The sequence below is a fragment of the Pseudopipra pipra genome, chromosome 2, assembly GCF_036250125.1.
Source record: "Pseudopipra pipra isolate bDixPip1 chromosome 2, bDixPip1.hap1, whole genome shotgun sequence".
NCBI lineage: Eukaryota > Metazoa > Chordata > Aves > Passeriformes > Pipridae > Pseudopipra > Pseudopipra pipra.
The window spans coordinates 59617540-59905897 of record NC_087550.1 but is presented as its reverse complement, the minus strand read 5'-3'; the positions used below and the strand labels follow the sequence as shown (position 1 = coordinate 59905897).

Below are 288358 nucleotides of genomic sequence, written 5' to 3'. Positions count from 1 at the left end.
CAGAAAAGGCCATGTTGCCTGTGCAAGCTTCATGTCCTGACGCCTGTTCAGATCAAGCCTGCAGTCCTGCACACTAACTGCCAAACATATACCGTGTGATTTGAAAAAAAGCTTCTGGTTAAGCATCATTCCTTGAGGCTGGCTCTTCAGTAGTATTTTCTTAACAACTGATTTTGAAGCAGTTTATCTCATTTTATTATTAAAATTCAGGCAACACCTCTTCATGAGATGTGTTGAATTCCCCCCTTTCCCTACCCTCACCGTTTTGGTTTTTGGGGGTTTTTTGTTGGGTTTTTTTTTGGTGGTTTGTTTTTTTTTTTTTTATTATTTATTATGAATAGCTCCACTCATGTGGATTGTCAGTATGCCAGCCTTTGTTGCAAATAGTATGCTGTCCTTCTGTGCCCTGGGCCTCCTGGTTGGTCTGGGAAATGCAGTGTGCTAGGAGTTTCTGGCCTCCTTTGGGGTTAGGTATGATGGTCTCCACTGTGCGTAAGCAAGTGGTTTCAATCCTTAATTGCAATGGGGAAGTGGTCAGACAACATACAGTCCTGGCAGAATAACGGCAAAATGTCTTGGAAGAAAACCAGAAAATAACAAGTACGTTACATACGAAGTGAATATGTATTTCTAACATAACCTGGAAAATATGTAACATACAGGAAAGTAAAATACAAATATATTTTGATGGTTCTTCTTTGAAACTGGTGCATTATCTCATGCTATTACCTTATTCCTCTTTACAGAAATTAAAGAAGTGGTCTAAACATTTTCTTTTTACACCACAATTACACAAATACAAATGCTTATTATGAAGAAATGGATGTGGGTTTTGACTATAATTATGAATTGAAAGTGAGCTGTCAGTCATCAGTAATGAAGCATCAAGTTATAGCTGTGTTTCTCTAGGAGAGAGAATTGCTTCATCACAGCAGAACAGTAATACCTCACTCTAGACAGCTCACCTCTCCGAAAGAGACAGGAAATCTTTCACAATATCATTTTGGTAACTTACTACATCCTTCTGAGATATGTTTTACTTTATTCACTTTACAGAGGATTAAACAGAGGCATAGAAAAAACTTAGCAGCTCTAAGTCTCTCTATAATTCAACATGACAGCTGGGAATTATTTCCAGGAATCGTGTTTCCGATGCTTTTTTACAATCACTTTAGTGATTCTCTCAAAAACATATTAGCCAGGATAAAATCCAGCTCACACTCCTGATCTTGCCTGTGAAGCTGATTTTGTGAAGCTGATTATCTGAATAAACACTAGCCATCATGTACATCCCTGAAGGAAAAAAAAAACAAAAAAAAAAAAAAAAGGCAAACAAACCCAAACCCAAAAACCCACACCTAAACAAATAAGGAACAATCTCTCATCTGAGAGTGTCAGAGTGGGCTATTTGGAATTCCAGCTCTCACTGCTACTTTCAGAGAAGGCTGCACACTACTCACAGTCAGACACACTTTTTTTTACAGGTGTGGATGCGTTCTCCCTCCTGCTGACCTTACTTTGTATCCATGACATCTTAACACTACAGACATGAAGATGCCAGGACATTGTGTCTATAAGGTGATACAGGTAAAAACAACACTGAAGATGCTGGTGCCCATTTCTCAGCTGGAGCTCCTGTCTCTCCCATAGGTTGCCAAGTGTATTTCTAACTACATCAGTATCATTGTACTCACCTAACAGAGAGGGAAGTTGAAGCATGGTCACTTGAGGATGGTCTGAAGACCAGTTCAACTCTGTCAAGTTGCTGGGAAATTAAATGAAAAGAGTTTTCCACTGCCAAATCCGTAGATATCCCATTTGGCAGTGCTGCCTTCTCTCAGACCACGTTATTGTTTGAGAGCCAGGCCAATGCTACCTCAATACATCAGGAATATGTATACAGATACTAACAGAGCATCAAGGCACCACCCTCTGAAGTGAAACACAGCAGCTTTGTCCTCATCCCACTACTCTCACACCTACTTTTCTGGCCTGTAATGAAAAATTGTGCATCTATGAACTGTAGCTCTGGTTTTAGGTTATAGGCTTTCCTGGCTATCTAATAAATCCTCCATCTTGTTCAGTAAAGGTCCAAACCTCTCTCTGATTTTATAAAATAAAAGTAACCCAGGTCAAAATAAAATATTACTTGGAAGATAATAATTTAAGACTCTTTTCGACAGTAAAAATTATTCCTTTACTGTCTTGGAATATATGCACAAAAAAGGCACAAGTGTTGTAGCTTAATTCAGCAAGAAATGAGTTTACATCACCTGAGAAGTAGTGACAGCAATTCTTACAGAGCAGGTCACAGTCTCATCCTAAATAATTTCTGTCTTGAGAAAAAGGAGAGTTGGCTTCTGATGTTCATGGGACCGTGGAGTCATCTTGCTCTACCAGAAGTGCATGTATACCTGAGCTTCTCCAGGACACATTTTACTCTAAATCCACCTTGATTCTAGTGGAGGTGTGAAGATCTTTATAGCAAAAATATTTATAGCACCTTGTGTTGTTATCTGTTGCTTGTTTAGCTGTGACATCGTGAACAGCATGTCTTGATATACCCAGCATTACTCCAGCTGCTCCAAGAGAAGGCAAAACCTGAAAAGGAGCTTTCCTTAGTCAGTCTGGTGCTGGGTAAAAAATTCCTCCACACTTCCCACAAGGCAACACCCCTAAGATACTATAAAACCTGGCATGTTTGTAAACTGCTGCTTCAGGGCTGGTTTGGACCTATTTCCCATTTTCTATATGCATCTAAATTTTATAATTCACCTGAAGTTCACTAGCTTGTTTGAAGCTCAGTCACCATCATGTGGGGAGAGAGGAAATATCAATTTAAAGGTCATTAAACCCTTATCTGCCAGTCCAAATGCCTTCGACGATGTTGAAGAGCTTGCACTCAGAGGCTGTGCTCAGCCTGACCAGAGAATGGCAAGTGAATGGATTATAATTGCAGCTGCTGCTGTTTTGTCTACATGTAGTAAGGAAAAAAAAAAAAAAAGAAGAGAGAGAATAGAGGTGAGGAGGGGATTCATTACTTCAGCTATATTTCTGAATTAAAAATACAATATTTTTATGAAAATGAGGATTCTTCTAGGAAAAAAACCCACCTATATATTGTGGAGAGAGAAAAAAGGTTCTACTGAGGACACTGTTTCAGTTGTTTATTATCAGAGCCCTTTTTTCTCTTCTCACTTAGGACTGACCAAGTGTTGCACATAAAAATATCTTGGGGAAATGTCACTGCCATTTTTCAGTATATTAGAATGGTTTCAGATGGCTAGAGAAAACTGCTAAGACATTTTCCACCCGAGATCACATTCAGAGCTCTGAAGCCCAAGTGAAAAGTGCAAATTGGTTTGTGCAGTTTCCATTTGCTCTTTTCATTTGCTTGCAATACACCATTTTCAGTATTAGACCTCGATACCAGGGGAGTTAGTTATCACAAAACAACCATAGCTCTCCATTCTGGTAAGAGTTTCCCAAAGGTCAAGTGTTGTTCACTCTAAAACTCTGTTAAAATTTAAGCTTCAGGTATGGCTTTTTAGAGGTTGCACTACATCGTCTATATGGGAGTCATTATTGGTTGAATTTGGGGGTCGATTAAGCTTAAAATTAACCTGAAAGTAGTTCTACAAGACAAAATCAACATACAAAACAAAACAAAACAAAACAAACAAACAAACCAAACCAAACAAAAACCCCAAACCAACAAACAAGATGGAGTGCACAATTCATTTTCCCTAATACATTTAAAATTAGTGGCATTTATCATAGAAATTAACCAAATCTGGTTTTTACTAGCATATAATATCTATCTGCCAAAATGAAGAATATCCATCTGCCAATATGAGGAAATATTACTGGAAAGAAATCCTGAAGGAACAAAAGTAAAGACAGCAGTACCATGTTTTATTGTTGTAGTTCTTTGTAACTCAGTTTTCTGTTCTGTAATAAACTGCCAAAACTCTTACAAGACTAAGCTTATTTTCATCACTAACCTTGTGCAGTAAAAGTGAAAGTAATGTAGCAGATGCAGGTTAGTCTGTTCCCACAGTGACAGGTCATCTACTTACAGGGTAAATTTGCATAGTATCAATGAGCCTGCAACCCACCTTGAATTGCAATACAGCTGCAGGAGTCAGTTTAAAGACAGATGACAGCAGACAAGAATTGTATGAAGGAAAGTTCCCATTTTCCAACCACAAGCCAGAAGGCAAAGAAGGGATGGTGGGAAGACAACTGATTACCTAAAATGCCCAGATGTAGCTTTTCTTTTATAATCTCACCTTGAGCTTGCTGATTTATAAGGCAGCAAGGAGAAATCAGCTTTGTCTACAGCACAACAAAGGTCCAAAGAGTAACACATAAAGTCTAGGCTGCAATTTTCTGGATCTCAGTGTGAAGTCACTGCCAAGTCAGGTACCTGCAATAGGGATCTGTGCATCAGTAACATCTCCTTTTTGTTTCTTGAATATGAAGTCATAGTTTGACCATCTTAGGTAACAGGTAGCTTAAATCATACCTCATTCTCTTGAGCTCAGAAACTATGGTAATTGCAATGCCAAAATAAGGCAGCTATACCAAGAAATCTGAATACGATCCAGACTCACCAATACCAATTTTGTAATCCAGTTTTAGATGTGTTGCAATGATTACCAAAGAATTCAAGAGAACAGAAGTGAGAAAGGTCAAGGGAGAAAAAGTAAACAGGGTCATTGAGATTTTTCACAAAGCAGCATCCTTGTGACTTATTCCCAAATTTGAAGGTGTGTTTGGGTTTGTTTTCTCACCTAGGTAGATGCCAGAGGTTGTTTTTCCTGACTCTAGTCTTGCTCAACACTTTCTGTTATAATATTCAGATCTAGCTTCTTATCAGTCAGTACATCTTTCATTCTCTGGGTTGAAATTTTTGATATTAGATACGCAAACTTAAGGACAATTAAAAAAAAACAAAACTAGTCAAAACCATTTACTTTGGACATGGTTAACAAGATATTAGCAGCTGGCAGACAAGAAGTCATTCTGAACTACAGATATTTCGGTATCTGGCTTTAAAGGGATTTTCCCTGCAATTATGTTGCACTACCACAAACTCAGTTTCTCCCTTAGTTCAAATGGCAGAAGCCCATGTACTGGACTGAAATGTTCTAGTACTTCAAATTCACATTGCACAATGCTGCTGAGCACTGGGAACTCTATCCTTTCATTTTACTTTTTTAAAAATCTAGGAAGGAGACACACAAACCTGTTATAAGAGCATATAAAAGATTGCAAAAGAAGTTCAGAAACATGGGACTTGTATATACACATTATAGTATTTTCTGTATATATTGAATCATGTGCAATTTTCATCATTAGAGTATTTTTTATTGTTTATTTTCTGGTAAGCCTTATTTGGAGATATTATTTTGGGCAAGGCTTCAAAAGATAGAGTATCGTACAGAACCAGAAAAACTCTCTCTCTAGAGTCTCAAGCAATTCAAGACCAGCTCCCACAATGAAACTATACTGTGTGACCCCACGGAAGTGGGCAGAAATGTACCTCCACAATTTTTTCAGTCCTCTGAAACTCAGCTGTGCACCCAGTCCTTTTCATAGTGAGATAGCAGATCCCTGAATATCTCCTGGCTGTGACTCCTAGAGGTCCTGTTCCCTGTTCCCTTCCCTTCCCTTCCTTTCCCTTGTTCAGTGTCACATATGAATTTGATGACAAATTCAGGAGGTTGCAATGACAAATTAAAATACATTTTCATTATCAGTGGCTTATTTCTTTATTTAAACGGCTGCAAGTCCCTTACTCTTTTAATATTTTCTGTTACATTTTACTTAAAACCAAACAGAAAGATAGGCTATAGTGGTATCAATTTTCCTAAAGTGCAATTTCTGTCTCAATATATATTGTCCACAAATGTTATCAGATCTCAAGAAAAGAGAGACTAATGGCAAAGGAGAATATGTATTCCCATAGCCAGAGGGATAGGGATAAAAGATGGAGTGGGAGAAGGAAGACAAGGTTTGAGAATGAGAGTGATGACATCTGTTTTCTCAGATGAAAAGTTATTTTCCTTTGAGAATACTTAACATATTTATCTTTTAAGGGAGGAAAAAGAATTCCCACTAGATACACTGAAAATTTGACAAAGGTCTGAGAAATAGGATCTTCTCAGGCTTTGTCTGTAGGTGGGTAAAGTCATAATAGCTCTGTTTTTCTTGGTTTTCTTTACATGAGAAAAACTGAGTAAGAATGCCTTACTATGCATAATTCTGAGGATATTCATTTCTTTGAGTTCTTTTTACACTGCATCTCTGTCAACTGAAAGGTCAATTTAGTTATTTTTCCCTCCCTCAGATCCTATACCGAGGGAAAAAAGAAAACCAAAACATGTAGACAGGTCTTTCAGATTTCAATGAAAATAACAGATGTTACCCATTAAAACATCTTCCACCCAGAGAGAGGATGACATCGCCAGAGAGTGACTGAGATTTTCCTTCCATCAGACAGAGCTTTATCTCAGGCAGAGTCAGACGGTGCTCTGCTTAGCAGAAGCAACTGTCATAATTTCACCGTAGAACATCCTCTGCTTTGGGACTGAAAGGAAACCTTTGATCTAACTGCATCTAGCAAGTTATCATGTAGATGATGGAGCATATTGATGGCAAAAATGACTGGGCTCAGCATTTGTTTGTTTGATATGGTGCATGCAGAAACTTAACTTTTGTATTGTTTTGGTCAGATGTAGGTGTTACATTCCCTTTATATTGCCTGATCAGTGCACTGGGAAGACCACCAACCTTTTGGTTGAGCTCTAGAAGAGACTCTTATTTCCCAATTTATTTAAATTCATGGTATGAAATCACTGCAACAAAATGACAAAAGCCATGGAGTTTACAGACAAACTAAAACCTCTTCTCCAGTAACTGAGATGCAATTATAGTATTATACTTAGCAAACAAATATTTTTTAGCAAAGACTTAGTTTCTCCCCTAAACCAGTGAATAACTAGGAAAGCTTCACTTCATGTGTGCAATACAACAGTGATCTCTAATTCAGCTATTTTCAAACTGACTGAAATTAAGCTCTAGCTCAAACTTCAGAGCACAACACAGAAAACCCGATCTCTCTCTTCCTCTGTGTGTATAGTAGATCAGGTAAGCTGGAAACAATCATGGGTTTACTTAGTCCATCAACACAAGTCCCATTGGTCAGATGTGAAGATAAAACTACATACGGCAGAGAAGCTGGCAATGGGCTCATCCATCACATGGGACTGTGAAATAGGTGGGACACCTGAGTTTAGGCAGGTCATGCTGGGAGCCTGGGGTACTTTTGGCAGCTCTAGTACCCCCTTACACCAAGCCACCCATGTCAGAAGATATATTTGATGAGAACATTTCAGCTAGAGTTTGGGAAGCACACATTCTGAATTTTAAATGATACTCGATACAACTGTCTGAAGGTTGAGAGTAATGAATTACATAAGAGCCATAAGAGATATACAGTTTTAACAACTAACTGGGGGTAGAGCTCTCTATAAAAAAAAATCTATCTCTAATTGAAGGTGCATGACACGCTTGAAAATGGGTTCAATATTATCAAAACCAAAGTGTTACTGCATCAAACAGTGGTGAGCGGCAATAAAAAACCCAAGGCCAGTCATGAGTAAGGTTGTTTGTCTATGTTAAAAGGCACCATCACCACTAGTTTTTTTCTGCAGCTGATGGCTTTCTGACAGCCTTCAGCAGGGTCCTAGCCATGAAGTGCACCTTTGGATCCTGGGGGGTACACAGTGCTATTACTTCCTTTCCTGGGCAGAGCATCTCCCAGCAGAACTAGCATTTCAGTTCCTGAACAGCTTTTACTAATTAAGTTCTGCACATGTGTGTGGTATTAAGGGATAATGTTGTGGCTTTTTACATTGTCTGCAAGTATGCAGAGCTGCTGTGCGTTACCGGAGCTTCTCAAGAGATCTGTTAACTGCTTTTTAATATTTTAACCTCTGACCTGCATGTTAATGTGTTGTTATAATTGGAAAAGTCGCTCTCCCTTACTCAGCAGTTTTCCTCCATGTGTGTGTTCCAAGACTAACTTGCTGACTTTATTGACACACATAATAAGTTTATGGCTTTTCTTCTTGCTGGGTACAGTTATTGCCAAGTCCCAGGCAAACAATCTTCAGTCTTGATGGAAATACATAAGGCAGAAAAGCATAAAGTCTGACTTTTTTTTTATCCAGGTCTGGGGTTGCTAAGTTGTCAGGTAACAAAACAAGAAGATAGTTTGGGAATGCATCATTTCAGTAGAAAAAAATGTTGATCCAGCCCAGCATTTCTGTCAATACAGGTTGGTAGAGTACTTTTTCTCAGTCTATTTCTGGCCATGAGGGTCATTTGTTCCCTGTTAGTATAATATGTGGCCATCTCTTAGTTATTTAAAACTGGATTTGTATGGTTTCTTATACTTTCCAAATTTGTCCACAAAAGTCTGAACCAGAGTTCATGGAAACAGAATCACAGAATATCTCAAGTTGGAAGGCAACCATTGAGTTCAACTCACTGCTCCTCTCAGGACTACCTAAAACTAAACCATTTGACTAAGAGCATCATCTATACACAACTTGAACTCTGACAGGCTGCATCATGACCATTTCCTTGGAGAGCCTGTTCCAGTGACCACCCTCTCAGTGAGGGTCACAATTGGGTCATATAAATTTATGCTGAAGCATGGCCAAAAGTAGCAAACTGAGCATTTGATTTTAATTTTAGGTTTAGGAGCAGTGTTGTCTTGAATAAAATGGCATTTTAAAAAAGGAAAGAATAGAGAAGTGGCTGTGAATAGTTAGGATCAATAGGAAAAGTGGAGATTTCCTACCACCATATAGAGAGCAGTAATTTGAAAAGGATGGGTTCAGTAAAAAGAAACTCATTTGATATAAAACGTTAGCACCTCCCTAGACAAGCAACTTACTACTGTCTCACATCTCTCTACATTCATTAAGATCTTTTTATTTTCTTCTGTTTATGCTCCTTTTTAGGATTTCTGCAAGTTTGCTTCAACATCAGCTTAAGTCTTTCAGCAGAGTAGGAAAAAATTGAGTTTTGAGAGTTGAAAGCTGATAGTAAGGCTAAGCCTAGGACCTGGCCGGTATCATGACAGTCCGGCCACCACAAAGGAACAGATGACTGGTATGAAAGGGGCAGAGGTGAGGAAAGTCTTGCATAGCCATATGGCTATGTGCTGCTGCTTAGGAGAAACAAGCCATGAAATAATGACTTGGAGGGGGGTCCCACACAAGCAGAAGTTGCCACACAACATGCCTCATCTGCATGTCTACCTTTCCAGGACAGGGACAAAAGCAGGAAGAACAAGAACTGCCCAAGGCAGTTGTCTTTTCTGCCTGTATTTAAAATAAGGCCCATCCTGCTATACTGGAAATAGCTGGAATCAGAACAGTAATAAATCAGCGTATCCCAGCTGTCCCAATTGAATGCACTCATGGACAATTGTGTCTATGTCTTGTTTTGGGGGTTACATTGTGGGGCTGACTCCCCACCAGGTGTGTCCCAGACTGTGACCTCTGTGATCACAAGGTGTGCCGGTTCATGAAACATATACTGAGACAAGTAAATTTGGTGGGGTTTTTTAATGGGTCAGATTTTAGCTATATCAGCTTCCTGAACTGATTTGCCACAGGTTCACACTCAGTAATACCAACACTGGAAATGGATGGGAAAGGACATTCAAGGGCACAGGAAGGAGAGATGAACCATATCATCTTCAGCTTACATGAGCTTCAGCTATTACAAAACAACAGTGTAAGAGCTGTGGCTATGGGAGAAGGTGTATAGCAAGGCACACACTGCATTACCATCTGCAAGTACATTGTCTGGCCCTGAATCTACTCTGATGAATGTCATACCTGAATAGCCACTATTACGGCAAGGTGTAATTTTTAAGCATGCCATGCTTACCTACTGTGGTAAGAACCACAAATGACTCTTCTGAGTTTCATTTCCTCTGTGTAGTCATGGATTTTCCAGGCAAGATCAGCACCTTTCCTTGCAGCCCAATCAAGCAGACCTAAAATCTCACAACAGAGATTGACATTGTGAGCTCCCTCAAATTCAGCTTCCCTTTGTCCCAACATTGATTTGTTGTGTTGTTTCTAAACACACAAAAATGAGCATCGTAATCCTACAGTATGAACAGACAAGTGCTGCAGCATGAGTCATGAGTAGTAGGGCTTCTTGTGTTAAAACGTTGCCAGGGTAGCCAAGACAGCCATATTACCTTCCCACTGCACAGTTTTGACAAGGATAAAAGAAAATACTATGCTGTCCTGTGGGAATGTGGATGACCTCATATGCGAAGGAGTGAAGTGTTAATCAGTCATTGCATTTTCTTAATGAGGAACCGCATTAACTTGGTATTATTGCTTGAAGGGTTGGGAAACTAAGTTACGTTCTTTCAGCTCTGCTCCTGCGTGTAGTGAATATTCTATGCAAGTGCATACCTTACCATAAGCAAAAATGCTGTGATTGATTGTGAGTGGTCTTGTTAGCTAGAGACATTTCCAAATGGCAACGTTTGCTTCGACAAACTGTGAAAAATGGAAGTACCACCAAAAAACAGTAATACCAAACTCACAGCAGCAGGTGCTGACTTTGGAACAGGTGTCTTTTCATTTTTAGAATCTGTTACTACTTTGCCAATGTTCAGTAAGTATGCCAGGAGATTCAATCTCCTTTTTTTCCTTTTTTTTCTTTTTTTCTTTCTTTTTGATAAAGTGAAATAACATAATACTTTTGAATGCATATGAATAGAACAAGAAATACCTTGTGAGGAAAATGTATTTAATAAAACTTTAGAAAAAGTTAAAGGTCTGGTAGGCTTTTTAAAGAATATAATTTTGTTCTAGGAGCTATTTTTATTTTAACCATTTCCATTTTTGTTAGCACAGCAAAAAAAAAGGACAAACAAAAGATTTTTATGTTATTCTTGATGCACCATTTGTCCTACTCCAGCATAAAAAGAATTATTTTAATCACTCAAAGATGAAAGGTTTTGGATCTCAATGCATCTGGGTATCAGATGGATCTGTCTACTGCTCCCAAACTGTTGTGCAGCAAAAGGGAGCTCTGGATCCCTTTCCCCACCCTCGACGTGGGGGAGCCCAGTTGTGGTTCCTTCTCCATCTGAAGAACCATTCCGACGTCTTGAGGGATAGGGAAAGGGAACTCCAGGGACAGGGTTTTTCAGGCCCCGAGCCTGGAGGGGAGAGGTGCTCCCCCCTCCCCCCAGCACCCACGTGGCCCCATGGCAGGCACAGAGACAGCACACCGGGCGTGGAGAGGAGGCAAGAGAGTGTTTATTGGTGGGGATGTCACATTTATAGGGTTAGGGAGAATCACAGGTTAACCAATTAGAAGTCTCAAGGGGCTTACAGGAACACCCAATCACAGGAAGGGGTTAACAAGGACCAATGGGACACCTCAGGACACCTTTCTCAGGACATTCCTGCATGGGAGATAACAGTTGCTGTGGAGGGTGTTGGGAAGAAGAAACATGTGTTTACAAAGGGACCACAAAGAGCCATCCTAAAACATGTTCAAACAAGTTTCTCATCAGACTTAGTGCTACATCCCACCCCTTTTAATTCCTTAAAGATGAATATGTCTTTATTGATATATGGATTTTAAATTTACCCCATTCTCTTAGTGTCTGAGGGTGTCCCTATAAAACAGAATTTAAAAATGTTTTTATTGATGTATTCATAAACAAGTTTTTCACTTACACAAACTTCCAATTTACTGCTGAACCAAACAAACTACTTATTGCTGTTAATTTTAGTTTCATTAGAGTCCAAATGGTTGTTTTCTTCTGTTTCTCGGAGGCAGTCCTGGTGTCCAGAGGGGCTGCGGCGGCGGCTGCTGCCTCGGCCACATGGTGGGACGTGGGGGGTGCTGTGTGCGGCAGGAGCAGGGCAGAGGAGGGATCGGCGGGGGCCGCCAGCAGCGCCGGGGTCTCGGCGGGGCGGCGGTACCGCGGGTGTCCGGTCCGGTCTGTCGCGGGGCGGGGTGCGCCCCGGGCGGCTCGGCAGGTGGGAGCTGGAGCGGCGGGAGCGGGGCCGGCTGATGTAAGGGTTTTCCCGGAGTCGCGGCGGCTGGGCCGGCCCGGGGCCGGGAGCCGCGCAGGGGGATTGCTGCGGAGCTGTTTCTAGCAGCTTTAACCCTTTTTTCGCCATGCTGGCGTGGTCTAAGTCCCTTGTTAGAAACGGGACTATCTTTCAGGTTAGCAAAACAGTCTTATTAGATGACTTGCGGATGGAATTAGATATGTTCTTTAAGCTTTCTTTTTCTCTCTTAAAGAGGCATGCACGCTTCTTGTAGTTACAGGTTTACAGGGGGAGAGGTTTAGGGAGTATGCCGAAGTCTGCTTATAAGGGAATATGCCGGGTCTGCTCCTTACCTGAATGTCCTCAGGAAGGTTGAGGTATTCAAAACAGGCTGCTCTCTTGTGCTGATGCCGTCTGCTAATACCTTGACGCTTAGACTCCGGTCCACCGTTGAGCACGACTTCGCCCCAGTCTGTGCGTTAGGACTGCTCTAATCTTCACAGAAGAGTTCAAACAATCTTGGCCTTCACCACGTGGCACCAATTACGGCGGATTGAGGGGGATTGGGGAAGACTTCGGGGCGTCGGGGAACACAGATGTCGCATCTGCGCCTTAGGAATCACCTATCTTCATAGAAGAGTTCAGTAAATTCGTTTCTTCACACGGTGGCACCAGTTCAGTAAATTCGTTTCTTCACACGGTGGCACCAGTTCTGGATCCCTTTCCCCACCCTCGACGTGGGGGAGCCCAGTTGTGGTTCCTTCTCCATCTGAAGAACCATTCCGACGTCTTGAGGGATAGGGAAAGGGAACTCCAGGGACAGGGTTTTTCAGGCCCCGAGCCTGGAGGGGAGAGGTGCTCCCCCCTCCCCCCAGCACCCACGTGGCCCCATGGCAGGCACAGAGACAGCACACCGGGCGTGGAGAGGAGGCAAGAGAGTGTTTATTGGTGGGGATGTCACATTTATAGGGTTAGGGAGAATCACAGGTTAACCAATTAGAAGTCTCAAGGGGCTTACAGGAACACCCAATCACAGGAAGGGGTTAACAAGGACCAATGGGACACCTCAGGACACCTTTCTCAGGACATTCCTGCATGGGAGATAACAGTTGCTGTGGAGGGTGTTGGGAAGAAGAAACATGTGTTTACAAAGGGACCACAAAGAGCCATCCTAAAACATGTTCAAACAAGTTTCTCATCAGACTTAGTGCTACAGGGAGCAGCACATTTCTGTCCTCTTTCTGGACCTGTGAAGAGCTGAGATTTGCTGCAAAGCCAGGTAGCACAGAAGTTAAATAATTTGGAGAGATCCTCTGCCAGGACGGTGGTTCAACACCAGCCCCAATTCTGCTCTGGCACTGAGGGGAGACTGCCACAGTCAGAGGTATTCTTTCCACCCTGCAAAGATAGGGTTGAGGGCAGCAGGCTCTGCCTACAAGGAGGTCTGGCTACCATGTCTCCCTGAAGATCGAAAGCATAGGCTTACTGCCAGGAGGAAAAGAAAGGCTGGGGAAAGCTGATGACTTTGGGGACATTGTCAGGTCAGGAGCACCACTAAAATGCCCTGCTGGCTGCAGCCCATTGCCAGGTGAGGACTTTCATGAGGGGATGGTTGATACTGATGAATAGCGTTTTCCCACTTCCCAGTATTGTGTTTCCGGCCAAGGGAAGTTATCATTAAGTAGCTAGATATTTCATGTCTCCAGAAATATCCTGTAGGCCCAGGAATACCTTGCCTTCTCCTCATCTAGAAGGTAAGGATGCCCACACACACTTGAGCATGGTCATTTAGGGAAATCAGGTCACTCTTGGGACTTTGTCGTATGGCTTTGCTGCCTCTTTTTTTTCCCCTGCACGAGGCAGAAATCTCTGAGTTACTGCAACCACTGTATGTTGCCTTTGTGCCTTGTTTGTTTGGGTTTTTTCCCAAAACCTTGGTCCACTCTTTCCAGGAGACAGTGCTGTGGTCCCTTGATGGCTTCACAATGACCCTGATGAAGGCATCAGATGTGCCAACTGCTCAATTAAATTTGTGGGTGTGCCAGCAGGAAAGGGACCAGCCTACCCTACTGAGTCTTGGGTGCACTATAGGCAGGAGGATTTGGTGACATGGTTTATAGGACAGTGCAGTTTCAGCTAGGCAGGGGTGAACACATGTCCTTTCAGCACAAAGACAGGCAGAAGTTTTGTTGGCTTCCCTGTCCATTTACCTGCCACTGAGTATAACCTAAGAAGTGGGGAACAAAGCCAAGCATTGATCTTTTGGTACTGAGACCTGGGTGTCTAGGAGCCTGGACTGGGTTTTGTTTTCTCAGCAGTTAGCTGCTTCTATGAAAGGATGCTCTGAATAAGAAGTCATACTCTCTATTTTTAGATATTTAGCTTGGCATGCTCTAAACTACTCCCAAGCTAAATAATGAAGATGTTCTAACAGAGATGTTGTGCATTCAGAGAGAAAATTAATTAAGAAAAAAACAATCTCTTTAAAAATACCGCAACACAATGCTGCAATAATGCAGGAAATACTTACATTTCCTGTATTACTGAACAAGTGGAAAGAGAAGTATAGAGGAGGCTAAACCCATCTATTTGTTATCTCACATATTGTTTGGAAAAAGAAAAAAAGTCTTCCCATTTGGGTATGTGTAATCTCAGAAGCTCTAAGCCTCAGGCACAGACAAGAAATGTATATATATATATAAATCACAAACTAGGACAAATTCAGTTGTCATTTTCACTTTCTCTCACTGTTTGGAAGATTAGCTGGCTAAGCAAAATACTTTTGTATCTCTGGGTAACAAAGCAAGATTTGGCTGTTCTTCAGGGTTGTGGGTATTCACTGTGGATTTTAATGACACATTCTTGTACACTTTAGGGGGAAACTGTCTTATTGTGTGATGGGCAGAAAGGGTTAAGAACCCACTGCTGTTTTGTGTGATAATATTTTTTTCTCTATTTCATTTTCTCTGTAGAGCAAAGTAGTTCTGCTTTCGCTTGTTAATGAACTGAACACTGCCATCTTGTGGGGGTTTTTTAGCAAGCAAAATTACTCTTTAATATATTATTAAATATATATATTAATATATAAATATAATATTAAATATTTCAAAGGGCAGGAATAAAAGGTACCCATGAAGATCTTGACAACCACTCCTTTCCACCTCCATTACAATACCTCTTTTTACATCTGTGGTCTTTGCATGTATCAACCTAAAAATTCAATTAATGAAGTTGAATTAGAAGTGTAATATAATTTTAAAATCTGACCTGTATATCTTTGAACCTTCCTTCCTATGGTTTTGGGGGTTTTTTGTGGTTTGGGGTTTGAGGGTTTTTTTGATGTAGATTGAATAGTGTCATGTGAACTTCACAATCTGGGACTTTGACATTTCTCTGCACAATTTTGAGACCACTTTCATAGACCATGAGCTCAAAATCCAGTAACAATTTTTTGACTCATAGGCTCATAGTGGAGGGGTGATTCTGTGAAAATATCCTGGATCCAAACCTAACAGCTCTTTCTGAGAGGTACTAATTGAAAGGCTGTTCTTTGAACTCAGTTTTAGGCAACAGCTGTGAGACAGTATCATTTGAAACAATCCAAGGTGAAACCAGGAGCTCAAGATACTTCAGTATCAAGACTGCTTAGCATGATTCTCCAGTACAGGAAGAGATATTAATACAGTCTCCCTTTATGAAAATCTTTGAGTAAAACATAAACTTAAAAAGAGATAATTTCTCTTGTTGTCTAATGTTACTTTTTACACAGGCAGATAGAGATAGGAAAAGGGGGAATGGTTTTAAATTATAGGGGGAGAGATTCAAATTAGCTACTAGGAAGAAATTCTTTACCCAGAGGGTGGTGAGGCACTGGCATAGGTTGGCTGGAGACGTTGTGGATGCTCCATCCCTGGATGTGTTCAAGGCCAGGTTTGATGGGGCCTTTGAGCAACCTGGTCTAGTGGGTGGTATTCCTGCCAATGTCAGGGAGGTTGGAACTAAGTGATCTTTAAGGTCCCTTTCAAACCAAACCATTCTTTGATTCTATGAGTTTAGAGAAACACTTTAAGGAGAATTGTCAGTATAAGAAAATCAAGGCATACCTACACATCAGTGCTGTTAGAGTGGTCAAAGTACATTACAGAGTGTCAAGAAAACCAATCATCCACACATTCAAGTTTCTTCTCTCCAACAGGCATTGACAATGCAAGTATGTCTACAGCAGTGTAGGTAAAAGTATGGCAAGAATGAGTATTGGTAAGAATCCACTTCTGCAAACCATAACTTAAAAAAAAAAAAAGTGATAATTCAGTAACATATCACCAAAATACTCTTTAAACTGAAAGTACAGAACAACTGGAAACTTAAGCTGCCCTCAATGGCTTTGATTTGGTAACATTAGCAGTGCAATCTTTAGCAAAGCCATCAAGGACAAGTCTCTTATTTACCACAACATTTTTGCTTCACAGCATATTAAAACCCACTGTGAGAGTTACCCGGCTGAAATACCATGGAAGAAAGTTTAAGAGCTATCCCAGCCCATTGCAGCCACACCTTGAAGCTACCTGGGTCATCCCTGGCTTAGAACTGGCAAGAAGCAGAGTGCTACCCAGTATCTTGCAGCTCCCAACTCCTCCTCACTGGTGGCTCAAGAGACAATTTTATCCCTGAATAACTGTAAGCCAAGAAGCTACCATGCAGCCCACATTTCCATAGCACTGAGACATGGGCTGAGAGCAATTCAAAATGGGAAGGCAAAGCCACCTCTGACTGGTGCTTCAGGTGATGTCTAGACCACCACAAGGCACCAATGCCATTGGCTCAAAAACCTGGTCATTAACCACAGCCTGGAATAGCAATGGTGTTGTCCAAGACAACATTTCTTGCCTCCTGCCAGGAATAAAGTGCGTGTCACTTGATGATGAGGGACTTTTCCTGTGACTCAATGCCTGAGGTAAAAGTTTCAGTGACCAAAGTCCCCCACTTACAATCCCTCAGTCCAAGAACAGTGCCCTCACACCTGCCTTCCACAAATTTTGGGCTGTGCTTAGGCTTGTGGTGAATGCTACACATCCCAAACCAGCTCTATGGGCCAAGGAGAAGACACTCAGCCTTGAGCCAAAAGAGAGAAAGATGGAGGCAGCTCCCTATGTCCACCAAGTAATCTTCCTCCCAAAGTCTCTGGAGAAAGAGAAGATATATGTGGCTATATGATTGAAGTATATGCATATATATATTTTTTTTAGATAGATAGATAGATAGATAGATAGATAGATAGATAGATAGATAGATAGATAGATAGATAGATAGATAGATAGATAGATAGATAGATAGATATACTGCAAGAAAATCAGCCCTGAAGCAATTGCTGCAGGGCTTGGGCAGTACCAGAGGTTCTATAGCATAAATGTGCAGTGCGTGTGGGCTTTCACTGCAATGTGAATGTGTGCAACTGCCTGCTGTGTTGACATACACAGATCTCTCCAGTTTGGGAGGAGCTCCTGGAAAAAGTTCTTGGAAGCAACCTAAAAAAACACACTGACATGACCACAGGAGAACTGCTTCTGCTCCATTGGCCCTCCAGTTCTTCCCGCTGCCCCAGAAATCCCCCATGACCAGTGAAAACAATTTACCTCCAGGACATATGGAGGGGAGTGAAATTTAGTGTGGCAACAGAGTGGTCATATGTCCATTAGTTAGTCTTGGTGCTTTTTAAAACATTTTTTCCTCCATCTATAAAATGGACTTAATGATAATATGGTTTGGTTTGGTTTTTTTTCAAAGAACATAGAAAGCCACAGCTTAGAAGTACTGCATGTAACAGCTTAAAACTATTAAGAGTGTCTTCATGGCTCTGCTCAATGAAGCAGAAATAAATTGCTTAGCTAGAAAGAATTACAAATAGTTTTATTAACATTTGCAAAGTACTTTAGGGGTATAACATGGAGAGTGGAAATAAATATTGTATAAACATGCTATTATTAAATGACTGCTCTTCTCTGGGAAATTACATGGGAGTGGTTTTTCCATATTTGTTGTGACTCAGTGATTTCAGGTAAAATATGCATTTCATAAGTTAAAAAAAAAAAGGAGAACTCTTAAACTGTCAGCTCTGTCAACATATGAGGAGTCAAAAGCCCGGCCATGTTTTGCCTGGCTTGTTAATTAACACCAGCAGCAGCGATGTTACACACTGAATGCTCCTTGCCATTGCATTCCGTTCTATTCCACAGGATTTCAATTGTGGATGTACTCTGCCTGTAGATGAAGGATTGAGACACTGTCAGTCATTGCTTATTTCACAGTGCTACTAATGGATATGGAGCACAAAAGCCTTCAGCTCCCCCCCCCAAATTGGTTGTGGTTTAGCAGAGTCTCCATATGTTAAAATTGTTAAACATTTCTTTTAATTAATAAAGGCAACATTGACTAAATTCACATTGAGAATAGGTATGTTGGGTAAGAAATACTGTTTTCACACAGTCATTCTAAAGAATGCATTTTGAAGTACTGAATTACACAATCATTTTTTGTCAAAATACTGAAAAGTATTCAACTTCTCCCTGCCCGAACAACCTGTCAAATGTCACTTCTTTTTCAGTGCGGCTTCTGACCAGTGATGTTTAGCACAGATAATTATGCCTCTTCAAATGTAAAGTAGTTAAGTTTTGTAAAGCATGATGCATGAAGCAGTTTTACCAACTGTTTTCCCAAGTCTGAATTTCTGAGCTAGACTGATACATTGTGATCCTGGTGCAGGACTTCTAGTGGTTTCATGAAAAGCATCGAGAGGGGAAAACATTGTTGTATTGTATTTCTACTGTGTTTGGATTATGGTCCATGTGGGCTCCAGCACCCCCAGAAGCAAGCTGAAGCTGGCCTTGTGGCCATCAACACTGCTCTGAATATGGCTTATGGAAAAGTTCCATTTAGTTTTACACTTGCAATAACATTGTGCTTTGTATGTTATTTTTTTGTTAGCTGAAAAGCATATGTTTTGACTTTTCCCATCAATGTAGGAGCAGTGATTTGTATTCTAAGTCATGAGACAGAAAAGAAATAACAAAGTCAAGGCTTTCTTTGCAAACTGCTGCACCTACGCAACATTTTTACAAGCTTTTTTGCTAATTTGCATAATTGATTTTTGCTATTTTTTTACTCAGTTTTGCTAATTATCATCATTCAATTTTTCTCCGAAATAACAATTTGTGAGGACACCTTCAAAACGCAGAAGCAAATTTTCTCTATGAGGGTATTTAATTCTGCAATTCTAGCCAAAAAGTGCTGACATACATAAAATGCATCAAACACATTACCCTCTTCACTGGTCCATAGAAAATCTAATAAAATCAAGAGGAGAGAAAACTTTTTTGCAAGGTGTTCTGACAGTGGAAGACTGGATTTCATAGTTTATAGAGATTTATTACACCTAGTTGATTACCTATGAATTGATTAAAACTAACTCATGTCAGATTTTACATTAGTGACCAACAGCCATCACTCTTCAGACCTTGCCAGCTGACGCACAACAAGAAGAAATTTGCTCATATGAGAACAGCTGTGAAGTTAAAACTACTCGAACTAGTAAGGTATAAAGACCTGGCACTGGGTATAAAAGCTATCTTGTTGGACTTCAGATACTGTCCATCCAATAAGTATTAAAAAATATAAAAAATGGACTTTATTTTCTAATACCAACATCATGGTTTTTGAAAAGCAATCACTCTAAAATGAAATAGCTGTGGATTTTACTAGCAGACCCATCAACTACTCATCTCTTTGAACTGACTTCTACTCTGTAAAAGCAAGCTCCTCCATGATGCTTAAACATTAATAAATCTTGGCAAAATTATGAAAAAACCTCACAAGATTTCTAATGGATCTGGTTTTGTAAGTATACTTATTTTACTGTCAAGTAAACTGTTGATGTGAACGGAAGGATTTTTAAGCATGAACTTTAGGTAATGAGAACCACAATTAAAAAAAATCCCCTAAACCAATGCTTATGTACTGATACATGCTAGGACCCAGCCTGCCTTTTTGAAACCTGGGTAATAGCTCAATCTTCTGAATGTCTCCACAGGCATTTTTCTCTCCTTGCTGACTGTAGGGAGAATTCCCTGTTAGGAAGGAATATTTCACCAAGCATGTAAAGCTTAGGCCCCTGCTAAGCTAGGTAGAATAGATCCCATATAAACACACAAAATGGACATTAAAAAAAAAAAAAAGCAGCTGTTTACTCATGTAAATTCACTCTGGGTGTTGTGCTGAAAGCTGACCCTAGTGACCTTCAAAGCTTGAGTGAGATCCTCAATATTTCTTAGACTGAAGCCCCTGCTAGATGACACCGTCAGCTGAGGGACTGTCCCCATCTCAAAGCTGACAGTTCCATAACATCCATTTTCATAATGTGGATTTACACCTGACGAGAAGATGGTTATATGTCAGAATGAGAACACGGTGTCGGTGAACTTTGCCTTCTATTTTGTAGGATGCAAAATTCACCCATGCTAGTTATTGGAGGCAGAGCAAGAATTAAATACGCCATGGGGACAATCCAGCTCACAGCAGGCACCACAGCTGTATCTAGCTGCCTCTAGGAACACAGGAGCATAAGCACATATAACCATCCACATCCCTTGGACTGAGCTGACATCAGCTCAGCCTCACAAGTGGACTTGGTGCCTGATGTGCAGATGAGTCAGTTTAGAAATCATTAACTGACCTTCTCCTAAACTACCACTGAAGATATTGAAGGTGTCATCACATTCAGCGGAACAGACACTGAAAAAAATTATACTGGAAAAGACAGTCCACTTCTTTTAACTAGCAGCAAGAAACTTTTTTCAGAGAAACCGTCCATTTCCAGAACAATGTTCACTCAAAGTTTTATCCCCAGTGACTATTCTTGATTTTTTTTTTTCACAGGCTGCATGTAGATAATACCTCTGTCTTAGTGACACACCATACTACACGCAGAGGAGTCAGACGCAGCAGTGATTATCTTGTGGACAATCCCTTGTTTCTCTGGGAAATGTTTCAGAGATGAAGTAACATTAACCACATTGAAAAAAAAGTCAAACAAACAGTACAGTATTATGGCAACTGATTACATCTTGTTCAAAAAAACATTAAGGTTTCTGCTCTGTCTTCTTTTTTTTTTTTTCAACTTGCACACGTATTTTTTCCCAATCTCTGTCCTTCCTCCCGCAACACCTCCCGCAAAGTCTTCCTGCTGAGATTCGTGTCCAAAGCAAAATAGCTAAATTAACTGCTTAGTACTCTTCCCAGAGGAGATCCAAACACACCAGTTTCAAGGCTGCTAGTCAAGTAGTGCATTTGACTGTGAAATTAAAATGGCCCTGGAGATTTCTTTTGTGGTCACACAGAGGAATAGTGTAAATTTCAATTTACAATACACAGTGTTCACAACAAGATGATCACAAAGTTAGTAGTTAATGCAAATTAATGGTCATCCAAGTAAAAAAAGGTAGTCATACTCATGCAATGATCACTTATCACTCCTGTTACTTCACAGATTGATCCAATTCCTAAACAAATCATTTTAAGCTACCCCAAAAATTAAATTGCACCAAGAATCAAATTATCCTTGGAAATAGCCAAGCACATATAAAGTTCAAGGCTAGATACTGTGCACCACCAGTGCACCTGGCTTCAAGTACACATTGGTATCTAAATGGATTTAGATCTCCTGGAATTTACACACAAATAAGCATTTACCCTAAAACTATTTGGGCTAGGAAAGGAAAAGCTCTAATTTAGAATACAATATGAAGGATGTCCCTCTGGAAGCTACATTTCTTTACAGTCAGGAGAGTCCTGGTTAAATGCTTCCACTGATTGCAAGACAGGATGGCATGAAGCAAGAATCCATTTTTTTTAACAGAGCAAATCAAACCAGAATGCAAATAGAGCTAAACTATGCTGGAAACCATAAACTCTGGGATGACCATGAAACACCAGTGTCACAAGTTGCCAGTGAATTACACCACGTGTTGATTGTGCTAGCTTCAGTTTCTGGAAGGGCTGAAGATACAGTTTTATGGCAGGAGTGCTGCCTAAACTCCCGCTCTTGGTATCTGACTAAAAAGCAGACATGGCCTTCTACCCACACTGGCTAAAATAAGTTATTTGAGCCACTGCCACAAGGGTGACCAGCCACCACCAGCCTCCCTCCATCTGATAGTGCTAGGACATTGCCAGATCAAGCCAGAGCTTGTGTCCTCGTTCCTATCATGAGGCATAAGGAAAGAGAAAGGAAAGGGAAAAGGGAAAGGGAAAGGGAAAAGGGAAAGGGAAAGGGAAAGGGAAAGGGAAAGGGAAAGGGAAAGGGAAAGGGAAAGGGAAAGGGAAAGGGAAAGGGAAAGGGAAAGGGAAAGGGAAAGGGAAAGGGAAGAAAGAAGAGAAGAGGTAAGACAAGAAGTAAAAGAGAAAAACTAAAAATAGCTATCCTTTTAGGTAATCCCTTTTGAATGTCACCAACTTTTTTTAAAAAAAATAAATTATTTTAATACTTTCTGTCATCTATGTTTAAATCAAATTTCACTTAGAGCAGCAGATTTCTGTATTACTAATATTTTGCTACAGGGCTGGCCACTAAACCAAGGGCTGCTTTCCAGTAGACCCCTCACTCTGCCACAAATTGCACAACAACACAAGAAAACATAAATAATGCATCTGGAAATACATGACATATTTAAAATCTGCAATCAAAGAGAGCCCAACAGGGAGCAAAGAACACTGGTACAATCTCTATGGCATTTATATAGCATGGACCCTTTGCCCCTGAATACAATCTGCCTGGTACATCCTGGAAAACCTCACTGGGCCAGCACTTCATTCCTGATTGTCCTCGGCACAGATCCAGGTTTCACCATGCTGGCTTCAGCCAAATAGATTACTGAGGGAATGAGGGAAGATGGATAAATTTGTCCATAGGTCTGAAGGCCAAAAACATCTGCTGGAGTCATGGAGTTGGCTGGCTGAGTTCACATAAAGGAAGCCCCGCTGGGAGTCAGTACCCAGCTCTTTTGAGTTTTGAGGGTTGTCCTCAGAGACCGCAGCGTTTTGCTACCTAGAGGCAGCAGAATGTCAAACTAACCAAGAAATCTTTCAGCCTATTAGCACAGTATGACACAGACAAAATGCTCTTTATGAATATCAAATAAGTATTAAAATCAGAGGGTTTTTTTAAGAAATTCTCTAGACTGCACACAACCCAAAAGCTGAGCTCAATCCACTAAATGAAAGGTTTCAGATGTGCAAGGATTTATAGTGCATCCACTTGGGAAGATGTGAATGTGGTACCAAAGTGATAGGCAGCTGTACAAGGGCTAAGGACAATTAAAATGTAGTAGCTTTTCTTTTTGAGCAACGGGACCCAAACAGACTGAATATCAAGATTAAATTGGAGGATAGTTTCTGAGTTAGTCAATTTTAAGAGGTAGTTTCTTATCCCTGATGCTTGCTAACTATTCATGTGGTGATGTTTTGTAACAGTGTAATGCCAGATTCATTGGCATGATTCGTTTCATCAGCTTTTGGAATCTACGGATGTTACAGAAACGGATGTTACTCCTAGTCCACAAAATTCAGGATTAAATAAATCTTAGAAACACCCTAATTTTCAACTCCTAGACAAACCTAACCTTAAAAATCCATATGTTAAATAAGTAAATTAATAATCCAAAAGCTGCAGACTGAGACCCTGTATCAAACTTTTCAACTGAATTTAGCCTCTCTCTCTGATGACTAAGGAGTTGAAATAGTGTTGTCCTTGTGGTATCAGTACAATTTCCTAGCAGTCTGCTGTGTCTGAGTCATCACAAACACTAGGCAATAGAGGAATAAAAACTGTTTCCCTTCATTTTTTTGCTTCTCATATTTGAGCAGGAGGCACAGAATATTTTAGAAGCCATTTCTTGTTCAAAGTCCATTGAAATCAGTGGGAGTCTTTCTGCTGAATTACTTAGTTTTGTACAGAGCCACCACTCTTTAATACATTAAACAGTGAAGTTTAAAAGTTGCCTCCTTCCATTACTAATCTCAAAGTATAGAGATGTTTTATAACAGTTATCTTTATAACTGGAATTTGTGGATCCCATTAATCTGGTCACTATGGGAAATACATATATAGGTAAGAGTCTTATGTTCTAAAAGTATTAACACATTTTTAACTGAAAGTTATGTCTTTGGCACTCATATAAATGTTGCATCCTTTAAACACAGGCAGGAGTTAATGTACATTTTAGATGTGCATGATAGAATCTTTTAAATCTTTGCCTGATTTTGACATCCTTTACTAGTGGGTTTATTAGTTATAGATCACAAGTTACAGAAATGTCAAAACTATGTTTTCTGGGCCTTGCACTTGACTAGCTGTGAAACACTTGGAAATCTTCAGCATATCTTGTCAGTCAAACTTGACCCCCTAAAAAAAGAGACTGAAAAGCAGGAGGTCAGGGTTTTGGACTATCAAACACACACCATCTCTCTCCACCTGAATTTCCACTTCTGAGTATGACAGAAATTAAAGTTATGTTAAATGTATTGTGACATGTTTCAAATGGTTTTACAGAAAATCATTTGTGATTAAAAGATTGAATTTTCTGTCATATCTTAGATTAAAAGTCAGACTTGATTAGAACAGGACTTCTGTTCACACGTGTTCTCATCAAAACTTCACTTTCAAGCTGGACATAGGCAGCTAGACTGACTTGCACACAGTTTTGGAAGAACAGCAACGAATTCTTATTACACATTTATTTAATTGGGGAGGAAGAAGATAGGAGATATGATCTTGCCCCTTGTAAATTTACTATTTAGTTAACAAATATATGGAGAAACAATCCTTTTTTAGTAAAGTTCTAGCTAAATATTTAAACAGTAGTTATTAATTCAACAACAATTTTTAAGTTACTATCCATCTTATTTCTGTAAAATGTCTCCTAAGAATTATAATGTTGAATCCTGAAATATTTATTGAAACAACACTATGTTTTCCCTGGGTAACAACTCAGTAATGACTTCAGCATATAATTCATACTATTTAAGTCATATGCAGCATCCATATTTTAAGCATTAAGTCAGTTGCTTTAAATTGTATCAACACTGTGTTGTATAAGCTTGTGGCAGGAATAGAAGCAGCTTTTGTTTGAAGCTACTATTTAAATTTTCACCAGAGAAAGAGAAAGTAGTAATTTATCCATGGAAATAAGATGTTTTTGAATATTACAAAATAACCATTATTTATGGTTAACTGCATCCAGAACCTTTTCTAAACTTGATGTGAACTTCTACAGTGCTTCCAAAGAATGTTTTTAGTCAATCTCTTATGACATCTATAGCCATAATCTGGGGAAAGTAGAGTAACTGGATGCCAGTATTTAGTACCAGTAGGATGTACTTCGTTGCTCACTATTTATCCATTATGTTTATAATGTCCAAGTAACCAATGAGTGCAACAAAGACACTGATAGCATTCTTGAGAAATGAGCCTTTTAAATTGTAATGCTGAACTGCTGAGTTTACAGGCAGACAGATAAAGAATCAAATGAAGATTAAAGAAGAGCTTTATTATATTGAGATTACAATGTGATGTTAGAAACCCTGTGCAAGTCAAAACCATGAAAAAGTCAGTATCAATGTTGCTGTTTTACTTGTTAAAAGAAGACAGACTGAATTTTCATTTTATCAAAACCAAAGTAAAAATCTTATTTAGTTCAGGATGAGGATCTGAACACAAATTAACTGATTTTTAGGTCTATGAGGATTTGTGGTTGCAATACTCATGGCATTCCCATCTGTTAATAGGAGTAGACATTATTTTGACTCTGTGCATGTGTGTCATTTTTCTCATCCTAGTTTAAAAAAAAAAAAAGTAAATCCAGATGCTCTTGAGAGTTAGAAGTCAAAGATACAAGAAAAAATAATGTTCCTGAAAAAAAACCAAAACCCAAACAAACCCAGGGTGTTACATCAGGCTTTCATTTTTAACATGACCATGATTTCATCACTCTGTGGTTGGCTAGACAGATCACTAACATTTTTGGTAATTAACACTGTTTTTGTCACTTTGTTAAATTGTTTGCAAATCTATATTTACATAATTGCTTCTCCAAACTGCAACAGAATGTGGAACAGGCATGCGTCATGGAACAAGATGTTTTTAGACCCACTTGTTGTCAAACGTCTCAAATTGTAGAGACATAGGAGGTTTTACCTTTATCATCTTAATTAGCTGGCCCATGTTGTGTTGGGGTTTTTTACAAGCTTGAAAACAAGTAGCTTCTGTTTCCTGGTAACCAATCTTTAACTTTAGAACTGGCACACACATTGCAAAAGAGATTTCATTTTTGAGCTGCAAAATAACATTCATCTATATATTTATCTTCCTTATCTGTTTGCTATATTTAATCATAAGAGTAAACTTGCACGTAAACTATGTAATGTCAATGCACCAAACCAATACCTCCAATCCTGGTCCTACTGCAATCTGCCTGCATGGCTTCAAATCAAAGACTAAGGTATTACTTGGATACTCAGCTTCACTCTTACTCGAACGAGGACTGCATTTTTATTCAAAGAGATACAGTCAGCAGTGAGGCAACACGTATTTATGGCATTGAGCTTCAGCCTCTCCTGGCCTGGAGACAAGTGTTCTGAAGCCCTAGACCCCATGGTGAGAGGACCAACACAGAAAATATAGCTTTTGAAAAATCAGTTATCTTGTCTCAGAAATTGCCTGTAGAGTCTCCTATTACAGATGTGAGCTTTTCATGTTTCCATTCTAAAATCTATTGTGAATGTTGAAATCATGTCCTTCTTTCAGCCCTAATGCTTTCTGCAAAGCAACTATAGAAAGAAAATTTCAGATTGTGCCTACTGCTTTCTATGTGAACAGAATATTAAACTGTGAGAGAGTAAGGGTACCAGAAAAAAAGGAAAAGCACTGTGAGAATGAAAAAAAAATCAACATGCTTTTAGTCCTTCTATTGGTAACAGTCATACAGCAGCAAACTTAGCTGACCTTTTTGAGTGGTCATTGATGGTCTGTCATGTTTCTAATCATATCTCAGTCTTTCACAAAGCCCTGGCACTCTGTCCACCACCAAAACAGAAGACATATTAATCCCGGTAGCAAACTGTTAAATTTTGTGTTCTGATTCTTTTTACAGCACCTTGCTGTGGATGTACCTTTAAAAGACAGTTTTTAAAGCATGGAAAGAGCAACTCCAACTTTTCAGGGCAAAGCAAGATGTTTACAGGTGTTCCCGTGCCATAACACATCATCATCCTTTCCCCACCACCCTCTTCTGGCACCCCTGGTGTGTCAGAAATGACCACAAATTATCAAATCATTTGCTCTGCTGCTCCCACCATGTGGAAAATCATATAGGATGCAACTGGGACATATGGCAGAGCAGGAAGCATATGAGGAGTTGCCACATTGCCATTAAACATTTTTTCCATCCCCAGCTGCAATGTCCCAGATGAAAGGTTGAGGGGGATACTCCACAGCTGTTTATTTGTTCAATGTGTTCACTTATGTCTGTTGTTCTGAGAGGTTTCTTAAACCACTTAAGCAACAGTCAACCTGTTTCTCAGAACCAGTTCCATGGCCAGTATTGATTAGACATGTATCATAAAATTATTTTCAAACAACAAACTGAGTAAATAGTTATAGCTCAGTATGTATTACAGAGCAACCTGCCTTTGAAGCCTTATCATTCCTCTGTTGTCTTTTTCTCTCTGGATTGGTATGGGAGGGAGAGGCTTGTGGAGGCCGTAAAGGTGAAGCAAAGCTTCTTCTATTTTGAGGGGCATGAATTAGCCATTCATGGAGCCTCTAATAAATTTACATCAGGTAAAATGAAGTTTTAGCTTCCTCTTCGTAATTGGTCACAATAAATTCCTGAGTTTACTGATGAATACATAGCCACTTCACAAGGACAATGGGAAATTTGAAAAAAAAAAATAAGCCAACAGAAGACTAAGGAGAAGAAACAGGATTAGAAGGTATCTGTAAATGTGAATTATCACTAAAGGCTCAGATCTGTTGTCCACAGATGGATATTTAGAGGCACTTGATGTTGCCTGCAAAGTCCTGCCTGGACTCCATTTCCTGGCCCATAGCTTCCCCGTAGGCTTTTTGTCCTACTGCTCAGTCCACCTTGGATGTCTCAGACACCACAAGGCATCTATGTTTAGGCAGGATAATCCCTAAAGCCACAAGTGTTTGATATTCAGGTCCAGACTCTAGACCCATAAATATGCTTTCTAAACGTGAGTGTTTTCATGTGATCCAGCTCCCATTATAGTATGTGGAGACTAGTCAGTAGGGGCAGAGCAGTCTGGAGGGTTATTCTGATCTCCCTAAAACAGACATCTGCATCTGGCTAGTTGAGCAGCCCTCCTGACTGTGTGGATGGGGCTGACTAGCTTGCTTTATCCTACCAGCAGCTTGCTCATGTCTGGAAGGTCAGTTCTTAGACCCAGGAAGTGTTTACAGCCAAGAACTAAATCCTAACCTAAAAACTCAATCGCTTTTTGCAAGTAGCTGTTAACAAGAAGGAAGGTTCCAGGGTGAAAACTTCATTCCAACAGTCTCAGACTCTTCTGAAGTTCAGTGGCATTGGTCGTGATGAGTTGAGCCATTCAACAGGTCTCTGCAACTGTTGCCTGACAGAGGTAGAGGGGCTGTAATAGCATGAGTTGCCCATTAATACATCCTCTGTTGAAAGATCCTCAAGTCAAACATGGCAAGGCCAATAGAGAGGAAGCTCCCTGTACAACATGGTGGTAAACAGCCCTGGGGGTCTTTGCATCAGCTGCCATTAACAGAGGATCACAGACCTGGCAGGGGCTATTAAAAGTATTCTTTAAATCCATACAGACAGAAAAGCTGCTAAAACATGTTTCCACTCAATGAATCCATTCTCCAGAGCTCTTCAAAGACATCACTGTTTTCCTTGGCATTCCACTAATCTAGTGCAATGCATTGTATCTGCAAGGTCCCTGCGAAAAGCTGTATTAGCTCTGTTAACACCGTCAAGGAAACGCTTGGGTGAGATGTAACAAGTTACAAAGCAAGTTGTTACTGCACGCCTGCATATAGCACCTTTCCATACGACCAGATAAGCTTTCTCTTCAGTAACTTCTGCTGCTCTATGCCCAAGAGGATAATTTTAAAAATATCTGAGATGTATTAAAAAACAAACAAACAAAAAATTAAGTACTAGCTTATAATTAAAAACAATCACCCATGCTCCCATTTGCAGAACGAGTTCTTCAAGGAGTAGCAAGTGACATTGGCAGCAACTGGAAAGGACAAAAAGTGGGGAAGAAAAAGAAAACATTTTCAACTGCATCTTCAGCTGTATGGTGCAAAGGCGTGTGGTATTGGGTGCTAAAAGTTGGTCAGTGCCTACCATTAACCGTGCAAAAAGAAGAAATGTGGTAAGTAGCTTGGAACAATGGTTTTTTCATTGTTCTACTTACTAGTCCGTATTATGTATATGTCTGTGCAGCTACTTGAAACTAGTGTGATTACTAACAATCAACACCTGTATACAGACAAGAAAATAAATTAAATAATTGATGAAAAGCTTCTGAAAATCCTCTGAAATTCCATTATTCCACCAGTCCAAGCAAAAAACATGGCAATATCCAGGAAGCAAAGGAAAAAAAAAAGGCCAAAGGTGGGTGGAAGCAGGTGTTGCACTTTCTCCCTGTATATATTAGCCATTTCTTAGGTACCCATTCTTGTGGGCTTTACCTCTCTTTACTGCGACAGACTTTTGCCTTGTGAATTTCCTTCCCCACTTTTGATAAAGTTAATACAATTTTCACCTAATATTCCCAACATCTATTTACTTAATCTTGTTTTTGTTTTGTTTATTATTATTATTATTATTATTATTAAGGTAACTTTAAATGGAAAGTTTGCAAACACTGTTTTATAATGGGGAAAGGAAATTTTGGGGATTTTCTACTGCATTTGAAAATACCATAAACTTCACATTTGAGAATACAACCACCACAGGAGAACATAGTTAAAATCAAAGCTTTAAGAAGACAATAAGAAATAGTATACAGACTGGACTAGGGCTACTATCACAGTTTGGTAGGCTCTAAATGTGATTAACAATCTTACTATGAAACCTCTTCTGTAACTTATTAAAAAAAAAAAAAGTGAATATGTATACTGGAACAAATGGCCATAAAATCGAATTCAGAATATTATTCAACCAAATTTTTGTGGACACATTTGTTTTTTCTGTGCATTAAACTTTGTTCAAAACTATGTCCTCAAATAGTGAGTCCCACAGCCACTGGCTAAGTAGGCTTAGCTTTTATTTTCTAAGTGACCTTGACTATTAGATTATTTTAATTATGGATTATTTTAAGGATTCTTTTGAACTATGCCTGTACTAAGATGACCTTTTTGCCATGAGCAGGGTATTGCCAATGGGGGTGACTCAGGCACAGGAGGAGAACTAGTCTGTATGATGCCAGTGCAAGTGCTGGAATGTCTCAGCACTGGGCAGCACACAGGTACAGTGGAGGGTAAGTCACTGCAGAAAGGCCACAGGAATTTATTTTTTTTATGCCCTAATTTCAGGTAGCCCATAAAAAAGCATCAAGTTTAAGGAGTACCTACCCTATGACAGTGCTTTGACTTTAATTTTCAGTCTGGAATTCCAGGCAGGGCACTAGCTTTTCCCACTGTTCACTGAGAGTGTGTAAACCTAAGTTCTGAATTACATTTTAATAGCAAATCCCATTTTTATCTTCCTAGGCTGAATTGTACAAAGTATAGTTCTAGTCTTGCTCAGAGCCCAGGGGAGTGGCTTACACACTTTAAGCTAACCCATATTCTGCGTTTGGTTGGTTACCAAAGCATCCAGCAATTTTCAGAATGAAACCCCCACTGAAAAAAAGTATATGATAGCATATGACACTGAATACCTAGGTATTTAATTGCTATTTTGATACTACATTTTCTCTAGTATAAGATTTCCAGAACTGCCTGTTTCAGTATCCATTCTGAATACCACATGCAGTGTTCAGCCAGACAGACACTGATGCATCAGCATTAAACTGAAAAGATGAATGTCCACTCCATATATTCCCTTTCTTCTGTTTCATGTCTTGGCACACGCTTACTGAATGTTCCCTGTGGATTTCTGACATATCTTTCCAAAATCCAAAAAGACAGTTTGAAATACTATGCCATTGCATGCAGGATTCTTTCCTGTCAATAGAGAAGCCTCTAATTCTTCCCAGGAAATACCAGTAACTATGACAATTAAATAATTTCTTCAGTCATGCTTAATGGTATCAGAGAAATCAGATAATAAGAAGAAAAGATTGTCTAAGGAAAGAGGATTTGAGTAGTCTCAGCAAAGTCTCACACATCACTTAAATATATGTCTTTTTAGATTTAAAAAATATAAAAAATCATTCAAAACACCTCTGCTAACAGTTTGCTGCTTGGTTTGAGGCAGTTTAACCTTAAGGTGTGGCAAGCTCTGGAAATTTAGTGACTCACTGAGTAATAACCAGCTATGACATAAAACATCAGCCTACACACAATTTTCCAACCTCATTCTGTAAATCTTTTACTTGAAAAGAAAAATAAAACAATTATCTCATTTAGCCTGTTTTTAATCCTTATGGCAAAAAATTATATACTTAAGGAATATTATTCTTTCTTGAAAACTTATTAAGATATTAAAGAAAGTCACAAACATGTCCTTGGAAACTTCTTTGATGTTCTACTCTCCATTTCTTCATTTAAAATTTATTTCTAAGTGAGAATAACATTTATTATATAATAGGTGAGTATCTACAGCACAGAAAAATAAATTCGTAATACCTATGGCATTATTTTTATTGGCAAAAAAAAAGCAAGAATGGGACACACAGATTTCTAAAATAATAACACAAGAAAAACCTATGAAAATACATATTTTCTTTATCCTTCCAGACAGGATAAGTGTTATGTTATCCCCTACCCCCATGTGAATAATCATTGTTTTCAAAAATATTCCAAATTACTCCAGACCCGGGACCAAATGAAAAATGCCATTAGTCTTCAATGGCTTCACCCCACTAAATTTCCTTTTCCCAAGGGGAAAACAACAATCTGGGAAGTGAGAAACTGGAAGAGAAACAGGAAAGGAAGTATCTCACCCAAAACTGTAGTCAGGATGTGGCTGGATGCACACCTGGATCTGGGAACTACAAAGTGCTCCTAGAGTCTCTGTTCAAGATTTAGTGTCTACATACATCGACCCATAAATCCACACAACCACAAGTGAGTATGGAGTAAGGCCATCCACACATACAAGTATTCTCCATTTACTAAAATGCCGCAATGTAGCTATTCAGGATACAACTTTCTCACCTGCAGCTACTCCAAATGCCTTTGTCAAGAAAACTCAGGTTTTTCAAAGGCAAGAGAAGATGGGTCATCTCCACAGCTGATGGACTGCAGTGCGTTGACCCTGGCAGGATGCCAGGTGCCCACCAAAGCCACTCCATCACTCCCCTCTTCAGCTGGACATGGGAGAAAAAACATAACAAATATAATGCTCATGGGTCATGATAAGGGCAGGGAGAGATCATTCACCAGTTACCATCACAGGCAAAACAAAATTGACTAGGGGACATTAATTGAATTTATTACCAACTGAATCAGAGTAGGGTAATGAGAAATAAAAGCAAATACTAAAACACCTCCCCCACCCTGCCCTTTTCCACAGGCTCAACTTCATGTCTGAATTTTCTCCCTTCTCTTGCCCCATAGTGCAGTGGGGAGGGGAATGGAGTTGTGGTCATTTCGTCACACATTGTCTCTGCTGGTCCTCCCTCCTCAGGGGGAGGATTCCTCACACTCTGCCTCTCCTCTAGTGTGAGTCCCTCCTACAGGAGACAGTCCTCCAAAATCTTCTCCACTGAGCATCCTTCCCATGGGCTGCAGTTCTCCACAAACTGCTGCAGCATAAGTCCCTTCCATGGGGCACAGTCCCTCAGGAACAGACTATTCTAGCCCAGGTCCTCCATGGGGTCTCAAATGCTGACAGCAAACCTGCTCCATCATGGGCTCTTCTCTCCATAGGACCACAGATCCTTCAAGCATTCTGCTCCAGCGTGGTCTTCCCATGGGGTCACAGCTTCCCTTGGGCATCCACCTGCTCCGGCATGGGGTCCTCCACAGACTGACTGCAGGTGGATCTCTGCTCCCCTGTGGACCTCCTGTGCTCCAGGGGCACAGCTGCCTCACCATGGTCTGCACCACAGGATGCTCCAACATCTGGAGCACCTCCTACCCCTCCTGCCTCACTGACCTGTATGTCTGCAGAGCTGTTTCTCTCACATATTCTCACTGCTGTCTCCAGCTGCTGCTGTGCAGCAATTTTTCCTCTTTATAACTGCTGGCCCAGAGGCACTGCCACTGTTGCTGATGGGCTCAGACCTAGTCAGCAGTGGGTCCATCTTGGACCCACCTGGTGTTGACTCTGTCAGATGTAGCAGAAGGTGCCAGCAGCTCCTCAAAGAAGCGACTCCTGTATTCCCACTGCAAACCGAATACAGGCACATGCATTGCAAAAAGACCAAAGAAATGATGAAGGCATGTCTTCAAAACAAGAAGCCTTATATCAGTACTGAAAGAACTCATTCTACTGAAAAAAAAACCTCTTAGTAACAACTGTGAAGCTTCAATTTTGCTTTTTCTATTACCTTGACTACCACTTATCTTGAAACACTTTGAAATATAATTCACTGTTGTATTTTGTATTGGTCCCTTTCCAGATGCCAGAACGAATGCAGCCATTTCCAATTTCTATTCCAGGATTCAGATGAACAGCTCTGAAGAGACAGTTTCTTTTAAGGTAAGAGCCTCAGCTCTCTTGGCTTGACTTTTTTAATGACAATCCTTTGGTTCCTGTCTTGCATAGCTTCTTCTGCCAGATTACACCAAATGAAGGGATTAATCAGTGGCAGAAAAATAAATAATGCAGAGCTATCCACAGAGTTTGAATTCTTTAAAAAAATAAGAGATTTTTGAGTCCAACATCAACTGCCTAATTTTGGTAGGAAGCATGAGGTTACTCCAAAGAGAAGAGGCAGCAAACCATGTATTTGTGGCGTTCAGATTGGTGATACAATCATGTAACTCCAAAACAGGAATAATTCGCATGCCAAAAGCTACAGAATTAAGTGTGATCCAGACTATGGACAGAGGTGCAGGACCACAGCAAGCACATAATTTCTAGTGACTTAGGGACTTGCTCCATTATATCACAAGTGTATAGATAAAGTACTATTGGAGCCCTTTCTTCTAGAAAGAAGCATAAAGGCAAAGTTTGAGACTGGTAAGTAATAATTACACTAAATTGTCATACTGATCCTTTTAGAATCAATGTTCTTTCACAAATCACCACGGCTTTTCCAGCAGTATGTTAAAATACAAAGTTTAATTGCATGGCTAATTTAACAAAATTGCTTTTGCAATGTGTGAACCAGGTGTCTGCATGTGCAGAACCCCTAAAGTAGCCAAGAGGCCACAAAGGCAGTCAGCCCACGCCTCTAAGTAGTTTAACAACACACACACATTCTGCACAAGCTGTATTTTGTCCTTTGGTATATACTATGTGAATAAGTTAAAAGAAATGAAAAAAAAAAAAAAAATCAGAAAACAGAAGTTTTCCAAACCCATGGAATGACTCACAGAAGGATTTGGGGGACTGGGCCCCAAAAGCAGGAAACTTCTGTTCTAGTTTTAAATTGAAAAAGAAAAGAAGAAAAGACAATTCTAAATTTGTAAATGGCAAAAGGGTGTTACACTTTGCAGCATCTCATATAAGTTTGGCTTGTGGCCATCTTGAATGCCTACAGCTCCAGAGACGCTATAATTACACCAACCCACATGATGCGACATGTGCTTTCCTCTGCCAAATGACAGATGTCTTTTCCATGCAGCAGTTTCCTAGTAGTATGCTCCACATGCTGTAAAGCTCATTCTGAATACGATAGGAATATGACTGGTCAATGGAAAAGGAAAGCAATTAATCTGGATAATTTGCATGCTTTGAATTTTCTGGACATATTTACTATGAAGCTTACATAAACACTATAAGAAGAAAACTAAGCCATTCCTGCATGCAGATATAAAATTACTTATTTATGTTTGCTAGGTGCAAGAACACCACATAAGCCACACATTCAGTTAGAATAGTATTAAAAGGTAGATGTATTAATGCATTAAAAAGGAACTAAAGTATAGCCCCAGAAGACTGCAGGTAAATGTTTAGGAGAATCAAATCTGTAATTGAAACAAAAATTGCTTTGACAAAACATGGTGAGCTCCAAACATTTAATGGCAATGATCATAAGAAAGGAAAAGAAGTGCTCAATAGTCGCCCTTTCCTAAGTCAAAGAAAATATAGACAAAGGCAACAAAGTACAGCTATTGTATGAAGTCAAGGGATGTAAACAAGCCCATGAAATCATTTACTGCTGAGCTTGAAAGAAAACGACTATTTAAGAAATTACTATCAAACACAGGAAAGTCTGCCCCAAAAATCCCATAAGTCTGAACTCTCTAACTAAGCTAGCAAGATTTCCAGTCCCAAAAGTGTAAATATTTTCAAGTGTAGTGAAAATACTGTACAGTGATAATGTGTTTATTTTGATAAATGCCACACCACTAGAGCTTTCAAAATGAAGAAATATATGGCTAAAAAAAAAAGTCCATCATGCTTAAATTGGGCAACATGGAATAGGTCTGTTGATATGTAATATGTGGAATTAAATATGGAGTCTTAGTGGGACTGTGTTGCCTAAATGGGTGAATTACATTCAAGCACTCCTACTTATCCTTATGTCAAATTTTAGCTTAATGAAAAATTAAGGAGCAAGGCAGTGAGTAATTTATAGGTACATGTTTGCATTACTAGCAATGGAAAATGGGAGTAAAGTTTTATCATGGATGTTAAATACATCTATGTTATCTCAATGAGATTATTTTTTCATTAATTGTTTAAATTTCTGAGTCTCAGGCTTTAAAACATCAAGTTTTACCATAACAAGAGAACAGTTACAGTAGCAAAAAAAAGTGACTAAGGAGGGTTTGCAAAAACTCTCAAAATAATTGCATCCCCTTCGTAAGGGCACATACAAATATGTAAGACCAAAGAAAATGTTCAGTTAGGGCACATGCACATTTAAACCTCTTCTCCTTTCAAATATACAACTGCAGAGGAATCAAATCTCTTCATCAGTTTAAGCTGCAGTTGAAAAAGCAGTGACCTCTGGGAAAAAAGACGAATAGTGGACAGAAACTCCACCACTTTCAAAACATCATATTGTTTTGGTTTTTTTCTATTTTTAAATGACATCATTTTTGAAAAGGTACAGAGAAATTTGTGGGGTTTTTAAGTAACCGAAAAGGGTGTGTAGCATATGAAACATTAATATTGTAGTGTATGAAATATTTAAATTGAAGTCTAATTATTCATTTATTCAAATATTTTTCTTTTGACCAGTAAGCAAAAAGAAAAAAAAAAAACAAAAACAAAAACAAAGCTATCTTTGCCCAAGCTTCCTTTGAATGCACATTCATGTTTTGCCTGCTTGTTTTGAAAGGCTGTCCATAAATTCTGTCCAAGTGGCATTGTGGCTCAGGGTTCCTAGAAGTAAGAGATAACAAAATGCTCCTAGATCACTCAGTTCACTGCTAATGTCAGACAAAATAACAACAAAATGACAGTTCTTACTGCCAGGAAGTTTCCCTTACCAGCTACCAATGGCATTTTCTCTCACTGTTTCGCTCCCTTGTGTACGCCTCATGCACAAGCTTGAGTTATTCCCTCCTTTGCCAATCTTCCACCCACCCAGTGACATGTGGCTGTAGTGCAAAGCTAGCCTAGGCACCCATTAATGTCTGTTAACCTCAGACATTCAAGAATCATAAGGTGTGACTCCAAAATTACAATAGCCTTAAAAGAAACCCAAAATTTTTAAAGGTTATCCATTGGAGTTCTCTTTATTCAACCCTTCAGGCTCCTAGGCCTCACAGTTTAAAATGGTTTTTTATGCAGCTGTAAGGGCTCAGACGTTTTAATGTGTTTTTAAGTGAAAGCTTTGATTTAGTGCATTTACTCAATAGAAAGATTAGAGCTATAAAGCTAAAAAGGTATGAATTTTTAAGATTTGCAAAATATTTACAAGTTTTGGCAGTATCTTACCCCTTTCCTGCATTTTCCCCAATATATCTGGATTTATCAAGAAATACTGCCCTGCCCTTCTGGCAGATACAAGGACTGACTTTAATGATTGCTGTCATAGACTTGACACTTTACTCTGTTTACAAGACTCGCGTTTACAAGACTCACATTTACTGCAGAACTGATTTCCTTGGAGTTTCCTGCATCTGTGGAGGGAGAGGGGAGGTGACTGCCAGCTTGTTGTGGGAGGCACAGTCTAGTTCCTTCTCCGTGCTGTTCTGATATTAGTAAAACAGAGTCACTTGAGCTTGTGTTCACCTTATTCCAAGCTGTCTATCAGCTACCAGTCTCTAGAGTGCTTCCCACCACCTCCCATTTTTAATGAAGACCAGAATGGAAACAACAATTGGAACCTCAGAAGTTGCCACACAGCAAATTTTTCTGGCAGCTCTCTTCACATGGGAATTTTCAAAGAGCCTTTAATAATCTTAAATCCAAAAATATTCCTATGAATATGTGACTTTCATCCACAATGGTCAACAGTTTCCATGAATTGCAGTGTAGGAGTAAGTCTGTCCAGGGGAAGATCACTGCCTGCTTTCCCAAGCCTTTGAAGGAATAACTGAAAGAGTCGCCTTTGAGGAGGGTTTCTGCCTCTGCTTTTTTCCAATGAGAGGAAATCCTATCCTGCTGTCTTGGTTAGGACAACATTTCCCTCTTTTCTGTGTCCATTCCCAACAATGATGAAAAAGTTAGCAGAAAACCACAGCTGGATGCTAGCTTGATCCAGAAGTGTTGACTGGGTGGAAGGAAAGAGGAACAAAAAGGCGACAGAGAAATAGCTAGGCAAGAGAGAGCAGGGCTTAGGGACATAGGGATGTGTGAAGAAAGAACAGGAAAAATGGATGGAGCTCCGGCAAGAAGCAAGTAGAATGATTTTGAGAGGGCAGGACCAGATTGCCACAGCAGCTGAATAGTGACAGATGAGTGAAAGAGCAATGCAGGAAGAAATGACAGATTTACGGTCTTAATTACTAGCCATGAAAAAGATCTTTCCTAGAGAGCGAGTGGAATGGCTGGACCCACGTGGATATGTTTGCCTAGCAATCCCTAGGCAGGCAGAACAACAGCAGGATGCATTTCCTCGTTGACTTCTCATATCCTGGATTTTAAGGCTGATCTCTGAATATCTGAAGGCAGTAACAGCACAATGACAAGGCTGAGGATGCCTAAATGACAATTTCATTTTACATTACTAAAACACCTGCGTGTCAGCTGCTGTTCAGACAAGCCCTCAAGTGTTCCAGCTGGAAATGTTTCTGAACCAGGAAAGACAGAGGTGCTTCAGGAAAAGTGAAGTTCTCTTAATAGGCAAAAAATGTATTTCCAACTTTTAGAACCATGAGTTGGCACTTTCGATTTTGTGGGATCCCGTGGTCTAGAAAAGATCCATTATAAAAGATAAATCGAGGATCATAGTTTGCTGAATTAAAAAAACCTTTCTTCATAAGTGAACATTGACTTTTGATAAAATATCAATGTGTACAGGAAAAATCAATTGTATTCCACACTGGAATTTCCTTAAAAGAGTGACCTCTGATGCTTGTGAATGATTTTTTACTATTCTCCACCTTCTGTTAAAAGAGATTAACATCAAGATAGGAAATTACACTTACTTGCATCAGAAAACCTCACTCACATACCAAGATGTCAGAGCTCATCAGAAAACCCTGAATTGCACAAAGCCACAAGTAGCCTACTGTGCATTATATTTTTACTACGATGAATTAATATGTAGTGGTTTTCTCTATTTGTTTCCTGTTCAGTATTGTCTTTAAAAAAATGTTCACTTGTTTGCTTACATTACTGGAGGGAATGATTACCCTCAACAGAATATGAAGGGCAATGATAGCACAGATTATGAAGTCTAGCAGCAGTGTACTTCTCTAGCAGCTCTACTTCTTTCATTGGGCTGCACTTAAAGTAAGGAGGTCCTCAATGTGGAATTGTACCTCCATTTCTATGGTGATATCAGCTCTTTGTTGCATTTGTCAACGTCTGAGGATTCAGTTTAACCTAAATTGGTACAGGAAGACAATAGGAAATGCTCTTATTAAAGGTGGTTGGCTGTGGTTAACTGATGGTGTGCTCAAAGCTTTTAGAAACAATGAAATCTGACTCATTAGTAGGTGGTGGGGGACTTCTCTCCGAATATATCAGCATTTGGTTTTATATTCCAATTTGATTTATACTGCTATATTTCTAACATTAGAAATTACCTAAGCAATGCAAGGATGTTCAAGGGAATATGCCATCTGTAACAGTGTGTCCTGTATTAGAAGGTAGTTACAGTGAGATGAGGTGGCAAGCTTTTCTTAAAACAGCATTTCTGCTTCTTATGTCTGTATGGATGACTTTGTGAGAGTCCATGCTTGCCCTTGTCTGCATTACATATAAAAGTGTTTCTGAGAAAGACACTTTTAACAAGGGACTGCACATTGCTGGTTTTATAGCATCATTTGTCAAAGCTGAAGCACAATTTAAGCACAATGACTTCACATTAATTTGGGAATTCTGAGTCCCTTGAAATTATTTTTTTTAAAGAATATTAAAAAAAAAATGAAATGGAAGGAGGAGAAGTAAAAACAATACCCTGTTCTACCACTGTGAGCAGCGCACTTTCATCTTCATATGCCAAAAAAAATATTCCTAACACCTTTAGGTAGCCTGAGTTCATCTCCTAGCAGCCAAGTTCAAATTTATCAGGAAAGCTGTAGGCTGTCTGGTCATGGGGGTCACATTTCTGAGAAATGTGGAAGAATTGTCACAGATCCTGATTGAGTGTATCCTGCCTTGGTGTCATAAGTGTAGGTTTGGACTTGTAAAAGCAGCGTTGAGTCCTACAGCTCTTGACTTGCCCTCTGGTCAACAAGGATATTTGCAGAAACCCCACTCAAGGACACTATCTCAATCTTAGAAGCATTTCAATATATTGTTACCCCTTCAAGGCCTAGAAGTGCAAGAGTCACTTCAAGCCAGTCCTTCGTACATGCAGAAAAACAAAGTGCATCAGACAAAGTTTTCAAAGGGTGGTGGAGCTTTCTGCCAATCACAGCCAGTCGTTGGGACATGTGTGTGTTCTGCAACCATATGTCTGCTCTGGTACCACCAGATCACTTAGCTGTTGGCAAGCAGATAAGCAGCTGTAAAACTGCTCTGCACATGTAGTCAGCATTCATAGCAATACTTTTCTTGCTATTATTTCTGTGACATCTAATCCACTACAAACTATTTGGTCCTGCTTTTGCTTCTCACGTGTATGATACACACAGCAAAATGAGGTCCTGTTTTGATAGCAGTACTGAATGTTACAAATAATAGCAAAAATATAACTCCTCCTACTATTTGACATGACCTATTTCCAGATAGGAAATGGTCTATCATAGCATAATTGAGAAGATAACCCATTATTAACTCCTGTCTCCAAAACTTCCAAGAAGGCTGATTATATGGTTCATCCTGAAACACTGCAATTTCACTAACATATTTGTTGAAGGCAATTATAATACATACAGTACTTCATAGATCTTGGAATACAATAGCTTTAAATGGAGTAAATGGCTTGTATGCCTTGATCTCAAATGAAATGTGACACTATTATATCTTTAGAGGTTACCAACAAATCTCTTTCTCCTGGGTAAAAAAGGAAAATCATGATGAGGAGAGAAAAAGAAAATATTTTGAAAACTTGTGAGCCCAGTTGCTCTCTGCCAACAGCTATGCAGACACTGGGGCTGACTTTTTGCCAGAGTCAGCACACTAGTTAGAAGTCTCACGTTCTGCTGGCAGTAGCTGGATGATAAAAAAAGAAAAATGTTTCCCTTCTTTCTGCCTTCAGCATATGACTCCAGCCTACAATAGAGCCAATTCAACTTTTTGCAACAGCAATTCGTCAAGTTTTTGCTCATTAAAAAATTTTGCCAGAGCTTTACTCCATGACCTGAACAGCTGGCTGACTGAATGCCTCTTCCCGGACTGAGGAGGCTGAGCCAGAGAGGCACTGCTCTCTCTTAGCCTTGTGTCTTAAAAGGCAAAGTGAGGGGTTTTCACCTCTCAGACAGACAAGGCTATAACAGAGAAGTGCTGAGCAGCCCACAGGCACCAGGAGCCACCTGGGACACGACAAGAGGTGCTGTTCCACCAGCACAGCAAGCAGGTCATCCCTCAACCACAGGCAGCAAGGACTGCAGGATACCACCCTGTGTGTATTCAGAGGACACTTACACAAATCAATAGCTTAGGAAGCTACAGAATTAGATCTTTGTCCTCTCTACTCTCTCCTACACTAGGGTGCTGGGAGAGCAGGCTCATGGCTTTGACACAGCAAAGAGCAGGTGTGAAAGCAGGGGCCCATGTTCTGACTTGCCAGTCCTACCTCTAACACCAGGATGAAAGTAAGTAGGATGAAAAATGTAGGATGAAAGAAAAGTGCCTGCCCAGCATGCCCGCCAGGAGAGAAGCTGGCCCTTTGGAAAGGATTTAAGGCTCTGAACACCATGCAGGTGGAGAAATCAATGCAACCAACTGCTACACATTTGTTAAGGTGATCAGGGTTCATAGAACTATAGAATCACAGAATGTTTGGGGTCAGTAGGAACCATCTAATTCCAATGCCCCCACTACGGACATGGCCACCTTCCACTCAGTGAAGTTGCTCAAAATCCTGTCCAACCTGGCCTTGAACACTTTGCCAGAGAGCAGCCCTGCAGAAAGGGATCTGGGAGTGCTGGTTGCCATCGGGTGCAGTGTGAGTCAGCAGTGTGCCTTGGCAGCCAAGAGGGCAAACCATATCCTTGGGTGCATCAAACATGGCATCACCAGCGGGTCAAGGAAGGTGATTATTCCATTGTATTCAGCATTGGTGCAGCCTCACCTGGAGTACTGTGTTTAGTTCTAGGCCCCACAACTTAAGAAGTACATGAAGGCACTTGAATGCATTCAGAGGAGGACAGCAAAGCTGATGAAAGGGCTGAAGGTATGTCCTGTGAGGAGCCACTATGAGTATTTGGGCTTGTCTGGTTTGGAAAGAAGGACGCTGAGGTGTAACCTCATTGCTCTCTACAGCTTCCTGAGGAGGGGAAGGGGAGAGGGAGATACTGAACTCTTCTGCCTGGGATTCAGTAATAAAATGTGTGATAATGTTTGAAAGCTGCATTAGGGGGGGATTTAGACTGGACATTAGGAAGCATTTTTTTACCAAGAGAGTAATCAAACACTGGAACAGGCTTCCTAACAAGGTGGTCAATAAGCCAAGACTGTCTTTCTTTAAGAAGCATTTTGACAATGCCCTTAATAATATGCTTCAACTTTTGGTCAGCCCTGAATTGGTCAGGCGGTTGGACTAGATGATTGTTGTAGGTCCCTTCCAATTGAACAATCTCTTCTATTCTATTCTACTCTACTCTACTCTACTCTGCTCTATTCTATTCTATTCTATTCTTGTCCTATCTCAACAGGCTCTGCTAAAATGTTTGTTCTTATCTTTCTTATAAGCCCACCTTAGGTGCTGGAAGGCCACTATAAGGTCTCCCTGGAGTCTTCTCTTCTCCAGACTGAACAAACCCAATTCTTTCAGCCTTTCTTTATAAGCAAGGTGTTCTATCCCTCAGACCATCTTTGTGACCCTTCTCTGGACTCACTCTAACAGGTCTCTGTCTTTATTCTGCTGGGAAGTCTAGAGCTAGATGCAGTACTCAAGGTGGGTCTCATGAAAGCAAAGCAGAGGGCCAAAATCACCTCCCTCAACCTGCTGGCCACTCAGCTTTAGATGCAGTCCAGGATATGGTTGCTTTGTGGGCTGCAAGCACATGTTGCCAGTTCATGTCCAATTTTTCATCCAGCAATATCCCCACATCCTTCTCCTCAGGGCTGCTCTCAATCTCTTCATCCCATAGCTTGTATTATACTGATACCAGTGATTTCCCCAATCCAGGGTTCAATGATTATTACTGTGTGTAGCTCCCTGACCCCCCGACTGAAGATCTGTTTGCTCAGCCATTCATCCCATCACCTTATGTCTGTGTTATGGGACATAGCACAGTTTTATAAAAAAAAAATAGAATAAAATTACTATGAGTGGGGATTCTAAGGCACCCCTGCATCCTCAGCCCTTCCTCCTGACTAGGTGGAAGTGGCTTCTCAACAGCATGTTTGTTCCTTGATGCTAGGAGCAGGCCTATAACTCCATTATAGAGGGTGTCCAGGATGATTGTCTCAGAGTCTGGGCTCCTCTCCTAAGGATCAAAAGCTTACAGACATCTATGTGCCTTTCCACTTCTGTTTTTTAATATCTTCCCAGTGTGGAGGTCTCCTTTTTTCTAAGACTTAATCCCCAGATAAGGTGAAATCAGAGGTTTCTGCTGGTGAACCATGTATGGGGAGGAGGAGGAAACTAAAGAGGCAATGGCTGCTTCCCCCTTGATGAAATAGATAAGAAAGGATGAGGTTCTGCTTTCCCTATGGGGTATGGTTTTGTAGCTCATTTCCAAAATGCATCAAGAAGCCAAAGAAAGTAATTTGTTATGCCTCTTCCTGCCTGTACACAGAAAGACGAGCTGTGTGTGCATCGTGGGGCAGACCTACTAAGAGGAAACTTAGGGAGGATGTGATATACCACAAAGAGGGAGTTTTTGATGGTTAAAATACACACCTCTGTCATCAGTTCCTAGCAGAAAATGACAGCCAAAAGACCAAAGTACCTATGAGCTAATTTAGAGAAACTAAAAGGTCCTCAAAATAACAGAGGGTTTGTTTCTGTAATCATATTGCACTGAGGAAATCCATTATCTTATTTATGGTTTGTTTTTCAGGGTCAGAGCAGACATAGTACTATTTATTGTGAAATACAGGTTGTAATGCTGTAACAGGTTGGGCCATCTTTGCGGGTTTGTCATACAGTCCTGTATAGTTTGGTTTGACTAGGGTGTACTCACCAAGTACACAAAATCAGTTAGAACTTTTTTAATTAAACCAGGTCAACATCAGCTAACTTTCAGTGGTTTAATTCTGTAAGACAGTCCAAAGTAGGCTTTACAAACCTGTTCCAAGAAACAAGAACTGAAATTTAAGAGAACAACAGCTAAAAATGTTAGGACACTTAGTGTGTTTCATTTAGCCAGGTGAACCGATGTTTTCACATCTGCAAGGTAGTATCTGCAGGGCTGTTGAAACAAGATTCACAAATCGTATCAACATTTATCAACCAGATATTGCCATTCAGAAGAAAAGTGGCATTTTGCAAGCTTATCATGTCTATACAACAGAAACAAATCCAAGAAACATGTTAGTGTTTACAAGAGAAATAAACCCAAGAAACAAGTCAGTGTTTATAACACCCCACAAAGTACCCTCTGCTTTCTCACTTGCTTTCAGTAATGGAAATATTGACACTGGCTGTGCCCGGCATCTCACCTAGCTTTACATCAGATCCATGTAGCAGTAAGCATTTGACTGCTCCTCCTATTACCATAATCCACCCTATTCTTCTGACCTCCTTTTCATGTCACGGAGATTAATATCTCCATAGATATTCATTGACCATAAAGGAAATCAGTGGTGAAGAAGATGACTGAGATCTGCTAACATGAAATCTATGCAGTGAGATGAAGACTAACTGTGTAGAAGTTTGATGGCATCAGTTCTCGGTTATCCAACTTCAGGAAGGTAAAATCAGAGAAAGTACAGATGTGCCCATGTCCTGTCTTTCCCTGTGGCTTTTCATGGCAGCTTCTGAGGAGTCATTTGGACAAGGGGTCTTAAATGAAGCAATCAGATCTTTTAAAACTGAGTGATTCCTTTCACAGATAAATAGTTACATGACTAGGCGAGGATTATACCATGCATCAAAGGACACAGCACTGTGAATACAATATTACAGGCAAATTAGGAATAGATCTGGACATGTAGCAGTATGCTAGAGTTGGAGTGACAACTGTCTGCTAGGGAGTGACTTTGAGAGCCTGATGATTTTTAAGGAAATGTCTTGATTTGTTGTAGTCTGACTCAGGCTTTGAGCAAATAGAGCTATTGCTTTTCACCATTAATTTGACTGGTTCTTCAAGTCCTGAGGATTTTTGTAGTCCCCAGCCCTCTGTCAGGCCTCCAAAAATGAAGGTGTGCACCTGAGAAACATTTTCTTCCATAATAGCCAACTTTTCTTTAAAATGAATGTCCATGAATAGTCTAAAAGATTAATTTCATTGAGATCAATTTAGAAATTGTTTACCCAGAATGATTCTTTTGCTGACCTATAGTCTCTTCTTGCACATCAGTATGAATTGCTACAAGCAAACCTCATGCACTGAAAGAAGTGGCACATTGAGGATGGAAAGTTTCCAGGTTTCCTGCCGCTATTGCCTTTGGGTGCTTGGTACATGGCATTTTCCAGATTTCCACCTTACCCCACTGCTTGCTGTCAGTCTGAGTAAATCTGACTTATACTGTGACTAGGCTGGTTTCAAGCAAAGGTAGGGTGGGATGGGGTGGGCAGCTAGGGTAGGAATTAAGATACCTAGAAATTGAGCATGAGGTGGCTAGTGTTTGTTCGTGTCAAAGAACTCTTGTGCATCCCACCTTCTGGATGCAGCATTGCAGAGTTCAGAGATGATGCAGAGTTCATCCTCGGAACTGCTAGAGCCTGCCTACAGCTGCTTTGGCGTGAGTTATCCTGGCACAGGCAGGATTTGTCACAATATAAGAAAAGCGTGTCTTCCATCAGTCTGGTTTATTGATAGCTGCCTCCAAGAAAAATGCTGACTGAATATACAGAACTCTAAATCCCCAGTTTACCATTCAAAGCCTCAAGGAAAACAATAACCTAGCACTCTGCCCAGCACTTTTTCACTTTATGCTCCAAATGGACCTCAATGTCACAAATGGGCTATCTGTCGAGAACTGTGTTTTATTGGCAGCTCACCCTGATACACAAGGGCTAAGAGTGTATGCCTGGCCTTAAAAATACCAACTTGAAAGTTTTCAGAAAAAAAGTTTACAAGTCTGCCTTTGCTGTATTACTGAAGGCCTACATTGATTAGCCAAAAGTTTCTCTTTGGAAACTTCACTCCTTCCCCAGCAACTGATAGCCTTCCACCTTCATGGTAGCAACCCCCAGCCCATCTCTGTGAGAGCACCAGGCCAGCACTAAATGCTGCACATCTAGTTCAAACCAGTCTGTAAGCATGCTCTGCCACGGCAAATTGGGTTCTTTCAAACTATTTTGCTAAACTAATTTTCAAGCTGCAGATGGGTGAGGCCATGGGGCCACAAAACCCAACACCAACATAAGAGGGGGTTCAGGGGAGGCCAAGGTGGCTCTGGCAGGTGTGGTGTGCCAGGAGCAAACACTGACCATGAAACCTCAACTTTACAGCTTCCCTGGGTTCAATTAGCACATCCGATTTGAATGCATCCACTGTGCAAGCCCTTGAGGCTCTCAGTCATCTCTTCACATGCAGAGCCAATAATACTGCTGGCTTTGCCGAGGCTTGTGAAAATATCTTCTCCTTACAGAAGACCAAGACAGGACAAAACAAAGGCCTCCCCATCCATTTGCTTCTCTCAGGGTTCTCACACCTCATTGCAATTCCCTCTGATGCTCTCACTGTCTTCTGGGATGCATGAGGTTTTGACCAATTAGCTCATTGACTTTCCTCTGAGCCGTGCAATTGTCTTTGCTTCTGCATTTGTTGCCTTTGATGTCAGCTGCCCCCACAGCCACATGTGATCAATCATTTTGGGGGCTGAGCACATCTTCCTCTCTTTTTCTCCTTCTCCTGTGCCCCAGCCAGTTTTTGACTCCAGTTGCTGCCTGAGTCTATAGGTAAGTGAATGGTGTTTTCTGCATATAATCCAAGTGTTTTTTAATTCTCTTCCGTGGGACTAAACACTGTGGAAGAATGCAGATTAAAAAAAAAATCATTCTCATGCATGATTCATTTTGCCTGTGTCAAGAGTTTACTTCTTTCATCTCTGCAGATGAGTAAATGCATGTGCTCTTCAGTCTGGCACAGTAGGCTCATCTTTTCTCACAGTATTTGTCAGCAAGCAAACAGGATGTCTGCCCACCATCAGGAACCAGCAATGATAGTGGTAGAAAAGGGTGAGGATCAGGGTTTTTAATGATGAGCTAAGTTTAACTGTTGTTACTGAAACACAATGATAAAAGCAAGGCATATAAACATTTAATTCCCCCAGAAGCACTTGGATAATCTGCAGGTCAGAACTGTATCATTCTCCTCCAAACATCATCCTTAGAATAGGGTAGTGTAAAATGTTCCTGAATATTTTTTCCTTACAGGCAAGAATATTTCCAACATAGTATCTGACTAAAGAACTCTCTAAAATGTCCTGATGAAGGTAAAACCAAAAGGGATATTCCTTCAAAATCTGAATGCTGTGTAAGGGCTGTGATAGGAAACATTTACAGCCCATGATAGTAAAGAAACCTTTTCTCCTTAACATTTCTCTAAATGACTGTATGCCCAGGTACATCTCTACTAGTTCTGTCAGTCCTAAGACAAGAGGTACAGCATAACTCATCTCTGCACATATTAACTCTTCCATCCCACAATGGCACCACTTCTTTCCTACTGTCTGTTAGTTACAGTCCCTTGCCCACATCACCCTCCAGTGTATGCACAGTATGTGCTAACTGGTACCAGTGTTGCTAGAAGGGAGAGTCCAGGTGGGTTTTTTTGAGCTTTTTCTTTTGATTTCTAAATTGCCAATAGCTAGTGATGAAAACAAGGCCCGAGAACTACTACAAAGCTCCACCCAAAAGAGATGCATCTTTCCCTATTTTTTTTTCTTTTAATTCAAGTAACTAACTGCACATGGGAATCACAAGCAATATCCTATGTAATACCATTACTCTTCTGTTCAGTAAAGGTGTGATACTCAAAGAAAAAACTATTTGGTTCCCAAGCATGCACTGAGAAAGGAGAGCAAGTGCATCGAGGCTCAAGTAACTGCATGAACTCAGTCACAGGCCATGAAGTCAAAGGTTGAAGCTTGAGGCTGAAGCGAGGTCTTCCACTCCTGATGAGGAAGGGAGGAGCCCCATAATATAGTGAGTAACCTTCTATAAAATGAATATTGAAAGAAGTTGAATATCATTAAAACCTAGGAAATTAGCGGAAAAGTTTTTGTTTTAATTCTTCTTACCTGGTTGAGATCAAGGTACCTACCTCTTCCTGTATATACAAAGTCTAAAATACTTCGTACCAATGAAAGTATGGAAATGCATCTGCACCAAGACTTCCGTGGCCTGCGTCTTCCATCTTAATAAGCTGAGTAACCTCTTCATTATCTTCCTATTAAGTGAGTTTAAAAATCATCCTACATTTAGCCCTGGAATTAGCAGATGCCTGGTTGCATCATAGGTTTAATTTTTTGGAGTCAAAATACACTAATAAGTAACAGATATTCATTCTTCATGCCTCAAGGTAACAGGGTTTGTTTTTATTTACAAAGCATCCTTATATAGCTTAAACAACTTGCCCCAGCAGAGAGGAGATGACCTGCCAGCGACTGCCTGTCCTGCTGACACAGTGCCAGGACTGCACTGCAGGGCGGAAAACGTAACAGGAGACACAGGGAGGATGTCATGTACCGCAGACAGGGCACAGGGTTTTTAGTGGTTAAGATGACAACAAATACGCACCTCTGTCATCAATGCCTAGTAGAAAGCCATATCCATGGAGAAATTTAGAGAAACCAAAAAGGTCCTCAAAAACAAGTGAGGTTTTGTTTTTTGAATAATGATAATGTACTGAGGAAAGCCATTATCCTATTTATGGTTTGTTGTTCAGACTTCCAGCCAACAGCACACCATACTCTGTGAATATATACATTCTAATGATATGATGGGGCAGGACGAAGATGTTACGGGTTTGTCACACAGTCCTGCATGGTTTGCCTTAACCAGCATGTAATTGTCAAGCATAAGAAGCATTTGCAATTTATAATGACTGCCAGGCCAGTGCCTACTAATTGCTGTAACATGATTGCACATGACAACAAGAGAGAAGGAAACATAAGAAGAACTGATAAAGGGAAGGGTTCAGGAGACCAGTCCAAGGAACAGCAAAAACAAATTCAAAACAATTTCAGTTGAAACCACATAGCAATTTTGTTATGTTGAAGCAGAACTGCAACTAATTTAATTGACTTAAGAATGAGAGTCTGATCTCAAATACTATCAAAGACCACTCGCTTCTCAAGGGATGGGCAGGCAACAGAAAACCTAAAAGATTAGGATTGTTGTCACTTTGTCTCACTGAGCTGGAGATGGATTTCTGAATCTCCATTCTCATCCTCCTTTGTTTGTGGGCTTTTGTAGCCAAAGTCTTCCAAGATTTTAAAAATTTGTACATTTTAAACATATGTGCCTTCCTCTCATGCCCATCTAACATGTTACTTCCCAAGAAAAGCTTTTAAAGGTCATAACTATTTGCAATTCTCCTTGACTTTGCAGATTCTTTTAAATTCTTGGTCTCTAGCCAGGCCTCCAAAAATTTGAGGCACTGAAAATTAAAGGACACTGTTATCAGTTTAGTTTTTCATGAATAGCCTAGGTCTGCATAACATGACAAATTAGACAAATACTCGGAAAAATTTGGTTAGAAGACAAAAGGTGAGTTATAGATACAGCACAAGTAGGGATTTATTTTACATGGGGTTGGATTTTCAAAAAAGGATTGAGTTTTGCAACATTTAACAGTTAGATTCCTACCTGTTCTGTACAATTTTGTGTCTGAAGAGATAAATGAAGGAAGGCCAAGTGGTTGAACTGGGGTCTGAGGTCCTTTGTCCTTACTGCACGAATCTAAGCCCCACTTTATAGCAAGTTTGCCCTAGAGACAACCTCTGAGGGATGTCTGAAACAGCACTGGAGAGCAAGCCAACTCTTCAGCACTGTGGATGACTTGGGTTCAGTGCCCAAGCTCACTTCCAAGGTTTTTTTCATTTGGCAATGCAGACATACCCTTAGAATCCTTCCACTGTCTTTTCAAATGCACAAGTATGTCCAGAAGCCAATTCAAACTTTGGCAAAGCTGCCTCATCTCCTTTTGGATATGCCTCTGTCCCTCCATTGGGTATAGTGGAAGACAAGGTAATTTGGTGACTAAATCCTCTCCTAAATCTAGCCATTTATGAAAGAAAGGAACAAACCGAGATTCTTGTGGGACTTTAATTTTATTTTTCACAAATATTTGAAGTGTTGAGGAATACATATGGTGCTGCTGCAGTGCGAGCTGCAGATTGAGCTTTGGACAGCAAGATACCAAAGCAAGAGGTTATGATCCAGCACTGACCTTTTGAACAAGAAAAGGCGTGGGGACCTGTGGCACAGCCAGGTGAATGGACACTCAGAGACATGGTAGGAGCAGAGGACTCAGCTGAAAGAACTCAGACTTTTATGCACATAGACTGTAAGGGTATAAAAAACCAGTGTTTCTTTTGTTCAGGGTCCTTCCTCGGAGGCACCAGCTCAAGCTGTTGCTGCACCATGATAAAATTACTTAAAGGAACAGAGATTTGAGACTCTGCTATGGGAAACTTGTGGTCGAGCTGGCAAGGAAACCTGCTCTGACTGCGTGTGAGTGAGGTGTGTGGGGAGTCGGGTGGGGTACCCGTGGGATCCCTGGAGCCACATTCTGTGAAGGGCATTGATCCCAGCAGTGACAGTCTCAGAGGGTGGGTGTGTGTCTGCCAGCGTGCCTCCTGAATGATCAGATAGCAAAATTTCCTTAACAAAAAGCCATCATATATTTACAAAGATGTCACTTCAAGCAGTTTAGAACATATTAGCTTATCTGACATTTCAACCAGAAATATATTATTTGTTTTCATTACTATCTGGTTCTGTTTATAATCAGAAAAAAGCAGCATATGGCATAACCAAACAAAATATCATGAGTAGGCAAAATTATTGGTTTTTCAACAATCTATAAGCAGAATTGTCTTTATGCAAACAGCTTCAATAGTACTTACGAACATAGCTGACCAAAAGAGGAATTTCTGTCTAGTGAGAAAACTGGATATGTCCAAATCCCTTCACACTTTCAAATAGGGGAAGAAGCATGAATTCTGTATTTTAGGGATGTTATAGCTCAGGCAACCATCTAGGCTATCATATCTCAGATCATAACTCAGTCATAGACATCTGTGATGCATCTCATAGAGAAGACAAATAGTAGTATGTCTTAAGCCTTGAATGGCAAGTGAAGAGCTCAGCTCTACCCTTTGAAAAAAAATGATACTCTAGAACTCAGAAAAGAATCCCTTTAGCACTTTCAGGGGACATGAATTACCATTAATACTAAATATTTTAATCTTTTTCATTTGGGTTCTGTGAAGCAACTCACCAAGCATCCTGGATCATCACAGGTTGAGGCAACAAATGTTATGTGTTGAAGGAAACATTTCAGAAAAAAAAATTAAACCATCTTACAGTGGTAAATTTTGATTTTTATGAGAACCGCATTTTCCATTTTTAAGATAGACTTTCCAAGCAACTCTTAACTATGGCTAACAAATATATCCATAACCATCAGGAATCATTGGTTAGCAAATGGAAAGAAAGCTCAGGTTCAAAACAAACAATGTGGGTTTGCAACCTTTCACGGTTTCATCTTAGGTATCATGATAACTAGCCTTTTTTTCCCCTAATACCCAAAAGCAAGACTTTGTTCACTGTTTCAAATCTTACAAAGAAAACAAAAATGTGAGGCCTGAATGTGCAACCACCAGCAAGCAAATAAAAACAACACAAAACACATTCTTTGCACGTCTCTCAGTTTTGACTGGTTAGGGTCCTGACTCATGAGTGTCGAAAGTCTGGGGTTGCCAGCACTGCTTTTGTTTGTCACTAATAATCACTCATCCCAAGGAACATGTGGTTTACTGTCTCATGCCAGGCCTCCAATCTTAGGGGCTGAGGTTCCTTGGTGAGACAGCCTCTCCCAGCTCCAAGACACGTTCTTCCGCATTATCGGAATATTTTATTTTTTTAAGCATCAACTGTAAAATAAATAGATCTTTCCCTTGACAGACATTATGATTTTTTTAAGACTAATTTTGTTAGCCACAGAACTTTTGCAATGTTTCAAGACCACTGATAACTGAGCAGCATGGAAAAGAACACAACTACATCCAGCCTACTGTTTCTTTGGTTTTAATTACTTTCTCTGCTATGGCCAAAGACTTCTGGAATTATCCTCTTGGTGGAAATAAAGTTAAGCAGTTAGGTTCTTCTATGAAAATACTTATCTAAGTCATAAGGGTTGGGGAAAAAGTAACACAGGATGAGCTGACAGTTGTATTCAGTTGTCTAGTAAGCAAGAGTACATTCTTCAGAAGTGCCCAGATAAGTTGCATTTTCTAATGTGTTTTCATTCTCTACCTTCTCCCTGATAGAACAGTCCCAAGACTAGTCACTTGGTTTTTTATATTGCTTCTTACAGACAGATTCAGGCTGTCCACAAATACAACCTGCCCCAGAGAAGGAAATGCAGAGTCCTTCTATTGCAGCCATTCTAGAAAGAAGATCCCATAAGAAGAGACTCCAGTCCATTTTCTACTTGGTAATATCTCTGTGCTAAGAAGCAAGTCCACTTCAACCATTGACTACAACCAGTGTCCATTTTCTCCTCCCAGTTTCTTTGAGGAATATGGAAATCTCAGAACTACTCCAAAAATTGTCCTACAAGCCAGTCATATAGACAGATATTCAGTGCAAATATCTTATGAGACCAAGCAGTTAAGCCAGAGGGCCAGATGCCTAAAGAGGGATTAATATCTACTAACATCAAATACTATTACATAATCATAATTACTATATAATCATCCCAATACAAGATATAAAGTTTTACAGTGAGTATAGTCATTCACTGGAACAATCTCCACAGGGGCATGGAAGTGTTCCTGTCACTGGAGGTTTTTCAGCCATGACTAGACAGGGTGATAGATAAACTCATTAAGGTTCCCTTTCCCCCAAAAGGTTGGACCAGATGATCTTTGGAGTTCCGTTTCAACCTGGACTATTCCATGATTCTATGATATATATCAACACACTAACTAGTAATCCGGACTCACATTTGGTTTTAAACTGGTGAAAGGACTAAAAACCAAGTCTTATGAGGAGTGGCTGAGGGAGCTAGGGTTGTTTATCCTGGAGAAAAGGAAGCTTCTGGGAAACCTTATTGCTCTCTACAACTACCTGAAAGGAGGTTGTAGCAAAGTGGGAGTCAGCCTCTTCTCCCTGGGAACAAGCAACAGAATAAGCCTCAAGTTGCACCAGGGAAGGTTTAGATTGGATATGAGGATAAATTTCTTCACTGAAAGGGTGGTAAAGCATTGGAACAGGCTGCTGAGGGAAATGATGAAATCACCATTCCTGGAAGTGTTCAAAAAGCATGTGGATCTGGCACTTAGGAATATAGTTTAGTGATGGACTTGGCAGTGCTGGGTTAACAGCTGGACTCTGTGATCTTAGAGGTCTTTTTCAACCTTAACGATTCTATGTTTCTATGATTGTTTAAAGAAATAGACACAAACTCATTTGGTCTGTTTTCAAATGTCTACATGAAATTAAATCATGCCCTAGAAGGAGAGTTTTCTATCTGTTTTGTTTTTCCTGAGTCCTACAGGGAATTTATGGCAGCTGATTCCATCATATGCAGGAGCCCTCCAACAACGTGAATCACCCCTTGTGTGCCTACATTTCTCATAAATGACATTCCAGCTCTGATAGGACTATGTTTATGAAGTAGGAGTCTTTTATCACATTGCAGGTTTTACCACTGGGATCTCAGCTATACCCCAAATCTCTGCAGTAAATTCAAATTAGAGAGGGAAGGGTTTCAAAACCTTACTAAATTCATTAAGAAGGCCAGTACTATTCTGCTCAAGCAACGTCTAAAGGACCTGGACTCACAGAGACCCTCACACAACTGAGATACCTCTTACTGTTCACATACTTGCTTCTTGGCAGGAACATTGTTCCCAGAAAGGATACACTTGCTACTCTGCCTGTCTAATCTAAGAGGAGTTTAAACTGTCAAGGTCTTGCACTCCAAAAGCTGGTCCTCACTGCTGGACTCTATAGCAAAATTTGACTTAACAGTTTTAAGCAAGACTTGCTGCAAAATATCCTACAGATGTCATAGAACAAGCAAGTAGAGGAGCATTCTGACTGTAGCCCTATACACTGGCATCTTCCTCAAAGACATGGAATGTCTTGGTCTCCCTTCTAGCCCTGCTTATGCATTTTACACTTCTGTTTAAGCTGCTTTGGAGAAAATGCATAAACAGTTATATTAGAGCTGCCAAAAGGTGGTCTCTGGCCCATTTCTGAAAATAGGCCTTAAATGCTTTGAAAAATGTCTTTCCCTGTCCACCCTAGCATAAAGATCTTGCTCTGACTGTTCATTGGCTGAAGCTTTATGTTTGTCACCCATGCCAAGAAAGAATGAAGAGGAGATATTAGAAAATCAAGATATCCAGCAGCAGATCAGGTATTTCATTCTCTCAGCCCTTCAGAAGTTCTCTACAGAAGTCTGCAGTGGGGACACATGTTTCAACTGTACTCAGGGCAGATCCTACCTGAGGACAAACAAACCAATGGAGATAGTCAGCAGTGGGCCTTTGGCTGAGAGATATCTGTATTCCTCTAGTGGATTTGATGTCTGGGTTTAGAGATGTAACAAGGACTGATAGTATTTGCAAAGGAATGTACCATCAAAACCACATATAGCTGAGCCAAGTGATATAAAGGGACTAACCAAACAGAATGTACTACAGAAATTGCATATAGGTGAGCCAAGTGATTTATAAGGACTAACCAAGCACAGTAAAGAAACAATGAGGAGGGGAACTGAGGCAGCCAGCCAAGCACCACGCAGTTACCGTATAATCAAGGGAATTGCCTTGAAGCTCATAAGGCAGTCACTTAGAACTTTGGGGGTTCCAGACTGAGAAGATCACCAAAGACCCCTGATGAAGCCCTCCAGGACCTTGTAAGGATATGTATACATGCTAATAGGTGTTGGGAAATGTCATGATCATGCAACAGGAATGTGGGGAACAAAAAATGAGTAATCACGAAATGCTGACATATAAGAAACCTGGGTGTGCATTTTGGTGAAATGATGACCAAAGCACCCAGCACCGATTAAAGAATGCCTGATTTCTGAAACTCACATGTTGAGTCTTAGAAGTTTCTTTTAAGTGCCACTTTTAGGCAATAGGCTGATAATGCCATCTTCAGCATGAAGCAGTATTTGCTATTATATTGTCAAATACTAATATTTATACATAGGCCAAGGACATTGTCCTGCATGTTTCTGGAAAGTAAAACTGAAATGCTGTAAAATTAGTCTCTAGCAGAAGAAACATTTTCAGTCTCATAAAATAAATCTGATGACCCCTCTGTATGTTTATTTTTGAACTCTGAACCTCAAAAAAGCCAATAACCCAGTAAGGAGTCCTAGCTATTTATTTTCCTCTTGTTTCTTACCCATTAGTATATCAAAGTGGCAGTTTTCCAAACAGGCATTCATTTTGACAAATGCATTTTATGGACCCCTTTTACAGAGGCCAGACATTGGAGGATATGTAGAAGTTTCTGTAGAAAATTACCTCACTGTTAAGTAGTAAGGACACTGGATGTCTCCATCTCAGCCACCTATAAGTCATTTTGATTTGTCAAATGCGTTGGCTTTCATAAAAACTCAAGGTAAGAATAGCCATGGGAATAATAAGCCTTGTCAGGTTCTTTCTGGTATGTTCCTAGCAACAGACAATAACAAAGCTGTTATCTTCCCACATGATTCTTGTACTTCCAAAGATCTTCCTTTATTTGCATAATGCCATCAGTCTTAAAATATTTTCCAATAACTAGGAGTACCAGTTTAAATAATTGTCTAATTTGAAACCAGGACCAAGATTTTCTGCATCCAATTTTACCTTTAAAATCCTTAGACTGCAATCATCTCTGATGTCTATGCAAATTCATCTCTTCAAGCAACTCAAAAGCTTTGAGAAACTGCAAATGTGAGAACACTGTTTATCTTTCTTGTCTCTCAATGTAAAAAATCCTGACAAAATCTGGAACTGGTGACATTGCAAATGTTCTCTAAAGAGCTAAAAACTATGGACTGAAAGGCTTCCAGCTGGAGTCTATATCCCGGAGTTAGATATGCAGAACAGTGTTTATACCATCTACATGTCTTAAGCTGGGCTTAAACCTGGGTATTGGCACATTCATAGCACCTCAGGTGTTCAGTTAAACACAAGCGTATGCTTGTAGACAATTTGAAGAACAAGCAGAGAGGCATAAGGTAGACAATGTCAAATTTAATGACACAAATATGTTAATCTTTGAAAATCCTTTACTACTCTTGGGCTTTACTAGGCCTGTAGTTCTAACTTAACACCTCTATCTGGGCTTCTATTTCTGGTTCTGTAAAGTGTGACATTTTCTTCTCTAGTTCTACACTGGCTGGAAGTGCACATGTACAAGCTAAAAGATCTATGCCTTTCTCCAAAGATTTATTGTCGAGCACTCACCTTACAGCAAAGTTGTCTGGTTTCATTTTTTGCATTACAACTCCGATATGTTACATCGACTATTTTTTTGCTGCTACTTAGATTTCCCCAGCTCCAACACCTCTTTGTTTTTCCAGTAATCTCTGCCTTTTCGCTGACCCATATACCCACAATTCAGCAACTGAGCTGTATTGGGTGCACCACTGGTGCCTGTGGGTAACCTCATTCACCTCTCGGCCAACTGCTCTTCTCACTCTCTTGCAACAGCAATCAAATGGGAAAATCCCCTTTGCAGAAACCCACCTCTGTCATCTTCACAGCTGGGTAAATGTGCATTTTCTTTAAATCTAGTATTGAAATCACAAAATTAATCATAACATATTTCCTATAATCTGGAATTGCCACTCTTACTGTGATGAAGAAAAAGGTGACAAGGGTTTTTGAAAGTAAACTCAGTTATGAGCCAGGTTTTACTGTAATTTCTAGAGCAAAGTAATCAAAAGGGGATGCAGAAAAATGAAAAGATGGAAAAATGGGTCACTATCCTCTAAACAGCCCCAGAACATTATTTATGGGATATTACTGCTTCTGAGTCTCTATGACAGTGGTTTTGATCAATTGAGAGTGGGACGCAGGTGGAAGATGTGGAAGGTCACTTAAGGCTGCTGAAAATAAAGATGCATCTATCTATGTCACAGATGTGGTTCGTGTGTAAGGATTTAATAGGAAAGGTTTGCTTCATACGATGTCAAAAGCCACAACTTTATCTTCAACAGGGTTGCATGTTCATCCTTAATGTAAGACACATGTACATTTGAAACTTCTTACCTACTAAGAGACTGTGTCTTAAAGACAAAAAAGTCTGAGTATAGACAATCTTTCTATAACATTTAAAAGTCTTATTTCTGTGTCATTCTTTTCCTTAAAAGGCTGCTGGAATTGTCAGTACAAAGAGTAAAGCTGAGCAGAAGTACTCATATAAAGCTATGTACAAGCTAGAGAGGTACAGAAAAATGGAGTAATATAAAACAGCAATAAAAACTGGACCGGATGTACTCACTCATTGCTAGACATGTTACATGATTAATCGCTTGTCCTCATTGTAACAACGAGGCCAGGAAATCCACAAAACCTCAGTATGTATGTAATAGTGCATTTCTAGCTAACAAATTATGGCTATCAAGCTTCAGAAAGAAGCATGCACTCCATTTACTATAATTTAACATACTGGCCTCCCCTTAAAAGCTGGCAAAGTTTGCTACCATGCAAGCCCATAGCATCAAAATTCTGTATTTCAATGAGGGTAAAACTTCAAGCATTTAGCATTTACATGAGATTCAGCCAGAAAGACCACAATCAGAACAATTTGTGTAAAGTAGTTCATTGTGAAGGTGCTTCTGATGGTCCAGTGAGGCCAAGACATCCATTGCTAACCATAGACAGAGCAAACATTCTAACCAGGTTGTGGTGGCGTTACCTGGAGCCAAAGCACAAGCCTGGCTGCATTTTATGTCAAACCACTGACCAGCCCTATTGCCGTTTGGAAAGTATGGCTGACATCCGATTGCGGGTCGCCCCGTGAGGTTCACCAAACCACCAGCTGTAGAGTGGTTATGCTGCTTTCTTCAAAACATTTTTGTGGCTTTCTTGAGAACACAGTATTTATCAGGTGAGTAGCACAGCCAGGATGGTTTTATCTCCTTGTTGCCACTGTGCTTCAGTACCATCCCAGAGGCCTCCCTTCTGCTCAGCTGTAAATAGAGTGTATGAAGAACCATTCTCTGGAGGGGCTGCAGGCATCGGAACACATTTTATGGCTAACAAGCAGCATTTTCAGTCTGAACTCCCGTACACCAAGCAGGAAATAGCATCCAGTTATTTATATAACTGTACCTAAAGTATTTTCTATTTCTTTCCAATGTAACTTAAAGAACATTTTTACCTTTTCAGCTGCAATTTTGCATCGGTCCATAACCAATACTTGCTCAGTGGGAGAGGACTGCAATTCCAAAATGGTTACTTCAGGTCTTCTCAAGGAGTGGTTAATTGCAGTTGAATTATCTCTCTGCACTTCAATTAACACATGACAACCTAACACGCCTGTTAACATCCATCTGCTGCACATCATCCTCTGCTCCTGACCTCTTTCCCTAAAGCCTCATCAATCAAATTCAGCTTGGCAGGAGACTCCCACCATCTCCCTGTGCAAAGGGCAGGAAGCGTCAGTCAGTTTCACAAAATGAGAAATAAAGAAGAATAAGACAGGATTCCTACTCAAAAGACCTTACAGAAGCTCCCATGTCAGTGCTGAGCACAGAATTCCCTTATTCCAGGCAATTGCAGTGTTACAGACATCAGGCATCTTTGCATGGTCTTTACCTGCTCTGGCTTTTATGACAAAGTCATGTCCTTGGGAAAACAGTACAAAGAGGGGCAATATCATATGGAACTTCAGTTCCTTGCATTTCTAGTGTTATCTTTGGGAACTCCTAGACTTTCTGGCCATGTTGCCATGGGTTTGCTACTGCCTTGAAGGTGAGTCATCATCTACAACAGGGAGAGAGACATTTCATCCTTATGACTCCTCACAGAAAGGTTTCCAAAACAGTCAAGTACTTGGAAAGATAGGTCCCCCCACAGGCAGGGCACTAGACCAGGTTGCTCAGGGCCCTGTCCAATCCAGCCTTGGACAACTCCAGGGATGGAGCAACCACAAATTCTTTGGGCAACCTGTTCAAGTGCCTTAGCACCCTCACAGTAAAGAATTTCTTCTGAATATCTAATCTAAATCTCTCCTCTTTCAGTTAAAAGCCATTCCTTACTGTCCTATCACTACATGCCCTGCTAAAAAGTGCCACTTCCAGCTCTCTTGTAGCTCCCTTTAGGTACTGGGAGGCTGTTGTAAGGTCTCCCTGAAGCCTTCTCTTTTCCAGATTGAACAGCCCCAGCTCTCTCAGCTTGTCTTAATAGGAGAGGTGCTCCAGCCCTCTGACCATCTTTGTGGCCTCCTCTGCACCTGCTCCAGCAGGTCCACATCCTTCTTGTGTTGGAAGCCCCAGAGCTAAACTTACAATGTGATTAACTTCCAAACTGTGAAGGCTTTTCTACGTGCAAGCAGTCTGGGACAGACTTTGAATGATTTCTGGATTTGCCTGAAAAGGCTCACAATTTTTGAGCCTTATTAAAGGAAAGTATCTGAAATTGTAAAATATTTGTTTGATTTATTTGGGAGAGTAAGAAAAATTATAACTATTGTGGGATCTGGCAACTACAAGAAGCATTCCTCTTTGTTAATGCTCCAAACTCTCCAGAAAAGCCCAGGAGCATTGTTCCACCTTACAGAGAGGGACACACAAGAGTGCTTGAAGGGCACAGGTCTTGCCTCAGGTAAAGCAAGGCTTCAGCAGAGGAAGGTATCAAAACCAGGTTCACAGGCAAACTGAAAATAAAGCCCTTCAAGTCTCATGTATATTGTCTCCTCTGACACAATCTGTTAGGCTTATTTTTATCAGCCATATGACTACTCCTGTTCAGTGACAATTCACTGTACACATTTCAACAGAAAGAAAGAGGCTCAGCAGGGCTGACTGTTTACCCTCTCTTGGCTGCTATGCTCCTGTCCAGACTGACTCTTTCTAACAGAGATTTCACCTTTTTTGATGGTATCAAACCTTCTTCAGGGTCAATGAAAGGTCTGGAGCATAGGACCTGAGACTGGGAGACCTTTTAGGAACAGAGAGTAGTATCAAAGCCAAATCAGGAAAGCAAAACACAGGAATTCCAGGGAATAGGTGCCAAGGGATACCATGTGAAGTCAGTGCAATCCACAACCCTTGCTGAAAGTTACTAGAATGAGAGGGTGGACTAGTTAAAAAGTCCCACCCAATAAGGACACTACAATCAAAAAGAAAGAAAGGCTTTGCAACCTTTACTCTTCTCAACATTCCAAGACTGTAGAAACCGCAAATTTAAAAACAGATATTGAATTTAGGACATGACTGTGCTTGAACATTGGACTTGCAAACAGAAGACAATTGGTAAGAAATTAATTTCTGTTCAAATTAAGTGAGCTGCCAGGGTCAAGACTGTGTTATGACCACAGTGCATTCTCTTTCTTTTTCTTCTTGTTAATGAGATACAATTACATGAGTTTTAGCTTTACTGCACTTTTAGGCTAGTTATTGAAAAAAGGTTCACATTTTAAAAAAGAGAATTGAAAATGAACGTTGGAAACAACCAACGCCCCCATTGCTGCCATGTAAACAGATTAATGGTTATTTCCCTAATTAATCTAAATCGCTCATCCAGTGTAATTTGGATGACTGCAGCAAGGTTGACTTTTTTATGTACTTAACTTTTCTCTTAACAGTTGTGGCTAGCTAATACGTGGAGAAAAATAAAGTCAAATTTTAAACATGCTGACTACAAGCTGGGCATATACCATAAGCAGTGGCATTCCAACACTTGCATAAGGAGAAAAAAAATCTCACAAAATAATTTTAAACAAAATTTACCAAATTCTCCAAAACCATGTCTTTAGGAGCCTCTCAGAAGCACTTTGATCATACTGATGAGGGTCCTCCAGACTCCTTGCAGAATTTGCAACACCCACCTCTTTATTTTCTCAGGCAGTCAGAGGGAAAGAGGTTTTGTTGAAGATGCCAGCATGTACTAGGCTTGTCAGGATCTCAGGCTTAACCCTGTGATGACTCTGACTCCTTAGGATATAATCTTCATATCATGGTTTACAGCAATAAACTACAACACAAGTTCTGAACCTCCTTAGCTAAAAGAATGAAAAATGTGTATGATCTGTTACCACAGAAATATTAGCTAAGCATCTCACAGTCCTGTAACAGTTAACTTGGATGCTCTCCTACGCCCAGTGCTTTTTAAATCTGATGGATTTAGCTGTGAACTCTCCTCTGATACATAGTGCATAAGATACTGTAATGAGTTCAACAGGACAGCTGAGTACCACCATTTCTCTTGACATAATTTCTCTAAACAACTACATTCTGATGAGCTGCTTTTACAGTTTGGTTTCCACAGAGCCATATTCTAATCTCCTAGACAAACATTCTGCATCTCCTCTAAATCTACAACTTCCAGCATGAAGAGATGGTTCTTCATTGTATATCTGTCCATACTCTTGGCATTTTTGTAGCATCCTGAATACTATGTCTGATTTTGTGTTGTTAATCTGCTGCAGCATCTGTTCAGAGCACAATACTATGGGGCAATAATTAAGCAAACACAACCTTCTCAGAAACACAGACTGTTTGTTCTTAAAGGTTACTATCTATTTAAATTGTGACCTGATGCAAGTGGGTGAGACAAGTGGGATTTTGCCAGCTTTCAAAAGGACTGAGCTGTGCCCTGTGTCCAGAAGCTGCTGTTAACACAGCACACTGCACATACATCTGCACAAATTACGTAGTATGTTGGAGTTACATTATACTTCAGTATCAGCTTAAAAGTTACTTTCAGATCAGCATAAAATCCAAGGGTTTTGCAAGCAATAAGTTGGGTTCCAAACCAAAGCAACCACAGATTACTTTCCTACAGGAGTGAAGAACTCAGCCAAAAGCAAGTTTAGCTCTTCTTCACTGCTTGATGATCTCTGGTAGGCAAGCCTTATTCCATAGCCTCACAGCTAAGAAGACTCCCCTTGCTGGTTTTTAACCACTTCCACGAGCCAAGAATAAGAAGGCCAGAAGTCACATCAGGACAACAGTGTAGGGTCAAAAAAGAAGCCAAAGACAATAGCTGTACTACAAGACTGGACAAAGGTCAGAAAAAAATTAGAAATAAGAAATAGCCACAAGGAAAGTATAGGAAGAAACTCAGAAGTTAAATGAGGTGGAGGCTGTACAAAATAGGACATTGGCAATAAGTGGACTACAGGGCAGATGGCAGAAAAAAGTATCACACTACTACACCCTTTCTTTTCTCTATATTCATCTTATTCCTGGTTGAAGGACTGGATTTTCAAGAAACCAAGTCAAATGAGTTGTACAAGTGTTTCCTTTTGCCCATTCTGAATTAAAACCAAAACAAACTCAAATAAATGGACAGAAAGCTCCCTCACAGTCCTAGAAGCAGCAGCAACTTTTGGAGGGATAAAGGCAATGCAGACTGTATGTTTTGACTACACGAAGGCCCCAATTCCAGTCTTTGCAATTTCTGTGGAAAGGTGTTGTGCAGGCATGGACTAGATATCCAGTACCTTGACCACAGACGTGGTCTCATGTTCATCACTGTTAGTTCCCTTGTCTCAAGCAGTCACATGCTTCGTGGTTTGCCTTAACAGCAGGGGAAAGAGACAGCATTTGATTCATATGGTGCTCTATAACCAGTAAGGTCAGTGCTCTGGGTACATTTCTTCAGCCTTGGCATGACTCACTTTCCATAGCCACCTTCCAATCGGAGGCTCAGAGCAGTAGCCAACATGGAATTCAGTCACACCAGAAGCTCAGGCTAGGGAGCAAGAGGAAGGTCCGAGCAACAGCAGCAGGAGATGGAGGAGCACACATGTTGGGCAAAGACTATGGACTAGCTGGAGACTTAACTCTCAATTTAATACACCAAGGTTAAACAAAGTGCATGGATACTGTTCTGTGGTTGAATAAAGCCAGCCAGAACCAGACTGCTGAATGAAAGAAAAATAAAGTCCAGGCAGGAAAAGCTCAGATTTATCTTCCACATGAATATCCTCTTCTTTCCCTTTACGAAAATGTTTATTTTCTTTGTTCCCAAACTTGCTACTTGTCCTTTTTTGGCGGTGCAATATTTGAAGAGTAAGTTAATTATTTACTTGCTTCAATTAACGTATATTTTCTATGTGATTAACCACGAGGCATTACCCAAACAAAAAAATCTTTGGAACAGACACGGTAATGAAACAAAACAATGCTCCTTTGGTAAGCAATCTCCAAATACTACAGAAACCTCCTTTAAACAAGCATTGCAAAAAATAATCACGGACAGTTGCTCATGCTTACAGTTTTTAAAATAACTTCAGCAAAAATTTCCTAGTTCTTGACATGAAACCCAGCTGAGATTAGTAGATTCACAACTTACACATCAAAAGGCATTACGACAGCTATTTGCAACATCTGTACTTCGAAACCTTAGAACTGGTACCTGTGCGTACCATCATGTCTGCTCAGCATTACTATTTTGGGGTGCTTGACAATATGCTGTTTGGTACATTTCAACAGATACCAAACATTTGAGGATTTTGAAGAAGCCTATGAAACTTCATTTCACACATTTTCATTAGCAGTGTATTCTTTCATTTGTCCATCTACAGCTGGGTTCTAAACCAATTCCCCAAATACTGTACAAGGTGCCAAAGTCCAACTTCAGTCTACACAGAAATATCAAGGCAACCTTCTTAACGTAGCTTCCAGGCAAGATGAGGCTGAGGTAGACCAGTTATTATATCCTACATGTGTTGAGATTAGAGTCCATGTGACACTTTACTGCATGTAAGAAGAATGATGGGTATACCTTTCAATCCAAAGACAGGAGAACAGCATTCTCGCTTCCTGCCAGACACCAATTTATTTCTTTAAGAAGTATGCCATCTACTGATACATTATTACTATACCATTCTTCAAGCGACTTCACACAACCACTGACCAAGACCAGTCTTAGCTGTGCTAGTTGAAAAGAAAAATAATATTCCATGAACTTACAAGAAACGACAGCACTCTCTAAGCCAGTGAAATGTGTTTTATTTTAAGCCACTGCTAAAACAAGGACAAATTTAGTGCAACCTGGAGTTCATAATCTGAAAACTGAATATAGTTAAATTACTGAAATGGCAAAACTTGTCAGCATTATACAGTACAAGACCTTCATATTCATTGAGTACAGTTACATAAACATTTATAGTTATACAAACTGCTTTTGGTATACAATTGCATCACTAACTGGGCTGTGAATTACTGTAACACTGCACATATAAGCAGCAGTTCCAGCAAATTATAATAAACTTTAGTATTAAATACTATTCAGACATTAAAACAAAGGCCCTCTAAAACTACAACTCCAGCTATACAACAGGAATGTACAAAGATGGTGCAAAATAAAGTGACTACAGTGGCTGGGCTCTGTACTTGCCACTTCAGAGCTCAAGTACAGTAAATGCTTGACAGCAGAGGCTCTTGCTGAAAAGCCAAAATTCTTACACTAAAAATCATTCCTGAATCTCGTATTTTCATTTGCTAATCAACTGTCTAAAACTACAGGGGTTTACGCTGGTGACCATGTTCACTATTTATTGTGTTCCCATCTCCAACAATATGTGGCTGTTCATCGAAAAGGTCCCAGACAAAGTTACATTGGAAAATGTAACATTTAAAATCTGATACCATTCTTGAGAGACCTAATTAGTCTCGGAATGTGGATTGCTGGGGTTTTGGGTTTTGGTCAGCTTTTTTCTAAAAAGCTCACACAATCTTTTAAAACTCAAGAATAAAGATACTACAGAAACTGCCTTCAAGTACACCGTCTGAGCTACATTTTCACATCCTTATTATGTGACAGCAAGTCCTCTTTAATTTTAGCATATGAGTTTGAGTGTTTTTTGATTTTAAGGCTTTATGCATACTTCTTTTTTATTTATGCACCCCATTCTGAATGTTTAAACTTGTTTTAAATATGGACAACTTTTAATTGTTAATTTATAGAGGGACTATTTTCAAAGTGCTTTTTTCCAGAGAATCTTACAAAGCATCCCAACACTTCATAAATACATTTGGTGTTCTGAGAAATGGAAGTGTTTGGGTGATTTCTGAAACAATAACATCATTGGACATACTTTCCTCAACTTAAAAATTAAATTACCAGGGCTTCCCATACAGAAAAAATGCAAGATGAAATAAACTCTACCTTTTTATGTTTGTTTATAAAGCAGAGTTGTCTGCTTTAAATGGACCAGAATGTGGTCTTTCATGTTTTTACAGTTTTCACTTACACTTCTGTACCTGTGGTCAGGAGTTTTAGATAAACTCAGCAAGTATCATTTAAGACTCTCATTAGCAAAGAACAGCTTTCTCACTAATATGGCAGACAGCATCAGTTAGATATAGTCAGAGTAAGGTTTTCCAAAGATTATTAAAATTATTAAATTATAATAATTTTGCCAGGTTAGTTTAATGCTTTCCTAATTTCATATTCAAGGAGAAAAGTCAAGTCACTCAGAACAAATTTAAAACAATTTGTACAGAAAATGGTTACAGAAAACAATTTGCTTGTTTCCAGTAAAAATGAAGTATTTTACAACATTTTTCTCATGTAAATTTGGAAACTATGCTACTTTCCTCAGAGGTTAATATAACAAGTTGTTCCTTAATATAACATCAATTAATAGTTACATAAATATTTGATCCAGCCTGAAAACAAGATTCCATTTATAAAAATAATTTTTAGTGCAACTATTGTCTGTTAAACTTTCTGAATAGCTGTAAGCTTTGGGAATCACACAATTTTCTGCCTTTCTCCACAGAAGTAACTAGAAAGAAAAAACACCAACTTTATAAAATCCAACATACTGAATAAATCAGTTAAAATGGCTGTTCCTGTGGTGTTGTTTAGCTGGTTGTGTTTTGTTGCGTGTTTTTTTTTTTTTTTTCAAGAGTACAGCATTGTACATTCACAATACCTTCAATATCTTTCTCAATTTGGACATGTACAGAAACATTTTACTATTACTACTGTATCCTTATATCCTGAAATTCCACTTGGTGAGCAAAACTTACTCCTGAGGCACTGCTTTTAGTATTTTATTTTCTTGGCATTTCAATTTTGTAAGTAAATTTGTACTAGGGAAGATGTTGCAGCCAAAGAATGGTTTCAAATTTTTGTCTAAAACAACACTGAAAGTCAACCTTAAAAAAAAAGAAAGGAGTATGGGGATGGAGGAGGAAAAAAATCCAGATAACTTTTGTACAATTCTTAAAAAAATATTTGCTACTAGGCCCATCCTCCAAACACAGGAATTAAGATAACTTTACCTACCCTACTTTGGGCTCTAAAGAAAAATCATTCCTGACACCTGGCATTACATTACCTGTAACAAAAGACCCAGAAGTAGTTGTTGGTCTTTTTGTCACATGGCATACATAGATTTTTCTATCAGTGAAATGATATGCAAAGTGAGGTAATAAAACTATGAGCGTAACAGAATTTTAATATAGTGGCAAAAGTTTGCATTTAAAGTTCATATTGGTGAGATCTCATACACAAACAGATATACATACACACCTGTGTATGCACATGTGTGTACACACATATGTGCACATACAAAAACATTCAAAATCTTTAGCTCTGTGAGAAAGGCAGAATTCCAGATGACAAATGAGGACAAAAACAAACCAGATCTCTACAAAAAGGGCAGTGTAATGCCCTCCCGAAACACAAAGACATTACAAGGAGTGTGCTCTTGAGCTTACCAGTGTGACACCGCATAGTAATTCGTGGGCTAGGAGAAATCAGAATTGTACATACACCATTCAAATTCAGGAATAGATTTAGAGACCATCTCTCTCTCCTTGTTTGGGATAACAAACTTGTGCACCATATCAACAGTCTATTTTCCTGTGAAAAAGCCTTAAAGATTTTTTTTGTTCATCCAAAATAAGTAAGGCTCTATGATTCTTCTGTAGGTTTCAGGTGGCAACCTTGTAATTACCAGCACGTGTCTTTTTCTCTCAAAGGATATATAAAAAACAAAACCCAAAAAACATTTTCAAACTACAGGGTATGTAAAGGTCCAGATTTCCCTTCAGACAGAAAGGCAAGTCAGCAGCACTGGTGAGAAACCTGATGAGACTGCTAAAAACATTTGATTAAAAGTCCCTTTAAAAAAAATTCAGTGAAGGTAGTTAACAAAAATGAAAAATCCATTTGCAAGAAATCTCCCCTTTACGTTTTAATTATCTTTCTTTGCTAAATGCTTATGTGCTCACTGAGTAACAAAACTGTCTTTATTACTGAAAAGAAAATTCATATGTGACTGCTAAGAAATAAAGAATTAAAACTAGTCAAAAAGACAGCCAAAATCCTCATAAATTTCTATCTGCTACTTTTAACACATCTGTGTGAGAGACTAAAGTACAAATTCTTTGACACAGAACTAGTGTCATAGAAGCATCTGCATACAAAAAGTGTCAGTAAAAAATTTAGCATTTTAAATTTGATTGGAAAGCTGCAGGAAATCTTGCTGAAGAATTATGCATGAAATTATGTTCAACTACTCACTCTGCCCTTCTACTAGAATTTATCAGCTCTATGGTGCTCTTGGGCACGTAAGGCCTGGCCAAGATTGGTAATTTTTTCCATTGTCTACAGCACAGTATTCCAGAACAGATCCTTGCAGAAATCAGTGCTCTTAGTCACACTGTGAATATAGCACACACAGGAGTGGAAAAAAGAGCTATCCTGGCACAGTGGGAATCCTAAATATCATGCCTGAGACTGCCTCCTCTGAACTACTATCATAGACAAGGGATATTTTCATAAATATTTCAATGGTCTGAACACAGCAGTAAATACAAGTTATGCGTGAGTGGACAATACCGATTACAGACTGAATAAACATACCATGTGCACAGTATCACAAAGCACAGCACAGCTATTTTGACTTTCACCTCAAAGTCTTTTAATTGCTGACTATTACTTAAACATTCACTAGCTGAATTTTAGTTTACATATCTGTGTTCTTTCTATCTCCTTTCAAAAGAGGAATGAAGGATGTTGCATCTTTGGATTTTTCAGACATTTTCCAGAAGCCAACCAACAAAAGACTTATTTAGAGCTTGCTCTCCATCAGATGCCTTCTCTATCATTTCACAATATTTCAGCACTGCTTGCAAGAGATCTCCAACTTTCCAATCTCTTTCTTGCAGTCTTCTGGAAAGCTGAAGGGGAGACAGAGCAACACAAAACAAAATATTTTGACTGGGACATCCTGATGAACAGTTACAGAAGTTATTCTTGAAACATTAGGTCATAAGAGATCAGTTGTAATGAGTTAATCTTTATCCCCGCTTCTATGAAAACAAAAACTTCCGCAAGAACCAGGCGCTTTTCTTTAGGGTAGTTTTCACAAAACTTTCTTCTGGAGGGAGCAACATTTTCAAATTATGTGGTGCCACAGGTATGAGGGCTGTGGTTCATCAAGACTGCAGAAAACAGGAAATTCTGAACACAAGATTAAGACGCTGCCACCCCTCCCATGCCAATAATGCACGTATAAAAAGACAAAACTCAGTCTTAATAGAAGGATGTGGATTTTCCTTTCACAACATATAGTGTGGTTCGGGTGGCACAGACGCTACCCTAAATGAAAACAGTGTCTTCAGAGTTGGGAAATTATAACATCTTGGGGAAGAGGAAAGGTGACAATTAAGTTTAACTACCATTCAGGAGCAGAGATCAGTGTAACTGAAAATATTTTTTTTTTGCCCAGGGTCCAAGCAAAAAAAATCTTCCATTGCTTATGTGACAAGCTCAGCTATGTATGTAAGAAAGCCTACCCTAAGGGAAGAATGAATTTGCCAGTTTGCCTAGGAGTAAAAAAACCAAACAACTTCTAGTTAAAACAAAAAACAAAACAAAACAAAACAAAACAAATCAAAAAATCAAAACACCTAACACCCACACAAACAAACTTTATTCTCTGTAGCTTTCTGGACACCTGTCAATGCTGCATTTAGCAAACACAGTTTAAATGCTCTACTTACTCTTTGGAACTGTAGATTTTTATGGCCTTTTATAGTCCCTACCATGATATTCTATATATTAAGTTTAAAGAAAGTTATAAACAGTGTTTAGAGAATTATCTTTCACAGCTATGAAATTAAAAAATTGTAAAGTTTCTACTGTGAGACCTGTCAGATTGCAATATAAAATTCTATTAAAAATGAAAAGGAAGACAGTCTTTCCCTGTTTCTTCATCTAGATGATGTTCCACCTGCAAGAAGGCAGGTGATGGAACTGATGGAAAGAATGTGGGCATAAAGACATGTATAAAGCAATTAACTTCTTGAGCAAACAATTGACTTGAACAAGTAAAAAAAGATCCTCTCTAATACTGAGCACAATTTATTCTGAAACCTTGAAACTTTTTTCAGTGGAAAAAAAAAAGACATCTTCTCTACAAAAAAAAGAGACTGAAATCTGTAGCTGTTTCTGTGAATTTTAAAGGAGAGCACAGGAAATAAGAGTTTCATAGTCTAAAACATGCAATTTTGTAAATTATGTTTGTTGGTTTATAAAATAATGGTCATTTTTCTTTCCTCTGCCAGAGGAAAATTTGGCTAATGTCCAAATATCTACTTCAGCAAATACAGTATAAAACTTTTGTCCAAAGAAGATTCCACCATGGTAAAACTAAAGAAGTGGCACCTAAATTTTAATTTAGAGTTCAGAATTTAATCTCACTGTTTCTTTAGATGAATAATCTGTTTCTTACTGTTGGACAAGTTAAATATTAAAGTTTACTCAAAACAGGAATCTTAAACCAGCTAGGTAAGGTCTGAATAAAAACTGAATATACGTGGTTTTTTTCAATCCAGGCACTTGCATATCCACATTGCCAGGCTTCTCAAAGAAGTCAAGAACTATCTACTCTAATTTACTGGTTTCTTGTTATCGTTCATAACAAACATATTTTGTTTCATACATAGGTATTTAACTTCTTTCTGCTTTGCTGAGCATAACATGTACCCTTAAGTAAGAGTTCATACCAAGATGCAGCAAGTAATACCTTGCCTGATACATGCCAGGAGTATTTTTGCCTTTTATACAGTCACATCACGCCAGTGGTTCGTTACCCTGCTGTGACCAGCTAACATAAGCCTTTCCTCCCTTCCAGAAGTCAGCAACTGCTTATATTGAAAATTACTGTTTTCAGTGTAATCTAAAGCCCGGGTTCATTCCCCACATAACTGAGGTAACTTCCCAAGGTACCCATGAGCTGCCCCAAAGCCCACAGCTGGCCAGGGACCAGCACATCGGGGGTTGGTTTCGCTTCCTGCTGGGCTGCAGCGCCCTCTGCAGGTGCTTGCTCTGCTTTACAAGAGACAGAACTCGGAAAGACTGTTTCTAACTTAAAACCCCTCAGTCTGGGTCAGACATCATTCCAATTGGGAAATGGGATGGAATAAAAAACAGGTAATCCTTCCCTGTCCCCGGGGAGGGAAACAGGATTTCAATTTCTTTTAACATAACTGAATCTGGAGAACTAAAAATAGTTTATAAAATTAAGTGAAACAATTAACTACCACAGCATTTTCAGGACTGCATGACCACCACCTGCCTGAAGGTCTTACGCCTTATCTTCAGATGTCAACTCAGTATCAATTTATGACTGAAGTGTCAACTAGGAAAATATTATCATTTTTTAGAAGTGCATACATAACAGACACTACTATTTTCCAGAGTGCTCTTCTCAGTATATTCTCTTATTAAGGCAGCTGGAGTGATGCTCAGACACAGAGCCAGCTAATAATACATTTCCTGTGTGTCTTTCAGCATTGGCTCAAATGGTACCATCACAACTTTGAAACCTATTAACTCAGAGCTGGCAGAAGAATGAAACACTTGAGGGAAAATTGAAAAAATAGGCACCTACCATCTACTTTGTGGCTTATGTATTATGTTGCAGTGTAAGATACAGGTCTCTCACACACACACAAAATAAAATTAACACTTCTGGGTCCTACTACTATCCTACCTGAATATTTGCAACACTGCATACAACAAGCATGAAACAGATAAACAGATCTTCAAAAGATGGCAAAAAAACTCATGAGGTAAGAAAGATCGTAATCCCAACTCAGTCCCGTCAAAAATACTTCAGGGAACGCTGGGCCAGGCATGTCAGAACAGAAAAAGTGAAGAATTTCCCTTTTTGTGTTAAGGCACTTATAAACCATAACAGAGAAGAACATATAAATGTAAGGATTAAAACAAACAATTTCAAATAACATAAAAATGGAGAAAAGTATTCTCAAACTGCCTCTAGTTTATGAAAGCATAAAGTCCACTCTGTCAGAACTACCGTACAACAAAGCATATTCCTGAAATAGTTCTAAATCAAACATACCAAGCTCCAGAGAAAGGAGTATAGGGGATATATTTCTACATGCCCAAAAAACATTTCCTAATTTTCTGGGTTATTTCAAATAAAAACTTCCTAATCTCAAATCAAACACACATACCACAGAGTTACACAGGCAAAAAACCATCCCCAAATCGTCACTGTCTCTGTGGGCCAGAAAGGGAGAAGCCAGTCTCAGGAAATTTCAGACCAGGTATGATCTTGACTGGCCACTAGATACCTTTCACACTCTTAAGTCTACAGTAACTAAGCACCATAGGTGCACATATCCATCTAAGTTTGGGAATCTGTGTTGTCATACTGACTTCTACTTCCCAGTCACTCCCCTTTTCTCCTGAAATGATGATGTGAGCTTTGGAAAGCACCAAGCTGAAGACTCAATACTAAATTTCAGAACTGAGAACAAGCTTTTCCTCCCTTAATATACTGATATGCACGTTAAGTTGGTTTTGCCGAGATCTTAATTATTAAAACCATACTAATGGCATCGCATTAATGCTTTTTCATATTACCAGATCATAAAACATCAATCTTTGATAATTTATTGTTCCCATGAACCTCATCATTAGAGAGAATGCCTCTATATATATTAAGTTAGCCTTTCAATAGCCAGGTAATATTACAGTAATTCCTCGGTAGAAAATTAAAAATATATGCTGAATGTAATAAATTCCAGATTATCACATGCAGTTTGGTGTGCAGCCACAAAAGAATAACTGATGATTTTACAGGAATAAGTTCCTCTTATATGTTTCTGATGGAAATACTCAGGACAATATGCATACCAAAATATTGAGCCTTCCCAAAGAGACACAAATTGCTAAAGCCTAAGTTATGCTTTCTCTTGGGTCACATTAAATTTGATCTATAAAACCAAAATAAAGGTACCTAAGACTAAAGCAATCTTATTGTGCCTTCTTTCTTAATAGCTTTGGTTTCAGTTGCTTACAGAATAAAGACATACTTAATATTAACTCAGAAACTAAATTTTTTTCTAACAAGAAAACATGTCTTTGCTAGCAAAAAAAAACCCTAGGCAGAACATATTAAGTTATAAATTAATTTGCATGACCAAGTTCTCGCAAAGACTCAATTTATAGACAAGTAAACACTAAGTTAAAAAATGCTTGAAAAAATACAATTTTCACCAAATTTTGCCTTTTCAAATAAAAATGCTGTAATTGTATCCTTTTTGGAGCAAACCACTGGTGAAACAAGCTAACTCGGCTTTGATAATACTGGTTTATGTATGGTATATACACAGCCTAACCAGGCTGTTCCATTTTGATCTCTCAGGATTTAAATGATTTTCCTCAACAGTGAATAGCAAATGAAGTAGTAGCGGCTGGTGTACCAGGCAATGGAAGTCCAGATAATCCTTTCCCTTTCCCACCACCCATCAAACCTGAATACTCACAAAGACAAATTCCCTTGAGGCAGTGTCACGGAAGTGAAGATCAGAAACCTCCGTTTCAGAAGCTGCCAGCCACTGGAGCACTGCTCTGAGCTGTGGGTCCACTAGATTTCGTTCCAGATCAATATTCGCTATTGATAAAGTCTTTCGGATTTGCTCCAAACCTAACGTTAAAAATAAAATCATCAAATCTGTAGCTTTGTTTCAAAAAATCTCTGTAGTTCACTGTTTATAGACTCTACTATCTTAAAAATCTCAATTTAGTACACACAGATAATATGGAAGAAAAAAAACATGCTGGTCTGAAGTGTTTCAGTACTTTCACATAACGAAGTACTGTTTATCCCATTTACAACTGTGTGCAAACATAGCTGAGTATTACAAGATATCTAAACTATAATGTATATTCCAAATGACAAGGAATTTAACACAGCCTTTCATAAACTGAACAGCAATGGCTCTCACATGGTCCATCAGTTACTTACATTTCCAGCTGCTATTTTTTTGTCATGTCTAAGAAGTGTATATTTCAGAATTCTTTCCTGTACTGGTCAGACTGCCTCTGAGTTTTCCCAAAATATACTGATGGTTTTACTGAGGCACGTTCAATTTTTCAACACCTTTTTATATCTTAAGTTCCAAAAATTAACACAGTATTAACACAGGAAGAGCAGCTGTGCTTAGGAACACTTATGAACTACAGCATTGTTATCTTTTGTTCCCACACTGAGTTGCTGTATCCAGCTACCAGAGAGTGATCCTTTGTCACACTCTCAGAAACAACTAAGCACGTACGTAGCACTCTCCAAGTTATTCTTGAAGTCTCTACTTTCAGACTACTGAACTTGACTCTCTAGAAGAATGGGATATATTTGCAACAAAAACATACATTCATGTTCAGTTTACTGCCATCTCACTACTCTTCCAATCAAGGTTATGAAAATTGCGGTATGTAAGGTTCAATTCCCAAATGGCAAAGTCAAGCAAGTTGAAACAGATTCCCTCGGAAAGTAAAAGAGAGAGAAAATTAACTAGTGGAACTGTCAAACTGAAGTGTGTTTGTAGTGGATAAAGGAAAGAACCAATCATTAAAATAAAATAATTATGACACTTAGTGGATGGAAAGCATTGTAGTAATGTATTGCTGGGAAATTTTGGTATGTTTTTTAGTTTTATAAAATAGATGTACATTTGGTAATAACAAGGCTTTGTTTCAAATTCTTTGGTGAACAAGGTACAGTCACCTTAGAAAAAGCCAGACATTTTCAGGTATGACACAAACAGAACTTCCAAATGTACAAGAAAACAAAAGTTTTCTACCTAGCACACTATTTAAATGATCCTACAACGACAGCAACAGAAAGAGCTTTTTCAAAACAGTAGTGAGATGGTGAAGAGATTAAGCTGGAAAAATTTCACTAGAATATAGAGCAGTCTGTTGCACTAGAGAGTAGGTGATACCTAAACTGTGTAAATGAAAAAAACCAAGTACTATTCTAATGGAGCAATTTGAATATTTGAGATGCTGAAACTCTTTAAAGCTGAGACCAAAAAAAAGCAATGGTATATTGATAAACTAGATGAAACCTACAGAACAGAAAAGATTTTAATTATAATTATTCTGAGGTTAAATGCTCAATAATTTAATTTTATTTTATTACAACCCTACAGTCACATCCGATTTAATAAAATTAAGAGATGTTGTTCATTTATATACATTTTTCCAGGAGCTTTAAAGGAGGAGAAAAAACACAACAAAAAATAAAAACAAACAACCCCACAAAACCCCACACATCTTTCTGCTTACATCAAGACTATTTGAATATGTGCAACATGGCCAAATATCCTCTGTAAGCAAGTAGGAGAGGTTTCTTGAAATGCTTATTTCATCTTCAGAAAATACCCAACACAAAGAAGAGCTCTATTACAACTTGCTCTAATATCAGCTCATTTTGAAACCCCACTCATACACTGTGTATTCATGTATTCATGCAGGCTGTTTTCATGTGAGTTAACAACCTTTGGCAATCAGACTGGAACCAGAGCACAGAGATCTTCAAGCCACAAAGCTGTAACAAGATTCTGGACAAACTCCATTTTATACTTCACTAAGAAGAAAGAGAATATAGTAAAGGCATCAAATTCAAGTTTTTTCATTGTTTCCCATGACTCTCTTCCAAGGTTAATGTGTCCAGTTTGAATAACTTCTTCAGCATCTCGAACACAGCCATGCAGACGATTCCCACGGCTCCTTTATTTTAAAAACTAGTTACACTTCTTTTAAAAAGTTTTTTAAAGAGAAGTTATTCTATGCGTATAAATTTATGCTTTCAACAAGCTGATCAGAGTTCCCTACCTTATGTTATTAAGCTCGTGTGAACATCAGAAACTAGCATTTCCCAAAGGCTGTAAATTTCAATGCATTAAGAGGTGTATGTAGGGTATTAATCTACGAATACATTCTGACACTTGGCTGACATCCATTATGATGAATAGGGATAACAGGGTTGTCACCTTGTTTTGCAGTCTACAAAAGCAAAGAATAAAATAACTAATGTAGAGTGCACAGGACAAGAACAGTACTATATGCTGGAACTGACATTACCTTCTACAGCATCCTTGGAATCTTCATCTTTATCTTCTGTTCCATCACTGTATTTAAAAAAAAAAAACAAACAAAAATACAAATACAATCCAATATACACACAATAAATGTAGTAAATCCTAAGATTGTAATGAAGTTAAAGGACAGGAAGATCATAAAAGAAATAAAGAGTGATCATGAAAAGAAGCTTTGCTTCTCAAACCATTCCATGATGGAAACAGATTTATCATCCACTTCACACTTAAAAAAATGAGAAGAGAGAAACAAGAGAAGGGTGTTAAAAAGGATTGTAACATGAAGATATTTAAAAATGAGAACTAAACATTGATTTTAATAGTTTTGCTTCATATGTGAAAAAGTTGAACCATCTTATGTCACAGTTATGAATAGTTATAGGTTACTTAAAGCTATAAGTCATAAGTGTTCTATTAAAAATCAATTACTAAGCAATTTTGAAAGTTTACACAAACTAAATAATAAAAAAAAAAATCCTGTAGGAAGCAAGCTCTAGTTTGCATGAAAGAAAAGTATATCTAAAGATCTGTAAAACTGCAGGCAGGAACATGCAGAAAAGGGACCTTTCATTTCGCAAGCAGAACACATTCATCAGTTTAGCACAGCAAAATTTAATCATTCAGGATGGATTAATTAATGAAAAAATCATATTGTGATTAAGCGACAAGAGTGTGAATAATGTATCAGCATAAAAAATGCACTGTATTTTTACTTTCCAAAATGATTATTTCATGCATTAATTATGAGGAACCCAGCTGGTTTATATTTCTCAACTCAACCAACCTGTCTGATGTTGGAAAGGATAAATTCTCCTCATACATATCCCCTTCTAAACCAAGACTGCTCCAGCTACTGCTGTTACCATTACTGCCAGGAGAAGAAGAGAACATGGCTGAACTAGAAAAGAACAACAGCTCAAACTAGAACCTTCATTTTCCTTACAACTGTTTTGTCAAGACATTAAATGCAAGAGCACCTAAACTGCCTAAACAGGTTTGCTGGAACAGAGTACAAACCTGACTGTCAGTGCTACTCAGAGCAGCAATGGGCACAATACCGCAGAACTAGTAAGTTTCAGTACACAGGTGAAAGTATTAATTGGTACTCATTAATTTTCCAGATCAATGCTAGCAGGAATTCTGTCCTCAGGTCTAGCCATATTGCTCATCATTTATACAGGCTCAACAATTTCAAAATGATTACTCATAGAAATATGGATTACGACTGCAATATTTGCTTAAGGACTAGCTAAGAGTTAATAAAATTATGCATTGTGAAGACAACTGCACAATCAAATCCAGTAATAATCTCCAGCAGCCTGATGAGAAGGAATTCCTAGAGTAAATAATTTCTTGTTTTTTTCAATTCTGAATATTGTTCTGCAAGTGGAACTTCTAAAAATAGGGGAAGGGGTTATAAATCTGTGAAAACAATACTATAAAGATTACTTCACTCCCAGTTCATAAAAATACTCATTTATCCCATGACTACATTCAACCCAATGCAAAGAACTGAAAAAATGGAGCATGTCATCACACTCGTTAATTTTAGTCATTATAAATAGCTGAGTTTGTTAGGCCTGTGATTATGTACAAGATTGAGCTACTCATATGATTAAATCTCTGTTCCCTAACTTCATACCTCCCTCAGAGCACGTCTGGAAGCCTTCCAAGAACAGGACTACCAGATATCCAGCATTCTTTGAGAAAGCTGGATTATCTACTATAGATGGTATGAGAAGTATATATGACGTAACTCCAGAGAACAACTGCTGCAAGAAGATGCTTTCTTCACCTAAGTTTTATGTGACTGTTGAAGCTCTTTTCCACTCACACCACTCAATACAAATAGCAAAATAGTGGAAAGGAACACTTCAAGAGACTAATTGCTTTTTAAGAGTTTGCCATTAACAGTATCACCTACACTGCTTTCCAGTATGCCTGTTTGGACTCTAATTCCAAAATTTTGTTTAAGGATGACAAATTAAAAGTCTTTAAAATAAAGTCCTGTAACCACAGAACAAGTAATAAACAGAAAAAGGCATTATAATGCTTCTATAATGGTTCATGCAGCTACTCAACATTAGCCAGCAGAACAGCAAAAAGAAAAGCAAGAGGCTTCTGCTCTGAATTATAACTTAACCTGGATGCTCTGATGCATCCCCTGGAAAAGCAATGTCCATGCCTACAACTTACATGCTTAACAAAAAGCAGAAGATACAAGCACTCCCCTGCATAAGTAACTTTAACAAGTTCTCTAAAGAACATTCATTCAAATGGAACTGCCCATGGGAAGAGGTGAACTAATTCCTTGTTTTGCTTTGCTTGTGCCTGGTTTTTGCTTTACTTATTAAACCGCCTTTGTCTCAACCCACGAGTTTTCTCACTTTTACTGTTCCAATTCTGTCCCCCATCCCAACTTGGGAGGAGCAAGTGACTGGCTATGTGGGCACTAGTAGCCAGCTGGGGTTAAACCACAACAATGGTGTTATTACTGAATCTTTTCTTTTTACAGGTCTCCCCTGGTATCTTTTTTACTCAGGGTAATAACTCCAGATCCTGTCATTTCCACCTGCTAAACCTCAGCAACACAAATGAACACACAGTCAGTTCTGTAAAATCAGCTGATCAATTTGTGTATGTTAGTTTCTCCTGCCAACACCTCACTATCTGATTATGCCTCCCCTTCCGTGAGCTAATTTAGATCATTCCTCTCTAAAGAGCCACAGATTTTCTTCCAAGTTATATAAATTACCTTCTTTTCATTTATAACTATTTTGAGGATGATAAAGAAATAACATATACAACATAGATATGGCAGGTCCAGCAATTTTTTTATCCTTTTTTTTCTCAGTATCCACTAACCTATATTTTATTCTCTATTTTTAACTGCAAATATGCTGAATATTCTTCTTATATTTTGAATTTCATCACGTAAGTCTAACTCGTTTTCAATCATTCAACAGATTATGTTTTATTAAAGTAACTCTAAGTTAATGTATTCTTCTACAAAATAATTAAATTCTATGAATGATAAATTATCGTAGTGGTTGGCTTAAATTATTTAGTTAAGCAAAACATGAAAAATATTGCAGAAAAATAATTAACTGAGCAGTTTCACTCTGGTACCAAATAACCTACTTGTATGTCACATAAGAAAGCACATCTCCCATACTTCCTTTAACCTCAGAGATGCTGGAAGTACTGACTAAAGAAAAAACCTCTCCTCCACTTCTGCTATTCTTCAACAGAAATGTTGGACTTTCTACAGTAATACAAGTGTTATATCAATCATAAAAAACTAAGTTTACTCATTCCTCATATATTCCTTATATAGAAGCTCAGGCCACAAATTGCAATATAATTCTCCCTGGCAACAGGTAGACATTGCAGATTGTAGAATTTCCATTTTAATATTTGTTAGCTATCAATCAGCCAGGGAAAGTGTAGTGAGAAGCTACTACCCTGAACAGGTAAGTTCCAACATCACACACCTGCAAGCCCATGGTTAGCAGCATATACATATTCCACCAATATCAGTTAGAGCAGTTTATAAATACCAGTACCAAAAAAGACAAAAACAGCTGTCAAAGCTCCTCATGCAAACTAAGCTAGTATTACTTATTTTCAAGAAAAAATGAATTTATATAAAATGCATTCTCTATGATTCAGTTTTAATATTTTAGAGCACAACTTACAAATGGTACTGTCAGGTTGTATTTTACACAGGGTAGTTGTTTTTAAAATGCTTCCATCTTTTGCTAATACTTAAATTTTATAGGTACAGTTTTACTTGATGTGACTCCCTGACATCAATGACAATAAACACTCCATATATTTTAAAATGTGAAGATTCATGGCCAACAACATTTTGTAAGAAAACAAAACCGTAATATTAGAGCCATTTTTAATAAAAAAGCATTGTGTGCTGAAGACAAAAATCTCTTCTCCCCCAAGCTCCATAAGAAAACCATTTGATGACAAGTTATTTGATGTCAAGATCACTGTTTCACTACACTAACATGTTTATAGTTACCTGTCACTGAGGTGAAGAAAACTGCTGCTCTCATCAGGATGTTCATCTTCAAAACTTAGATTGGACCAACTCCCAGTGCTATCATCACCAATACTAAGACTCATCTGCTGGCTAACAACAGATTCAACAGAGTGAAATCCTTCTCTTCCAACAGAGCTAAACAAAAGTTTAAGACAAAAACATCACTGCATTTCACGCTGATCTGTGTTAGTTCATTCAAAGCAATTTAACACCATTTCAGAGCCGTTAAATTCCAAGGAAAAAGAAAAGGAGGGGAATCTCTTAATTTGTACCCTATCCTCAACATAAGAAATGGAGCAACCAAATTAATCTGAAACATCAACAGGCTTAGGTCAGGGATTGCTGTTTGGAATTCTTTCACTAAAATTCAAAAGCAGTGGCACAAATAATTCTCTCTTTCGGAAGATTATTGCTGTAAAGCATAGAAGGCATTGTAGCCTTGCAGATTGTGTATCAAGGTACACTTTTCAAGCAGAAGACTTACCATTTCTGAACTTGTTCACCATAGGACAAGTTTGGCTATTTTCCCCAGTCTGCTTTAGGTACAAGCAGCTAGGTGGTCTGCTATTGCAGGCAAAATGCTTAAGTATGAGCTGGTGTCTAAAATGTTAGGATTCTATTTTTTAAAAAGCTTTTTCTGTAGAAAAAGATTTGTCTTCCTCCCTCAAGAAAGTGTAGCAATGCATAGCTTGTACAGAATTTTTCCCCCAGGAAATAAATTTCATTTTTTTATCCAAAAAACAATCAATCAAGCATAGCCCATAAAAGCTAGTCTCTAGAAGATACTTCAAAAAACTGATTTGAAGAAGTTTGAACTCCTTACACAAAAAAAATTTACAAAATGAGAACATGCAGTTATGAACTAACTTTCATGGGCAAACTGTGATTATCTATATACATATGAAGCAAATATGCAGCTTGAACTGGAACCCACCAGGGTAGTACAAAGGTCATTTTTTCCCCATTTTTATTTACAGTTATATCAGCACTAGCAGCAGTTCTCTACACCACACAAGGCAGCTTCTCAAGAAACATATGAATTACCTAGCACACATTAGACAACAATGTAAAAACATTTATAGATTTTGTCAGAGTAAAACTCTCATATCACCTCCTTGTCACAAATTTACTAATGAAGTCACAAATTTACTAATGAACAATATTTCTTTGAACCCTGTGTTTCGTTGTTGACATATTCTAACTAGAATTTTTAAATGAAATGTCATCCTTGATACTGTAGGTATAGAAAAACATCACCACATGACTACTTTCTCTTTTGTCACGCTGAGTAAGGACTCAACTGTGTTGCGCATGAGTACTTTTATGCTGTTAGTATGTATGTGTTTCATATCAAACCTTGAAAAATTTAGTTCAGTTCCACTGTGGCCTTCACCCACTGAAAACAAAATAATCAATTTTATTGTCCATCATGATGGCCCTCAAAAAAGCACACAGTAGAAACGTAAATATTACTTCAAGTTTAAAAATACAACATGGTAAGGATAACTCTTGGACCTGAAGAGGAGGTTTCACTCTGATCACTGCACAGTCTGTTTTAAGAAACAGCTGTGGTTTGTCACAAATTCATTGTGGCATGTATTTCCTATTTATAGGCCTATTAAAAGGAAAACAGTATGTTATGCTTTGCTAAATACACATGAATTTCAAAGTCAATTCCTTAATTATTGTATTACTATTCTACAACATAAAGTGTGGTTAATAAGTTGTTTTTTCTTAAAGTAACAGGTTGGGCTTTTTTTTTCCCCCCAATAAAAAGGAAACTACTACAACACAGCCATTATAAAAATTAAGCCTTCATACTACAAAGCAGTGGCTCGTTCAGCCAGCACCAGATGCTGAAGAGGAAATACAAATAGGGAGCAAACCTGGATTTTGTCACAGCTCACAGATCAACAAAACCTGTAAGGGCTAGTATTCTTTACTGCAGGTAGTATTTTCAAGTTGAAATGATAAATTCCACTTATTAGTCACCTACTGGAACATAACCATGCTGATATACATAGAAACTTTGGTTTCAAGCTCACACAGGTGGAAAAAAGCTTTTTTTTCCTAGTTCTGAATTATTTAAATATCACCAGAAGAAAAAAAGAAAGCATTCAGGAAATAAAGTGCGCGTTTCTAAGAAAATATGTATTAAAATTCCTTCTGAGCACATATTTGTATTAACGATCCTTTTTCTGGTACAAAATGCAACAAAAAAGAAAAAATTAATATTACCTTATGGTAACTGCCTGACCAATATTAGTCATAGCTGATGTCATAATTTCAGTAGTAAGGCTTTCAGCAAAACTGACTCCGTCTTGTCCAATACCACTGTCAGCTGTCAGACTTGTGTAACTCAGCTCCCTTTCTGCTTTCTCTATGGTCGCAGTAGCCCCCTTGTCTGAGAACACTGTCCTCTGTTCTACATCAACGTGAATTTTGGGAATATCAAGCTGAAACACTCTTGAATTCTGACAGGCACCACCCGATCCAGAATGAAGTAAATGCCTCACTGGAATGCAGGATTCTTGTGCAGGCAGACGATGAGACATACTTTCTGTACAGTACCGATGTTCCTTCATACTGCAGCATCTACAGACAGTTCCAGAAAAAGGAGACAGTTTCTCAGTATATGAGAGCTTATCGCCACTTTTTCTGTTTTCAGCCACACGGAGAATAGCCGACTCTAAACTCTTTTCTAGAGTATCATCTGCTACTTTTCTAGCATATTGTTCTATAGCTTGAATTATGCCTTCAGTGTAGCCATTTTCATTTATACTACCTGTACTATGATACAGTTTATGATCTCGGGAGAAAGGAAGAAATGTCCTAGAAAGTCTTGTTTTAATGAGATCCCCCGTGAGTTCATCAAATTCAGTCTTTTTATATAGACAGGAATCTGTTAGAGACTTCGGCAAAGACGCTCCCGACATTTTCAGTTTCTTCCTGACATCAGAAGTGATACTGTGAGCAAGGGATCCTGAAAAATGCAACAACTTGGTACATTCTGTTCTCTGTGTGCCAAAACTCCTTTCATACATTTGGCCTTCACAGTGATGAATGCTGCTTTTCACTGGCTGTACTGCATCTTTATTCAGTGCTTTGATCAGCTCCAGCTTACCATTTACCTGTGCGTTTTGCCCAGGACATGTCTTTCTGTTATATCGCAATTTGGTTTTTCTAGCAGCTTGCTGCAAGCCCGATTTGATAGACCTGTAAGCAAGTCTGCTAGCATACTGATCCATTAACAGCTCAGCACTACCACCTTCTCTTTTCAAAACTCGAATGACATGATCTGCATATTCGTCAGTCACACTTTCACAGCTCGGGTACTTGGAAGTCAAACCTGTCATGCCCGAACCTTGTGGTAAAGAAAGTACAGATGAACCTCTCTCCCCAAGCCACTGGTCCTGCACTGGACCAAACCCTTCTTTTGAACTACCATCTTTATTGCCTTTTCTCAGATAAAAGCAATCCACTTGACAGTTAACCCGCTTCAATCTCAACAGTTTACAATGCTTTGATTTCACTACTTTCTTGGCCTCGTTGACGACGTTTCCTGCCATATCACCTGCATAATTCCATAAAGAATTGCATGTCTCTTCTGGGATATTTATAAATGCAGTATATCCACATATTTTCTTTTGCATACCTAACTGAAACTGCCTACCAGCATCTCTTTCATTTGTTTTACCATCTAAACGGGAAGCAGCCATTTCAGTCGCTATCGAAACTATATGGCTAGCTAAACAATCTGCATACTGAATTGTTTTTTCCAAATGCTCCCCTTTCTCAACAGGCATTAGAGAATGATCTTCATCTTCACTACTTTCCACTTCTTCAGAAAGGGACCGCATGAGTTTCAGCATAAATTCCTCATTTTCCAAAGAGTCATGTTCAGTTTCAGAAAAATCAGTAATGGATGGATTGTAGGGTGTAGAAGGTGGTGTTGCAGGTGCAAATTCCTTTGCCAATTCTCCCTTGAGTTTCTTTGACAGTTTTCTTAGGTTCCTTTCAGAAGTACCTTCACATGGCACTAAAGGAGTCGGTGGGGGTGTATTGGGCATTAAACAGGTATTTCCATGTTTGAAACTCGATTTTTCTTCCATCTGCAAAACACCTTCACTGCCAAACATCACTGAAGAAAAGCTATTTGCATGCAGAAGACAATCAGCCTGCCTGTAATTCAAAGCTCCTGCTGATAGTTTCTGGGTATCTTTTTTTTTTGAAGGCTTGTTTAAGCACGTTATTGAACAGCTTCCCATGTCAGTACAGTCCTCTAGAACACGCTTCGCAAAAGTCACAGTGGAACAAGGAGGTGGTGATTTTGAGGAAAACCTATGTCCTTTTTGTTCCTGCCAACAATCTTTAGATTCTGAAAAACACTGAACAGAATGAGTTGGAGTAAGAAATTTACATGGATTATTCAAAGGCAACTGTTGTTGTTCCACGATTATAGAAACATTACTTTGCTCCTCAGCCTCTTGCTTCTTTATCACACACTGTTCTTTTCGATTGGTATCTCCGTAGGTCTGTGAGCTCATATTACATGTTAAATTCTCACTAGTGTTACATAACACAGTTTTACTGTCATCCACAGATTGTTTTATGACATACTTGGCCAAATGATCTGCAAACATATTCTTGGGGAAGTCTTCACCAATACCTTGCACGCAAGGTTTTTTATCTATTATTTTTCTTGTTAAAAAATCTGTATACTCTTCTACTGCTTTTGTTACTCTAGATGAGGTTATGGCTTCATAAGCTTCATTCACTATCATATCTACCATAGTTCCAGAGAAAGTATTAATGCCTTTTGACCCACTTGTTAATTCTGAACTACTGTTTATTCCAGATCTGTTATTTGTTAGTTTGGTATCATTTTGGTTACAAAAGATTGATGGAGTACTTTCAGTACTTGGACTGTGATCTGAAGTTAGATATATATTTCTGAAAGAAGAGACTTCCTCCTCTCTCTTTCTGCTTGTGAAAAATGGATGAGTGGAGTCTTTGAATACCTTCATATTGTCATCAGCATTTGGAACACTGGATACTTTTGCTTTGTAAGCATCAGAGGAAACCTGTTGTTGACAAAGAGCTCTTCCAGCTAATGGCACAGGTATTGAACTTACAAAACCAGAGGTGCAAAACAGAGCTTGCTGTACTGTATATTCCTTCTTGGAATCTTGGATTGGCTTTAGTCCTATCCTATCATTAAAATTAGGAAAAACTGTGGAAGTCTGTGTTGACTCTAACATACTTTCTGCACTTACATATTTAATATTGTCCATGGAAACGCTAATGGCTGCTTGTGTTGTGAAGGTCACATCAACCTGAGATAGTTCAATAAATGCCTCCTGAATGACAGATTCAGACAAATCTCGGGCATAGGATCTTACCACTTTGTTTTCATAATCAAATGATGAAGGCTGTGAAGCTGTAGGTGTTGATGGATATGAGAACTGGCATACTTCCATGATTCCTTCAAACACAAGTTCTTCAGCAAGGTCTGCTGCAAACCGTGCAACGGTGTTGGTAAATATTTGTTTCTTTACGTGACACAGTTCTTTCAAAGCAGCAGTTAAAGCTTCACTCACCAAAAAGTTTGCTATCCCATTAATGGCACGCTGCTTCAGGGAGATTGCTCTACGTCTGCCAATCTCATAAAAAGCCATCTGAAAGACTGAAGAAGTCAACCTAGCAGCCAAATGACAGAGTGCATTGGTGCATGAAGAAACACCTTTTTGCAGGTCTTTAAATGCACTGCCAAAACTTTTTTCAACCAATTCAGCTGCAAATTTCTGAATGCTATCTCTAATCATAAGTGACTTATGTTTAGATTTTGCTTGTTTATCTGGTTCCTTACTAGTTTTCATTTTGAGATCTGCAGCTTGCCTTTTTTTCTCTTTCAAAGCAATCCTTTTGTGCTTCGAATAATTTCCTGCACATACTTTTTCTGATGAGGGCTCAGAAGAAAAAACAGAACCAAGTATTTCAAATGAAACACTATCAGCATATGCTGAGTAACTATTATAAGCTGCATCATGGTGATTTTGACCTGTCCTATCTCCACCAAGATTGCTTCGACACAAACATTCGGAAGAACCACAGCTCCCTAGTGGACTGAAAGCTGACGTTCTAATAGGGCTGAAGAAGCCTCCATTCTCTTCCCCTGATGTTTTAACTGGGCGAGGGGAATCCGGGACCTCAAAGATGCTGCTGTACGGTGATTCTGGCTTACGAGGAGTTGGTTTCTTTACATTGGCTGGGAGAGTCGGACGATCAAAATTGAATTTCTGAGGATTCATTGTAATGCCTGCAGAAGACAATTTTTCATGTGCAGTCCTCCTTTTCTGGGAGGGACTCCCTAGGATGGGATCCCTAATAATTTTACAAGAGTTTTCCAAGGCTTGCTCCAGCTCATCAAATTGATCAAAACTATCAAAAAATTCACTTACTTCTGAGTCTGAATCCTCTATACCATCTTTCACTACTGGAATTTTTGGCAGCTGAAGTTTTGCCTTTAAGCTTTTTTGATACCCTTCTTCATCTAAGAAGATGATGGGGCTTGGGCTGGAGCAGTCTGACTCAGAGGATTCAGCTGGAGAGGAAGAAAACAATGTTTTACGTAAAAAATTAACACCTTGATCAGAAGGATTATATGGCTTATAGAAACTCCTCTGTATCCAAGGATCAGAAATTGAGGTTGTTACTGAATTCTTTACTGAGGACAGTTCCTTAAGTCCCAAAATATCAATCAAAGTAGAAGATCTGGCAGATGACTTTCGATGCGCAGAACCTACAAGGGTCTTTGAGTCAACAGCTTCTAAACATTGAGCAGGGATGGTCTGTGAAGCAGCATCTCGATGGTTTTGAGAAGCAAAGCTGCACTCACCTGAACAAAAAAAAAAAAAAAGGTAAAAAAAGATTGCTTCAAAATCAAGAACTTCCACAAAACTGCAGAAAACAGGGCAGATTTTAATGGCAACTGCTGGGTTTATTATTGTTGCAAAATGCTAGCTTATCTTTCATGATTAAAGCAACCTTTCATTTTCTTCAAATCCTATTACGCAAATCTAATCACTCACAAATTAATGTATTTTTAGCACACAAAGTAGAATAAGATTCTATTTGATATACATATGACACTGAGATTAGAATCTTTGGTTTATGAGTTGGTAAACTGTGGTGAAAAGAGTAAAAAATTAATTTTTCAATTGCCCAATACCCTTTTACAAAACATCATTAATTTCATTTACATTACACTATTCATTTACATTTACTTTCATATTAAATCCCAACAGCCTAAATTTCAAATACCAATTTCTACAAGGATATAGTGTGCAAGAACTTACCAGCACTTTGTATTTTTGAAGGTTCATCTTCATCTAAGTGTTCAAAAGCAGTAACAAAATCATCCTCAATTGAAGAAACTGAGTGATTAGTGTCATCATCTTCTCCGTGGGATGTCTCTGTTTGATGTTTTTGTGAAGAGTCTGTTTCTACTGCATATCTTATGCCTGTGGTATACTTGCTCAGCAAGGTAAATATATAATCAACTTTGATCCTTGGGAATGAAGGAGAGAGTCTCACCACACAAAACACTTCAGCAAGTTGATTCTTGAAAAAGAGAGCAACAAGAAAACAAATATAGCAATCTTAGAACAATTCAATTGTCAGGAGTAGCAAGGGATTTCTTCAATGCATTTTTTATGAAGAGTAAATAATTCAGAAATACTTTAAATACAAGAAAATTGTGTAGAGTGACAGTTAGAATCACCCATTTTCATAACTTCTGCATTCTCAATATTTCACTGCAATAATGTAACACAACTCTGATAATAGGTTTCCAAGAATCTATTAAAGAATGCATGTGAAAATTCGTAGAGGAAGACAGTATTTCTTCCACACATTTATGCTGAACAGTACTTCAGTTTATAGGATATTTGTTTCTTCAAGGTATTTTTTATCTCATATGCAACATTTGTAATTGGAAAGAATATAATTACCTTGGCAATAATGGGAACAGTATCAAAATAAAAATAATGGAAATTACATCATTAACAGCATTTACAATTGTAATTTTTTTTTTTTTTGTAAGACAGGAGTCCACTGGACATTCACGTAATTTTTGGCATCTCTGTTTCAAAAAGAAAAGTCTGCTGAAGATGAAAGCTGTATCTGAGCAGAGCAGAGCAGAGAAGAGAAGGGTAACTTGCCAAATTTCATATTCTTTCCAAATTGGCAGTGAAAGGGACTACAGCCTAGCAGAAACATGGGATCAGCACCATAATTAAATATTTGTTGAATATTTTCTGTAAACAATACAGCATGGTTTATTCTGATATTTTCTGACATCCATTTTCATGGAATCACAGAAATATAACATTAATACTACTGTGGCTAAGATGGCCTGAAACCAAAAGCAAGACAAGGTGCCATATGACTGAACTCTTTAGGAGGTGAAATACAATGCTTCTGACATGCAAGAAGACAGAAAAATTTTACCTGATGTTTCATGACAAAAGGTTTTGCCAAGGTTTTCTTTACATCTTTTAGAAATATAGCCTCGTTTTCCTTTAGTTTGCGCAACTGGAGCGATTTCAGAACATCTGGAAGCTCTACAGAAACAGCTGACAACTCCTGATTTAAATATACAAACACATTGAGAATATCAAGTCAAAAAAACAACTTGTAAATGACAATGGGTTTGATCTCATATCCCCCCTAAATAGTAACAGTTACTAATTTTGGTAAAGTTTTTTTTGATTCCCTATTTCTTGCTCCATCCCCCACTTATTCGCTCTAACTGTGGTGTAAAGCTCGTGTAAACAAGCTTTAATGCAGCCCATACTTGGAAGATGCTTAGAAGTCATAGAGGAGAATCTTGTAAGTGCTGAAAAGCAGCTGCACATCCTACAAACTACACAACTACAAACACTGACCTCAGCTAATAATGGTTCTCAGTGGATCTCTACATGCTCTTGGTGTGCTTTATTGGAACAGTGTTCTAAGTCCCTATTACAAAAACAAGGACAAGGCATTTCTTAAAGCAAGACCTTGGATAACCTTTAGATTTACCTAATACAGAAGAAGCCTGTGAAAGATTTATAGGGTTTTTTTCAACAGCCCAAACACTGCTGATCCCTATGGTTCAAAGCAAATCTCCATAAACGTACTCTGTCCAATTTTCTTTAAATTCCATCCAATTATAGACAATCAAACAGTTCTTATTCATCCTTGAAAGAATGTCTAGTGTTATTATAATTTGATTAACAGGAACACTGATATAAGTTGGAAGACAAACGGATTCAGAGTTTCTTTATTCATTTTTAAACATCAGTAAACTATTACAGCAATCTCTATCTACTAGGATCTAGACAGAGTAGAAGTGTGGAACTGCACTGTGAAGATGCATGTTATGAATTATACTGATGTATAAGTTGTATAGGAAGACTAAATCCTTAGCTTATGAAAAATCGCACATTATAATCCTCCTAGTTTGCTACACTCCACCTTTTAAAATAATATTTCCTGATCTAATTCTCCAGAACATTATCTTAAGGCATAGCCATAATACTGACTCCTGAGCCCCCCACCAGCAATTCACAGCTAGCAGTCAGTTCAATAAAGTTTTAGCTTCACACATGCAACCCTACCATATGAATAAGCACAACTCAAGTTAAGGAGAAGATTACAAACTAAAATACTGATACACACGTTTGTAACAACAACAAAACCCAAACCAAGAAAGCACCCACAAAAACCCAAAACCAAACGAGCCCCTTCCCACCTAAACACTTCCCCCAGTCAATCATCCCCTTCTGCCACATTTAAATAAGTTGTTCCAGACCATCCTAACACAAAGACTGAGCCAGATAATATTATAAATACATACAAAACACCAATTATAATATTAAAATAATTATTTCCAAGCTTTCAATGGCATTTGAAACTTAGGCTTTTACGTACTCAAGATACATCTGTTTCATTTCTCAAACACCAAAATTCCTCAATTTAAAAAACTAGGTACTACTTAGAAGAAAGCACCAGCTACTATTTTCCAATATAGACAGATATATATTGTACCTGCAAGCAAGCAGTACCCATCTCTTCAGCAAAACCTATAAATGTAATCTGTAAAATAAATACATTAACATAGTTAAGTACAGAAAAGAACTTTTTTGTTTTCTGCAGATATTTAAGAGCTAAAAATTCAGCAGACTGTAACAAAGTTTCATTCCACTGCCACAATAACCATAACTTAGGGTAGCATAGTTTGCTCAAACAGTATCACACAGTTTTTCATAAAGACTAGTAATCCTATACTATTTGACTTGCGAAAGGTCAGGCCAGGCTGAAGAGCATATACAACATTTAAAATCCACTCTACAGAAATTTTTCTAGTGACTGGTACATACAGAGCAACACATACCAACCTCATTACATCTGTTAAAATAAACACAATTTTGCAAAGATCAGTGCTCATCTGTCCTTGCTTCAGGCTGGGCACGTGTAAAACAGTTCCAGTCTGAAATCTGTCCATGCTAAAATAAACTGTTACACATTTGCATATACTAAAGAAAGTGTAAAGCCAACACATTATACAATTTGCCATGTAAATTGATTAGCCTAAGGCCAAAACACAACGGATTACTGAAGCCACATGTTTGCAAGCCATATCCAAGTAGACAAACCTTTAACTTCATTTCAAACATCAGATTTCCTCAGTTCTCGCTTAGTATTTCCCTAACGACAAATCAAGAGGGTACCTGCATGCTCCAAAAAATCCCAAGGCATTTATTTTCAAAACACGGTTGTCAGAAAATAAATGTTGTTTCCATTTTGTAGATATGGAATAAAGGACAAAGACTAAATACTTTCACTGATGTTTGAAATTAGTTTCATATGGCTTAGGTTCCATTATTTCAGAGCACTACAAAACAGACTGAATTTTATGTATTAAAGCCACAGCTCATAAATTTGTAGCAACTACTCCCATGACTCCAAAGAACATCACTATGTTTACATTAATTTATTACTAACTGGTTCAGCTACCTGCCTGTATATACACAGAATCTCTGAGAATTACAGAGCTAGAAAAAGAAATAGCTGAAAAACAATTCTATTTGAACTGTATTTGTGTTTCGAATATGTTCTTTCGAAGTGTGACAAAAAAAAAACCCTCAAACTTTCTTTTAAACTGGAATCATACTATGAAAAATTCTGATGTCTTTATTTCAGGGAGTCTCATGCTGGGAAAAAGATCTCATGCCCTCAGAAAACATCTTCCCACATACATCCACTCATGTCAGCCATGACAACATCATAAACGAAACAATGCTTCACAGCAGCATTCCAAATCGCTCCAGACAAATTACACATCTCCACCACCGTATTCACTGTGTTAACTGTGAAACAACCCTGTTTGAGCAACATTACCTTTCAACTCCTACATCTTCTCTTCAACTCCTAAATAATTCATCTGCACAGTATCTTCAAGACACTTTTCAGCTTCTATGTCTTTTTATCTCTACAGTACCTACAGTGTGAATTGAATTCCTCCACAGAAGCAGCAAAATATCAAACAATTTAAAGGACTTGGGGAAAAAAACTTAGTTCTCTGAAGAACATTTTGAGAGGCTTTAGAGTTTATTGCTTTTGGGGTTTTTTTGGCAGTTTTGTTTGGTACTTTTAACAGATGTCTTCATACATGCCCCTTCCTCTTCCTCAAGATAATGATTCCAACCCTTCCCTGCTCTCATGGCATAATTCACTGTGCAAGACAGGGCAGTATGCAGGAGTAACAGCTTCACACAAATGAAGAACAGTATGTACACTGAGCGGTCAGCAGACTGCTGTCAAAAAGACCACACCCCTACTGAGTTTGCCTATTTTTGCCTCAATGATGATACTAATTAAGATTTCTTTATTGTGCCAGTCTTCACAGAAAAATAACACCTTTTAATACCTTGAACGTGTCTGAAGTTAGTACACCAATTCAAAAGCTGTTGGGGAGTAGGCCAGGGAAATAAAAAAGGTCATCAGTAACACAAGACCTTTTTTTAAACCAAAAATAGTGTATGAGATGCCGTATTTGAAGGTTATCATAAGCCATGGGTACAGAGGAAATGGATTAAAATGGTGCAGGAAAACCTAAATACTGGTTTGCTGAAGTCTGAGTAATTATCTTTGCAGTCCTAATAATATTCCATTAACATCATTCTCCACATCTTTCCTATATTTCCATAAGGAAAAAATACCTGTTCTGTGGCAGGTTATTGACCCTCTTACACTTCAACCAGTGGGCTCTTAATTGCTTGCTCTAATAAGGTAGCTAATATAGCCAGCTATTTTTCTCCATAGGGACCATCAGTGCAGGCATATAAAACATAACTGACATATAGCTGGCAACACAAGACAAAAAATGCTTCATAGGTTTCTAAAGCATGGTCCATCTGGTCAGATACAGACAAGGTTTTGCCATAGCTTTTTGGGTTTTTTTGCCAAGGTTCTTCCTTACCTTAATCTGCCACAGCTTTTCATCTTTCACAAATTTAGCTTCCTGCCTGCTCCCCGAACATTCCATAGAGTCACAACCCCTGACTGTATCCAATCACAAAATCCCTGGTGTTATCCAGGCAATCCTAATTCCTCTCTGCCAGACACACAATCTGCCTCTTGCCTTCCTACTGCTACTCCTTATGCTATTACCTAACAGTCTCCCTAACCACTTCCTGAGTTGTCTTTCCTTCATTTCTTCCTGTCTCAGCTCCTCTGCATGGCCAGTTTAAGTCATCCTCTCCTTCTCTAAGCTCCTTGTCAGGCCTGTCAACTACTAATTAGAAGTCTTGAAAAACACTTAATACAAGTTACACAGTACACATTGCTTCTTACCTTTTTTCTTTTCCCTTTGGAAAAGTTGCTGTTAGTCTTGTAACTCAAACAGTTCTAGTAATTCCTCTTTACAGCTTGAGATTTGCCTAGACAGTCCTGCATTCTGTTCAGGTCTACTTCTCCCCAGACCTTGTCCAGCTTTCAAGCCCACCTGTATTCACGTAAAACAAGTCTAGATCTGCAATTTTAAGCTTCAGCTTTTACTGCTAAGCACAGGGCAAACAAGAAATCACTTTAACTTTTATCTTCAGACCTGGATCAAAATGTTCTGCCACTTTGTTAGGATACCATCCACACAACCTTGATCACAGAAATGCTCACAAATGCAGTACCATCCAAGTCATCTATTTACACATTTTGGTTTTCTAGTTTCACAAAGCCTCCAAAGCAGAGAAATGTCATCTTGAAATGTCACAGCTTAACGCTACAGTGACTGAATTCAAGAATGACAATACAGGGTACAGATTTTACAGCCAGTAACTTGAATCATTGTTCCTGTTTACTATCCTGCAACTTCTCATACTGTTTCAAGCGAAACTGTTTTTTATCATAGCCACAAAAATATATATAAATGGTAACATTATGCCAAACCTCAATAAAATTATCTTCTTCTTCCCGATTTAGGCATTCCTCTGCTGATACCTTGCATAACTCTTTCCTGCTGTGTAGCAGTGACTTCATAGAGTGCAGTATACCTTCACCAAAACTCTGAAAAATAATTAAAAGAAAAATTAAAAAAAAAAAATGCATTTTCAGTTTCGGAAACATGGTCCATTCATCTCTCCCCTGTCCCCCATAGGCTTCCCTACTCTAATTACTATTTCAAATTACTTTGTATATAAATCATCAGGTTTGAAGTTTAAATTCACTTTAGGATATGGAACTGAAACAGGTAAGTTGTTTTCTTCAAGCAATATTTTTATTCCAAAATAGGTTCTGCATTTAAAAAAAAAAAAAAGAAAAAAGATAAGAACACACAGACTTGGAAAAAAAGAACAGATGAATCCAAGAAGAAATCCAAACACCATCTACTCCTTGCATTGAAGCCTATATATGGAATTTCTTCAACAGCTTTTCCTTAAATAAGACGAAAAGCAATTTTAGCCAAGAAAAGTCATGCAGGTGGCTTCAAAAGTCACAGGGAAAGAAAACAAACAAGCAAACAAAAAAACCCCAAGAAAATCCACACACATTCTTCCCCATTCTGTGAAAGATACGAAACAACTGTAACTTAATTCCATGTAAACACTTCTTGTAATATTTCTTATAATAACACTTATGGTGACATGCAAGCATCCACAGAGGGCTAAAAAAGGCTGAAGAATCCAAGACTTTCTCCTAGCGTAACAAAGTGCAGAAGGCAAATAGGACGACAGAACAACAACAAAACTGCTTTGCTCAGCTCATAAAAGAGGCAATATCCTCGCAATTGTTTTAGGAAGTCAGTAATTTTTTTTTTAAATTTAAAACTGTCATCTTCTCTAGCAAGTTGTAGGGTTAAGAAGACAAATAAGATCATCGTATGGTTAAAAATTGTTAATCCATTTAACTATTCTCTAAAAGATTACCCTGTTAAAAAATGATGTGAGAAATCAGTGTCCAACTTATGACAAGCTACGTCAAATCTGCATAGCTTCTCAAACAATAGCAGAAGTGCCTCATAAGCAAATTTAGTCAGAGAATGCTATGCCTTTCTGATACTCCCGAAACAAAAGCAATCCCTTTATATAAAAGGTGATCTTACATATTGCAGTTAAACCTCAAGAAAGATTTTATTTTTTCCCTGTATAAAAAGCAGTATCAAGTACTACTACATAGGAAGTCAAAGTATTAGAGCAGGGCCAGTGTCACCATTCTTGTGCTCATGGCAACACAAAATTAGGAAAGCATTTCTAGAATGAATAGAAAAAAAACAAATCAGAACATCAGGATCCTTGAAATTACCAAAATACATTTCAGAATGTTAGCAAACAAGGCTCAGACTACCAACCTGACAGTCAAGGCCAAGTGACGCTAAAGAAGTCAAAGCAGTAACTGTTATAGAAAAGCTACAGCTGAACTATTTTAAAAAGCATTTTATTGGTTCATTTGAAATAAATTAATGAAGTATTCGCCAAATTTCCATTTTTATCTATTCTCTTGCCCCCACATGTTTAGTTGTAATTTACTTCCACAGTTCAGTAATGTATCTTTGTACTTTCCAAAGTATGCTGCCAGTGTCTTTCTCTGATTCTCTGGATCTTCCAAATTTATTGCAGGTGGCTGCAATAAATTAGTCAAAGACTGCTCCCCAGCAATTCCTTCATTCATCTTGTACAAAAGTAATTTGTATAATTAGGGGGAAAAAAAGAGTCGTATGTCATGATCTGCTAATTTTCTGCAAGCCAACAGTGCTCCAGTTTGAGAAGGGCTCATTGTTATTCTCTAGTTGGGTTTTCTAAAGCTACAAACTATTACATACATCTTATTTGTAAGCAAGTACTGTTCCCTAGTTTTACATCTGAAAGGCAGAATAGGTAACTATGAACCAGAGAATGGTATGAGGAACTACTGAGGTGAAGCAAAATTCAACATTTTGGAGAATATTAATTTGAAGTGGGAGAAGAAGAAAGATGAAACAAATGTAAAAATTTCCCTAAGGTCTGGAAGAACCAGCATACAAGACAATATGCAGGTCTGGTAGCCCATGGTAGCAGTATGTAACCAAAGAGATAAAATATCATATTTAAAATGAGGAGCAAGTGATGCATGCTTTTCAGATCATATTAATGAATATAAAAAAGTTCAGAATGTGAAAATAGTAAAGATATGGAAATTAACATGCAAAACACATACACACAGAAAAAAATCTCACTCATCTGTGGCTTTCGTAGATTATTTAGATTGAAGTATATGAAGAGTTAACAAAACCAGATAAAGACAGAGTTTACTAAAAGAGCTGGTTTTGGAAAAGAAGACTTTGCCTGAATAGAGACAATACAGCGACGATTTTGAGAATAGCTGATGTAGGTCAGTAACCAACTTCCTCAAAATTTACCTTGAGACTGATGTCAAGCACCATCATCATTAATACATTTAATGAGGAAAAAAAAGTAAATATGAGATGAAAACTGATGATAATTGAAGTAAGCAGGTGTCATCAACTAAGAAGAAGAATAGCAAATCATACAGGAAGGACCTGCCCAACGTGACAGTGTTTTAAAATGCAACCATAGGAAGCACAAAGTTATGTCCTCAAAAACTAAAAGCAAGCTTTAAAATAGAATTGCAAATTCACAAGCTGGGAAATAAAAGATCTGAGTTGACTTCTTGATCGTGGTATAGCAATGAATGGTCAATATGATACAGCACTGAAAATAGCAAATGTGCATCCTTCAGTGAAAGAACTGACATCAGTCACTGAGAAGGACATCCTGTGTAATTGCACATACAGTATTATCCACATGTAAAAAGAAGATTAACTCACAACAAGCACAGAAAGTAGGACTATGAAGGATAATCACTGGAATCCAGAGGCTTTCATACAAAAGCAGACTAAAACCTTAGTTTACACAGTTTCCATAAACCAAGGCTAACAGAGGACATAATTGTAAAAAAAATCATAAGGGTGAATATCAGCAAAAGAAAATAAATTATTTAAGCGGAAGAATAATGACATCCATGAACAAACAGGTATAAATTTGCTGCTGAGTAGCTTCAGCCTGAAATTCGCAAGATTCTTAGCTATTACCGCAGTGTGGTTCAGAAAGACTTAAAACCAGCAGTAGGTTTGGTGGGAGGGTTAAACTCCCCTCATTAACTGAGAGACTATATTTAATAACTTATTCATATTCTTATCCCTATCAAAGTTGTGCTTGGGACAGGAGAGGACTGGACTCAATTTCAGGGAAATCCTCCTATAAGCAAGTTCTCTCACAATCCCATACCAGGAGACATGCAACTACAATAAAAACTGAAAACTAGCAAGTTCCCAAGACTATAGGCTCAGTTTAGGTAAGGACAAGAGGTCATCTTCAGCAAAAGTAGGTAATTTGTTTTAATAAATAGTACAACTACTTCCAATGTACATTGACATATGGGCAAAAAACACCCAAGCAATATATAAGGCTCTACTTGCTAAGCCTGTGTACTCCTTTCTCACAGAAATTCTAAAGTCATATCTTGCAAGAAATCTTGAGTACAGATTCAAAGTTACTAAGTTATGTCAAGGGAAAAACGCAAATATCATCAAGGTGCTGAGACCTGAACAATGAAAATCCTTGTCACATCTCTAGCTCAACTGAGCAATTCAAAAATTTGCATTGTCCTCTTCGCAAATCAAGAAGTCATTACCTACAGATCCTTCACAGTACACTAGAGCAAATTCCACAGTATTTGGTCTCATTAAGTGTTTTAAACAACTGCTCTCTAACATTTCAAACAATCTGTAAGATGCCACAATCTCTAAAGAAATTAAGTTGGGTGCTGGAGAGTCATGCTTACTCTTCTCTTAAGCAACAAAGCTCTTCCTGATTTCATCATGTGCTGTAAGATTTTAATGGACTGAATATTTTGAGGCTGTAAGATTTTAATGGACTGAATATTTTGAGGCAATTTTGTAAAAATAGAAACTTGGGCTTTAAATGTGCACACCACAACTTTGCACTGACTTTCAAGACCTATTACTGCAACAATTCCTGTAACTATGACAAAGTATTGCAAAGAGGACAGGAATCAGACCGCAATGTTCTGTGAATCAACAGAAGATGAAACACAGTGCAATTCTGACCACCCTACTGCCTGGCTCTACGAGAGAGAAAGTTCCACACTATAACCTGAACAGCCACTTCTCAGGGAAACATCAAGAGGCAGCCACAGATGAAAACATTAGAGCCTGGCTGTGTGAAAATGTAGAATTCTGCAAGACACTCGAGAAGTGTCAAATTCATATTTCTAGAACCACACAGTCCAGAATGCTTAATGGCAATTAGAGCAGTTCACAGAGCTAATATTTTAGGCAACTATCAGAATCAGTGAGGAATCACTGGTCACCGTCATTATTAGAAAGATGTTTCTGTAACCCATAAGTTTAAAAACATGGGGGTGATGGGGAGGGTGGTATTTGTTTTGTTTTGTAAATTGAAGCAGAAAAACAAATAAAGAACAGATTTAAAAAGTCCTTTAAGAATGCAAAATTACTTAACTGTAATTAAAGAACTCTTTGAGCTGGAAAGTTCTCATAAACCAATAAAATAGAAGGTTTTATACTGTGTGTCTTAAAGTGAAAGAATATCACCCATAATTACAAACTGTTTAATATATGTCTGTTAACATTCTGTGTCAGGACCTGGAACTGTCTCATAATACTTTCCTTTGCATTCAAATAGTTTCTACAGGACACATACCACAGACACTGTTTCCTTAAAAAAACAAAATCTGCTTATGAAATAGAATAATGCAATTTTCATGTGACAAGATGCCTCCTTGCTCAGTTTCTCCTCCTACCATTGCAGCAATTTGCAAATAAAAAAGTTATTAGTAACCAGGAAAGACCTATGAACTCACCTCTGTTCAACTACCTTGAGAAATATAATTGGATAAATAATTTTTTTCCTTTAGGATAAACTGCAACTTTTATTTAAATAAGCACTTACATGAATTGCAAAAAAATTTGAGGAAGAGTATTTATGTTCTCCAAGCTGAAGTGACAAAACTTAAAAGAATAAATAAATAAACATTATTGAAATTAAAAAAAAAAACACTAATATCTTTTGTAAGTGCTAGATATATTTTCTTTTTCACCTAGGCAGTTTCTAAATGTTTCTGTAAACAGAAGGGTAAACCAGACAAGAAACCAAGATCTAAAGAAACAGATATTACCAGGAAGCCCTAACACAGACTTCACAGAATTCGATGAAGACTACATATTTGTATTTTAATTTATTACATATAAAATCAAAAAAATCTGTTTAAAATAAAAGCTATCTTTCAATAAACAGGGCAATGTCTAGGAAATTAATGCATCATGATTTCATCACGTCACCTTGAAAGACAAAAGCATGCACCTCTTCCTTAAATTATGCTCTCTCCCAGTTCAATTACACTAAATATGCCAAAGCAAAGGCAATTTCTTTGCCTCCTTGAAATGTCAGACAACTACAATTAAAACATGCTAACGAAAAACCCCATACTCAAAAAACCTCAACCAAACCAGTTCATTTGCTTCATTAATAGGCCGAAAAGCTCTAAAATATTTTTTATTTAAATACAGATAATTACCTTTTTCACAGATATTCTTGGTTTCATTCGATTGCCCTGAGCTCTGGCATACATGTCCATGATCTTACCAGTCTTGGTATTTGATGAAAGAAGTCAGCTCAAAAATACCTACAAAAAACAATTACATTTTATTATTTTATATTTATTCATTTAGTTTGTATCCACTTTGAAAATGCAAGTAGACAAAACAAGAACCAATAATAAAAACCAATTAAAAAGCATTTTAAAACTGAGAAAGATTAAACAGCACACCATCCATACTGACAGTTTCCTTTAAAAAGTACTGCCTTAACTACCAGACAGGAAATATAGAACACACACCTTGCAGTAAGTTACATAGTTCAACTAGATTTCAAGGCTGCGTGGGGGTGGGGAGGAACATTACATTAAATAATGTTTCACCATCACTGATACTCTTGAAAGTCTATCAGCAGATTCCTGTACCTACTATGGGCTGGAACTACCCTTCAACAATCTTGAGAGGCAAATGTACAACTTACCCACTCAACCACCTGGCCTAGTCATTTCTGTCAACTGAAGGTACTACAGGCTAACATGGATCAACACTCAGTTCTCTGGCCCTGCTCTGGGCAGCTGTCTTTGCTGGCAAAACACAGCAGACTAAAGCTGAATTTACCAGCACTTCAATGAAGTACGTCACAAGAGTTTCTGCTCCAGTCAGCTGCCCTTATTGATCTTAAGTCTAGTTCTAACAACAAGAACATAAAAAACAGCTACGAAATGAAAACATTTTTTTCAAGTTTCCCTCTTCAAGCAGTAACAATGAGTCTAGTTTGTTTCATTCATCTCTACATCCCCCAAAACAGGCAATAAATATAGGGAGTTATCAAAGACAGAAAGTATGTGCTGGGCTTTTAAGTTCTGTGGAAGTTTTAATAATTCAGCTTTTCTCATAGTCACACAATTTAACTGGGAATTTCTTGATCTTACTTCAAGCACATATTTACCCTTTATATGGGAAATAAGTCTTTATATGGGTTTGTTCTTCGGTATAAGTAACTTAAATAAGATTACCAGTGTCATCAAGTAACTGTATTCTTCGCCTTCCTCCACCGCAGCACCTCTTCAGTAAAACCTCTTCAAGAGGCTATTCTCTACAATAGCAAGAGATTATTATTAGGCACACCTATTGACATTTCACCTTGATTTCTGCTTTCCTTCACAAAAATGAACTTGACAGAATCTTAGGAAAAAAGGTACATTTATGCAAATTAACTGCAACATTTTAATCTCTGGAGCACAGCATCTCTCTTAACTGGATGTCTGGTTTGGAAAATTAAGCCAATGACATGAAGCAGCTAGGCACACAACAGATTCTATACTATATATAAATATAATAAATACAAGTAAGAAACTCATTTCACAGTAAACTATGGATGGAAGATTAAAAAACACAACAATTCTTCTGCTGAAACTCAATGTGTTTAAGAGAAAAAAAGCCACAGAACAGTATCAAGCAAGAAAAAGAAATCCAATTGTCCCTACTACTCTATCTTAAATGGCTAATCCGCTATAAATCTAACCATATTGGGGTAATACTCTTAGACACTCCTTGTCCTAAAAAAAGTCACCTATGGGAAAAGCTGGTTTTCCACATAGGATCAAGTACCTGTGTTCTACAATTTTGGACTGATCACTCCTTGCAGCAATTTTAACAAAGCCCAGCATAGTACACCATGGAGATGACTTTATAACCATGTTGGATGCAGTATTTACTCAGGTACAGTAGTTTACAGTTACACTGCCTTCAGGCAGCAGGTTAAGTATTTTTCTATGTCATCTGCTACTAAACTCTAGAGACCCGAGAATCAACAGAACCTGCAGTGTCACCTACTCATGAAACCAAGAGACTTGTAAATCAGAGACTCAGAAAGATACCGGACAGGAACGGTACTGGTTTATCAATGTAACACCAAAACCATTTTGTCTTGTCTGCACGCAGTCCTTCTGCACTTGAATTACACAGGTTCTCCCACCATCTACAGCATTTCAGCTGTCTGTCATGCATTTCAGAGAGATCTGAAGGGTCGCACTTGTCCGACAATGCAACACAACCTGGAGGTTTTGTTTTTAATATATAAAATTATTATCCATTTTCAAAATAACAATGGTCCAATCATCTGAGAGGTACACAAACTTTAAAACTAACTGGAAAGGAAGTGAAAGCACTGACAAACAAAACATCTGTGTAAATAAAACGTACAGTTTAAAATTGCTTTTACTTCTGCATACTGAATTTGACTATTAAATTTCATTTCCCCCCTTACTGTAAACTCAGAAAAGGAAGTAAATGGCAGAAGTATCAGATGTATGAGGAACAGGACTTTCCTTTTACTGAATAATGTATCAGTAGACACCCAAAAAAAAAGGAAAAAATTGATCACACAAATAACTGATAAATATCCACATAAGGTTTAACCATCTCTACCTTTTTAGCAAGTTGGATCTCCGGAAGTGCACGCAGCATGCGCAACACACAGGAGGAGCTGGAACCCTCTGTGCCGCTAGAAGGTTTAAACTTAGTTGCCAGTATTGAAACCTGAAGGGACAAATCCCATGGCTGGAGTGTGGCTATGGATGGCTACAGGCTGTTAAGAAGGGACAGGCTAGGAAGGAGGGGCTGAATTGTTGTCCTCTACAACAAGAAATGGATAGAACATGAAGATCTGTCTCTGAAGAACAGTCATGAGCAGGCTGAAAACTTATGGGCAAGAATTAAGAAACTGAGGTAACAAGGCAACCTTGTGGTTGAGGTCTACTACAGGCTGCCTGATCCAGGGGACCTGCTGACAAAGCCTTCCTGCTCCAGCTACAGCAGGCATCATGCTCACAGGCTATTGTCCTGAGGGGGGACTTCAACCATCCCAACACCTACTCCAAAAGTAGCACAGTAAGCTATTCCAGGGGGAGACTGCCGGAACGCATGGAGGATAACTTCTTAAGGCAGGTAATAGACAGCCCTACCAGAGGGGACACAACACCAGACCTGTTGGTCCAACCTAAGTGAGCTAATCAGTGATTAGAGATGAATCTAAGATTGGAGATGCCCTGGGTCACAGCAAACATGCACTGGTGGAGTTGCTGCCCTGATATGGGACAAGCAAAGACTAAGTTCAGGACTGTAAATTTTGGAAAAGCATACTTCCAGCTGCTCAAGGAGCTAGTCAATAGGGCCCCATGGAAACTGTCCTCAGACACATGGCAGAAGGAGACTTTCCACAGAGCACAAGAGCTACCAATCCCCCAGTGTAAGAAATCAGGAAAGGAAGGCATGAGACTGGCATTGCTGAGTTGAGACCAAGGTAACACCAGCTGAGGTCAACCTAAAGAGCAAGAAGGAAATGCACAGGCAGTGGAAGCCGGGACAGGTATTCTGGGAAGAGTACAAAGATGCTGCACAGTTTTGCAGGGATAGGGGTCAGAAGGTCAAGGCAAAGCTAGAGATGAACTTGGCAAGGGATGCAAAGAATAAGAAGGGCTTCTACAGGTATGAAGCCAGAAAAGGAAGGTCAAAGGAAGCGTGTCCCCACTGATGAACACAAGTGGCAAATCGGTAACAACAGGGAAGACGTACTCAATACTTTCTTTGCTTCAGTCTTCACTGGCAATTTCTCTTCCTACACCTCTCCAGTGGATGGACAGGAAGAGCAAAGTCCCTCCCACTGCATGAGAAGATCAGGTTTGTGACCACCTGAGGAACTTGAATGTATGTAAGTCTATGGGATCTGTCAAGATGCTTTCCAGAGTCCTGAGAGAATTGGCTGATGCAGTTATTAAGTCACTCTCAATCATATCTGAGAAGTCATAGCAGTTAGGTGACTGGAAAATGGGAATCATTGTACCCATCTTAAAAAAGGTTAGAAAGGAGGATCCTTGAGACTACTGACCTGTCAGCCCCACCTCTGTGCCGGGCACAAATCCTTCTTGAAACTTTGCTAAAGCACATGGAGGACAGGGAGGTGATTTAATGAAGCCAGCACAGCTTCACCAAGGTCCTGCCTGACCAACCCAGTGATCTTCTATAATGGAGACAAGGGAAGAGCTACAGATGTCATCTATCTGGACTTCCGTAAAGCCTTTGACACAGTCCCCTCCAATATCCTTCTCTCCAAATTGGAGAGACATGGATTTGATGGGTGGAATGTTTAGGGTTGATTGGATGGGCCAATCCAGAGGAGAGCAGTCAACAGTTTAATGTCCAGATGAACACTGGTGACAAGTGGTGTCCCTCAGGGTTTCATAGTGGGATCAGTGTTATGTAATATTTTCATCAATGACATAGACAGTGCACCCTCTGTAAACTTGCAGATGACACCAAGCTGAGTGGTGTGGTTGATGTCCCTGAGGGATGGGATGCAACCCAGAGGGATCTGGATAAGCTCAAGCAGCAGACCCATGTGAACCTCATGAGGTTCAACAAGGCCACATGCAAGGTCCTATGCCTAGGCTAGGCAAGCTCCAAGTATTCATACAAGCTGCGGGATGAACAGATTAAGAGCAGCCCTGAGAAGGAGTTGGGGGTGTTGGTGGACACTACAGTGGACATGAACTGGCTATGTGTGCTCACAGCCCAGAAAGCCAACTATATCCTTGGCTGCATCAAAAGCAGCATGGCCAGCAGGTCGAGGGAGGGGATTCTGCCCCTCTACTCTGCTCTGGTGAGACCCCACCTGGAATACTGCATCCAGCTCTGGGGTCCTCAGCACAGGAAAGACATGGACCTGTTGGAGTGGGTTGAGGAAGGTCACAAAAATGATCAGAGAGATGGAGCACTCTCCTATGAAGACAGGCTGAGGGAGTGGGAGTTTTTCAGCCTGGAGAAGGCTCTCAGGAGACCTTATAGCAGCCTTTCAATACTTAAAGGGGCTTATAAAAATAACAGGGACAAACTTCTTAGCAGGGCCTGCTGTAGTACGACAAAGACGAATGGTTTTAAACTGAAAGAGGATACACTCAGATTAGATATAAGAAATGTTTTACCATGAGGGTGGTAAGGCATTGGCACAGACTGTCCAGAGGCTGCAGATGCCCCATCCCCGGAAACATTCAAGGTCAGGCTGGACAGGGCTCTGAGCAACCTGATCTAGTTGAAGATGTCCCTGCTCATCATATGGTGGTTGGACTAGATGGCCTTTAGAGGTCCCTTCTAACCCAAACCATTCTATGAATTTATAAATCCATTTTTCCAGTGATATGCTGAGAATACCATTTTCATCAGACCATGTAACAAGCATTTAGCTAGCTTTTCCATATACATATATCCTTGTTAGAATACATGTAAGGATCAAAATTAAATAATCAGCTTAAGGGAATCCAACAGAAATTTGCCCCAGATTTAAACCCTTTATATAAGTTTAACCCCTGCCTAAATTTATTATAAGTCAGTATGTACTGACAATCATTAGCTGGCAGAAAGAAAGAAAATTTATCTTTTTTTTTGTAAAGTGCAAATGTGCTGAGTAAATCTCTTTAATAGCTATAGGGGCATATTTGGACATGTGCACACCTCTGTTAAACAAATAAATTTGAACTGTACAGGCAATAAATTTGAAATACATGTAATATGTTCTCATTTAAATAAAATTTCAAATAAAACATTCTAGACAATGACAATATTATATCTAAAATTATGTTTTAAAAAAGGGTTTCTTTAGTAGTACTACAGCAAAAATAGATATTTTTCTTTTAAGGAAAAGTACTTTTTTTTGGTCTTCAACACAAATGACCTGAAGCAGCCTAGAGAACTCTACTGATGATTTACAGAAGTCACGCTTAATCTAAGACTGAACTTTGAAAGATTCATTCTAAATGTGAAATTTAAAAATACCTTAAAAGCAACACTCTAAATCATCAAGGTTGGAAGAGGCCTGCAAGATGATCCAGTCCAACTGTACATCCAGCACTACCACTGTAAACACTAAACCACATCACCCAGCACCAGATCCAGACACCTCTTAAACACCTCCAGGGATGGTGACTTCACCACTTCCCAGAGCAACCATTTCCTCTGGTCCTCTCACTATAGGCACAGTTGAGGAGATCAAACCCACCTCACTACAATCTAATGTCAGGGAGTTGTAGAGAGCAATGAGGTCACCCCTGAGCCTCCTCTTCTCGAAACTAAACAAACCCAGCTCCCTCAGCTGTACCTCACAGAATATGTTCTCTAGTCCTTCCATGAGCCTTGTTGCCCTTCGCTGGACATGCTCCAGCACCTCAATGTCCTTTTTGAAGTGAGGGGCCCAAAACTGAACACAGGATTCAAGCTCTGGCCTCACCAGTGCCAAGTACAGAGGGACAATCACTTCCCTAGTCCTGCTGGCCACACTATTCTTGATTCAGGCCAGGATGCCACTGGCCTTCTTGGCCACCTGGGCACATTGCCCAGGCTCATGTTCAGACGGCTGTTGTCCAGCACCAAACAGCTCTCAAGCCACTTACTCCTCCCCCAGCCTGTAGCACTGCATGGTGTTGCTGTGATCCAAGTGCAGGACCCAGCACTTTGCCTTATTGAAACCTCATACCATTGGCCTCAGCCCCTTGATCAAGTCTGCCCAGTCTCTCTGCAGAGCCTTCCTGCCCTCCAGCAGATCAACACTCCTGCCCCACTTGGTGACGTCTGCAAATTTACTGAGGGTGCACTTGATGCCCTCATCCAGATCATCAATAAAGATGTTAAACAGGACTGGCCATAAAACTGAGCCCCGGGGAACACCGCTAGTGACTGCCTGCAACTGGATTTAGCTCCATTCACCACAACTCTCTGGGCCCGGCCATCCAGCCAGTTTTTTACCCACTGAGGAGTCCCTCCAACCAAGCTGCAAGCAGACAGTTTTTCCAGGAGGATGCTGTGGGAGACAGTGTCAAACACTTTACACAATTCAAAACAGACCACATTCACAGCCTTGCCCTCATCTTCTAAGCGGGTCACCTTGTCATAGGAGATTGGATTGGTCAAGCAGGACCTTCTTTTGGTAAATCCACGTTGGCTGGGCCTTATACCCTGGCTGTCCTGCATGTGCATATATAACCTTACCAAAACAACTGCTACTGAAAACCAAATAAAACAAGTCTACACTGACAAGGATCCTTCTCTATTTTTCATTTCTAATGGCTTATATGTCTCACTAATCAGGTTGGCAGTCTTGAAAAACTCCATTTATAAAATTCAAGTTGTCTCGACCACAGTCACACCCACACTAAGAGCAAAGTGAGCAAAAATACATCACTGATGGTGAGCATTAATGACAGGTTGGGTCCCCTTTCTCTTGTTTGGTTCTAAGTCTTCTATGTTGTATTTTTGTCACATATAGAAGCATGACATGAAGACAAAGCCTCAACAATTTCAAAAGAATCCATCATTCTCTTTGACTAAATCATCACTTAAAGTCATCACCTACAGCTTCCCCCCAGTTCTGGGTATGGATTCTCAAATACATTCTGGGAAAAAATGTTATTTGATGTACCAGACAGATCCATTAGCCTAGATTTTGTGTGTGATTAACTTTAAATTTCTGTACTTTATTCTGTTGTGTATTTTGTACATAACAGAACTATACCAAGTAAGTCGAGGGTATTATTTTTTAAGCTACAGCATTTTTCTCAAGCCATTTTACTTCCCCTTCAAGAAAACTTCACCAAAGAACACCTTGTTTAGGAGGTACTTTTGGGGTGTATATTGTATGGTTTGGGTTTTTTAAGATTATATCATACCAAATGATTAACAGAAAACAGGAATTATCTAAACTATTTTATTATTTTTCCACACTGAATAAGTCTTTTCACCACTTCAACTGCCAACATATTTTAAAGAATCCCTGAAGGATACAGAATTACGAGGCATCAACCAAGATGGTATCATTCAATTACTATGCTCCCTAAAAAATCACTTTGCCTACAGACCAAGAAATACCACTGGACAAATGAGACCACCATTATTTAAAAACACTTAGTTTCTCAAGGATTAGTTAAATATTGGTAGTATCTATCACTGAAGCCTAACCGTACAATTCTGAAATAATCTTACAAATACAAAGCAATGTAAGACTCTTCCCAAGTGTAACATGGCTAAACTTAGAGCATTGTGTTGCCATTTATTTCATTATCACCGATCTTTTCCAGATACAACCTAAGGGTTTGGATTTTTCTCCCTATGTCACTCTGGCAATACATCACAGCTTCAATTAGAAGGCTATAATCTATATACAGTTGGGATCCGCAGTTCACGCTTTTTTTTTTTTCTTTTGCATACTGGATTTTTGGAGGCAAAACCAGAGAAAGGTACTTCAGTTGTAAAAAAAAAAAAAAAAAAGAAAGCTAAGGAAAGCCCCTTAAAAGAGCCAAGAAAGCAAACGAGGAACGCTCGCTGTTCTCCTCCCTTGAGGGAGGAAAGGAACTGAGAGGAGGACGTGGGGAGGAAGGGGGAGGAGACACTTTTAAAGAGCGAAATGTTGAGAACAGGGTGAACTTACTTAACCCGTGCGCACCGACCACAACCCAGTCCACGCAGGAGAGAACGCGAACTCACGGAGCCTCCGCGCACCGACCACACCACCACAGGCAGGAACCAGTCCGTCCCCTGCCGAGGCTGCGGACAGACAGACAGACCCGGCCCACGGGGAACAGCGGGGCGGAGCGGGGGGAGCTGCCCCCGGCCCCGCGTTACCCCCGCTCCGTGTCACCCCCGCGCTGCGGCTCAGGGGCGCTCCGGGGCCCTCCCCCGGCCCCTCCTCCGGGGACCGGCCGTGCCCGCGGGAGCCGAGCTGCCCCAGCGGATCTTTCCTCAGAGAAGGGAAAGGAAGGGCGGCGGAAGATGCTCTGCCCCGCGCCTCCCCGGGAGCTCCGGGGCCACCTGTGGCAGCGAGCCCCGCCTGACAGACAGGCTGGCGGGCGGCGCCCCGCCCTGCGCGGGGACGGCGGCGGCGGCGGGCCCCGATCCCCCAGCCCCCGGGCGGCGGCGAGGGTGGGAAGCAGAGCGGGCGCTCCGTACCTGTGGTGGCCGCCGCCGCCGCCGCCGCCTCCTCAGCGCGCGCCCCGCGCGCCCCCGTCCCCGCGCCGGAGCGGCACCGGAGCGCGCGGCCCGACCCAACGCCCCCGCCGCCCCCTCCGGCCCCGCCCCGCTCCCAGCGCGCGCCGCCGCTCTCGCGACGCTTCCCGCCCGGCCCCGCCCCCGGACCTGCCGCCGCGCGCTCCCATTGGCGGGGAACCCGGGCCCGCCCCGGAAAGAGCCGCGACAGGGCGCGAGCGCGGGGGTGGGAGCGCGCACCGCTCTTCTCGGTGCGTGCGCGCGCTCCCGCGCGCTCCCGCGTGGGGATGAGCGCGCGCCACCACTGCCGCGCCGGCCGGGTCCCGGGGAGGGACTCTGGTCGCCCTGTGCCAGTCCAGGTCCCAGTCCCTGCCCCCGTCAATGCCCCAGCCACTCTCCGTGCCCCAGTCCCTGCTCCTGTCCCAGTCCATGTCACTCTCCCTGTCCCTGCCCTTGCCTTTCTCCCCGTACCCGTCTCTCCCAGCCCCCGTCCCTGTCCGAGTCCCAGTCCGTGCTCCTGTCCAGCCCCTGCCCCTGTCCTGTCCCGCGGGGTGCGCCCAGGCGCGGGCACGGCTCTTGCAGAGCCCCGGGCTGTGTGTGCCTGCCAGGTGAGCTGGGCCGATCCTGCTGCTCGGGATGGCCTCTCCCGGCAGGCTGGCATCCCAGGCGTCTGGCTGCCTCGGGTTGGAGGCTACAGCGTGGTTTTAGTCAGACGAGGCACAGACAAGACTGTCAAACCCTGCTTGGAAATCTTGCGCCCTTCTTCCTTTCCACATGCCATTTTTAACTCGGTGCTACCAGATTCCCCTGGACACCAGGTGAATAGTTTGGCCCAGCAAATACACAATTAATTTCCACATCCTCATGAGTTAGGATGATATGTGTTTAAGTGTAGGTGTTGTTGGGGCCTGGGATTTCATTTTGTTTGCATGGAAACAGTAATTTCATGTAGCTTCCCAAAATAACTTGGTTGCAGCAGCAGCAGCAGCTCCTTCAGAGACTAACCTGACAAGGACACAAATGAGGAAGTGTGTTGGACAATACACAATGGATCGTCTTAGCAATGTGCGCTAACAACTGTGTCCCTCCCAGAAAGAGAGACTCCTGGAATCGGGACAGGTCTTTCTGAGACTCGGCATGTCAGAGTGAAGCTCAGGAGGAGGAACAACAAAACTGGAGTTCCACTGTGGCTACAGGTGGAGACAGGGCAGCATGTGCTTGCAACAGCTTCTGAAAGACAGAAAAGAAAGAGCCCCCAAAGCTAAATTCAGCAAAAAATCCCAAACTCCATATACTAGGGAAAGGGATAGGAAAGAGAAAAGAATCCTGAGATGCTAGCCTTGTAGCTTATTCAATACTGGGCCGTTTCAATGTCCAACCTGCTCCACTTTACAGAGACAAAGACAAATAGAGGGAGACTACTGTGTGAGAATTTTTGCTACTGGATCTCCATTACTTCTCTAGATAATTCCTGCTTGTGCCTACCTTCTGTTTTCACTTGAGCTGTGGCTTTTATTTCTATTTAGTCTTTGATCATGGGCTGTTTCTCGTTTGTGCAATCATTTTAGACACTTCAGAAGTCAGGGTGTGCATATTCACTTACTGATTTTTGCCAACAGGTAGGTGAGCTACATTTTAATTTACTGTAAAAACTAGTAAGCTATGGACAAAGCCAACAAACCATGCAAACACTACATAGATAAAAGAAACAAAGGACTGGTTCTAAAATATGTCACACTGTGTGGCTTAAGTGGGACAAATAAAATGGTTCTCATATTCCTAGGAACTGCAGGTCCCTATGAGATGGAGAGACAGTAAATGAATAAAAGCATCAAATTTAAATCAAGTTAGTCATCATTTCAGTGCCCCTTGAGACCAGCCTCACTTGGAAATACACTATCATTTGAGTAAAGACATTTTAACAGTTTGCACATCTCTAGCTAACCAACAAAATACCTCCTTTTGACCAACTCCATCACTAAAAACACTTTTCAGTTTTCATGAAAGCTAAAAATTCCGTAAGAGGGTTTTGTTGTTTTTAATGTATCATTGTTTTTCATGTATCAACAATAAGTAAAAAAATTCCAAAACAAAGTAGCTCTGGAAGCAATGTAAACATGAGAAAGCATGCTTTAAAAATAAATTCAAGCCTTTTATTCCCTTTGTTTTATACTTCCGCTGAGACTATTCAGAATAATGAGTTCCTATGGCTCCCTGCCAAAACCTTGAGAAAAATCAAGATTTATCCTCATCAGGAAACTATGAAACGTGACCCACAGCATGCCATCGTTTGTCAGAGAAAATGTTATTTTTTACACAGTAATCAAAATGGAGATAGTTTTGAAATAGTGATTTAAAATTTTTTTGTTGTTTTTTACAGTTGATTTAAATACTGTCTATGTAAAAGCACAGGAAACTTGTCTGGTCAGCCAACACTTCTTAAAATTTATATTAATTATGAAGAAATAGGGTGTTGGTTTCTGAGCTCTGGTATTTTGTGTCCTACTAATTTTATATTTTTCAGGGCAGGGTCTGGCCACTCAGAACCCATTCTGCTGACCCCAGTCAGGAAACAGGGAAGCTGGAGACAGCCCCAGCCTGGGGCATCGGGACGGGGACAGGTAAAAGCCAGGCTGTGACATCAGTCCACTTGTGGGGATCAGGATCAGGCCCCATGAAGGGGATCAGCATCAGGCAGAGCTGGTCATTCATCTGTAGTGTTTTCTACCTGCTCATTTGGTATGAAAAATAGGCATCTTTAGAATCTTTTTGTCAAAACTACTGTTACTATCCTGACTCACTGTCTGTATCTGGCTTTTAAGCTTGATATCTTAGGATCACTGGCTTGGAGCAAATTATTCAAATATTATCTCAGACTGACTGATATGTCATCTCTCTCGGGTATTGAATGCCAGTTCTGTGAAAGGTGTTGAAGAACTAGTCTGTGACTTTCTGGCGGTATTCTGTCCGTTTTCTTCCTAGTCCCTTACTTACATTTTTTTCCTCTGCACAGGAAAACTACACAGTTGCATGATTGTGTCAATGTTGTTTTGTCAGGGTTTTTTATGGTACTGCTTCTGAAAAATGTGTGTCTATAACTAAAGCTTTATTAAGTTTGGGCAAGACTTGAAATTATATTGTATAAGCTACACTTAGAATAATAAGGATTGCCTTCTCAAAGGCAGATGCGTAATTTATATGTATTCCTACCTTCAACATGAGGCATAGCATACTCTTCCTGTTTTAAAACCTGTTTAGGCCTTTTCCATTGATCCCCTTGCAGCAAGCTGGGAAGGATCTGCCATGTGCTTGATAATAGTCCACCCTTCTCCCCCCGACCCCTTCAAAAACAAAAAGACCAAAAAAAATTTAAAAATCTAAAGGTCATAATGTAATAGTTTTATTAATGACTTCTAGTGGCTTCTCTGTTTATAACCTACCCTTCAGCTCCCCAGCCCAGCTCCCTGCTCCTGCATCTGCACTGCTTCTGGACTGTGCCAGCACGAACATTTGTGAAATGAAGAAATAAATGAATCTGAACTGAGAAGAATAGAGAGCAACCTGCTTTCCTTCCGTTTTGCTGATCCAGTTCACCAGCATAATAAATGTGTCAGCATGGCACTGGGGATAGCACAGAAACAACCAAGAACGGGAACAGCTTAAATTGTCTTGTTCTGCTGCTGAGGGCATACCCATCTGTTGGCTTGTTTTGCCATTTAGGCCCTAATCAGTGTCTTCTTGAAAACACTCTTGACACCCCTACCACCTCCTAAACTGGAACTCTTTGTCTCAGTGGGTGATTCTATTAGTCATCTTGTCATGAATCTTTGGCCTGGGCTGGACCATGGCGTTTGTGTCTGACAAAGGTTGGGTTTATGGCATTATAGTATAATGTGATGGCATTTTTTGGTTTCTCTTCACTGAATGTTTTGTGAATCCATTTTTGACATGTCTGAGAAGTCATTTTTTATTTGCATGTTTATGGATATCTTAATTCCTTTTTTCAACAGTGAAACCTAATAACTTTTATACAAGCTATATATTGCAGCTATTTCTGGCTTCTCTTTCTCTGGAGTTTGATCTGTGACCTGTGTTAAGTCATCTTTCAAAACAATATGCACAAGGGGGGTAATCCACGGACTATATACTGAATTCATCCTTCAGCTGGCCAGTTTTATGTCCTGCTGACAAATGAGTTCTCAGAGCCAACTAAATAGGCCTTTTAACGCAAAATAGAAAGCGTCACAAACTAACCCTATCAAAAGATGCATTGTGCTCCATAGAGGCAGTTTCAGATGATATGAGATTATTATCCAAAGCCTTGGAAAGCTCTCTGAATTCACATCCTTTCTGTGCATTGTGTTTGCTTAGAGGATGCAATAAACGTTGTCACTGTGTTACACAAGAACATACAATAATAACTGGAGCTGGCTGGGAAGTGAAATTTTTATTCTACAGGAAATTCCAACTTGTCAATATTTTGTTTCATCAGGTGCTGGAACAAAACACGTTGGCTCTGCAGCCTTTCTGGCAAAAAATGGAACAATCTATTTCTTTGCCAGCTGACAAGCCTGGGAAGCCAAGAAACCAACTGAGCAGTCGGCCTGACGCCAGGGAGCTAGATAGCCAGTCAGCTGAGCTACAGTGAGAAGCCAGCTTGGCCAGCAACCACAGCCAGATCAGAGCTAAAACTTCTGTAGAAAGTTTTGAGGGAACCAGGACAATTCAGAATGTTCAGTGCCAGTCTGCTCAATTAGAAGATGGTTAAACAAACCCTCTTAATAACTGACTACTGTTGGGAAAGGATGTAACTGTACTGCACTTTGTGTTCCTTATGGATTTCTTCAGCTTTTGCCTTGTGAGTTATGCACACATTTATTGCTACTATTAAATCAATGAATTTTCCTTAAGGATTAATGATGACACCCAAGCCTATGAGGGAGTTTTCAGTGCTAGTTTTGTAATGATCACTCAAATAACACTGCATGCCAGCAGTACCTCATAGTATCTGCTTGTGTATGTCTGCCTACTAACCAGAAGGTACAGTTACTGCAGGCTACACTGAGAGACTGAAATAAACACTTCTGTCTGCTATCAAATAACACACTATCTCATTGTCTTCAGTCCATGTTTGTGAATGAATTTAGGTTAAGATGAACTTGCCAAAAATGCAGTAGTTCCCTTCTGAACTAGGGAAAACATACTGATCTCTACTGGGTAGTTGGTAATGTTAAGGTCAACACCGATACGGAGAGCTCCCTTTTTTGTCAGAACTAACCATGCTCAAGTGCTGTTTGCTGAATGTAACCTTAAACATTATTGCAGAATTCTTGCAATGCTCCAGTTACTTTTTCCTTTTGGTGTATTTTTGGAAAGATATCAGACAAGTTTGTAAAAAAAATTACATCTTTGTCTTCCCACAGCTTACAGTTATGGTATCATCATAAAAGGTATCAGCCGCTTTTTTCAAATGTTTAGATAATTTCTATTGTAGGATAAATCTTATAATTTCTTAAATCTGCAGATGCCGTACACCCTATACGGCTCTCTCGTTTGTTTCCGACTAGTTGCTGCATGTGATTCCTTCTTAAAGCCCAGAGATGTCATACACCATCCTCACTACAACTGTGGTAACTCCAGGGAACAATGAATTTCCTTGTAAATGTTTAGTGGTAATTAAATTTTCTACAACTTCATTTATTTAAGTAGTCTCTAATATTCCTGCTGTGAAATCAGAGGAAAAACAGATGCTTTACTGAGATGCATTTCAGATCTTGTTCCTTCCTCATATAAATAAATCTGACTTATTTTCTCTCTCAAATTCAACTACTGCGGAGATGCTACAGCATCTGGATTCCAAGTGGATTTATGTCAGTTGTTTGCTTTTCATTGACCTTTATATTCTCTAAGCATGGCACAGTTTATTGCTGTTTTTACAGAGTTTATTCTTGAACTGGAAATCATTTGCACAGTAAGTATTTTCCCACAATGACAATAATTTATTGTAATGTTTATGGTGGCTTTTCTTCTTCATTTCTGCTGGACTTGCTACACAGTTTTCTGTGCGCTGCTGCAACATATCTTGAAATGTGCTCTTCATCCCAAATGTAGTAACTTGAGCATATGTTTAAGGTTTAAGTCAGTCTCAATATGATCATTTGGCTTGCCTGGTTTTATATTCCACACACAAATAACTGCTGCCGTGTGTCATTTAAGTCTTTCTGATTCATGATTTCCTCAGTATTGCCACATACTCAGAGATTATTTCAGTTCCCCTCTGATTCAGTCTATAACATAAATGCTCCTTAAACATGAGAACATGTTAATTACAGTGTTATTTTCTTTTTCCATCAAAATATTGACTGGAAACTACCAAATCCTTATACATCTTGGTGATAACTTTTCAACAAAATTTGAGTATTAATAGCTTCTCCCAAACTTCCTTTTCAGTTTTCTCTCTCAAAAAAAAAAAAAACAAAACACCAACCAAAAAACTATGAGTGACAAGGAGACAAGGAAGCAATCATCTCTACACTCCTTCCCAAGGACTTCTTTTTAACTTACTGTTCAAAGACATAAAATCTTGACCAAAATGAAATAAAGAACAGAAATACCGAAAAGAAATCCTGTGAGTTCTTCCCTACTACCATAAGATTTCTGAGTAGCTTCCTTCATGGAAGGCTATTTCATTTTCCCAGTGAAATTTTTCTGGGAAAATTTCTCAGCTCAGAAATGTTACAGGCCCAACTGAGAACCAGACAAATTTAATTTTAAACTAAAAGTTAAACAACTTAAGCCAATCAGAGCAAAAATGTGGAATGTGAACAATATCTAAAATGTATTTCCAGAACACATCCAGTTTAGCTGAAGTGTTGTGAGTGATGATTAGCTCATGAACTCCTGATGTATGGAGTCTGTTGGGTCAGTAGTGGGATGGGCAGGGTAATGATAAACTATGCCTGAGTCTAAATAGGAATGATTTTTTTAGAAGTTGGCATCTAGAGATATGTGGATAATGATCACAATAACGTCTATAATGTTCTATTATTAAGTCAAGGGGCAGCTTGAAAAAAAACCAACAAAACAGCCAGGCACCAGAAGCAACTCCATGACTTTGTTTTGACCAGTAAGACAACAGATCTAAACTTCTAAAAACAAGCCTTCATCTTTCTTTGTTGCAAAAATGTGACATGGTATTATCATTAGTTACAGCTCACTTGATTGTGAGATTAAATTGAGTTTTTCAAGACTTGAAATGTAGCTTAAAATTATACATCTTGGTAACACCATGTTTTACTGGATACTTTAGGCCACATACCATAGAGGTATTAGTTATTCATGTAATTAATTAATGAAGAAAAATTAATTTTTAACTTTGTTGAAAGGTGGCCACTTATGCTTTAAAGCTGTGGAAATATATATATATATATGTATATTTATAAATATATAAAATCAAAACATATTTTATTAGTCAAAAAGGAAATAATCCATTGTCTGCTTGCTTAGTTACAAGAAACTGCATTAGGAATATTTGAAAAAGTAATAAAAGTGTTTTAAAACCAAATTATTTGAACTTCAACAATGTGTCATCATTTACAACTGATAAGACATAAATGGAAAATGAGAATTAATATTTGCTTTCAGATAACTGCCCAGGTCATATGCTGCATAGTAAAACAGATGTGCTATAGATAAATCAGAGTTTGATCCTGAAAGCTGTGTGTTACTTTATTTCTTTCCTTATCTGTCAAAAATTTTCCAGAAATACCAGTAGCTTTTAATTTCATCAGCTTTGAATACATGAAAGTGTTGAGGCCTGTCCCTGCAAGTTGGTTATCTTGAGAAATTGCAGTCAAAAGGTTTCTTAGGTATTTTCCTGCTACTAAGAAGTTCGGTAAGAATTGACCAACCATGATTTTCTGTTCTTTAGGGGTAGTGAAGATGGGGTACAGGAAAGAAATTAGTGGGTAAAGTGTCAATAATACCCATATTTCTTTACTATATGCTAAAAGGTCTATGTGTGTTAAACCATCTAGTTCTTAATGAGGTGACTTTAATAGTATAATAATGTCACTGAAGGGTAAGTTACAATAACATACTGATGATGGATTCTTTAGTAATATACCCTTTAAAACACATCATACCAAAGGACAAAAATGAAAGTAGATTTCCATTCTCCTACAAGCCTAACTTTACTAATTTTATACCAGAAAACAAAGTTAAATTGATCTGATTTAGCTTATTCATTGGCAAAATGGTGTTGATTTTTCAAGGCATCGAAAGGATTTTTTTGTGGTTGGAAGCTGATTGATATGAATTATTTGTGTGGGGAAGAAATGCAGGGTTTCAGAACAATCACTGAGGACTTCACATGTGGCACCTTCAGGAAATTGTCTGATGTTCTGTTTTCCCATCCTGATTCCCTCAGGCTGTGGCAAGGCAGGTTTGCCTGAAAGCACCCTTTCTCCTCCTGCCTCCTTCATTATCCAGGCAGGGGGAATCCTTTGGGCTTTGCAGCTTTGAAAAGCTGATTTTTCTCTTTTGAAAAAATTCAAATTTTTTTATATGAGCGACAGTGTTAGAACACACAAGGCCACTCCTGATAGCTAGTATGTGATGGGGGAAGAGCCTAAACCTGAGAAATGAGCCAGGAATCCACTGTACAGATTATAGCTTCCTCTTTTTTTGCTTGTTTTAATTCATGGGTTTGAGAGGTTTTTTGGTCCCCTTCTGGCTCAAGTGTGGCAGGGGAGGATAATCTTCTCTATAAATGCACTTGAAGACACTGCAGAAACCTAATATATATGGATGATGTTACGGCTGAGTTTCCAAGTGAACTTTATTTCAGTTTTATGGGTGATGAGTTTTAAAATACTATTTTAAAAATTGAAATTAATATTTATAATTAATATAAATAATAAATTGCAACTTAGCTATATAGTATATTTGAGGGGAGTGTATATATGTATATGTGAGTGAAAAATACACACTGCTACAGAAAATACATTATATTCTTTAAAATAAAGTGTTCTGCTGAGGCCTCTAAATTTTAGTGTGGATGTTTTCCAGTTCTTTTCAGGAAAGATAATGATGCACACTGCAGGTGAAGGAGACTTGTCAGAGCTAGGAGTGCTGCTCACATTATGGACTGAGGAAGAGAGTACCATATAGAAAGACCATTATGGTCCCTCAGGTTCCAGAAGCATCTGGAAGAAGACAGAAAGTGAATTTTAAGCTACTGTGCCCTACACCCTCTTCCCTTTCTGTTTCAAAGCACTTCATACATTGTCCTCCAACAGCGATCTCCAGAGCAATCCTGATGTGGTGTTGTAAAGCTCTTTGTAAAGTATGCCTTCTTTTGTCAAAAAGAAAAACCCAATTAAAAAGTACTAATGTACTGTGTGTACATAAAGGGCTGCTGGTTCTTGGACTTTATTCATTATACATAAACAAAAAAAACAGCAACCCCAAAACCTCTCTGACATCCATCTGGAGAGATCATATGCACCTCTCTTTTCATTCAACATCCTTTTACCAAGGGTGATACAGAACTAATGTGAGATAATCCTAAGTGAAACATAAAGTTCTGCCAACAGGACAAAGCACTGAGAAACACGATTACAGGGTTTTTTCAATTTGAAAGAAGCTTGTTTAGACTACTTCTTCTATTAAAGTTCCTACTACCGTAGAAGTGTCAGCATTTCTAATTCAGATCTAGCAGTCTAGCCCATATTGCATCTCTGACAGTAGTTAACAAGTTAACAAAAGATCTGTTACATGAAGGTGCCCATTATCCAGCGCAGACCAAATATAGAAAACATTTATTTATAACTTCTGTCATTTAGTAATTTTCTCAAGTTTTACGGTCTATGACACAGGGTTTCTGGAAATGTACTTCTTAGTGATACAGATTGATCCTCTAGCTAGTGTCAAATTTCCCTTTTTTTTCCTTTTTTAAATGAAAGTAAGAGCTCTGCACTTCTTTAAAATCAGACTAAAATGAAAAATCACTGATTTTTTACTTTAACTGAGAAGCTAAACCCATACAATAAAAGGAGAATATTCTCAAATACATTGACAGTCATGCAGGGCTGCATTTAGCTATGCTATACCTTATACAAGGCTGAATAGCTCAGTATTTACAGTTATAACATACGCACAAAACACCCCAAACTCACCTCTCACCAAGAGATTTATCCGGTTTATCCAAAGCAAAATTCGTGCAGGATTGACCTCCACCAGAATTTAGACACACTATGAAAAGTTCCACAGGACCATTAGTAACAGCATTTGATTGGGTCTTCTCCTTCTGTCTCACTGGTAGGAGGAAAGGAATCTCCACATAATGCTGGGATAAAGTATCTTCCCGGGATACTGGTTACATGTCTAGTCATACAGCTACAGAATTAGTAACATTATTCCAAGCTGTGCTTTTCAGCTTTCTTTGGAGATGTCACATTCCAGTATGGATCATGAATTTTTAATAGCACTTGTAAAGGACTGGGGCTTTTTTTTCTCTCTTACAGTGTGTTGGTGTCAGTTGTCAGTGTGTCTACCTTCATTCTCTTTTTCTCTGGTGAACCTGAGGATGTGATTTCTGTGAGCTTGCTGGTAGTGATGAAAGAGCAATATTGTCCTCTCTTTCCCTTTTGTAATTCTTCTTTTCTCCCAGTACTGCCCCCTCATTGGGCCAGTCCTGGTACTAGATCCTTCCATAACTTGGTTTAGTTCATTAATTCAGCAGATCCTTATGACATGGTCAAGTTCGTTGGCTCTTCTTGACCATATTAGGGAGTTTGTGCTGGTTGACAGAGATATCTGACAAAAAACCGTGCTGGGGCTAAGTAAGTAGCAGAGAGCAAGAAAGGGAACAGGCATGTAAAGTCACAACCCAAAGCTTCTGTTCTTTTAAGTTGCACTATGGCGTAGTATGTTTTGAAAAGCAGGTGAGCAGTACCATGTTTTAAAGGGAGTGCAAATGAGGGAGGGAGCAAACCAAGGTGTTGGCAGTGGGTTTCTTGCTGTGCTGAAGCTCTGCAAGCACTAGGTGGCCTGCTTTTAAAGGAAATGGGAAATCACATCTGTGTCTGTGTGCTAAAGAGGATTAAATGTACAATTTGCACAAGTAATGCATTTTATATATCATGCTATTCATGCTAAAATTTCGTCACCTCTGTAAAATGCTAATCATGTGTCTGAAGCAAGAGACACCACCAGTGTTGGTGTTGGATGCCCTGAAAGACACTGAGGGCCAAAGGAGAATGGAAGGTAAGGGATACAGCTGCCCTGCAAAATGTGGTGTTATCAACAAGCTTTTTGCTCCAGTTTTATTTTTGACTATCAAAAGGGGAGGACAAGAGGAAATGAAGGGATTCAGAAAGAGAAACTGCATTTTAGCTGAGGTATTGAATGTCTTCGGGGAAAGTTCTCCTAACAGTTATAATTTGTGTATCTCTGAAAGAGAATGACTTCTATTCTGGGCCAGTAAAAAGAGTCAATGCAAAAAGGTCTTGAACCACTAAATAAATTTAAACAGTCATTTAATATTGAATACAAACAAAGCTTTGGTGAAATAGTGATTGTAACAAGAAATTGCAACAGCATCATTATACACATCTTACAGTCACCGATGCCTTACACACCAGAGTCACTCAGTGCCCAAAACTAAGGTGCAACAGAATTTTAACATGGTATGCACCCTAAAATTCTCATTTTTCTCTGTTTAATGTGGAAGGAGGGAAACTGATGGCAGCAACAAGTGAGTCTGGCAACCAGAATGGGAACATTAACGGGTTGGTAAAATGTCATGTAACATCTTTCCAGAACCATGATTCCTAACAGGCAAACCCCTTCTACCAACCCAAAGGCAACCTGATGGTCAGGCTCCCACAGGTCACAAAGAAAGGAGGTTTGCAGAGGATAGCAGTCCTCTCTAAATTAAGGGAAAATATTATTTCTTTCCATTGCCCCAGGGATTCAGTCTGGTTATTAGCTTAACAGATGTAAAAGTACCACAGGGGTTTATGTCCCAAGCTTTTCTCCATTTAATCCAGCAAGGGAAAAAGTTTTTAATGAAAATCCAGATTGACCAGCCATCTAAGAAAAGACAGGACATTGAATCTTGTTTTCAAAATATATACATTTTGAGAGGGGATTTATGTTGAGAAAATAAGCCATGATGTGTTGTTGATCCTGCTAGCAAACAATATGGGTTAATAATTTAACTTCTGTTTAAAAACTAGTACTTCATCAAACCTTAATTGAGCTTAGTCAGCCATTATCTACGGTTCTTATTGACTGAAAAATACAAGGGGATTGATTGTCCTGACATAATTAATTGTGGGGGTTTTTTTCAATAACTTAGGCTACTCTTTTCGCAATTGTCAGAAGATGAAATTAATATTTCTATCAATATTTTAAATAGACTTAAGATTCTGGGAACTACAGAGTAATAATCTTCATGGCTGAGTGGTCACAGGGACAAAATTATATTGAAAATTTTAATTCTGAGGAGATTTTATTTGTAAAGCAGTATATACCTTCCTAAGACAATTTTGGAAGGTTTTACACTGAGTCTGTAAAATTTATGCAGTTCATTTCTTGATGCTGTGGTGGAGCAGAGCTGGCGGAGGTATTTTCTCCTCCATCTTTCCCTGTGTAGCTGTCTACACCCTTTATAAACTCTTTAGAAACAGATTTGATTTTTATTTATATATAAACTCATTCAATTGTTTTCTTCTGATAAGTAAAATAACAAATTACAGATGTGACTTTAACTGGCACCTGGAAAAATAATTTCAGAATTCAATTGGATTTTACAAGGCAATCAATGCTGTCTGATGCTCTCCCTTCTTTTGATCTGGAGTGTCCCTCCTGTACCAACACTTCCTTGGGTTTACGGTCTGTGGATTACCTGAGAGAAGATGCTCAAAACACAGTGGCATGGAAGGTGAAGGTCCAGAAGAGAGAAGTGAGAAATAGAATGCCAGAGCAGAATCACATAAAGCTCACCTTGCTAGAAAGTCAGCGCTTATAAAAGAAAAACTCACTTTACATCATACTGTTTTATTCAAGTGCATTGGTTTTAATTTTAGGGGAGGGTTGCCCACACAATTCCAGATAAAGGCACTCTCCTCTGAACTTTCACTGTGCCTCAGATGAGGAGTTTACCCCAGAACTCATCTGCTCCTCCCAGTGTTTACAGAAGCTGGTGAAGCAGAAAGGATAGCCTGAAACCATTACCTACCAAGTTTTTTGTGCAGGTATTCTGAAGTAACCTGTGAACCTACAATCCTTAAAAAAGGAGCTTCCCCTCACTTCAAACAAACCATGTTTTTGGAGCAGTTCCATGGCATCTCCAACCTCTTGAACTCTTTTTTCTTTTTATTCATCTGAAAATAGCCCCTTAATATTTCTGATTGACTTCTAAGCTTTTCTGATTAATGCTTTTAAGCAAAGCTAGTTGGAAAATAAGTAATAAAGGTAAAATCAGAAGTACATACTCCTACACCACTTGCAGGCTCCTGTGTGAACAGTTGCTGACTTGACCTTGAGAGTACTGATGGCTTCAACAGTGGGTCAGAGATGCTGTGCCCAGGAAGTCTCAGCAAAGTTCTGAGGCGTTCCCTCAGAACAAGGGAAAACACACCGTCCTTTGAATCATTATACCATTAACAATTATTACCAGGGACAGTGTGTCAGGAATTCAAAGATGTCTGATTCTTAATTAATGAATTGATCTACTTAGAGGGTAGCATGACTGCCAGGAGAACACATATCTGCTGTCACATTGATGTTGCTAGGCAGCAGACGGATTTTTTTTGATTGAAACTGAAGACAGGAAATCGCACTTGGCAAAGTGTTACTGGGAAATGACGGTAGGTGAGAAGGGCTGAAAGCTTTGAGCTATGGGAGAGGCAAATAACAGTGAAAGGGCAGAGGGGAGGAATGAATTCAAAGGGGCAAATGCAGGCACAGCTGTGCGCTGCCGTCAGGGAAAGGAAATGGAAACTAAAGTTAAGAGCAGAAATCCTGCTGCCTCAACGAGGTGTCTGCCGTGTCCCAGGATATCCCAGGATGTCCCATTTCATCACCATGATATCTATCATCTTTCCCTCTATAAAAAGAAAGATGCACTTCCGTGTAGATCCCCTCAGTTCTCATCTGAAGGAGGACACGGGCCAGCTGCTGCTCTCACTCATCTATTGTGCATTTGGCCAGGACAGAAGTTATTGCACCTGCCTTGTGTTTTGTCATGCTCACAAGACAGATTCAGTCCATGACATCTTCCTGACATTAGATGGCTGGGGATGATCAAGGCCATGGGTCCATTGATATATTTTATTTTCACAAAGTATGCTTTTAAATATGATCAGAACTACATTTATGTAATTAGGAAACAGTCTGCAATCACTCCAAAGGAAATGGGGCAAACAACTAGTTTAATACACAACCAACTCAGGCTAATGCCATACTCCTACATCTGCTTCCAGAACAGGCAGATTTTAATCTGAACACTTTTCTAAACTTTTAGTGGCCTGAATGGCATAATTTAAAAATAATTTTCATTCCCCACTTTTTACCATACTCTACTTGCCAATATTCTAATATTCTAATATTGACATGAAATGAAGGAGCTGCTCATACTGCATCAGTTTCATTTTTGCCCTTGTAGTTTGTCACACCATCAAACTAAACCTCTTTAAATAATTTGCTACTAGATTTTCTGTAGACAAGACATCCAGGCAGCCCTTTTTGATAAACTGTCTGGGCAATCACTCTGTTAGATTTGCTTCAGGACTTTTCAACTCTTTCTTGTCTACCACTATTTTTTTTTCCAAATTTTTATTAATTTAGTTGTATTAGTTAAAAGTTAGCACAATTTCAGAATTCAGCAGCAGCTATTTGATGCCACTGACACAAGCAGATTGATTATATGCTACAAGTACTAAAATATGGTATGAGCTCAGCCATTTACCAAACTTTTCTTAAAATTATTAAAAATTTCTGTCAGTGCATCTCCCAATTTGAGACTTAAAATCCAACGACTTTTCTCATATTCTTTGACTTCTTATTCACAGAAATCTAATTTATGGGCAAGACAAACTATGGGAAGCCTACCTTATTGTTCAGTTTAGCTGCTAGAACCAATCCTGCAGTTCATGGTGTCCAAAAACCATCACACAGCAGTCTCCCCATGTACTGCAGAGTGCCATCCCCAGTGGTGTCCCCTACTTTACCACATTAGCTACTTCTCCTACTACAGTCTCTCATTTATGCCACAGTTTTTACTATTGCAAACAACCATTTCAGCTTAGTTCATGAAATGGAATGCTCCCGAAACACACTCAAAACTGAACTACAGACTTCAATCCTAAGAGAACTGTAAGCACCTGGAATTCATGGTGCATTAAAACCCCCAGCACTGACCTTTAAGCATTCTGGGTTATCCATAAAAATGCCTCTCCAACATATGATCACTTCAGGACAATAGAATCCCAACCACAAGATGACTGCCTTCATCAATCACAAGATTATTGCCTTCATGAACTGACTTAGGTTCCTACACATTTTTTTTTCCCTTCTGTATGTGCCATTGACTGTAGTTACTCTCACATCATGTCTTAAGTACCAGCCTAGTACCTCACTGACCTACACGGTAGCTGATGATTGCCTGCAGAACTGCCCTCTGGAATCAACTCAAATGAGTGTTTATCTGGGTTGGTGTTAAGAGAGGTACAGTCTACACTACTTAGGAAAAATGTGTTTGCTTTACTGACACTTACCTTGGAAAAATGGAGCTACTGTATATTCTGTTTTAACGACTGTTGTTACTATGGATGCAAATGCAAATCTGTTTTTATGCTTAATACACTGTATGCCAGCAAGATCTAGTGGAAGATCTCTGCAAATGTAAACACTTACATGCACAGTGACCTACTTACATGTGGGTTTGCACATACCCATATAAAGTATGTATAAAAGCTGTATTCAAAGCCTGTAATTTAAAAGAATTTTCAGGCAGTCTCTGACAGACTGAATAGAAATGCTGCTTGATAGTCATTCATCCAAATTTTATTTAGTTTTAACATACAGAGTTTTCTTTTAAATTACAAAGGCTTGCACCATGCCAAGGACTTGCCATTGTATTGATTTCTTGGGTAATTTTGGTTTGAATTTGATGGCATTGGTAGCAGCCCGTATTTTGAGTGGATAACATCTGAAATTCAGTGTCATGATGTTCAAGGATTTCCACTGTTTTCTAGACACGAAGAAAAAAAATTCAAAGACTTATATACATTGAATGCATTCTGTTTATTTGAGAAGGAAGATCTCATATGAGTGCCCATTATGGAAGGCATCTCTTATCATGTACAATAAAATCAACCATTGCTTCCATCAGAATACAAAAATACACATCTCAGTGACTTCCATACAGTAATAAATACATAATCATGCATCCAACAATAAAAAGGCACGGAAAACTGGTCACTTAGTAGTCATAAAAATTACTAGCTATATTAACAAAGCCACCCAAATTATCTGTACAAGGAAATGTAACAATATATTCCAAAGGTGAAAACACATAAAACATCTTTAAAATAGTATATGCAATAAATACCTCAGTTGTTTTTATATATTAAAAATAAAACTGTGCCATTGTAAACAGTATGTAAACAAACAAAATTCACTGTTCCTTACCATTATTACAAGTAAATAAAGCCATAAGTTACACCCCTGCTCTGTTAGATATACTTCATTGGCAAGTTTTGTCAGGCAGTTTAAAGTTTTACTCTTTTCTGCAGCAAATAGAGCCTGCTATGTGTGTAGTTTTAAGTATTAGAGCAATTGCTAAGCTTCAGAACTGACTACCCAGGACATAGTAGGTCATCAAAGAGAACTGGAACTAGGAAAAGCAATTCTTGGAGTGTTACGGACAAAAGTAATTTATTTATACTACATATAATAGTGTCGGTAAAACTTAGCTGCTTATATAACACTGCTCTCCTATAGGTCTTGAGGGGGCTGTACAGAGGTGAAGAGCATCCTTATTCCCACAAGTGGAGAAAGTGAGGCACACAAAGGTTAACTGAGTCGCCCCCAGTCTTGCACCAGCTCCATGGCAGGAAATAAAGGCAGAATCCAGATCTCCAGCTACTTCTTCCTCATTTCCTCATGTATCACATGGCCTTTCAGACAAATACACGTGTCCTGAACTCTAGCCCTGAATTGCAGAAAGATAACCAACACGCAGAAGGAAAGGTGTCTACTCTCTTCGGTGCCCATCTGCTCCCACTAGCCACCAATTGGAGTAGGAGCATAATAGAAGTTTCTTCCCCACAAATTTGTAATCAGATCCACATTAGCAGACTGGTGAGCCCAGGTAGAGCCCTGCATATCCTCCACAAGCCTACTGTTTGCCTTGACTATTTATTCTTTTGAGGTCTGTTCCTAAAGCCAACAAACTCCTGGGAAGTTCAACCAAGGTGCATACTTCCTTCCTTAGTAGAAAGGGGAAGAATGGGAATCTGAATATGATCCTTTCTTAAACAAAATTATAGGAAAAGATTTCTGGAAGTGGTGGGCATTTGCACAGATGTCTTCAGAAAGAGCCTCATGAAGAAGAATGTTTGCCTTGCTATTTCTTCAGCTTTCGATAACCTTGGCATAACCACCTCATTTTACAACTCCCGACTATCCCTGGGGATGACTATAATGAATATAAACTTACCTGTTCCCAACACATATATTTCAAAGTGCATGACAGCTCTTGTTTGAAAATTATATTTTTAGCCTTAGATGAAGAAATTAGGATGCATCTATTTAGCTGTTTCACAGCCTTATGTCTTTTTACAGGAAGAATATACTTAGAGCACACACAATTAAAAGATACCCTGGAAAGGGATTTAGGAAGCACTGCATTATGGTGTTTTTCCTCCCTTGTGCTATTAAAGAACTGATCCTTCTGTGTCTAGACAAGTGATTTCTCTAATGTCAAGCAGTTGTCTGATTTGTCTTACCACTTTATATTTTCATCATTTTAATTCATCCGTGAAATATTAAAAGTCATTCAAAAGACCAGCTCTGAAGATACCTCCATGTCTTGACAAGACATTTAAAGCCACATACTTACAATATAACATTTTTTTCCCCAATAAGGTACTTTCGGATAAGGTACCTCAAGTGCCTCATTCCAGTTCCGCAGAGCCAGGTGAACTGCACGAAATCAGTAGGTATGCAAATCAGACAGGACTACTTTTTATTCCTCAATTAATACGTCTTCATATTCACCTGCCACATTGCATTCCCTCTTTGAGGAGAGAGGTATGAAAGGTGATCTCTTCTTAGATCTGTATTAAATCTTACAAAAGTTATTTTAGAAGGTGTTTTCTTAGACATACTCAAGGACCAGATCAGTGAAAAATTCTGTACATTCTCTGAGGCATTTATTCCCATCTATGTTGTAGTTTTCAGGTTCTGTAGAAAAATCCAAATAGTAACTGCAGATTTCACATTGGGAAAAAATAAATATATTTCACTCATTTAAAAAAATTATCACAGTAGGAAAATAGCCAGTAAACAATAGATTCAGAGAGGTTTAATCTTGGCCCCAGTGAGATCAATGGGAGTTTTGCCAAGGATTTCATAAAAGCCAAAATTTCACCCAGAATCATATACAATTCTTTAGCTGACAACAATCATAAACATCCTGCCACTCCATTGTATAAGTTAAATATTAATAAGCATCTGTAAACATCCTGAAATTCATCTGATATAAAAAATACTATAATAAAAACAATGCAGCATCTCAAGCACTGTATAGTTTTTTTTTTGGCTCTACACACAAGTTGGCATCATTATATTGGGCAAAACCAGGGTATGTATATACAAATATATGTACAGGTGTGCTTGCACATACACCCTGCAAACTAGATACTACATATCCACACACATCCACGCGCAAATACTGGCAAGAGAACAACATTCATAGGTGTGGCATTTAAAAGTCTAGCAGTGATCAATCTGATGATCGGTTTTATGAGAGGAGCAATTTCCCCCTAGCCAAATCACCTGTAGGCTTACATGTAAAGGCTAAAATTGAAATACATGAACAAGCTTCAAGGAGGACTAAAGTACTGTTTAAAGACAAGCACATGCCTAAGTCCCAACAGATGTTTGCAAAGATGATGAATTTTCTCATGGAGTGAACAGGAACAAGGGGAAAGAAAGGGCAGAAACTACTGAGTGCACACCAACTTTTATCTAAACCAGTACGAATCAAGTTATATGTTTTCCTTTTCATTGAATTGGAAATCATGTGTTTCAGCTTTTTGCTACAAACTGCTATCAGACCCAAATATATGAGTTAGGCAGAAAATTAGGTCTCTGCAAGACTTCCACATGCACTTTATCCATTCACTCATGCACATAAAGTGGATGTTATTATAGAATTAACTAACAGTTGTACTTGACTAGAATACTAGCTTAAGTTACAAGCCTGGCTAATGACAGAAACCACTCATGTTGGGCTGGAATCCTCTCAGAACCTTTAGACTACCTTTAGATGAAATCTACCTCTTTTAAATGCCAGAACATACACTAAAAATACATTCATGCAATTCCATAGTGCTTGACATTTAAAGATACCTGCTCTAGACATACAGATGTGATAGTGAGAAGTTTGTTAGTACTAACTAATATGTTTGCCAGCACTGTGAATTAAGAGAAGTAGCTGCTAGTATTGGATGACATGAAATTATTTGTGTGCAGTGACAGCAACAAAGAAGGACCTGAGGTGAGGTACAGAGATCAGGCCCTCTTCACCTTTCAGAAACACTTCAACAGCTTGTACTCTTTTATGTACAAATCCCATCTATTGCATATCTCATCTGTCACTGCAAATATTACCTTGCCCTTTGATGATCCCCTCAACACACATAAATTACTAAGGTAACTGGCAGTTCTAGGGAGGTGCCATGTTTCAGCTCTTTTAGGATTGTAAGGATATGGTGTAAAAGGGTGGCTAATGAAACAAATTATTTCAGGACAGGTTCCCCAGCTGTGCTCCTTCACGGGAAAAATCGTTATTTTTGTCATATATGGACAACTGCATTTTTCCAGGTGCACAATTTAAGGAGACAGTAAACCAGGACAGAAAGTACAGACACCACAAGTGACAGATGCCTGTAGAAAATCCTCTGGAATCTGGCTAAGCGGTACAGTCCAAATGCCTATTTCAATAGATAAAGATGGCATCTTATGAGAGGAGAGTGCTACTAGGAACCTTCACAGTATCTGCATGCCTGTGTGCTGGTTGTAAACCTTCCTAAACTGTCCAAGTGGAAAATCTTGTACCCTTAAAATTCTCATTACGAGGCCCTAGACTCTACTTGTCAGCACACGTGCTCTCCCTCACTGAAAATCAAGACTAAGCAGCTTCAAACAGTTTTCCTCAACCTCCCCATTCACAAAATAATTGACTGTGACAGCAAAGAGAATTTAGTCCCAAACAGAGCTTACTTCAACAAACAGCAGGAGAAAAACATAGTTATATCTATAACTCTTTCCCCGTTAATGATGTTGTCAGGTTATTTATTAAACTGTTTTTTATCTAATTAATACTTTAGTTTAATAAAATTGGGAGTATAATTGCTAATTCTCTTTCAATAGTCATAGTAGGGATTTGGGGCACTGTGCAGATTTTATTTTTGGCTTTTCACACAGTTTCCATAAAGAAAACAAACTATCTAATTTTACTTTTAGTTTATTTCTTCCTGTTTTCACCCTCCAGTTCACATGCTCTCATACAGTTATACCTGGATCAAACACAGCTTCCTAAAACAGTTGATTCCAATGATTTTGGAAAAAATTAATTCCAAATTACTTTGAACGTTGTACCATATTGCTTTTACCTTCAGGAGCTATTCAATCCTAACACTAGTCTCTGAATCATATTATAAATAGATTTTTCCAAAGTATTTGTTCCATAGAATAAAACATTGATTGGTCACTTGCATACTTGTCCTACTAATAGCTACCATAATTTTCATTATTTTCAGTAGTCTTACACAGCCTGTAGAGTTAGCCAAAATACTTCTCTTTCCAAGGGCATTCCAGCAGTTAGTGTAATCATTAGAGAGAGCTTTCAGCAGGGATTGCAAGAGGATTTTAGCCTACCATTGCTATGGTACCCTTTGGAGCCTGAAGCCTTGGTCAGTCTTGATCTTGGAGCACCCTACAACTTTTTCCTAGCCTGCCTGTACAGCTCTTCTGAACAGAAACAGTAGAGAGACAAGCAAGGATCTCAGCTTGCCAAGAAGCTGGGATGTCATTCAGACACAGAAGCTGGGAAGCAGCATGAGAACATTAGTAAAGACATGACTGGAGTTAAACATAGATTACGCACCAGCTGCTTCTGCCCTCACTAATATAAGCAATAGGTTATATGAACTCAAAATCCCATCAAAGAGCTTATCAAGTTTTTGTCAACTGGGAGACAAGGTCTTGAATTATTTAAAATAGATGTTTCTACCATGTACATTTATGAATTTTCTGTTGACTGCTCTGAGGTAGGTCTTTAACCGCTACAGCTAAACTGACTACAATTTGTCCAGGAATGCTTTTGGGTCTGTATTCATCAGCATTCTGCTAGGTTGCAAAAGTGTTAACAGTGCTAATATTTTATTATTTATATATGATGAGGGAGTGACATTTTAAGTTTAATTCCATGGACTGAAAAAAACTACAAACCCTTCAAAATATTTTTTTTCAGTTAAAATATTAAGGGCAATCACTATTAAGCCTACAGAAGTTACTATGAATTTTGGTATTAGCTCCAACTGGCTACAGAAATAGTCTTCTGAAAGTCTCCAGATGGCTTCCAAATGGATTATAATTTCTGAGAAACAGACTGGGCTTCTGTATGGCAGAAATGAGCATTTCAAGTACATAAACTAACACTTAACAGAGCTATTAAACCTAATGCAACAGTAGTAGAAAACAACTAGAAAATTTTTTTCTTTTTGTAAAAAAGATCAAGTTCCACACAATATTCTACATATAAATACAGGAATTCAAACAACCAGTAAAGATTTTCTACTGATAATTACCAAATGATGTTTTATCAATCCCACTGACGCTGCCATTCATCTCTGAAGAGGCAGCAGAGATATTTTAAATCCTGTCCAAACTCCTCAGCTTCCTCAAGTCATCAAAAACTCATTCCTTTACCTAAGACAGCAACACAGTCATGTACAGTTCCTGCAAACATTAAATCTTCGCAGTTAGAATAAGCAGCATCAAACCTTGATGGTATGAAAATCATACCACAAAACATACAACCCATGAAAACAGAATAAAAAATATGGGAGAGCTGCAGTTGAGAGGTACATACATTATCAGGGTGAAAAAATAAATTTAGAATTACTCATATGATTCTCTGTGGCTCGCACTTACTCATATGAGTGACGTGATCATTTCCTGGTTGTAAGTTAAATAAATTGCTCCAGCTCGGTTATCCTCAACAATTTACATCTCATGTGACTTGACCTTTCACAAAGACTTTTTGCACTGCTAATTATTAGTTACCAGAACTGTTGAACTTATGTGCAAGAACTTAATACTTAGGGGCGCAGAGACAGAACTGCAGAAACAGTAGTAAACATTAGTAATGCAATCATTAATAGGAAGTATAAAGCAAAATGGAATCACTGTGGGGCTTTTTGTCTTACATGTCCCCTGTGGAATTATAGCTATGGATAATATCTAGTTTTACAACTGCTTTTACAGTAGGACTACGGAACATCCTCTCATGTTTGCTTTATATATTAATTTTCCATTATGTGTGAAAAAGGTTTCTCCTGCCAGTCTTCCCAAAATGAAGACCAGATGCATTGAAAAACACTGATAATTTTACCCTTGAAATAAGATCTGTTAATTATCAAGGCATTATGAAATTTTTATTAAGTGAATTAGCATTGCTGAGTCCAATTAAAAAGTAAAATTGGCAGGTTATCTATTTCTCTACAAAAAGAATAGGAAAATATGAAATGGACTTTTATTTAAAAAAAAATCAATTCCTCTCATTTGAATTACAGTTATACAACATTGCAGTATGAATTTCTTTGGGCAGGGAAAGAGAGATAAAGATGATTTCTATTTATTATTTACAGGACTAAGCATGTTTGCTCCAGTCCCAAAACAAGAAATACTGGATTGAGATAGTCTGGGAGGGGTTTTGATCATACGCTTTTCATTTTACTGCTCTTCCAAGTTTAAAATACTTTTCTTTGAAAGAAAAAGACATGTAGGAGAAAAAAAAAGAGCGGTTAAGGAAAATACATAAAAATGTATCAAAGAAAATTTGCACTTCCCATTATATAAGAAAAATTAATTTTTGTTTTTCTTTAAAGTATTGTAAAAAATCCCTAACACCTACAACCACAAGTTTGCTTGATTTCATTCCGTTTCTAAGAAGAAGGTATCAGGCATTATAAAGGCAAAATCTGCATGACCCAAATCAGAAGTTGCTACGGCAATTGAATCCAGTGAACTGGGAAAATACTATTTGAAAATGACAAAACAGAAACATGCATTTTGTAACCTGCTGCCATTTTAAAACATGCATTTCTCATTTTCCCCTCTCTGAGATGTTGAGCTTTTAATCTATATGAATATCATCATCCACTCCCAAAAAAATTCAGATTACTCTGTATTCCTTTCATATTTTAAGGTATGCTGACTGACCACATAAATCACATGTATTTACCTAGCAGGAAAAAAATTTCACCCAGTAAACTTTGTATAATGATAGTCTTCATAAATCTAGCATGCTGAATCAGGCTTCACAAGATCTATTATGATAACTCGTTTTCTAAACAACTAACTGCTTTTAGGGATGTGTTTACCTTAGTTCTGTTGAAATACTGGGATGCATGCTTTGAAGCATTTTTAACATCAAGATTAAATTAGAAAGAATACCGTTCATTAAAATATGTAGCTATTTATGTTCTTAGTTCTAGGAGCTGGAACTTTTACAGCAGTAGGGAAAAAAACCAATACTTGGAAATTAGAATAATCATGAGAGAGTAACACTGTCTTTAGAAAAGCCACAATTGTATCTTTAGAAAACACAATTAAAATCCATGACCTCAGCAGAGAACCCCCATTAAATATTTTGAGCCTCCCTGTCAGATGCATTTGCACTTCATAGTCAACACAAGTCTAAGGCATAGAGTTGCATAAAATTTGCTCTCCTGGGTATCTAATAAATACAGCATAAATGATGCAGTTTTTTTTTCTACTCATGCGTTAAAAAAGACCTGCTTAGGACAATCAAAGTTAAATTCTTTGGTGGTCATTTAGAAAAATGAACTATACATAGATCATTGATCAGTTGTCCTATACTGAGGTAATTTGAGGAGTGCCATAAGAAAGTTGTTACAAACAACATTTGCCCATTTTCCCTGCCTAAAAGCAGCTCCCATTTTTTAATATACTCAGCATACACTTCTACAGTGACCTGAAGAGATCCTGTTCCATAGTCTGTCTTAATGCATTGCACATAGCAAGGCTGAAAGCTGTAAAGAAATCACATCCTACAATCAGGAAAGCAAAGGAAGTTCTTCTATATATTATGTCCTTGAATTGACCAGGAAGATTAACTACGTAGTCTACTGTAACATCAATATACTAGAATGCCGCCACACATTAAAATACAGTAAGCATATGGAGAACCAAAGAGAAAAGGAAATAAAACTCATGAAGACTTGACAGATGACATCTGAACATCCTTAAAGGGGTGAATATCAAGTACATCAAAATAAAAAAAACCAACAAAAACAAACAAACAAAAAAAACCCCCACAAACTTTCCATCATTTACATAACTTTCCATTTTTTGCATATGATTTTCATACAACACCATGAAAATCATATAATTTGGCAAAGGCATTTTGGTTTGTTTTTTATGGAAAACATAACAGAACATAGCTTTTTACTTTTGTTTGTTTACCAGAATAGTTATATACACAGAGAACCCAGAGTGGTGCCTGCTGAACCTACAGCAGCAAGAGCACAAAAAAATACAGTTGGATATAAATTAAGCCTGTTTTGCTCCTTTTGATTTTTTTTCCCATAAAACAATGAGGAGACTAGATTTTACTTTCCAGGGGATGAGTCCTGTCTACTTGCCAAGGACCAAGTCCAAGCATTTGCATGAGAAGTGGAGGGCAAAACCAGGATGCAGTACTTGACATTGGCCCCTTTATACAGAGGAAATAAGCTTTGGCAAAAAACAAATGAAACATTACTCATGAGGAAAACAGACATAGATATTAAGATACTCTTTAACGTGCAAGAAACATTAAAGCTACTCAATTAAGTAAAAGTCAAGTGTGCTCCTTGTGCTGAAATGACACATTGCTAGGAACAGCAAGGAGACAGCAATTCTGTGCAACTTTTCTGTCAGGTGGTGCAATGTCATCTCACCTCAAAAATCTAAGTAGGATTTTTTTTGGAGATATCTGAAAATTATTTTTCTACTAGATTAATACTTCTGTGAAAAATTAACCAGGAAATTCAATTATGAACCTATGTTTCATTTAAGTAAACTGTAAATAACCTTACAAATTCTGGTCTAGCGCAATTTCTAAACAAACATTGTTTTCATTTTTTAAGCTGTTTACTCTCATGGATTACTGTCTTACATGTGATTCATCTTAGCATGCACAGTGTAAAACCTTAAGAGTTTGGATTTTCCTAATTTTTTTATGGTCTACTGATGTAGGAGTGCTGTCAAGAAACAAACTGATGCCTTTTTAAAGAAATGCATACAGATGTGTTTTTAAATTAATAGTTAATTAGTAATGAGTAAAAGCTTACCCCACAAAAATCAAATCAGCTGCTACATTTTAAATCTCTTCATATGTATGATAAATAAAATTAAATTTTCTGGTAAAAAATTTCATTAGTCTTTTAACCTGCTTTTTGAACAATACAATAAATAAAACCATTAGTGCCTAGAAGTTCAAATATGCTACAGATGTTTAAGACAACTGAATAACTATATTAAAATGCACCATGAGAAAATTTATTATCATTTTCCATGCAGGAAGCCAATTGATATTTTTGTGAGGTACCGGTCTTTCAAAAATTCTCATAAGTTAGTTACCTGATAAACCTTCTGTACATGATATATTTAAAAATCTAACTGTACAGTATTTCAATCATATATAATCTGCTGAATATGGCATAAATGCTAAGTTTCCACACCCTTTGCCGTAGAACACATTTTAGGCAAAACACAACACTGAGGAACAGAAAGTGCCTGAAACTGAAAAAAAAATAAAATAAAGACACTCAAGTAGTAATAAATTAAACCTCATTCAAACTGATATAAAAGTTGTTCAAGTGTTTAAAGTATCAGATGTGTCATGCAACAGAACAACAGACAATTCAGGCAGGCACACCATGCATTATAGTTTGCATTCATGGTATCACAAGGTGTCTTCCCCCTTCTGTGTGGCCAGCAAGTGCTGGATACCTGCGGTACTGCCAGGCACACGTGTTGAACCTTCAAAACCTCTTGGTCTCCTGCACAGGAGGTTTTACGGAGCTGTGCCTCGGAAGGATAACTGGATGACCTCATGCTGTACAGTGGCATCTTGCTGCAGCATAAAGAGAGGCATACTGAGCTGCATGTAAGCAAAGCAATCATTTCTTGATTATATTTTCCAGTCAGTGCAGTTCACCACCAACCAATCGATTTACCAAACTGGGCTTATCCAAACTGGCCAATCTGCACATCAAGAAAATGTCTTCGTAGAACATATCATCTTTTCCTTTTTTTTTTTATTTTGGCACAAATCCTTTCATACTCTTGCAGCAAGTTCTTCACCACACAAGAATTCAGAGATGCTAGCCTGTACAAACACCAGTGCTTCTTCTTCCATAGAGTAAACTACAAAGACAGCTAAGTGCCTGCAACAGCTCTGCTTCTCCAGCAACTTTCCCTTCTCCCTCTAAGGAAAGCACCAGCATAATTACACTTCAGACAAAGGGGTGTTCTTGCCGAGCTCTTTAATTCCCTGGAGAATTCGCTTCATATGACCCACTTTCGTTATCCCCAGGTCCTACAGAAATGTAAACAAACAAACAAAAAAAAAAGAAAGGAAAATAAGGAAGTTTATTTACAAAAATTGAAAAAACCCCTCATTGATTATGATCTATCTATGCAACAGATGTCTAGAAACATGCTCATTGCAATCAACAGTAACCAGAAAGTGTTAGCAAGTGTTGCCTAACAAAAAAAAAACTGCTTAGAGCATACAATGAATCCCTCTCTGTCTTGCAGACTGAAAATTACTTACCTGCACTACTGACAACACAAGGCACCCCGATATATATAAAACATCTCTGACTTGACTTCTAAACACAAAACCCTTCACAATTTCTGGCAAAAAAGAACAATCTCCTCCTCCTCTCTAATACAGCAATCAAATGCTTGGTGGGATGTGATGGATTAGAGCTTCTGTCCAGCAATGTCACTTGATCTCAGGCCCTATGATGTCTGCTTTAATCAACAAACACACGTATCCCCAGTTTCTTAAGGGAAAGTGGATGTAATGGCTACAGATATGTAGGACAACTTCCCTTTAGAGAGCAATAGAAAAGGTAAGCATTTGTTTTTCATTCCAAAAAGGTTCCATTTGCTAACATGGATCTTCCTGATTAGAGAGCTGGAAGAAAAATTCTCAAAGACATGACAGTCACATCTCAAAGGAAAATGTAAAAAGCACAAGAGTAAATCTCCTTGTAGTGACCACTAAATCAATTCACTTCAACTGAAATGTTTCTATTATTGGTTTCTGGGGCCCATCTCAGTATGAGACAATAGACAGGATTTTTTGCAGCAAACTTCTTCCAGTATGAGTAACAGCTTTAGCAGCATCCTTTTTCAATTTTGACTGGTCCAATGGTCAGAGGAGCAGAACGGGATGCCCAGCTGTGCTAATGATTCCCCACTGCACTAATGAATTTTCAGCTCAGTTTGGTGGAAATCTGCTTCCCTTATCTGTAAAACCCATCTCTAAAAAAGTCTTTAAAATCCTTGTATCAGTGATGTTGAGCAATTGGCAGAATCAAACACTAGTTATTTGTAGAATAAACCTTATATAAATAGATAGTGATTAAATAAATTTAAAAAAACTCAGAAAAGTTTCACCATCTATTTTTCTGAAATAGAAATCCTTTCATTTTAATAGGAAGATTTTTCCATTTCAAAGACATTAAAAGGAAAGGAGCGTAATTAGGCAGCTTGAAAACATTAGTCTCATACAGAGTGGATAATGAAACCATATATATTTTTCTACATATACTCTACACAAAGCCTGTATCTACCTTCTTACAGCCACAAAAAACTCAGAAAATCTGTATTTTATACTGCTTAAAATTAGCGTGCAATTAATTTTGGAAGAAAGGAAGAATGGGGTGGTAAGATGGGCACGAATTAATTACTTGACTATAAAGGTAGCACAGCCAAGATTAAACAGATGGATTAATTTTCACAGAGTCAAGACTGAATCCTGGTTATATTAGAGATGAAAAATACTTGGTTGTTTCTTCAGCTGAAAATTATCAGCACTATAAATACATGATCACCCTTTACAGCACTTTGGCATAAAGGTGTCAGCATTAAAGAGTTCAAGATATGTTCATAAAAGTCCTCAAATCAAGTGGTGTTCATAAACCTATCTGAAAAAACCTCCTAATTTTACACATCACATCAATTTATATTTTATTTTTGCTAATAGTTGTCTCACTTATAAATGTGGTACTAATTTTTAAGAGAATTAATGTAGGTAGTAATGAAATTCATCCCAAATTGACAGCAATATTTATAATTTCAAATTTGTGTAATATTTTCTTTTTAATGTTAAACTTAATTTTCAAATGAATCAAAAATACACACAACTACTGAAATTAGTAGGGAAAACCCATAAAGATACTTTCCAAACCACAACAAGCCATACAAGTTAAAGGTTAAGAACTTACAAATTCTTCAGAACAAACATTTTTTCATGAGCAGAACTTCTATTGGATAAGCAACATAGTGACACGTTGCTGAACTTCAAAGATCAGAGGAAAGAATCATATCATGAAATTCCCAGAAAACTCAGGCACTTTTTCCACCAGCCTCGTAAAGCATCCTAAACAACGCCTATGTTTCAGAGGCAAGAGATTTTGGTTTTATTTCTGTTCCATTTGAAGTTGCTCTAATGCATTCAGAACAGCAAGTCTCAAGAGCCTCATCACAAATTCTGGGGAGCCCTTTGATAAATTCTGCTATACTTCCAGGGGGAAAAAACCCAACCAACAACTCAGAATTTTTATGCTTGTGTAATAGTTTTCAATTTGGTGGCAACCAGAATTTATATATTCCTGGCACTACATGCCAGGAATATATAGATAGAATACTATCTAGTATTCTCAAGTTTACTACTCATGCAGGAAAGTTTGCAGAAATTGTTTCACCTCAGACTAAAAGGATCTGCTACATCAGCATATCATGCATCATTCAGAAAAAAAGATCCCCAAATATCTCTGCATTTTTATGTATGCATGGGTTTCATCATCCTCTACATAAGCTGTTAATATCTAATTGATATCTAATTAACAAAAAATCAATTTGAGTAAAATACGGTTTTGAAGACAAGACTCTAGCCAGAGTCTGAAGAAAAAAAAAATAGCCTTTCTTTTTCCCTAGCTATGGCCTTAAAACTATTTTCTGCTTTCCACTATCACTGCCACTTCCAGGCCACTTTTTTGGCCAAATGTACCACCAATGTAATACTAGCAAATAATTTATATAAACACTCCTTAATATCAACATCTTCCAAATGACAAATCTACTCTACTTGCATTCCCAGTGTAAAAAGCCATCTGGCATGCAGGAAGGCTAATAAATCTTACAAAACCTTTTCCATGCAAGAACTTTTCCAAAACATGCTGCTGTGAAACACAAGCAGGAAGTGCCACAGTCCTCAACACAGATTTTAGCTTGACTGGCAATGCTCATCAAGGTAACATGTCATAGAAATCCTTCCTCCAAGGACGCTCTAAGGAGACATCATCCTCTCATCCTCCCAAATGTGTTGCAGTTCTGATTATGACTAAGTTGCATGCATAGGAACATGGTTATCAATGCTAAGAATGCAAGTATTTCTTTCAGAAAAATCAGAGGCTAGTTTTCAATGAGTTTGCTTGTAAAATAAGGTTTTAAAAAAGGTCACACCAAGCTTTCTTTCTACACTTTCTACAGCACAATTCACAACTCCCTGCTCAGCCATTTCTCAAAAAAAAGAGAAAATCATAGGGGTATAAAATTCTAAGATTCCCTTACATAAAATCAGGCATAGGAGGCTGAAGAAAGAGTATTACTGCAGGGGCTGGGTGGAAAGAGGTATCTGCTTCCTCTTGGAGGTGTTCTCTATTTGCCAGTTGCCACACAGAGCTAACTGAGATAGGATCTAAAAGCTATGCAGAAATACAGTAAGAGGTGCCCAATTCTTCAGTTAACGTATCTCTGTATTCAGCAATGAGTGTAAAGGCAGAGAGCTTCATCAAATCCTTTTCCATACTGATCTTTATCTCTACTTTTGACCACAGAAAGATAGGTGGGCCCAAAGGATTCAATTAAAACAGGTACATATTTTTCTTATTGCACATATGAGCGGTAATAGAGGTAAATCTATTGTACATGACTTAGGACCTTGTGAGCCAATGGCAATCCCATTCAGCTTGTCAGCAAGCACAAGCCTTGCAGTGGAGGAGAGGCTGTAGACACATTACAGCTTGCAAGAGCACCGAGGACTCATCTGCACCACTTTGATAGACAAAGGGAGGAAAGATTCACAGGGCAGCTTGTGAAGTACTGCTCATTTCCGTAGTATCACATTACACATCTTGACAGCAATTCAGGCCACTGGCAAAAAACTGCAGGCTGCCTGAGCCATCCTTAATTGGCTCCCTGCAGAGATCATGCCCCATATGTAGCCAACAGTGCTAAACTCTGCTATTTAAATTCAGTGTTGTTACATAGAGTGAAAGACATGGTTAGCCAAAAACTTGGCCTAGCTTTTAAACAACACAGATCTAGAAGCTCTCAGCATCTGCTAATGAGCACATGGGGCGATTCTGGAGCAAGATTCTGGTCAGCACAGGACATTTCCTTGGCAACTTGTGTAGAGCAACTCCTTATCCTGTGTGTCTCCAGGCAGCACTAGAGGGGATAATAGGCTCTGTAGGCTCTCTATAGGCCCTCTAAGAGAAGCTTTTAGATATTTCATGGCATAGACCTTTGGGATGGGGTTTTATTTACCCTGAATCCAATCAGCATGTGTCTTAGTGACAGGGATGACAGGTCGATGATTACCCTGCTGCAGATATTTACTTGGTTGAAGTGCCAGTCTTCTGGGCAAGCAGTCAAATTGGTACCTATGAGAAATAAGGCATGGCCAGAAGCCATGCCTAGTTTAGCACTGCTCTTACCCACCATTATTTATTGCAACGAGCTGGACTTGCAAATATATGCTGGACATGCAAGCATATGCTGGACATGCAAACATATGCATGGTGTGATGCTGAGTTTCCCAGCTGAGTTTTAAGTTTGTTCATCACTTATACAGAGCAGGGATTTGCAAAATCCATCACTGGAACATTGTAGTGGAGTGCTTGGACAGTTTTCTGTTCTAAATTTTGGCAGCAAGGAACTGTCCTGAAACTGTCCCTGCATGTCAGGAACTATCCTGAAAGAAAGGAATTTAACTTCTGTGGAAAGATGCTTAGGCAATCTAATACCAAACGGTAAAATAATACACAACAGCCAAAAAGATTATCTCAAACACAGCTGTCTTCAGCAGCTGCCTTCTACTGCAACAGTCTCACAATGCAAGCACTACCTTATAAAGCCAGGATTTCATGCTATACAAGAAACTTTACATAAAGTAGCACATTTGTATGAAAATACTGTCTCTACGTGCAGACTCCTGCCACTGTGGCTAGAGCAATGACATGCACTCTAAATGTAAATGTTGGCAATTTCTACAATATCCTATTTCCTCTCTTATGTGCTAAAAGCAGTTGCAAAACACATTACCAAGAACTCATTACTACTGAGTTCCCGGAAAAAATAATGTAATGAATCCCCAAAGATATAACCTCTATTACATATAATGGATGCACTTAAGTCATTCTTGAAAAGGACCAGCATGCTCAAATAACAGCCTCAGACTGCTAGGTAACATTTCTCCCTGCAAAACTTACCAATCTGACCTCAGAAGAAGAAAGTTTTACAATTTTGGAGTCAAAAAAAAGTGCTCTTTTTTAAATATACATTGACAAAATCAGGCAGGGGTCTGTGAGGGATGAGATAATCTATTTTGACACACAAACACCAACACCATATAAGTCCAATGTTGCAATTTATTGAGCTGCTTATCTCTCTCACACCAGCTATATCCAATATATATATAGATAGATACAATAAATCATCTGGAGAAGATCAGCCCTTGCAGTAGATAGATTCATAATTATTATCACCACCTTCCACTGATCCATACTGATCACGTTTAATGGAAACAGTGAACTCTTGAAGATAACATTATATTACACTGATGCCACTAGGATATCAAAGGTGCTTCTCCTATGCATTTTGACATAAACTGCAATGCTATCATTCTACATAGAGTGCAAAAAAAAAGGAAATTTCGGATAACACAGATATTCTTGGCTGTGAATTCAAGTCAGCACTTCAGAAAGTCAGGCACAAGGACAGCGCGTATTAGTTTATTGCATATTTGCACAGTGTAAGCCAAGCTACAAGCAATGACAAGTGCAAGGAAAGAAGAAAAGTTGGTGTTGTTTTGTCAAAGAAAATGGTCAATAGCAGAAAAGTAGCACAAAGGAAATACCTTAAGATCTCGCCTTTCCAGATGTAAAAGCTCAGAGCCTCGGATGTCATGGCTGATGAAGATTTCTTTGTACTCTCCCAAACTGAGCAGATCCAGCCAAGCAGCAACTTCATCTGTGCCCCATTTTTGAACTACCAAAGTTAAGAGCAAAACCCCCTTAATTTCTACATGCTCAAATGCATCACAAGCAAAGATTAGGCCAAAGAGAGTGGAAAACAGAGTAGAATTGCCGTGCTAGCAAAGGGAAAGGTTAGAGGTGTCATTTCCATGAAAACTTACAGTTTCCTTTTTACATGCAGGTTACAGGTTAGCAGTTAACATGAGAAAGTATCTAAACAAAGTTGGGGTTCTTTGCTTTGCAGCCATGCTTTCAGCTTTACTCCAGTTTCTTCAGTAAAGCCTTTTTTTAAAACATCATGTCCCAACAAATTCACATTAAACCAGCTTAGGATCAGTGACGCAAAATCTAATGATGTTCTGCTTTATGCCATTAATTTATTAGAAGCCATCCAAGGAGAGGAGAAGCCTTCAAAAACTAATTAACATGTAAAATTAAACCAGCAACCATACCTCAAATAGAGCAATGGCAGCAAGCAAGTCCAGTTTTAATTAACAGATTCTAGTATTCTTAGTTAATAAGAGTACTCTTTAAGGTACTGTGTTACAAAGGCCATTAAGAAGCTCTCTATAAAACATTGTTCTCTAAGGTTAGTTGCCCACATTAGTCCTATTAAGACCACATTTATTAAAAAATTAGCTATGCTACTTATTGCTATAATTTTGCAACTTCATTCAATGCCGATCACTTTATAATGAAGTGAAACCTTAAATCTAATCTGAAAACTAAAGTTTGAGCAACAACTGCAAGACTTTGCAGATTATGACCAATTCATTAAAAAGATAAAGACATAGAAACAGTTTTAGGACCATCTAATCCTGGACATAATCTTAAGGAAGTAAGTTCATGGATAAGAGTGGGAAGAGAGGAGAGTGGAGTTTGTTCAACTTCTAATTATAAAATCAATATTGACTATCATGGTTTTTTGTTTGATCTATGTCATTTGCTGAACTTATAACCCATCTGAAATTTAAGAATATCTGGTTAATTAAAACGGTGTGATAAAAGCTATTGCACACCTTCTGGAACTAACCTGAAAAACCTGAACTGGAGCTTCACAGGGAAACAACATGTTTACCCACAGCTTGTATGGCTATGAATTAATCAAATGGAACCACCAGCAAAGACACAGGTCCTGTTGCATGATAAAACTACCTAAGTATTTTCACAGTACTTCTTTGGTTCACTTGGAAGTATTTGGGTCCTACTGAATGCTTTCTAAATGCACTGAAAGAAATCTTTATCCTAATGAAGATGCCGAGTAGCTCAGTTGCTTTTCACTCTGACTTTACTCTTAGGTAGAACGCATAATGTTGCCTCTTACCAAGAAAACCCCACGAAATCACGTTTTCCACAAATTCTACCATTTTTCTTGTAATTTCAAAACACATACCAGGCTGAGAGCTGCTCTTATGCTTCTGAACTTTTTCTTTTTTAAACTTTGGCACTATACGAAACACTGTACTTCTGTTGTTTCTTTTAGTATAATCCAGAGGGGGATCCTGTATGAAATAATGGGCATAGTTACCTTTAATTAACAGAAAACAACAGTTAAATTACATGCTTGTGATAATAATTCATAGTTAATCTCAAAAACTAAGACCCAATTTTACTTCTGTAAAGAATAATGTCAGGATTTAACTCTATATGTGTTTCATTTATTAAATAATTATTCAAAATCTTTACATTCACAAACAGGAAAAAAACACCAAAAAAAAAAGCCCTAAGCTTAGAAGCTTGTTCACAGCAGACAGAAATGATCCAGCATCACTACTGAAATTGCTTCTCTGGTAATGAAAGATTCTAACTTATTCTTCCCTGTCAAAAGAAAATTAAGTTCACTTAAAATCAAGAAGTACTCATCAAACTTACCTCATCATCATTTGGTTGAAAAACATAATAAAGCCAAGGAATCTCAGCAAGTTTTCTCAACTCTATTTCCACACTGTGCAAAGCATCAGACAACAGTTCTTCATGGGGAGCTTCTAACTGCTGTTCATAAACAGGTCAGAAAACCAGTAATTTTAGTTTCATTGAGATTTAACATTTAAATCTAGATATGTTGTTACCAGGCACAAATACATGACTACCTCATGGTGAGTGTAAAACAAACAGTGAAAACAAATAATAAATAATCTTCCAAAATTACTTTCCTTGGGAGATGCATCAGACCACCTTGACACTACATTTTCCATGGTCCCAAGCACAAAGGGATGACTGAGACAGCTGAGACTTTTGGACCGCAATCACTGTCATCATTCTCTGCATTCCAGTGTCTTTATAGAGCAAGAGTTATCTGGTAACACCACTACCTAGGACACACTAGGAAAGGAAACTACCAGCATAAGGGAGAGAAAACCTGAACAGAAGAGCAAGCATCTGAAAAATCTTTGTACGGAAAGTGGTGTAAAAAAATTGAGTAGATGGCAGTAAGCCTGAGTTATTTTTTGCAAACGTTTTCAGATAGTAGATTGCTCTCTCATGGTCAAGTAAGAGGAAATGGATCTTGCTGAAGATGCTTCATGACCAAAGGTCTTACAGTACTGATACGTTACCTGCACTATCCCTTCTAAATAGGTGAGACATGGAGCAATAGACACTGCTGCTGGCTGAGGGTGGGAAGAACTCCTTGACAGGAGACAAAAACGTCAAGGACATCAGTGAAGGCCAAAGAGTAAAAGAAAGCAGTGGCAGTGTAAAAACCTTGGGACTTGCTGGCCTATGGCAATTTGTCTCTAGCAATACTTTGAGAACCCCATGGAGGTACCCGTTTTCTTTAAAACTCCAGTCTGAAAAGTATTCTGCAGCTGTTTTGTGAGTGAACCTGTGTGGAAGAGGTAATGCAGGCAGCTGACCCCTAGAAAAGTTGTTTTGAGCTGACCCCTGGAAAATCTGGTTTTTTGCTGAAACACCATTTTGAGGTAAAGAATTGAACCCTAGAACAAGTTGCTTGGAATCACTAATAAAGCAATCTGAACATTTATTTTTCTCTTTAAAGTAAAAGAAGTCCCAAAACAGTGCAGAATATCCTTTTGAAAGGATACATTACATACATCCTAGTGAATTCATTTTTTAAATGGAGTTCTAAGAGAATATTTGATCTATAGTGCCAGAAAAAGATTTTGACATTGCTGGGGTTTGGTGATAAATTGCAAGCCCTGATTAATTTATCCTACCTAACAAAAACTTCTTTCCTTTGCTTCAGTAGTTTGCAAATTTACTGTCTTTCAAAAGACAGAACATCCTTTGTGAGAGCTTGCTGTCTAGTACAGTAGTACCAGAAATATAAGCTCTTTTTGTTATTGTGTTATTTTCTCTTCTAAAGCTCATAGAATTCAGTGTCCATAAATAGACTTTGATGTTTCTTTTGCCTTACCTTTTTTTTTTTTCAATGCAAATAGTTCAGTTAATCTGGAGCATAGTAGAAGAGTCATTTGCCTATGAAGAAGTTACAACTTTTCTTGTGTTTTGGTTTTTGAGAAATTATTCAAGTCATCTATTTTCTATAAATGAATGAAGCAAAGAATTCTGTCTTTCTCAACAAACACTTATCTAATTGCTTGATTCTCAATTGCTTGGGGAAAAAAAAAACCACTCATGTGATGGTTCTCCTGAAATAAACTCAAAATAATAGTGCAATTCTGGTATGGGAAGAATCAGCAATTTACTCTGTATTCTCCTTCTACAACATCTTGGAAAACCTTCTTCTTTCCAAGACAAAAATTAACACTATGAATGAAACAATGAAAATAAAGAGTTTTTTCAATTCCTTCCCAATTTAATTTTTTAATATGAAAATATTTTATTTCAAATGAGCTTAGATAATTTCTTTCAGTTGAAATGAAAAATTCTTAATTAAGGGAATTATTTTTCTCCTAATGCATTTGAAAACTGTGCTCTGCCGCAGACTGGAAATGCTTTTTAAAAATCGAAAATGGAAACAGTGCCTTTGGAAAGCATCTAGACAAAACACGGTATTTTTAATTTTTTCCAAACTTTATTCCAGCCATAACCATCTGGGAGATTCCATAAATCAGCTTAATTGTCCTATCTTGAGCAGCTTGGTCTCATAGAAGGTATCCCTGCCCATGGCAAGAGAGTTGGAACTGAATGATCTTTAAGGTCCTTTCCAATCCAAACCACTCTGTGATCCTAAGAAGCAGCTTACCAAGTGCCCTAGTTTAGTTGCTGACTGGGGTTAAATCATGACATCAAGTAGTATATGCAATAAAGACAGCAGTTTACTGCTATCAGGAGCTTTGATCACAGAAAAGAGGGGTGAGAGAGAATTGAAGAGACCAAAAAAAAAAAAAAAGGAGGATATCAGAGAAAGAATGTCTGTCTTTGTGAGAGGAGAAAAATAATTTGGAGAACAGGTTATGAGGGGAGCAGCTGATGCATCAAGCAACACCTTACACTTCATCATTTTAATAGAATGAGGGACCAGTATACGTGCAACTTCAGCATTTATAAAATACATGGCAATAAGGTTAACCGGGATCCCTTGTTACTGTGGCTGTGAGAAACTATTCTAAACAAGTATGATGTCAAATGAGTGTAATGGACATGTCTGGAATAGTATCTCAGTATCTTCCAAGCAGTGTTTTTATTAAAAAATGGCCTCGATGTAGACTCATGAAGACATTTGCACAGACCAGAATCAGAAGCAGAAGTACTACATGTAAAAATTCAGAAATGGAAAAATGAATCAAATTAAACTTTGGAGCCTGAACAAGGGACCGGCTCAACAACACGATGAAATCGCAACTGGCTGCAGAAAAGGTAATGTTTCAAGGGGAAGGTTTCCATAACATTATTTCCATTATCACCAGTCCTAGTATGACATCTCCAACTTAGATGTTTTCTCCTAATTCCTCCTCCTAAACTATTTTAAAATTTTAAAGAAGTTCTTTCTTTTAATTCCCCTTTAAATCTGAAATATGGGGGATTAGTAATAGCAACTCGAAAAAAACAGCAAGATATTTTTCCCTTTTCTTGGACCAAAACATCTAATGAGTATCTTTTCCTTTGAAAACATTCTGAAATAAAACATATGAATCTAATTTTTGACTATTTCTAGAACTTAAACCATATGACCTTTAGACTATATTCACTTTTGGTTACTCTAAAATAGACTCATACCATTTACCACTTGTGTAAAAAGGTATGTGAACCTGCATCAGTAATTTCATACCCTAACTCAGATAAATGAAAATATTCCTATTAATATCCATTTTTAATTACAACACTTAAACAGTTAGTTAGTAATAAATCTGCTTTTGAACCTAAGAAAACGTAACTGTTCCTTACGAGTATGTTCTTAATGTAAAACTGGACCAGCATAGAAACCCTGACATCTTTATTCTCTTAACAATGTCACATAAAGAAACTTTCTAATTATTACCAGTTAAAGATTACAAAATAACTCCTGACAGGTATTAGAACAAGGGTAATATTTACTTGCCCAGACTAGATCTGCGGAACCTGAAGGCACTAGTCTAAACAGCTCTCACCCCAGGTTCTCCTTAAACTCTGAAGATGGTCACATAATAGTACACTCTAGAAGTTCTCTTAAATGCTTTATCTCCAGGAGATGATTTATCTTTTTCTAAGATAAGCCTCCAAGACAGCTGAGTGTGAATCAACCTCAACAGGGACACTTACTTCACTTCACTGACTATTAAAAAGAAGAGTACAAGCAATGACCTAGCTACCTGACGTGAGGCAAGATGGATGCCAGCCTTGGACAAGAACTCGTAATCCATTCTAATCCAACCACAAATGCAATGTAATATCCTCCTATCGATTTTACAGAGCTTCTTGCAGCACATCATAAATTCTGCACCGATTTTAAAAAATCAGCAAAGAAAAAATCACGGATAATCTGAAGGGAAGAATAAAACAAAGTGTCTTGTGATCTTACCAAAGGAACTCTTCCTACCAGCAGAGATTCCGTTTCATTATGCAAGGCCTTCACATTGACAGCTATCTCCATGGCAGTGTTTCTGGTAAGGCTCTGGGGAATAAGAAGTATAAACAATATTTGAAGTGATGCAAGTCAGACTAAGTACTTTGGGCTTACAGAACAGATCTTAAGTGCCTTCTCCTAGGAGTAATACATCAATTTAGCTCTAAACTGACAAATTCTTCAGTGCTGAGAATAGAAACCAAAAATATAGTATTTATTTACTGTCTTTTGTTCAATTTTATTTAGGATGACCTTAACACAATCCTGAATATCATCAAATGACCAGCCATCTGTGAGACAAATCCATGAGTTTTATGTATGACAAAGGCCAGCAGAGAAGTTGTGGGTCTCATTTAACAACAACTGTTGATCTCAATTTTTCACCTTATCCTTAGCAGAAGTAAGCTACTAGTCATACTTTAAGAAGCAAAGGGCAACTGATATATTTATCATGTGTAAATTTAGTTTAGATATAGATAGTTTCTACCCAATTATCTTTTCTGGGTCCAATTCCTGAAAACACCTAGATTGTCTAGTGGGAAGAGAGGAAAGAGGAAATGCATTTCCCCTAAGCCCCTTTGCATTCTCTGCATAGCACTTGAATAGCAATTAAGCATGAAAATTTCTCTGAAAGTATCCACAGAAATTGACCTTTATATAGTAATAGAACTAGTTCAACCTTTGTCATGCCTCCACTCTCTGTTTAGGGACGTGCCTACACAGTCGTCTGCAGGCAGAAGTGAGCTTACTTTGCCAATTGTTTTTGCTGTTTGCACCACCTCACTTGATTAAATAAGCGCTGCTGCATCACTTCTGGAGGAGCACCCTTGGCTGTGGACCACCACTGCCGATGAAGCGAATTCCTGACTGCTTCCAAAAGGCAAGTCATACTCTTACTATGCCCCTAATCCAAACTCCCTGTCTCTCATTCACTCTCCCAGAAGGTCTGCATTTTAAGTGTCATTAATGTCCCTTTCCAATGTCCAGTGTTCACCTAAGAGTATCAGCTGGGGTGGACACTGATGAACAGAGAAACTTCATCTTCTGCCTTCTCATCCAACTTGTTTTAATATGGGCACAGGGAGTACAATACAGACACTGTGCCACAAGCTTGTGCACCCAGATATTATAGCTTATTTACTTATACATAAATCTCTGTTGTTCCTTTACCTCGGGAAACCTTGGGTTGGCTTTATTTAATGCATGTGAACATGCATTAACAGCATGAGCAAGCTCCTGCTCCAAGAGGCCATGTATTTTTGCTGCTTCACAGATCCTACAAAAATATTAAAAAAGGAGAATATTTCTTAATTTCTTTAAAGAGTAATTCTTAAGTACAGAATATTATCAGATGAGAAAATACAAAAATATATCTTTCACAAAACATTTTTAAATAAATATAGCCCTTTATAACAAGTATATGAAATGCAAGTATCTCTTCAAGCAATACAGCACCTCATATAAAAAATATCCATCACATGGATTATTTATGCTGCTACAAAATACTGAGCCACATTTATATGTCTTAGAATACTAGTGCTATGCAAAAAAGGTAACAAAAAGATTGGGCCTATTAATTCAAATAACTATATAGGAAAACTCTAGCACATTAAAATAACTTACTTGAAATTATCTTAAAAAGCGTTACACCTATTTCACAAGGCATATCCTTCAGATGTGACATGAAAATTGGTTGCAATCATTTGAGATTATGGGAGGTCCAGCTGTAATTACAACCTCTGGACCATATCTAGAACAGTAAAGTTTTTAAGCTGTCTTGGTTAAACTTCACTTTGGGTAATTGATACACTAAATTATTCTTCTATGTCTACTTAAGTTATCACTACAGTATAAAAAGAGTATGTAGTTTTTCAATTCCTTTCTTATCAGTGATTTTGGTGATAAAGATAATTTGTTATGATGATGAACTGAATACCAGCTTTACAAACTGTTCTAATCTTAAAAAAAAAATATTTTCTTTTAAAAAATTAGAGGTTTTTTTTTATTTTTCTTTGAAAATGGAAGTGTCTTCTTTAGTAAACTACTTGCATCTCAGGACGAAAGTACCTCCTGAAAATAAGCAAGGCTGTGGGATCAGTTTTATACCATCAGCTCACTATCATCTCAACCCAGATAAATGACTGAAGTGCTCATCCTGCTGACTTCTAAAGTTGACTTCTAAAGGGTTTTTTTTAATAAATATATTTTTGCTTTTGCATAAAATGAGAGGGTTCAATCTCTGTAAAGAAGCTTTCCAGTCTTCCATTTCCAGTGCTACTTCGGAAAGTTGGTTTTCACATGAAAAAAGCCCAACACAAACACACACAAATAAAATTAAAGAAATTCATAAGAAAAGAACACATAAAGAAGTTGAGCCTTAAAAATAAAATAAAATTTCAAAATTGGAATAAAATAACTGATATAGTGGCAAGGAAACATTCATCAAAACCTAGGAAAAATATACACTTTTAATTCTGTGTATTAACTTATTAATTTTACTGTACCTGGTAATAAGTTCTTCTGCAGCTTGTGAGCACAGCTGGATCTGCGCAACTTCTTCATCTGTAGCCAACTCAACAGCTTGCTGAGGGTACAAGGGAGATCGAATGACAGGTTTACAGGAATCATACTTCTGTTTGTCTTCCCAAGACTTCAGGGTGTTTTCAAAGGCCTAATCAAAATGAATTTTACATTCAGTTCACAGCACTTGGACTATTCTTACTCATTAAAATATTTTATTTTACATTTTATATGAATTTATATTATATAATATTTTAGTTTAAATTAATTTAACAAATAAACAACTGTTTTATTTAATTTGATATAAATAATGAAACCTCTATAAATAACAATTTTATATTTAATTTTTTAAAACTTAGTATAGAGAATAAGTCACTTCTGAAAGCTCTTTTCTATCTCCTCCCTGTTATCCTCAAAATGTGTCATCCAAAACAATAAGAACACAAATACAGTGATAATGGTTGGACTCAATGATCTTAGAGGTCTTTTCCAACCTAAATGATTCCAGGATTCTGTGATTCTCCAATGCAAGCACATTTTGTGCAGATAGCTAGACTGAAATCTGAAATGAATACTGGATTCAAACATTAAAAACAGTGGGGAAAAGTAACAAATTTAGTAAATTAGAGTTCAAATTCCATTAACTCCACCCTAAATTCAAGATCTAGTTAGTGGATGGAGAACTGAGGGGCAGTTACACCCTTCACACAATAATCCTAGACAAGTGTGAACTCTCCAGTGGCTTTGTGACTATGTTCTGCTTATGTCTCTTCTATCTGAAACTGGATCACAGGACAGAGGAATGATTAGTAGGACAGAGAGAGACAGGAGAGAAATGTGCAAAAAGGTATTCTGGAGAATGAACATTATAGAACTTTTGTATTTATGCAACTGTGCTAAAACTTCCAGGGAGGGAGGGAGGAAGGCAGGCAAGAAGGCAGCAAGGAAGTAAGGAAGGCAGGCAGGAAGGCAGGAAGGCAGGCAGGCAGGCAGGCAGGAAGGAAGGAAGCAAAGAATTTTGACCATTCTTACTATGTAGGAATAAGAATACAGGAATAGCACTGATAAAACCAATAAAAGTTAACAAAGCTTTGCCACTTATACAAAAGAATAATTCTCTATTCATCTTATTAGAGAAATTATATAACTGTAAGTAATTGTATGAGTTATATAAATAGTTATAAAATATTTTTGTAAGCACTGTTTTGTTAACTGAATCAAGTTATCACAGAAACCAGTGTTAGCAGTGGTATCTCTTTCTGCAACATACTCTGTCTCGTGTTAGCATTTGAGCTCTGTTTTTATGTATGATCTTAATAACTCCTGGGGGCTGGATCCATGCCTCTCCATCGACTTGCACTGGAACCCCTTCATCACCAAGTATGGTGATCTTTACTGACCGACACTGGAAAAGAACAGACATGTTATTTTACAGAGCAATGAATACTAATGACACTGACAGGTCACCTGAAATCTGTTGATTACTAGGAGCTGTGGCTTCCGTCCAGGACTGTCTCAAGAATGAAGAACTTTTATACTTCATTCATCATTGAAGACAATTTGTTACCCGTTAAAAACAAAACAATGTCAGTGCTTTATTAATGTATATAGCGTGGTGGTCATCCAAGCTACCACTACTTGCCAGCATCCCAAACTGCTGCTAACCATGTTGTGTGCTTGCACGTGAGAAACAGACCTGAGCGATCCTGTGGTGCTGCAGTTTGATGACTCTTGAGACTGCCATCTGCATGCTGCCAAATACTGCAACAACTTCTAAGATTTTATCATCAAATGATGGAGCCCCAAATATCTGCAAAGAAATTTTGATGGTAAATCCAGTGCTTAGATTGCATGTTCAATGAAACACAGATTCATTTACAGATTCGTTTTCAACATTTAAATGCTCTATCTTATTTACTGCAGAATAACTACAATGTCTCTAAAGTCATAGGAGTAAGATACCATAGACAATAGCCAAATATTACTGTAAAATAGCAATGCTAACAGCATTTCAAATATCTGAATGACAAGGCATATCCTCATATAGGGAGGATGACATGTTTCAGCATGCAGATTAAGAAATGTTTTTCAAGGCAAGATGAAAGGCCAATTCAAATCTCTGCTTGGTTAATGTACTTAATATCTAAAAGGTAAGAGAAGCAATGATGTCTTATTCCTCTCAGAAGTGCTTATCTGTTTATATTCTGAATTTTCTGGAAACCAACACTGAGTCCACACTCTGCTTTGTTTAACACAGCTTTGACACTGAAGAGGATCTTTTTTTTGCTGTATGTAATTATCCACTATAAATACAAAAACTGCTTCTGTATGGAACAAATATCCTCCTATCTAGCCAATGTGCTGAATTTCCACAAGCTCACACAAAGCACAGGAAGTCTTGCCACCTGGTGTCCTGTTGGGGAATTCAGCCACAGGACAAGTCTTAGGCTGGAGTTCAGCTGGGTCTGGCAGGTGATAACCACACTAAGGTCACTTGAAGCTTGGCCATTTTATCTTGATATGCAATAGGGAGAAATGAGGGAGAAAAATCAGCAGGAGAAATCACTCCAGTAGTTTAGTGGGTAGAGAGATCACCCCTCTGAGCAGTACGTGGCCTATCTCAGTTGGCACGTTGGGGAGAGTAAGCTGCATCAGAGATACCTGAGACCAGACTGGGGAAAATCCCTTAAAGAAGCTCAAAGACACAACTAGTCAGGTCCTGCCTCCAGACAGAAGATTTTCTGGAGGTGAAGAATAAGATACAGGACTGTGTAATCCAAATAGTGTCTGCAGCAATAGCTCAGAGAGGGAGACGATGGGGAATAAGGTAAGGCAGTTTGGTCCCTGCTGCCCACTGAGCCAATGGGAGCCTTTATCCCAATGCAGTGAGCAGTGACTTTGGTCAGGAGGCTGAGAGCATGTTTCCATGGAATTTTTCACATGAGTATGTGAACATCTTGACAAGAGCAGAGATGGCGATTCTGTTATTCCAAGGCAAAAAGTGTGAAGAATTCTTGATCCAGCAACTGACACCTACGGGGCTAGTTCTTGCATGGGTTACGAAAAAGCATTTGTGAAATTTCATTTATTTTGTGTTTCCATTTTAGCAAAAGGATTAAAAAAACCACAACCCCGTCTTCTGCTGTGTCTCTCCATCAGTAATATCTCTACTGAAAACCACCCTTCTTTTTTATTTTTTTAAAAGGCAACCCAATGACTATGGATCAACATTGACTCCTTTCCTGTTGCAGGTCATTTTCCAACCGGTCTTCTGGACACCAAAAAACATGCGTTAACAAGCCCTGCTCAAGTCAGTCAGGGTGCAGCTGCCCTGCTTTGGCTCAGTGCTGATGTTTCAGCAATAGTCACAGCTGTAAAGGCAACATCTTTCATTTGTCCAGTTAAGCAGAAATAGCAGCACTTCAGACCACCACCACGACCACCTCTTGAGGATCAATTATTCAACATTGCACTAAAGCAGTGAATTATGCTCCTAACTCTGTCCAGAACAAAAATGTCCCTGGGCTGGCACATCTGGTCACCAGAAGACTAATAATATCAGTAAAACTGCTTCAGGACACACACATTTGCTGTATACCAGTATGAAAGCTAGGACAGTTCTCTTTCATTGAGAAAGTCTGGGGAGAAAAATAAACTCCTGAACAGGGGCTGAGCAGGTGTTAGAGAAGCTTTCAAGTTATGAATAGGAACATGGAGTATATAAAAACTTGAGATATCCATCACCAAATATAAACAGAACTGCCATCCTCTAACATATACCAAAAATAAGAAAAGGACATTGAAACATGTTTATATTTCTTTTTTTTTACTTTTATACATATGTGTATGTATATACATATATAAAGAATATATACAAATATGCAAATATATATGTATTAGATAATATATAAAATGCAATAATATATAATAATAGATGTTCATATGTATTATAAAAATATAATTGTGTATGTTATTACATAAAACTATATATACATATTTTTAATATACATATGCACAGAAAAAAGGAAAGGATAACATCTCACAAGAAACCCCAAATATTGTGGCAAAAAAATCCTGGATTGTCTACATTAAAATCACAAGCCAGTCTGCAACTACAGTTTTAGGTGATTCAGACCTCACATACTCTAATTCAGGACACGCAGAATTAGGATAATCTGCTAGTAATTACAGTTGTTGCACTGTACATGAAGTCGATAAGCAGCAGCGACACTGCTCCAAATTGTAAGACATGTATCCATGTAATGTAATGTTTCTTAGGAAATGAGAGGAAGAAGGGAAAAAAGGTACCTTAAAATATTTTAGAAGGTCATTGAAAATAAACTTAGAAAACAATTGACTACCCCCACTAAATTCTCAGTCAGTGAATGCATCAGTCCCCATTTTCTGAACCACCATCCTTTAGAGCAAAGCTGTTTAAAGAACAGGAGGAAAATTCAGATATAAACTGTGAGTGATTATCCTGTCTACCTTGCTTATTGTTAGAATATAGCGAACAGAGGAATCTGTGCTTTAAGAAACCTTATTTACAGGAGTCTGTAAAACAATATAGAGAGAAATTATCTGTGTCTCTGTCTATAAAATCAGTTTCTAAAAATACTCATAGAGCCATTAAAAAATCCTAAAATCATTATGAACATTTTGCTGGAATGGACAGTGAAAAATCATGGGATATATTTTCAATTAAAAAAAAAATCAACAAGACAAGTTTAAACTGAAACAGCCTCCCCAAACAAGAGTTGTTATCCAAACTATATGCTACTACTATTTATTGCTGGTTTTGCCCAGAAGGTTACTTCTCTTTACTGTTACTTACATCATCTTCTTTGGTTCCACCCCAGAAATTAGTTCCACCAGCATAGCTGGGAATGTTTAGCACAGCTATGCCCTGCAGGCTTGGAAGAGGGATGTACTGTCCATCACACTGTAATGGATGAAAGCTCATTCAGTTTATAAATAATATGATAAAAGTAATCAGCCATTTTTAACACATGAAGCTTCAGCAGAGCTGGTAGGGGAGGATAGAGTCATTAATAGGTCTGACACAAGACTATTCCCTCCAGGCAGTGAAGCACCTCTAATACAAACCTCTTCTCCCTAGTCTTAGCATTGATTTTTGCAGAGTTGAAAACCATGTAGATCTACACGCTGTAGTATCTACAGCAGTGGTGTTCCACGACTCTTCAAAGAACCATTTTCACATTCCTTATTATGAAATTCCTCATGCACTTTGACCATGGTCTGTTTACCAAGGATTAAAAATCTTTTTGCAGTGAAAAAAATAATCTCCCTGAGTTCACACAGTAAGATTGTCACGAACATTACAAGAAGATTCATTTAACCATTCGGTAACTAGTCTTGCATCCTATATCAGCATTCCCAAAATTGCAACAGACTTGTTATTTAGGTAAATCCATTAAGCTTGGGGTGGTGTTTGTGTGTGTCAAAAATATCCAAGAATATTTCGGGAATAGCCACAAATGTGGTTAGTTGTCAGTGTTAGCATGTATTGTTGACTTGTAAAAATAACTTCACCCTCCTCCCAAAAGTGCAAAGACAAATCTAGGACTGATCCCACAGTTGTTACCCTGGCTGTGGCTGGGAGTTGTTGATTTTGCAGGTAAGAGGTCGCTCCTATATCCAACTGCTCAATTCTTTCTTACGGCTTTATCTCCCAAAACCCATAAGCAACTCCAAGTCCTACTCAATACAATCATGGGATGACATAGGTCAATCTCACATTATTTTCAGCCAAGAGTAAATTTACAGACATCAGTGAAATCAGTCTTGACTTAGAGCAGTACAACTGCCTGCAGAGGTGAGCACAATGATCTCAAACCATTCCACTAGGACTCAAAAGTGAAGTCCTGCAGCAGAGCCACAGGCATGGATTTGAAGCAAGTTAGAAATAAAAGGCTGTAAATGCTGGACTCAGGTGTCACTTTGTGGACCACGAAGTTGGAGGTCAAGTTGCCTTTAAGGAAGATTGCTATATTACTGCACACTGCCAGTCCCACAGAAAGATTTTTAAATTATACAAATGAAATAGAAATTCTCAGGAAATAAGGACAAAATCTGTAGCAACTTTATCAGGAGGAGAACGATATGCAAAATTATTTCCGGAATGTGTTTAGTGCTCTTTTTATGATTTAATCTCAGTAACAAGACAGAATTTAACCTTTTCATCAAGATGTGACAGTATCCAAAATACAGTGTGATATTAATACATGCTGCACAGCCATTTGTATTATAGTGGAGGTCTGCCTCCAATTCCTGAATAAGGCTGATACTTTCTAAGACAACACTAAATATTCAATATTTCTATTTGCTGGCTTAATTCCAGAAATATTCAAAAATAATTATGGAAAAGTCAGCAGCGAATATATTATCAAATCTTATTTGAATCAGATTCAAAAAATCCTTAAATTAGAATTCTATCCGCAGCATACATAACATTCTTTCCTGTTATTATATTTGCTAACTACTTCATAATTCCCTGATAATTACTCAATCCTTAGCTAACAGCAATCTGCTGCTACTGGACAAAATCCTCCTAAATCCCAGAGGAGCGAGAAAGAGTTCCAGTAACCTAAAATTATTCTTTCAACTTTAAAATTTACCCTCATATAAATATCATGAACTTCCATATGAAATACTTAGCATGAAATAAAAAGAGAAATTTTATATGTTCATTGTCAAAATCCAGCTTAGATACTCTTTGGGTAAAAATAACAGTAACCATCCTGTTGTCTTTCTGCATTTTGTAATCAGAACTTTAAGTTCCGAGTATCATGAGGAAGACTTAGATTTGATGTTAGAGCTTAAAAGACAAAAAATAGCTAGCTATGTTCAGACATGGGATTTGTTGTTGCTATGATAATATCTTGCTTCTTTTGAGTGACTACTGGGTAAAGTCTCTACTGGTGTAGTTGTGTTTCTTGTGATACAATTCAGAATCTCCTCTCTTTTGTCAGCAATTTTTGAATATTTGTGAGTTCTCCCTATATGTGTAATCAAAATTTCAGATATACTAAAATGAACCTGAAGAATTAAGACTCCTTGTCTCTTTCCTTCTGTTTATTTTATGGTCATTTCTGTTGTTGCCCTTAAAACCTGGTCTTCTTTTTGAAGCAATGAACATTTAGCAATATATCCTACCTAAGCAATTTATTATTTTTTTGTAACCTGGTAATTACAAGAAATGTTATACTGGGTATTTTGTGACCTTTAAGTACTGACATTTTACTCAAAAACTCCACTGGGAGAACAAACTTTTACATAGCACATCTTTATACTGTGCCTTTGAGGTCAGCTTGAGTTGATACAAGAACTCTAAAAGGTTTCAGAAAGAAGCCCAAATTCTTCACTGCACATGGTGGAAGCAAAAATACTTATTCTGTCCATAAATAAAATTTACCTCAAGTTGAACTTTTTGTTCTAAGTTCTTGTAAGTTCTCTGCAGTAGCTCTTTTGTGCCAAGAACTCCATACCACATCATGTTTTTCGTCCGACTTCTGAAAGCAGGCAAAACAAGACTCACATATTGAAATATACACATTATTGTGCCTTGTATTTGTAGGAAGAGAAAAATTTAAGAAATTCATATAAAGAGATAAGGAAAAGAAAAGAATGGAAACATCTTGGCTCTGTTACTGACAATTATTTTACCTGCACTTTTCAGGGTGTTCTTCTCGCTTGTTATTAAATTCTAGTGAAATTTTTGCATCTAACCCAATTCCAAAGTAGTTGTTCATGACACATTTTTCTGAATATCCCTCCCTGTTAAAGGAAAAGAGATAATTAGGTGTACATTTGCACAGAACCTGGACACACAGCCATCTATGACCAAGACTGTTGTTGGTCTCAGAACACAGTATCAACCAAGAGATTTTAAGAGATCTTTCCTCTCAGTCTCCCTGAGGAAACCCACCGGTAGTTGAAGAGACAGGTTGTATGACAGCTCCTTTGCAACTGCAAGTTACTTCCCGTAGGGCAAAGGAAAAACTGTACCACACCCCCATCCAGCACTATCTCAACTATACCCAATACAACAGTGCAATACATTGAGAGAGCTTCCCCAAGCCCAGCTCTGAGACAGCAACAGCACACCATGCTGAGCACCCAGGCTGTGGTTAGGCTTGCTGGTGCTAGATGTTTGGCTGATGCTGCTGGCATTGCAAGGCTTTATTTTAAGGGAGTCACAGCCCAAAACCCAGATACCACCCATAAGTCTCTGCCAATGCTACACCCACTTCTGAGAAGCAGAGACAGCTTAGGACACAAAATTTCCACCTCACTGCTCCAGTCCTTAGGGCATCACTCTTCTTTCTCCACTACGAAGTGCCCAGACCTGCTTCAACATCCTGCTGGTGGCTGAGCTTGCGTTCAGACCGGCGGTTTGGGCAGAAAAACCCAGCTCTGAAAGACTACTCTCCTCCTCCTCCCAGTGAGCAAGGGATAAGTGAGCAAATGTCTCCTATTATTTCTGCTGCTGCAAAACAATTTTGCACTACTCATAACTAAATGGCACAATCCAACTTGTTTTCAGACATTGAGGTCTACTGCCAAATGATAGCAAACAAGAACTACATAATCAAAAAAAGACTGTAAATATGTAAAAAAAAAGCCCTTAAGAAAAGCAAAGTAAAGCAAAACAGTACATTTGGAAACAAAAATATTTCTTACAGGGAATCTGGATCCGGGTCAATAAACGGCGTAGCACCAAATGGATCGATGTTTGCTAGCAACATTTTGCTAATAATAGAACTTCCTGCAATGGAAGCAGCTAGACCAGCCCTCAAACCTGATTAAAAAAAAAAACAAAACAAAACAGAGAGAAAATATTTAAAAAAACAATTTGTATTTGATAAACAGACAAACATATAAGCCACATACTGAGAAACAATATTCATTAAATCTGTACAGGGAATGATTGTGATTCTATCTCAATTTTTATCTATATTGGTGTCATGGGTTGAGATTAGCCCCCCTGAGAGCCAAGGGGCCCAGAGGTGATTGGGTGCCAGGGCAGTGTCCCCTGGAGGGCCAATCACCGTTCAACTTGTTCACTGCTGCTGAAAAATCATATATACACAGCCACTGGAAGCTGTTGGCAATTCTGTTGGTGTCTGCTATGGCATGTAGGTGTAGAAATCCGGAGGGGAGGCCCTGCAGCCCACAGCCCTGCAGCCCACAGCAGGGTTAGAGGCAGCATTTGGAGTGAGTGTTTGTGAGGGACGCGACTCACAACATCTGAGGGAGGAACCTTATGGGCGCTCTGAATATGAGGATGACTACGGAGACCACAGGGACAGACGCTACAGAGACAGATCAGCAGAACGGTCTTGACCACGATCTCGATCTTGGCCCCGGTCCCGCTTGTGATCTCCTTCCGTCACACGCAGAAGGAGCGAAAACCCTAAGCATAGATCTAAGCGCAGTGAACTGTGGTCCTGTCTGCGCACCCAGGGAGAAAACATGAGGAAGTGGGATGGTGAACCTAATTCCAGACTTGAGGCCAGAGTGAGAGAACTAAAACGCAAGGAAGCCGATAAGAAAGTCGTCTATGTGGTAGATGTGGATTTCTTTGAAAGAGAACTGAGATCTCCCAGACGCAGGAAGACTGGAGTCCGGTTCCAGGATGACAAGAAAGCCTCTGGCCTGTAACTTTTCTCTTTGGTGTTGAGATAAATTGTGGGAAGGGGTGGGGGAAGCCTGGAAATTGGATTTTGGATTTCTAATGTGGCTCAAACTGCCACAATTGGTTATCTTTTCAAGTCTCTGGCTCCTTTAAGGAGAAAGGCAGCTATGCTGTGGTGCAGTGGCTGACTCTTCATGTACCACCATTGAAAAAGAAAGTTACAAAGAAAATTTAAGATTTCGGGCCAACACTCACTGGCTGGTATAGTAACCAAACGGGTGACCTAACATCCAAAAAGACTACTAGAGCTTTTTATTTAGTTTAATCTTCATCTCCTAACTGTCTATGATTTTTCTTTGGTCCTATCCTTTGGAAATATTCCTAAGGAATATCTTTACCATTTTTACAACTGGTAGAGCCATAGTTTAACTTAACTTAATTTGTGGAAAGATCACAGCCTTGACACAGCTACTTTGACTAATAACAATGTCATTCTACAAAATACCGTGTAATGCATGTAAACAAAGAAAAGCTTTCTAAAAGCTTTCTCTTAAATTTGCCTAAAGAAAAAATGTAAGCCAGTTCCATTATGTTTTAACTATACTAATAAAGTTAACTAACTCAGTCTTTTACTAGCGCTCTCTAGTATTAATTGAATTTGGAGAAGAACAGATTTTTTTTCATCTGTTAATTGCATTTGGGTAAGAACAGATTTTTTTCTACTGTTTTAACTACACAGCAGCTTTGTGTAGTTTTGGTTATTCACTTCCAGAGAGGTATCCACAGACAGCTCTTACTCAGAGGGTTGAACTTCACATGGCTTTGACCCTCAGCCACTTCATCTTAATCAACAGCCTGCATTGATCAGGATAAATGATATAAGGATTTGGGAGTACTGGTAGATGAAAAATCAGATACGACCCGGCAATGAGCACTTGCAGCCCAGAAAGCCAACCTTATCTTGGACTGCATCAAAAGAAGTGTGGCCAGCAGGTCAAAGGAGGAGATTCTGCCTCTTTACTCCACTCTCTTGCTACCCTGCCTCGAGTGGTGTGTGCAGCTCTGGGACTCCCAGCATAAAAAGGACATGAACCTGCTGGAGTGAGTCCAGAGACTGGACAAAAGGAAAAAAATTTTTATGATGACGGTGGTGAGACAAAGGAACAGGCTGCCCAGACAAGATGTGAATGCCCTATCACTGCAAGTGTCCAAGGTCAGGTTGAATGGGGTTTTGAGCAACCTGATCTAGTGAAAGATGTCACTACCTATGACAGAGGGCTGAACTATATGATATTTAGAGATCCCTTCCACCCTGAACCACTCTGTCATTCTAAGATCCTGAATTTTACTTTTCACCCTCCAGAATCAAATGCAACACTTCTAATGCTTCTGGTGTTGTGCCAAATGATTAGAAATCTTCTACATTATTAAGCATTTCTTCCTATATGATAGAACACAAAGATGCATATCTCGATTCAAACAAATTCAAGGCATGAAGTAAAAGTTGTTATTTGACAGCAAGCAGGGGACTGGAAGGCAATATTAAAGTAGCATAAGGAACAGCGGATTTCAAAATCATAATTACCTGGGCAGATAATCCTCGTGTTAAGTACTGGGAGGTTTTCCTTGCTTGTAGCCAAAGCTGGAGCAGAGAAGGAACCTGTCTGAGAATGGATACCTCGGCTTGTGCGTCGATCGGGAGATCTTGGTGCAGTTTTAGCTGTGCAGAAGAAGCAAAAGTAAGAGCACTAATTAGACCTATTATGACATTACTACATAGTTTTGACAGTCCTGAAAATGTTTCAAAGGGATTAATTTAATCTGTTACTATTTCAACACAAATGTCCTTCCCCCTTACACCAGAGTTTTTCTTCTAAATACAGGAAAGAAAACTCAGAAACAGATCAAGTGAGAAACATAAATCAAAAGGAACAAGTGTGCACAGCACTCAACATGAGGAGTTCCCATTTATATTTCAAGCTACAAGCAAAACTATTACATGTATTAAATGTAAATGTTTCATATAAATGTATTATATCACCTTAAAATGCAGTAGTATTAATGCTGCAGTAAGCTTCTTATAAACATATTACTGAAATAATAAAACTTGAACTTAAATTCAATCTATGTTTATTTATAAATATAGATATATAGTACATTACTATTTATAACAATTTTAATACAGATAGCTATTCTAACACACAGGCCACAGAAATATCAACAGCCACAGTATTTTCTTCAGGCAGCTAAAATGGGCCCCCTGCCTGCATCAGGTTATGAAAACATCAGACAAAACTCTGACATCTTTATTTACAGCCAAACTGAAAACTGCAGGGGAAGGGAAAAAGCCATGTTCATACTTGTTTTCTGCAGTTAGAGAGATAGTGGGGGACATCTGTTTTCCACCATCTTTTTTCACAAAAAACAAACAGGCAAACAAACAAACCAGCAATTCCCAAAATAATTAACTTATTTGTTAAAATTCTCCAGAAGATCGACCAGCAAAACCTTGACAGGCAGCAAGGTTTGGTAGCCAATGTAACTGTTGTTGACAAAGGCTCAGAAAGAAGAAAGGGAAAAAAATCAGGGTGAAAGAGAAGATATTCACAAAGAGTAACCAGTAGCTCAGTGAGGCCAGCTATCCCTTGGGCTGCCTCTGGAGGTGATGAAGGACAAGCTTTGCAGAGGGCTGACCTCAGGCGCTGTAATTTGCTTTCCTGGCAGACCTTGTTTCATGCAGCCTGAGAGAATATGCCAGTGCCTGCTTTAGCCTGGAGAAGGTAATCTTTGTGAAATTCAGCCCAATCAGATATAGCCAGAAATTGGTGCCGCAAGGAAGCAAGCTTGGGTATTACCAAATGCTTTGTTATAGTATTTCCATGTGCACGTAGAAAGCTTTCACACAACAGATGGTCATAGACAGACACTTCTTGGCTACCTCTGCTCCAAATTATCTCACATGTTAAACCTACTTCAGCTTAGGACAACTTCAACCTTGACCATCTGAAGAAGCTCAGAACAAAAAAAATGAAATTATTTCAAGGTGATCTGATCTATTCCTCTCAAAACATGAAAACTAATTCAGCAAAAATAGAATTAGTAGGACTAGCACCTAGACAACAGCAGGAAAACAGCACCAGGAGTGTGGTGGGAAGGATAGAATATATCCTTTTTAATGGCTGGAGCGGGACAGATCAGTTCATGTCAATCATAACTCAGCCTGAGAGTAATGTGGGTGTAATGTATGAAGACACTAATGGAAAAAAAACGCTGAGTGAGAAAATCTAGAGATAGAAGAAATAACTAGAACAAGGATTTAGACATTGTGTTCAAATCAATTCAGGTCAGGATTTGTGCATTCACTTTTTTTTTTAAGTGATGATAATCTAGCATAGAACAGTCAATGGTATGGCAAATTCTTCACTTTCTTGTATCCCAGGAGTAAGATTACACACCTTTCTGGACAATCTTCTTAAGTCAAACAGAAATTATTAAACACAGGACAGAGAAAAGTGGATGGATTTTTCTGGATTGTTTTATATAAAAGGTCTGACCAAGTGGACTAACAGCTCCTCCTGACTTTAATATCTGTGTAACAGTAGCAGTTATCACAAAATGCTACAGTATTGCATGATAGCAATACGACATAAATTATTTGTATCTGTGCATGGCAAAACACTGTAATAATGTCAAAAAATGAAAAGGAATAAAAATGGCAAGTGATAGCCAATGAGAGTTATTAAATATTTAGATGAAGGTATTAACATATGGAAAAACATTGTCTTCATCAAATGACCAGGAAGATCCTCAGAGGGTAAACTATAACACTCAAAACAAAATTAACATTCATTTTTCGTAATACTTTTGAAAAATTCACAACACTATTCACACAGTCTGTCCTCTCTGTACTTGTGAGCAAGGCAGTTATATTAAACAGGAAATATCAACAGAGCAGATGCTATTTATCTGACAGATGAGAGTCACGGGAATAACTGCAATAAAGATAAACTTTTGCTGTGAACGCTCTGATAAAAATAATGGAGCTCTAACGAGTAAAACTGATGTTTCAATGCAGATAACTGAATTCATGTTTCATGCTTTGTCCCTAAACATCTATCGTCCACTGACAGCATTAATATGCACTCTATTCCACACAGATATATGAAGAACAATACAGATTCCTATTAAATGCAGAAATTATACTACCAAGAAACAAGGAGTTTAATATATTTCTACACATGTGTATATTTTTCTTTTATAATACAGTTATGGCAGTAGGATTGGGTCATCTGTAGGGTCAGCATCCTCTAAGAGCTACTATTGAAGAGAGACAACCAACATGCATTAATTCCTCTAACCAAGGGAAAAGGAAAGGGAGCAATGAAGAGACAGTCACTGGAGAAAGCCCAACACATATTTCTAGAGAAAATGTGAGTTTCCGGGTTAAGAGAAGCCCTAAAAGCCTAATGTCTTATTTCTAAGGTAGGATCTATTGACACAGGCACTAGCTTCAGAGCTTCAGAGCAGAGCCTCATGAGGACAACAAGTTTTGAGGAAGTTAGTGTGGGTTAGGGTAACAAAGGGTGATGCAAATCCCAAACAACTTTTCCCATTTTGTCACAAGAAGTTGCTCACGATGTAACTAGAGGATGGGCTTTGCTGTCCACCAGCTGCCACTGTTTCTCCATGACTCACAGATCATCTGGTGACCTCACCTGCAATGCATCACTGTCCACTTTGATAATATGGCAAAGACTGAAATTTCCACCTATATTGAGAAGCAGCTTTCCTAAAATTACTATGTAGCTTGGGACTCAAGTTGTCTATGACTGAGACATGCTATTGCCACCACTACCTAGGCTCTAGCTCCTGCTCAGGTTCATGTAGAAAGGCGAGTATAAACACCAAATTAATTCAGGCACTTCTCTCCCCAGCAAATACCTTTTCAGCTTTGCAAACACATTCTAATCTCCCTCATTTTTTCTTCAACTTTTATTTATCCAAATCTATTAAAATTTGTGACTAGTTTCCAATGAAACAGGATGCTAGTATTGTTAATTATGGAGCCAATTATGCTCCAAATGCAATTATAAGGAGACTGTATATTTTTATTTCATTCCTAATTTGCTCACTTGATGGGGACTCAAGTTCCTTTGTATCTTCCTCTTTTTCCTCTTCCTTGGATTCATCCAATTCTTTGCTGTATTCTACTGGAGATTGATTCACTTGTTCTTCGCTGTGAGCATTCTGCTCATCCACAACTGCTTATTAAAAGAAAAAACAGAAAGTTTCAAGATTTTTAAAGAAAAAATGCATACACGGAAAACCAGCTTTTCTTTTTTGTAGCTTTAAGTTAAAAAATATTAACAAAAGAGTTCTATTGCTAATTCAGTGAAAGAGTCTATCAGTTCTCTGCAGTTGATAAAGACTTGCTGTCAAAATTTTTGAGGGAGGATAATAGTTAAAAAAAATGCACACTTTCATATGTGCACACACATGCATACATAAGTACTCACACCTGCAGACAGTCATCGACATTCAAACAAGCTGCATTTCTTTTCCTTGCAGCTTGTAGAAAGCACATAATTTTATCTACGTAAGAATGTAGAAATCAAATTTTATAATAAAAACTTATTCTAGTTAGGAAAAAAACCCCAAACAAACATCACGATCCTATCATATTCTACAAATACGGATCAAAACATTGCTGACGTGCACCTTTTTCTGCTTGTTCAATGATCTGCCTCACAGCCTTCTTCAAGCTGTTTGCTCGAAGCATTAACTGTTCCCTCGATTTGAAGAGTTTCTGGGTGGAAGACTTTGAGACACACTCCACTAACTGCTCTTTACTTTCAGAAAAGGATTCTTCACTTGAAAACTCCTCTGCTTCTTCTTCCACAATGGGGGGAGCAATGCCTGGGAGAATGGGAGCAGCCTGGGCTTCTGTGTGAAGAGCCTGGAGCAATAGGTCTAGCTTCTCATTTAATTCTGAGCACTAAAACAAAGTGGAAAAGAATACACACACACCCCAAAAAGAAAAAATCAACAGTGAACATGTGAACATTTTCAAGAGTTAAGGTACCAGGTCATATTTGAAACTGTAGTTGTCTTTAGTCTATCTAATTCCTTATGTACAATCCAAACTGAGGTTCAACATTTTGGAATATCAGATTGTGAGTAGGTCTTCATGGGTTTTTTTTGCAGACCTACTCTGTGACATTTAATCAGATTAGAGCAATTATAACACAAAAACCGTACACTCAGATTAAAATAACACATCATGCTAAACTCAGCCTGTCACATAAGTAGAGTACAGATTAGATCTGACTCCTCTCCCAATGGCTTGCAGCACAGAAAGCCACCAGAGGTTTGCCCATACTGTGCATTATGGGTGCTCAGTACCCCATTTTGGAGAGATGATCTGTGGAGACATGACCAGCTGTTAGACTGAGACCCACTGGGTTGTTTTTGAAAGAGAGTTGTGCATTTAAACAAGTTAGTTGCCACAGAGCAAAGAACCAGATGCTGTCAAACACCTCTAGCCAACAGTAAGTAGCTGCTCTCTCTAGGTGCACTGGAAATGATTTTCTGTGCTTAAATTAATGAAAACCAACACTGTCTGTCCTTAGAACAGTAAAAAAGAAAAACTCGTTTTCTAAAATATGTGCCAGATAGAAATGTGAACCACAAATTGCCACTTAGCAACTACATTTTCTGACTGGGACTGTCAGGGATTTTGTTTTCTTCTTTTTTTTTCAGCTTTTGTAAATTTTGTGTCTCATACTAAATCCTGTCATCTTTTCCCCCAATGTTTTTGCAACATGATCTCTACATTTTGCAGCTTAACACACTATTTTTAGCACTGTGGTCTCTCTCTCCTTCATTCTGACAGCATACTCACTCTTCATTATCCCACTGTTTTCCTGCAGCTAACTTAATCCTTATAACTCCTAATGCAAAAAAATCCTTTCATCTCTATGTATGCTACCATGAACTTTTTCCTTTATGAAAGAAGAAAGTCTAAACAGTTTATAGAGATTCAGAGATTAAAGACAGTTTGGAAATAACTGTTCTATGCAGTAAGAAGAGAAGAATTTTAAAGTCACTGGTTGAAATGAAAGCCAGGCTGGGCATCTTGGAGCAATGTGAAAATTAAACACCCATGAGCTATAAACTTTAAAAAGCCAACAACTTTAAACCTCAACATAGTCATAGGCTTACTTTAATGGCCATGGCATCAGCTTCCTCTGCATTTTCCATTGGTTTTTCGTAAGTCTTCCCTATTTTGGCAACAAAGTCCTTTACAGTTTCACATAATATTCTTCAGATAAAAAAAGGAGAGGGGAGAGATCAAATGAAATAAAATAGATATGTTTTGAATGTTAAATTCTTATGACAATGTATTCATATGCACACTGCTATAAATCATTCTTATTGGAAACTGAACTTTGTGATCATACTTGCAAATCAGATGACACTCTTTTTCATAGCTTGCAAAATTGAAGTGATAAGCTTTAAAACAAAAACTCTTCCTCTCTTTTGCTTATGCCTTTGCACACATTGTATCTCAGTCTCTAATCTCAAATAAACATGACTGATTTTATCCATTCCCTTGCCTGTACACCTTCCATACCAGAGGACTTAGCAAACTTGCATTCACTGTGATAATTTCAAACGCAGTCATGCCAACTCCCATTCAAAGATGGAGCTTAGAAACTGTGGAATGGAGTACTTAGATGAAAGCATATGGCCACACACATCCCATTGCACAGCTTGTGCTTTTGAACCATAGCTGACCCTGAAGCATATTTAGTGGCTGCAATGAATTTCCACTGTGTGAATCAGGAAGACTTGGTTCTTATTACCTACATGGAAGACAGACAGCAAACTCACTAATGAGGTGTGGATAATTGCAAATACTGTTCCTTTGGTTGACATTTATTTGACAGAAATTAAACAGATTTAACAAGATACAGACCCTGTTTAGAAACTGGAGTTGTAATAATATCCTGCATCCTTATTTTCTACATGCGCTATGTATACCTTAAAAATGAAATTTTGTTAACTTCGTCTTTTGCTAATTGCAAAATATAAGTTTTTTTTCATTGAGAAGGTATACACAGAATAGTTCTGGTTTCAGATGATGTCTGAGATTTGCCAGTTCTCTCTCATTTAAAATTGTTTCAGTCTGGGGAAAAAAACCCCATTACTGTCTGAGACCACTATTGATTGAACTGATATAGACAGAGCTACATTAAAGCTACCTAAGCTGAAGTTTTGCTTCACACTGGTGAAGCTGTTTGTCCTCTTAAACCTATGGGTATGCATTAAAAAATAGCCAGAAGAAATGCAATGTGGAGTAGATCACATATTTGCATTAGTAATGCTCAGTTTCATATTGAAGCCATACATTGATTTGGAGTGATTTTAAATCACTTTATATTAATATTGTGTGATTTTTTTTTAAGTTAGTATTAAGTAATCCATTACAACTGTACCATACAAAAATTTTGCAGAAAAAAACCCACATCCACTCTAAAAGATATAAATCAAGATACATTAAGCCAAGCCAGTTGGGCTAGCCATAAGAAGATCAGGCTAAGACAGAAGGCTATTATGGTGATGATGTTACACAGGAGTTTATCCCACACATTGTACATGACACTGATTGACTCACTTGGCAGATGATATGACAACTGAGTGCTGATCAGAATTGAGAATTTTTGCAAGATGAGCAGCAACTGAGTCCTCATAAGCAGATATCTGAAAACAGAGAGAAGAGACTTCAATTTCCACACATTTCAGCAGTTTAACACCACGTAGTGAGTTTAAACCTCAAAAAATAGCAGGATTTTAATTTCAGATCTAATACAAGGACAAGTGGCTGGCAGTGCAGATTCCACCTGCATACTGTATTTTATGTGCCAGATCTTTAATATTCAAAGTAACACTGCATCTAAGAACTTAATCCATAGCTCTTTTTCTCCTGTAGAGAAAACAGTAAGTTATTTCTAGGCTAAAAACAGTCCATGAGGCAGAAAAAATTTACCACCTTCTCAGATTTATAACAACCTAAAGTATTACAATCCTACATCTTTTATTTCTAAAATAAGCAAAGTTTTCCTCAAACAAATTGATCAACTAAGAAAAAATCAAATGTTAGCAGTTATAACCTGGAATTTTCTTTTTACTGTCAGATGGGCTCTTACTCCCCAAGTACCACGACTGAAAAAAGCTGCTAAACTGTATAATGTTACCAAAACCAATCCTTGCAGGGAAAACCATTTAGAGATAGTATTTACAAGAACATTAGGAATTACAAATTCTGAAATACTCAGAAAAAGATTTGGAATGGATCAGAAATGCATCCTCACACACCATATCCTATCTCAAAATAGCTATGGATCCAGACCTCAATTTTTAAAGAAAATTCTAACCAAATTCCAAATCTAAAGCTAAAAATAAGAAATAAATGCAGTTCTGAAATATTCTGATGGCTTCTCTTAAAATATCTTAGCATGTTTTTGTCCTTGATTTTGAATAGGTTGATATACCACTTTGTTTTTCTCTCTGAAAATCCAGCCTTTGTTGTAGAACTCTGACAAGCGAATCAGTTTTCATTTAAAGGGAAAAAACAAGAGATAACCACTGATCTGTAAGAATGAACTAATGTTTTTCAAATGTCAGTATAAGAATTCTGGAAATCAAGTGAAATTAGTCTCCTGACACTACTGAGGAAAAGGGGGGGAAAGAATCAGATATGTACTTCCATTTGCTTTTTAAACTGTGATTTAATACAATACATGCTGTAAGGTTAATTATTATTTTTCTGAAATACTATAACTCAGTAACAATGCAAAAAACCTACTGAAACAGAGATTGAACAAAGTACTCAAAAGCAAATGGTACTCAAGTAATGACAGGTAATATAGGCTTCAGAATACATTTTCCAAAAGAGAAGTTTTATAAGAGCAGTTCCTTCCATTTTCAGAAGGGGCTAAAAAAAATTTCAAAGCCAGAAATAACTAGAACAAAATGATGATGAAGATGTGCTTGAAAATTTTAACTGTCTTGAAAAATTAGAGAAGATAAAAGCCTTGATCTGTGTTGCTGACACCAGAGGCAGAGCTACATGCAAAGCAACCCTGTTAAAATCCCAGCCTTTTTGCATCTCTGTATCCAGCAATCCATCAAAGGTTATAACCTCCTTGCCAATTAAAAGAGCCTGAATTATTAAATTATTCAAGAGCCTGCTGATTAATTATTGCCTCTCAAGTACTTCTGAGCTAAAATTGATATGCATTAGTTTTCTTAGGAATATATTATTTTCTCATTTTTAGTCAGACTTTTCATGCCAATTAATTTGATTAAAACATCTCCCTCTCTCTCAAAATTGAAACCTCATCAGATAGTACAAGCTTTTCTTTGATGATGCTTACGATTTCAAGCTCTCTGAAGAACAAAGAGAAAATTGGATCATATCACCTGATCAAACTCAAGCTGCAAAAAACTTCTCTCTTTCTTTAGGAATACAACCCTTGCCTCCAAAATGCTGGGGTTTTTTTCAACGCTTATTCCAAACTCAAGATAGTAGACATTTCGATTTTATATATAATGTATTTAAAATATTTTTATATATATATATAAATAATATATTTATATATTATATGTATAATATTATACAGTAACATACTACCAAATTATACTATAATATACAACATCATATATAATATATACTCTTATATATAATAATTATATAAAATATATAGTACTATTATGTTATATAATTATACAATACTACATTCTCGCATAACAAATTATATAATATATAATTTCTAATACATATTAAAATATACATATATATTCAGGAAGAAATTTTTCTGACTGTTTTGCTGAAGACTCCTTACCTTCATTCCTTCTTGGCAAATAATACAGAACTGGAAATGCTAATTACTTGAGATACACAGCATGAACAGTCATAAATTCAGTTCAGTTAGCAGATCACAAAAATGCTTCAATTACAGCATTGTCAGCCCAGAAGCTCCAAGTTAAGTACATGAAACAACAGAACAAAAGTAAAAGTCCACCTGACACTCCTCTGACTCTTCTGCAGTCATTGGAAGAATAGAAGGTTTTGCTGGTAATTTCAGTTCATATGACATTATACTCCACCTGAAAGAAACACAACAGCTTTAATTAAGTTTCCAGTTCATTATTTTTTCTTCTCTCTGACATATTAACAAAAAGAAAATTCACCGTCACACCACAGAATAACTTGTTAAAAAAAAAAAAGGCAGCTTAATTTTTAATTGTATACTTTATGGGTGAAATAATTGAGATTAACAGTAATAATTTGTTCAGATTATTTGTTAGTGATTTGATTAATAGTCTCATTTGTGAAAAAATCATGGGACATTCAATAAAGGCAATAAAGATATTCTAGAAAAAAATTTACATTATAAAACAATTTGTGCAAACTAACTGCAGAAGTCAAAGGAAAATAGATGTCTTCCTAGAGAAAAAGTTCTAAGATGACATTATTTTTTCATCTCAACTAGGGGAGGCAGGCATGAAAACAAAGAAAGTGGTGAAGAATCTTCATTGACATATATATATATTTTTCCCCTGGTAAAGGACAGCACTCAACAGCATAGATAGTACGAAACCACTAATAGTAACAACATCCTTCAAAGCGTGCTGAAAAGAATAAGTAATCACTGCAGATGTCCTTGGGAGTAAGTCTACTGAAATTAGACCAAAAAATGAAACTGAGCTTTTTTTCAGTACAGAAAAAAGGAAACATCATTTAATCTACAAATCTTCCATAATCTGAGGATCAGTAACAAGCGTTTCTCTACATACTTTGATTTAAAATGATCAAGTAGCCTGCAGAAAACCTTAAAATAAAAAAAGAACTTGTTTCTCTATTTCATAAAAATAAAGTAAAATTCCTTTTGATGACATTCAAGTGTTTGTAACTAGAGCAAGAAAAAAAACGCTCATGAGAGGGGACTGAGTGTACCATTAGCAAATTTGCAGATGACACCAAGGAGGGAGGGGAGAGCATTGATCTGCTGGAAAGCAGGAGGGCTCTGCAGAGGGACCTGGACAAGCTGGAGAGATTGTCTGATTCCAGTGGGATGAGGTTCAACAAGGCCAAGTGCCGGGTCCTCCACTTCGGTCACAACAACCCCCTGCAGTGCTACAGGCTGGGCACAGAGTGGCTGGAGAGCAGCCGTGCAGAAAGGGACCTGGGGGTACTGATTGACAGGAAGCTGAACATGAGCCAGCAGTGTGCCCAGGTGGCCAAGAAGGCCAATGGCATCCTGGCCTGGATCAGGAACAGTGTGGCCAGCAGGACCAAGAAAGTGATTCTTCCCCTGTACTCAGCGCTGGTGAGGCCACACCTGGAGTACTGTGTTCAGTTCTGGGCCCCTCAGTTCAGGAAGGATTTTGAGGTGCTGGAGCAGGTCCAGAGGAGAGCAACGAGGCTGGTGAAGGGATCGGAGCTATGAGGAGAGGCTGAGGGAGCTGGGGTTGTTTAGCCTGGAGAAGAGGAGGCTCAGGGGAGACCTCATCACTCTCTACAACTCCCTGAAAGGAGGTTGTAGCCAGGTGGGCATCGGTCTCTTCTTCCTGGCAACCAGCATCAGGACAAGAGGGCATGGTCTTAAGCTCTGCCAGGGGAGGTTTAGGTTGGATATTAGGATGAAATTCTTTACAGAGAGAGTAATCAGACATTGGAATGGGCTGCCCAGGGAAGTGGTGGATTCACCATCCCTGGAGGTTTTTAAGATGAGACTGGATGTGGCACTTAGTGCCATGGTCTAGTAACGACAGAGGTGTTGGATCAAGGGTTGGACTTGATGATCTTGGAGGTCTTTTCCAACCCAGTTGATTCTATGGTTCTATGAAAGAAACAGAGTAAGAAATACTCCTCTCACAAGCAGTGCTAGACCTTCATTGGAACAACATGAGCATCGGCCTCTCTGACTTTTTTCAAATGGGGATTGCTCCTCTCCTATGAATGCTGCTATGGATGGATATCATGCAAAACAAGGACTGAGAAAGTCTCATTTTTGACTAAGAAAATTAGCTCAGCGTCTTGTCCATAGCTGATGCCTCAGAAAATTATATGAAGAGTGAAAGCACACAAGGTGATTTTTACCCCACATCCAAGGACAGAGAGTTCAGGTGTTTCCTAAATAAACATGCCACCTTTAATGTTGTTTAATAGCATGCATGGAATCCATAAAACTTCTCAAAACACAATCTCTTAATGCTTACAACTTCTTGTAACAGGCAGTTATGCAGCTTCATCAGTTATGCAATAAACTGTCACCTTCTGAATGTCTTTGGACAACATGCTTCCTAGTTCCATTAACCACTTGTTCGTCTGACTCTTCAGTTTAAAAAGCATGCTAAAGAGCTGTCCCCATTGCTATCTCTGCCTCCCTCATGATTAAGATCTGCACTTAAAAACCAAACCCACTGAACACGAAGTCTCTAAGATGGATTTTAGGCCATCAGAAACCCGAACAAATACAATTTGAATCTCGTGGTAAATCACATTTAGGTTTACCTGTCTAACATTTTCGTGCTGGCTCGTTCTAGTTTTTCCAGAATCTGAGGAAGCTGCGTATCATCATCACAGGATCCTCCCCAACCAAGGACACGAGCAAGGTCATTTCCGGTACCAAGGGGTAACACTCCTAACTGACACTGAAACACAAACAGGAAAAAAATCTACTACTGAGAACTAAGAAGAAAAAGTAAAAGTGATTCCAAATGCTTGTTATTTCAATCAACTAATATTAGTTATATAGGATGTCTAAAGCATGTAAGTCAAATTGTACAATTCCAATACAACTTGTACTATTTATACCAGTAAAAACTTTCATTTAACAGTAACTATGGAGTTTGGCCCATCTACAGAGATGACAAAAAACCAAATCAAGGAAAAGGTAAGCACACAAAATTAAATCTAGTCAGTATAGGCAAGGAAACTTAGTATGCACACTTGCCTGCTTGTGCAAGCTGAGCTTATCAATTTCTGACAAGACCCAACCCACGCTTCCATCGCCACCACACACAAGAATCCTGAAGTTGTCAAACTTCTGAAATAACCGCAAACTGTAGAGAAAAGGCAGCCTGTTAGAGCCAGTTACGTCCATTAGCAAAAGAGCAGTTGCATTCATTAGCAACTGCTATGAGAAAATATGGTACATGGCATCTTTATGGTCCTTCTTTTACTGTTCTGGGGTACGTGGATACAACCATCTACTTAATTAACCTATCTGCAGCCCACCCACTGCTGTATATTCCACTTATACTGACATTTCTGATAAATAACATGCCAAGTTTTTCTTTAAAAAATTCTCTTGATATTGTTTTCAGGATTTTATGTCTTATTTTATTAATTTTATTAATATCTAAAAAAAAAATAATCTAAGTGATAAAATTGGAACTGCTCCATGCTTCTCACTTCAGCCAGAAGCATAAGGCACCACTGGGAACTTTTCATGAGAAGAGGTTGAGACACAATGACAGGATGTGCTCCACAATACAGGTGGGCTTTTGTTGACACACGGCTAAATAAATATAAGGACCACTGGAGGCAATTATTAAACATAAGGTGATCATGACAATATAGGACCAATAATACAAGTATTTCATATTAGATCCTTAAAGCCATATTCTGCTTTTGCTTCCTATGGCTCTTCCTCCTGTTCTCTGACTTTTAACACCTCCAGGATACAACACTTGGACAGAAAAGGAGGACAAGAGAGAGAGAACAAGCAGAAAGGTGAGACACAGAGGAAACAGGAATGAGATGTGAAGAAAAAGCCAAGGGTAAAAACAACAGGGATTTAAAGGGAAAAAAAAAAATAATTGGACAGTATAAACTCTTAAAATATTAACAATAAAGATGTTTATTTTTAATGCATGTTATTTTCCAGAATATGTATAATCTCTGAACCATTTCTACAAAGCAACATATTAAGATCATAAATGTTAGAAGCATTCATATTGTTTCTGAAGAAAATAATGTCACTTGCATACAATACACAGATACCTACTAAGAACAAAAGAGGCAGGGGAAAAAACATTAATACCAGAACAATTTCTCCTACCCTGACAAAAGGCAGAAAGCCCCTAGAAATACACTGTCTCATACAATGCAACTCTGCCTTGTACATCAAATAGAAAAAAAGAAGACATCAACACAACTTGACAGAATAACTGCTAAGGACCTGTCTTTTAAAAGCAATCAACCTGACCTACAATTACTGTGCAAAACCAAAATGAGCCTCCTAAGCCATGGTACACCTATATGAAGGAAGAGAACTTGCAAACATATTTCTCAGACTGTGCTCTCTCAAAGATTGCCTCACCAATTAAGATGAATTTTATATGTCATTATAATTACATGTACAAAATATTAGCTAAAGTCACTCAGATTCAGCTCAGATTGTCAGGGCAATAATGAAAAGGATATTACAACTTAAAGAGTTAATATAACATGTCCATAACACAGTACTAATTACAAAAATCCACAGCTGTATTCCATTATTTTTGTATTATTTGCCCACTGTTTCAACTGAATTTTTGTGCATTTGTTTCTTCTATGTTTTTATCATAAAGCATAATTCTGCATCTCTAAGAGTATAAAAATTAGTGCTTCTAGTTGCTGTAACTTATATTAATAGGCCATTTAACCACAACACTACATCTGAGTGGAATTAATTTGGGCAACAGAAAATGGGCATGAATTTAATCTTTGTGAATGTGCAAAGATGCCTGGGATGTGGGCAACACTATGCAAACTTCATGCCTCTCTCTCCAGCAATCAACCCTTAGATTCTGTAGAAATGCCTGATTGTTTTAATTGTGTTCTTGCTCCAAGTTCTATGCGATGGTCATTTGCACATGTTGCCTAAACCAAATTTTGGATGTACTTTTCAGAAGACAAAAGTTTTCATATACTTTTCCATCACCCACTGAAGACTCCCCTGCTGACATTTGTGTTCAGAATTCAAAAATATACAGAGCACATTTAGACAACAATTTTATTCCACAGCTATTCACAACAAAGTCACAGGAATACCTGAATTACACACGTGAAATGGAAGAAAAGCACCCAGGCGACTGCGCATAACAGCCTTGATTCAGGAAGACATCTAAACATTTGTAATAGTTTTGAGTCTAATCAGTTAACAGAAGTCAAAGCTAGTCAAAGCTAACCAAGAGCTTTGGGTTTTGAATTTCTGACCTTTTCTAAAAAGAAAATATTATCCTATAATCCCTTCACCCACCGGAATTTATCCTGAAATTCTGTTATGTCTTAGATTTTAATTAGGAAGACAGTAGATATTGGCGATAGGATTATATCAGCAAGGGGATATAACACTATATAACAAGGGGAACACCAGACTATACTTTGCACTAAATTCCCTTGTGGAAAGGATTGCTCAAGATTTCCAAGGTCATTACCCTAAGTGAGGTCCTCCATTCATTAAATCGAACACCTGAGCTGGATTTAACGACTGTTTGAATCGACGAAGAAACTTTACTCCCTGATTGTCTCCACTCTTTGAGTTAACAAAAACTAAAAGAGGACTGGCACAGGATGGCGGGCATGTGGCTTTCCAGAAACCTGTGAACATAGTTAGAAAGAATGAAATAAATAAGATGTTCTAATATGAACAACACAAAAAGAAATCATGAGAAAAAGGAAGGAGGGGATGAAGGTCAAAAGAAGTACATTTTATCATGCATAATGTAAATGCTAAACCAAGTATTAGCCCTGCAAGGAAAACATAATTGTGCAAAATCTACCAGTTCATTTTTTTTCTTTCTGGTATTTTCAGTGCCTAGATTTAGTAAAATCCTGAAGACAATAGCATTATTATTTTTCAACAGTGGAAGTTTATTAACCTTTTAGAATACTTCTGAAATCTCATCTTCACAGATTATCACATAATTAAATATATATTTCAGTTACAAGTTACAAGCTTGGTTTTCAATCTTATTTTGCTTTAACTTAACTGGGATGAACTGGATCATCCACATCTGTATGACCCTTCTAGGAGTACCCACAGATTTTAAAACTTACTTGTACTCAATTCCTCCCAGGTGAGACTTTGCATAAGAACTTTCTTTTTAGAGTGAAGTTATACTATTAAATATAATAGAATCACTGATCAACAGACCTCCAGCTGTGATTAAATATGTGATTGTAAAAGTCAATGCAGGTCTTAACTAATTACAGCAGGCTTTCTACAAGGTCCTTAGTAAGAAGTACTAAGGGACACTTGTCACTAACATGACCAGTCCATGGAAGTAGTGGTTTCTCAGCAACACTTCAGATATCACTAGTATAGGTTTTGACATTTGTCTCCAGCAATATTAAAATGACTGTTGATTTATTACTAAAAAATACTAAAGCTACAAATAAAATTTGGCACTAAAGGATGCTAATTTCATTCCGCATTATCACAATGTCTAATTTAAAATAAGGTTTGAGTAATTTATTTAAATGCCAAGAAAAATAATTTCACATAAGGAACAATCTTCCTAGCATGAATAATAAATAGCAGAATGATGTCTAAGACACCACATAGCAAGTGAATAGAGTGAATATATCCAGAATAAAGAATCACTTTTACTAACTCCATATGACAAAATTGAACTGTGTTAAAGTTGTTGGTCTACATTTAGTAACAATACAAACTATAAAATTAAAGCAGTTGAGATTTCATGATACTCCTTATTTAAATCCACCCTCTGCCTTGAAGTGCTGTCTCCCACTGCTCATGCATCTCTACCCTGAGCCACCAAAATACATCTCTGAATTTTGAACATTTGCTGGGGTTTTATCTGTGTGTTGCAGGATTCTTATGTTGCTTATATTTAAAAAAAAAATTAGAGAAGCTGTGGAAACATTTCCTCTCTTAAGCCTGATAAAGTAGTTGTTGGATCTGAGATGTTCAGCTAGCTTACCTCTGCATAATGCAAAGTTATCTGAAATTTGAGAACTCATAGAATGAGTGGTGCATGACAGGCAGGCGTCAGCTCACTTCATCTGAGGACTATTGTCATTCACTTGAAAAATTTCTAAGGTTGGAAATAAAATGGGAGAAAATTTCCACTGGGGAAACTTCCAAAAATATTTTTAAAAATACGGTGGCTAAATAATTCTCTAAAACCCTACACAGAAAATTATACTTCTCTTTGAAAATTTGAGGATTACATTCACCTGCTCAGCAGAAGGATTTTAGTCTTGTTTATTTATACGGATCTAAATAGACACTGCAAGTCCAGAGCTACCGCTGAGCACACTGCAGTACTACGTACCATCGGAATCTATACTGTTTAGTGCTGTTGGAGGTATGATCGATACCTTACATTGGCCAAGTGGACATTTACGAGGATAGAGATCTTTACAGGCAGTGTGAACCTACAAAATAAACAAGAAGTTATTTTCCTCCAGTAGAATTTTGAGGCGAAAATATAACTGATACAGTATTTATGTAACAAAAATGGACTCGTATATAACATTTAGTTGTAGAGGGAAGAGGAGTGAGACAATAAAAAACTCACAAATGTTCAACCGCAAAGGCTTGTTACTCATTCAACAAAACATTATTTTGGAGAACTTCATCTTCAGTTATGCTTGTAGCAGATACAAATTGTCCTTTCAAGGGAGTCACTTGCTCCCATCCATGAGGAAGGGAGAACTAAGTTCAGTTCCCAGCAGCCAACATCTGTGTTGGTGGCAGCAGCTACCCTCTGCACATGCAAAACAATAGCTCTGTACCTGCCCGGGCCACCAGGCTGTTCTGGAAGATGTATCTGCATCAAATCTAGCACACCTACCAAGCCAGACAGCCTGTCAAAGGTGGGTCCTATGAACTCCATGTTTCAGAGGTCTCTTCCACAGATACTGGAAGGAGAGGCACATGCAGAGGTTGCTGCACTTCACCTAAATTTCAAATCACCTCTGGAGATGCCAATCATTTCCTACTGCCTACACACAAAGCCTGAAGCTTCAGCAATAAACTGCCAGGAGCTTCAACAATAAATAAACTGCTGACTTGCATAAGAAACCCATGTTTTTAGACAAGTTCATAAAATAAAGAGAAAACTATATATTGGGGAAACAGCAGTAGTATGTTACAGGATTTCAATCAGCAACCTACAGATTGTACTGAAGAAGAGAAAGTCAAGATTTTGCACTAATAAAAATATTACTACATTAATATTAATAAATATTAATATAACATAAAATGCAAGAAAGTAACATATTAGGATTAAGGAAGAGGCATCTGAACATTCAGTTATCAGCTAGCAGAAGGCAGAGAAAACACACTAGATGACAACACCTATTAAAGAAAAGATGCATCTGTGGGCAAATAAAAAATTAACTGAAGCAAGTAGGACAGTCATCAGACATTCTGAATGATAGAGAGACCTGAGTTTGCAGAAGCTGCCTGCTCCTACTTAATCCAAAAGCACAGTTACGAAATGGCAAAATAAAAATAATGGTGAGCAATAAAGCCGACGAAATCCTAGATGCTTGGACGTGATTCACTGCACCTACCATAGCTTTACACCAAAGGCACTTCCAATCTTGCAGGCGTAAAACACTGCCACAAGTCTTGTCGCAGACTGCACATTTGGCACTGACGGGCAGATTACCCTCTAACCACTGGTGAGGCATAGCTATCTGTGGAGAAGTAGTCAACAAAGTTAAATACTCAGAAACAGAAATTAAAGGCTTTTGTCTCTCAAATATAGGTGGATTTAAACCATTTCTCACAGCTGTACCCTTTCATCAAAGAAGCAGCTGGTCAGCCAGGATAAGTGACACTGACGCTTACAAGGCAACAGCAATGAATGTGGACTACTGTGGTGTTTCACATGCTAAGCAGAAAACATGACACCTGAAGAGGGGACACACATCTCAGTCATGGTACTATGGTAGCAACTAATCATGAAACAACAGAACAGTTAAGTCCAGAGACTCAGTAATACAAACAAGTTCCCATTCAGTTAAGGTTGATTACATGACACAAACCAATTAAAAATAACTAAAATTTGGAAAAATATGCAGGACAGCAGAATACCTCTATGGCTTTACTTACTCGCTAACCATGGCTAGTAAGTCACAGCTTTATAAAGCAGTCTCTAAATGCAGTGCAAAGCTTTACTCAGTGCATTCTTTGTCCTATTAATACCACAGGCAACTCAGGACACTCAGGTGTGCAACACAGTACTAACCTTCTAGAAAAACGTTTCACACCAGTGGTTCATACTTGGTTGTGTTTGTAAAAATAGCTAATCTATCACAATAAACCTATTAAAAGCTTTTGTTGTTTTCTCCTGCTAATTTTAAAATTCCTGCTTTCATTGGCAAAAAACCACCCTGCAATCCAGTGAATTCCAAACAGGTCTCCTGGGGAAGAGCTATAGGTAGGAGGACACAAAATAGATTGCCAAAACAGCATGGTAATAGTGCAAAATACCACCTCTGCTTAAGAGCAGTAGGAACTTCTCTGAACAATTCTCCAGCTTCAGAGTTTCTCTGCATGTGGCCTTTAAAGGCTTGTAATACAGCTGCAATCTAGTGCCTGCAGTTGCTAGACTTGTCTTGTGAGATAGGAATATAACTTTTATTCTAAATACCATGTTAATCTTTGAAAAGTGTGCAGGAAAATAGCCACCTATAATTAACTTCAATGGGTCACATGGCAATATTTCTATGCTTAGCCTTTTTTTGTTCCCCTAAAGAAGAAACAGCTTTGGAAAATACTGCAAATCTGGATAGTACTTACGCCATCTTCATCTTCAATGATGTCTTTTCCAATTGAGGCTAATGTGGTCCATTTGCAGTTATTTGTTGCTCGGACAGCACATCTTTTATGTGCTTTAAACTTACACACTAGAAGACACACAGAAACACATATATCATGTTATTTGCTGTATTTCAGTGATACATACCTTTTAAAAAACTAAACACAGATATTCCATAAAACAGCCAAGTACATGTCACCTAGTGTTGCACACATGATACTACCCAACTAAATGAAAATTCAGTTCATAATCACTCCAGCTTTAACCCTCTAAACTGGGTTTAACTGCTTAGCTATAGCCCATGCTAATTGTGTCCTCAAATCCACATCAGTCCCCATTTTTTCAGGTGCAAGGTACAAATATATCTTTAACTATGGTTTTGCCTTTTCTATTCCTCCAGTGACATAACTCAGAGATCTGGTTTAAATTTGCAAGAGGTGATGAGAGAATGTTTTACACAAGTATTTTGAGTCAGGAACTCTGTTTCTTTGCTCAAAGGATGCCTGTGGGGCATCATACTAGGCCTGTTTTATCAGAAGATGAGAAAGTGAGAGGTTAGGTGGTGATATTTTTATTCAGGATACTGGAGATTACGAGACTTTTCAAGAGCTTACAATAAATGAGGAAGAGCCTGACTTCTCACTGGATTACTCACTAAAAGTCTACTAATTGGAATATCTATCACAAGTGTGTAGTACAGGCAGACACTTAGACAACCTAATAACTGAATTTTGTTCAACACAATTAATATGACTAGTTAATGACAGCATACTAGACCAAACAGACTGATGCACCCAACTGTGGGTATTTCTTTTCCTGGAAGTGCATGACATCATTCTATTTAGAGTGCATTATATAAATTATTTTGGCAAAGACCATTAAAGGTTTATGAGGACTAGCCAGCAGATCAGAAGTAGTAGTCTCTTTTCAAACAAATATTTGACAGGAAATTGCCAAAAGCTTTGGCCCATCGTTTATCCACCATTAAAAAACATTAAGCCATGGTACAAAAGGTCTTGTGAATAATAAATTTCCCATTTTAATTCCACCGATCCATTGCCAGATCAATTTAAAAAGTGAATTGAGACTATGTAAGCAACATCTGAGTTTGAGAGCAATCCTCACTGTTCTGGGAGATGTGTGAAAGTAAGTGCTTAGCTCTCACTTTCTTACTTTCTAGAAAGAAAGACAATGAAAAAAAAAAAGCTCTGCTGCTTTTACAGTAACTCCCCTGGTCATTTCAAAAAGGATAATTCATAGAATCATATAATTATTTGGGTTGGAAAGGACATTTTAAGATTATTTAGTTCCAGCCTCCCCGCTAAGGGCTGGAACATCTTTCACTAGACCAGGTTGCTCAAAGTCCCATCCAGCCTGGCCTTGAACATTTCCAGGGATGAGGTATCCACAGCTTCTCTGAGCAACCTGTTCCAGTGCTTCATCACCTTCACAGTAAAGAATTTTTTCCTAATATCTAATCTAAATCTACTCTCAGTTTTAAGTCATTCCCCCTTGTCCTGTCACTACATGCCCTTGTAAAACAAGTCTCTCTCCATCTTTCTTGAAGGCTCCCTTCAGGTACTGAAAGGCCACAACTACATCACCCCAAAGCCTTTTCTTTTCCAGGCTGAACAATCCCAATTCTCTCAGCCTTTCCTCATAGGAGAGCTGCTCCAGCCCTCTGATCATCTTTATGGCCCTCCTCTGGACTCACTCCAACAGGTCCATGGCCCCCAACATAAGAAGAACATGGACCTGTTGCAGCAAGACCAACATAGACCCAAAGTGTTCAAATATCAACTATAAGGGTAGGCTCACATTTTCTAAACAGCTGTGTGTTTGCCAACCTAAGCTGGTTCCAAGCATCTAAAGCAGTCAGCTCTCATAAAAGCACAGAAATAAAGGCTGCATTTTCAAGTGATGGACCTTCAGCAGTTTCACCATTTGAATGTTTGCCACTGAATTCAGCTTCCTATTCATAAATGATATGCATTTGCTTTGTTGTACAGACCAAAATGCAACAAATCAGAGATGAGTAGGAATAGGAAATTACAAATTTTCAAAGGGATAACAAAGTAATGGAATTTTCAAATCCTACTGAGCTGTAATTCAACTAGATCTTAGGAATCCTCTATTGAACCTCTGCTCTCTCAACAAGGCAAGGACAAATTCAATCCCAGGGTCTGAAGAGATGCAGCAAGCTACACCATAGATGGCAAGTGACAGCTAATGTTTGCTTTTTAAGTACAGTAAATAACCCACCGAACAAATCTCAGATCAGACTCTGTGGGTCACCTACATGCAACCTCAATATCATCAAACAACATTTTATGTTACTCTGAACATTAAACATTACCAAAAACAATGACCTTAAGACACAGATATAACTTTTAAGTAAGGAAAGGAAAATTTTAAATAAAATCTCAATCTTAGTTACCACTATCCTCTAATTTCTTTTGTCTCAGATTACACTACATCACATCATGAATCAGTCTGATATCTGAAATCTTCTGGAAAACATGCAGACATATGGCTAGACATCAACTGCCACTACTTTGCCAATGAAAGTTAAAATATGAGAAAAGGGAAGATTTAGCCAAACTAAATCTAAAATATTCATGGAATGTTATTTTAAACTTTAATTTTCTATGTAAATGTTTCTAATTGATATACGAAGCAGGTATCTCAGAAAGTCAACAAAGATAACCGCTTACTAGCAAACAGTTGCCACAGTGGGACCAATACCTGCTGTCAATCAAGAGCTATTACTATCTTAATGAAGAAAAGTCAACATTACTGAATGTTATCACAGGATCTCTTGTGCTGAAAACCTACACCTTTGTTATAGAACACTTCTGTCTCAAAGGCCTTTCATTCTAACCACCCATCAATTAATTCAACTAAATTGGGAGCGCACTCGATTTTTTTCCCCAAACTTACTCCTCTACCACCTATTTTATGAAGAGTTTTCTCTTCTGTGTTCTTCAAACAAGAATGGGCTCAGACTATTCTTGTCTGACTTCAAAGACCAATCTGAAGATCCTTGATCTGGTATCTATAGTTCAAGTTGTTCAAGACGGCAGAATTTGTCTTCAGGTATTCTAAGAAACCTGGTGTCTTGTTTCCAAGAATACAATCACATGATAGATGAACGACCCACAGTGAAAACAGACTGACTCAAGTGAAAAGAGCAACTTGACTTCACCCCAATTTGAAGCTTATGTCTATGTTACAAAGCATAAAAAGCAGTTTCTTGGTAATTTTTACTATTTTCCACCAAATAAATAATATTCTAAGTTGATTTAATATCACAATCAGAGTGCTAAAAGAATATTAATATTACAAATTCAAGTACTATAAAAAGGTAAGTTACTCATTAATATTGCAATATAGCTTCTGAACACAAGTGTGAAAACTTCAGTTATATGATCATACATATTTGGAGAATAACACCCCCAGTCACTGCATGCAATGGATAGTAGATAAGTATGGAGCTGTGCCATACTCTGAGTCATAATAATTTTCAACAGGTATCTGCATTATATACAAGAAGCTAATGAAATACTGCTTTTTAGACACCATATTAATTTCTTCCTGGCCTTTTAAAAGTATTCTTCTTATTTTTATCATTATTATTATTATTATTATGCTCAGTACTACTACTGCAATTAAGACTTTTTTCAATACTGGATATCTTCAAAGTATCAGTGACTTCAGAATAGCTACATCTGATTTCTGCAGTTATAGAAAACTCAGCATTTCTGTGATACAGGTTGTAGATTATAAATAACACACACTACTGATTTGATAAAAAAAATCTTCTTTAAATTATTTCCCCAGGGTTGCAAAGGGGTGTGGTGTGATTATAAAGTCACAGAACAGTTTTCTATGACTCCTTCATTCCTTAACAATGAACATCCCTTCTCTTCCTGACTGCTTCATTCACTCTTCACTCTAGTCTGTGCAGAAAATGTGACAAAAATATCAGAGACAATGATTGTGCAAGTATTGCCTGTACAATTCCCTGGGCAATATGTAAGAAGAACAGGGTTTTGTGGGCAAAAACCAACAATCATAATGAGAAAAGACCAAGTCTACAAAGTGCATTTGCAGAGGTAATTTAATCCCAGTATTTTCTTATTGATTGACTTCATGATCCTAAAGTGTGCTTTCAACATTGTTTGTTTGTGCAATTCATAACAGGAGAAAGCCTCTCATTTAAACTGCAAGCTCCCACTTATTAGCTATGTTTGATATTCAACAATCAAGGTTCAGATAATGAAAATGCTACATGAGGAAATAAATTTTTGATAATAATCATAAAGGCAGTGTTCCACTGGCAATGACTTGGATAGAAATGCAGTATTAATACAGAGTAATTGAGGATAGAGAGCTTTGAAAGAGTAGATAATGATCTATTGTTCTTTAGGCTCCTTTACCTAAACATTCCATGTATCCCCGTGTTTACCTCACAACTGCTTAGGTTTAGACTCCTGACCATTAAGCAAGCTAAACTCTGAGTAAGAGAAACACTTGAGCATAAAACCAAAAGCCTTCCTTGATTCAGCTAGTTTGGAGTAATTTATAAAGCAAGGCAAAAAAAAAATCATAATTTCTCTGTCCTAGTAAAGACTGTGGATGAACGTTGCAGGGATCAGTCCTTTAGAGCTAGTTAGAGCAACACAACACACAGATAACATTTGAAAAGTAGATTATCTTTTGATAATAATAATTAATAATAATAATAATTCCTTCCTAAAAGAAGGAACTCGTGGGAGGAATAGCATTGCATCTCAAAGGAGCGTAGGATTAAATTTTTTAAAAGTTGGTTGCTTTTTCAGCAGTAATAAGAATGAAGCCTGGTCTGATATAATTTACATCTTCAGGTTGATATACATATCAATTCTTTGACTTCTAAAAAGATGCAACTTCACACTAGTCTTTTACCTAGCAAAGGTATCAACATACCATGTTTTTCTACACTGGCTTCCACAAAATTTAGAGGAGTATCTTCAGGGTGGCCTGCAATTAATTTGATCAGCCTTTGCCAAAGGCTGCTGGGGGAGAAGGTGCCCTGAAAAAAGAAGTAATCCATCTTATCTCCAAAAGAAATGAGGCTTGTTTTGTGGTCAGACGGAAAAAACAGTTGTGCAGCACTGCTGGAAGCCATGAAGTGTAAGAGAATAAAATGTTACAGGACTGATCTTCTAAAGAATCAGAAGCTGCAAAATATCAATGGGATTTATTTTTACCTATAGTTAAAAGTCAAGAATCAGACCACAAAGAGTACAAAGACTCTAAGCTACTTTCAACACAACTTCGTATGCCAGTAAACCAAACCACTGAGAGGAGAAAGAGCTCAAATATCTCTTGAGAAGGGACTTCTCATGCTTCTCAATATGAGGCATAATAGAGTAGCCTGGGATCAATGACCGCACAAATAACTGAATTTAGTATAGATATAAATGGATCCTCAGTGTAAAGCAGTGCTGGAGGTTTCAGATGCCAGGCATGAATATTTAAACAGGTTTTTTTAATTATGTAACAGGAAAAAGTAGCACAGAACATGTCTGAGGACTCTTAAGACTCCATACTTCCTACATTGTCTCCTAAAACCGTATATACTGCTAACACGGGTAAGTAAAAAAAAAAAAATAGATGGTGAAATGCATTAGAACTGCACATGGTAGAAGCAAGTAAATATGATCTCCATCACATAAGAACTTCAGAGAAAGAATATCAAAACAAAATACAGTTATTAGATGAATAAAGTATACAGAATTATGGACCGAGTATGGAGTATTCCAGTAAGAGTCAACCGTCAAATGATTTAGATTAGACACATTACTAAGTTCTCCTTTTATTAATTAAAAAAAAAAAAAACCTTGGAAAATGATAAAGAAAATAGATATAAACTAGTAGCTAAGAAGTAAAAGGAAGTACACATTAATAGACAAAAGAATATCATAGTATCTACATATAAAACATTCCAGGTCATACACAATTATGAAACTGCGGAACAGTGAAAGCAAATCCAAACCACCTTCACAAGCTATTTGTAAAAACTGCTGAAAGATTAACTGGCATCAGAAATATGGATAAATGTAGCATAAGTTAGTAATAAGTTATGCAGAAAGGTGACAAACTCCAAATCTGCAAATTATGGAAACTTCCCTGATGTAAAGTTAATGGCACCACCTTGTATACTAAAATCATACTTAGAAGAAAAATTAGACACTGAAAAAACATAAAACGGTGAACTACAAACATTAACATTGATAATCTTACAGGAATAATTCTTGCTAAACAACCTTTTAAAATAGCTATAATATAACTTATTAATAGCTAAATGCTTTATGAAAGCCTTTGCTTTCCTTTGCCTGAGCAAATATAACTGTATTTGTACACAGAGACAACACAACTGCATTTTAGTAAAGCACGATACTTCCATATGCCAGTATCAGACATTGAGAATACCATGATTTCCTTAAAACTGTCCAAAGGACCTATACACAGTGGAAAACATACACCAGAGAAGCTGGAAATAACTATGCTACTCCTAGGTTCTATGAAACGGGTTTGCCCTGTTCCTTGGTAACTGTACCATTAGCTACATCAAAAGCATGGACAATTCAGGACAGCGAATTAATGCTTCCTTTTTAAGATTTCCTTAATACGTATTATTATGCTCAGACCTCAAGTATTATAAGAGCATCAATAACTGAAATGCATTTGCTGTTGGGTTATATGCATCCAAAAGTCAAGTTATGAATACATATATATATATATATATATATATATAACTGTAACTCTTTTCTGGGCAGTCAGCTATATTAGTAATGAAATATCTCTACATTTCCTATATATCATAAAGTCACAAGGATGCTTTACTTTCTTCTGGATTGTAACACAAGTAGACTTGTTGTCACTTTTCCACAGAACTTACAGGAGAAAATAAATAAGCTGTTTCAGGCTTATTATAATTATTCATTCATGAAATACCATTTCTCTAGATAAGCTTAATGCTGAAGTCTTAGCCACATCTCCTTTTTCTTTGTGCTGGATTTCACCTGTTGAACCACCAAAATGCAGTTATCTACATCTCTACCCCCTCACTGCATGAGAGAATTTTTAAAGCAATAAATCTGCCCTCATCTACCCCACATGTACTGCAGAATCAGGTAACAGCAACAGAGGAAACAAGAATTGGAGAGGATGAGTTTGTAACACTGAACAAAGTGTTAAGAATTTTTATAGATTTTGGGCAGAAACTACCATTATGACTTTTTTCCTGAAAAATGCTGATTCTGCAAACGAGTAAGACTATTTTATTCCACATTTTTTATGTGCAAACCATCCACCCAGTACACTTCAAACTACTTGCTGCAACAGAAGGAAACTGTGTTATTAAAAAGGGCCCCTGGAGCACGAAGGTGAGCCAGATCATTAGCAGTCCCTCTGTCCAGAGGAAGGTCACTACTAGTGAATATATTTCTCCCTTTAGGCTTTTTCCTTACTCCTTATTTTCAGAATCATTTCTCATATTCAACTTGCAGCCATCTGTCTACACATGTGCCATTATAAACAGGGGGAAGAAAGCGTTTATTTTACCTTCACAAGACAGGCCGTGAGAAGTGACTCCAGAGAGGCTCTCTCTACACACGTTACAGAAGGTAGGTCGGGCATGGGAGCAGGCATACCAGTTATGCATCCCTGAGAAATGTTCCACATTAAACTGTGCGGTCTAGTAAAGGAGAAGTTAAGACAAATTTGCAAGTACAGAACACAGCTACAGTGACTGAAATTATGTACTGTTCCATATTACAGGGGACGACAATGCAATGTTCATCAGAAGTATTTTTCCAGAGATATTTAGCCTGCTCTCCCTCCAAAATTCTAAACAAAAGTGAGATAATAAGCTCTTATTTTGCTAGTGAAGTTCTTAATATGAAGCTTCACTCTGACATTAGACACACTTTTCACACTAAGGAGGGTGAATACTCCAGCTCTGTGTCCTGTAGCTTGATCTGTTGAGCTAGAAGAGATTGCACCAAGAGGGATGTCAGCTTACCTCATAGTGTTCTCTGGACTGAACAGACTTCAGAGAGCTTATCCAGTCCTCCATTTCTTTTCTGTTCTCAGCACACAATATTAGCCTCCTAAATGGAGTGATTATCTGAAAAAGATAACACATACTGATTAATACAGATAGTAAAAATCATGATAGACAATATTTAATGTACACTTTCCTGTGAGACGATGCGAAAGGACGACACACCCTATATCACAAGATATTAAATGCTTCAAAATATTTTCTTTAATGCACTACCAAAAACAAAAGGCTTTGCTTTTCCTTTTTCAGTTCCCAAGATTCGAATCAGCCTTTGGTATAGGTCTCTAGACTCTACATTAATCATTCCCCCTTCTCAGCTCTTTGTCTATGCACTGAGATTTAAATACTTGAATGGCAGGCACTGAAACTGCTAAAACAGCCATTCTGGAAATTACTAATTGACTAAGACTGCAATCCTATTTCATAATAGCATTATAGCAACTGTTAGGTCCATTCCAATTGCCAGAGACAAAATTATATCAAAATCAAAATCCTGGAAGTCTTAAACAACAAAAAAAGCTGTCATCATATTTCTCTATCTTGGATATTGATATTAGATTTACACAAATTTATACATACAAAAATCTAAAACAGAACTTTCTATATCAAACTCAGTATAAGAACACATACAAATCTTTATAAAAATACACAGAGAACAAAAGCAAACAGGTGAAATCATATCCTACTAGGATGGTTGAATGAATTCCTGGAACAAGTTGATGCTGGGGATTTTACAGTGGTCTGGAATAGGGTTCTAGAAATCTGAAAATACTGTATCAAGGAAGTTCTAAGTATAAGCTGCTCTCCTCTCTCCCCAAACAGTAGAAAAATAATAAAAATAACAGGAAGGCAGCAGAAACTATCAGCTAACTCCCACTGAAATTATTTTGAGCACTGCACTAAAATAGACAAAGCAGTTACTTACATAGCAAAGAATTTAAAACAAAGTTAGTACAAGAAATTTAAGGAAAGTTATTTGTTTTGTTGCAGGAAATCTGAAAAATAAAATTAAATCCTGTATCAGTCTTTTGCATAAATCTGTTGCACAGTATGTACCACCAACACCTGCAAAATACTTAAGTAAAACAAAGAAAGGACCACCAAAAAATGATAGCTCTGAGTATTCTTTTAAACACTACAGGCTAACTACATTGCAACATTTGCAAAATATTAGTAAACACTTATCTACAGCTGCATTCACTTACCCAACCTCTGTTGTAAATAGTCTCTAGCCTTGATTTGTCCTATCCACTTCTTCATTAAACTGAACTGCACTTTAACATATCTCAGAGGCGACGTAACTGAAGTGCAGCAAGCTGCAAGTCACATGGAGGGGAGGCAAAAACCCCGTGGGCTTGCTTTTGTTTTTCCTTTTTTTTCTTCCTCCTTTTTTTTTTTTTTTTTGATGTACTCACTTCACATGGAACAGAATAGTTTTCTGGTTTCTGTTTCCTTCAATCTTGCTTAAGCTTTTTAACAAGATTTATTAGCAGCTCTCCATGGATCTTCCTAAAGAACAGTTTATGCAAAGAGCAATTCTTCTCTCATTAGTTTGGAGCCAAAGAGACGCTTTATTACTTCAAAATGTTTTTCTAGGCCAGGTCATCAAATGAAGCCCAGAAAAGTCATTAAATCATAATATAACCCTGGCTCCAACAACAATCGGCATTCTGCTGGAATTTCCAGGTTTCAGTGGATTCAGAAATCTTATTTGTGGAAATACACACCACAGATTATTTGCTATTATATACCATGACATTATAATATGCATTAAGTAATGCTAAGTCCATTCAAGACTCTGCACTTTGTGTCCATCACAGTCATTATTGATTCCAACCTGTAACCTGATGTTGTGAAATGCCACTAAGCAATAACAGCTGCATTATTGCTGAAAACTCCTGACTATTTTGATCTTTCAAAGTAATATTTATTTATATTACTCATGTCTTCAATACTACTGGTCACACAAAAGCACTGGGCATCCCTCTACCCTCCCCTCCCAAAATTAAGGTCCTAGTTCAATTGTTCACACCTAGTAACCTAGGGCCAATAGAGACATCCTTCAGTATTCAAAGTTTTGGCAGGGGACAGGTAAACATGACAGAGAACCAGAACATCTCAAAAGGCACTGCACACCCATGTATTGGCAATCAAATCACATCACCAAATACTGCTAACTAATGCGTGTAAACATACCAGAAGTTCCTATATCCCAAATTCTTATTAAATTCAGAGCACAATAAACTTAATAAAGTTCATAGAATTTCAACAGTCTAAAAGTTACATTTTATACTGGCAATCAAGTGAATGTAGGAGCAACTATTATTTGTTCTACAAAAATACCGTAGGAAGCTGGAAGACATACTTATTTGTAAATATGGCATCTGTAACATGACAAAACTACATATTCTCTTTGCTTTACATATTTGTAACAACAAACTTCAAGAAGGTACCTAATAACATGAAAAAAGACAAAATGCACTATGTGCAAGAAGAATCAACAATGCTTGGAATTTTTCTTAAAAAATAAAATAGGAACTAAGAAGTCCATTTAAGTTCTCATCTATTTCAGTTTACAAAATCATGGAGAGGATGTACTCGCATTATTTTTAAGGTATTTCACGTAACGTAACAACAACTCAGGGAACCAAGGAAATTATTAGCTAACAACAAGAAGTTTTTCCCTAAATGCAAAGCATTATTTAGACTAGAAAAGTATTCCCAAAGGATGCTGAGGAGACTAGAAGTATATATGTCTAAAAAGGTACTTGACAAATTCAATACAAATAGATGCATCATATACTATAAAAGACAATATCCGAAACCTTCAACTTATCAGGTCCTCAAAATCCAACAATGAGGCAATGCTGGGAAGTTACTCAAGAGGAAGAAGCACTGTATATGTTGTGCTGTTTCTACTCCTTTCTTGACTACCTGCTAGTAGTTATTACTATATATAATTTATTATAAATAAATAATTATAGTACTTTGATTTAATATGGTTTTATGAGCTTTACACTAACTTGGTATTGCTGTTCCTGCTTGTCCTGAACTGAGAATGACTTCCCAAACCTTCTTATTTGCATTTATACAGAAGGCATGCTTTCTTTTGAATGCTTACACAATGCTATGATCAACTAAATTAAGTGGCATGTTTGAAGTGCATTCATGGAAGACAGTCGAACCTGCATACAAACATAATCAAAATTGAATGGATGCAATTATCCCTAAAACTATTTTTCTGCCATGCAAATTTGGATTTTACTAGTAATCTTATCTCATTCCATGTATTCATATTTAAAGTCCTGTGTATTCTCTTCTACAAAGCCAAGTCAGTATCTTTTCCTCAATTACAAATTACCTTTTTTAATGCTCTCTGCTCCAAATATTATTATTTATATATCACTCTAAATATGCTAAACTCTAAACAGACAAGAAGAAATTGTATAACACAATGCAAAGGAAGTGTTACAGGAATCACTGGAAGACTACTGATGTAACAAAAGAATAAGAAAACTCTTCAGTCTAATGCTAATGGTTCACATGCTGACAAAGCAGGAGACAAATCAAGAAAGATGAAGACAGTCAAAAGGCCTTAAAAATAAATAAATAAATCAGATTTAATTTAGATGATTAAGTTACTTTGAAAATTTTCACCATTGTCAAGTAGCCAAGAAGTCATTGCTGATTTTGGAAAAGAGAGTTACCAAAGGCAAATATTGCAGTATATTGGCAAGTAATGAAACAGAGGTAGTGGGAATAAAACACACTTTTAATGCAGTAGATATTGGGAAAGAGTGAGCATATACAGTCTTGAAAGTTGAAGGCAAACACCACAAGTTCTAAAACATCCCAAGGAATAAAGAAGGTCTGAATAGGAAGAAAAATGACCCACTACTGGAATAACATTCCTGCTCTGTTCAGAAAATTAGGGGTCTTTTTTTGAGTGGGGAATGAAGGAGACAACAAGAGGTCACTGTTCAGTCTGTCACCACATAGGTCTTGCCATAAACTGGGATTTTCACACATGCTACAATAATTTGGCTTCTAAAAATATACACATACTCATATACATATATATATCTTGAAATTACTTTGATGAAGTTTACACGGTCAAGTGTAAATTGAACAAGTTTAATATCTTCAAAGGAAATAAAATTGCCATCAAATTCAGCGTAATTTTGAAAGCACCTTCTATTTACAATGGGGATAACTTTACCAATAACATTCTATATGTCTTCAGCCAAATGAGTTTAGACTTACGATCTGTAAAACAAAATCATAGAGAGTTCGATTAAAGCCTATTGCCTAATTTTTAATATATTTTGTACTATCAGCAATATGTAAGAAAATACAGTTTTCAAAGATTGGTGGCTCCATTTCTGGTTTCTTTTACCAATTAAAAAATGCAGACACTGTATTTGCTAATCAAGAAAACAATGGTCTACATCTAAGCAGCGACAAAGCAGCTATTGTAAAGCACTCTGCTTCCTGCAACATGATATTTGCATTAAGGCACCTTCAGCTGCTCTGAACTATTATCAGGCATTACACTAATAGCACTTTGTATGGCTGATCTTGAATTAAATTAGTAATGTAGGAACGAACATCACTTAGAATCTGAAAGGGCTGAGGAAATGGTTCCTGTTCTTTGGACAGATATTTTTAAAATATCTTTCTGGAAATAATGAAGAAAGGATGATACAGAGAGAGCATCCCAACTCTGTTCTTAGGGACTGCATTCAATGCCTGGGACAGGAACATAACAGATTAAATGCTTTGTAACTTCTCTGTGCTTATAGACATTGCTGAGTCAGTACTGGCAAATACTAGGATAACACGTTATGCCTCCTTTGCTTTCTGTCTGCCCCTCCATTCCCCTGCCCTTGTGCAGGTGGGTCCATATGAATATGTCGAGTAAATGCACCTCTACCACAGTGGTAGGAGTAGACTGCTGGGATCACTGATGCTCCCGTACCTACCAGAAGTTGTCTGAAAAACCACAGTGCTAACAGTTGGACAGCTTTCTACAGTACTTATAACTTCTTGGATTCCAGATACTATATAAATTATAACAGTACTGTCACCGTCAAAGGTGTAGTTAGTTGGTGCTTTACGGTGAATCGTCACGATTATTTTTCAAGATGAGTCAAGCCAGGCAAAAGTATAAATTACACAGAGAGAGGAGGATTTAAAAGCGAGGCAAATAATAAATGGCTATTATATTTGCCTGAGTACAATGCAGAATTTATAATCAGAACAATTAGCTCTGTCTACTCCACTAAAATGTTGCTTCCCTCTTTTTTCTGGCCTTCTCCTATTTCACCGTTGCCAAGCTCACAATAATTGAACTAATGTGTGGTTTTGGCCCCCACAGTAAAAACTCTTACGAGGGGAAACAAAAAGGTTAGTCCCACACAGCATCTCCTGCTCCAGTATACCAGAACAAGTGGGCTTAGATAGAAGGCAAGACAAAAATGGTTATTCCACTGAAAAAGGTAAAAGGTCTACTGTGACTTTATTCTGCAGTAGAATCCAGCCTGGGTAATTTAGGTGGCCTTATCTTATAACATATCTAACAAAAATGAAGGAGCGTCTTCCAGAATACAATCGGGCATATGGACAAGAAAGTAACTGGGAGTAGTAAGCATGGATTCATTCAGCAAGGGTGAATGAATGCTTAACCAACCTGATAACCTGTGGTTATCATCCACCTTGCCTTCAGTAAGGTTTTCAGCACTATCCCTTAAGATTCTCACAGAGAGGCTGATGAAGTATAGGTTGGATGAGCAGACTGTGAGATGGGTTGAAAATTGCTTAAATGGCTTGGCCCAGAGGGTGGTGATCAGGGCACAAAGTCTAGTTGGAAGCCAGTGACTAGCAGTATAGCCCAAAGGTCAAGACTGGCTCCAGTACTGTTTAATATCTTCATCAATCATCTGGGTGGTGTGGTAGAGAATACCCTCTGCAAGTTCACTGATGACTGAAAATTGGGGAGGAGTGGCTGATACATCAAAGGGTCACACTGCCATCCACAGGGATTTCAACAGGCTGGAGAAACCAGCTGACAGGAAACTCGGTAAGTTCAACAAGGAGAAGTCCAAAGTCCTGCCTCTGGGAAGGAACAATCCCAGGCATCAGTGTATCCTGGGGGACACCCAGCTGGAAAGCAACTTGTCAGAAAAGGACCTGGGGTCCTGCTGCATAACAAATTGAACATAAGCCAGCTACGTGCCCTTGCAGCAAAGTAGGCCACTGGTATTCTGGGCTGCAGTTCCAGGGAGGTGAACCTGCCCCTCTACTCAGCCCTGGTGAGGCCTCACCTGGAGTGCTGTGCCCAGTTATGGGCTCCTCAGTACAACAGATACGTGGACACACTGTAGGTAGTCCAGGGAAGGGCCACAAGGATGATGAAGGAATGATGGAGTATGTGACATGTGAGGAGAGCCTGAGAGAGCTAGAACTGTTTAGCCTAAAGAAGAAAAGGCACAGGGGGATCTTACATATGTAAATCCCTGAAGGGAAGGTGCAGAGGACAGAGCCAGGCACTTTCCAGTGGTGCACAGTGAAAAGTTAAGAGGCAATGGGCACAACCTGAAAGACAGAAGGCTCTCTGTGAACATCAGGAAACACTGTTTTACAATGAGGGTGACTAAGCACTGGCACAGGTTTCTCAAGGCATTTGTGAAGTCTCCTTGCTTGGTGATACTGAAAAGCTATCTAGACATGGTCATGGGCAGCCTGGTCTAGGTGGCCCTGCTTCCAGAGAGGGTAGACCAGATGATTTTCAGAAGTCCCTTCCAACCCCCAAATTACTCTATGATTCTGTGAAAAGAGAATCCATGTAAATCAAGTAATCCTGTTACAACATGTAACATCCTGTTACAGCCTTGAACTGCAAAAGACCCAGTAAAGGTCGATTTGTCAGAAATCCAGTTCCCCAGATCTGACCTCATATACTCAATGTCAACCAACTTCTAACAGAAAAAGATTATTCCTGTAGAAGCATAACTTTATAAAGAGACAGTTACAAGAAGCAGGGTAGGAAAGTTCCATGAATTTGGATTGAAGAATTAGAAATTTGTTTTATATCAGCATTTAAATATAGCAAAACCAATAAGCCATTCTTGTAAATGTAAACTGGAAACTGCTATATATAGTTCAAGGCCTGCATGTTTCTTTAAAGTCCTTACATAAAGATTTGTTAAGCCCATTACTCAGCACTGCTGTGCCCTTAGCTTTGGCTTCACTAGCTCATTACACATCTATCAGATAGGATGGCTTCTGTGCTTCAGGAAAGCACTTAGTTATATATTTAATGGCATTAGGTGCAAATGTATACAAAATAAAACAGCAAGAGACTATTTTTTTTGTCTGTAATAACAGATGCCTGTTTAAACATGATCCAGCTGCCCAAAGCCAGGGATCCTTATTCACCAGGAACAGGAAATTTAGTCAAAGTTTACACCAGTGACTTTATTTATAAAATTATTTGGTATACAGGAACTACAGTGAGGAATACTTTATAAGGTTTCCCCAGGTATTTTAATCACTTTTAAAGCAAGAACAGAAAGAAACACCAGATAATAAGTCAAGTATAAAACTGCAGGAAGAAGGAAATCTGGCAATACTCAGTGTTTATTCTCCACACATCTCAACCGCTTCATGAGTGAAAAACAGAAATTTTCTGCAAGCTATTTTTGAAAAAATTTCTGGTAAGCATGAAATCTGTAGAAAACAAGCTCCAGGCAAATGTAACTAGAATAAAAATGTACAATATAGTCCAGAGTGGTCACATTTTTAAGCATCCTCGTCTTCCTCTTCTGAAAAGTGTTCAGCTTTCTTGTAATAGGATCAGTCCCAAGTGATTCATCTATGGATTTCACCCTCACAGCTGAAATGCTTTATTGCTTTTTCATAATGAAACTTAAAGGTTCGACATCTACAGACACTCTAGGGAAAGAGAGTCAGTGCATCAAGTCAGAGACAAGGAGCTTAAAATTTGAAAGTCACACCCAAAGCTACCCAAAGAGCTCTCAGGTTCATTACATTGTTTTGTCACTATCAGAGAGTGGAGGGAAAATGAGCAAGTGCTAAATGGAGGAAAAAACCCTAAGTGCATCACAAGCACACACTAATTGCTTTTGTCTAATTTTTCCTTTCCTCAGCATATTAATTTGCTATTTCAGTTTTTGTTTTGTTTCTAAGCTGCCTGAATATTGGAAAAAAAAAAAAGAAAACAAACAGAAAAACCAACCCTGAGTGGAAAATTGAACAAAATTGAATACAAAGCACTTCCCTTCTCTTTCTGTGGTTTGAGTATTGGTAGGGCTGGAAGAATCAAAAAGCCTTCATCACTTAAAGGCTAATCATGATCTGTCTGAAGCAGCAGATAGTTCACAACTAGGGAAAAACCATATCAGTTCCAAGAGTTAGCTACCCATGCAAAGCTGAGTCATGCTGATGAAGCCAGCACAGAAACTTGAACCATTTTTCAGCCATATCCTACCTCCTGGAGATAACAAGAGACCCCGGGGCTCTGTTAGGCTGTGCTAGACTGCAAACAGGGCACGGAGAATGTCTGGATATGCTATTCCCCCATCTGGAAACAGTGCCATGCACTGACCCTTCTGAAAATCTAAGGGCAAAATTTAAAACACAATGCCTCTCAGAGTGGGATTTAGCTCACAGAGGAAGGTACTTAAAGACAAGACATCTGCAAATGTGAATGAATATATATACTCTTAACAACATCAACACGCAACTGGAATGCAAAGGAAATTTCAAAGCATACCCAAACCCAGGAGATTATTGCACATTCAAAGGATAAAAACCAGAAACATGTTTCCAAACACAAATCCATTCCTTTGGTGTCCCTGTGGTTTATTAAAGGGAAAAGTCAAGCAAGAATATCTCCCTTCAAGGGAACATCAACAGAGACTATATATAGACACTTACTCAAAATAGATTTTTACAAAGAAAAAAAATTGCAGATAGCTGTGCACCAGAGTATTGCTACAGAGCAAACCAGGAAGGTTCATCTATCCAGGCGACAAACAAGGCAGTGAAAAAAGTTTGCTTAGCAATAACTGAAACCAGGGGAATCCACCTCAAGTCTGAAACAAACCAAAGGGTGGTTGCTAAGCTCACGATCCCAGGAGTGTCCCAATACAGGAGTAGGGAGATGATTTCACCAAACTAAAGAATTAAGTAAGACAGTGAAAGAAAAGCAGCAGAAAGATCAGAAAAAGTCCGAGTAACCCGTAGGTGAGTGGCACTTAGAAAAAAAAACAGGCTTGAGGTTATCAGTAAAGAAACCATCTCCTGATGTCCACTGAGATAGAACTGCAGTAAACTGGATTTTGTAAACATGTAAGACAGCAGCAGAGAAATACTTCCATTGGCATCCATAAGCTTTCTGTACTTAAATACAAGACCCTGAACTTCAGGTCAATCAAGAGTGAGTAATAAAACTGATATTTAAATAAGGAAAATTGATGTTATTTAAATCAGGAAAAAAAGCCTGAGTTTTAGGATAATTATTCCCAGCTTCAGGAATATCTGTTTTTGTCTCTGATATTTGAAAAGGCTGGAGTGCCTAAACACAAAGATTAAAGGTTTTAAACCCCTTTGGGAAAACGCTCTTCTCATTTCCTCCTAATGTGGCTTGGGGGAAGTTAAGCAGTTCTCACATTCCCTGAAGTTTTTGTAGTCCCTAAAGAAAAGTCTCAAACAACTCCGAAAAAATCTGAGTGGCAAGAAAGCAGGCAAAATATGTTCAAGTCAAGAGAATTTAACACTATCTGGGAAACATATTGCAAAAGTCTGGCAACATGTTCTATTTTCCAAGCCCAAAGTGAATATTAAAAGTTAATTCTCTGAAATCAATTAGAAGCAGCTAATCTCAATGACAAGCGGAGAGCCAACTGAATGTCAGAAGCAACAGGACTGAAATAAACTGCTAGAATGCAATACACCTTTCAGGACCATTGAAATACTCAACTTGAAATTCTGACGAATTGCAAGGACTCAGTTTCCAGTACAACTGGGCAACCTCCCATTAAAAACAGCAGCTGTACAGGAGGATTCAAAGATACTTTATCCTTTAAGCTGGTGCCCCATAAATGATATGCCAATAAACTTTACATCCCCAGGCAAGACATAGGATATGCTACATTGAGAAATATGGATAGGAAATACGGTAATCAGGTCTGGAAGAAAACAACATAAACTAGAAGAAAACAATATAAATTTTAACCACACTTGAAGCACAGTTGCCTCAGTACACTATTTGGCCTCACTAACCTATAAAAAAAAATCTAAAAATAATAGGTTGAAGGAAAATCAGCATACAAATGTTTAGTTTTTACAAAATGGGTCCAAATCTACAGAATATCAAGAAGAGCACAGACAAATGCATAGGGATTTGTTTGTTTGATTGTGTAAAAACATATTAAGCAGAATCCTTTACTTTCAGGTCAAAGCAAACTGGTAAATCTCACAAAAAAAGTGGAAATTAGAGAAAAAAAACTTTAAGGTTTTGTAAAAAAAATTACATTCAGGGATTAACTTTAATGAAATGACATTTTTTGGGGGGGTCTTTTTTAATATAATATGAAAAAATACTTTAGAAAAAAATTAACCCGTAAAGGGATTAATTAAAGGGATCAATTTGAACTAAATTAAGTACTTCTGTTGAAAAAAGTTAAAACATCAGCCCGATCCGTAATCATGTTTAGTTCAGTCACTGAACTGAAAAGACTCAGTATTTTTATTCCCAATCATGCAATGAGATGAAAAATTAAGGGATGTAAAAAAGTAAGAAGGGTAACAGGAATTTTTAATATGAGAAAAGATTAATAGATAATAAGCACCTTGCTATTCTCTGATGAAATTTTGTTGTGTAATTCTTAAACTGGAAGAGGAATGTAAAGTTGCAGTATAGCAATATATATTCATTTACAGGCAGCACAAAATTTTGATTACTTACTTTCCCCCTTGATCTCCAAGGCACTTCAAAGTGAGCCAAGTAAGGTATTAAGCACACAGTACTTGAAAAAGTTCAGTGTCAGTAAAAACAAAGAAATATACACCACAGAAAAATAACAGAAGCATAGATAAAGTATTTATGGATTACAGACAGCTCCAAATTAGTAGAAGAAGAATCTTAGTATCAATATAGAGGTAACAAAAATGCATAACATGCTGTTGCTGCAGAAAACAGACAAAACATGGGATTCATAAGCAATGCAAATGAGCACTAATTTATAAAATAATACCAAATGTCTGTGACTTGTGCTTCAGTGACTGTCAAACATGTCACTTCACACACAAGATGATGCTGCAGAATAACAATTGGGAGAACAGCAAGTATAGAAAAGAGTATAGAAAAATGTTTACAAATATTATTTACTTTGGAAATTAGTCAAATCAGAAGGAGGTAATAAAAAATATAAAATGCAAAAGCCAAATGGTTTATAGGTTTCTGCTGTCTTTGTGTCATAACATTAGGTAAGAATACTTTATCAAAGCCCAGCACATTAAGAGTTTTTTCCAAAGAATTATTTTTCCATACAATAAATAATTAGGACTCTATATGGTCTATAGCATTGCTAAAAACAACAAATCAGCAAAAATTATTATATTAGACATTTTTGCAAGCATATCCAGAATCCTAGTAATCAGTGTTATGAGCTGGAATATAAAGTCTCCTTTCCAGCCAATTTCTAATTACTAAGAATCACAATAGGTTTTCCAGGACAGCAGATCTGCCTACTGCAGCTTCCTCCCTCTCAAGACGACAACTTTCAGAAGATGCATATTCAACAAAAAGCCCTTGATTCAGCACCTAATTCAGAAAGCTGAAAGCAAGGTTCTACATTTTAGGTGCCCTGGATGAGAAAGCTCCTATTGTAGCTAAGGGAGAGTTAGTTACTAATCAGTGGAGTCTAAACTGAACTGAGCAATTAGAGAAATATGCTTTAAAGAGCTATTAATCTTATCTTAGATGCCTAAATTTAGGTAGGAGTCTATGAACCCATCAAGTCCCACACTGAAGTCCGAGCAAGCTGAATCCCCATCCTGAGTATGTTAATTATCATACAGTATGTTAATTATCATATTCCTGGAGGGCACCTTCCAGAATGACAGTGAAATTATTTCCTCTTTTACTTTCAGATGTAATTAAATAACAGAATTAATCTAGTCAGAATTTTCACTTTTCTGAATACACATATAGTAAGAAAATGAGTGTCTGTGGCTTTAGGTAATTCTTAGATGCACTAAAAGTTGACCTAACCCAAATCAAATGTCTAAAGCCAGCTGTACAAAGCAGTGCCTCAAAGCCAGTATTTCTACCATAAAAATATTATTTTCCATCACATTTACCACCAAAAAACCCATAACTGAATTAAATGTTTCAAACAAGACTTCGGATGGATTAAATACAGCTGCTGTCACATGATGCCTGTGCATTTAACTTGAGATTCTAGGACAGATTTATAATAACCCAGGGCATTTTATAGAATCACGTGGGCTCAACAACTGAAAGGCATCATGGTTAACACCTACAGATTTTCTTTTCCTTGTTAATGTGCATCGGTTCCTAATCATCAAACACAAGGCAGAGGTAGAAACTTAAGCTAAAAGTTACCTTTTTCTTTTCTCATAGACTTGGGAGACTGGTACCTAACAAGGCAGTATGAAGAATCTGGCCTTGAGTGTCATATAAAGACTCTGAAGTCAAGGGACACCTTTTGTTCTATTTAATAACCTCTAGGTGAGGATGCTCAGAACTACAAAACACCTATAATCTCTTAAGAGGCATTCCAGTGCAAGATTGTGCACTAGAAGCTAATTGCTAGAAGTGAGCTGATTGTTCATTGAAAAGTAACATCATCAGCAATAAAGAAAAAAATTAAACAGATGATCTAAGTTTACCAGCTCCTCATTTTAATCGGCAGATATTTATTTACTCAACTTTCCCCTTAATCTCAACTTGTTTGCAGAAAGAAAGGAAAAGTAATTCTGGTGAATAAACAGTGATATTTAGTTACATAAAATATTCTGCAAACTTGTGCATTACAAATAAACTCAACCTTAAATCTGTGTGTTATGACTAATTTTAGGGCTTGAGTTTTATCCATAAAAGAGTATGGAAAATCTTGACACGCACCCCTCTGCCTCCAAACAGACAAACTAGAAAGGGCAAAAGAGGGCAAACCAGTAACTTCTACAAGCTGGGGGTAGGAAGTAGAGGGGAGTGGGAGGACTTAAATGACATGACAAAAGGATTTGTTAAAAAAAAATAATTTTAATATAAATATTTAAAGGTGTATTTTCCTGGAAAAATGGTCATTTGGTGTATATTCCATCTACATCAGTTTGTGTTAAAAATATTCTCTCTTGGGACAAAGAAACAAGAGGAGGACATTAAATAGATAAGGCTAAAGCTAAGGGTTTAATTTTTGCTTTTTAACAAAGAGAATGCTAACAGAGCATCTAGAACATAAATTAAAAAAACCTCATAATTTTAAGAAAGGCAAAGATTATCTTTTTAAGATGGAAGAAAATAAAAAGCAAAAAGAAATGTTTCTTTTTATTTATAAGCACTATTGCTGGAAAACTAACCACCCACTCCACTTCCAATCCCGACTCCAACCCAGTGCAGGCGAGGTCAGAGATGTCGTACTTCACGGAACTATGTTGCTGGGATACTGGGTTAGGCAAACACAAAGGAAGATACCAAAAGATTAAGCAAGATGACGACTATTACTATATTTCACAGTCGAATCAGATGACTCTTCAATACAGGAGAGCTTTAAATCCAAATAATTTTCAAAATGAATTTGTAGACTCCTTAGAGAAAACACTGCTTGCCCTAAATTACCCAGGACATGAAAATAAACAATGTCAGCTGTTAAAGCTGTAGCCTCTGAGATTTCTTTTTTCACTACTGTCTTCTCCAGAAGTCTAGATAATAGAATCATACTTTTGATGAAAAATGAGATACTGAATGGGTCTAAAGGATTATAAACAATACCAAAACACCAAACATTGTACAAGGAAAAAGAGAACAGGGGAAAAAACCCCAAACATGGCACATTTCTGAAGAACAGAGCTTCTAGACAACAGAACCTTTACAAAAGCAAGCTGGTACCTTACACAGCCACCACCTGATCTGAGGCCTCGGGTCAAAGTACTCTTTCTAACTGCATTCTTGATCAGTAAAGAAGCTTAGATTTATACAACATGCCAGACTGTCCAGGTCAACATGAGTACGTCTTTGAAGTGCTCTTACTACTTCAGTAGCTGCCTGGGAGGTACTAGAATAAGGAAGACCTACAAAGCTTTCATGAGGCTTGTGTTTGACTGCCTTGGAGAAGAAAAACCAAGACTAGTAATACAGACCACCTGTGGGATTAAAATTCTTAGGAAAATGGAAAATCAACACTTTAATAGAGAACAATGGGATATGCAGGTTAAGAAAAAGGATGCCATTGCAGTCAGTGGGACAAGTCAAGACCTTCAGAAGGTCAACTTTACCCATGGTGTTCTTCATAACTAATTCTTGTTCACAAAATCTACTTTTCCAGAGGTTAAGAATCAGCTTACCTGAGAATCAACTTTGTCAGACATTATCACTTAGTTCTAACAAAGCAGTTGAACAATAAATGTAAAACACACCTGTAAACTTACAGAAACAGGAATTTATGAACACTATGTTTTTTACACCAGTATCAGAATCAAGGCATGACTGTAAGGACAGCTTTTCCACATGACTTGGAAATACACAGGGCTTTGATTGGCAATGAAAAAAATAAAATACACTTCAATATGATGGAAAATCAAAAACGTTATGATAAGAAATTAAAACAAAAACACAATTACATTTGATTTAATTCAGCATGTCACCTCAAAGAAAAATGACATCACAAACCCAAGCTGTACTAGTAAGTACTATAAAAGTACTAATACTGAATCTTGCTGTATTTTTAATTCCTTATACCATCATCTTTTGAAGCAACTGTTATCTGACACTTCTGCTAAAAAAATCACTGAAATAAAATGTTCTATAGTTGATGTGATACAGTTCCATACATTATACCATTTCCAAATAAAAGACATTTTATTTCCAAATGGAGGAAAACAAGCAATTGAGAGGATTCTTGATTTTCTTAGTAACAGTCTATCCACAGCTTTCAAGAACAGTATTAAAATTGTTCCATACCGTGAAGCTGTTGTTGACATTTTTTGTGCTCGATTCAGCTACGCTTGCATCTGACAGGTCAACTTCATCAAATATTAGAGACTGTGAATGGTAAAGAACATAGAAGCATTAAATTAAGTCTGAGTCCACTTTCAGGTACGCTCACAATATGTGCTTTAATTCCATTGTATCCATTCCAGTTAGAAAATAAAAATAGAAAAAAAAACCACAGTGAAAAAACAGAACACACTGATGATTTGATATCCTTCATAGTTGGCCCCTAAATACAGTCCTATCTGCTATCTAAGGGTACATGAGAGCACAAAAAAATGGTTCCAAAATTATATTGTAAAATCTCTTTTAACAGAAGGGTTTGTTTAAAAAGATGCAGCTTTAGGGTCTCTACTGTGTAGCATAAATGTGGTGTCACAGGAATGAGATTCACACTTAGTAAAACATAAATTAATTCATCAGTATTAGGATGGAACTCTAAATTCCTGAAGAAACCTATGATACTGTATCCATACCAGAAAATGGAGCTCAAGGGCCTGAAGAGATCCCTTCCACTCCTTTGTTTGATGTTCCAATAAGATAAATATATGTCTACCATTAACACCCCAGCCTCTGGCAAAGTATTAATTAAGTTCTGTTATGCGCATAGCTTCTGTTTGAAGCATAGAAGGGAACACGAACAAAAATACTTTTTTTAGCCCTATGATATTTTTCATCTTCCATGCCATGCGAGGAAGAATCCATGCTGGGGGAGTTCCAGCATGTCTGGATTCAACCTTACAGAGTATTTGCACTTTATTGCTATTAGTATTGCTTACTCATAACACTTTCTCTTCTCATCTTTGTTATAGAATCACAGAATGGTTTTGGCTGGAAGGGACCTTAAAGATCATCTAGTTCCAAGCCCCCCTGCCATGGTCCAGGTTGCTCAAAGGCCCATCCAACCTGGCCTTGAACAGTTGCAAGGATAGGGCATCCACACCTTCTCTGGGCAACCTGTTCCAGTGTCTCACCAACCTCACTGTCAAGAATTTTTTCCTTGAATCTAATACCCAAATCTCTCCTCTTTCAGTTTAAAGCCATTCTCCCTTGTCCTATCACTACATGCACTTTTCAAAAGTCCCAGTTCTCTTGTAGCCCCTGTAGGTACTGGAAGTCTGCTATAAGGTGCCCAGAGGCTGCTCTTCTCCAGGACCCAGCTATTTCAGCCTGTCTTCATAAGAGAGGTGCTCCAGTGCTCTGATCATATTCAAGACCCTTCTCCAGACACACTTCAACAGTTCCATGGCTCCCGAAATAGCAAGAACATAGACCCAGAGTGTGCAAATAGCCCATATGCCTCATCTAACAGTGTAGGTTCACATTTTTAAAACAGCTCAGCATCATATTGTGTGTTGATGTTGCCCTTCTCAAAGCTCTTATCTGCCATGTTTATTCTCTATATAGACTGCTTGTGGTAGCACCAAGTGCAGAGAGGTGAGACAACAGAGGTAACTTCAACACTGGACTCACTGGAATGATGATACTTTTTTTGATTCATTACAGACACACAACTTCGCAGCATGGAATTACAGTCCCGTAGTCCTAGAAAGAGAGATCTCTATGCCTTAGAAAGAGTTTTATTGAGAAGGCCAGGCTATAGAAGATGACAGAGACCTGAAGCACCTCACCTACAGCTCTCATGAGGTGCTCCAACCCCACAGAGTAAAGGAAAGTAATACCCACTGCAATGGAACAGCACAATCTAAGTCAGCCCAACAAGCCAAAATGCCTCAGTCCTGGCCTTTAGGGGAGGGAGGAAATGCCTTTCAAAAAAAAAAGACAAGTATTCCCCTCTGCTCACCTCCAATTTTCCCACCAAATAAAATTCAATTGATGGGAAACAGCTTTTTCCCTTATATATCAGTTTTGGCAGAAAATCAGCCTATCTTGGTTTCACATAACTATTTTTATCCCTTCAACAATAATATGGGCATCAGACTAGAAGATTTAATAGAATTCAGTTTGAGGGATAATTTCTAAGAATTATGCAGTTTATACTTTTTTAACTTTCTGAGAGCCATTCCCCCAAAAGAATCCCCAACTCCTTAAAATGAGTTTATTATTTGTCTGAATAGCCAAAAAGGTTAAAATTACTGTGATAAAGTTCATTTTAAAAAAACCAACAGAAATCACCAATATCCCTTAGTAAGGTTAATTTAATACACTACATCTTATATACAGAAGTTCTTTTAAAAAACAACCACAAACAAATCATTGTTTATTATTGTTATTATTGGACCTAGAAACCTAAACAAAATTAAGTTACATGTGTATGGCATTAGATACTAACAAAATACAATTACCTTTGAATCCTTAGCATAATAAAGTGTACGACCTCGAAGTTTGAAATAACGCTTTTTCCACCTTTGAAAAGAGCTGGTTTGCTTCAGTAGTAATCCTTCTTTTATACTTGTCTGGAAAATATTAAAATACAGAAGACAAGGTAAATACATATAGAAATAGCTACATATATAGATTAAAATTATACTTTTCAAAATTTATGTTACACCTCAGATAACATTTAAACTTGTATTTATTCACATTAAATTGAGACTAATTCTCTGGACAACCACATTTTGCATTGCTATTCTTTAAACAATAACAGTGTTGGCAAAATGTTAATTTTAAATGTAAATGGAAAAGGTAGTTGAGAGGCACATAAAGATGAATACAAAATAATTCAATTGCCTGGATAGCAGCAAACTCACAAATATTGAAGTGATCAACAACTCATGTTGGCACAACTCAGAAAAAAAATGCTAAAGGCATGTACAGAAGGTAATTTCCAGTTCCAAATTTGATTATATTGAGGAGAAAAACAATTTCCACATAGCCAATAATTCAATAAGGTACTTAAATGTGTGTTTGACTCAAGCACATGAATTACACCTTTTAAACAGAGGGAACAATCCAGTATTATGCAAGTCATGCATGACTTCAAGTGCATTGCTATACTACAGCCTTCAGCATGAAATCAGCTTACCATTACGGATAATTATTGTATGGGAAGTGCGAGAACAGTGACAGCTAGGGATATTTTTACCATGCAAATATTTTTAGGCAAAAAATGATTTGCCGATCCTAATCTTTCCACTGCAGACTGAACCCTGCTTATATAAAGCCCATTTTTGAAATGAGTAAGAGACATATTAGTATACTTTAAATGTGTATGCTGCTTTCGCCAGTGTGTGTGGGATTCATCCAAGCAATTACAGAAATTCTCCACTTAATCAGACAAAATGACATGACACAGCATACTAGTTGCACAAGTCTCAAAATAGATTTTCTTCAGTTTTGAAGCACACAAAAGGTATAAGAAAAAGCAAGTACATTTTTATATTATGTTCCAAAATTACTATTTTCAGAATATTTCCAATTTTTAGTGTAATAATGTAATGAGAGTCTTAAAATACAATTTCTAGACAATGTGATATAAATATCATTTGAAGTTATCATACATCTTTTAGAAACTTAACCAAGACCTGACCTAAAGCTCATAAACATCTTCTTCCGTTATCAGATGTCACGTTCTCCGTAACTTTAATGCCTTGCATTAAATAATGAAAACACTGAAAAAGCAGAAAGCACTTTAATGTTCCTACCATTTCCTTGAAATGAGAAACGTTCCTGTTATGTACACAGATTGCACCCTTCATTTAGACAGTCCTAACGTCACAAACTAAGAATATGGTCCAACGATCACAAAGCTATTGAATAAATGCTCTCAAAAAAGCAACCCTCTCAGATCAAACATCACAGCTGAAAGTTCAGATTTATCACAGTTTGCTTCATGTGCCAGCAATCTGGACCAATGCATTCAGTCAGCCCTCCTGCTCTAGCTCTAGCTCACCACGCACCATCTTAAGACAGTTTGCAATTTTCTGACCAGACTCTAAGATAAGATAGCTTTACATTATATAAATAGATTTAATCAGTTAGTGAATACAAGTGCTTATTCAAAGCTGCCTATTGTAGCCATGCAGCACCTGTGCTTCACATCACTCTCTGAGATTTCAGAAGCTCATCACATGGGATGGGAATAGATGACTTGTGTGTTTATTAAGGGTCAGAAGATGTTAAGACCAGAGAAATGCAGTTCCAAGGAATCGGTACTCCTCATTCATGGCAGGTGCTGACTTACTGGAAGAATTTCCAAAATGGAAGGAAATCCACATTCCCTAAAACACACTATGTGTATTAGGATACACAGAACATATATTATGCTGAATACTTTCTGGTATTATAAACTCTGTTCCAAGAACATAAATCACCCCAAACCTTGCACTATTACTCACTAAAGAATTAATTAACTCTTTCATGTCATTTTCATGCCTATATAAACCATTTTCTGTTTCTACTCGTCCATTAAACACCAATATCCCTAATATCAAACCAATAACTTCAAAATCAAATCTATTTTGCAAATCAGCCATTTAAAATTAACTTCCTAAAGCTGGCAGTAAATAACCATGCAGGCTCTACAGAATTTATTTTTTTATCAAAATTTTCAAAAAATACTAGACTGGTAAACATTACCCAAGAAGTGTAAGCACTTCAAGAAGTATACATCAGAAGTTTACATTTTACCACCAATAATTATATTGAGCTGAGTTTGGACATCTTAAGCAGACAATTCCATGGCTGCAGGCATAAAATTGAGCACAAAGCTTTAGCCAAATATCCTTAATTAACTTTATTTAGACTTTAAAATGAAGTTGAAAATTCCATCTGCCAATTGAGTCATAAGGTAATCTGTTAATAATGCTCTCCCAAGTCTATAACCAAGTTAAAGCACTTCCAGTAATCTGGGATTGGAGGAGACTTCTCAGATTGTTGAATTTGGGTCCACATTATTGCCTAAAAACATATTCAAAAGGTCATATTCAAAAGCATTGATCAGGCTACAACTACACCTTAAGAAAGCAATCAGTTCCTTTTCTTCTCCCAGTGGCAATTAAGACAGTGCTCCAAGATCTCACTGTTCTGAGAAACCTTTTTATAATTAATCTCAGCTGGACATTAAATCTGAAGCATAAGCAATAATCATTCCAATTATATTAACTACATTCCTATTGTAATTTAGGAGAAAAAAGAAATGCAGATCCCACAATCCCACTCTACTTCTCACTTTTTACAGAATCACCTCTCATCATCTTGCCAAAATCTCTAAGCTCCCCATACCACATTTTGTATCATCTAGTAATACAAGGTCCCTCTAGAAGGATGGGACTAAAATTAGAAGAGAGCAGAATAGAATAGAATAACTATTATAAAATTACTAACAATCTTTACTACTTTAGCCATTAATAAAGGAAAATGATTGACAATGTTACAATCACAACATCACAGTGCTCCACAGTGGCATATTTTCCTGAAGAAATCTAATTATAAAAGTAACTTCTCATAAAATTAAGAAAGTGTACATATGTGTTCAATTATGGAAGAATGTTGAATGCAACTCTACATCTCCAAAATCTACATGACAAAAAAAATGGATTTGTGGGTATTCTGATTACTAAAAATGAGAGCTAACATATCAGCAGATTTTAAAATATCCAGTATATAACACTTGAAAATTCAAAACTAACAGTTTTCATTTCAAAGGCAACCAACTTGCCTTACATCTAATTCACTATAAAGTCCCACATTTCTGCAAAAGACAAATTTTCTACTTTTGCTGCTGCTTGAAAGACCCAAAGAAAGGATAAAATATTCTGAATTTAGAAAACAGTAAACCGATTATGGACCCATTATTGGCAACTGCAAACTAAAACACTGAATGATTAAAGATAAAGCTCTTCCCTGTGTCCCTTTTCATGTATATAAGTGGACATTCTGCTCAAAATGTGTCAGGAGAGTGAGAAAAACAACATGAGGAAATTTCTGAAAGTGAGGAGGATGAAAATGGTAACAGGAAAGACCATAAAACAGTGCAGTCAAATGTAAACAGGAAATTAAGAGGGTGAAGAAGAATTTGAAGATCACCTTACAACAGATGCTCATGCTGAGACTAAAATGTTCATAAATACTTAAAAGATGAAAGATAGCTAGCAAGTTGGCAGGATCATTTTCCAACAGGGGTACAAAAAGGATACTCAAGGATAAGATCACAGCAAAGAAGCTCTTCAAATTCTTGGCATCTGTCTTTACCAATGAAGATGATGAGATGGTATCTCACACAGAATGTTCTCTGTAACATCAGAACAGCTTCATCGACATGAAGGGCATGTACAGGAAGTACTAGACCAGTCAAATCTCTAAGTCATGTGGACCAGATGACACCAAACTGAGAGCCTTGGAGGTCCTGAAAGGACCACTGATACTAACATCTACTCCTAGTAAGGCAGCAGAGTCCATACAAAAGAATATTGCTGAGCCCATACATATCTGGCAGGAAAAAGACAACACTGCTTTTGTAAAGGAAAATACTGTCCTGCTACCTACCATGAGTTCGGAAAGTGTAGAGGAAAGCACATGGGTAAATGAAGATCCTGTAGACCCGGATTCTCAGAAAGCCTTTGGCAAGGCTTCCTGCCAAAGAATACTGAAGAAATTTTGTTAGAATTGAATTGGGAAAAGGGGCATGTCGTGAACTGAAAGTTGCTTCAGGGAAAAAATCTAAACCTCACAAACCTCACTAACATTCTCACACCAACTTTGAGTGAAGAAGAGATCTGGGGGCCACAATTCACAGCTCTCCAAGCTCAACTACAGACAGAAATGCCAGAAAACTTTGGTTGTCACTAAGAAAAGCAACAAAACCAAGACAGATAATATAATTTTGCTGCTATATAACAGTGTTGTACCAGACAGTTCTGATCTTTCCAACTCAAGAAATAGGTTTAAGAGAAGGTACAGAGAAGTGCAACACAAATAATTCACAGAACAGCAGCTATCTTACAGGAGACTAAAACCAGCTGGAACTCTTCAGTTTGAAGAGCAGAAGACCAAGGGGGTAATATGATCAATGATTAAAAAAGCATTAATGAAGAGTAAGGTAACTGCAGAACTATTGCTCACCAAAGCCTGCACTGTTATAATAGGAGGAATGTGATGAAACTATATTGAGATCAGCTTAACAAAGATAAAAAGCAGTACATCTTTACATAGCAGGTGGTGATTTCATGAACCTTGCTGTCACAAGAAATGGCAGACAGCAAGTACAAAAAAAGGAATATACAAATTCAAGAACACCATATCTGTATGTGGTTCCTTTAATTTGCCATGGGGAAGTACCAGGGGAATGGACTGCCACCAGATTCATGTGCTGCTCCTGAACAGCCTTTCTATTCCACTGTTTAAAGTGGATCAATTTCATAACCCAGCAAAAAACTGCAAAAGTTGAATTTTTCCTGCTATGTAGACAGCATCTCTTTTGCTTTCAAGTCTGATGTTTGTATCTGTAAGTGGGCCTACACCCTCATTTACCAAAACAACTAGTATTTGGATTGTTGACAGACCAGGCCATTACAGAAAAAAAAAGAAAAAGAGAGAGAGAGAGAGAATACTATGATACTATTTATTTAATATTGTTCAACTCCCTCCTGTGATACTTTCTATTCCTGTGACTTTGCAAAGTTGAGTATGGAAATAAAACCTACTCTCTTCTTTTTAGTGTTGTGAGCAGTTTGGTACATTTTCACCATCTGCACAGGTATGGCTTTAGGCAGACAGTGTCTTCACTATGTTACAAGGTAAAGTCTCACAGCTCATATTAACTCATAGCCCCTTAAAATATTCTGTGTGTTCAGTGGATCAAGAATTATTTTTATTATTAAAAATGTGACAATCAAACACTTGATTTTTATTAAAATTATGACTCAGGAACTCCAAGCTTGTGATTTTCTTGACAATCTCTGTATAGCAGCTTCCACTATTGTCACTTACGCTGACAGATTTTTCATTAGTTATGCCAAAATAAAAATAGATTTTTAACTACCAAGAATAAAAACTTCATCAGCTGCTCAGCGCAAGATCACATTTTTATTGAAGATTCCTGTTCATAATGAAAGGCCTAACATCTGAAAATTAAAACCAAACAAAGAACCTATGAATTTATACAGCTAAAGTCATCAAAATAAAGTTGAAAACCAATATGAACATTGTTTTAATTTCAAGAAAACCTTAAGAAAAAGAAGTACTATCAAGAAACGGTAGCTCAGTGGAGCTGTATCATGGGGTACCTAAAGCACCATGCTTGCCTCAACTGCTGCTGCTGTTAACAGATCCTACAGGTTACATTAGTGACGGAGAAATCACAAAATGTAGCAAGTTGCATGTGCTCAGCCTGTCATGGTTGATAACAATTATCCCTGTCCCATTTAAGAAACAAACCAGACTATCTAGATTTGAGAAAACAGCTCATTACTACAAGAGTGCTAGCTAATTTTAGTACTTAAAAGGAGCTTATGAAAAAGGGACATGGGCATGTAGTGATAGGACAAGGAGGAATGGCTTTAAACTGAAACAGGGCAGGTTTAGTTTAGATACAGGAAAGAAATTCTTTACTGTGAGGCTGGTGAGTCAGTGCCATATGTTGCCCAAGGAAGTTGTGGATTTCCCATCCCTGGAAGTTTTCAAGGCCAGGTTGGATGGGGTTTTGAGCAACTTGGTCTCGTGGAAAGTGTCCCTGTCCAAGGCAGGGGGGTTGGAACTAGATGATCTTTAAGGTGCCTTCCTACCCAAACTATTCTATGATCGTATGAATTGCCCAAAACAGCCACATGCTTTTAATAAAGGACAGGGTTTCAGCTGTTTCTAGTGATTCTCATGGTAAAATCATATTTTCCTTCCCAGCCTTTAGCAGCAACTCTGGTGAAAAGAGAATTCTCATGTTACAATGAGTGGATGAAATTCTTTTTTTTGAGACAAGTAGACTGGAAAGCAGAAAAATAATACACAACACACCCTCCCTTCCCCTCTGTTTACTGACAGGAAATAAGAGCCTGTAATTACTTTTGAATTCACATTCCCTTTGTGACCAGGCTCATTCATGTACATGCTATTTTCTCTCATTCAGAAAACACAGCAAAGCTTCTTCTCCAGAAACAAACATCTCTGACCAGAACAGGGCAGATCAGTAAAACTTCTCGGAGTTTTATACAATGTGGCTCATGCTTGTCTACCCATCAAGGAACCTCTTCTCTGGCTGTATATAGGCTCCAGCTCTTACTCCATGTCTAAGCCCTTGAGTTATGGAATACAACACAATGCCTCACTTCAATTCATGGGAAAATCAGGGAGTGGATACCCCTGAAACATATTTCTAGGCACAGATGGAGAAGAAGGTAACTGGACACAGTTAGCATGGACATACCAAAGGTAAATCATGCCTGAACATTAAAGAATCTTTTCTAAAACCCCAGCATCATATAATAGAGTAGCACTTCCCATTCCATTTGCTGTTCAACAACTTTTATTGCTAAAATACAACAAATGTAGTAGTCACTTGCTTGTCTCCTTTTGGCAAGTTGAGCTGTTAAGTATGGACTTCGCCTTTTCCATTTTAAACTGGTTGATGGTAATTTTTTCCATTTAAAAAATTAAAATTGCTATTAAAAAAATAGGCCTAGTGTAAAACCAAGTAAAACTAGAAATATGGAATAAGTGTGCTAGAATAAAACTTGACTATAGTTGTTAGGTTTGGGGGCGTTTTAGTTGAGGAAAGTACTTTCTGTATAAATACATTCTCGGTTTTATAAAACCTGCCACTTTACATATCTATTGTATAAGAGGATTTGGCACCTTGAAGGTAAGAGAATCTATGTGTTTTACAGTGTGTTTGCTTTCAGGTAGTGATGCAACAGCTACTTTTCATGGGAGCTAAAAAAGGCAAATTCTACTTCAGCTTCAATAAAAGCTCAAAAGTATTCTGAAATCCTTGTTTAATGATGCATGCGCCATCTCTACTAACAAAATCAGAGGCTCATAAAGTACCTAGAAGAGGCATGGAAAGATATTTTAGTCCATGTTTCCTCCAAGGTAATTCTAACTTTATACGGATTTGCAGGAACAGGTTATCTATCATCTTCTTCAGGTATTCCATTTTATCACTTGAAACTTTTTCTGGTCCACTTTCATCTAACATCTGCATCCAAAGACAGAAACACACAAACACTAAAGGTGCTGCACCTCATAAGCCTGCATTCATTGTTTCTGCAGAGTTAATGTTCACATGTCCAGCTTCCAATCACAGAATCCCTAGACAGAATAATGAGGGCTCTAAATCTGGCTTTTCACATTACCTGTTTTCCTTTCTGTTTGAATGGAGTCTGCATCTACCTTTGTCAGCCATCCTTGGACTATTGCCTAAGATGTTCTTAAAGCCCTTAGTTATGGAGATTGTCTACCACTGAAATGTATTCCCTTGTGTAAACCTTCCTTGTTGCCCTTTACACTCAAAGTGCTGTTGTAGGACAATGACACAGACATAAAACATCAATAAATGAACTCAAAACCCAAAGGCTGGTCCTAACTCACAGAGCTTTGTAAGGAAAAAAACCACTTGATAGGACAATTGTTACTACTCTTCCCTTGGTACACTCCAACTTTGTTCAAATCACTCTAAGTGTTCATCAGGAGAAAATATTACGAACACACAGCTATTAAACGAGCCATAGGGTTGTTCTGCTTTTTGACCAAACTACTTTACAATTAACCAATCAATGATCAAACCAAATTTATATCTACAAGTACTTTTAAACAAAACTAAGATATAGAATTGCAAATGGTTTTCCACAGGGGATGTAGGTTATGGAAGTCTTATATCCTGCAATGTACTAAGATTAGGCTTAGCATACAGCCCTAGAGGTAGATATGATTATGTTGTATGAAACTTCTCAATAAAGTACTATCTTCAAAAGCATTTATGAGCGAGAAGCTCTACTCTCCTCTGGAATGCGGATCAAGTGTCCTATTTATTTTACTGGCTTCTCACATAAATATGAAAAGCATGGGAAATAGTTTTTAAAAATAGGTATGGGTTAATCAGATTTCCTCTTATGTTTCCTGATCATGTCTCTTTGGTATCTGCTCTCTTCTATGTAAAGTACTTATATCCTCATAATTGCTTCCTTGTGTGTAATATAGGTACTATAATCTTCTGAGATTCATCCAATTTCTAAGCATTAAGTACTTAAGGAACATCTCCAGTTGCTATCCTTCCCCTGTGACAAGAGCTAAAGGACTTTGCCTAGAAAATTTTTACCCATGCTGTCTCCTACGCTGTGGCAGTCATGGAAGGTGCAACCACTGTTCAAAGTTTCAGGTCAAGCAGTCAACAATAGTTAAGTCTGAGTTGAGACAGTACCATTAAATTCTTCAATGACTGAGGCACGAGCACACATATTTTGGGGCCAGTAATTTGGAGCAGAAAGGCAGGGCAGGTGCTCCTTAGCACTAAACCCACCAAAACTTCTGAGCCAGAGCATCCCATTATCTTTGCACACTTGTGCTGGAGGCTGAGTTACATTAGAACTTTCTCCACACACTAAGAAAGCCACAAAACCCAGCTAAAATCATTAAAAATGTATTAATCATATCTAAGCTGTATGATGAAAATTTTAAAACTACAGGACGATCTTCAATCTTCTTCAAATTAGCCAGGCTTCAAAGAACAGGCTAGGTAATTGTAGTCTTATGCTATCTTAATTCCAAGAAAAATAATTCTACTTATTTTTTATAATGCTTTTCTTGTAAGAAAACCCCTTTTGGTGGAATATTTTAAGAAAAAACGATTAGTCAAAAATCTCCTTTGCACAAAGATACTACAAGTTTAATAACTGTTTGCAGACAGTAGATAGAGATGCTGATCACAAGGACCTGGATGAGAGAAAAGTGACAACAAAATCAAAGCACCCGTATCAACAGTCAATTTCTGAGTCACCTGAACCTATCACTCAGTTCTTCCAACTAGATTCCTGATATGGTCTTATGCTAGCAAGAAGTCCAGGAATAAATACGATTAATATTCATCTTTTTTTTCCCTCGCCCCCCCTTTCTTTTTGTTTTGTTTACTTTTACATCAAAGAGATGCTTCTCAAACAATTAAACCAAAATACACTTTGTAACTTGCTATGCTGGCCCCACTGATTCATCTGGGGAAACAAAAGGAAAACTGCACTTGCCTACTTATATGTATGATACACTGACCTTACTTGTCTGGGCTGAAACTACCATCACAAGCAGTTCCAGAGATGTAGCAGTTAACATCAAAAATAAAAACAGATGTTTCCTACAATCTAAGGCAAGTTTCAAATCAGCAGCACTGACCTTAAAACGCATCACATTAATTTATCCATCACCTGCAGAGACTGCAAGGGTGTTCCTTCAACACCACAGATAGTAGCTGATTTTCAAATTGCCAGTTGAAAGGTTATCAATCAGTGAAACTGGTTAATAGCACCCAGAGATGCCAAGAGGGCATTCATCAAGCTTCACTGAGCAGCAGCCTCTAAGGGTGCTCACTTGCTCTACAATTATCCAAACTGGTGGAGGATTATTTACCTCATGACGTAGTTGCTGCTTTTAAACTATCATTCAAGATGTTGAACAGGTTTTTCACACACGTAAGCACACAGCAAAAACATAAGGTATTTTAACTACAAAAGAGAAAAAACACTGCTCACCAGACTTTTCTCTCTAAATTACAAATCACAACTGCTAAACCCTCAGAAACTTTCACTTGCACTTCAGAATACAGCCCTATACACTCAGAAGGGGAGGAATATATCACTCTCCCTTCCATTAATTGGTATGGTAAATGGCCTGTGAACACAACACCATGAGCGCCAAGACAGAGCCTGGAAGACATGGTTTAATGTATTATACCTGTTAGTTAATGAAGATCTTAAACTCACAGGAGAAGCCACTGCAGCAAAACACATGGACAGGCACTGACAGGCTAATAGATGATGAGAACAGCAGAAGCCCCGAGGCAGGCTGTTTATTGAAGGTTAATGAGCTCCTCCATCTTCCTCGTGCCCACCCCACCTATCTGGAGCAGCACCGAGCCACAGAAGCCCATTTAATTAATTGGTCCTGCTAGATACCAGGTCTTTTGCTTTTTATCTGCATTAGAAACTGGTTGGGTTATAACTCTGAATGAGAAGGCTGAAGTTTTCTTCATGTGTTTTCTAAATATACCTTTCAGGTTGATAGAATGAAAATACTAATTTTCTATATGTAAAAAAATTGACTGACCAAGTTTGGAAAAAAATCAGGGATATTGTGACTTTTACGTTTCTAATAGAGACCATCTTTTTTATTATTATTTACAATCCTTTATCTATTTAAGACTCAACTTCAATGGGGTGGGAGTTTAATGAAAAACATAAAATAAATATTCTGACACATAAAGCACAGTGACTGGAGGAGAGGAATTGTTTTCTTTGCAGGTTAGTAGGTGTTTTTAAACAAGTCTTATACTAGTTTTACTTTCTGCTGCCCTAAACACCAAAGACGAAGGCAGGATGCTCTTGCTCTGCCTTGGAGCATCTTTTTGGTGCCATTTATATTTGGACCAAAATTGGGCTGAATTGGTCTAGGGCACAAAACAAGGAGTTACCACCCCAAATAGCCTGAAGATTTAAACAATCCAGATCTGAAAAGAATGCCCTAAGACATCCTGAAGAAGTAATATGTCCATTTTTAACTAAGGAACAATATTACAAAAGTTGTAATATTGTTTGAATACCAAAAGGAGACAAAGACATTTAAATGGAGTGAGAAAGGTGGTGTGATACATGTGAAATGAGAAAGAGGATTCTTTCTAGCACAAAACGACAAGGAAGAAAAAAAAGACAAGATTATTAAGTCTAGCATCATTAACAATGATGGAAAAAGCACACACGAATCAGCAAGGGTCTCTTGCAGTGTGAGCCTACATCATCTGATTTAGAGTAACCATTCACATATGCTATGAGTAATCAAGAATTATTCATATGAATAATTATATTCATTACAAATAATCAGCAATTGAGAAAAACTACACTTTGGAGTCTCTGCATAAATTTGTTATCATTGGACAAATCTCTGTCCCTGAAATCTTACAATTCAGTTTAGCTGTTTAATTCACCTGCCTAGAAACCTTGTGAATAAGCAAATAGGATCAATATTGGAATACAGAGAGAAGTTACATTGTCAAGAGGGGGGACATCTTTCTCGATAAGCAAGCCCCAGCAGTATTAAAAAGGAGACTGATATAAAGTACATCTCCTTTTACTGATAAGCCAAATAGAATATTCTTGTTCTAAGGATAGCTGGAAACTCGTTCTAACCAGTTGTCTGAGGAAGTTCCACAAAACAAGTAAAAATACAACAAATTTTAAAATTACACTAACACTTCTCTAGTAAGAAAAAGAAATACTCTATGAGCAGAGTCCAAACAGAGTAAAAATGGATTTCCCCAGTAAAAACTGGGGAAAAATTAAAAAGTGGAAACCATTGTTTATTTCAGAAGAGTTGTTGGATAATATTAATACAGAAAATTCTTTTGCTGTCTCTAAAGAAGGATTCATGCATTTTTATCTGCAAATCAGGATTTATATAATAAATGACCACATTTTTGTATATAGTGACAATCAAGACGGATTCTTGAAATCGACAGAAATAAAATCCCTCTCCAGCACAAACTGCCCTGGATTACCACATGACGCTAAGTTTTACATGCAACATGCAAGAGTTACTCCTGATCTTGATGGTTGGCAAAGGCTATAATTAATCCCAGAAATTACTTTCTATAATTGTGCTAATAGTGAGGATGAATAAGGAAGCTGTCTATAGGAAGGAATCACATATCACCTTTCCATGGGACCCAAATGTAGCTGAGAATACACAATCCCAATAATGAAATTAGTTTATAATACAAGACACAAAGACAGCTCCGCTACCAACTTGGTACCACTTGTAAGGAATTTTGATACAATTTAAATTTAGATATGGCAGTGACAATTTGAACTTTAAAGGAATATAATTAACCTGCACAAAAATTATTTAATCCTTTGTAAGTTCTAAAAGTCATAATTATGAAGCAACAAATTACCACAAAGCAAAAGTTTCCTGCACTGTTTCAAAAAATACATTGTAATTATTTAAAAATTTATTGTGCATTGTGACAGCAAGAAATTATTAGGAAACAACAGGAAACAATAAATATTTTTAAGTACCTTTCTGAGTACTCTTACTCTTTACTCCACTCTTTTACATAGCAGAATGTCACGGACACTTCCAATTCATACACTACCTTGTGAGTAAACGCTGTGCCTAGTACTTGAACACAAAACAGTTGATGCCAATGAAATCTAATGCCAATGTTCTTTGTATACTTTCCATTTTATGTTTTATTTTAGGTTCTATACCTGAAATTTCCAGGTGTTATTTCTCTAATCAAACCATAAAAACTTTTGGAAAAGCTAGTTCTTACAGCAACTTCCGAAGTAACACTTTGTCACACTATTATGGGAAAAGGAGAACACATGTTGAGTTTTATAATCTCCCAATACCCTACATCTAACATCTTAAACAAATATAAAGACAAAACACAGAGTCCCTCTAAAAGTTATAATTTCCTTTTAAATTAAAGAGAGCAACAAAACTATTAATTCCTTTTTTATAAAAACTAGATTATAGCTAATAACCACAAGGGGGTAGTAGTGTGATGGCAATGCTCAGGTGCAGTGTCCTGTGCCGAGCAGCACACAGCAACGCAAGCACTCCGGCTGTGTGAAATGAGCACATTTCTGCAGTGGGCTTTTGAGTCTTTACAGCACACATACAGAACCTACATAAACGTGGCCAATTGCAGTATCAAGATCTGAAATTTGTGAGACTCAAGGGAGAAGTGATGTGAGATATCATTTCATTCTATAAATGTTTTGTTATGGTAAACCAGAAGTTTCAAATTAACGCTTAGTGAGAAAATACATAAAAGAATTTTGGCAGTCATTTACTGAATGCTGACATTTTCAATCACTAAATTATGGAACAGTAAACATTTTTACTCAGGCAAGTTGCTAAGTTATCTGTGGTTAATCACTTCTGCTCTTACATATATATTTGGATTTTCTATACATGAAAGAGGATGCTCAGGCTTTACTCTTATAAAAACACAGGTTAATTCTTATTCTCTTTTTAGTATAAAATACAGTCAATCTTTTCTTCTCTTAGTTACATCAGCCAGTATCATAAATAACTCACAAGAGTTGGTCTAGTGAAAGCCACTTGCCTTTTTTAAGTAAAGTATATAAATATTTATTAGATTTCTACTGCCGGCAACATAATAGAGAAGAAAAAAGGTGGAAGTGGTTACTTTCTGTATAAATAACTCTAAGTACATACAAGTTCATACAGTTCAGCTAAGCTTTATAACAAATTGGTTGTGCTATGTGATTTGTTGTTATTCAGGTACATCGATTCACAGATTTTTTATTATTTTACTCACATATATTCTATTTTTGATCTATAATAACATATATTACAAATATGTCTTATTTTTAGACATATAGGGGTCCCAAATACAGTTGATAGCATTGCTATATGGTCAGAGCTTGCCTAGTGAATACAGCCAGGAAAAGAAAGGAGTCTTGAAGTTCACAAGCCAAGCTGAGCTACAGGCCACTGACTTGTTCCTCTTCAACCTTTCTTTCCCTGATGTTTTCACAAGTAATATGTAGCAAAGTCAAACTCCAGCCTTCCTACAGTTTCTGAACAGGAAGCATTTGTACTAAAACCAAAAGAAGTATTGTTAAGGGCTTGCCCAGACTTGAAAGTTGGTGCACATTATGCGAGTGTTTGACACAAAAGCGTAATAGCCGATCCCTAACCCAATGTGCAGTCGCTCTTACCCTCAAGCAAAAGCATCACATTCCTGTTTGGCTTAATCCCCAGTTAAAGCACTTCTCCTTTGCTGTCAGGATGATTCATTAAATCAACACCGGAAGGAAAAAAAAAGCTCAGAATGGGGCAACTTATCTCATGGTAAAACCCAGTAAAGTCAGAGTAGACAAGTGAGGTTAGGTAGAATCATCTTCAGCAATTACCAACAAAATTCAAGAGCAGAAAACTTACTTGCCGCACTAACTCTCTCTGAAAAAGGGGAGGTGTTTCTTAATTAGGAATTTTAACTGCCTGGTTAAATACAATGTCATGTCACTTTATCTGAATGATGTCACCATTTTTAATAATATAAAATTAATATTAAATACTATAATATTACTATTGTGATAATATAGTATTACCACTAAGGGATTACTTGTTAAGTTAATACCCTCCCCCTAAGCCAGATGAGACTAAGTAGTTTGTTCTGGCACAAATATATTGGTAACTAAAATGCCTGTGTTAACAGGCTTAAAATGACCATAATCAAAGGGGATTAGAAAACCTATTCTTGTTTTTGCTAATTCACGTGTTTGCTAAGTATTTTACAAAACAGTTGCTTTAACTGTAAAATAAGGCAAAGAGTCAGTTCTTCCCCTTTGTAAAGCTCTCCACAGTACAGCAGAGAAAGACTTTACAAAACAGTAATAAAACAGGAAAATGCAATTTGAAAAAACTACGGTGTTTTAAGAACATGACCAATTTGAAAATTTCTTATAATTTTTTAAAGTACTTCCGCCCTTTCATTTGCAACAGTTAAAGCTTGCAGGCACTCAAAGAAGGTAAGAGGAATAGCATATTTTTAGGTTGAGCTGCTGATACATAAAAAACTTAACCACCTTGTGTAAGATCACAGTGAGTCAGCACCAACAGAACAGTCAATTGAAATCCTAATCCCATTCTCAAACTAGTGGATTGACTAATTTCTCACATCCAGTTACTCTGCTTGCATTTTATGCAATACCCCGCTCAAATCATGAAGTTGCTTCTGTACATAGAATTTTTCATGTTACAGCCCACTCTTGTAAATCAACCAAGGAAAAGTTTCATTACTGTTTAATGAACTTCTGTGATCTCACTTCCCATGTCATATTGTATATCCTTGCTTAATGCCAGATATATGGTCAAATTGGGCATTCCAGATGACTGACATCAAAGAGTTTTAATGCATCTTCTAAGAAGGATGTTTCTACAAAAGATCCTGATCACAAAATACATAAGCTAAAACCTAGATACCATTATATCTGTAAATCAATAAACAATATTGTTCAGAATCATCTGTTCTGTCTCATGGGAAAAAAAACTAACATACCTTAAGTTTTTTTCATACAAAATGTCCATTTCAAAATGCCAAAAGATCCTAATAAATGATGCCAAAGATCCTAAGTTCACTCTCCCAGTCTCAGGAAAGGTCTCCTGCAGAAAAAAGGCATCTAAGAAGTAGTCTGAAAGAAAACCAGCTTACCCTGAACCTGATCACTGAAAGCTCCAGTGTTATCTGCTGAAAATAGGGTCATGTCTTACTTACTCTGCCAAAAACTGTTATAGATGACATTGGTCAAGAATCTACACAAATACCAAGGTCTCTGCTTCTACACTTTATCTAAATCTGTAAACCTGCATGTTTCAAACTTCATCGAGAGCAATAAGAGCCGCTTCCCTGGTCAACATTGAAAGCTTTGAAGGAGTCAAGAAGAGTGTCATAAATGCAGCAAAACCATCCCTGCACAGCAGAAGCCACGTAGGTCTTAGTGCTGGGAGAAGGCAATTCCATTTGGCTGGTAGGTAACCAAACGACATGCCCAGACAGGTTAGGGAAGAACCCAAAACTTGACTCTTAACAGCACTGGGGAGTCAGCGTTTTCTGGCATTGCCTTAAATGCAGGCACTTGACAGCCTCGCTCCAATTTCAAAATTCTCTTTCATCTCTTCCTTCACAAATGAACCAAAAGGAATGGACAAAATACTTGGTTGCTAATCTATTCATACTGTTGCACATAGGAAACAGTTGCATTTCTTATCATTCTGTTGCAATTTCCTGACACCTCCCAAAGCTACAGCAGCATAGACTATCAGTTCCACTACATGGGAAGTAGCAAAGATGTGAAATTCTGCCTGGAGATAGTCATCACACAAAGATTTCTTGAGCTGTATGTTACATTTCTAGAGCAAAAATGAGATGCATGATACACCTGGTTGTGCTAAGCAGTCTGGAGACTATGAAATGGTTATTTTACTTTTTAAAGAACATCCTCATAAACATGATGCCCTCTAAAGTACCTGAAAGACTATAATAAAATAAGTAATATATAGTATATATTTATATATTTTAAATTATTTCATACAAATCTAGAAAATTGAAATTTATAAAACCAAGGCAAGGCAAACAATACAAAATTTGGAATGGAGGACAGACAGTGGTTATAGGGTCACTGGATGCACTTCCTAGACATCACCTCCTTGCTCCTCTGAACATATCAACATGAAACTTTTTGTTACCAATTGCTCAAGAGCTGGAAAATTAACTGCTACCTGAGGAGCACATGAGGGTTTGTGGGTACTATAGCAGAAAACATTCAAACCTCAGAATAAAGATGAGAAACAGAAGAAAAATCTACTGACACTTCCATCAAGGTTTTTAAAATAGCACGCTTAAAACCACTCAACTTTAGTTGCATTAGAAAGTGGCAGAGTTGTAATGACAGTTGTCTGTGTGACACCAGACTTTCACAGATGCTGTGAAAGTCAGACAGATTTATTAGCAAACTAAATTTTTGCCAGCATAAGTTACATCAGTTGTCTGAAGAATTATAAAATGTATTAGGAAAGAATTTTAACAAACTGTACTAGAAAGCGTTTGGAGGTTTTTGATAGTTTGTTTTGATTCCTTATGAAAAAGAGTAATCACACTCTGATCCCATACACTCAATGACACCAGTTTCTCTTATATCTCACAAACCTCACACCTCTGCGCAGACACACAGTGGCTGAATGAATTGCAAAAGTGCACTTGTCTAACCCTAACTCTGAAGGAATCAAGTCCAAAAAGGTTTTTTGAACTGTCAAATTAGACAAATTAATGTCAAATCTATAGTAAAGAGATTCTCAGACTGTATACTCCAGTCACTTGATAATTATAAATGGCCGGAATGAATGGTTTCAGTTAGAGATAGTACTCAATTTAAAGACCTCTATGTTCCACTTCCAGGAGAACAACAATATCAAATGTCCACAAATCTTTAAGAAATGCAATGCATTTAATGTGAGAACACAGAAATAAAAAACTCCATAAAATGCTAGCCCAGACTGTGCCCTTCCACACAGATAGAAAATACTTCTGAATTAAAGACTACATTATTTAATACAGTCATAAAAGCCTCCTCTTGCTCATAAAATATATACCTGTTTTAAAAAATAAACTGACCCAGAGCACAAAATACCCTAGACCAGCAAACCGAGTCCCAATGTGATTACGTTATTCATTGGTTGGGCAGTTGTGATTTTGAAACAAGCCTAAAAAAATTATGCATTTCTCATTATGTATCTTGGTGTAAAGAAATATTGGGTTTTTTTCAAGAAAACTACTATTGGGATCAACTTTCCAGATTCAAAAACCCTCTCTACTGCTTCCCTAAGTAACCTCAGAAAGACTTTAACATCTTCCAGCACCAGTGTTTCCCACGATATGTAGCGTAGACGTTGAAGTTAGACAACACCTCTGCCATCAGAGAAGGCAAGGAAGTCATTATTTGGCCTTTGTACACAGCCTTTGATCTCCACGTGTTTTACAGCCAGGTTATTTTCAATGCATCCTGCAATGGATATAAACCAAATTATCATAACTCAGAGAAAGCACTACTTTTTGCTTATTAGAAGATGCAGCTTTATAGTCATGATCTCCAGAAGCCGATGTATTATTCTTACACCTCCTTCTGTGTTTTTCTAGCAAAGAACACTACCATATAATAAAAAAGGAGTGTTAAGATCCACAGTTTACCAAAATATGTGCATTAGCCATTGCTGGTTCAAAATATTTTATGACCAGAAGTTCTAAAAATTGGACTGTTCATATCACAAGACAAGCCTGTTTCACAAAGTCTAATGGAAGATCAGTTTCATAAGTAGAAAAAAAACTGAAAACATTATGAGAAGTGTGGGGGTTTTTAACAGAAACTTAATAGTTTCAGGAGGATGTAGAGGTGTAATACAGCCATCAGCAGGTAATTTTAGTATCTCATTTGTGCATAATTTCCATATTCTGACACTTCTGAAGAAACAGGTTTGTGCAATTTTTCTACTCTTGTTTCTCAGTTACCCCAATAATGTAGGTCCCTGCACCGCTAGCTAAGGCTAGTAAATAAAAGCCTTCAAACATGTGAGGACAGGGTTTTTTCCACTGATGTGTCATGTCTCTAACTGTGGAATATATAAATCAGTATATTCCATTTACTGCCATCAAAAATTTGCGTCTCCATCTACACAACAAAATCAGGACCGCGACAGCTGCTTTGCTAAATCACTTCCTCCATCTCTGCTTGATCCAGAATAGAACTAGATCTACCTTTTGCAGCTGAAAGAATATATTCTCAGGTTATCCATCTTTCCTCTCTGCAAGTAAAAGGAATGCTGCTTCCAAAGGAAGGGTAGAAGACAACGCCAAGTACATCCTCTCTTGCAGAGGACTTCACGTATGAAGTTTGCTAAAAGTACTTCAGCAAAGAAGACAAGATTAAGGATAAACTATACTTGAAAAATTAGCACTTTCTCAAATTGCTACATTACTTGTAACAAAAAATGTGGAACAGCAGGTACCTAATACTGCTTCAGCAAATTTCATAATACTATGTGCCTATGGCAATTCAGGAACCTAAAGATAGATATTATAGGTACCTATAAAATTAAAGTCATACCGCAATGCAAAAGATACTCAATAACCTGATTCACTGAGCCTTCTCCAATTGCTTTAGAAAACAGAAAAATAGATGCAAGTAGTTCCTCTCCTCATGCAAAAACTAACGCAGAACCACTCCCTGCTTTACAAACATTTTTTTTCTGATTAGTTCAGCCAGAGCACACCCAAACTGCAGACACGCTCTCCCCGGCAGCATGACCTCTCACAACCTTCCTGGTAGGCTTATGCAACCAGGAAACCAATAACAATTCTGTGTAACTTGGCTAATTTCAACCTATTAGGCCATTTTAAATTAAAAACAAATAACTGACCCCAAATTCAGAATCAGCAAGAAAAAGTTATTTGGAAAATGAGTGTGAAAGCATACCGAAAATTCTGAAGGCTCTGACATTTCTTCCTGATTTTGATTCAAAAACACAAAAGTGTTTCACTTCAATTAATTGCTCCTTTCCAGTTGTGAAAGAGAGCATTTTAAAAATCAATAATCTTTTAAAAATGGAACCGTTTGAACGCTACATGTGCATTCCTGCCACAATTTCAAATTAAACTTTCATCTCATGCTTGCATTAATCAGATGCTTTGTGACAAATTATTACTTTCATAAGTCTTCAGAAATTGTATTTCACTGGTTTTAGTTCAACTTAACAATATCCTTCATCAGAAGACCATTTAAAAATTAATGTTAAAATAGCTTCCTAAGGAAATAGTCTTTTTGAAAATTTACATGCAGACTAATAGTAAAATTCATACATATGCATGACATGAACATAGCAAACAGTTTCCAATGTCACTGAACTATGCAAAAAAGTTTTCATATGGATACATGAGTGTAAGCTCATGAGCACCAGTGGTACACCTGATGCTTACGAAAATCTTCTACGCTGCATACAGATAGGCCACATCTCCATCTCCTCATCTGTAAATGATATCAGAAGACTGGATTTATTTTTTTTCACAACAAAAGAGTATCTTCTCTTTGTGGTATCTGTCTTCATCTGGGATCAGTAGGTTCCAATCACTCAACAAAAAAATCCTAAGTGGCAACTGAGACAAAAGTCACGACCTGTAGACAACTTCATGGCAAATTTAAGGAACTGCACACCACATACATCATACTGCTTCAACAAGCAGCAAAATTATGTTTTTAGGGAGGCGTGAAGAGAAAAATCAGAGCAAGAACATTCCTCATTATATATCACGCACATTGATCCCGCTTCAAAATAGGCAGATGAACAGGAGAGGACAGTAAATTTTCTACACAGCATAAGGGGGGAATTATGAAAAGAAAAAGAACAGCCATCATCTAATTGATTCCAGCTAAGTGATCTTACCACAGAAGGAGACAAGATCTTTGGCAAACAGCTAAATTTTGCTATATTTTCCTAAAAATAGCAGCTCGTCTGAAGCACCGGACAGCTGAAAAATGAAGATGTACTGGTTTTTTAAGTGGAAGTGGTTCCAGTCTGGTTTACTTTCTGTCTCCATCTGCTGGTAAGTCACACTGCCATGTTACATAATTTGATATTTTATAACTCCAATAAAATGTCTTGTAAATTCCCTTAGTATCAGCAGAATTACAGCTGAAAGTTTATGGGAAAAAAGACCATTAAAAAGTTTCACCTCTTCAGCTGCATTCAACATTGCTTCAAATAGAACAGTCAACAGTGTATGCCTGGAGCTGAAACAAATATACAGTCTTCAAATGGCTCATTTTTATCACATTTAAGTAATGATTTACTTTAGAAAGACTAATTTACATTATTTCCTTTGGCCCTAAGAAAAGCTTGCACTTTTGCCATCATTCTAGTCTACTCTTTATTTTCTCAAATAGCTAAAAATGATTTAAAGAAAATCCTCAAGTTTATACACTGAATTATCAAATAATAACAAAACCGAAACTTTTATACACACACACATAGTAACTGTTTGAAGAGAGACTATAAAGCACTGCTGTTCAGCACTTTACTGTTACTTTAATACTCTGAGACAAACAGAAATCCCTGGCAGGTCCCCAAATTGCTCTGTATTCCCACTCAAGCTTTGCAAGATAAAATCTATGTCATAAACCTGTTCACAAGCAAGCTCCTGATAAACTGACCCTAGATTCATTGCAACTGAATTTATCAAGCACCTATTTTTGTCATGACCACATTTATAATAATCATGCCAGGTTAAGGGAGGATAGTACAGCAGGGGGAAAAGGAAAAATAAATCAATACGCTCAACAGATACACATTAATATAGATAGCCACTGGAAGAGATACCAGCCTGCTATAAACTTTAGGTTGAAGTTGCAACTAAAAATAAGGTTTTCCTTTGGAAAAATTGATTTTTATTTACAAGTCAGTCTTTAACTTTTGCATCAATACAATTATTTCACTTCAAAATACTGAAAGACAACATAGGATTATAATTATTTGGAAACAGATAGGAAGCTACACAATTTGTGTTTAATATGGTGAAATAATTGCAAATAAAAAATATAATTTATCAAAATTTGCCTTATCTATATTCAGCTCCTTGTCAGGGTGTAAGGTTGATTTGGTTCAACGGTCTTCATATTAAAAGAGAACTGCAGAAAGGGTTTTTAAAAGGTCCATCCTTTAAATATAAGAAGAAAAAATGCAGTTAAGATAATTATGCATATTATATTCTAACCACACTAAGTGCAAAAAAAAATTAACATATATTGACTCTGGGATCCTGATAGAAAAGCAGAGCAACCATTTTTTATGTTTTAAAATAAAATATCACATTTTATTTTCTCTCCAACTACCTGACAAATGGCTGGTGAAGCCTTTGGACAGGCTGAGAAGAGTCACTTCAACATATTCTTCTCAAAAGCACAGTCCAGGGCCAGAGAGGGAAGGATTTGAAAAAACAAGTTTCTTCTTTCACTTAGCAGCATTTTTCAAGAAATTGAGATAGGAGGCAGTTTTAAGATATGAATCAATTGTTCAGTTAGTGAACTAAAATTTACCAAACCAGCATGCAACTTGACCGCCCACTTTGCCATTCCAGATCCAGCTCACTCAAGCCCTTCTTTGATCATGAGAAAGTATTTATGTTCAGAGAGAAAAATATTTCTTAATCAATCTCGACCCCTCCGCAGCACCTCTGCAAGCATGTACATCAACACAGGTATGCTGTCGGTGGCCACTTCTAACTAATATCCCAGTTTATGACCCAAGTCTTGGATGAAAAGAGGTTTCTGCAGACTAAATACCCTCCTTGTAAAACAGGGGTTGGAACCAAAAGCCAGGCAAAACCACTTCTTCCATCAAGCAGAAGCTATTTTACTGAACTTTTGCAATATAAATTTCTTATTTCCATTCCATGTACCCAGGAAAAACACCTGTAAGGAAACCTTGGCTGCATCACATTGATGAAGCTCTCTGTAGTCAAAACAGACAAGCAGTTGGGAGGCCTTCATCTTCTTGCATAGCAATGGAAAACTCTAAAACTGCCTGTTGCTCCCCATATCCAAATTCAAAAAGGCTTTGCATAGCATTAGCTCTCTGATGTAGAAAAGTGAAGACAAAAAGAAGTATAATTATGTTAATTCCTACACAACTAAAATGCTTATGATTTGGTAGCTCTGCATTAAAAATGTGTTATATCCAAACACCCATTGAAGCTACGTGGGGCTAGGTTCTTCAGATTTCACTTTACCTTTTGCAGATATACCTGAGAACATATTACATCCACATTTTTTCATTTATGATTGCAATATTATGGATGCAAAGTATAAAATAACAGGTTGAACACATCTTTGTGTTCAAGCTTGAACACATCTTTGTGTTCAAGCATCAGATTTTTAGTGGCTTGGGGGGGAAAATGCAAAGATTTCCAAGTAATTTCTAAAGAGATTCTCACAAGTAAACCTTAGCAAATAAAGCCTTATTAACGAGTATGCATAATGACTTAGTAAAATTAATTACTTTCCTTTTTAACCCATTAATCATCTGGTTTTCATTCTGGAGAAAGCCCAGAGTTTCATCTTCCTTTGTACTGCAACGTTAAACCAAGAAAATTGCCAGTTGCAAAATAAACATCGTAATGCTTCATGTAAAGTTTCCAAGATTCTGGTGGGAGCTCTGTACAGAAGTATTTTTGTACTCCAGGTTACGACATTCTGTTATTTAAATATTAATAAAACAGTGATGTAAACCACATTAGAGAAGAAAACAAATCCTTTCAATTAAGTTTATTTTTAGAATAAGTCCTAGGATTCCGAATACAGCGGCATTTTCTGAACACAGAACACAGTTTTTACCTTAAGATTTCTCACTGGCAAGATTCCATAATCTACGTGGTTCGGTAGTGGGAGGTGAACTTTTGTAGAGAAAATAGGGCACCTGAGAACACTTCTAAAGGGCAAGTCAACACATTCAATAACTGCTACAAATGCTTAAAACAACAAAAATTGCGATCAAAAGTAAAATTTTCATGTTTTTTCATGGCATGAAACACCAAGTTATAAGGAGTTCTTTCAAGACCACTTAGTAAATTAAACTCTGAGGTATATAACAAAAAAATATTAGCTCATAACACAAGAAAAATAAGGATAAGCAGTGCTATACCAAACCTAATTTATTCAGGAGACTGAGGCAATCTGGCCTTAACCAGATTGTATTATCACATCTCTATATGGAAAAAAAAATAACAAAAGCTGTTATTTTTAGGGGGAAAATACTTTTTTAACATTTCTGGATAATAGCCAGCAGCACAGGGCTATGTCAAGTTGATGGAATAACCCAACCTTACATATCTAAGCATCATGGTCACAGGAAACAGAGGCCAAGGCTAAAATGTGACCCATTGTAGGAGGGTTTGGATAATCTCAGAGTTTAAGTGGAGCAATTTCTTTCTCAAAAAAAAAAAAGAAAAAGATATCAACAGTTAAACTCACCGGTCACACTATATTTGTTTAGTATCCATAAAATATCCACTCACAACCTCTGTGTCACAATTCCACAAGGGGGACAATGTGCATGTCTCATGCATACATTCCCTCAACAGATCAGTCAGAAGTGAGATGAAGCTCTGAACTTTATTACTCGAGAAGAGCAAATGCCATCAAGAAAACACTGTTTTGTCCACAGTCAACTGGCAAAGGCTCTACTGGACACTTCTTAGAAACTGTATTTTTTCATTCCTATGAAAACACCCACTGCGAATGGACAGCTGGCACTTTAACATATGTATTAGTAATGGTTAAAGTTTAATACCAAGCTTTTCAACAGAGGACCTGGAAGAGTTTGCTTACGTGCATTTACAAACTCAATTAGCTCGGGATACAGGGCAGCAAGAACCCCCCTGAACAGTGAGGAGAAACAGTGGAGTCCATGCCTAGCGTGGGGTTAATGAATAAGGCTGGCAGGCAAGAACCAAAGGCAGCTGCCAAAACCTCCACTTCTCTACTTTACAAAAACCATTCCTCCTCTGCAGCTGTGCCACTCCCACTGCCCTGTTAACCGAAGGTGCACATGCGGGCAAGCACGAACAGAACGTGGCTCCATAACGGGAATCATAAATACTGTGCTCCCAAAGAACGTGCAGCATGTATAAATACTCCAAAACAAAACCAATCTGTCACTAGCGATAGAGAGAGGTTTCCTTGCAGGCAGAATTCTGACACTCTTAAGGGTCAAGCAGGCAAAATGCTAGAGGTAAGGTGAAAAAAGGGAAAATTTAAAAAAAAAATCTCCCCCAAAAACCTTAAACACCTCTCAAGCCCATTTAATGCTCATGATTCACACTCCAGATTACATTGATGTGCCAAGGTTTCCATTCTCAGGTGATAAACTGGAGAAGTTATTGGTCCCTGTTACTCTGCACTGGGAAATTCAAGCATGAAACACAGGTACAAGAGGACCTATTAGAAAAATACAATGTTTAATGTGGACCTTTTCTTTTTGTGGTTGTACCAATAAAAGTGGGGCTGGTGAAAAAGGAGTTGAATTTTTGACACAAATTATTTCAATAAAGAAATATGCAGAACCCCCCTAATATTTAGCAAAACAGAGCTTAGTAACCAGGTGCTAAGGTACCTGTCACTGAGGACACTTCTTCCAAAAATTCTAGTTTTCCCATACAGACACATTTGAAAACATTACACAGTAAAGAATCATAGCATTTGACAAGAACCACAGTCCCATTTAGCAAAGATCAAAGATGGGGACAAATGTCAAAAATAATAATCATAAAAGCTAGCTTTTCTTCATACAATAGCAGCAGTATATAGGCTACATACTTTACATGCATATAGCTCTCTAGGGGGAAGAAAAATAGCAACAGGCATGATACTGTATTTCATCATAGGTCTGGAAGGTAAGTGAACAACTAAAAAAACATGGGGACAAATAATAAAGAAGGAAAATTAATAACCTCTCAAAAAATGCCCAAAGGCAAGAGCGAAGTTCATACAACCACACTGCAAACAGTCCAAGCCTGGAACACACTTTAAGACCAACCTCATCTACATATGCTTCCTAAACATGATTTGAGTAAAAAAGCTCACTTTCAGCCATGAACATAATTTCAAGACATCCTTGCAATAATTTTCCATGTAGTAAAACCACAGGAAAGATAACCTAGAGAACCTGAATGTTATACAAGACAATCTACAAGTGAGTAACAGCCTGCACAAATATGTTACCAAAATTAAAATAAATAAGTAGGAGTCTGCACTGCCAGCCATCTCAATGATGTCTAATGTTCATCACAGCACAGAAAAATTAATGGGGACAAGCGAAATCAAGGGTTTCCTTGCAAACTGGGGAACCATACTGGAGGTTATGTTCCAAAGTTTTGTTTGTTTATTGTTTTTTTTTAGAATAACATGAATGTAAGAGGTAAAGGAATAGACTTCTACTGTCATTGAAAGTGTACCTGCTGCCTTAACCTATCAATAAATACCACAACTGATGCAGGTACTTTTTAAAGTACAATAGCTGCTGGAGGTGGCCCAAAGCTGCGCGTCCTTTTGAAGACAGCAACTTCACTAGAAGCTGTTTAGTCATGAAGCAGTTGCCTACAGCAAAGCTAAAGGTGCATCACTTGGCAAAAAATACCTAGCAATGTTGAAAGGGCTTCCGAAAAATCAGCATGACTTCATGAGTCAACAGACACTTCCCCAGAAAGCATCCTACCAAAAAAAAAAAAAAAAAAAAAAAAAAAAAAAAGGCAGTTTTATTTCCAGAATGAAATAAAAATGTAGTTTTATAGATGTATTTAGACCACATAATCTTGTGAATTAGCATATCAGCTTTACATCTGTATACTTTTGAGTTCTCTGTCATTATTGTTCTTATGCTGTCAACATGCCAATTACTTTAAAATAACAACCAGTACCCAAAAATAACTAGTTTTGAATGTGTAATGCTGTATTTGACACTCATTAATCAATTAATAATCTGGTTTTAGCACATGAGTTTACAACTTCTCAAGCCTCTTTTAATCTCTACAAGTACTTTGGGTGCTGAAATTTTTCTTTATTTAAAATGAACTATGGCAGAAAAAAACAAACCCCTTCTACCAGGCTAACACTCTAATGTCCAGGCTGCAGAAAATCCCAAATAGATGGTTTCATGAGTTACTGAGTCATTTACTGCCAAGGCAAGTGAAATTATTACAATTGTTTAAGATACAACAAAAGCACATGACACCCTGTTATATATCCAGATACTGCTGTCATGAACAGGGAAGCAATTCAGAGTATGGATGCCAAAATCCTGGGTTTTTTTCAGCATGGACTCTCAACTTGGAACACAGCTTCTTCCTTTTCTGCATTGATACAGCACTCCCAAAGGTAGATGCAGCAACTTGTTATGCCCAGATCTGATTCAAGGTCCTCTTTAAGTCAGTAGCAAAAATTCCTTTGTTTTCAATGGGAGGAGAGCTAGGTTCCCAAAGGACTCACAGCTCAGCTTCCCTTTTAAGTATCTTTTCATCCCAGCACATACACAGCTATTCACAGCATTCTATCTCCTATTCCTGCATCCCTATTCTCAGCTCAATTGTATGAATAGAAAAATCTCTATTTCTGCATACTGCATTTAGATGCCAAATTGGGACCACTCCAGAAATGTTAACTCAGACACCACATGAAGAATTAACCACCCATGTTACCCCATCTGTTGCCTACTGTACTTCAGACCAGCCCAGAACAGCTTGCCACATCTCATTTTCTTGCAACCTAAACTCAGAATGAATTTTTTTGTTAAAAGAAACAATGCAAGAGACTAAAATAATATGGTTTTCTGTACTTTGGGTTAGGGACAGCTGCTTCAGACAATGTTGCAAACAAATTTTCTTCGGCAACTTACTGATTTGCAAATCACATTTGTTAAATTGTTTGTAGCCTGCAAGAACCAAATAAAAAGGAAGTTTTATACACTAGACAAACAAAGAAATGCAAAAATAATTGCATTTCAAAAGAACTCTTCATTTTTAACTCTTTCTTTAATAGATGGAGACAACAGATCTACCACACTGCATACTGAATAGCACTTTACATGTATAAACGCTTAAGAAGTAAAGTAATATCTGTCTTCTCAATATGTTTCTCAAACTTCCTTCTAAACAATACCCACCACCCAAGGTGAAAATGTCCATCATAAATAATTAAGAAACACAATTACCTCCTATGTTGTTATTTCATTAACATTTCTGTCAGTGATACCATTTAGGACTGTGGCATCTTGACTTTCACTTATGTTATAGATAATAAAATGCTGATATATTTCTGGGAAAGTTATTCTCAGTAGAATCAGACCTGATCCAAGTACCCATAAGAATGTCAAAGGTGTTCTTCTATGGCATTTGGTCTTCAAGAACAAAAATTTCAAAGATAGACTGTGGAAATAGTTTCTATATTTTGCATCTGTTTTTCTTAGCTTGTTTTTACCACAATATTTCTAAAAATAAAACCTTACACCTCTTACAAGCGCTCACATGTGCAACGGTATTTGAGTAAATCTAGAGGCTTCAGTGACTCTTTGCTAACGTCACCTCACAAAAGAGGAACCTGAAAGACATAGTGGATGGAAACACAACTTGTAGGCTGCCCAATCTTATGTCAAAACTGAAAGTAAACTAATGACTGCAGATTTCTTATGGAGTATAAACAGTACTGAAAAATCATAAATTTTACAAAACTATAAGAAGCCCATGAAAACCAGTGTGGTAAAGGCATGAATTGTGATTCAGGAATATGAACTCAATTCCCACCTGCTATAGACTTTCTGATGATTGCATTACATAACTTTTCACTTCTCTTTTATACCCTCATTTCTGAGTTGAAAATAGCAAAAATACTTTTTTATTCATAGAACAGGGAAAAGATAAATTTAGTAATTTTGATGACTCATTCACATACAGTGGTCATGGGAGACATTCTAATATCCCGAATGTTAAACAGGCAGATGTTATTCGCAGAAATTTCAAACAATCTTTATGCAATATAAATATATACTGCAGTCTATTGAACAATCAGAAGGGAACTGTCTATTGTTTTAAAGAGCATTCATATTAGATGAAAAGTGAAAAGACAATATGGCATGACGAATTTAACACAGTGTTAAATTGTCCTATTAAATGTTTTTAATATACATCTTCCTAAATAATTTAAGAAAGTGGTTTTATACTTCTATTTTATGGAAATCAGTTCAATGCCTGCACATATGACAACAGCTTCTTAATTTATTTCACTAGCCTACCAATGTGGGAGCACTGGTTACTTTTACGCAAGGGAGAAAGGATACCTGTAATCAGAGACTTTCTTGAGTAGAATACACAGTTTATTTCTAAATATACAACCTTTCTGTTTGTGTTTAAAAAACTTTACACAACACAGACAATTTTCATCTGAACTGTTTTAATGAAGAGCACAATTTTAGCTGCAGGACCCCCAGAAAAAGTGTTTTGAGACTGCAAAGATTAATACCTGCAAAGCTGTTCAAGTCTAATCAAAAATTAAAAATTACAACAAGCCAGATAATCTAATGGAATGAAGCTCATCTGAGCAGAAACCTATAATATAGTTTTAATCCAAAGTAAAGCATCAAATCAAGTACCTGACTTAGAGATGCTCCCAGTAGTACTTTCAGCTTAAATTAAAGCATTATCTACACTTTGAAAGTGCAATCACTCAAATTAACCTGCAATGCAGTCACTTGAATTTTTTTTTTACTAAAAAATATTTTACTTTTTATAAGCTGTTATGATTTTGAAAGTGTATTTTGACACCGAAGCACCTTCACCAACACCTTCAGCAAAGCAAATATTTATGTCTAACTGTCCTAAAGTAATGGTTGGTTTTCTGTCAAGTCCTCCAATTATTAGTCTTCATGCTTTTCTGACTAGCTGGACATCCCAGCTTTTTATCTGAACATTATAAAAGCTAGAGAATTTACGCATTGTATTAGGTCATCACGGACCCGACATTAGCTTGAACTACTTAAGTGCGAGCAAACAGTAGGTGACTATTTATGATGTAAAATTCATATGCAGTGTTATATCCTTTATTATATCAAAATGGCCTCTTGACCACCATGCCATTGGAAAGAAGTGTTTGAAGTCCACCTGTACTCTGTCCTGCTTTGATGATAAACTCACAGATCACTGTGTAGGATACAGTAGTCAAATGCAGCTCTATGTCAGTGGTTTTCAACTTTTTTTTTTATCTGAAGGCCCCCCCCCAAACAAAGGTACAGACCTCTGAATAGTGGCTTACGCTCTTTGATAATAGGCTTGCCCATCTCTAGAGCTTTTTGGAAGCTTGTGTCCCTAGACACAATCTAAAAAATGCTTGGTTTTTGAGAAATGTACCCAACAAGCTAGAAGATAACATTCCAGCTTCCAATATAGATCCTTGGGGCTCCAGTATCTATGAGACTACTGTAAAAGCATCTCACTGTGCAACCAGTGCATTTTCTGGGAAATTCGACATCGGTGACAACAGCAATAAAATTATTGGATCTTGTCACCAAGAAAAGAGACATTAATCCATGAACGTCATGAATCTGAATGCAAAAGCTGAATGATACAATACGATATCAATGGACCAGCCTATGAGGCAAGCCATTCATAAAGTTCACACATCTGGCCAAGCATGCTTCTTAAAGGTTACCAGACTAATGTAGTAGGATCCGGACTCCATTTTTTTACGAAACCAACTCCAAGTCATGACGTCAGACACTTTTCTGAGAGCCAGCATTTCTGTTGTTGTAAGATAGGTAGAATCAAGTTTCCAACTCTTTTTTCTTTTCCCTACAGCTGCTGGCACTTTCTTAATATTGGGGAAAGTCATCTATGAAGAATTGAATATGTTCAAAGAATTCTTAGGATTTCCAGGGAAGGAGAACTTTGAAGGGATGTGTTCCCAAAGAAGAGACTAGAGAACAGATAAGGAAAGACAGAAGAACTGATGATTCTCACAAACATGACTTTTGGAAATGGAGGAGCTTGGCCAGATGATAATACGGCTAATAATTGTCACATACTTTACATGTACTCTTGCAGTCTTCAATCTTCCAAAGCTTCTGAGGTATGTCACTTCTTGCTCTCCAAACAAGTCCTCTTCTACAGCTCCCTTGATCCATTCCTGCAGTGCTGTAGTGCTTTTTTCCTTTCATAGAAGACTCTGCCATTATGGATCTCAACAAGCACTAAATTAGTATATTGCATGTACATATTGGGTCTGTGTGACAAGGTTTTGGTAGTGGGGGGGCTACAGGGGTGGCCTCTGTGAGAAGCTTCCCCTTGTCTGACAGAGCCAATGCCAGCTGTCTCCATACCTGCCACTGGCCAAGGTTGAGCCCATCAGCCACGGTGGTAGCACCTTAGGCATAACAAATTTAAGAAGAGGGGGAAAGAACATGGCAAAACCGCATTCAGAAGAGAGAAGTGAGAATATGTGGGATAACAGTCCTGCAGACACACCCAGGTCAACGAAGATGAAGAGGGAGGAGGTGTTCCAGGTGCCGGAGCAGAGATTCCCCTGCAGCCCGTGGTACAGACCATGTGAGGCAGCTGTCCCGCTGCAGCCATGGAGGTCCTTGGTGGAGCAGAGATCCACAGGCAGCCCTTGGAGGACCCCACGCCAAAGCAGGTGGATGCCTGAAGGAGGCTATGATTCAGTGAGAAGCCCACATTGGAGAAGGCTCCTGGCAGGACCTGTGGCCCCATGGAGAGAGAAGCCCATGCTGGAGCAGGTCTGTTGGCAGAACCTGTGACCACATAGGAGACCTATGCTGGAGCAGCCTTTCCTGAAGGACTGTCTCCTGCGAGAGAGAGACCCAAACTGGAGCAGTTCTGAAGAACTGAGTAAATCTCACATAAAGCTTTCTAACGTTGCACAGTGCACGCACCAGCATAAGCAGTGTTGCCAATAATGTTTTAGACACAAGCAAAGCAAGATGTTTCTTGGCATATTATCCTCAGAAAGAGTCCCTTCAGCTGCTCAAAACATTCATTAAGCAGTTCATCATGCTACCCATCTCTCCCAATACCCACAGGCTTGGATTCCTTGCTCTCAGAAAAATCTTACCAAAACAGAACCCAAAAACCAGAAGGCATACAGAGAGAGGCAGATATAGTGTGTCCATCAAATACCTTGGTTCGCCTTTCCATTTTGCAAATGCACATGCCATTCTAATTCCACAACTAAGCTGCAGCACCTTTCTCCCACCCATGTGTCCTACCTAAAAGGCACCACAAAGGAAATATAAACCATTCAAAAATTTCACCCTGAGATTCTTTCCCAGGAAAAGACACGCTGATGGTGCCAATAGAATTGGAAAGCTCAGCTTTAACATCCAAACAGTAAAACTTTCTGGATAGTACTCCAGCTAGTGACTAGGAAAGAAAAGTATTCGTTGATAACAACCCAGACTTCCTCAAAACTGTACCTCTGAATTTCCACCTATCAACACTAACCTGGACAGCTATCCATCAGAAACACATGGAAAGTAAATTAGACATGTCAAGGTGAACGGTTTTACGCTCCTTGTCTGCCTCAAAGGTAGCCTGTTTCCATTTCTGGGAAAGTGTTCCTTGTATCTGTGAAAATCATCTCAGATTTTCAGGACTACCCACTCAGTAATAGTAGAAGAACTCCAAAGCAGCATCAACTGATGAACTGCATGTTTTCTGCCAGTCCCCTGCCAAAGAGGCTCTGGTTCTCAGTGTACAGGTTCAATTAGGACTCACAGCAGCCTGGTTAAAATCAGCACAGAGGAAATTAATTTCTGGCAATTTTTTAGCCCTGATGGCTTTTTACCCACTCTAGGTTCTTCTTCTACCAGCCAACGTATGCTAAATCATGTACATTCTGTTTGTATCGGTATTTTTTACCAAGATAAAATATACTGAAATTAACCAAATTTAAACCTAACTGAGAACAGGATTGGTTCAACTTCAACTATATTGTTCTAAAAGGTTGTTTTATGTTAATCTGTACAAGTTGTCGACAAGTCCAGACATTGGGACTTCAGACTTCTGTAATTTTGTTTTCTTTTGTTTGCTTGGTTTTGGGATTTTTTTCTTTGAGCACAAAAGCAAAACATACTGGGGGGCAGAGTTGGTTTTAATGAATTTGTATTGAAAAAAATTATGGGACAAGGGATAATGGTTTTAAACTACATGAGGGCAGATTTGGATTAGAAATAAGGAAGAAATTTTTTACAGTGGTGATGAGACACTGACACAGGTTGCCCAGAGAAGCTGTGGATGCCCCATCCCTGGAAGTGCTCAAGGTCAGGCTGAATGCGACCTTGAGCAAACTGGTCTACTGAGATGTCTCTGCTCATTGCAGAGGGGTTGGACTAGATGATCTTTAAAAAATCCCTTCCAACTCAAACCAAATCACTATAAGGCTCTACAATTCTCCTAAAACTGATTCAAGACCTAACTAATTCCTCCATGACACATAGCCATGGAAGGTACAGTCCACACATACAGCAATGAAGAGATCGATCACAGTGAGAAAGGAAAAGGTAAAATCAGGCCATGGAGTATTTCATACCTGAGAACCCATTCTAAAGGTCCTCAAGCAAATTTTTGTCAAATGATGTTGAATTCACTGGTTGTTTCAAAGACTGAAGAAAAAAGGGATAAGTCCAAAATTGATGTTTTCTCTTAGAAGCCTTGACAAATACTCTTCAAAATACAGTACAAAATTGGGCTATTTTTCAACAAAATAGATAGATTCCATAGAATGAAACATTAATGCAAATAATATATAAGAATGTTTACCATTAGCTGACCAATCTGTAAACAGTCATATAAAAATCAGTTACTGAAGAAGGAGTGACAAAACTTCTTCCCATACTACATTTTTATCAAAACACTAGGCTTATTTGTATTTGGACCATGAAGTGTGGACTGGACATCATCACCCTTCTTACATACTCCAGACTGTCACATGAAATGCTTCAAGGATTGGATATCCACCACATTAGTGCTGAACACAAAACAGGATGGGCTTGTGTGGTGAAGTTTTCATGTTGTAGACAAGGCATAGTCATCCCAGGTCTAGGAAATAGGCATAACATACCCTTACAAAACAATTCACGTAGCACTCAGCTAGACAGGGATCAGCTCTGTATTGTGAGCCACCTTCTGGCCATCACTCTTAGTATGGGAAGGACTTTTACATTCTTTCGGGGATTCACTCCCATTGCACAAGTAGTTTTGATACAAAGGCACTTGCACAAGATTGGCACAAAACCTCCACAGATTCCAGATGCCTAAAGAGACCCATAACAGTGACTGAACACTCAAAAGAAATCAAGTCCCTATGAAGTGCAGCAAATATATATATACTTCATTTATGTCATTTGTCACAACTTGAGAATCCCAGAACTACCAGCATCTACCAGCAGCCCTGATATACAAAATCTTCATTCCCAAACCTGCACCTAGTAAGGCAGCTATGACAATATGAGGATTACACTTTACTACCAACAACCTCAGCTTGCTATGCAAGAGGAGACAACTGAAAAGGTCTATTGAGAGTCTACACACTGCTGCAATCAAGAAAATCACGTTAAAGTGTGATAATTTCAGTGTTCAGCACTGTCAAGGTGAAATCAATTAAAAGACAGACATTCTATATATACACTATGGGCCTGAAGTCCTTTGTTTCAGACTCAATTAATCTACTGGTATCTTCATTTTCAAATATTTGTCTGATATCGCCCTTTACTCATATAATTCTGAGGAAAAATCTCTTTTAGTTAATATTTATCCTGGCTAAAAATAAATGAGCACTTAATTCATAGCTGTTTCAAGCTCTAATTAAAACCAGTTCTACAGCGAGACATAGAGACTAGGCTAAGAAGAAACAGCCTCAAGTAATACAATGTTCATTGTTAAAGAAAGTGGTTCATAAGCAATTATATCTTGTCAGCTTTAACAGGTAATCTAACCTCTTCAATGACACCCAGTTATTTTCACACTCAACATCCTGCCACAAACCAGTAATTACGGCCTGTACTTGCTATCTCTGCTGACACTGATTTGCAGACTACAGACATAGGCAAATGAGCTTATAACCTTAACATAACCAAAGGACACTAAAGAGGTTATTTTTTGCAACATGACATTTATTCCTGAAATTGTTTGGCCATTAAACAACAATCGTTTCATCATTTAATCTAATTCTAACCAAGACACTGCTTCAAATGGAAAGCTTTTCCACTGTTTCATTTTTTTTCCTATTTGGAGCAAGTCATTAAAACAAAATTAATACATTATTAAAAAAAAACTGCAGTGAAGGAAGAAAAACCCTGTAGATCTTATTTTGCTCCAGCAAGATTAAGATTTCTCCTGCTGAAGAAGGGGGAGGAGGGAAAATTAAAGCTGGCAAGTAGTGGCTGCACAAGTATAGACTTCAAATCCCTTCACCCACCTTTCCAAAACAAGTGGCAAAAGTCATCAGTTCTTAGATTTGGCTGCAGTCTGACACAATCTATGCCAGAACATCAGCAATAACCTTTGAGAAGTCAGAGAAATACACCTCTGAAGACCAAGGAGAAAAACATTATTCTTGTCGTTAAAAAGAGGCTAAAGAAAGGGCAAAAGAATAACAGTCAAATTATTTTTCCTAGGAAAATACAGAAAAATACAACAGAGTAACAAACCTGTGGGTACAGAAAAGCAACATGGTTTAAAGCTTTCTGACAATCCCTTGTGACATTCTCATCACAAGACATGAAGTTAGCCTTGCATGGTTGTAAAAGTGGCTGGGAAACTTTACTTGGGGAAAATACAAATGGAAATGTGACATTAAAGAAAGTAATATGGATTACTTACAAACTCTAAGAATTTGAAGATCATAACTGAAAAATGTGCTCTCACAATAGTCAGTATCAGCAGGTATCTGAACAGATTTTTCAATTAAATATTGAAATGTCAGTAGTAAGTATCAGCAAAATACGCTATAGGGTGTATCATTCTACAGATTTGCCTGAGAACACAAGGTATAAGCTGTGCCTGCAGAGATTGCAAAGGAATTTAAGGATGTTAACTTCTAACAGAAGGAACTGAAGAGCTGGCATGATCCTATTCACCTGCTGTGTACAGTTGACTGTTAAGAGACAGAGACTTATTGTACTACATCAACAAAATGTGGTACATCACCCATAACTTAAACTATTTTTCTTGGGGTCCTCTCCTATTTACAGATGCTAATCCAAGCCACAATACAGCAGATTTTAAAATGAATGATACTTCAAGTAGTTACTCAAGTTAAGAGTTAGAAGTAGTGCTACTCTGCATGTAATGTCTGGTCCCACAATTTTGCCAAAGGAAGGTTTAGTTATTGACTGAATTTTCATATATATTATATCCAATTTAACACATGTAACTGATATCAAAAGAAGTCTGAAGTCTATACCCTGGACCAAGTTACATACCACAAGAATTTGGGGTTCTCATGAAGCAGATCTTGCTGATCTCTTCGATCATAACACCAAGTAATTTTCTTCTAAAAGAGCTGAGAAATTTGAAAAAAGTCCACCCAATATGTTGCAGTTACTTAAATTTTGCTGGTTCAGCCTTTTGCACAAGGGGATCAAGTGTTTAAGAAAAGGAGGAAAACATACAATATTACTAAACAAAAGTAAGCTCTAAGACATCACCCTAGTCCAAAACATATTTCATTAATACACTTTTCTTTTTTTCTGTGGCTCAGTGATGTTATCAGAAGTTCAGTTCCAAAGGACCAGCTCTCTTGGTTACCAAACCGCAAGATTTCTAATTTTTCTATTCCATCTTTCATTTTCCTTTCCTTTCCCACATTCACACACTGTAGTGTGTCAACTGCCCCTAGGTGCCCAAATTTCCACTGAAAGAAAGTTCTAACAGCCAAGAGAACTGAAGAAATTTCAGCACTGCAGAGATGAGAAATCATTACATGAAAACAGTTAAAGAGGAAGATATTAATTGCTCTCTCACTTTCTCTTAATAAAGAAGTCTTCCAATGTTCAATTAAGGTGCCATAGGCAAGAGCATATCTAAAGAATCAAATTCTATTTTAAATCAGATTAAAATTTATTTATCATCTCAATAAAATGAAAAAAAGAAAATAAAATTCACCAAGAAAATAATGAGACATGAAGACAATATTCTCCCCCATCTGCATCCCCATCCAAGCTATTGGATCATTCTTACTATATAATAAGTTACCAAAGTCCGAGAAGTTTATAAGCAAATACAGTCTAGTCAAACAATAAGTGGTGGTTGAGCAGCCAAATAGGTTTGAATATCCATGTACAGCTTGGAGAACTGCCTCAGAAAACAATTCTTCACAGTACAATGTCCCAAACACAGAGATTTCACTGGAAGAGCAGAAAGTGATTAAACCAAAGCATGAGTTAAAGTATTTATCATCTTTTCTCTTCCACAGACCTTTTCTTTTCTTTTACTACACAAAAGACTTATTTTCTAAGAACCAATTAAATACAGAGAAGAGGAGGATGAATCCTACAATACAGGGTGGCACACTCTGGAAAATTCTGCATAACAGCCACATTCTACAGAAAACAGAGCAAGGAGGTCATGAGTTTATAACTGGAAGCTGCTCACCCCTACTAGCATCAGACAGTGCCTCAAAACAGGTAATGTCTTCTTCGCAGAATAGACAGAAGATTAAAAGTCTGTATAAGGAAGACTTTGGTAAAAGTACTTTCCCTTCATTCCTAAAGCTCTCTAGGAACATAACAAGAAAAAAAAGTGAGTATAGGGAGCTGACCTATAAATAAAAATTTTTCCTACTAAAATTATTACTAGAATTTCTTGGTAAAGAGCTTTAGCTGAAAGAAGCCTGAGAGAAAGTTTGATACAATCACTTTGCAATATGTAAAATATCTACTTCTAGCCAGACTTAATACAACACCAAAACCAAATAGAGAAGCTATCTCCGGAAATAAGACAGGCCAGCAGAGACATCTAATTATACTCTGTAGCACTTTACTATTCACACAAAATAACAACAACAAAAAAATAAAAACCCACTCCTACTTTTCGTAAAATTAAAAGCCCTAATTATACAATCAGCATTAGCAATACAAATGTTACTATTTGGAGCATGAGAAGCATTTTATAATTGTAAGGGAAAAGAGAGGAACAAAGAAAGAAATATTTATACTGGCTCTATCTTTATTTCAAAAATATTATCACATTACATTCATTGAACAATTTTTCAAGTGACAAAGTCAAGCACTAAGAAACTAACTAAAATCAGAATAGTTTGGCTGAGAGATCATTATTTAGCTCTGTAAATCACAAAAACATTTTTACAGATCTGCAATTACAAAATGTTATGCTGTTTCTCCCCACTGAAGCCACACTCCAGGCAGATGAGACAGTGAGCAGGATACAGGATGTTCAAAGAGCAGGAAAATCATGTATTTATTTTTACCCTGATCATTTGGGGATGCTGTGCTACTCAGTCTTTTAAGCTGGCTTCAGAACTGTTGATTTCCTTTTAATAAGACACTTTTTACAATCACAGCATTCAAGCATCAGTGCATGTTTTTTCTTATCTGCCCTGTGGAATAAGAACATGCTACCTTTCCCCTTTTACAAGTAAGGACAGTAAATCACTGATGGAGTTGAGGGCAGAACTTCAGAACTTGTTTCTAGTCATAAATTCACAGATTTCTCATTCCTGTAGATTAGAGATGGAGTTCTCATGTAATATTCCCCTGTACCTCAGGAGAAGTGATAAGACTCCAATTTGCCATAAATAGCATCCAAAAAGGGGACAACTTGCAATTTTAGTGGCCATCCACTGCTTTAACTAATCCTTTAAAGAGGAAGCAAGGCTCATACACAGCCTCCTCTGTATATCACTCATCCAATTCGTAAGAACAGCCTTCCTGTCCTTGTAATCTCTGGCTTCGTTCCCTACATGCATAGTGATCTATCAGCCCCACCATCTTGCCCTCACTCTTACCAAACTCCTTGAGCTCTGCCCATCTGTTAACTGTGTATTATAAAACAAAAAAAAAACAAACCTGCCCTTCTTGGAGATTCTTCTTCCCAGTGATACCATTTCCTTCCTCCTTTCCAGTAAAGCACTGTGCACTGCTGACAGAAAGTGTGGGACCAGATTTTGATAAGAATATTTGTGCTCAGGCACTGTTTTGACAAGCTGCCAAAATTCTGCAGACAACAAAAGCAACAGGAGAAAAAGAATATCTGTTTTCGATCTCTTGTAACTGAGCTAAAAAACACTCTAAGATTTCAAGCAACAAAGAAAAAGCACTTTTTTTGGCTTTGCAGTTATCTCTGTTGATTTCCAAAGACCTGCAGTAAATAACAGACTTAATAGAATGTCTTTTAAAAATAATAGAGGTACAAAAATCTTCTATAATGAAAAGTGTTAGACAACCTAGTTTACAACAAAAGGACATCAATCGCAGACTCTTGGTACCCTTAAAAAATAATTAAAAGTATAGTTCATCAGACAGCAGCAGTAGCCACGGGCCAGATAATGTGCAAATCCCAAATTCACCTCAGTGAAACAATACTTTCACATCTTTGCAATGCTGACCTCATTTTCTTCCTTTCCCATACTTTTTCCCGTCTACCAACTATATGCAATTAAAATAAAGCTGCCTGAGTCTGTATCACTTCTTCCATAGTGTTGGTTTTGTATTGGGTTTTTTTCCCACAAAGATAAGGCAGGGAAAGCAGAAGGAACCAGCCAGGAGAGAGACACAATCTCTGAATCAGCAGCTACTAAAAGCACACCTGCTACTACAGAAAACCATCAAAATTTTGATCCTAAGTTTGAACTGTACAAAGAAATCCCCATGGAGGTTTCTATGGAAAATATTCTACAATGCAGTGCATTGTAGATGGGGGGCAGAGTTGGGAGCGGAGGGGATGCGGGGAAGAAAGGGGGAAGGCAGGGAGCTGTGACACACAGTCGAAGTCTTCAAACTTTATGCAACATATGACTATGAAATCTCCTTGTTCTGGTGCCCAGTGTATGAAACCCAGTGAGAAAGCAACAGCCTTTCTTCACCAGAAAATGTAGACTATACAGGATGATAATTAATCGTTTCAAAGCTGTGTGAATTACTTACTTTTCAGTAATCCTATCAAATCATTCTCTTGGCATTTCAAAACATCCACACAGAGGCATCTTTCTTCAAAACTTTCATTATTTAAATGTATTCAACAGCTTTGATTTGGCTCCAAATTGTAGGGAATTCATTGCTCTGAAACGTCAACATACCATTAGACTTTCCTAAAACAAACAGCACTGTGTTGCTAATGACAGGGTGCATTCCTCTGCACATCTAGTCTTCTCTTAGGATGAGGTCAAAATGCACATCTTAAGCCTAGAAACTCCTATTGAAATTCAAGCCCTTTCCCCCAGGGTCTGCTTAGGCACTAGAATTAAATTTATTTTGCTAAGCATAGACAGAAGGAAGTCTCTGATACAGCTACAACTTGGTCTATTAATGTCTTTGAGAACGGCTATCAAGTTCTTAGCTGTCCCTAAAAACAAACTGGGGACATCAAATATCCAACTGAATAGGACAAAGGGTAACGGACTTAAAGTGAAAGAAAGTAGGTTTAGATTAGATACAGAAAGACATTCTTTACTGCGAGGGTAGTGAGGCACAGTTGCCCAAAGAAGCTCTTGATGCCCCATCCCTGGAAGTGTTCAAGGCCAGGTTTGATGTAGCATTGAGCAACTAAGTTTAGTGGAAGGTGTCCCTGCCCATAGCAGGGTGGTTGGAACTAGATGATCCTTTTAAAGGTCCCTTCCAACACAAACTGTGATTCTATGTATTAGGTACTGCAGAGCATAGAAGTGACACAGCTGGACAGAGACACAATGTGGATGTGGAGAACTGCCATACAGCTGGTCTCCCTATGGTGTTTAGTGGTCCACATGCTAATGGTGGGGACAAAAAAGGGGACTAGTACGTCTACTGTCATAAATACTCTCATAAATATTCCCCAGCAGTGGTATGGGAAAAAAAAGCTACCCAACACTATGTGAGAGGAAATCACCTCTCATTCTTCACATCATGCACAGAAATAATTTAGGCAATAGATTATGCAGTAATAAAAGAGACACAGGCTCTTTCTCTGGCCTAATAAACACACACACACAAAAAAAAAGCTGATGTTTAACTGTGCTTTCAACATGTACTGAGGAGTACAGCTGGATCCTCTTTTGGACAGATGGGATGAACTCTATTAACATGAAGTTGGAAAATGTTATTTCACCCTCTGTTACACTTCATAAGACTTTTCCCTGCTGTTGAAAACTGCAAAACTTTTTCCTCTAATGAGTTCCATTTTGTGAGTCATAGGTTGCTTCCTTTGTAAATCAGAGTCCTACCTGTGATTATACCACCGGCCTGACTCGAAGTAGCATGGTAAAAAGCACAGAATCATGGGTTGGGTTGGAAGGGACCTTAAAGACCATTTATTTCCAAATCCCCTTGCCATAGGCAGGGACATCTTCCACTTGACCCAGTACCTCAAAGCCCCATCCAACCTGGCCTTGAACACTTCCCGGGATGGGGCATTCACAACTTCTCTGGGCAACCTGTGCCCTGGACCCATTCTAACAAGTCCACGACTTGTCCATAGGTAAGATCAGACTCAAACCACTTATTTCTTACATTCTGTTTCTTTAATAAAGTGTTTTAAGACTGAGACTGAAGCAGCAGCTGAAAATACTCTTTATTTGTATCTTAGTGGTCAGGCCTCAGCAGATTGCTAACAACAACTGTAAGCTGCCATTTTATCTGAGTTCTCTATAAATTCAGAAGGGAGCAACTATGTCAATTCTCTATAAAAATCTTAATAACAGTAATTCCCAAGGGCTAGAAATTTAAGGTTAATTTGGTCAATGGTTAAAAATACATTCTCTGATTTCTTGCACTTTCTCACTGTTAGAAATATTATATGGGCCAAGCAAATGAGCTGATGGATTGACTATTTAAAACAATGCAATTTCAAACTCTTTTCAAAATGTACAGTCATATGTCTAATGAAGTCAAGAATGTCAAATACTCCTTCTGTTGGGAACAGTCAACCTTTTACCTCATGCTTCAGATCACTGCAGGCAGGTTTAAGTAATCTGTCAGCTTTTACATACCCTTACAAGTTGGAAATACAGTTGTATGTTCAAAAGAGAAGGTATCTGGACATCCAGCATACAAGAGCAATGAAGAGATGCGCATAAAAAAATCTCAGTCCAGCTCGCTCGGTAAAAGTTGCATATAGCAGGATGTTTAAAAATGAAGTGTTTTTTCCTCAAAGTAAATGACTGAAACATTAAAGCAGAGTTCTAAAAATTGTTTTTTCTAACATCTGAGAATTTACATTTTTATGTCATTCTGTATTTACAAGCCGCTTTTCCATCCAAACATCAATCTGACATTAAAAAAACATGCAGATCAAAGGAATGATGTGTAGAATAATCACTGAGGATCACTGAGCAGAATTTTAAAAATCAGTCTGTTTGAATATTTATTCTACCAATTTAAATGTGTGGTTTTTTTCTTAGGAAAAAAAAGTAACATTAGTATTACATTACTCCAGATGCTACCTGTTGTTAGGTAAAAGTATCTATTGCTGTACACATACATATGTAACACAGAAGACGTAAAATGAATACAGACAAAAACAGAGAAACAGATCACTTATTAAACTTTCATAGCCATTTCACGGAGTTATTCTAACGCAGTCTGGTGACCAGTTGAGAATTCACATATCAAGAGACTTACAGCTAACATTTTTCTGTCTAATTCACTGTCTAACTCACTTATCTAATTTCAATTTTAACAGAGATCTTAAATACCTACAAATTAAGAACTGAGATGGTGGGGTTGAGTACTTATGGGGAAAATGGAGGATATAAAAAAATTTTCTTATTTTTGAAAACATTAACCTGGAGAAACTTGAGCTTTCTCCAAGTAACAAATAACTGTATTGCTTATCAACTCATTTCAATTGCAAAGACTAAGGGTAACTGGCAATACAGCCCTACATTTAAATAAACCACTCTGAGGCTGGGGACTGAGCAGGAGGGAAAGCAACTTGCTTTCACTTTAAGATGTTGTTACGGTTACAAAGCAAGGGGGTGGAGCTTTAATATTGTATATTCACTACTACCCACATCACCACTTAGTTTTAAAACCAGCACAGATGTAGTAGATACTAAAGGGAGGAAATTTAAAAGCTTTTATTTTAATCACTGAAAGTCTTCAACTAGATTTCAGCAACACATTTCAATTGCAGTGAAAAACATTTCGAGAATACGTAATTCCAAAATTTATGGTTATTAAAGGTACACTTCTTTCTTACAAAACATGCCTTAACTGCAGTCTCTGTGCATAAAATCTCCCTAGCAAATTAAACAGAGAATTATAAAACTACATTAGCTTTTCTGCAGAAATTTAGATTAAATATGGAAATTTAGATGCAAAGTTGCATCTAAAACTAGGTGAACTATCTCTAACTAATGCTAGAAAGTGTATATACTGCCTTATAGTTCTAACTGAGCACTATAAAAAGCAAACCAAAACAGGCAAAGATAAAACCAAGTTTTTGAAGTTTTTTTTTTTTAAATCAAGTTTTTAAGGTTTTCTTTTAATAGTTGTCAAGGTAGACTATGAGCAAAATAAATTAGCAAAATCAAGGTAGATTATGAGCAATATCATTCAGTAGGCTATGAGCACAATAAAACTGAAATTATCAAAAATATACACCACCAATTATTTTCTCACACCACCCAGAACATAATGCACAACAAATTTAACTTTAATTTAACAAATTTAAATTTAAATTTAACCAAGGTTTAAATATCTTTTAACTCAGCACCCAACCAGTTTTGGAAAGGATTGTAGGCTGGAGGTAAAGGTGTTTCAGATGGAAAGCAGGCACAATTCTAAACTATGAAGATTAGGATGGATTATGATGGAACATGGCACTAATGACCTCACAAAAATACTGTATTAAAGACTTATAGTTTCTAAAATCATGTGTTTAAAAATTATTTGAGCTAATTATCAAGTTGATACATGACAAGGAAACTTCTTTTATCAGTCTGATTACCCTACTTAACTGATTCTATCACTGGATATTGTAGAGGTTGTTTAAGAAAAGGCATTTGCCCTCAGACTCTCTTTAATTGTTTCAATATTTCCTTACAGTGAACCGACAGGATCCCAGTTAATGCAGTAAGACTATCTGAAGCCCTGATTCAGACTCAGAGGAGAAGCTAACATAGGTAACTAGCTATGCAACCCCCAAAACAGATGGAAAATGGGTTGTTACTGAGTCATATCTAGACAGATTCTTCTGTACGAGATATGTGCATCTACAAGGAAAATTCAGAAACCAAGGGGACAGTTACACCACTAATAAATCAGTCTTAACCACACATATAGAGAAAAGAAAAAAAACCCCAACTAATTAAATTAAAGACAAGACAGTGGAAATGGATAATTGGAAAACAACCATCATCCAGAAGATGCTGTCAACTTTCAGCTGCAGAGAGTCACAGAATATTGACAGAAAGCAGTCAACCCTATCCACCAATTACACATCTGTTTAAAAACTGTAATTAAGACATGGCCTTTCTAACCAACATTATTGTCCAAATAATTTTCTCCTCTTTGAGATAAAGCAGGGTTGCAACTACATGTTGATTTATCTCCATGACTTTTGGAGATGTGGGGGAAATGTAAAACAAAAAAACCCCACATGTTCCTTTGCTGGAAAACATATCAAAAAGCCCTAAAACCCGTAAACTCCCTAAAGATTTCCATGCATGCCTAATACACATATTTAGTGTGCACAGATACATACATATACACAGATACATGTGTGTACATGTGTGTGTACAGTCTGTATGTGTATAAAAACAGCCATGTATGTATATAATATAAAAAAATCTCAAAAATTAACAAATATATATAAAAACGTGCTGGTTTGGGCTGGGATAAAATTAATGTTCTTCACAGTAGCTAGTATGGCACTAAGTTTTAGTTCTGTGCTGAAAACACTGTTAACATAGTGATGTTTTTGTTACTGCTGAGCAGTGCTGACACAGAACAAAGGCCTTTTCTGCCTCTCACCCCATCCCACCAGAGAGGGGGGGTGCACAAGGCGTTGAGAGGAGACACAGCCCCGACAGCTGACACCAACTGACCACAGGGTTATCCCATATTATATAGCATCATGCTCAGCATATAGAGCTGGGGGAAGAAGGAGAAAGGGGCAGACATTTGGAACAATGGTGTTAAGTGACCATTACACATGGTGGAGCCTGCTTTCCTGGGGATGGCTGAACACCTGCATGCCCATGGGAAGTGGTGCATGAATTCCTTGTTCTGTTTTGCTTGTGTGCACCCTTGTTCTGTTTTCTTTGTGTGCACCTTTTGCTTTACCTATTACACTGTCTTTATTTCAAACCACGAGTTTTCTCACTTTTAGCCTTCTCATTCTCTTCCCTATTCCACTCAAGAGGAATGAGCGAGTGGCTGCATGGTGCTCAGTTGTTGGTTGGGGTCAAACCACGACAGTCACTACAAAAAGAAGCCATTAACGAGCACTAGACTCTAACAGGCAAGCAAGCCCCATGGCAAGCATAGAAGCCTGCCAATTAACAGCTAAACCACAATAACAGCTATAAATTCAGTCTAGCACACTCCTATGAAATCTGTTGTTATCTCGAACCCTTCAAGCTCCATGCTGGATGCCAAAAGCAGCACAGCTGTGTGTATTTTATATATATTTCTGTATATGTCAGTATGGATATAAATATATTTACATATATGCGCGCACACAAAATCTCAGCCCCATCTCTTTCTCAAAATTTGCATCCCAAGAATAAGGTAAAGTTTGGCTGAAAAGGACCAGATAGTAAATAAATAAACAATCAATTAAATAAAACGTTATTATATTAATTTGGACTGTGATCTGTTTTCACAGCAGAGAACATTAACCACACTTATTTCCAGTCTTTTTCACACTGCTGCTCCATATTGACCAGCTTGAAAATGAGGAGAGCTACTACACTGTATTCCTGTCTCCAAAGCCCCTAAAAGCACTAATTCACTTGCTGCATCTTAGAAATTTATGAAAGTGAGTATCAAACTTAATTGAAGCAAAGAAAAAGCTCTACCTTTTTTGACTTACAGGGATTATTCACTGGCCTCTCCACATTTCTAACTCAATGGCTTTATTATGTTATTTGATTCAACTGTTAAAGATACTTAAAGCTATCAAAACATGTGAGAAAAATATCAAAATTGAAAATGCTTACAAAACAAGGAATATCAGCTTTAACTATTACTTACACCCAAGGAAAACTAAGCTCTCAGATTCTACCTTTAGATCACACTCCCCACCACATCTTTTTTAATTACCTTTGTCTTGAAAATACAGGGTTTTTACTCCACATGTCAAGTGCAGATCCCCCACTTTTCATCAAGAAGTATATCATCCACTGCAGACAACAGGTGAAGTAGATGAGTCGAAGAACAGAATAAATAAACTATTTAAAAAAACCTCAGCAGCGGATTTGGGTGCAGTCCCAATTTATCTCCAATTCACTAGACCATCCATTCTGATGTACTTTAGCAGTGCTCCCATCCTGTGGGGAGATGGAAGGGTTATCACCACTATTTCACTGATGCAGAGGTTCATCCAGCTGTGTAATGCACTCAGGGGAGTTCAGCAGAGTCTGGGGGCTTCATCTGACTCCTACCCCAGAGATTTCACTAACTGCACTGGGACTTTAGTTACTGAAGTTGAACTAAAAATTCACAACAGAACTATCAAAACATAACAATGGATTTGTTCTCATCAGCTTAACATCTGGTTTCTGAATTAACATGAGTTATAATTATTAAACCAGAGCAATCAAAACAAATAACAAGACCTCCCTGTCTCCAGAGTGACTGACTCTATTTCCTAGAAAAAATGCTTTTTGCTTGCATTCATTTATCACCTTTTTTTTCTACAAATTGTAAACACTCACAGTTCTTTCTCAAGCAACTTATGTTTCTTGTTTGTATTGATCAGCACAGCCACTGGCTCAGTTCTGTGCATCACAATTTCATACACTGTAAAATGCCTCATTACAATATGAATTTTAGGTACAGTTGCTGTATATATGGCCTCACACATACAGCTGTTCTCCTTTGGATTAATAAGCCAACGCTCCTTCGTAATCTCAAATAGAGAATAAATTTTTCTGTTTTATGTTCCCGACAAGCTGAAATTTTTCTCCTGAATAGTAGGTCAACATTGTACAAAAATGGATAAATGAAACCTTCTGCAAAAGTAGTTCTGTGAAAGAATCAGAGATATTAAAACTGTTGGCAAAAATTATTCCCTTTTTTGTACTGCATCCAGCTCAGGAGTCCCCAGCAAAGGAAGGACATCGACTTATTGGGGCAAGTCCAGAAGAGGACCACCAAGATGATCAGAAGGCTGGAGCACCTCTCCTCTACGAGGAAAGGCTGAGAGAATTGGGATTGTTCAGCTTGGAGAGGAGAAGGCTTCAGGGTGACCTAATTGTAGCCTTCCAGTGCCTGAAGGGAGCCTACAAGAAAGATGGAGAGAGACTTGTTTTACAAGAGCATGTAGCTCTTGTAAGGGGGACATGGGGGAATGGTTTCCAACTGAAGAGAGTAGGTTTAGATTAGATATCAGGAAGAAATTCTTTACTGGGAGGGCGGTGAGGCACTGGGACAGATTGCCCAGAGAAGTTGTAGATGCCTCATCCCTGGAGGTGTTCGAGGCCATGTTGGATGGGATTTTGAGCAACTTGGTCTAGTGAAAGGTGTCCCTGCCCACACCAGGAAGAATGGAACTAGATGATCTTTAAGGTCTCTTCCAACCCAAAGCATTCTATGATTCTTGTAGCGCAGAAATTGTTTGTATTTATAAAAGCAGAACTAAACTTAGTGATGAAGACTGATTACACTATCAAGAGCTCCACAATAAGGAGGTATGCTTATTAAACTGGGAAATAAATTAACAACAGAATTCAAGATACTGGAATCTACTCCAGTGCCAAAATACTACCTTATTTTGATGTAAATTTTAACCTCATCTTTGCTCAAGTGATAGACCAGGATGGCAGTTAAACCAGGCCTTTGTACAAATTTCAGTGCTTGGGTTAAATGAAGTGGAAAAATTGCACTTTATTCCCCTTCCCACACAATTCATGCTCTACAAATAACTGATTTTCACTTCCTGGTGCACTGCAGGTCTGTCCCAACTTGCTCAGTTATAGCAACCAACACTGGTATGGCAGATCATGCCTTTCCCTCTTACTCATTCCATCTAGTCTTCTGCCCTTTCAGTAAAATATATTTACTTTTCTTCTAATATCTTTTTTTCCCAATCTCATTTTAAAACAGTGTGTTTTTTCTCTAGCTGACCTTTTTTAATTAGACTTAATAATCCAACACAATACTTCTTCACATGAGTAGGCATAAAATGCTCTATCTACATGAAAACATTTGCTTGGACAGAAAAAAAAAAGGAAAAAGGGATTTTTAAAAAGTGTGTGCAAAAAGCATAAAAAACAGAATTACAGTGTTTGCTCTGGTGGTACATTTGGAAGGCACCATGACATCTCCAATTTATTTCCCAAATTCCAATCACTCAACTGGAGATACTCTGTTTAAGTTCGCCACTAGGCTGACGTGGCATGAAATATGATATACAGACACACCTTAATCGAACATCCCAGCTTTCTTCTCACTAGTTTCTGGTTCCCAATTTTTTCCCCCAATTATTTCTGAACCAGACCAAGTCCACCACTTAGGCTGCACAAAACTCCCTCTTCCTCTCCCCACTTGCTTTCTAGTTTTAAACTAATAGACTGACATAGCTCCCCTCCTCTGTTAAAAGGCTGCTTATTCCCAGTTTAACATATTATTTTTTTTTTGAAAAATTAATCTCCATAATGCTGAACGGAAGTTTTCCACATGCTCTACTTGGACGAGCGTGTTAGTTTTAGTGGGTCCTATTTTTAGCTGTTTTGCCTTGCTTTACAGTTTATTTCCTTAAATAGCAATCTGGATATCGACATAGAGCACAGCTGAAAAATAAAACATATTTCCCATTTCACATATGTTTAGGGCCATGGAATTTTAAGTTTATAAATAGGAATATCTGAACTGAGAAGGAGTGAAATTCAGCATCTTAAGGTTAAAATAAAAATTTTATTATTGTGACCTGGCAACTTAAACAGATTTTTTTCATGGAAAATCAATCCAGGTAATTTTAAACATTTTTTAATGATGGAGCTGCAGCAGCTGATAGGGAATTTACAGGTAATCTTAATTATACTGCAAGCTTTATTCTGAATCCCCTTTAAACCTGAGGCACCTCAGCTGAGGTGGACGGGATCTCCCTCTGGAGGCCTTCAGAGGCATCTTCCCTTCTCTCCTGATAAGGTAGGAAACTTCACTGGGTTGCACAACAGGTTGGTTCCTCCATGCAAATTCAGCCTAAGATGCTCATTCTCTCCTTCTCATTCCCCGTTACCCATATACTGACCAGTATTCCACCCCTCTGTCAACTATCGTGATGCAACCTGGATCAATGAAATGACTGAGGTAAAAAAAATTAATTTATTTTCATAAATAACCTCAGTGCCTGGCAAGGTTATGGAGCAGATCATCCTAAGTGCAATCACACAGCACCTACAGGATGGACAAGGGATCAGACCCAGCCAGCACGGGTTTAGGAAGGGCAACCTGATCTCCTTTTATGATCAGGTGACCCGCCTGGTGGATGAGGGGAAGGCTGTGGATGTGGTCTACCTGGACTTCAGCAAAGCCTTTGACACTGCCTCCCACAGCACACTCCTGAAAAAGCTGGCAGCCCACGGCTTGGACAGGGGCACTCTGTGCTGGGTTAGGAAATGGCTGGAGGGCCGGGCCCAGAGAGTGCTGGTGAACGGTGCTGCATCCAGTTGGTGGCCGGTCACTGGTGGTGTCCCCCAGGGATCAGCGTTGGGCCCAGTCCTGTTTAATATCTTTACTGATGATTTAGATGAGAGGATTGAGTCCACCATCAGCAAATCTGCAGATGACAGTAAGTTGGGGGGGGAATGTCGTTCAGCCGGAAGGCAGGAGGGCTCTGCAGAGGGACCCGGACAGACTGGAGAGATTGTCTGATTCCAGTGGGATGAGGTTCAACAAGGCCAAGTGCCGGGTCCTGCACTTGGGTCACAACAACCCCCTGCAGTGCTACAGGCTGGGGACAGAGTGGTTGGAGAGCAGCCAGGCAGAGAGGGACCTGGGAGTTTGGATTGGGAACATGAGCCAGCAGTGTGGCCAAGAAGGCCAATGGCATCTTGGCCTGTATCGGGAACAGTGTGGCCAGCAGGACCAGGGAAGTGATTCTGCCCCTGTACTCAGTGCTGGTGAGGCCACACCTGGAGTAGTGTTCGGTTCTGGTCCCCTCAGTTCAGGAAGGATATTGAGGTACTGGAGCAGGTGGTGCTGCTGGTGAAGGGACTCGAGCACAAGTCCTATGAGGAGAGGCTGAGGGAGCTGGGGTTGTTCAGCCTGGAGAAGAGGAGGCTCAGGGGAGACCTCATGACTCTCTACAACTACCTGAAAGGAGGTTGTAGCCAGGTGGGGGTTGGTCTCTTCTCCCAGGCAGCTATTGGTAAGACCAGAGGGCATGGTCTTAAGCTCTGCCAGGGGAGTTTTAGGTTAGATATTAGGAAGAAATTCTTTACAGAAAGGGTAATCAGGCATTGGAATGGGCTGCCCAGGGAAATGGTGGATTCTCCATCCTTGGAGGCTTTTAAGATGAGATTGGACGTGGCACTTAGTGCCAACATCTAGTAACCACAGCGGTAGTGGACCAAGGGTTGGACTTGATGATCTCAGAGGTCCCTTCCAACCCGGCTGATTCTATGATCTCAGATCCCATCAAAGATCTCATTTACAGGGAGAAACATAAAACTGCACCATGGGAGACGTTAATTTGTGAGTCTCTTCCCACTCAGAATACTGTATGATTCCGTGATTCATCTCTGAATGGGGACACCAATGGTTAATAGAATCAGTACCATCCTAGTAGTTTGAGTGCAAAAACACTGAAGTGAAGACACAAAAGAAAAAACCTCACTTAAAATATGAGCAAAGTGCAGTTCCTAGTTGTTTTGCCCAAACCAGGGAAAAAGGTAAGCTTTCTGACAGAAGCATCCCATTAAGCTGAGATGAGGAAAGACCAGATGGAATTTTCAAACATATTAGCAAGTCATGTAACCACATTAGTTAACACTGGCAAAACTTCTTTAGCAAGGCAGACATATCAAACACAGGACCAGGAGCTTGATGGTTTTCATAGCTTTGATATACGAGTTTGAATTAACCGAAATATCCTTCTGCAAACAGTGCAATGCATTTACCTGTGCACTTTTTTGATGGGTTTATTTCAGGCTTCCCCCCTCTTTTCCTTATCTGCATTTTCACTCTACTGTCCAGCAAGCTAATCTTCCATAACCACATAAGCACCACAGTGACAGCCCTCCCTAACTGGGAAACTTAGTCAAGATGAGACTAGAACATTTTTCTTTGATTTAATTTTATGTTTAGTATTTTACAGTTTTTTACTAGAACTGTTTAATGAAATGAACAATTTAAAGAAGATATTTTTGATGATAGTGATATTCAGACCACACTTCTGCTTTATAGCAATGCAGATAGTGCAATACGTGATTATAATAGAAACATCAATAAACCAAACCTATTTAATTGTTTAATATTATAAAATGCTAAAAGTTGACATTTAATAGTAACACAACATTAGGTAAAAGAAGAATGCAGCTGTGTGTTCAACAGGCAACTGTTATCTTGCTTCTTTGTCCTTTGAAACTAAGGTATTTTAAACTATCATTTTATCTACTAGCACACATCAGTAAGTATTCAGCAACACAGTATAATACTCTCCTTGACAGGTTCTAAATATCTGTTCCAACAATGTCAAGTCCATAGTTATTTTAGTAAAGTAAGATTTAAAGTATCTGACTTTTGTGTAAAAAGATTCAAGAGGAAGCTGATGAACTAACTGTTGCCAAAATGTATTTTTTTAAATTGACATAATAATTAAGAAAATTAGTATGAAAGCAGGCACAAACCACTTATATAAACTCATTATGCAATGTTTACACTAAGTGTTCACCACTAATAATTTTCATCTTCATAGAAACTGGGATCAAAATAAAACTAGGATAACATTTTTGTATCTCCAGCAGCAACACAAAGTTTGATTCCTGCACTGTGATATTCTGGATCTTTGCTATTGACAGTGAATATGAAAAGTTTGAGAAGAAAACATTAGAAGGAAGAGGGAGAAATGGTTTCAGGTAAGTTTCTATACCTACAATTAAAGAAAATGTAAGAAGACAATTGCTACATGAAGAACTAGATATCCACTGCATATTAAGAAAATAAACCAGTAACAGATAATGACATATATTACAACGATAAAGACAGATGTCTGTTAATACAAAAATATAATTTAAAATATGACAAGGAAACAAAGGATAAAGCATAAATAGACACAAGACCAGAAGAGCTGAGAAATACTGAAATGAACGTGATTTCCTCCAATATACTGTCGATTATAAAACACATTTGTTTTACAAGGAATTATGCTCACCACAGTTAAGTTTACTGAACTTAAATGCTACTGCTGATATTAGCTCAGTTAAAATCCATCATTTTTTGACACATTTGCCTTTACATAGAAATCTGATTGTACAGATACACAGAGTTCACAAGCTTGGTATTCTTATAATACTTACTGCTTCACTGATTCTCTAGAACTATGTCTTCAACATAAACCAAAGTCTAGTCTAATTCTTATTTCCCAGGAGTTTTCTCACAAATCTGCAAAATAGAAGATTTCAAATATGTACTGTGGCTTCTCTGCCTCTCAAGGCTTTTATATGCCAGTGCCCTCAGTCAGATTTATTACTCCTCACATAATCTAATATAGAAAGAATTCACCCGATTGGTTAATCTGCACAGTACAATGTTGCTATATAAAGCAATATTTTGAGCTTCCAGTTTGGGATGTTCCATGAGCACAACATTTTGAAGGAAAAGAGAATTTCCATCTACAAGTAAATAGAATGCTACACTCCAAATATTTTCAGCTATTTGAGATATTTTTAAACATCTGCATTTCTTATCAGCGTTGGCGTTGTTCAAACTGGAGAGAAATGTGAGACTGAACCATCCAGAAGCTTGAGGAAGGGAGCAACCATCCTGCTTCTCCTCACTGCCTGCCCAGGGTCAAGAAAGAGATGGGGGGTTCTGAAGAAAATAAATAAAACATAGGAAAGAGTGCACTTCTGCTCATCTCCCAACACCTTTTCTGTTCACACAAAAGCCTTCTTGCAACAGATGACCTCTATCCCACAGACAATTTAAAGACTGAAATATGAAAGGCACAAGGTGGGACCCAAAATAACAAAGAGGGAGGATGACATACAGGAAGAAAAAAAGGAGAGTGGATGCAACAAAACAAGTGATTTAAGTCCAAAAGCACTGGAGTAAAGGATGAGGAAGAAAAAGCATGGAAGCAACATGAAGTAAAAACATTGGAACATATACTGAACAAAAGCCCTCTGCCCTACCAGGTCACCTCAACCAGTTGACACATGGCACTTTGACTTGTCTGTACATCCAAAAAGCTTCTACTAACGTCTTTAACTAAGAGCTTAGTAAAAAAAGATCATTTTTTTCTTGTCTAAACCAGATGACTAAAGCAATCTTCTAATAAAGCAAAATCAGTTATTGATTCTAGCATCAAAGAACTGCACTTGCCTTTGTTCTCATTTAATATGTCTCTTCTACACGTATTATCTATTTACTTACCCATAAGGGAAGTGAAATGGCTTAGGTGTTCATTACAAGATGCATTGTCCCTGTTTTGCAAACAACACTTTTAATGCCTGTTATACAGCGTTTGCTTCTGCAAAAGTCAGCTGAGCTCTTAAGTCTTGTGTAAATTCAATTCACTGATATACTTAGTAAATGAAAATGCAATTTTCTTTCCTATGCTATTCTGATTCATACCTCCCAGGAAGATATTAACAAAATAAATCACAAAGCGCTTGACACTGTACTTAAACAGCAGTCTTAAACAGGTAGAACTGCCCTACTCAAAGTCATTTTCATGTAGTGGAAGAGGGCATGAGAAAGATTAGATCTGTGAGATTTGCCTGGAACAGTGAGTGAGACTATGACTGTGAGCATTCAAAAAGTTATTTGTGAGTGACTTGCTCTTGTGATCCAAACAAACAGCTACCTTGTTCAGGTTCTTATTTAACTAGCTCTTCCAAGGCAATTAATATAGCATTTCAACAGGTGACCTAAATGCTAGGCAGGACTTGTTAACCCACTTTATACCAAGCACCAACACTGTCATCGTTTTGGAAGCAGAGAAGATCATCTCCAACTATTTGGAGCAGTTATGTATATTACAGCAGAAGAGAATGAATGCACCCCAGAATGGCTAACACACACCCAAACCTAAATTACTGTGAACTGGGAAGAGAAGGGAAGCAGTAATATCCTGCAACTGACACCCACTAGGCTGATATCCCTGACATCCATTAGGCTCCATGTTAGCAAGTCCTACTACTGACTGATAAAGTAAAAACTGGCAAATAATAGAAAGTGATAAAAAAGAAAAGGGACAGTCAAAAGATGGGAAGGGGAGGGGTGAAGGGTGGAAATGAGAGTAGTTGCTTTGGAAAGGCACCTTTTTTTGTTCCACTGGCTATAGAGGGAGTTTGGGTGACAAGGTAGATGGCTAACCTTGGTATCATTGAAATGAAGTGACATGAATCCCACGTTACCTAGTCCTTCTAGAGGTTATAAAAGAAGTAATTACATTCACAATACAAAAGCTACATTTCCTTCTATTATCCCCTGTTAACTGTATGCATTTGCACAAGTTTTATGCAAAACTATTTGGTTCAGCAAAGTAGTTTTTTAGTTAATTTTTCATATAGCTTTTCTGACAATCTATTTTCACCTCAGAAAGCACTCTGTTTTTATACTCAGACTGATGGTTAAAAGCATTTCAGATGACAGATATCATCTATATTTATTTGCATCATAAAGCAATTTCTAAAGGCAAAGCATGATAAAAGGAGTATGAATTCAATGAAAAAGGTATTAATATTTGCATTTATGATGCAATTATGCAAAAACATTGCTTGAGAAATATTGCATGGACATGATATGTGGATAATGTAAACCTAAGTGTCAAGAAGATCTAACTAGAAAATGATATAGGTAACAAAAAATAAAGACTCCCTTTTTCTCAAAAAAAAAAAAAAAAAAGAAAACCAAACCACCCATAGTTTAAACTTTTACAATGTTGTTTATAACAAAACAGATGAAGATCAGTTCATTATTACCAGACACCTTTCCAGATACATCTGCTATACCTCAACTCTGAAGGTTATTAGTTCATGACTTTATTAGAGAAGGCTAGGAGTAACCAGGTAAGTAGAATGCAGTTCATTAGCAGCTCTGAACAGAGTACACATTAATTCAGTGTTACAACATGTAAAGTGAATGGAATTAAGGAAAGCAATTTTAGATAATGAAATTTTAAATATTTTATATGCTATTAAGTTGCTTCCAGACTCCACTGGACAAAAGACAGACAGACAGAATCACCTACAGAGTTAATTATCCCTCTTTCAGTGAAATAGCCTGTTCTCTTGATAAATTGATTCACAAAACTAATGCTAAGGTTTGAAACCAAGACATTAATTGAACTGCTGAATTATGGCTTTGTATATTTTTTTTCTGAAAAAACTTCTGTTTCTGGCTTTGATAAATTTGCTGGACAAAAAAGCTACAAAGTGTAAAAAAAAAAAAAGTGGAGTAATCATTAAAAATACGCATATTTCAAGATCATCTGTAATTTTTTTATTGCCATCCAGTCCCTGAAACCATTGACACATTCATTGGGAAAAAATGCTGGGCACTGCCAAGGTATATTGTTTATTGGCATAGAGACCAAGTATTCAAATGAGTAGTTCCATCAGGTATGTATTCAGCATAAACCAAACATCATTCGCAATGAAATGATGTAACAAATGGAGAAGCTAAAAGAACAAGAAGCTGTGAAACAGAAGCAAGTGTAGCACTCAAAATAATGCAGGGATGGGATTAGATTTCTAGGGCACTAGCTCGAGGTACAGCAATAAAATTATAGCAATTATGTAATATATAGAAATGAAAAACTATATAATAATAAAATTATAAAATTATTTTTTAAAAAATAAGATTGTGGAGTGTGCCACTGTTTCTTGAATCGTTCTTTCCTTTGACACTGTCAAAGGTTGGCTGGCACCCGCTCCCAACAGGTGCACAAATGCCATGGCCAATGCCAGTCCAGCCCTGCTGACTCACTGTGGCAGGTGCTTCCTGTCAGTTTTCCCCCCAAGAAGGGAAGGTGACCCTCCAGCCATGCCACTCATAGTCGAGAAAGAGAGACACCTTAAATGCCTGGCAGATGCCCAGCCAACATGCTTCATCCAAAGGTTCTCTGGGGTCACCTTCTTGAAAACTCACCAACACTTCCTGTACGTTCCTTTCTTCTGGTTAAACACCTGCAATAGGAAGAAGTGTCTCCGGATGCATAATCAGGACTATGGACTTCCACGAGTCCCACAGTAATAAACTACTTGAGCAACTGAGCTTTCAAAAAGGACAGCCAGTTCTTACCCTGAAATTACGCTCATGTAACAGAAATGACCTCTTTTGAATTGCTTTTCCAATTAATTGGTTTCCAAGGCTTTCCTCATTTCCTGCAAGGATAAAAGGACCATATTCTCTATCATACCCACGAAATTGCCCAGAATAAGAACATCTATTTACTTCATTCACTAAATTCACAAGAAGCTGTTCAGGAGAAAACATTAAAGGTTTGGGGTTTGAATCACTGGGGCAGATCTACTGAGGTCTTTTGCTGGGAGTACAGGAGCTCACAACCAAACAGAAATCATCCCAACACCCTTTCCAGCAAGAAGTCTTTTGACTCCTTTCATGGAGCAGTTCAGAAGCTCCATAATGAGGCAGAGAAGACCTCTCTTTATTACACTCCAAAACCCATACAAATTTGGCGCTCTCTCCCCTTCCCAAGGGCTTCTACCTGCCTCCATCTTCTCTCATAAATCATCAGATAAGCCAGGTTTGTCCATGCCCTGATGGCTAAACAGACAGATTTTCTATGTAATGGCTTTGTTAACAGCCTCTCCAGACATGATGTTTTCTCTTTTGGGGAATGGCTTCTCTCTGGAGGAGGATTCAGGTTGTCCTCTGGGACTCCTGAGTTTGTTATAGCTGCTTCTTCTTCCTGCCTAGGAATGGAAAAGCTTTTGATAGTAGCTAAACAGTCATGAACTGAGGTTTGGTGGCATAACAGAACCATTAGCCAGCTAGCCTCTACTTTCTTTTCCTTTAGGAGAGCGTAGCAAAAGGCACCTGAACCCTGGATCTAATACTTCATTTTAACCTATAACATACCTATAAATATTGAAAATTCAGAACTAGCAAGTGAAACATTTAAAAACTTTGCACACAAACCTCTCCCTAACTACCTACAGTCTTACAGGGCAAGACTGCTTTGTAGATTGGCAATTCTCAGGGCTTTCTTTAATTGAACATGTTCTTTGGAAGCCCTGTTGGACTTCTTACAAGTTTGCCCTTCCACCTCTTTTCATCACTTCTATGGCTCTCCTCCAGCAAACTCCCAAAATCTAAAGGTACCAACTCCCTCTCCCTCCCTACTCCTCACCAGAAAGCAAGAGGCAGAAAATGGTAAGCAAGCTGTCTTCTATACTGTTTCCCACACTCCCATTAATCTGAAGAAAAAATTGTACAGGTAACTGTGAATAAACCAATTTAAATACTTCTACCATCTGTCATAGTGTTTCTTGTCTTCTAAAGCAATGAATGATCTGAAAACCTGGTTTGAGTTGGCTCTTCTTGAAGGCCCAGAAACTACTCATGAGAACAGAGTAGAAAGTACACTGAAGAGGTGTTAAAACAGATGTTGTCTCCCAAAGCAATAAGTCTTGTACCTTCATTTTCACAGCAATCAAAATCTCAGCTCCTAAGAAATCACTGCTTTTTGGCAGCCTATATATTAGCAGGATGTGTATATTGGCCTTGTCCTTGAACTCAGATTTCTGATTAAGACAAAATAAAGTTACCCAGGCCTTTTGTTTGTTCTCCAACTTCTGTTTTGTTCATGATAAGAGACTGTTTTCAACACAGTCAGATTTTGAAGAGCATTCAGTATCAGCAACTCCCATTTATGCATCTAAATAAGTCACTTTGGATTTGCTGGATGCTGAGTGTTCTTGGAGAGCTTACCCATCTACTACTTGTGTATCACTCCACATACTATTTGCTCGACCTGAAGACGACATTGACAGACAGACAATGCACTGCTCAGGTTAGGCACGCAAGGAGAACAATTCTGTCATGGTACAAAAATGCCCTTTATAATGACACACTCTTCCTCATATCTCTGAACTTAAGTGTTTAAATCACATACTTTGTACAGATTTCAATACCGAAAATAAACTTCCCAAGTACCTTCATTTTTCAAATACTTGCACAATTCATCTGACTTTGTGGCAGGTCATGAAACAGACACTCTTCTCTCCATGCACATGGGTACATGTGTTTTAATTTGATACTTTCTTGATACTAAAACATTTGAGAGTGGTCATCATTGAATGACTGAAGGGAATATGCCATGATTAAAATCACACAGCTTTTTTTTCCAGGCCATTCATTAGGAAGGTAAGAATTCATATTCTTCTGAAAACTAAAGAGAAGGTATGGGCATTCCCAGTTGTTGTCATGGATACAGCTGCTGAGAAAAATGTCATTGTACCCCTGCAGATAAAGTATGTGCCAACTGCCTGGAATATGTGGTGGCAAAATCACCACAGATGTTAAACACTCTCACATGGCCAGCACATTCCTCTTGAAACATACACTAAATTAAAAAAAAATAAAATAAAGTTATTTTTAAATATAAAGGTTATGGCATGAAGGAAGAAAAGGCTAGTCAGTCAAAAAAAAAAATGTTGGCACTTTCATAGTTCATGATGTCATGGAGGAAAAAATATTATGGAACAATAGTATGAGTAAAGGATCAAGTGTCAGCCCAACTTCGAGTTTTCTGGATTTTGTCAGCATGTGTTATAACAGGATTGTTAACTACAATAACTATATTTCTTAGGTCAATGGTCAATTTAAAACCAAAACAAACAAATAAGAAAGGGCAACAAACACACACTGGAAAACTGTACCAGGGAAGCTCTGTTCCTGATTAGACTATCTCAAAGTGTCATCATTTTTACATGGACTAGGGCTCTTTGAATCTCCTTCCACTTTAACTTTCCATTAACTATTTACTGGGGACACAGATCACAAAAAAAATGAAGAGTTTGAAAACTCAAGACAGTTCTTCATTGGATCATGGAGTCCTAGAATGGCTTGGAAGGGACCTTAACGATTACCTAGTTCCAACCCCCTTGCCATTTTCCACATCCAATAATCTCAGCTCTTGAGTCAAGTAAGGTGATTACCAGGGTGCTTCTGGAGTGTTGCTGCACATCACTTAGTGATATTTCATTGCACCATGCAGGTAGGAAGACGCAAATACTGTTTCTACACAGAGCATGCAAGGCTATGGATTCTCCTCTCCTGGCAAAGTAGAAGCACACAATTCCCTTTCCCTCCTCACATAATCTTTCAGATACCATGCTCCTAAATAAGCACAGAGAGAAGGGAAGGCAGGCTGCCCCTAGGAAAATCATTACCTTGCTTCTAGGGCATTCATTACTTTCAAGTGTGGGAGCAAAACTCCAACAGCTGATTAGGATGTGGAGAGGTGAATTTGGTGGTAAGGCACCAAAGGTGAGAACATCCAATTATACCCCAAAACACCAGCTGTTTTACCAAAGCTGGAAGAGAGCTCCCTCTATTTGATGAGCAGAACACAGATCCTACCTGAGCAGAGATTCCTACGCCACTGCTTTCACAAGAGGTCATGATGTTTATCCCAGACAAGAAAATAATTGTTGATTGGCATTCTACCATATCTGATCATCACTATGGCCCAGCACCCTAACCTGGTGTTCACTGAAACACAGAAGTCCTTTGAAGCTATCGAGTTGTTTTAGAAAAGCCACAAGAACAGAAAACAACTCGCTCATGGCAGCCATCCCCATTTCCCACCACTGTAACCAACAGTTTGACACAGGCACATCAAACAGGCATTTGACATAATGAATAAGGAGTACACAAACTAAAGAAAAAAAAATCAAAAGGCATTTTAAACTAGTATTCAATAGATTCTCTAGTACCCATCTCAGCTTATGAGTTGTAAGTTACTTCTTCAGGAATCAAAATGTGTTTTGAAGAATCCCTAAGTTCATTTGAGAGAAGAAACAAAAAAGAAGAAAAAGAAAAGAGAAAAAATAATTTGGCCTTTCTAGTTTGACAGACAAACTTTAAGTTCAAATCTGACATACAGATAATTATAGTATCCGAATGCACATTTCAGAACCCACATGCCTGGCAAAAAGAAAATTTCTTAATAGTTACAGAAGGCTTTCCAGTAACTTGCATCTACACTGAATCCCAGTCCTTTGATCCCACTAGCCTACTATACCTCCCCTGTTTGTGTAGCAAATGATTTGGGCAATAAATGTTTTTAAATTAAAATAAGTTCATATCCTCCAAATACATAAAAGGCTTAGAACATCACCATTTCACTCCTGAAAGATGGAAAGGATTAGCTGGATATTTCAGATAAGCAATCATGTTCTACTATTTGGAATACAACAGCAGCAATAAAAAAATATACTAAATTCATGGAAGAGATCATCTGAGGAAAAACAGGGAAAACAAAAAAGGAGTACCTCAGAAGCTACAGACTGCAGAAAAATTATGAAAAATTTCAGACTGAACACTGCCCTCAAGGTAATATCCTCCCTTTTAAGATCCACCCACAGAATTAAGCTTATCCCGTAAGCACATTTTGTTTCCGGGAGACAAACTGTCACAAAGCCATTACAATAGGCAATATCTGATATGGTGCTAGAGATGGAATATCCACAGGTCATTTTCCTGACCAAGCCACCCCACAATATTTCTAGGCACAGATGTGCAGCAGTCAGCAAAATCTACAGGCACTTAAACCCTGCTTCTTGTTTGCTATAAAATTTTGCAGTGTTATCTGCTTACTATGAATGCATGTTAGGTGTATACTAAGCTCTCTGCACAAAACACTAAAAATCACACACATTCTCACTTCTACTCCACAGATACCCCTTACTTCTCTGTTTTGTTCTCTGTCTGAAGCAGGAGCTTACACACGAATGACTCAAGTACTACGTCCTTCCTTACTGACGCACTGAACACCCTATCCTCTGCTAAGCCTTCATTTAAGCCTCTGTTGGCTGAGACGACACATGAAGACACTCTTAGAAGTTATAACAGTCCTGTTCATGGCCACATTATGCCCATGTCAAGGCAAAAACAAAGGACTTAGAGGTCACTGAAAGAGATGGTCAAGTTAAGCATTCACTGAGATGCTTATTTCCAGGTGTCCAAGACATTGCTCAAAACAACTGTTCTTAAGTTACTTTCTTGTTTGCAAACAATCTTCTGTCTGTGCTTTGATCTACCTTCAGCAGGAAGCTGTTCCACACATTACGTTCCATTTCAACTGCACCGATGAAATGTGCAGACTGCCCTTTGCATCCTGCACTCTTGTACATGGAAGCTTTTAGAAAGGCTAAGCATATCTAACCCCATTGTTCAAATCCCAGGATGCTGACATTTCAGATCATACTCTCCTCTATGCAACTTGTGAAAATAACAAAGATAAAAACCTCCCACCAATGCTCAGGCAGATGCTTGCCCATATGCAATGAACCCAGCACACGTTGCCAAGAGACTGCAACGATGAGCAGCATTTATTCCTGAATACTGTCAAATAAGCTTTCACTATGTATTAACTCTAAGCAATAAAACATGCAAGATCACATTCTTGTTTCAGTTTAGAATTCATTTTTATTGCCAATATATAAAAAGGAGATAGTTGTAACAGACAAGCTATGATGTTCTTAATTGGTGAAGAAAAAAGATAACTTTAAAAAAATCTGAGAACAAGCAATTTTCAGATAGCATGTATAGAAATTCCCCCCGTAAGCTCCACTCCCTAGGGTAAAAATTAAGTGCAGATTCAGTGAAATTTAGGAGCCTTTGAAACACAGAAAAACTCAGTCTATTACAAGATACTGCAAGTGATTTTCAGCCTTTCCATCTAAGGTAATTTAGCAATTAAAAGCCACCATTAAACCTTAGATGTCAAACATTTTTCCTTATTTATATCTATCAAGATGAATAATAATTTTATACACTGTGTACTACCTAGAGAACAAAAGTTCTATTACATGTATTTCTAATACAACATTGCATACATTCTTAGGCCTTAACTGTTGATCAAATTTTTCAAGCAAAATTCAGTGCTATCAACTACCTTTTTTTTTCTGTGGATACTGCATATTATTTTTGTCATATAGCTTCATATAAATTTCTTTCTGTTCAAGTTACATTGCATACCTCCCCAAAGAGAGAAAAACACAGAAGCACTTTTCCATACATGACAAAATTCAGAATTTTGTCACACCAAGAATCAGAAGTTCACTATAGCTTAACACTCTGGGGAGAAGAGTTGGAGTCAGTTATTTCTCCATCACCATATACTGTGGTAAAACTGACTAGTAGTGTTACCAACAACTGACAAAGCTTACGTGGTCCAAGGTCAAGTAAGATGAAGCTTAGGCTCAAACAGGAGACATAGTCTATCACTAAACCACACAGTTTGAAAAGTTTTATAATTGTTTCCATGATAAACAATTTACCAGAGGGGAAACATTAAAAGTATATCCGGAACATGAACGGCTAAGAAGTCTACATTTTATCAAGTCCTTGTGCCATGTATATCCTTGCTGCGTTTAGATGGGTCTTTTCTGTACCACACTCATGACTTCTGAGTCATCTGTCCCCACCCGCAAGAGGTGAAGATTCACTCTCATGGCCAGACCCAGTGTTGTAGGAAGAATGGCAAACACGGTGCAGCACTACCCAGGCACCCGCAACTGTACATTTGTCAAACCCCAGATCATCAAATGTGATGATACAGAATGACACCAGAAAGAAAGAAAGAAAAAAAGTGAAGACAATTTAAGTTCTTGCAATTTCCTTTTATAGGACTTCCCACTTCCCCTGAGCTCCTCTTCAAATTCTAGCTTTCAAATATTAACTAAAGCAGCATACAAACAGTCTTAAGGCAAATAAATCACAGCCATAGTAGGAAGACTTTTCAAAAAGAGCAATCAGTCCAGGGAGGTTTAATTTAAAGAGAGGAGAAAGACTTTAGACCTTGATAAGGCATGATATGATTCCATGGCATTGATCTGCAGTCATATAGCTTTATCTGTAATGCAAACAACAAGTTATTTGGAATGTTCCTAATTAGGTATAATAAGTGTACACTGGCACACTACTAAATCTATAAATAGACAGCAACCACACCATTTCACTCCTGCTCACTCCCATATTATGAAGTATGGGAGGGGAGAAGAAAGGAACTTTCCTTTTTTAAAATCTTTCTTAAAGTTGTACCATTGAAAAGAAGTAATTTTTTTTTTTGCTTTGAAAGCTATATAATCAGGCTTTTAAAACTGACAACTCTTCCTCAGCAGACACAGGTTATCCTCAACAGCTGCATAAAAGGCATAAAAGGAAGAGAGAATACTTAATTTGAAATAAATCAGGAACCATATTCTATTGATCTGTAAGACATTTAGAGAGCCACAGCTCTGGGCAACCAAATGTTGCCTTGAAAATGTCCCTGCTCTGAGCATAGGGGTGAGACAGATGACCTCCTGAAGTGTCTTCCAACCCAGATTGCTATTATGATCCTGAAACAACATTCATAAATATTTTTTCTATAAAAAGTCCCTCTCTATAACCTCTCACACCTACACATAGCAATTTAAACTCTGGATCAGCTATAAATAACCGTGGTGTATATTTGGAAGAAAAGGTATAATCATCTGTAAAACTCAGCAGAAGTCATATGCCTCATGCCCTGTGACTTATTTTTATTTCTTTTTACTCAAATAGAAAAATATAATATTTCCCTGTCATTTCCAACACCTCACTGTAAGACAGCCTTTCAGGGACACAGGTTTATCACAAGCTCAAAGGGTAATATGAAATAGGAGCCCTTTGTAAAACTGTTGGCAGCAGATCTCTGGCTGATGAAGGGTGGGGAAGAAGTAGAATCTGTGATGTTAACTCCTTTTATCTCCTCCTCAGTGGTGCACACTGCAAGTATATGAAAAAAAAAAGGGGATTTGCATTTTGTGCATGGTTTGCATGCACACATACACGTGTGCACAGAATTAGTGGGCTCTAATTACTGGTCTCTGTGCAAGAAGTAAGATCATCTGAAGCGTACATACACTCGGAACTTCAGAAAAATACAAAGTTTAAAGAAATCGGAATTACAATTATATATTCTTTTAAAAAAAAGCTATTCACTGCAGTTGCATTTACCTGGCAACAGCAGGTAACGTGAGATAATACACAAAAGCACTGATGGGTCTTTAAGCCTACAGCTTGACATTGCCAGCACATTTAATAGTTTGCTTTTGACAAGAGCTCGTCAGATGTTCTGTACTTACCAGAATCTTCAGTTCTTCTGATATGCTGAAGAAGCAGTAGAACAGAGTTTTGCATCGGGGGCATGGATAGAAATCTGACAACTCTCTGAAGCCTGGAGTATTTTTTAATGTCTTTTATAAAATTACAAAGTAGGGCAAGGAAAAACCCTGTCATTTAGTAGACAGGATACAAGCAGAGACCCTAACTTGTGTAACCTGCCTTTGAATTTTTGAAATATTATTTGCCAGTGGATCAGGGAAGGCTGGACACTACCAGCCTAAGCAGTAAAGCATCTCAGGTATAAATTTTATCTTACCTGCACATTTTGGTCAACATTCTCTCTACAAAATGTTAATCGGTGGACTCATTACAGGTAAAAGTCTTTTCTGTGCTTGCATCGTAGAATGATGTTTATTAGCCCAACATTCACTCATAACAAAAAAAACCCCAAGATACAGTCAACTGAGTTACATGAAGTTTTCCTAAATTCTGATTTTCCCCTATAAAACCACAATAATGCAAACTTCTAGCTTACATGCAAAGTTTGTTTAAACAAATTCACTCAGGGGAAAGAAAATCAAGTTTAACAACATCAGATAGATGGTTCTGAAAGTTATTACTGTTTTTGTCACTAACGAGAACCTGTGTAAATGACTAAAATATTTTCTACTACCTTAAAAGTTTGGATTGAATCAGAAACATTGGTTCTTCACCTCATACTCAAGTAACTCACACTAGCTCCCCATTGCAGATCTGCATCCCCTCTGCATTCGTCTAGGCAGAATCCACAAATTATAAATGTCTCGTTAATATACAACGGAAAGAATTACTGTTTACGCCATGATCACCACCATGAACATCACCATTCAAGGATGGGATCCTTGACTCACAAATCCCCTTTTACCCTTTGTGGTCTCTTTTTTCATTTTAATAGATCTACAAGATTGAGGTAAATCAGTGTTTGTCAAGAGAGTAACCCATGTGAAGCTCCCTGATGCATCAGGCAAAAAATGACTATAGCTGAAAAGTCAGCAAACAGGGTGCATTAGTTTTCAAGTCAATAGCTCCACACTGAACCATCTGCTCCCAGGATTGATCAGTACCACTGAAGGAGGAGGCAATGAAGGGTGAATATTGAAAGAAGCAACCTCACATATCTGCACCCTCTCCAAGACTCCACACCCAACAAACTTTATAGTTTCTGGCAGTTCCTCTCTTTATAGGAATTATGGGGAGAAACCTTTCAGAGGCACAGACTGAAAGGAAAAGGCATGTCACCCTTTCTCTGTTCAAATTCCTGAAGAAACCATGACAGCAGCCGGCAGGAAAGGAGGGAGAGAACACAAAGCAAGATGTCTCTATGGGAGCGTTAAAACAAACATAGAAGTATGTACCCGTCCTCATGGTCAACAGAGAGTGTGCACAGGGAGGGAAGAAGTCTCTGCCCGATGGGCAGCTGGGACTGCTGGTTAGCCATGCTGATCCTTTCCAACATCCTGACCCGAACCAAAGCAAGCCACGCTTCCCACCAGCAGAGAAGACACTGATCTCCCTCTCACTCCAGAGTATCACAGCAGCAATAAGGACTACCAGCTGTCAAACTGAAGCCATTCAAACTCAATTGCTAAATTTAAGCAACCACACAACAGGACATAACTGACCAGAGCAGCATGACAGTCCTTTAGATCCACTTAAATCTCTGCAGGCATGAAAAACCTCAGCAGATCTTCCCAGCATGGAACTATGCCAGAAGTGCAAAATGACACTGAGGGCACAGCCGGTTCTCCTCAGTAAGCCGGTCTAGAAAGACCCTGGCAAGCGCTGGACACACATCCTCCCAGCGGCTGCCCACAGAGGGACTCCTGTTGCTTCCCACCCAGCAAACATATAGGGAAACTTGCCACCCACAAGCTACTACTCGGTTTCAAAATCCTATTCAGGTTGCTAAGTGACAACAAAGTAGTGTGATCTCACACAATTTCCAAACCCCAAGCGCTTAAAGGCAAGGAAATGAATTGTCTAGATCATCATAAATCTCCTGCTGCCCATCTAATAAACAAATAAATTCTCATCAAGTGTAAAAGCTTGCTGAATTCATTACAATAATGCTAACTCTCCCAAGAGTACAGCTCAGGTTTTTGTTAATGTGCTTTCAGTATCCAAGTGGTGAAATATTCCTAAAGAGAAATATTATTCAAATGAAAAACTAAGCTGGAAAATAAATTATTTGCTCTTTCTTCATAATTGTGCAATATATCAGGATAATTCCTACATGGTAAAAGTTTTCTAAGTCAACCATGTTCTGACTTCACGTATGAAATTTTTATGGCCCACATCCAATGAGCATTTAAGCACTGGCCTAATTTTAAGAAGTAATTAATCACATAAAAGTGTACAGGATGACTGAAGTGTTTCAGTATGTACTTAAATGTTGCACTGGAATAAATCTCTTCATTAATTTTAAATAGCATCTAAGGTAGTGGTCTTGATTTTAGCATATCAGTGAAACAATATTTATTTTGGGTCTACATTAAGCTTGTTTGCTGTGATAAATGCATTGTTTACATTAAGAAAGAATGAGGTTTGTTTTTTTAGGGTATAGAGGGTGTAATTTATGGATGCCCCCAAGCCAGGCTTTTTTTTTTTTTTTTTTGCCATTGCTAGCAAATTGAGAGTCATGGTTTGAACTTACAATAATAGAGGTGTGATTACAACAGTGTTATTTGGTAGCCTGTTCTTAGGTTTTTAAAAGATCTTGAAAAATGCAAGTGATTTTTTTGAGGCTGGGGGGGGAAAGAATAAAACAGTAATGTAAGAAGGTGGCAAATACAAAGGTGAAAGAGTTATCTCTCCTAATAAAAGACAAAGTCCAGATACTAAAGTATCAAACTGAAAAAACAGAATAAGAACAAAGCTAGCCTTCTGTCAATAACTTTATAACATCACTTCCCCCTATTTTACAAATAATTAAAAAGAAAAAAAAAAAAAAAACCAACTCAAAAACTTAATGGCCAACCAGAACAAAATACTGGTGTTGGGGTTCCCTTGCAAGTAAATGAACTACTCTCACAAGACATCAAACTACATCTTAATTATCCCTATCAGAGGAAAACAACCAAAACAGCATGACTGCAGAGCATTCTTTTATACCCAAAACTCCATATTCTGAGCTTAAATGAACCCACACATTACCTTCTTTCTGTGCTAAGATCTTGAGGTCTCCGAACTATATATGTTCTTCTATAGATCCCTTACCAGAAGCATGGTTTGTCAGAGTTCAAACAAAATGAGAAGCACATTGTTTTTAAAAAATACATATATATGTAGCCTTTTGGGGTGTTCTAGAGCAAAAAGATTAGTCTAAACTGTCTTTTATTGTCTTAAGCTAGTCAAGAGAATTTCAATACTTCCCTCCAGATAGAGGCTTTGTAATAGCCAGAGAGACTATTCTTTTAATCACTACTTCAATTACAAAACCACTGTAATTCTAGGTATTCTGCTTTAGATATCCAAACTAATTTGGCTAATCCAACTAGTCATCCAGTAGTCATACAGCAGTCATACAACAGTCTTGCATCCTGCGTTCTGACCTAACTGTTGGAAACAATTCAAAATGTTTGTAAATTATCTATATAGCCCTACATGGATAAAGACCCAGCTATAGAATAGCCCTTTCTTGAGCTCTGGCACGGCTGTTATGTGTCTCTGGGACTGTGCACATGAAGTTCACAAGATAAGGCATCTCAGAAAGGGATTCCCAGTTGTCATTTATTTTTGAATTAGTCTCTTCTCGTGCTTCTTAAAAAATAGGAATTCTCTCTAAAGTACCCAATAAATTCAATGTGTTTCACCTGATCTTTTTGGCAGGAAAGCATTCCCCAGCTCCTTGGAACAAAACACAGGACAATCAAAACCTTATATTAAAGATAAAAGTGTGATTATCTTGTCTTTTTTTCACATTCACAGCTTGCCAGCGGGCTGGGAAAAAGAAAAAAAAAAAAGTGTAATTCATGTTATCTTACAGTACAAAATAGCATTAATACGTGAAAGATTCCAGAAAGGAAAAAAAATAACCCAAAAGCAACATTCTTTGAGGACCTGCTTGCAAATACCTACTGAAAAATGTTACAAGCTCCTCCTTTCTGGTACTTAGCTAGCAATTTAAGCTTTGCCAATACACGCATCACTAAAATGCCTTAGGAGATTTCATTTCAGTTTTATACAAACATGTGTCAGAATTTGGAGTGGTAATGACCACTGTGCCTTAAATAGTGTAACTCTTTCCATTCTAACCCTGCTTACTTCTACGTAGTGTATTCAGTCATTTTTAACTTCCCCAAACTATCAGGTCTTCGGCTGAAATTTTCCATTAATATACTCTTTTTTGAAAGCTTATATAGAGACACAGCAATTATAAGAAGCAACAAATATTGCACACCATTACATGCTAGTTTTACTTGTTTGCTTTGTCCAAAGATACTCTAGAACTGAATACTATATATATATATATGTATATGAAAACTTAAATATATTGCCCTGTGCATAAGTATGCATGTCTGCATGTATCAGGAATATATACTAATGAACTGATTCTGAATATTTCACTTTAAAAACAGGCTAAAGTCCCCCGGATGTGGGGAGGGAAACAAATTTGCCAGATTTTACAACAGTTGGGGGGAAAAAAAAAAAGTTGGTCAACTATTTTACTAAGGATGGATATACATCAACTAATTTATCTGCAGAATGTAAATGATGGAAAATATGAATATTGAAGACAGATATCCTGCAGCACCCTTCAGTGTCTTCTGTGAATATTACTAGGTGTCAAGAACTTGAGGTTTATTGCCTTGCACTTGGTCACTTCAGCTCTGCCCCACGTTGAGTAAACACGAAGTTTAGTGACACCATACATATCACTGCAGTTTCAGAATAAATTACAAATTACAATGTATTTTGAAGCTGTGCAGATTCACACAATCCTAATTCATATAAAGGATCCCCACTAGGGTAAATTTTGCTACCGTGGCATTCTCCTGAGAACTTCTGGTGCATAAAAAAAATCAAGTTTCCTTAAGCAGAAAGGAATCAACCACTATTTATTTGAGTAGATTGGGAACCATCAAAACTAGGCAAAGCAGATTACATTGCAGAGAATGATGCTCATGCAGTATAATGCTGGTATCACTCACAGCACTTCACAATTAGGTGAATTAACAAGCTATGGTAATCTGAGAGAAATGTATACAAGAAACAAACAGGAAGTGACTACTGGGACTTGGCACTGTCAAATGTCACCATATGGAAAAGGTTAGAAACTTTCTGAAGGCTCAGTTCCTAAATGGCTGGTGTTATACACTAAGGCCAATAAAATCACAGCGGGGAATTTAATTAATTTACTTTTATTACTCCATAATGATCTAGGATCTCTCAAAAATATACTAAGGCCTCAGATAAGAAAATTCTAGTAACAACTACTGCCATTTAACGAAACACCACCATAACGAAACACAACCTCCACTAATTGTAACACACTTATGTTTCTGAACATCTCCCATGTTGTGGCAATTTCATTACTAATAAAAACCACTGGGGGTGAAAGAGAGGAAGAAAGCATTCTCCCACATACCTTACAAGTATATTTATCTTGCTCAATACAACACATTTTCTTGCATTTCCTGATCTATATTTTCTGCTCCAGAATGCCTGCTTCATACAAAAATAGACACAGGCCAGATACCCAATGTAGGTTTGAGAGCACAACACATATCCAGCAGAGCTTTTGCATTAACTGGACATGGACCCGTTAAAGTAGGAAGCCAGGTCAGTGATAAAAGTGCTATTCTTCAAATTCATTTTTTAGCAGAGTACTCAAGACGAGCAGGAACTGTAACTGTGTTCATTTGATAACTTTGCTTCCAAGTATCCAGGGACTACTTCATTTACTAATCTCGTGCCCATTCTCTAGGTGAGCAGAATTTAAAGAGCAAAAACGTCAGCTCTAATTTGAACCTTCCCTTCTCAACACGTTCCAGCTATAAAGAACTGAAGCAAGGCCATCTTTTTAAGGAATGTACTTTGCATTAGTGACTAACTTTAAGGAAACTAGAAGCCAGCTGATGACAGGCAGTTTTCAGGCTGTAGCCCCAAGAACTGAAGTCATCTGTTTAAGGAAGGCACTGACGCTGCCTGTCTTAACCAGCATCTTTAAAAGTGAAGAAGCCAAGTTTAACACAGACGCACAGAGAACTTTCCATGACTTCAATCTCCAATATAACCCTTTTAGTACATCATCATCATATATACTGCTTCGAAACTGTCTGACTGCAGTTTTCCAAAGTTCTCACAAAACCAAAATATATATTCATAAAATGTTTTTAACCAACACACTTTTTATGTACTAAATATTCAGGTCTCCCAGACGGAGGGGGGGGTGGGAGGGTGGGGGAATGGTAAGTAGACATGACAAAACCAAAAACTGTTTCAACACTCTCTATTAGAGATTTTGGCTCAAAAGGGCTCAAACTTCACAGGGTACCTGCCACCTATTTATTCCCTTGCATTTCCTTCAGGGAACACATACAAACTCCACAGATGTAACTTCCAGGATGAGGTTTAAAGACCCTGGCTTTAACCTCATGAAAGTGCTAATCAGTTTTGGTCCTAACTCCCCTAAAGATATCTACTGCTGCAGTGTCATTCTATAACCAAGTATGGGCTTGAGCAAACAGTTCCTAATGACAAACAAAATGTTGGCCCAAAGAATAGATTAGTCCTTTGCACCACAACTTGTTCTCTCCCTTTGAGCACTAGAGGTGTTAGAAATCTTTAGGCTTATGTTTGTGCTGCTAAAGCAGATTTGCTCTCATACATATATTTGCTCAATCTTATTATACACGTTAAAAAAATCCACTCCTGAGTGATTCTATCTGCAAAATATCACCATATGGTAGCTTTCACAAATGATGAACTGTACCAAAACATCTAAAAATAACATCTTCCTTAAGTAAAATAAAAACAATTACCAGCAGAGACTTTTGGGTATAGTTCTGAGCTAAGGAATCAACACCATGTTGCTGAAATGCCTCAAGTAAATAAGCAACTTCTGGAAAAAAACAGCACAGTCTTAAATGGCCCAGAAGCATCAATGATAAATATAATATACATGTTTTGTGTTTTTTCAAAAGTCTATTCTTAGATGTAAGATAAACGCAATCCATTTAATTAACACCTTAGCTTACAAACAGATCCACCAAGTCAGTGAAGCTTAACAAATCTAATTTGAATGAAAGGGACTAGCTGGGTAAAAAAGCAGCTCCCTGATGTTCTTTGCTCTAGTAGTTTCATGTAACCACTGATCACCAACTACTACAACAAACATACAACACCCTTAAACTAAACGGGAGTTGTCTGTCTAAAAATAGCTACTTTTAAATAATGCATTGTGAGTTATAAAATAAAGTGCTACTGAATTATTTAACATGGGTTTCATCTTTAACAATGATATATCACTTTTAATTAAATGGAAAGAAAGATATTTATATTCAGAGTCGCACTGTAAATTGCAACCAGTAAAATAACACTTTATGACTCCAATTATGTCAGCAGACAGTTTTTCCTATATATATCTGATTCACAGAAACAGAACTGAGAAGCAAACTAAGATAAGCAAAAGCATCACTTTGTAGAGGTGTCTTAGATCTTCAGGGGATCCCAGCACTGCATTCATTCACAGCCCTCAGATACATAATATCCCACCAATCTGCAACAGTTGGCAAGAATTGGCTGGGATCTCGAACTCACAAACCTGAGGCAACAACATTAATAATCTGCATGTTTTCCCTATGCAAGTATCAACCTCTCTGAGAGCAAACCTTCCAATGCACTTAACACCACTACAGCTAATATAGGCATTGCGTTCAAACCGCCATACAGAAGCATGTTAAAGCTGCAAGTTTCTATGGGACTATGTTTGCAACACAATCCAACAGTTGTACATTATCTACTATAGTAACATTTCAGCCAGGCCTAAAATCTGCAAAAGCAAAATTAACATTCAGCAATAATGTGGAATGACACAAAAGGTTTAGGAGGTTTCAGGGGAAAACTGCTTTCCACCTCACATTATGGAATAATGCTACTGTTTAACTACCAAGCTTTCTGTTTAAAGGTGGCTGCACCTAGTGTGAAGCAAAAACTCAAGGGAAGAACAGCACCAATCTGACAGGACTCCACAAACTAATGGGTCCTCTGTAAAGGACACAATGCCACATGAGCTATTGTGTAGAAATTAAACTGTAAGTTTGATCTGTCTGGGCCTGTATCGAGTTGCTCTGCCCCTCAAACAATACACTTCCAGCCAAAAAACTGATCTTGATGTGACTGCATCCATAAGCTATCCCCAATGGGGTTTTGCGCAGACCCTATCACTGACTGTGGACCACGCTTTGTAGAAAGTTACAGGATCCTTCTACAGAGAAAGTAAGTCAAGTCTCATTATTTTTATGCGTTCAAATGCGTGCTTGTTGATTTCACAGTGGAGGAAAAAAGTGATATAAATATACCATCCACGAAAAAAAAATTAATTCCACTGGGAATTAACTTCGGCAATCTGAGACAGCCAAAAAACTGCATTAAGCTGAAATTTTGACAGTTGCTTTACGTATCCAGTCCCACGAGCGAGGATGTACAGAAGTTTACTCCCCTTTCCGCGAGGTGCCTTTCAAACTGGAAACCGCGTTTCCCTCCCTCGCGGCACTCCCGCTCCCGAACAGGAGCCCGGCATGCCCCCGCGGGCTCAGTGCTAGCCGCTCTGGCGGGGCGCACAGCGGCGGCCCTTGGCATCAGGGATGAACAAGAAAGGGTGGCTGCGGGCATGAAAAGTTGGTGAGGAAGGGCTCGCTAAGCCAGCCCACCCGCGCTGAGGGGCAGCAGGGCGGGATCCCCGCGGCAGCGGTGCCCGCCGCCAAGGAAGAGGAGCCGGAGGGAAGGAGGGAGGGAGGCAGCCCGCCGCTTCCCCCACACCCAGGACGCCCGGCAGGGCAGGGCGGCTGCCGGTCGCCGGGGCAGGCGGCTTCCCCTCCGGCCCCGCGGAGCCCCGCCGCCCCGGGGGGCTCTTCCTGCCAGCCGGGGACAGATGTGGACGCAACAGCTGGATGGGGAGGAGGGGAGAGGGAAGGAAGGAAGAGGCACGGCTGCCTCACCCCCCGTCGCCGCTCCCGGGGATGCGGGCGGGATGCAGCGGCCGCCCCCGGCTCCGGGCTAGCCCCGCTCTGGAATAAGGATGGAGAAACCGGCCCCGAAAGCGGCTGGGCTGGGCGACTCCTGCCCCCCTTACCTTGCTGCGGATCTGGCCCGAGGTGGACACTTTCCGGATGAGTTTCTGGGGGCCCTCGTGCTCCCCTTCGCTGTCCGACGAGTCGTCCGCCGGCCCCGCCGCCGCCGCCGGGGGTTGAGGCTGGGGCTGCTGCGGGATCCCAGCGCCGCTCGTCCCCGACTCGGCCCCGGCCATCTTCCCGGACTCCTACAGAGAGAGAGCACACGAGCCCGGCTCAGCCAGGGCAGCCGCTGCCGCTCCCCTCCCCGGGGAGGAGGAGGAGGAGGAGGCGCGGGAGGGTGGGGAAAGAGGCGGTGCGGGGGGGCGGGGACGGAGGCGGTAGCGGCGGCTGCCGGGGCGCGCCGGGCTCTGGTGGAGCGGAGCGGGGCGGCCCGCCTGGCCGCCATCTTCCACCGCCCCCGCCCGCGGGGAAGGGCCGCGGGCCACGCCGGGCGCCTCTGCCCGCTCGCAGGCACTGGGGCGCCGCCACCCGCCGGCGGGCGGGGCCGGGGCGGATAGGCCCAGCCCCTGCGCCCCTGCCTATGGGGAGCCGCCCAGGCGGCCGCCAGCTCCAGGGGGCGCCGGGTGCCGGTGCCGGCCGAGCCGCCTCGGGGGACGGGGTGCCCGCCCCGCAGATGAGCGCCGGGGTGAGTCCCGGGAGCGAAGCAGGGAGCGGGGAGGGTGCCCGGCGCCCCCGCACCTGCCCGGGCTTCCCCGGATGTGCTGGCGTGGCCGGGAGGTGGGACGCGGCACCGGACCGAGCACCTCCCGCCGGACACCGCCGTGCGCCTTGTTGCACCGCGGGACCCCCGGTGTGGGGCGAGAGCCGAGCTCTGAACGCGAGGGCAGGGAAACCGGCCGGCTGCGGGCGCGGGTGGCGTGCCCAGCCGCTGCCCCGTCCCGGCCGAGGGCTGTGCTGCTCTCCCCTGGGAGCGCAGCATGTCTGTTCGGGACCGGACGGACGGCATGTAATGCGATGGATTCCTTATCTGGCCTCCAGCCAGCAGACCCCGTGGTATCTATCCGTCAGCGTCAAAGCGTTCAACAGTTTTAGCAAACGCATCCATTGCTTTCCAGTTGTTTTCTCCTAATAGCTTAATTTTTTTATTATTCTATTAATTTTTGTCTTTGTAAAAGAGCAGCCTTTACTTTTGGAGAAAGAAAGGGTCAGTTTTCCCTTTTAATCTCAGATCTGGCAGCTCGCACAATCTCGAAATGTCACCACATGTTCTGAATTGTTGGACCTCGAAAATTATTGTGGCTTGTATGTAGTCAGTGTTCAAAATAAGCATTTAAATCACAGCAATACTAAACAAAACACACAACTTCTAGCTGCATGGGCTGGATTAAACATAAGAAAGCAATCAATACTTGTGGCTTATATATTCCCACAATTCTATTTATATTTCTGGAAAGGGAACTGACATATCTTAATATAATGCTGGAGTACCTAAATACAAAGCAGTTAATGAGAAACAAACCCACAGCGTACTATCTATTGTATGCTGCAGACACCTTGCCATGGTCTTAATTTCATATAGTCCAGAGTATCCAGTTTCTTTTATTGGGACTTTTATTCAGAGTAGGGGAAAGTACATATTTCCATGAAGCCTTGCAGGTCTTGTGACTTAGTTCTGTGTTACTGCACCAGGTACTTCAAATGTGATTCTACTACCCTTCTCCACATAGGATCCCTTCTATTGGATTATACTTAAAAAATTGTCAAAAGTAACATTAAAAAAGTCAAAGTACTTGTTAAGTTATATTTTAAAGGAATTTTGATGAAATCACCTACATTTCCTATTAGAATAATAATAAGGCCCAAATCTGACCATTAATGCCACATCTCAAAATATGTGAACTTCTCATATAGCTCCTTTTCCTTACAGGCTAATTGTGAAACTAAGGGATAATTCTGTGTTGTCTCACTCTTCACCCAAGAGGGAGTTCTCCTTTTTCAAAAGCATTGATCAAACTTGAGCAAGTGCAAGAATGTGTTGCTCTCAGCGAATTAATTTAGGGCACCGCTAAGAAGATAGTTAAGAGCAATGTCTATGGACACTTTGTCTTTCCACCCTCCTTTCTTTCTCTTCCCCATCTTAATTTCAGGAATAGCAAATTATGCCAGAACACCTCTCACTGCAATTTCTTGATTCTTTTGAAGGTAAATGACAATTGGATATCACAAGAGGACAATGAAACATAGTTTGCTAATTAATGCTAACATGTATTGCATGTAATAGTAACTGTGATTTGAGGAACTCTTGGTGCTAACAAAACACCAGCAAGACTGGCTAACTCTGTTTAATTCAACTCAGTTAAATAGTGCTGGCTGAGCAACACTAGTTACTGTTAGATAATAAATACAATTCTTCAACTTCTGTTCCCTTTCAGAGCTTAATTATCAGCACTAGCTGCTGCACACTTCCTGCACCATGCAGAGGGTGGGCCATTCATTCTCACATGGGCTACCCCGTTGTGATCTTCCTCAGTCCTGACTGTCCAAACAAAAAGTGGGGCTACCAGGAAAGAATGCACCTGCCTTTCACTTACAAGCAAGTCTTGATAAACTTCAGAGTGCTATTAAAAAAAAAAAAAAGTACTAGTGATGTTCTCTCAGGTTACTTAAGGTGACAATTTTAGTACTAATAACCTAAATCTACAAATGATAGGAAATGTTCCGCAAGTGCTGTTCAATGCAAATATAGTTTCTGACAAGAATATCGTGGCTTCTGTAAAATTATAGGCTCTAAAATTTGCAGTCATCTAATGTTTACAGAGTTTTTCAAAATGGAGAAACCAAGTAAGTGTTAAGCATTGTTGAAAGTACAGGAGTTACTCCTTCATGTTAGCATAGAAAGTTTTTTCTATGTTGTCCTTGCACAACATTTTAAAGATCTCACCATTTCCACCTGTTCTTCTTTTCAAAGTATTAATTGATAATCAGGGTCCAGTTCCAGCTTTTACCCAGGTAAAGCTGCCTAAGGTAGCCATGAAAGTTCACCTCAATAAGGACTTGCAACTTGACTTCTATCCCTTCATCTCACAGTTGAATTTCTCCCAGGTGATCGATGTCAGACTCAATATGACAAATATTGAATAGCACATTTCAGCTCAGTGAACATATCTACAAATACTGTAGTACAAATGATACCACTAGACTTCTACAAGTCAGGCTCTCGAACAATGTGGGACTGTATGCAGCCATTAAAAACACATGCAATATCTGCACGCACTGTGTCTTTCATTTAACATGCTCAGTTTCACACTTCTTAGTAATGACCTAAATTTCCTAACTAAAGCAAGGGAAGGCTGGTGAAGAGCATAAAAAAAGGTTGGCATTTAAAGGAAGATGCTCAACAGATACTACTGATAAAAAACAGCTCTGCTGACATCATTTGTGCTATGGCAATTAATATCAGCTGATGAGCTTCTCTTTCTTGTGATATTGGATACATTTTATATACACTGTGAAAACATTTTAACTCAACCACATTGAGTCCCAATAATAGAATATGTGTTGATAAAATGCATATGCAATGTAGAAAAAAAAATCAAATACGCGTGCACTCTATCTGCACTGGAGATTATAGTTTATTATACAGATTACTGCATTATTTGATTTCAGCTCTAAGATTGATTCCCTTCATAACAAGCATATTTACCTCTTTTTCTCTAGGTCACTTTGGTATCTGTAAACTGAAGGGTAGTACTTTTTTATCCTTCACCTCAAAAAGTCGTTCTGAGGGGATTTGGATCAGTAGTGGTGTCAGGTTAACAATGTTTAACCATGTTTGCCATGTTTAAAAGATTTTACTGAATCTTTCCTAATTTTGGTGGTTAGTGATAAATAGAGCTTTAAACTGGGCTCCCCACTCTGAACAAGTTCATTTCACATCTCCCTGTCTGAACTCCCTCTGCAGATCAAGTTGGTGATATTATTATTTTTTGGTTTCCTTACTTACCAAAGAGGAAGCTAAAATATAGCAAATGTATCCATACCACTGTTAAAGGTCCTATAACTACATCACTTTTGGTTGGTTTGGGATTAGCCAAGGCAATCCTGTAGGTTACAATGGTGAGAAAACTTTACTAAAAAACTTTACTAAACCATGCTTCAGAATGAAAAGGCCCAAACAAGTGGCGGTCATAAAAATAAAAATATGCTTTGCAAATATATTAGGAGTTAATACATTTCAAGAGGAAGGTAAAGCCAAGACTCAGGTCTCATGTATAATATCAATGTTGGGTCTAGAGCTCTGTAAGATATGTATTATCCACATTTTTAGTACACCACCATCAATTTTCTCTTGGAAGAACGCAGGATGAGCCTTGCATTTTATATCACATTTACTTAGCTCCATCATGGGAAGTCTAATGCAACTCTTAGTGGATTCAGGAAGAGGTTTTCCATTAAAAAGTGAGTTGTAAGTTAAAGAAAGAATTTTATAGAAATTTGAATTAGTACACAGACAAGTCCAACCCTGATAGGCAAAGGAGTTGTGGCTGCATTTGATGTCCATCACTTATTTCTCAGAAAAACTATAAGAAGACCAATTCCCAATAATCTAATGATTTGCATAGATAATTAGTTTTCACAGGTTCAAAACCCACAATAAATAGTTTCCCCTAGCCTGCTGCTCTTTTTTCTGTGTTTTGAGAGCAGTGGCGATGTCTGTGTACTATTTTTTCCCCTTCATCATGTAGATCTTCACCTAAATCTCCCTTTGCCCCCATTATCATAAAAAGCCTGCTTATGAGCAGATGCAAAGAACAATGTGGCTTTTGCCACAAAGACTATGTATTTTACCAGCAGGTTACCAGGCAAATGATTGAGTGGATCAGCTGAAATTAGTCTTGTAAAGGAAATCAGTGCAGTGGTTAACCTTAAAACTGCATTCGTGGGTGTACTCTTTAATGAATGCAGCAATGAAATGATAAACATGACCCAAATCCTAGTCCTTAATGGGGGAGGGGGAAATGGAGAGGAAAAAAAAATGTGCTCCTTGTTTATCTAAGCCCTGATCAAAGAAGGAAAAGGGTTTGGATGTTTCAGCCAGGACTCTGCATTTCCAAGCAGAGAGGGGCTGCAATCCATCTGCCTCCCGAGTTTCAGCTGAGTTTTGGATGACGGCAGCAATTTAAATGTCACTTCTTAATAGCATAAGGTGTTCGCAGGAATCGGCTTCGCTGCCTTCCTCCCACGACGTCTTCATCTCTCCAGGCAAAAATCTCGGGTTTCTCTTGCCTGATCTTTTCGATGTCAACTCCATGTTACCGGAACACACATACAGCTGTTTTCCCTATCACAGCTGCATCTCTGGCAACCGTTTTGGGGCTTGAGGACTGCAGAGGGCAGTGAAGGGGGATGTTCAGCTTCATAACAAAAATGAGGATAGTACAAATGTATTTGGGAGGGCTACAAATCATAACAAGAAAGGGAGTGAACTTAATTCACTGTTGGTATCTCCAGGGCTTGGCTGCTGTTTTCCTGAGAGTGCACACAGTGATCCAGACAAAGTGTGACTCTCTCCCGTCTGCTCTTTAGAAGTGGGTTTACAAGTAAAACCAGAGGGCCTGGACCAACGCAACGAGTTAGCAAAACATGGCAAAGCTATCTGAAGGGGAGTCTGGCAGTGGCATGGGTCCAAGCTTCATGTTGCCTCACCAAGTTCAGGGCCAGAGACAGCCTAGCCTTGACCTCTCAGATAGCCTGAAATCTCCCGAGCAGCTACCCAAAGCCTATTTTTAGCCTTCCCTGCCTGATGTGAGTGTGTGTATGTGTTTGCACAATGGAGAAAAGTCCAAGACCAGGACCAGACTACCCTGAAAAGGGAAATCTGATTTTATCGCCTGCTGAGGATGCCGATGACATGATTTCCTTTGGTTGGAAGGAGGGTCTTGGAGTTGCTTAAACAAACCACAAAGCCACCGCACCGCAGCTTTCCTCACGGGTAGTTTGGGCACTCCCCTCCCTTCGTCGCAGCCCAAAGGCACACACTTTACCCATACCCCACAAAGCAGGGTGGCAGTAGGGTAAGCCCAGCCCCAGCCCACTTTGCCGACGCGATGGAAGCGATTTCCAGCCTGGCTACAGAAGAAGGGGGGAAAAGTGTCATTCTGGAAACTGCCTCTCAACGCTGCTTGGACACGTTGCTTTTGCTATGCTAAGAGAAAGCGTTTAATGGTATCAACATCCAACCCACCGCCCCCCCCCGGCAAACTTGGAGGAAAGGCTCTCGATGCTAATCCCAGGCTTTCCACTCGGGCAGTGAAACTCAGAAAGGGCAATGAACTCTCCGTCTCCCAGAGGGACGAGCCCGCCAGCAAATGGCCGGACACGGCGGGGGCGAAGGGCTCCCACCCCTCCGCTCCCCGCGGGGAGGGGACGAGCGCCGGCGGCCGGGCTCTGGCGTGGAGCGGGATCGGAACAAGGGAATGGGGGGCTGGAGGGCACAGATAAGGATGACAGCCCGACCCCCCAGCTGAACAATACAGGCAGGAAAAAGGGTAGGAAATGCCTGTGTAACGGCAAGGCACGCATGTACTTACCAGCTCCTCCCAAGCGGGGCTGCGGGCACTATAGGAAGGGTACCCATGCTCCTCCATCACCCCGCAGCAGGTCCCCAACCTCCGCGGGGAGATCGCCGACGGGCAGCGGAGCCGGGTCCGCCGGGCTGCGCCTCCTTCGCGCCGCTACCACTGCTCCGGCTGGCAGCGCTTCCCCGGCGCCGCTCGTCCTCCCCCCACCCCGGCCCCGCTCCTCCCTTTTCTCCCCCTGCCCCGTAGAGGCCCCCTCCTCCCTCCCCGCCCGGCTCCTCTCCCTCCCACGGCCACCGGGCTCAGCCCCGGCTCCCGGGGGAGCCGGCCTGCAGCTGCCGCGCCGCTCCCATCGCCGCCGTGTCCGGCGGTGCTCGGAGCGGAGCCTGCCCCGCCGCGCCGCCCCGGGGGCTCCGCGGCAGCCCCTCCCGCCCCGAGAAGCCCAGCGGATTACGGGCAAATCGCCTTGAGCCTAAGCTGGTTTACGGTCGCTGCGGCTGTCGGCGTCGCGGCGGGACCGGGGAGCGAGGATGCGCTCCGCGGCGCGGGGGAAAGCCCCTCGGTGCTCCGGGAGCCGCTCCTGCCCCGCCGGGGATACGCCGCCTCCCCTGTGCCCGGCCCCGGCTCCGTTGGGGGGTGTTGGCTTTGTGCGGGGGCAGAGAGCGGGGTCTGCGGCCCCGACGGGCCCGGCTGGGTGTCGTGGAGCGCCCTGGAGGGAGCGCACAGCTCTGCCCCCCGCATCACCCTGCTCCCCTCATCACCCTGCCCCGAGCGAGCCTTCGGTGAAGGCGTCAGGGTTAAGGCACTGGTGCTGGGGCAGCCCTCTGCCCGCCCCCGTGAAGGCTCTTAGAGCGCGGTACTGCGCATTTAACACCCTTTGGATGTTAAATTGAGTGTTAAATCGCACCTCGTTCCCCCACAGAGGCGCCAGGTAGTCCCACGGGTGCGTTAAGACAAGCTCTTAGGAGCTGGGACACGGCATAGCTACTGTGGAACAGACAGCACGGTTGTGTAGGCCATGTCTGACACGGAGTGATTCTAATTTCCATGGCCACCACGCCTACCTTATGGAGTAGCAGGATTTCTCTGCCCTCCATCACACCTCTTATGCACACACAGTGTGCATACTTCAGCCTTCTCAATGTACTAGCTACCAGCATCCCCTTGAACACCAGGCGCTATGACTCTTCAAGTGGATGCTGTATCTCTATTAACACTTTCACTCATTTGTTTCTTCCTGTTGTTGTGGAATAGCAGGATATGTGAAAAAGTAGGACTGGAGGAGAGAGTGAAAAAATGAAGCTGTCACCATCCAAAATAACAGTGTTCTTCACCCCAGTTTCAGCCCGCCCTTTTGAATTTGCTTGTCTTGATTACAAAAAGTTATCTCTGAATCATCCACCCGATAAGTGCAAACATGGAAAAGGAGTTGGATTTCACACAGAAATAGTAAAGGAATTTGCATTTATAATAGTTTTATTTATATATATATTCATTTTCTTTGTGTTTTAAG

At 38.4% G+C, this 288358-nt stretch overlaps 3 protein-coding genes and 1 long non-coding RNA gene across 14 annotated transcripts; 2 read left to right on the top strand and 2 right to left on the bottom strand.

The window, feature by feature from the left end:
• Nucleotides 1-64708: 64708 nt before the first annotated feature.
• AKAP11 (A-kinase anchoring protein 11) lies at nucleotides 64709-108453 on the bottom strand. Of its 8 annotated transcripts, none has more exons than XM_064645657.1 (13): nucleotides 108378-108453; nucleotides 100403-100482; nucleotides 99368-99475; nucleotides 93701-93817; nucleotides 90302-90349; nucleotides 88721-88855; nucleotides 87568-87832; nucleotides 82448-87107; nucleotides 80189-80344; nucleotides 76937-77050; nucleotides 76139-76185; nucleotides 73537-73697; nucleotides 64709-68913 (listed from the first exon to the last, which is right to left on the bottom strand). In XM_064645657.1, exons 3-13 carry the CDS (start codon nucleotides 99425-99427, stop codon nucleotides 68767-68769), a joined length of 5910 nt encoding a protein of 1969 aa, XP_064501727.1. In that variant the 5' UTR covers nucleotides 99428-99475; nucleotides 100403-100482; nucleotides 108378-108453; the 3' UTR covers nucleotides 64709-68766. The 8 variants fall into 8 exon arrangements, with proteins under 8 accessions (XP_064501727.1, XP_064501729.1, XP_064501726.1 ...); XM_064645659.1 differs by lacking the exon at nucleotides 108378-108453 and adding an exon at nucleotides 107860-108351 and having other exon boundaries at nucleotides 80189-80299; XM_064645656.1 differs by lacking the exon at nucleotides 108378-108453 and adding an exon at nucleotides 107860-108350.
• A 247-nt stretch (nucleotides 108454-108700) lies between these two features.
• On the top strand, nucleotides 108701-114920 carry LOC135409693 (protein tonB2-like). Its single transcript, XM_064645588.1, has 2 exons — nucleotides 108701-109231; nucleotides 112906-114920. Exons 1-2 carry the CDS (start codon nucleotides 108701-108703, stop codon nucleotides 113059-113061), a joined length of 687 nt encoding a protein of 228 aa, XP_064501658.1. The 3' UTR covers nucleotides 113062-114920.
• Nucleotides 114921-124703: 9783 nt separating this feature from the next.
• Nucleotides 124704-287033, bottom strand: DGKH (diacylglycerol kinase eta). Of its 4 annotated transcripts, none has more exons than XM_064645651.1 (31): nucleotides 286858-287033; nucleotides 280327-280512; nucleotides 206180-206290; nucleotides 203844-203924; nucleotides 188573-188677; nucleotides 188113-188245; nucleotides 180483-180589; nucleotides 179249-179374; nucleotides 178003-178105; nucleotides 176140-176302; nucleotides 173670-173778; nucleotides 173228-173367; nucleotides 170733-170817; nucleotides 168323-168408; nucleotides 166867-166966; nucleotides 165364-165640; nucleotides 164778-164906; nucleotides 161231-161365; nucleotides 158691-158808; nucleotides 157674-157784; nucleotides 157423-157519; nucleotides 154822-154929; nucleotides 151684-151797; nucleotides 151258-151392; nucleotides 149972-150138; nucleotides 148638-148743; nucleotides 147423-147515; nucleotides 143372-143491; nucleotides 142893-143001; nucleotides 141382-141512; nucleotides 124704-135543 (listed from the first exon to the last, which is right to left on the bottom strand). In XM_064645651.1, the coding sequence occupies exons 1-31, from the start codon at nucleotides 286912-286914 to the stop codon at nucleotides 135454-135456; spliced, it is 3732 nt and encodes a 1243-aa protein (XP_064501721.1). In that variant the 5' UTR covers nucleotides 286915-287033; the 3' UTR covers nucleotides 124704-135453. The 4 variants fall into 4 exon arrangements, with proteins under 4 accessions (XP_064501721.1, XP_064501722.1, XP_064501723.1 ...); XM_064645652.1 differs by lacking the exon at nucleotides 286858-287033 and adding an exon at nucleotides 281006-281089; XM_064645653.1 differs by lacking the exon at nucleotides 141382-141512.
• On the top strand, nucleotides 258381-260006 carry LOC135409741 (uncharacterized). The gene is made up of 2 exons (XR_010428343.1): nucleotides 258381-258559; nucleotides 259394-260006. It is a non-coding gene; the product is annotated as an uncharacterized LOC135409741 (long non-coding RNA).
• Nucleotides 287034-288358: the final 1325 nt, after the last annotated feature.

Coding starts and splice junctions, on each gene's coding strand:
- AKAP11 (XM_064645657.1), bottom strand. CDS start 99,427: ATGGACATGTATGCCAGAGCTCAGGGCAATCGAATGAAACCAAGAATA. Junction 93,818..99,367: donor CAAGAATATCTGTGAAAAAG/GTAATTATCTGT, acceptor ATTATTTTTCAG/AGTTTTGGTGAAGGTATACT. Junction 77,051..80,188: donor TTTCTTCACCTCAGTGACAG/GTAACTATAAAC, acceptor GTTCTTTTCTAG/TTCAGCCATGTTCTCTTCTT.
- LOC135409693 (XM_064645588.1), top strand. CDS start 108,701: ATGAGCGCGCGCCACCACTGCCGCGCCGGCCGGGTCCCGGGGAGGGAC. Junction 109,232..112,905: donor CAGATTCCCCTGGACACCAG/GTGAATAGTTTG, acceptor TTGTTTCATCAG/GTGCTGGAACAAAACACGTT.
- DGKH (XM_064645651.1), bottom strand. CDS start 286,914: ATGGAGGAGCATGGGTACCCTTCCTATAGTGCCCGCAGCCCCGCTTGG. Junction 173,779..176,139: donor AATGGAGGACCTCACTTAGG/GTAATGACCTTG, acceptor TTTTCTCTACAG/TTTGCGGTTATTTCAGAAGT. Junction 143,492..147,422: donor TGGTAGGAAGAGTTCCTTTG/GTAAGATCACAA, acceptor GTTTATGAACAG/CAGTTAGAAGCTCCCCATGA.